General features: G+C 44.8%; 1 protein-coding gene and 2 long non-coding RNA genes across 3 annotated transcripts; 2 read left to right on the top strand and 1 right to left on the bottom strand.

The window, feature by feature from the left end:
• The first annotated feature begins 5,564 nt into the window (after window positions 1-5,564).
• On the top strand, window positions 5,565-132,805 carry LOC142829701 (uncharacterized). The gene is made up of 9 exons (XR_012904443.1): window positions 5,565-5,691; window positions 11,189-15,413; window positions 17,084-17,237; window positions 17,572-18,656; window positions 104,783-104,939; window positions 117,404-120,277; window positions 120,355-120,502; window positions 128,039-128,181; window positions 132,566-132,805. It is a non-coding gene; the product is annotated as an uncharacterized LOC142829701 (long non-coding RNA).
• Window positions 64,387-70,185, bottom strand: LOC142829700 (uncharacterized). Its single transcript, XR_012904442.1, has 3 exons — window positions 70,048-70,185; window positions 66,554-66,639; window positions 64,387-66,032 (listed from the first exon to the last, which is right to left on the bottom strand). It is a non-coding gene; the product is annotated as an uncharacterized LOC142829700 (long non-coding RNA).
• A 26,260-nt stretch (window positions 132,806-159,065) lies between the features above and the next one.
• Window positions 159,066-182,949, top strand: SUCLG1 (succinate-CoA ligase GDP/ADP-forming subunit alpha). Its single transcript, XM_075930968.1, has 9 exons — window positions 159,066-159,258; window positions 164,238-164,341; window positions 167,769-167,885; window positions 168,526-168,738; window positions 168,849-168,906; window positions 175,906-175,989; window positions 177,943-178,094; window positions 179,575-179,763; window positions 181,976-182,949. The coding sequence occupies exons 1-9, from the start codon at window positions 159,210-159,212 to the stop codon at window positions 182,000-182,002; spliced, it is 993 nt and encodes a 330-aa protein (XP_075787083.1). The 5' UTR covers window positions 159,066-159,209; the 3' UTR covers window positions 182,003-182,949.
• The last annotated feature ends 105,409 nt before the right edge of the window (window positions 182,950-288,358 follow it).

Genomic DNA, 288,358 nt, shown 5'->3' on the forward strand with positions numbered 1-288,358 from the left:
GCTGCCACTTCACCACCACTACACTGCTGCCTTTATATCAGAGGCAGCAGCGTTGGGGAGGGGACCTTGCATGTAACCATGAAGGTTAACCGATGAGCCTGGTGTGTAATCGAGAAGGTGTAACCATGGACATCCCTAGTACAAGTCAGTGCATTAATGTTCTGCACTGATGGGCTGTGAAACCTAGAAAGACTAATGGAGTCACTGAAACACAGAGCTGCAATGGAAGTAATGAAGCGTCACTGAGGGGAGGTTTTTGTACTGGCCTGAATCACTGTGTCAGAGGCCAATTGCTGTACTGTTGACAGTAATAACTGCCAGCATCCTCAGCTTGAAAACTGGTGATTGTCAAAGTGTAGTCAGTGCCAGACCCACTGCCGCTGAACCGGTCTGGGATCCCGGAGGGACGAGAGGAAGAACCATAGAAAATGAGCTTAGGAGCTTGTCCTGATTTCTGTTGGTACCAGGCAATGTTGCTGCTGATGCTTGTACTGGCTTTGCAGTTGATGGTGACTCTGTCTCCTGGAGACACTGCGAGGGATTCTGGCGTCTGGGTCATCACAATGTCTCCACTGGCACCTGTAAGTGAAATTGAAGTGTAAATCCGGCTCTGCCTGTAGTAGTACCGAATAGAGTAAGGCTTTAAATTGCCATAATATTCTTATTTACTGTGATTTTATTTAATATCAAAGCATTTCAGTTCTGTTCTTGATGTAGCTAAAGTGTATGGAGGCGTAAAATGAGAATTTGCGTCTTTTACAAGTCGTTCCTCATTTTGTTCTGATGATGCTCTGTAGCTTATTGTCCATCACTTTGTGCCTTATTTAAAAATTCTAGTATAATACTCACCCTTCATACAGAAAACCAGCACACACATAAGCAGAGTATATGACCTCATCTTGAGAGCTCTCCACTGACAGCTGCTGCTCAGTGTACCATGAGATGTGACATGGAGCCGTTATAACTCCTCTGAGGTACAGGGTAATGCCACTCAGGCATGGATATGCAAAATAAGCATGGATATGCAAACGTCCCTATCACCTGTCCTGGGAGTTGCTTGATTTGGGTGCCTGAAGGCACTGAAGTCTGTGATATTACATTAGCCTTGAGAACAGGCTCTGATTTACTTGTCTTTGGACAGGTCCCTACTGTTCAAACAGTCCTGTTAATAATACACAATGCAAGTCAGGGTGTCAGAATTGGTCCTAATTGATGTCTGTTTTCAGGCTCCACAAAGCGTATGCACGGAGACACTTCTCACTGAATATAAAAGGAAACATGCTTGAAAAGACAAGAAGGAATCTGGTAGCACCTTAAAGACTAAGGCTACGTCTACACTGGCACCTTTTTCTGGAAATTCTTAAAACGGAACAGTTTTCCATTATAAGTATTTCCGGAAAAAGAGCGTCTACATCGGCAGGATGCTTTTCCGGAAAAGCCCCTTTTCCGGAAAAGCGTCCGTGGCCAATGTAGACGCGCTTTTCCGGAAAAAAGCCCCGATCGTCATTTTCGCGATCGGGGCTTTTTTGCGGAAAAGACTACCGTGCTGTCTATACTGGCCCTTTTCCAGAACAGTTTTCCAGAAAAAGGACTTTTGCCCGAGTGGGAGCAGCATAGTTTTTCCGGAAAAGCAGCTATTTCTTACAGTAGATCGTCAGTGCTTTTCTGGAAATTCAAGGGGCCAGTGTAGACAGCTCGCAGCTTATTCCGGAAAAGCGGCCCAGTGTAGACACAGCCTAACAGTTTTATTATGGCATAAGGTTTCATGAGTTAGAAGTCACTTCACCAGATGCATGAAAGGAAAAAGAAATAGATAGTGGGGATACAGAGATGGGAGTGTTTGCTCTGATGTAACATTCCAATATCTGTATCCCTGCTACAAGTTTACTTTCTCTAGTCTAGAACTCTGTGTCCAGAAACATCCATAATCCAGAATGATTTTACTTAGCCAGATGTCCACTTTCATGGGCATGGCCAAGTTTCCCACTGTTCCATAAAGTTTGTTTACAGCTACCGCTCTCAGTGTTCTGTGCTATTATTTAGCTCCAATTTACTCCTAAATCTCCTCTAACAGCCCAGTAAGCAGTGGAAGTGTTGGTAATTCTCCTAGATAATATTGTCTTTCCGTAGACGGGAAATTTCTCTGGCTTGGAACTGGCAAGGACCCGAGGGTGCCAGACGAGAGAGCTTCAATCTGCATCTGCCACAAAACTAGAGAGGTTTATTCTGTACAGAGTAACTTGGCTACCCCCTGAAGTGGATTCCTTGTTACCTTTTCAAGCATGTTTCCTTTTATGTTCAGTGAAAAGTGTCTCCACACACATGCTCTGTGGAGCCTGAAAACAATCTTCAATTAGGACCAATTCTGACACCCTGACTTGTACTGTTGAGTTCAGTTTTGATATTTTGAAAAGTCCCTGCTCAGTGAGTTACACTGAAGGACAATAAAAAGCTGATTGCTATTTACAAGTGGTGCTGAAAAGAGATCCAGCCCTCTAATAGTCACTTCCTATTGATCATAATCTCACCTCCTTATTAAGGGGCACTTACACAATTTATGTGTGTGACTTGTACTACTCTATAGTGTGTGTACTAGTGAAATTAGATTATCACCCAGTAGAGGACAGGCGTTATCTAATATTGGTTGCCAACAAATGCACGTTTAAACTACTACTACATGGGACTTTTCACAACAGCAATAGTAAGCCATTGTCACGACCAAAGGAATCGCTAACTGCTTAACACCATGGCTGCTGAAACAACACCTACTATCCGGTCCAAGGGCAAAGACGATAATTCTTTTTAAACAGGAAAGACTAATAAAAGCAGTTTTATAAGCACAATTTTGCTGGGTCATTTTTTCCACTTTTAGTGATGACAATAGACACCTGGCCGTGTAACACTGTCAAATCAATACAATCTAACCTCTCTGGATCTCCCAGAAAGTGGAATATCTCAGCACTTTCTAGTCAGCATTCATTGTCAGTGTCATTACTGATTAGAGATTCTGGCAGAATTTTTTTTCATTGCACATTTATTTCTTGCACAGAATGATTTTATACATGCAACAAAGACATTCTCTTACACTGACATTACACCTGAAAATCTGTCGCTGTCTTCAATTTTGTCAGCAATTTTTCAGTGAGATAAGACTGTATTACTAAATTGGCAAGGAAGCCAACTCAGTGGTTAGCAGTTTCCACTTTTCTGCATACATTTTTAACTTATACATTAGGTCAACTTCTGATGTGGTGCTTCTTATCAAAGGAATCTGCTTCCAAAGCCTCCAACCTGGGGTTTTCTGATTTACTGAGTTATGTTCTAACTATCTGAAATCCATAAAGAGAAAGTATTGTACTGTGTAAAACTATCTATCTATCTGAGGAGGGGTGGGGAACCTTTTTTGGGGGTCAAGGGCCGCTTACCCATAGAAAAATCAGTTGGGCCCAGGCTAGTAGATTTTGTGTGCTGCAGCCCCGTGGGGGGAACAGTAGAGGGCTTTAGTACCAGTGCAGGCTTCCCCGTGTTGAGGGGGAGCCCCAAGTCTCAGGGGCCAGATCCATGCCCCTGTATTAGATATTTGTGCACCTGTCTGTGAGTCCATCTCTCTGTGTGTCTGTCTAGAAGTGCATTTGTTCAAGAGCTCCTTATGAATGGGAAGAAAGAAATTAGGTATGCAGTTTCCACCTTCCTCTGTAGGTGGTCCGGTCGCTCAGGGCTTGGCTTCTGGTTCACTCCCTGATAGGGTTGCCAGGTGTCTGGTATTCACCCAGCCAGTCCAGTATTTTCGCTTCCTGTCCGGTAGAAAATTCAGAGAATACCGGACACCTGAGATGTCTGATATTTTCAGAATTTTTCCCCAGCCAGGAGGCAAAGATGCTGGACACCTGGCAACCTTACACACTCAGCGCCCAGCCTGCCCCCCTCTGAACCCCAATGCCCCCAGTCCCATACTTACCTGGTTCGCAAGGCTGCCAGCACAAATGGCTGCTGGCCAAAAGACCTAGGGGATGCTAGCAATGCTTCCCCTGGGTCTTAGTGCTCAACCGCACCCTGTTCCTAGCCCTGCACTTAAAGGGGACATGCTGTTTTAATGCAGTTTTATTTTAATTTTTTTTTTGGCTTAATAAGTCCTTGGAGTCTCTTTTTTTTTTCAATAACTTTGGTCTCCCTGCACCCTTTGTCCCCCTTCAACAGAATTTTTTCCTGGTGTTTTTTTTTTTTTTTTTTTTGAGGGGGGGGGGGTGTTTGGTAATTTTGTTTCAACCATCTGCAACCCTACTCCCTGAGTCTAACGCTGGCCCTCTCTCTGGCCTCAGCTGCTGCAGGAACACCGGGATTGCTGCCTGTGCCCTTCTACCCTCCAGCTGCCTCCTTTCCTGCAGAGCTCCCTCTGCCTTTATACTCCAGCTCTGCTGGGAGCAGGCCCAGCAGGGCTGGAGGGGCGGGGCTCTTTCAGCCAGCTGGGCCTGGGCTACTCCCAACCCTTCAGTGGGGGGCCTGTTCACCTTGTCACAGGCACCCAGAGTGGTCATGGTGGCCCAGCCTGTGTAGATTTCCCCCTTCCCCCACCCTTGGCCAGCCCAGAAAATGCCGGCACGAAATTCCTGCATAGCTCCAGTCTGAGGGCTGGGCCACTCCTCTCAAACTCCAGCCCTGAGCCAGTCCCATTCCCAAACCTTGCACCACCCCCCAACCTCATCCCTGCCCTAGACCCACATCCAGTCTCTATCCATCTCAGGGAACATGGGCGGGATGCCTCTACCCCTCATTACCCCAGCTGAACCTGGGCAATACCAGGTAAGCCTTCTAATTTACGTATAAGTTAGGAAGGTTAAAAAGCAGGTTTTTTTGTAAATGTGTAGCCACTGAAATTTTCAGAAGCCACACATTTACATGCAGTGGGGGGGAGATGGCACCACGGGAGCTGGTATGCTCGGGAAGCTGGCTTAAAAGCTGGCTCTATATATATGCCTGCCTCTCCCGTGCTGCTGCCTCTGATACAGAGGCAGCAATCTATGTGGAGGGTCAGGGGGGCTCCTCAGGAGCCAGAGCTTGGGGGGAAGTGTGCTTACATGTCAACTCCCTGTGAGCACCAGCTCTTGCCTGTTCCCCCACCCTCTCCTGCTGCTGCTGCCAAACAGCAGCGCCCCTGGGGAGGGGACGTTGAGTATAACTGTGAAGATTAACTAGTGAAGTCAGGCTCATCTGTTAACCATTTAACAGTGTATTCTGTCACATCCACAGTAAAAGTCAGTGTGTTAATCTTCTGCACTGATGGGCCGTGAAAGCTAGAGAGACTCTGACAGAGTCACTGAAATATGGAGTTGCAATAGAAGTAATGAACCGTCACTGAGGGGAGGTTTTTGTACTAGTCTGAATCACTGTGTGAGAGGAAGCTCATTATACTGTTGACAGTAATAACTGCCAGCATCATCAGCTTGAAAACTGGTGATTGTCAAAGTGAAGTCAGTGCCAGACCCACTGCCGCTGAACCGGTCTGGGATCCCGGAGGGACGAGAGGAAGAACCATAGAATATGAGCTTAGGAGCTTGTCCTGATTTCTGTTGGTACCAGGCCACGTAGCTGCTAACACTGGAACTCGCTTTGCAGTTGATGGCGACTCTGTCTCCTGGAGACACCGCCAGGGATTCTGGAGTCTGCGTCATCACAATGTCCCCATTGGTACCTGTAAGTGAAATCAATGTGTAAATCCAGCTGTGTCTGTAGTAGTACTGGATTTAAATTGCAATAGCATTGTTATTAACTACAATTTTATTTAATATCAAACCATTTCAATTCTGTTATTGATGTAGCTAAAGTGTATGGCTGCAGAAAGTGAAAATTGACATCTTTTTACAAGTTGTTCCTCATTTTCTTCTGATGATGCTCTATAGCTTATTGTCCCTCATTGTGTGCCTTAATTAAAAATTCTAATTTAACACTCACCCTTCATACAGAAAACCAGCACGCAGATAAGCAGAGAGTGTGACCTCATTTTGAGAGTTCTTGACTGACAGCTGCTGCTCACTGCACCGTGAGCTGTGATATGGAGCTGTTATAGCTCCTCTGAGCTACAGATCAATGCCACTGGGGCATGGATATGCAAAACAAGCATACCTATGCAAATATCCCCATCACTGATTCTAGAGGTAGCTTGATATGGGTGCCTGAAAGCACTGAGATTTGTGATATTGCATTTGCCATGAGAAAGGACTCTGATTTACTTATCCTGTACAGGGTCCTACTTTTCAAACAGTCTAACTGAAATATTCGGACTGTTCTTTAAATAATACTCAATGGGAGTCAGGCTGCGAGAACTGGCACCAAGTGATGACTGTTTCAGGCTTTGTAGCAAGTTACACTGCAGTATGTTAAACTGAAGGGCAATAAAAAGCTGATCGTGATTTACAACAGGTGCTGAAAAGAGATCCAGCCCTTGGAAACTCATTTCCTACTGATCATAATCTGACTTCCTTATTAAGGGGGACTTGTAGGAGCTAGAGACTGTTTGCACAATTCAAATGTGAGAGTTGTACTACTCTATAGTGTTCATGCACTTGTGAAATTAGATTCTCTCCCAGTAGGGGATAGGCGTTATCTAATATTAGTTGCCAACAAATGCTTGTTTAAACTACTACTACTTGGGACTTTTCACAACCACAAAAGTAAGCCATTATCACAATCAAAGGAATCCTTACCTGCCTAATTGCCTAATGCCAGGGCTACCTGAGACATCACCTACTATCCCATCCAAGGGCAAAGAAGGTAATTATTTTTAAACAAAAAAGACTAAAGAATGCAGTTTATAAGCACAATTTTGCTAAGTGATTTGTTCCATTTTTCGTGATGACAATAGACACCAGGCTGTGTAACAAATCAATACAGCCTAACCTCTCTGAATTTCCCAGAAAGTAGAATATCTTAACACTTTGTGGTCAGCATTCATCATCCGTGTCATTACCCCGTGGAGATGCTGACAGAATTTTTTTCATTGCACATTTATTTGTCACACAGAATAATATTATATACATGTAATAAAAACATTCTTTTACACTGATTGACATTTCCCCTGGAAATCCTTTACTGTTTTCATTTTTGTCCATAGTTTTTCAGCAAGATAAGATTATGTTTCTAAGTTGGTAAGGAAGCCAACTCAGAAGTTAGCAGTTTCGACATTTCTGCAGAAGTTTCTAACTATGCATTAGGTCAGCTTCTGATACAGTACTTCTTCCCAATGGAATCTGTTTCAAAAGTCTCCAAGCTAGGGTTTCCTGGTTTCCTGAGTTTCTTTCTAATCTGCTATATCTGAACTCCAAAATACTGTACTGTGTAAATTATCTAGCTATCTATTAGAGATTTGTGCATTTGTCTGTGAGTCTCTCCATGTGTCCTTCTGCAAGTCCATTTGTTCAAAAACTCCCCTAAATGGAGAGAGCTAAGCTCACCAAACTCGGTATTTAGCTTCCTCTTATGTTAATGTGAGGGCAGGGTTTGGCTGTGACAGGAAAACCGGGTGTGCCTGGAATGGGACTGTTTTCCATAAAATGCAAATGAAAGGGTCAGAGAGAGGAATTACTCACAGTCACCACTGGGGCAGTGACTGCAGGGGAGAGCTACACTGCAGAGTTGCTGTGGGGAGGGGGGGAACAGCAGCACAACCAGGGAGTGGCCAGTTGTGAATGTGGCTCGCAATCGCCTTCTGTTAGCCTAGGTAAGTGGCCTCCCTGTCTCAAATCCTTCCCCCCTAGCCTTCAGCCAGAGCAGTGGATGATGGGGGCAAGGAACCTGGCCCCACCACTGCAGCTCTGCCCCCAGAGCACTATATGAGTCAAGCAGTGCAGCCCCTTCCTCCTACAGGACCCACTGATCCCCTCTCCTGCCAGCACTGCAGGGGTACCTAACATGGCCATGAGCTTCAAGGGGTAGCTGAGTTAGTCTGTTACTGAAAAAAACAACAAATATTTTGGTAGCACTTTAAAGACTAACAAAACATGTAGGTGGTATCTTGAGCTTTCGAGGGCACAGCCCACTTCTTCTGATGACCAGAGTTATGAGTAGGGGATATGAAAACTCGAAATAAATAGGAGAGGGGAAGAGGAGTGGGAAGAAAAAGAAAAAAGGAAGGGTATTTGTGTGAGACAGAGTGTCATTAAGTATCTGGAGAATGGGTACTTAAACTTAAGCAGATAAAAATCAAATAAATAGATAGATTGCAAAGACAGGAAGGATACCACTCACAGAGCTGTTAGCACCTTCAGTGGTTATTAACTAGGTAGTGTCCTAGCCAGCCCATATCACCACTGAGTCTATTACCGTGTGTGAAGCTTCCCCCTTTCCCTTCTGGGGAAGCCCAGGGAGCACAGGTGGGAAAGGCCACATGGTCCCAATCTGCTGGCTGGGCCCCTCTCCTCAACCCACAGCCCTGAGTCGGCCCCCTTTTCAACCCTTGCCACACCCAACCCTAGCCCCATGCCAGGCACTCCCCTCCAGGCTCCGCCTGGCTCATTTTGTGGTGATGCTGTTCAGAGGGCATGTCCTGCTTTCACACAGTTTTCCATTGTGGAAGCAGTGAGTGACCAAATATCCTTCCTATTTTGATTTGCTGTGAAATCGATGAATGTAGCAGTGGTTGGACACCCAGTTCTGACACTTGAAGAAGTGAGCCCACGGGGGGGACAGGGAGGTTTTTGCGTTGATTTATATCATTGTGACAGTGGCTGATTCCAGCTTTGCTGATGTTAAATGACCTCCAGCACTGACTGCTTCAACAGCACTTCCTGGAGTGTGAAATCAGTTCCCGACCCACTGCCGCTGACCTGGAGAAGGCTGCAGCTTGGACATGTGGCTGGTGACCAAGTCAGGTCAGCCCTCTATGAGGGTATGTCTACACTACATCACTAATTCGAACTAACTTAATTTGAATTAGTTAATTTGAACTAAGCTAATTCGAACAAGTGCATCTAGACCTAAAAACTAGTTTGAATTAGCATTTTGGAAGGAGGAGGGGAAGTATAAAAATATGGTACACCCACATCTTCAGTACTGTGTACAGATGTGATCGCCTCACCCCCGAAAAGATATTTTGGCCTTGGAAAGGGTTCTGAAAAGGGCAATTAAAATGATCAGGGGTTTGGAACAGGTCCCATATGAGGAGAGGCTAAAGTGACTGGGACTTTTAAGTTTGGAAAAGAGGAGACTGAGGGGGGATATGATAGAGGTCTATAAAAGCATGAGTGGTGTGGAGAGGGTGCTTAAAGAAAAGTTCTTCATTAGTTTCCATAATAGAAGGACTAGAGGACACCAGATGAAATGAATAGGTAGCAGGCTTCAAACTAATAAGCAAAAGTTCTTCTTCACAAAGCAAATAGTCAACCTGTGGAACTCCTTGCCACAGGAGGCTGTGTAGGCTAGACCTATAACAGAGTTTAAAGAGAAGTTAGATAAAGTCATGGAGGTTGGGTCTATGGAGTGCTATTAGCCAGGGGGTAGGAACGGTGTCCCTGGCTTCTGTTTGTGGAAGGCTGGAGATGGATGGCAGGAGACTAATGGCTTGGTTATTGTCTTCAGTCCTTCCCTTCTGGGGTAGCTGGTGTTGGCTGCTGTCGGCAGACAGGCTTCTGGGCTAGATGGACCTTTGGTCTGACCCAGTATGGCCATTCTTATGTTCTTATGTTCTAAGCTCAGGGCTCAGGGTCGGGGGTCTCACTGGACCCCTCTGATTTGCATGCAAACCTGCTCCTGGGTTTGCATGTGGCCTTTGGTGGCCAGGCAGGCAGCTATCCTGCCCTAGACGGCCACTTTCCTGTGCCTAGTGCGGAGGTCGTGGACGTTGGAGGCCGCCCCCCAAACCTGGATGTGGTCCAGGATCTCCGCACTTGACCAGGAGGGTGCCCACCTCTTGTGGCCCCGGGTAGGCTCCTGGGAACCATCAGCCTGGTCCCGGGAAGAGGCGGAGGGCTGGGTAGCAGCTTGTGCCATGCCAGGTGCAGGGTCTGCTGGCTGGGTGCTGGCAGGCTTGCACCTGGCACGGGCACCGTAGCCAGACCAAGGCCGTTTAAGGGCTCTGGGGCCGGGAGGGAGGCAGAAGAGTTTCCCTGGTTGTGCCCAGAGTGGCCACCAGGGCAAGCTGGGGAGGGCTAGCCTCCCACTAGTTCGAATTAAGTGGCTACAAAGCCCTTAATTCGAACTACTTAATTCGAACTAGGCGTTAGTCCTCGTAGAATGAGGTTTACCTAGTTCGAATTAAGCACTCCGCTAGTTCGAATTAAGTTCGAACTAGCGGTTTGCATGTGTAGCGCCTATGAAAGTTAATTCGAACTAACGGCTGTTAGTTCGAATTAACTTTGTAGTGTAGACATACCCTAAGAGAGCATGGGAAGGCACACATGAAAGCCCTAGAATGTTAAAGGCTCCAACCTATCAGCTCAGAAGGGGTTACCTGAGGTTCATTAGAAACACCCGAATTCAATTAGTTGCCATTCTCGGAAGCGCTTTTTTAAAGCCTCTCCCTTGTTGAGCAAAGGGGATCCCTTCCCCCAATGACAGCAGGGCAACAAGCAACTCCAGGAGGAGAGGCCCTGCTTCTTCCTGCACAGGAAACAGACAAGCCTGAGCATCTGCGAGGGGAAAGACTTGAGTCCCCAGGGCAAACCCCAGGTCAATATCCCACCCCAGTGAGTGGGCAAGGGAGGTATCTCCCTTGGTATTTGTGTCCCCTGAAGCAGTTCCTTCTGCTTATTGGAGGGTTACCCTACCCAGAGGCCTACCCTGACAGTACAACCGAAGGAACACAGCGGGGGAAGGCAAATGCTGCCCAGTGTGGCAGCTACCGCTTGATTTATCCCAGGCCCATCTCACCACAGGGAGAAGTTCTGAGGCTGGTCAGACAGAGGTGTCTTGCTGCAGTCTGTAGGGTCTGGCCCAACCCCAGTTGAAGTCCATAGCAGCCCTCCATTAATGTCTCGGAGCCCAGGATCAGACTCAAAGAATACGATTTTTTAAAAAGCACAGCTTGCATTTAGGCACCTAATATGGGCCATCCTGCCACTCCCATTGAGATCTTTATGACCAGCTTCACCATAGCTCTTGACAGCCAACTTGCTGAGCTGTATTAAATACTTACTTTATGCCTACGTGGAAAATGATCTCTTTGGGAACACTAGCTTGTATTTCTTGATTATTACAGGTTAGAATTCCCCAGTCCAGCACCCTCAGGACATCAGTGGTGCCAGATGAGGATTTTGCCAGACTGGAGAAGGTGAGTTTTAACCCCACTATTGCCGGCCCCATCCCATTCCTGGCTTCCTGGCTCCCCGCACAGCCCAGCTGAGCCGCACGCCTGGTTGCGCTGTGCGTTGTCCCCCCCTGCATTGTGCTAGACACACAGCCCCCTACATCTCACAGTGCGCCAGGACTCTCTGATCTTGGCACTTCTGTGGTCCTCCTGAACCAATGTTGCTGAATCAGTGGGTTCTGGTTTATAGAGGTACAACCTGTTTCATTGTGTGTATTGCTGTTGCACCCAGGGGTTCCAGTGATGGATCAAGGTGCTGCACAAACATTGCTTTTCTGGGTTTTCCCTCCTGCAACTTTTGTTTTTAAAGGATCACTCTGCTGATGTCAGTAGCCTTTGCAGGTTTTCTCTTTGCCCTCTGTGTCCAGACTAGACATGGCAGTAGGACTAATGACAGAGAGCTGTGTCATTAACTTCCAGTTTCGTGTTAATTATGAAACCTGTGAAAGTGAAGTCGCACGTACATCTGTGACAAACGCTCAGAAGTGGGTACACATGTGGGGAGGTTTTTGTATTGGTCTGTATCACTGTGTTAGGGATATAGCTTTGATGACAGTAATAATCTCCAGCATCTTCAGCTTCAACCCTGTTGATTGTGAGAGTGAAATCGGTCCCAGACCCACTGCCACTGAACCGGTCTGGGATCCCAGAGGGGCGGGTGGAGGCGTTGTGGATGATGAGTTTAGGAGCTTGTCCTGATTTCTGCTGGTACCAATGTAGGTAAGTGCTAACACTTTCACTGGCTCTGCATTTGATAGTGACAGTGTCTCCTGGGGAGACCGATAGCGATTCTGGAGTCTGTGTCAGCACTTTCTGCCCAGTGGACTCTAGATGTAAAAAGAAAATACAGGAACTTGTGATTTATTAGTCAGAGTTAATACACTTTTTAATTTGATAGATTATTAAATAAAAACAAGTCAAATATCTGTTATATGCACATTCTCTGCTGCTACTGTTCATTAAGCGAGGTCTCTTGGGTTTTCTTACCCTGAATCCAAAACACCAGTATCCAGAGAAGCTGAGTGTGGGAGATCATGGTGGCAGTTCTCAGCCGCAGTGCGAGCCAGAGCACTGTGCAATGCAAACCGCTCCATTTATACACGCTCAGCGGAGCAGGAAGGGAGTGTCACACACGTGTGATTTTGCAAAAGAAATGAGTCTCGTAAATACATCTGAGTTGACTGGAGTCTGAACTGCCTTGTTGGTCATGTCTGGTTTATCGGAATGGAGTGGCAAGATGCTCAAGGGGATATCTTATTGCTGCAGCTAGATATAAGTAGACAAATCCTTCACCCATAGTTTGGGAGGCTTTTAGCAGCCGGATCTGCCATCATTTTATCTTCTAGCTCTACTCTCTCCCCATGAAAACAGAACTGAATAACTCAGTATTTCTTTAGGCAGGAAACTAAAGACCATCTTCCAAAGTGTTACCCTTGGAAAGTTATGGCTCTGTTTTCTAGCAGTAGGAATATAGCAAACTTGCATGATCTACAGCACTGCAATGAATTCCTGGTAACAAGCAACCTACTGCATGAGAGAGCTGGGCTCAAACTGTTCCGGGCTGACACCCTCACCCTCAGGTACATGGAGGGTTTTTCAGGACCTTACTTCCTACCTTGTGTCCACTGTTCAAAATAATTTTGGCAGGAACCAGAGGGGGGAGAGATTTTGAGTAACTGAGAGTCCACAGAGAATGTTCCTAGGCTGGAGAGAGACTAGAACAGCTGTTTGTCAGAGGCTGTTTATGGAATTTTTAACCATTTTTATGGTAATTTTTAATCTTGATTGTTTAATTTACATGACTTGGCCAGACTACAGCAACCCTGTATTACTCCAGAAAGCTTGGTTAATGGAGCAATAGAGGACATTTTGTACATATATAATAATGCCTGTACACATCATGGGGTATCTGTGTGTGGTATATTAAAAAAAAATCATCCAGGTGGCCTTTAATTTAAAGTGTAGCTTTTATTGTAAAGTGAAAATAATAGACCCCTCCTCCCCCATTGTAACTGTATTTAATTTTTTTTCTGCATATAAATACCATATTTTTCTTGGTCAAATGGTTTCTGCTCTGTTCCTTATGCTGTTTGCTCCTTAAACAACACGACCTTTCCTTATTCCCTGTTCTGAATGGCCAGATGCTGTCATGATGGTGGTCACTTCATCGCAGTATCTGATTGATGTGCTGAGTTTGTATTTAACTATTAACCCCGAACTGGCTAACACTCTGACCTCATTCAATTCCTGCAGCTTAGTAGCCTGGAAACTGCAGCCCAGTAATATTATCCAAGGAAAACAAGAAACACCTGGACACTTCTCTGGTGTCATCGTTCCCTGCTCAGGCTGGTCAGAAACCCTCTTTCTAGACATGAGAGGATTCCAGCTCAGTCAGGAATCCCATAGCCCAAAGTTTTCAGAGGGTTGAGATGGCAGAAGTGAGGCTGATGGATGCTCAGGGTTGGCTTAGCTAGTTTCTGCAAGGTTTCAGCCGGGTAGAGCTCAGTGTTGGCTGAGTGGTGGCTTTGGAAATACAAGGTGACCCCACGCAGTGTAGGCGGATGGGAGTTAATACATAGTGTGGGCTGTGAGAGGACCCAGCGCAGCCTTCAGTCAACATGGGAGAGCTCTGCAAAGTCTGGGGCCTTCCACTCTTACAGAAACACAGACTGGAAATTGGGCCAGACAGCTGACAATTCACTGGGGAGGTTACAATACAAACCCTGATTTCTTCCTTATCACCTTCAATTGTTAATTTGAAAAACCTGGTTTTGTTCACAGTATGTGGGAGTCGGACTCAGTTTTTATTTGAAAAATGGGTTAATGGTGTGGAACAGCCCAGTCACTGTGCTGTAACAGAAGTGCATTTTAAATGTCAACCTTTGGGAAGTATAGACATCCAATTGCTCAGGGAAAGAACAGAGAGAGGCCCTCATCCTGTGGCATGTGAGAATGATGAAACTTTGCAACCTGTGGCACCTTAGAGACTAACCAGACCCTGCACTCCCTCCACTGAAAAGTGTGGCCCTTGATCATTTACCAAAATCCTGGAGTGACCTCCTGTCAAATATTATTGCCCAACCCTGCAAGAGAGAGTATTTGACAGGTGTTCTTGCTCAGGCCCATCTTTAATTAGACCATGCTCAGGCAGCATGAAACATAGAACCCACCTGTGGTCATTGTAAAATCCTGCCTGGATCTAAAGCTCAGTACATTTCATACAATGTATATATTCACATGGGTGACATATCTCCTGTGAGCTGCTGAGAACTTTTCCTTTTCCACTACAAGGCTCATTGATAAGCATTTCCAGCCACCATCTGCCAAGATGTCCTCACAGACTCATTGTCTCTGGCTGCTGGGTCTCTGGGTCCATGGTTAAAAGCAACACAAGAGTCTGCCCAGTTAATAATCAATGTATTAAAATGCCCAAAATGCTGCAATATTTTATTTAATGCAATAACACATTTGTTTTCAAATGTAACGTGCTGCGATGCAAAGCCTTGAATCATAATCTGCTCTGAGGCATTACCAGAATTTAGCGAATATACCCCGCACCCGAGTATACCCCACCATTTTTCCCTTTTGAGTTTAGGAATCCCTGTATACCCCGTGCAGGACTATAGCCCACAGGAGTGACTCAGTGAATAAAGGTACTACAAACCCCCTTAATCACCTGTCAATGAGCCGCAGCTGATGATGGTCATGCAAAGGTCCTGTAATCAGCTGTTAATAAGCCTTAGTTGATAACGCCCAGCCCTAAGGGATATATAACCCCTTTGAACAACACCACTTATTCAGTCACTGCTTTTAACTTGTATTTTAGCATTTTAAACCTTTCCCCTTTTTAAGCTTTTCAAACTTTTTAAAGCTTTTAGAAATGCCTAAGTCATACCCTGCCAATTTTAAATTGAGTGCAGTGGCTTTTGCAAAGGTCAATGGCAACAGAGCTGCAGTTCCAACAGTTGCCATGCAACTAAAGGCTCAGGCAATGGCCCTGGAACGTGGCTCCAGGCTCCTTCCCTTTGTCAGCCCAGGATGGGAGCTTCCCGCCTTGTGCCTCTGCTGAGGATGCCTCTGCCCTGGCTCCGGAGCGTTCCCTGCTGCTGCACCCCCTGTAAGTTTCCCTGTGTTGTTTGGTACCCAGACCAGCAAAGGTAGTGAAGGGGGGGAGGGGATCCTCTGCCACGTCTGTGTTTTTTTAAAAAAAAAAAAAAAAAAAAAAACCTATATAATCCACACTTGACTATAGCCCGCGTGGGAGGGGTTTGTAAAAATGAATCCTGCGGGTTATATTCGCTAAATTATGGTACTTTCTTGCTGTTCTTATTACCACACCAGTGTTCCATCTCTGAGCATCTAGGTTTAAGTGGGTGGACCGTGATGATTCTGTCTCAGACTCTAGAATCTGTATTGGTGTTTGTGAGGAAAACAATAACTGTCAAGTCATTTTTATGCAAATTAGGCATGGGATATTTAAATCTCTTTCTCATTTTCAATGTCAACCTGCCTAATCTGCGTCCCTCTGCTGACAGAGGGTGCGGTCTAGACATACCCTGAGAAGTATAGGGACCTAGTCTGCCTTACAATTTTCCAGGCTAGGTTGTAGATTCTCAATGATGTACCTGAGGGATTTAAGCTGGGCAGTAGGTGATGATCAGTGGTGTTTTGTTATTTTCCTTATTGGGCTTGTCTTGAGGCACGTGACTTCTGGGTACTTGTCTGCTCTGTCAATCTGTTTCCCCAAGTGGATATTTAAGTTTTAAGAATGCCTATAAAGATCTTGTAGGTGTTTGTCTCTGTGGGTATGTCTACACTAGCCCCCTAGTTCGAGCTAGGGTGGATAATGTAGGCATTCGAACTTGGAAATGAAGCCTGGGATTTAAATATCCTGGGCTTTATTTGCATATTCCCGTCCGACCACCATTTTTAAATCCCCCTTAGTTCGAACAAATTGCCTGTGGCTACACGCAGCAGTCAGAAGTTAATCCAAACTAAGTCTTTAGTTCGGATTAACTGTTACACCTCATTGCAGGAGGAGTAACAGGTAATCCGAACTAAGGACTTAGTTTGGATTAACTTCTGACTGCTGCGTGTAGCCGCGGGCAGTCAGTTCAAACTAAGGGGATTTAAAAATGGCACCCGTCTGGGAACATGCAAATGAAGCCTGGGATATTTAAATCCCAGGCTTCATTTCCAAGTTCGAATGCCTACATTATCCACCCTAGTTCGAACTAGGGGGCTAGTGTAGACATACAATGGATCTGCTCAAATCCCACAGGGTATCTTAGGGCTTAGCTGTAGACAATCATTTCTGTGATATATCCTGGATGGAAGCAAGGTAAAAAGAGTGGTAAGTAGGTTTTTGGTATAGAGTGATGTTTATGTGGCTATTATTTATTTGCCTTGTAGTGTCAAGGAAGTAGATCTCTTGCGTGTCCAGGCTGAGGTTGATAGTGGTGTTGAAATTGTTGAAATCACTGTGAAATTCTTCAAGGGTATCCTTCCCATGGGTCCATAGGATGAAGATATCATCAATGTAGTGTACGTAGAGGAAGTCTACTAGGGGACGAGAGCTGAAGAAACTTTATTCGAGGTCAGCCATATAAACGTCAGCATATTATGGGCTTCTGCATGGCCTCACAGCAGTGCTGCTGACCTGAATATATAATTTGTCCCCAAACTGGAAATAGTTGAGGGTGAAAACAAAGTCTCATAGCTTAGCTACCAGCTGTGCGGTGACTTCATTGGGGATAGTGTTCCTGAGAGTTTGTATTCCTTCCTCAGATGGAATATTGGTGTAAAGAGCTTCTGCGTTGCTGGTAACCAGAATGGTGTTTTCAGGAAGATGGCTGATGCTCTGTAGTTTCCTGAAGAAGTCAGGGTGTCTCAAAGACAGTGCTTGAGATGATGGCACACCTGGGATTTTCCAGGATCACAGGTAACAGAATTCTCATGGTGGGGATCTGGGGAAGTGTTTGTATAGATTTGGTCCCAAGCTGTAGCAGAGTTTCTTGAGTAGATCATGCAGTTTCTTTTGGTATTTCTATTGAGGTTCCACAATTGTGCACAGACTGTCACTGTGTGACACTGTAAACAAAAAACGTCCTGTGATATATAACCTCAGCCATACAGAATGCAGTGCTACCCACAATCTCACAAACAGCTCTGACATTATAATAAATGAGGCTGACAAAGAGGGTGCCATGGCCAGAATGAATAGATCAGACTGAAAAGGAGGCTGCCAGACAACTCACCCACATCATATTCCACAGGCCTCTTTGCTGTGATCCCACTGAGGAAAAGAACTATGTCACTAGGACGGTGGTGAAGCACTGGAATGAGTTACCCAAGCTTATCGGTTAACCGTTTAATTGTGTACAGTATCACATCCCTAGCATACGTCGGTGAGTTAACGTTCTACACTGATGGGCTGTGAAGCCTAGAAAAACTCTGATGGAATCACTGAGACACAGAGTTGCAATACAACTAATGAACCGTCACTGAGGGGAGGTTTTGTACTGGCCTAAATCACTGTGTGAGAGGCAACTGATAGTATTGTTGACAGTAATAAGTGCCAGCATCATCAGCTTGAAAACTGGTGATTGTCAAAATGAAGTCCGTGCCAGACTTACTGCCGCTGAACCAGTCTGGGATCCCGGAGGGACTGGTAGAAGCGCTATGGATGAGGAGCTTAGGAGCTTGTCCTGTTTTCTGTTGATACCAGGCTAAGCTGCTGCTGAAGCTTGCAGTGGCTTTGCAGTTGATGGTGACTCTGTCTCCTGGAGACACTGCCAGAGATTCTGGAGTCTGGGTCATCACAATGTCCCTGCTGGCATCTGCATGTGAAATCAAAGTGTAAATCCAGCTGTGTCTGTAGTAGTACTGCATAGCGCAAGATTTTAATTTGCCATAACATTATTATTTAAATAAACATTAAAATTGCGATTTTATTTAATATCAAACCACTTCAATTCTATTCCTGATGTAGTTAACATGTATGGAGATGTAAAATAAGAATTGATGTCTTTTTACAAATCGTTCCTCATTTTGTTCTGATGATGCGCTGTAGTTTATTGTCCATCACTTTGTGCCTTAATTAAAAATTCTAATTTATTACTCACCCTTCATACAGAAAAGCAGCAGGCAGATGAGCAGAGAGTGTGACCTCATCTTGAGAGCTCTCCACTGACAGCTGCTGCTCAATGCACTATGAGCTGTGACATGGAGATGTTATAACTCCTCTGAGCTACAGGGCAAATGCCACTCAGGCATGGATATGCAAAATAAGCATGGATATGCAAATGTCCCCACCACCTCTTCTGGGGGTACTTCGATTTGGATGCTGGAAAGTACTGAGGTCAGTGATATTACATTTTCCTTGAGAACAGGCTCTGATTTACTTGCCCTTGGACAGGTCCTTACTATTCAAACAGTCGTATTAATAATAATCAATGCAAGACAGGCTGTCAGAATTGACTCTAATTGCTGACTATTTTCAGCATTGAATATAAAAGGAAACATGCTTGAAAAGACAAAGAGGAATCATCTGGCACCTTAGGGTATGTCCACACTACAACATGATTTCAAAATATCTTATTTCAAAATAGTTAATTCGAAATAAGTTATTTTGAAATAACACATCTACACACACAATGCATTCCGAAATAGCATTTTGCCATTTTGAAATAGCGTGTCCACACAGAGTTAATGCTGAATAGTTTTTAAGGAACCAGGTCTGGCAGGGCATCAGGTCAGGAGTTACATTGTGTGGTTGCTGCCTGAGGCTATCTGAGGCCTGTGCTTAAAGGGGACCCCCCCCCCCCCAACCCGGACCAGATCTCATGTTTCCCTGCTTGATTTCCTATCTTGATGAGGGACAGCAAAGCATGTTGTCTCTGGATGCTCTGATTGCCCTCCCTCGGGACATGACAGCACTCTGCAAGATGGAGCCAGAGCCGCCCCAGGCACTCTGGTGCTTCTTGTGGACATGAAAGTGCAGCCAGGCTCACAGCAACTTCAGGCTGTCATCTGGGAGGGCCATTGGGGGGCTGTCAGTATCCAGGAGGCCCTGTGGGAGAGCTTCCACCCTGAGGAGCACTAAGAGCCTCCCTGGTCTGCCCCACTAGGGGCTTGTGCCTCATTCCTCCCTCATTCCACCTACCCCATCCTAGTCCCCCTTCCTGATGTAAAATAAAATACACGTATTTTCATGAAAACAAACTCTATTTAACAAAACTGGGGGGGGGGGGAGGGGATGAAACTGGTGAGACTGAAGAAAGGAGGGGAGAAGAGGGTGGGAGAGGGGAGGGGGAAATCTGGAAGGGGGAAGCAAGGGGAAGAAGGGTGAGGTGAAGCTCAGGGTTGGAGGTCTCACCGAACCAACTTGACTTTCATGCGAAGCTGCTAGGAGTTCGCATGTGGCCTTGGTGCCAGGCTGGCAGCTATCCTGCCATAGACGGCCGTGTTCCTCTGTCTAGTGCGGAGATCATGGACATTGGGGGTATCCCCCCCCCCCCCAAACCTGACTAAGGTCCATGATCTCCACCCTGGACCAGGAAGGATCCCGCCTACTCCGGGCCCTGGCAGGCTCCTGGGAGCTGGCAGACTGCTCCTGGGGAGCAGTGGAGGGCTGGCTGCCAGTGGCTTGCTGGCTCATGTTTTGAGGCCACTGGGTCAGGGGCAATGACTGCTGGCTCTGGGCTGGAAGGCTTGGAGCTGGCACAGGCACTGTGGCCAGAGTCAACCCCTAAGGACTCCAGGGAGGGGGGGAGGTAGAGGAGTGTTCTTGGTTGAGGCTGGAGGGGCCACCAGGGCACCCTGGGAAGGCTAGAGGCCCCCTATTTTGAAATAAGTGTCTACGCAGCACTTATTTCAAAATAGCTATTTCGAATTTGGCGTTATTCCTCAAGGAATGAGGTTTACCAAATTCAAAATAAGCGCTCCGCTATTTCAAATTAATTTTGAAATAGCAGCTTGGCTATTTCAAATGCTAGTAAAGTTATTTCAAAATAACGGCTGTTATTTCAAAATAATTTTGCTGTGTAGACATACCCTTAAAGATTAACAATTTTAACAATGGCATAAGCTTTCGTGAGTTACAGCTCACTTCATCAGGTGCATAAAAGGAAAGAAAAAGAAACAGTAAGGATTTAGGGATGGGAGTGTTTGCTTTGATGTAACATTCCAATATCAGTATCCCTACTACAGATTAACCCTCTCTAATCCAGGACTCTCTGGTCTGGAACATCCATCATCCAGAATGATTTTTGTTAGCCAGATGTACTCTTCATGGGTGTAGGCATGTTTCCTGTGGTTCCATAAAGTTTTTTTTAAAGCCACTAGTCCTGGCTCTGTGTTCTGTGCTGTTATTTAGCTCTAATTTACCCAAAATGTATTTTAAGAGATTAGTAACCATTGGAAGTGATGATAATTCTACTAGACAATATTGACCTTCAGTGGTCCAGAAAATTCTCTGGTTTGTATATAACCCTCAGGCTAAAACTTGTCTTCAGAAACCATTTGCAAAACAATGAACAACTCACACAAACTAACACAGGAAAACACAAAGTCATGTGTAGGTTTGTATCATTGTGACAGTGGCTGGTCTCAGCTTTGCTGACATTAAATGATCTCCAGCATTGACTGCTTGGAGATTTTATTGGAATGTGAAATCAGTCCCAGACCCACTGCCGCTGACCTGGGGATGACTGCAGCTTGGAGATGTGCCATGTGACCAAGTCAGGCCAGCTAGGTACAAGAGAGTATGGGAAGGAAGAGACATAAGCCCTAGAATGTTAAAGGCCCCAACCTATCAGCTGAGAAGGGTTTACCTGAGATTCATTGGAAACACCTGTACTCAATTAGGGGCCTTTCTTGGAAAGCACATTTTTAAAGCCTCTTCCCTGTTGACTGAAGGGGACTCGATGACAGCAGGGCACCAAGCATCCCCAGGAGTAGAGGCCATGCTTCTCCCCCCAAAGGAAACAGAGAAGGCTGAGCATCTGCGAGGGGAAAGACTGAGTGCCCAGGGCAAACCCCAGCTCGATATCCCACCCCAGTGAGGAGGCAAGGGAGGTATCTCCCTTGATATTTGTGTCTAGTGAAGCAGTTCCTTCTGCTTATTGGAGGATTGGCTTATCCAGAAAGTACAGCCGAAGGAACACAGCAGGGGGAGGCAAAGACTGCCCAATGTGGCAGCTAGAGCTCAATTTATCCTACGTCCACCTCACCACAGGGAGAAGTTCTGAGGCTGGTCAGACAAAGGTGTCTTGCTGCAGTCTGTAGGGTCTGGCCCAACTCCAGTTGAAGTCCATAGCAGCCCTCCGTTAATGAGGATCAGACTCAAAGAAGCAGATTTTCAAAAAAGCAAAGCTCCCATTTAGGCACCTAATACAGGTCACCCAGCCTGTCTTATTGAGACATTTATGGCCAGCTTCCCCATAGCCCTTGACAGCCAATGTGCTGAGCTCTTTTGAACACTTATGTTATGCCTACGTGGGAGATGATCTCTCTGGGAACACTGGCTTGTATTTCTTAATTACTCCAGGTAGGACCTCCCTGGTCTGGCACCCTCAGGACCTCACTGGTTCCAGATGAGGGGTTTTGCCAGATTGGAGCAGGTCATTTCTAACCCCTCTTCTGCCGGCCCTACCCCATTCCTGGTTTCCTGTCTCCCCCCCCAAATCCCAGCTGAGCCGCACACCTGGCTTTCCGACTCTTACCCAACCCAGCACAGCTGGGCTGTGCATTATTCCCCCCTCCATTGGGCCATACACCTAGTCCCCCACACTCCGCAGTGTGCCAGGACTCTCTGATCTTGGAACTTCCTTGGTCAGCCTGGACCACCAATGTTGCCGGACCAGAGAGTTCTGGTTTATAAAGCTGCAACCTGTATCTTATGTATATTGCTCTTGTGCCCTCGAGCTCCAGTGATGGAGCAAGGTGCTGCACAAACATTGCTTTTATTGGTTTTCCCTCCTTTCAATTTCTGGTTTTAAAGGCTCACTCTGCCGATGTCAATAGCCTTTACAGGTTTTCTCTTTGCCCTCTGTGTCCAGACTAGAAGTGGCGGTGGGACTAATGGCAGAGAGCTGTGTCATTAACTTCCTGTTTCGTGTTTGTTATGAAACCTGTGAAAGTGAAGTCGCATGTACAGCTGTGACAAATGCTCAGAAGTGTGTACACACGTGGGGAGGTTTTTGTATCGGTCTGTATCACTGTGAGAGGGAGATAGCCTTGTTGGCAGTAATAATCTGCAGCATCTCCAGTTTCAACCCGGCTGATTGTAAGAGTGAAATCAGTCCCAGACCCACTGCCACTGAACCGGTCTGGGATCCCAGAGGGGCGGGTGGAGGCGCTGTGGATGATGAGTTTAGGAGCTTGTCCTGATTTCTGCTGGTACCAGTATAGGTAAGTGCTAACACTTTCACTGGCTCTGCATTTGATAGTGACAGTGTCTCCTGGGGAGACCGATAGCGATTCTGGAGTCTGCGTCAGCACTTTCTGCCCAGTGGACTCTAGATGTAAAAAGAAAATACAGGAACTTGAGAGTTATTAATCAGAGTTATAGCTTTATATTCCCTACATTTTAACTCTATTAAAGAAACAAATCAAATCTCTGTTACCACAAATAGATTATATTTGCATTGTCTCTGCTGTTGCTGTTCATTAAGCGAGGTCTCTTGTGTTTTCTTACCCTGAATCCAAAACACTAGTATCCAGAGAAGCTGAGTGTGGGAGATCATAGTGGCAGTTCTCAGCCGCAGTGCGAGCCAGAGCACTGTGCAATGCAAACCGCTCCATTTATACACACTCAGCCGGGCAGGAAGGGAGTGTCACACACGTGTGAATTTGCAAAAGGAACGAGTCATGTAAATACTTCTGACTTGACTGGAGTCTGAACTGCCTTGTTGGTCATGTCTGGTTTATAGGAATGGAGTGGCAAGATGCTCAAGGGGATATCTTATTGCTGTTGGTAGATACAAGTAGACCAATCCTCCACCCATAGTCTGGGAGGCTTTTAGCAGCCTGGCCTGCCATCCTTTTATCTTCTAGCTCTACTCTCTCCCCATGAAAACAGAACTGCATAACACAGTATTTCTTTATGCAAGAAATTAAAGACCATCTGACAAAGTGTTCCCCTTTGGAAAGTTATGACTCTGCTTTCTAGCAGTTGGAGAATAGCAAACTTGCACGATCTACAGCACTGCAAGGAATTCCTGGTAACAAGCAACCTACTGCATGAGAGAGCTGGGCTCAAACTGTTCCTGGCTGGCACTCTCTTCCTCAGGTACATGAAGGGTTTCTTGGAACCTCACTTCCTACCTTGTGTCCTCTATTCAAAAGGATTTTGTCAGGAATGAGAGATGGGGAGAGATTCTGAACAACTGAATCCACAAAGAATATTTCTGGGCTGGAGTCCACAGTGTGTTCTGAGCTGGAGAGACACTAGAATAGCTGCTTACCAGAGGCTATTTATAGCATTTTGCATAATTTCTATTCTAAATTTTAATCTTGATTGTTTAATGACAGACTTGACCAGACCACTGCAACCTTGTCTTGCTCCAGAAAGCTTGGTTAATGGAGCAATGGAGGACATTTTGTACATATGTAATAATATGTATACATCATGGGGTATTTTTGTGTACATATATAAATCATCCTGGTCGCTTTTAATTTAAAGTAGCTTTTATTGTAAAGTAAATACAATTACAACAGGGGATTTTATTTTTTTCAGTTTGTTTTCTACATACGAGAGAACATTTTTCTGGGCTGAACGTTTTCTGCTCTGTTCCTGATGTCGTTTGCTTATGAAGCAACATGTCCTTTCCTTATTCCCTGCTCTTTGAATGGCCAGATGCTGTCATGATGGTGCTTACTTCACTGATTGCTGTGCAGGGGGTTTAATCCACCTATTAATGCCAAACTGGCCAGGACTCTGACCTCATTCCACTCCTGCAGCTTAGTAGCCTGGAAACTTCAGCCCAGCAATATGAATCCAAGGTAACCAATACACACCTGGAGAGTTCTCTGGTGCCATCATTCCCTGCTTGGGCTGATCAGAAACCCTCTTTTTCCACCTCTCATGAGAATAGCTAACTGCAGTTTTAAGGGCTTGACACAAGAAGACTGGCCGCACATCTGTTAGCTTCCTGCAAGGAAACCTTGCCAGTTGTGGTGCTGAATTCCTGGTGGGGTTTTAGTTCCCACCATTCCCTAAAAATATCTCCCAAACAATCCACATCACAGCAAAAGCAAGCCGTGCTATGGCTGACTCAGCGTAGAGCCCACTCTTATGGGGATGGTGAGGATGGATTGCTGCAGATCTGAATGATCGCCTGTAGGGGGCGCCAAATCCTGTGGGCTCCATCAAGATCTCAGCTGTGTGTTTCACCTTCATGAAGTAGAACCTGCCATGCAAGGTGAACACAGGAGGCCAAACCTATCCTTGGTGTAACTGCAGAGAACAGAGCAGCGTTAGTCCTGGGATGAATTTGAGCTGCATTGTGTCGGAGGTTTCCCAGTATGCTTTGTTTAACTTCCTTTTTTTGCATTAAGCACTTCCTGGGGTATGTAGCCAATGTAGAGAAGGCTGCTGGTGTGGGCACAGGGGAGATGAGAGTGCAGTCAGTGAAGAGTCCCTTATGCTCTAATTTTCAGAGGGTTGAGATGGCGGCAGTAGGGCTGGTGCGTGCTTGAGCTGGCTGAGCTTGTTTCTGCAGGTTTTCAGTGGGCTTGCGCCCAGTGTGGGTTGAATGGTGGCGTTGGAAGGGAAAGGTAACCCACACCGTGTAGGCTGATGAGAGTTAATACATGGTTTGGGTTGTGAGAGGACACAGCACGGCCTTCAGTCCACACGGGGGAGCTCTGCCGAGACTCAGACCTTCCACTCTTAATTATCTGCTCTCTGGCCAGATTTCTGTAAGTGGGAAAGTTACAGTACAAATCCTGATCCCTTTCTTATCAGTGTTCAGTTCTTACTCTGAAAAAACAGGTTCTTGCTCACAATACATGGAACTCAGTTGTTGTTTGAAAAATTGACTGACAGTGGTGAACGGACCAGACAGTGCGCAACGCCCTCACCCTTCACCGCCCTTCTCTCTGCTACATGGTGCCTCTTAGGGGGTTTCAGTGATGGATTTGTTATTCATTGTGGAGATTCTTTCAGGCAGTAGCAGTGCAATGTGCACTGCTGCCGATGTCCATATAGTTAAACACAAGCCTATCTGTAACAGTTGAGTGGTGTAGGGCCCCTCATACTCCTGATCAGAGCTGGCCCAAAGCATGGGCCAACCGGGCTACTGCCCAGGATGCCCCATGGTAGGGGGCGCCACCCTGGGCTGCCGGGCCGGGCTGGGGCGGCACCGTGTGTGCTACGTGTGCCCAGGGCAGGGCCATGCATGCACCGGGCACCCGAGGGCGGGGCCGCACATGTATCGCACTCCCAGGGGCAGGGCCACGCATGCGTCACACTCTTGGGGGGCGGTGCCAGCGCCCGGAGCGCACAAATGCCTTGGTCCAGCTCTGCTCCTGATATATGACAACCAGTGTCATGGGCAATCTCATTTGTTTTTCTGGGGCTGCTCATATGGGTGAGAAGTCAGCTGTGAGTTTAAGGGGCTCACACGGGCATGTTTTTTTCAAGTAGGGAAGACCATTCACTCAACTATTGTTCTTTCTCTTTCATCAGACCACACCAGTAAAGAAATTGTCTGAACAAAGAATGTTAAAGACTAGTTGACTATCCGATAAGCATTTGCTTATTGGTTAGTAATGTTGACTAGTCAATTCCCCCTCCTTGCTGCCTCTATGGGTGTGTGTAAACCACATGGCTCCGTTGATGGAGCCATATAGCTTAGGCTGATCGGCAGAGGGCAATTAAGATGCGATTTAAATAATCGCGGCTTCATTTAAATTTAAATGGCTGCTGCACTCTGCCAACCAACTGATGATCAGCTGTTTGTCGGCAGATCGGGGCAGTCTGGATGCGCCACGGTCGACAAGGAAGCCTTTGTTGACCCGCGGAGGTAAACCTGGTTTCATGAGGCATACCTGCGCGGGTCGACAAAGGCTTCTTTGTCGACCATGGCGCATCCAGACTGCCCTGATCTGCCGACAAATAGCTGTTCATCAGTTGGTTGGCAGAGCGCTGCAGCCATTTAAATTTAAATGAAGCCGTGATTATTTAAATCGCGGCTTAATTGCCCTCTGCTGATCAGCCTAATCTACATGGCTTCATCGATGGGGCCATGTAGTTTAGACACACCGTATGAAACAGAAGCAGCAAAGCGGGGGGGGGGGGGGGGGGGGGGGGGGGGAGGTACTTCAAAGTGTTAGTGCCACACAGCGGCCCTGCCACTTTGAAACCAATAGGAGGCAGCTGCACAGCTGATCCAGGGATTAGCTGTGCCACGGGCTGCCCCTGTAAAACCCCTCCTTTGCGGCGATTCAAAGGGGAAGCCCTGGAACCCGGGGTCAGCTGGGGATTCTCAGCTGATCCCAGGCTCCCCATGGCATTTTCCCGGAATCAGATGGGGAGTCCCCAGCTGAGCCTGGGCTCCCCCTTCTGCGCTTTGAATCACGTGGAGGCGGGGTTTTAAAGGGGCAGCCCCGTTAAAACCCTGCCTCTGTGGGAATTCAAAGGGGCAGCTGCCATTGAGCCTGGAGTTAGCGGGGGTGTCCCCAACTGAGCCTGGGCTCCCCTGCTCCCCTCTGAATCGCACGGAGATGGGCGTTTCAAAGGGGTAGGGGAGCTCATAACATGGAGTCTGGGGTCAGCGGGGGACTGAGTCCCACTGATCCCGGCCTCCATGGCTTTGAAATGCACAAGAGCCCCCGTATTTTAAAAAAATCACATTTTAACATCCTTAGTCTGAATCCAACTGATCCTCTGTCCTGAAATCTCAAACTCTGCAAAGTGATGTAACATACTGCCATCTACTGGCCAATGGCAGAGTTGTCTGCAGAATTTAGTTTACGAATGGTGTGTCCAGGCAGATATCCTAGTGCTCCCCAGAGAGTTGGTGCTATATGGCTTGATGCTGCTTTGCAGGGGCGGATATAGGGTAGGGCGAGCGGGGGGGCCCCCCCGGGCCCTGCGCTTCAAGAAGCCCCACGCATGCGCTGTGGCAAAGGGGGGGCCCCCCGCGAAATTGTGCTGCCCTGGGCCCCGCGAAATGGTCATCTACCCCTGCTGCTTTGCCTTCTCGTGTGTCCTTTTTATTCCCCCAAGTTATGGTTGATATTGTGGGACCAGTCCTCAAATGTGAAGTCTTCCTTGTAGAGGCTACTGCAAGAAATGCCCACAGAATTTATCCATCAAAGGCCAATCCAAACAGCTGTTCGAGCATTCCCCCTGAGAGTGTGACACTCTGTGCTCTGCTGCATCTCTTTATTGTGACATAGGTGTCACCTTTTAATTTTGTCAGTCTGCATTTCAGTAGTTCAAATCCCACCTTTTGAGTCTCAGTTTGGAACGAGGATTTATTCTCCTGTGAGTAGATCTGAGCACTCAGGAGACCCACTGAGACTGTCTGAAAACAAATCTCTTAATATAGCCCATGATGTGTGTGAAAAAACTTGCCTTAGGCCTTTCACATTCTTTTAGTGTTAAAACCCTAATCACAGCCTCAGCCCCTCTAAGGGGGAAAGAGCAATAGGGCAGCCCTTCTGAAGAGCACTTCACACTCAGCCTGGCTCTGGGTTCCCCTTTTCTGTCAACTACAGCAGCGTTGTTGGAGTACAAGGGGAAGGGTGATGGGGTCGTCTAGTCTAGTTTCTTATACTGAGCTTCTTATACTGCACTTATTACTGTAGCATCTTCCAGTAGAACGTGAAGAATGTCACGACACATCTGTCACATTGTTTGTTCTGTCAGCCTCTCCCCAGTGGGAGAAATGTTCAGAGTCTTGTTTTTGTGGTAAAACAATGTACCTTGCACTTGGAGCAGAAGGTAGAGAGGATTGTAATGGTCCTTTAGCAATATTCCCTCTAATCTATCCCATCCATGTGCAGATTTGTTTAATTCATGTGTGGAATAATTTTATGGGCATTGAGGCATGTGTGGATGTGCACCACCCATAGAAACATAAAACTGAGTTGTGGGGGCTCTGCTAATCAACTAGGCAGAACTCAAATTTCTCCTGGGTGGCTGCAAAAGCACACAGCTCATAGGGAATGCTGATTCTTAGCTCTCGGCGGAGTTCATTCCAGTCTTTGTCCACTCTAGAGAAAGTTCCCTCTCCTCCACAGATGAGCTTGCATTTCCATATGCTAAAGAAGCAGCTTAGTTGGTTAGCTGACTCAACAGGTTAGGTGGGTGTCAGTCACTGTACCACATCCCTGGGAATGATTGGCCAAAACATTTGCTTTTAAATAAAATAGGATAAAATTATATTATTCATAATAATTTCCAATATAATCTCTCTGACACTGACTGGTTGTTAAAATGGTTACTTATATCATCTCTTCTAAAGTGTTACACACAGGATCTGAATATAATCAAATCTGACACTGTAATGAGATCATCATAGATCTGGGGGAAGATGCATAAACATCAGGAATGAGTTGCAAAAATATAAATAAAAGGATGAGAGAAGTTATTTTACTCCATGCATACCCATATCTGAACTTGAAGAGCTAGTTGTGCCTTCCACACAGTCATTGTGGAACAAGTGACCAGCCCAAAGCATTCTGCACATCACAGGGTGTTTTTTGTACTGGTCTGTATCACTGAGTTAGAGGGGTACTGTAGTAATGATGATAGTAATAATCTCCAGCATCCTCAGCTTCAACTCTGCTGATGGTGAATGTGAAATCAGTGCAAGAGCCACTGCCACTAAACCGGTCTGGGTCCCCTGAATCACAGGTAGAGGCTTCAAAGATAAGGAGTTTAGGAGCTTTTCCAGATTTCTGTTGGTACCAGGCTATGTCGTTACTAATACCCGAACTGGCTTTGCACTTGATAGTAACACTTTCTCCTGCACTGACTGACAGGGATTCTGATGACTGAGTCATCACAATATCACCACTGGAGTCTAAAAACAAAAAGAAAATCTGTGTCTGTCACAATATTCTGAACAGTAAATTTTACTTCGTTACCTTTACTAGGTTTTAAACATATTAGGAATTCTGTGTCACTCCAGATAAGCCCCCAGACCCTGTTTACATGTCAGATTTTTGTTCTTTCTTACCCTGAACCCATAAAAACACCATCACGAAGGAAAGCAGATTGTGGGAAATCATCTTGACTCTTCTGCGTGATGGAGAGCTGAGAGCCCTGCAGTGAAATATTAAATGCCATTTCCTCACTGCACAGAACAGGGATTATAAATTTACCACACTGCAATCGGGTGTGAAAATGCAAAGAGGGTGATCTATGTAAATTCTCTCTGGAGATGTTAATATTCATAGTTCATCCCCTTCTCAGGGGCCATTATTAGATAAATAGTTGGACTAGACTTCTCCATTTTACTTTCTAATATTGTCCTTTGAGAGCCCAGTTTGAAATGACTAGCTTGTGTCAGGACAAATGCTGTAGACCCTATAGTATATAAGCAATAGTGTGAGCCAACTGGGAATTGTTGGTTCTTTTGGTAAGGGTGGGTGGATGCATCTGCATCTGTGTGGCGTGATTGCAAGTATCACAACAACCATGCACTGATGCAAGTGGTAGAATCTAGTTCTCTCTCTTGAACCAGGCAACATTGGTTTCTGAGGAAGGATGAACATGTAACATGAGAGGAAAAATATTCACTGATAATTCCGAGAATCATTTTTGTCGGATACACAGTTAAAAATAAATCACATTGAGGCTGTAATTGACCTGGGGAACAAGAGTCCCTAATGACTGTGCAAATTCCAAAAGCATAACTGAATTTTAAAAAGAACAAGACACTTTCATAGTGAATAGATGCATCACTGACTGAGTGAAGCTGATCAGAGATGCAACCCCCTCTCCCCCCCCCCCCCCCCCATGCTCTTGGTGCCTCTAAAAGCTCAGACTGCTGGAAGCTGGAACTGGAAGAGTGGATGGACCACTCTATAAAATGCTCTGTTCTTTTGAAGCATCTGGCATTGGCCACTGTTGGAAGGGAGGATACTAGGCTAGATGGACCTTTGGTCTGACTCAGTGTGGCTGTTCTTATGTTCTTAGCTGGATAATAGGAAATAGAGTACTGCAGGAATAGAGATTTCAATTACCCAGCAGGTCTGTCTTGCTACTGCCTTGGTGTGATCAATGACAGAATTGCTCACACAATTGAATCAATGCAAGGAGTGCCCAAGCAAGCAGATGTGAACACGGTTTCCTGGGGAGTGCAGCATTGTATGATCTGCTGCATCTCAATGGGCAGTTGATACTGCAGTCAAGTTTCAACCACAGAGACCTCTTAGGGGAGCCCAAAAAATGAGAAATAAGGGTTCTTTTTTTGTGCCAAACGTCTCTGTCCACACAGTGTTTTTTTGCACAAAAACCTCTTTGGGGAAAAAGGATCAGAAGAGAATATGCAAATGAGAGTGCAGCATATGCTAATGAGTTTTCCATTTCCATTTCCTCTTCTGAAGACGTAGCGTCGGCGTTGTCCCACACCTGCCCAATGCAGCCCATATAGTGTACCAGCTTAATCACAAACCTGCTGCTTGCTGGTCACAACGAGCAGCATTTGCATGACCCCTTCACAACAGGCCAAGAAGAAGTTCTTGCTCTGGAATGCAAGACACCTTTGGATTCCCCACCAGCAGCCCACCAATTAGATGAAGTTAACACTGAGAACGTGTTAGTCATTTATGATAAAATCCGTAGCAGGCAGGCATGGGCTTAGGGCAAGGTGAGAAAAGCACTTGCCTTGGGCCCCATGATGTCAGGGCCTTGCACTGCCCGCCACCCGGCTGCTCATTTGCTGCCCTGGCTGAGAGCCACTTGGCCATGCGGTGCAGCCAACCACAATATGCTGCCGTGGGTGCCACAAACTCTTTGGCCAGGCCTGGTAGCAGGAATGTTATCATGATCCAATGACGAAGGATTTTAAACCCAGAAAAATTCAGTTAATGTTGGACTTAAGAAAAGATGGAATGTCTTGTAGAATTTCACTAATGACACTATACTCATGCTATAACGAAACTTCACTGCATAGCTAACCTCTCGGGCTCGCAATACAACACTAGTGTTTTAGATTGTTAGTGGTTGGGAGGAGTCATCCACTTATTTTTCTTTTGGCAGAACATTTGAAAATGAAATTCTTGTGCTACTCGTGTGCACTGCCATCTGCTAGCCATCATGCTTCATAGAGCAGGCAGGTTTTTGTGCTGGTCTGTATCACTGTGTGAGAGGGTAGCTGTAATGCTGCTGACAGTAATAATCTCCGGCATCGTCCGCTTCAACCCTGCTGATGGTGAATGTGAAGTCAGTGCCTGACCCACTGCCGCTGAACCGGTCTGGGACCCCAGAAGGACGGGTTGATGTGCTATAGATAAGGAGCTTAGGAGCTTGTCCTGATTTCTGTTGGTACCAGGCCATGTAGCTATAAGCGCTGGAACTGGCTTTGCAGCGGATAGTGACTGTGTCTCCTGGAGATACTGCCAGGGATTCTGGAGTCTGAGTCAGTACGATCTGTCCACTGGAGTCTGGAGAGAAAGAATAAAAATTGGCAGGTCTGGTGTCGGATAAATGGGACAGTGATGTTGACATTATTCAAATCTCCACATTTAAACACTAGTAAAGCAAACAGTAGAAATAAATTAAAAAATATACCTGAATACAGCATATCACAATACAAACCACGGGCCTCTGTCTTATGATTTACCACGTTTCTTACCAACATTATTGGCACCTGTCTGTTCTTACCCTGAATCCAGAAAAGCAGCAGGCAAAGGAGGGGAGCCTTTGAGATCATTTTGCTGTAGTTGGAAATGCTTATCAGTAAGGCATGGGGTGGAAATAGAACCATTTATGTGTTCCGCAGCTCAGTGAGGGACCATTAGCCATGTGTGAATAGGCAAAAAGAGCCTAATTATGTAAATGAGCAGATGTGCAAGGTCAGGCAGGAGTTTTGAGATAGGAAACCTGATGATTTCTTATGGTGATTGGGTGCAATAACTATCACATATTTGCATGATTTCAATGGTAAAACAGCCAGATTAACTTTACAGGCCAGGGAGGTGACAACGGCTGCTTGTTAGTGATGGGGGAACCAAGCAAGTAGCAAGTTGACACTCAAAGAAGAAGCCAAAATCATTGTCACTTCCTGTGTGGGGTTTAACTGCAGTCTGCCTCATCTCTTTTAGTGACCCCAATGTCATTATTTATGGGATTAGATTTTCAAGACAGCAATGGTGCTGGTGGCTGCATGGTTCTCTGCATTGGCCCCAGCAGCTGCCGGCATTCCACTCCCCTAGCGTGATGGCTGTTCTCAAAGGCTTGAAGGGCGCAGGCAGGCATGACAAAAGTGAGGTCTGGGGAGAGAGCCCTAAAGTCTGAGCATGCTCAGCTTTGCGGTGTAAGCTGCACAGACCCGAAATGAAAAGTGGAGTCTGTGTGCCAGACTCCAGCGCTGCCCATTGTGTCTGGGCTACTTCACTCTCTACTTCGGTCACATGTCGTCATCAAGGGTGTGGGGGTGAATAGAGCAGGAGGCCTGCAAACTTCCTAACCTCCACTGGGGTTACCACTCTGCGCAGCTACTGGCTCTTCTAGCTGGGTGTGGCCAGTCCAGCCATCACTAGCTGAGTTAACCCCTATTTGATTGTTTCTGCTGACTTTTACTAGTCAGATCCAGTCTGAAAGTGACAACGCACCACCCCTTTCTGGAGAAAGTAGTCAGTACATTTCAGTGTGATCCCTCCTACTTCCCTGACCCTCCTCTGGTATATCTCATCACCATCAACAACCATGGGCTCAATGCCCGTTGGTGTCCAATGCCTCCTTCACTATTTCCTTCCATCTTTCCCTGTCCAGTGCGGAGTGGCTTAATTTCTGTAGACGAGCTCCGCACCAATCTACTATATCATCTACCCATTCTCTGTGGGGCCTCTGCCTCTCCTATTCGGACCATCCATTATGCTGAATACCAGGGTCTTAACTTTTACTTTGTCATTCATTCTGCAGTTATGCCCAAATTGCTGTAACTTCCATTCTATAGCCTTCTACAGTAGGTTCTCTTTTGGCTGTATCTTCCTGTATAATCCCTTGTTGGTGACCTTCTGCATCCATCCTATTCTCAGGATCTTTCTATAACAACTCCTCTTGAATGCCAATATCCTTCTCTTCAAATCTTTCATTATCACCCATGTCTCACATCCATACAACATGCTGCTAAATACACGTTTCCCTAGCCCTTATGAAAATCCTGTGTGTGCATAATACCTGCTTCTGCCCTAGAGTTCATGTGCTTTTGGAGATTTGCTCCCATTACAGACCTTTGTGAATCTGGCCTCTAATGTATGTACTCTAACAGAGCACAAAAGCAACTAATCTTAACAGTGCCCTTTAAAAATCTCTAGATTTGTACAATTTTCCTAAGTGGATAATGATTCAGAGACTTTCAGCTGGGATTTTTTATTATTATTATTGTTATTATTAGTATTAATTATTATCTATTCAAATAAGAAGGGGATGAGAGACCATTTTGGAAGTGTCTTTCTAATAGCAGAGCTGGTTTCATTTTTTTCTGAAGGAACAGCTTCCCCTGAGGAAATGTGCAGTTAACAAAATCTAAAACTCTTGCAGGAGAAGATAAATTCTCTTCAATGTTTCAGGGGCACATTTTGCAACAGTCAAAAAATTTCCCTCCAATGGGTCAAAATGGTTGTTTTGCTGTCATCATTATGACTATTCTATTGCATTGTGCTGTGTGTTGCATTATAAAATGCAGATGCTAAAGTTTAAATGAACATGTCAGCCTTATTGAGATGAAAAGGCTCTGATTTTTCCAAAATGAAATTGTTTCTGGTGCACTGAGATTCAATATTGGGAGTAAAACAGAGAAAATGTCAGTGAACCACATATCTCCATGTATATTCTAGCCAAACTCTTTTAATCCTTTTTATCTCCTTTTTATTGTGTTCATAGAACAGGGAAAATGTCTCCCTTTTATTTCATGTTTGAGAGCATATCTGCAACAAATGGAAACTACATTACACACTACAGAGAGCAGGTAGGTTTTTGTGCTGGTCTGTATCACTGTGAGAGGCCAGCTGTTACAAAGCTGACAGTAATAATCTCCAGCATCATCTCCTTCTATGCTGCTGATTGTGAGGGTGAAATCAGTGCCAGACCCACTGCCACTGAACCGGGCTGGGACCCCTGACTGCAGGTTAGTAGCATAGTAGATAAGAAGTTTGGGAGCTTGTCCAGGTTTCTGTTGGTACCAGTTTAGGCAAGTGCCAACGCTTGTGCTGGCTTTGCAGTTGATGGAGACTCTCCCTCCCACTGGCACTGAGAGAGATTCCGGGGTCTGAGTCAGCACAACTTGCCCAAGGCAGCCTGGATAAAGAGACAAGGTAAGTCGGGAATGAACAACTATAGAATGCTGGATGGGACAAGGATTCAGACCCTGAAACACAGTTTGAATTTTCCAGTGTGACTGGATACGAACACACAATTAGAATATTCATTCAATAAATCTGGTGGCAGCATTTCTTACTCTCTGTTATATGGATCCTCCCATGTTCTGAATTTCTTACCCTGAATCCAGAGTGCCAGCAGCCAGAGAAGGGGGGCGTGTGAGCTCATTCTGCCAGAACGGGGTTGGAAAGGTGCGTTCATAAACCCGCAGCGTGAAATGAAATGCTGATCATTTATATGTGCCGAGCAGCAGAGTGAGAAAACCTCATCCCTATGCAAAATGCATGTAAATGTGCTGCCCTTTAGTTTCAGCACATAGCACATATTTATAGTTCGCTTTTTGCCTGGTCCTGTTGTATTTTGGAATATCATCATCATGCACATCTCTGCAGATCATGTTTCAGCTTGAGTGCCTGCAGCCATTTTGCACCATTAGAAAAATGGCTGTTCTGCAGATGCCTGCATCTTTGCTGATCTCAAGTCTCCCCTAGATCTGACACATCTCACCTATGCCAGATTTGTCTGCACATGAACCTTCATTTTGCCCTTTCTACCTGAATACTTGAAGGATGTCACTCATTCAAGGTCCTTGAAGGGTTCCTCGCTCTTCTTAGACAAAGCAGTGATTCTACATAGCCCACCTCCTCATGAAAGTGTTCTCCACAACATCAGCCCTAAGGGGTGTTAATTAACTCAAAGCTGGAAGAACTAAAGGATCTTGGTGTCATTCACAGCAGTATAAGCCCCTGTACCTCCCAAAACACTGAACACAATCTGTGGGTGCCCTGTGTCCACTTTTGGTCTTTTGTAAGGATGACTCCTTAATAAATCCGTTTTGGAGTCAAGTATTATGATTATTGTCATCTATTATTCTTCATCCAAGGACAAGCCGGCTGCCATCATTGGCTGATAAAAGGCTTGTCTGATGAATTTCAGCTATAAAGAACACTGTAGGTCTGATACTTGCTATTTCAGATCTGCTTAAATTTTGTCAGGGAAGGTCTAAGCCTTAAAGAACCGAGGACATCAGCTACTCTGGAGCTACCCTAGAATTTTTGTGGAAGAATGTGAACAAACTCTGCCCACATGAACTGCTTATTGGACTTCAATCTTTTAATCCCAGAAGGATTTTTACAAATCAACAACTTGACCATCTGTGCTACAAGACTGACCTAACAACTTTTCCTATATCTGTATGTGTACTGATTAGATAATCATAATGATTCTATTCATTCTCTTCTTTTTTAATAATGAATCTTAGATTTAATTAATAAAGACTGACTGTAAGTGTGTATTTCGGTAATGTCTGAAACATTCATTGACCTGGTGGGTAATGTGTCCAATCTCTTGGGATAGGTTTTTCATAATCCTCACTTTTTCACCATATATAAATTTCTACCTATCATAGACTTGATTGTCTGGGTGGGCATCAAAGGCTGGATTACTTAAAGGGAACTTTATTTTGGTATCATGGCAACTAAGGTATTATAGATAAAGTTTTATTACTGGCTTGGTGAAATCTAATTATAGAATCAATCACCAGTTTGGGCGATCGTCTTCCCTATTCTTTGCAGTTTGTCCTCACTGAGCAGTATGACCCTCCAGCAACCACAGCCACAGTGGGCATGTGACTCTGCAGTTGTGTTGAGTGGCTCCCAATATTACAACATACATACTGCACATGAATTGATGCAGAGGCTGGACTGAGTCTTTAGCTTGAAGCAGGGAACTGTTGTTTTAAGTGAAACATGCATACGTGACACAAGGGACAAATGTGTAGTTTGCACAACACGCTATCAACCTGTGCAACTCATTTCCAGAGATTATTGGAAGGCCAAAAATATAAGTGGGTTAAAAACAGAACAAGAAGTTCATGGAGCATAGGTCTATCAATGACTTTTAGCCAAGCTGGTCAGACATGTAATCCCATGCTCTGGGTATCCCTATAACTCTGGTTGCCAGAAACTGGAATTGGACAACAGTGTTTGTTCATTCCTTCTGTTGGGTTCATTCTCTCTAAAGCACCTGGCATTGGCCACTGTCACAAGATAGGATATTAGGCTAGATGGACCATCAGTCTGACCCAGAATGTCTGCTCTGACATTCTTAGCAGGGCAATATTAAACGGATGCCATCCTTTCAATTGACTAAATTCTGTAGACAAGCCCGTCCTTGACCACTAGATGGCAATAGAAAGAGCACTTCAGGAATGGAGATTTCAGTCCAACCGCACAATTTCACCGTTGAAAGGACTGCCCAACCCAGCGTGAGCACATCTCCTCGGGGAGTTCAGAGTCTGCTGCATCTCTTAACCGTAGTGTGCATCTTCCCTTTTATGTCTCCAGCTGTACATTTCAATATCCTATTGATACTGGGACACCAATTTTCCACCACAGAAGCGGTCTTAGTCCAAACCCCACATGGAATGGAAATTTACGCTCCCGTGTGGTGTTCTGGGCACCCAGAAGAGCCGTACGGGAATCCTGCTGAGGCACTATTGCATGAAAATGAGGTCTCCTAATCTCTACCAGAATGTGTGTGGAACGGTCTGACCCTAGACCTTGAACATTCTTTTGTGGTTGCATGGGAAGCCCAGGTCAGAAGCGTGCCCAGGTGAGCTACGGATTCTTGGCTTGGGCTGAGGGGAGTCCTACAGATCTGGGGTGTGTCAGGAAGAGGACACCTTCCCTGAGCTCTGATGGGCTGAGACAATTCTTTTTTACTACAAAAAGAGGCTAGAATTCTAACTTTCCTAATTTCCATTGTAATCTCGCTATGGTACAGGCTGCTTCTAAAACAAAGCAAATACATTCATCTTATTTCTGTTTTAAAAACTTCCTGATATGAAATCTATATGCTGGAGCTTGATGAAATTGCATCCTGCATGTAACAGACTGAACTGAGAAGTTTCTTGCACATAGTGACGGTTGAACCACCATCAACACACACTTTCCCATTCATGTACGCCCACTGGGTCAGACCAAAAGTCCATCTATCCCAGGATCCAGTCTTCTGACAGTGGCCAATGCTGGTGTCCCAGAGGGAATGAACGGAACAGGTAATCATCAAGAGCTACGACCCCTGTGATGCATTCCTATCCTTTGACAAACAGGACTAGGGACAGCATTCCTACCCACCCTGTCTAATAGCCTTTGATGGACCTATCCTCCATGAAATTATCTAGCTCTTTTATAAACCCTGTTGAAGTCCAGGTCTTCATAACATCCACTGGCAACGAGTTCTACAGGTTGACTCTGCTTGCTTAAAGAAGTACCTCCTACTAAAACCCTTGTTTTATTTCTTACCCTGAAATCAGACAGCCATCAGCCAGAGAAGGAAATTGTGTGAGATCATCTTGACAGTGTGAGATTGAAAAGATTGCCCAATTATTCTTTAGGAAAACATTTATAATTGTTCAGCAGTTCTGCAAGGCAATGCATCCCATTTGGGAATATACAAAATACATGTAAATTTACTGCATTTTATGTAAATCTGTATATCTGCACCCATATCTCTTCAGTGACCCTAGACCCGAATCTCCTGACCCAGGTCACACCCTCCTGCCTCATCAAACTCCCTCTCAGACCTCACACCATCTCCTGCACCCCAGTGGTGAATACATGTGACCTGAGTGGCAGAGGGTTTATATCACAAAGGGAAGACAAGGAGATCGTCTCTGTGGGGTCTGTGTAAGGGAACGTTAAATGGCTTGATGGAAGGGGAGAGAGGTAGCTCTGAAAAAAACCAGAAAAGCAAAAACCAGCCAATAGGCCTGGCTAATCAGGGGCAGCTGAGTCAGGGCTGCTATAAATCCATTATGGGCCTGATGAACTGAATTAAGGCTGCCACAGAACCTCTTTAAAAACCATCCCTGTGGGGGAGGTAGAGGAGAGCGGAGAAGGAGTGTGGAGAGTGGAGGTGAAGGGGAAGGAACAACTGGTAAGGAGACTCAGAGGAGCTGAGTGGAACATCAGCACTGGTGAGGGACTCTGGCAGGGAGTGTCTGGAGGCTCCCTTCTCCCCAGGTGGCCAGAAGCTGGTGGGTGAAGAGGGCTGTTTACTCAGCCCCGACTGGCCAAAGGCATCAGCCCCCAACACCGCTTTGTTTTGCCCAGGGACAAAAGGCCAAATGCTGAGAATAGGCGGGTGGGATTTGTACAGCAGCCCCTGAACTGCGGGATGGTGGCAAGAACAGAGGTCTGGCACCCAGGAGTGGGACAGACCCTGGCGGAGGCTGTGGACTCTGACACACAACCCTGTGCCCTCTGTCAGGATACTGCAGCTGCATTGATGCTGTGATTATCTTCACAGGAAGCAGCATTCGTATCCACAAAACCAGTAGGTGTTTGTACTGGTCTGTAGCTCCATCCAAGGGGAGAGCTCAGCCTGCAGACAGTAACAATCTGCTGCATCACCCGCTTCCACGCCAAAGATTGTGAGAGTACCTGGTGTCAGACTGACTGCCACGGGACTGGGCCGGGTCCCCAGGAGCATGGGAGAAGCAGTGAACAGATAGGAAGCTGAGGCGCCACAGAGCCAGTAGGCAGAGGAGCCGAGCCGGGGCGAACATCTCAGTACGTCTGAGCTGGCAGTGCTGCTCCATAAGCCATGGAGAGGGTTTAATGTGCCTAGGGTCACAACACCATGCAAATGTGGCCAGCTGCCAGAGATGGTTGGTGTCTGGGGTTGGGTGTGAGCTCAGCTCCTCCAAATATGAGCCACCAGTCTGCCTGCAAGGACGCCCATCTTTGGCAATGCCAGGGCTGGCTTGGTGCTGCTGAGCTGCCTGGCTCACCCACCAGCAAGACAAGCAGGGAGAAGCCCTGGAGCCTGGCAGTGGGCAGCAGCATCATGGCCAGTCTGTGGTGCCCAGCATGGTGTTGCAAGCAGAGTACATCTATCTGTAGTGTGGCCGGCTCTAGCACAGGGATGTGATGGACTAGAAGTTGACTAGTTGCTCCCCTCCCACCCCCCATCCTTTGCTGCCTCTATCAGAAAAAGGTGGCAGGGGAGAAGAGGAGAAGGGGGTATTTCAAAGCAGCAGTGCCCCATGGAATCTGGGGCCAGATCCTGAGCTCCCCACAGCACTGCCGCTTTGAAACGTCACTGCGGGAGCCCAGTGTCAGACTCCTCCCAGTACTTCGAAGCAGCAGCCCCACGAGGAGCGTGGGGTGAGCTGAGTGTGGAATCCCTGCTGACCCTGGACTCCATGCGGTGCTGCTGTTTTGAAACACTGCAGTAGCTCAGAGTCAGGCTCTTCATGAAGTTTCAAAGCGGCAGCGCCGTACAGAGCCCGGGGTCAATGGGGAATCCCCAGCTGACCCCCGGCCACACGTGGCTCCTTCACCTTTAATGTGTAGCAAAAACCCTTTGTGTCCCATTTTCCATAGTTTTTGTCTGAAAACAGCTTTCCTTTCTACTTCAGTAAATTTGCATTCTGGATTGATGGATTAATTCTCAGACCACATCCCCTCAAAACCCTCTACGTTCAGCTCTTTGGAGAAAGGACCGCTTTTTGTTCAGTGTCTGTACACTAAGCACAGTGAGATCCTGGTCTGAAACAGGGGCTCTGTAGATGCTATTACACTGCAGAGCAAAAATAAATAAAATGGAGTTAAGGCTGAGAATATGTATTAGTCCCTCATGATAAAATCAGTGACAGGAATGTTATCATGATCCAAACAGTAAGATTTTTAAACCCAATAAATTCACAGTTAATTCTGGACTTAATCAAACATGGACTATGCTTTGTAGGATTTCATTAATCACCCTCCGTTCTTCAGCTTGTGCTTTAAGAAAATTTCACTGCATAACTAATCTCTCAGGATAGCAATATATTTGGAAACTAAAACTTGTATGTACTACTGTCTACTACACTGTGTGCTTCATAGAGCAGGAAGGTTTTTGTATTGGTTTGTATCACTGTGAGAGGGAAGTTAGCATACTGCTGGCAGTAATAATCTCCAGCATCATCGGTTTCAACCCGGCTGATGGTGAATGTGTAGTCAGTGCCAGACCCACTGCCACTGAACCGGTCTGGGACCCCAGAGGGTCGGCTGGAAGCACCATAGATTAGCAGCTTTGGTGCTTGTCCTGATTTCTGTTGGTACCAGGCTATGGCACCGCCAATGCTTGAACTGGCTTTGCAGCGGATGGTGACTGTGTCTCCGGGAGACACTGCCAGGGATTCTGGAGTCTGAGTCATCACAGTCTGCCCACTGGAACCTGGAGAGAATGAATAAAAATTAGTAGGTCTGAGGTTGGATAAATGAGACAGTGACAGTCACATTCTTCAAAGCTCCATACTGAAACACTAACAAAGCAAAAGGTAGAAATGTACATAGAATCAGCATATAAATATACAAACCATGGCCACTTTTCTTATGATTTGCCATATATCTTATCATTTTTGGCACCTGTCTGTTCTTACCCTGAATCCAGAAAAGCAGCAGGCAGAGGAGGGGAGACTTTGAGATCATTTTGCTGCTGTATGATTGGAAATGCTCGTCAGTAAGGCATGGGGTGGAATTGGAGCCATTTATGTTTTCAGCAGCTCAGTGAGGGACCGTCAGCCATGTGTGAATAGGCAAAAAAGAGCCCAGTTATGTAAATTGCCAGATGTGTCATGCCGGGGAGGGGGTTTTTAAGAAGGTGGTTTGACAGTGTAGTAACTACAACATATTTGCATGATTCGAATTGTAAAACAGCCAGATTAACTTTACAGGACAGGGAATTAACAACGGCTGTTTGTTAGTGATGGGGAACCAAGCAAGAGGCCAGTTGGCACTCAAATAGGATGAGCCAAAGTCATTCAGGCATTTCCTGTGTGAGGTTTAAATGCAGGCGGCCTTTTCTCTCTTAATGACCCCAATGTTGTTATTTGCGGGACCAGATTTTCAAGGCAGCAGTGGCACTGGCAGCTGCATGGTTCTCTGCATTGGCCCTAGTGGCTGCAGGCATTCTGCACCTCTAGCATGGTGGCTGTTCTCAAAGGCTTGAAGGGCGCAGGCAGGCAGGACAAAAGTGAGGTCTGGAGAGAGAGCCCCAAAGTTGAAGCATGCTCAGCTTTGGGGTGTAAACTGCACAGCCCAGAAATGTTGAAAAATGGTGTCTATGTGCCAACCTCCAGCGCTGCCCATTGTTTCTGTGCCACTTCACCCTCTACTTCTGTGATCTGCTAGGTACCAGGGTTGTTGTGTGAGTAGGGCAGGGGGCCACCAGACTTCCTAACCTTCATTGGGGTTACCACTCTGAACCACTGTTAGCTCTTCTAAGTGGTGTGGCCAATCCAGACATCACTAGGAAGCTGCCTAAATAGCTCTTTGCTTGTCACCTGCTGACTTTTACTGGTCGGACCTGGTCTGAATCGATCAAACGCCCTCCCTTCTGGAGAAAGGGTTCTGTGTCCTTCAGTGTGTCCCTTCCACTTCCCTGGCCATTGGGCCCCACCCCTCCTCTGGTCTACCTCTCCAGTCCCTATGAAAATCCTGCTTGTGCATAACACCTGGTTGTGCCTCAGACCTTTGTGAATCTGTATGAAGGTACTCTACACAGAGCATACCTGATCTTTACACTGCCCTTGAAAAATCTCTAGATTTGTGTAAGTTTCCTAGATGGATAATGATTCTGAGACTTTTAGCTGGGATTTTCTTGATTTTCTATTCAAATAAGAAACCTGGGGGTCATTTTAGAAATGTCTTTCTAATGGAGAGCTCATTGAATTTTTCCTAAGAAACAGCTTCCCATCTGGAAACATGGAGTTAACATTTACACGCTCTGCAGAAATAGATGTTCTGCAGAAGTGGATACATTCTCTTCAAAGTTTCAGGTACAAGTTTTGTGGCTGTCAAAACATTTCCTTCCCATATGGTCATAATCGTTGTTTTACTGTCATTTTGACTATTCTATTTCGTTGTGCTGTGTTGTGTTATAAAATTCAGATGACAATGTTTAAATGAACATGTCAAACTTATTGAGATGAAAAGTCTTTGATTTTTCCAAAACAAATTTATTTTCTGGTGCAATGAGATTCAAAGTGGGAATAAAACAGAAAATTTAGTGAACCTCAAGTCTCTGTTTATATTCTAGCCAAGCTCTTTGAATATGCCAATGTTCTTCTTTTTATTGTGTGCGTGGAAGAGGGAAAAGTCTCCCTCTTATTTCAGGTATGAGAGCAGATCTGAAAACCTATAGTTATATCTGCAACAAATGGAAATTGCATTGCATGATGCAGAGAACAGAGAGGTTTTTGTACTGGTCTGTATCACTGTGCGAGGGAACTCGTTACTTTGCTGACAGTAATAATTTCCCGCATCATCTGCTTCAATGCTGCTGATCGTGAGGGTGAAATCAGTGCCAGACCCACTGCCACTGAACCGGGATGAAACCCCTGTCTGCAGGCTGCTGGCATAGTAGATAAGAAGTTTGGGAGCTTGTCCAGGTTTCTGTTGGTACCAGTTTAGGTAAGTACCAACGCTTTTGCTGGCTTTGCAGTTGATGGAGACTCTCCCTCCCAATGGCACTGAGAGAGATTCCGGGGTCTGAGTCAGCACAACTTGTCCAAGGCAGCCTGGTTAAAGATACAAGGAAAGTTGGGAATGAACAACAGTAGAATGCTGGATGGGACAAGGATTCAGACCCTGAAACACAGTTTGAATTTGCCAGTGTGACTGGATATGAACACACAATTAGAATATTCATTCAATAAATCTGGTGGCAGCATTTCTTACTCTCTGTTATATGGATCCTCCCATTTTCAAATTCTTTGTTCTGAATTTCTTACCCTGAATCCAGAGTGCCAGCAGCCAGAGAAGGGGTGTGTGTGAGATCATTCTGCCAGAACGGGGTTGGAAAGGTGCGTTCATAAACCCGCAGCGTGAAATGAAATGCTGATCATTTATATGTGCTGAGCAGCACAGAGTGAGACAACCTCATCCCTATGCAAAATGCATGTAAATGTGCTGCCCTTTAGTTTCAGCACATAGCACATGTTTATAATTGGCTTTTTGCCTGCTCCTGTTGCATTTTGGAATATCATCATCATGCACATCTCTGAGGATCATGTTTCAGCTTCACTGGCTGCAGGCATTTTGCACCTCTAGAATAATGGCTGTTCTGCCGATGCCTGCATCTTTGCTGATCTCAAGTCTCCCCTAGATCTGACACATCTCACCTACGCCAGACTTGTCTGCACATGAGCCTTCATTTTGCTCTTTCTACATGAATACTTGAAGTATGTCATTCAAGGTCCTCGAAGGGTTCCTCACTCTTCTTAGACAAAGCAGTGATACTAAATAGCCCACCTCCTCATGAAAGTGTTTTCTACAACATCAGCCCTAAGGGGTATTAATTAACTCAAAGCTGGAAGAACTAAAGGCTCTTTGGTGTCATTCACAGCAGTATAAGCCCCTGTACCTCCCAAAACACTGAACACAAGCTGTGTGTATCCTGTGTCCACTTTTGGTCTTTTGTAAGGATGACTCCTTAATAAATCTGTTTCGGAGTCAACTATTATGATTATTGTCATCTATTATGCTTCATCCAAGGAAAAGCCGACTTGGATCATTTGCTGATAAAAGGCTTGTCTGCTGAATTTCATCTATAAAGAACACTGTAGGTCTGATCCTTGCTATTTCAGATCTGCTTAAATTTTGTCAGGGAAGGTCTAAACCTTAAAGAACTGAGGACTCCAGCTACTCGGGAGCTACCCTGGAATTTTTGTGGAAGAATGTGAACAAACTCTGCCCATGAACTGCATATTGGACTTCAATCTTTTAATCCCAGAAGGATTTTTACAAATCAACAACTTGACCATCTCTGCTACAAGACTGACCTAACAACTTTTCCCATATCTGTATGTGTACTGATTATCTAATCATAATGACTCTATTTGTTCTCTTCTTTTTTATTAATGAATCTTAGATTTAATTAATAGACTGGCTGGCTGTAAGTGTGTGTTTCAGTAAGATCTGAAACATTCATTGACCTGGTGGGTAATGTGTCCAATCTCTTGGGATAGGTAGAAATGTATATATGGTGAATAAGGTTTTTCATAATCCTCACTATCATAGACTTGATTGTCTGGGTGGGCACCAAAGGCTGGATTGCTTAAAGGGAACTTTATTTTTGTATCATGGCAACTAAGGTATTCTAGATAAAGTTTTATTACTGGCTTGGTGAAATCTAATTATAGAATCAATCACCAGTTTGGGCGATCATCTTCCCTATTGTTTGCAGTTTGTCCTCACTGAGCAGTATAACCCTCCAACGACCACAGCCACAGTTGGCATGTGAGTCTGTAGTTGTGTTGAGTGGTTCCCAATACTACAACATAAATACTGCACATGAATTGATGCAGAGGCTGGACTGAGTCTTTAGCCTGAAGCGGGGAACTGTTGTTTTAAGTGAAACATGCATACGTGACACAAGGGGCAAATGTGTAGTTCGCACAACATGCCAGCAATCTGTGGAACTCATGTCCAGAGGTTGTTGGAAGGCCAAAATATAAGTGGGTTCAAAAAAGAATGAGAAGTTCATGGAGCACAGGTCCATCACTGACTATTAGCCAAGCCTGTCAGAAATGTAATCCCATGCTCTGGGTATCCCTATAACTCTGATTGCCAGAAACTGGAATTGGACAACAGTGCTTGTTCATTCTTTCTGTTGGGTTCATTCTCTCTGAAGCACCTGGCATTGGCCATTGTCAGAAGATAGGATATTAGGCTAGATGGACCATCGGTCTGACCCAGTATGTCTGCTCTTACGTTCTTAGTAGGGCAATATTAAACTAACGCAATCTTTTCGATTGACTAAATTCTGTAGTCAAGCCCGTCTTTGACCACTAGATGGCAATAGAAAGAGCACTTCAGGAATGGAGATTTCAGTCCAACCGCACAATTTCACCGTTGAAAGGACTGCCCAACCCAGCGTGAGCACATCTCCTCGGGGAGTTCAGAGTCTGCTGTATCTCTTAACCGTAGTGTGCATCTTCCCTTTTATGTCTCTAGCTGTACATTTCAATATACTATTGATATTGTGACACCAATTTTCTACCAGTGAAGTGGTCTTAGTCCAAACCCCACATGGAAAGGGAATGTAAGATCACGAGTGGTGTTCTGGGCACCCAGAAGAGCCGTACTGGAATCCTGCTGAGGCACTATTGTATGAAAATGAGGTCTCCTTATCTCAGGCAGAATGTGTGTGGAATGGTCTGACCCTAGACCTTGAACATTCTTTTGTGGTTGCATGGGAAGCCTAGGTCAGAAGTATGCCCAGGTGAGCTAAGCATTCTTGGCTGGGACTGATGGGAGTCCTACAGATCTGGGGTGTGTCAGGAAGAGAACACCTTCCCTGAGCTCTGATGGGCTGAGACAATTCCTTTTCACCAAAAAGAGGCTAGAATTCTAACTTTCCTAATTTCCACTGTAATCTCGCTATGGTACAGGCTGCTTCTAAAACAAGGCAAATACATTCGTCTTATTTCTGTTTTAAAAATTTCCTGATATGAAATCTATATTCTGGAGCTTGATGAAATTGCATCCTGCATGTAACAGACTGGATCCAGTCTTCTGACAGTGGCCAATGCTGGTGTCACAGAGGGAATGAACGGAACAGGTAATCATCAGAGATACCGCCCCTGTGACGCATTCCTAGCCTTTGACAAACACCACTAGGGACACCATTCCTACCCTCCCTGTCTAATAGCCTTTGATGGACCTATAGTCCATAAAATTATCTAGCTCTTTTATAAACCCTGTTAAAGTCCAGGTCTTCATAACATCCACTGGCAAAGAGTTCCACAGGTTGACTCTGCTTTCTTGAAGAAGTACCTCCTACTAAAACTCTTGTTTTATTTCTCACCCTGAAATCAGAAAGCCATAAGCCAGAGAAGGAAAGTGTGTGAGATCATCTTGACAATGTGATCTTGAAAAGATTGCCCAATTATTCTTTAGGAAAATATTTATAATTGCTCAGCAGTTCTGCAAGGCAATGTATCCCGTGTGGGAATATACAAAATACATGTAAATTTACTGCATTTTATTTAAATCTGTATATCTGCACCCATACCTCTTCCCTGACCCTAGACTCCAAACTCCTGACCCAGGTCACAACCCCCTCCCTCATCAAACTTCCTCTCAGACCTCACACCATCTCCTGCACCCCAGTGGTGAATACATGTGACCTGAGTGGCAGGTGGTTTGTAGCACAAAGGGGAGACAAGGAGATCATCTCAGTGTGGGGCCTGTGTCAGGGAAGGTTAAATGGCTTGATGGAAGGGGGGAGAGGTAGCTCTGAAAAAAACAAAAGCAAAAACCAGCCAACAGGCCTGGCTAATCAGGAGCAGCTGAGTCAGGGCTGCTATAAATCCATTATGGGCCTGATGAACTGAATTCAGGCTGCCACAGGACCTCTTTAAAAACCTTCCGTGTGGGGGAGGTAGAGGAGAGTGGAGAAGGAGTTTGGAGAGTGGAGGTGAAGAGGAAGGAGAAGGAACAACTGGTAAGGAGACTTAGAGGAGCTGAGTGGAACTCTGGCAGGGAGTGTCTGGGGCTCCCTTCTCCCCAGGTAGCTGGAAACTTGAGCCTGTGTGTGAAGAGGGCTGTTTACTCAGCCCTGACTGGCCAAAGGCATCAGCCCCCAACACCGCTCTGTTTTGTCTAGGGACAGAAGGCCAAATGCTGAGAAAAGGCAGGTGGGATTTGTACTGCAGCCCCTGAACTGCAGGATGGTGGGAAGAACAGGGGTCTGGGACCCAGGAGTGGAACTGACCCTGGCGGAGGCTGTGGACTCTGACACACAACCCTGTGCCCTCTGTCAGCATACCACAGCTGCATTGACGCTGTGACAATCTTCACAGAAAGTAGCATTCGCATCCACGGAACCAGCAGGTGTTTGTACTGGTCTGTAGCTCCGTCTGAGGGGAGAGCTCGGCCTGCAGACAGTAACGATCTGCCGCATCACCTGCTTCCACGCCAATGATTGTGAGAGTACCTGGTGTCAGACTGACTGCCACGGGACTGGGCCGGGACCCCAGAAGCATGGCAAAAGCACTGAACACATAGGAAGCTGAGGCACCACAGAGCCAGTAGCCAGAGGAGCTGAGCCGGGGAGAACATCTTAGTATGTCTGAGCTGGCAATGCTGCTCCATAAGCCATGGAGAGGGTTTAATGGGCCTAGGGTCACAACACCATGTAAATGTGGCCAGCTGCCAGAGATGGTTGGTTCCTAGGGCTAGGTGTGGGCTGAGCTTCTCCAAATATGAGCCATCAGTCTGCCTGCAAGGACGCCCACCTTTTGGCAGAGCCAGGGCTGGCTTGGTGCTGCTGAGCTGCCAGGCTCACCCACCAGCAGGACAAGCAGGAAGAAGCCCTGGAGCCTGGCAGTGGGCAGCAGCATCATGGCCAGTCTGTGGTGCCCAGCATGGTGTTGCAAGCAGAGTACATCAATTTCAAGTGTGTTCGGCTCCAGCGTAGGGATGTGAAGGACTAATCACTCCCTCCCGCCTCCCATTGCTGCCTCTATCAGAAAAAGATGGCAGGGGAAGAAGGGGAGAAGTGGGTATTTCAAAGCGTCAGTGTCCTGTGGAATCTGGGGCCAGAACCCGAGCTCCCTACGGCACAGCCGCTTTGAAACATCACTGTGGGAGCCCAGTGTCAGACTCCTCCCAGTACTTCGAAGCAGCAGCGAGGAGCGTGGGGTGAGCTGGGTGTGGAATCCCTGCTGACCCTGGACTCCATGCGGTGCTGCTGCTTTGAAACACTACAGTAGCTCAGAGTCAGGATCTTCATGGAGTTTCAAAGCGCCAGCGCCGTACAGAGCCAGGGGTCAGCGGGATATCCCCAGCTGACCCCTGGCTACAAGTGGCTCCTTCACCTTTAAAGTGTAGCAACAGCCCTTTGTTTCCCATTTTCCATAGTTTTTGTCTGAAAAGAGCTTTTCTTTCCACTTCAGTAAGTTTGCATTCTGGATTGATGGATTAATTCCCAGACCACATCCCCTCAAAACTCTCTACGTTCAGCTCTTTGGAGAAAGGACAGCTTTTTGTTCAGTGTCTGTACACTGAGCACAATGGGATCCTGGTCTGAAACAGGGGCTCTGTAGATGCTATTACACTGCAGAGCAAAAATAAATAAGATGGAGTTAAGGCTGAGAATATGTATTAGTCCCTCATGATAAAATCAGTGACAGGGATGTTATCATGATCCAAACAGTAAGATTTTTAAACCCAATAAATTCACAGTTAATTCTGGATTTAATCAAACATGGAATATGCTTTGTAGGATTTCATTAATCACCTTGGCTGTGTCTACACTGGCCACTTATTCCAGAAAATCAGCCGCTTTTCCGGAATAACTTACCAGCTGTCTACACTGGCTCCTTGAATTTCCGGAGAAGCACTGACGATCTAATGTAAAATCATCAGTGCTTTTCCAGAAAAACTATGCTGCTCCCGTTCGGGCAAAATTCCTTTTCCAGAAAACTGTTTCAGAAAAGGGCCAGTGTAGACAGCCCAGATTTCTTTTCCGCAAAAAAGCCCCAATCGTGAAAATGACAATCGGGGCTTTTTTGCGGAAAAGCGCGTCTACATTGGCACGGATGCTTTTCCAGAAAAAGTGCTTTTCCGGAAAAGCATCCTGCCAAAGTAGACGCGCTTTTAACGAAAATGCTTATAACGGAAAACTTTTCCGTTTTAAGCATTTCGGGAAAATTATGCCAATGTAGACATAGCCCCTCTGTTCTTCAGATTGTGCTTTAACAAAACTTCACTACATAGCTAATCTCTCAGGATAGCAATATATTTGGAAACTAAAACTTGTGTGTACTACTGTCTACTAGACTGTATGCTTCATAGAGCAGCAAGGTTTTTGTATTGCTCTGTGTCATTGTGAGAGGGAAGTTAATATGCTGCTGGCAGTAGTAATTCCCAGCATCATCAGCTTCAGCCTGGCTGATGGTCAATGTGAAGTCGGTGCCAGGCCCACTGTTGCTGAACCGGTCGGGGACCCCAGAGGGTCGGCTGGAAGCACCATAGATTAGCAGCTTCGGTGCTTGTCCTGATTTCTGTTGGTACCAGGCTATAGCAGCACCAATGATTGAACTGGCTTTGCAGCGGATAGTGACTGTGTCTCCGGGAGACACTGCCAGGGATTCTGGAATCTGAGTCAGCACAATCTGCCCACTGGAACCTGGAGAGAATGAATAAAAATTGGCAGGGCTGAGGTTGGATAAATGAGACAATGACAGTCACATTCTTCAAAGCTCCATACTGAAACACTAACAAAGCAAAAGGTAGAAATGTACATAGAATCAGCATATAACTATGCAAACCACGGCCATTTTTCTTGCCACATTTCTTGTCAGCATTTTTGTCACCCGTCTGCTCTTACCCTGAATCCAGAAAAGCAGCAGGCAGAGGAGGGGAGCCTTATAGAGCATTTTGCTGCTGTATGATTGGAAATGCTCGTCAGTAAGGCATGGGGTGGAATTGGAGCCATTTATGTTTTCAGCAGCTCAGTGAGGGACCGTCAGCCATGTGTGAATAGGCAAAAAAGAGCCCAGTTATGTAAATTGCCAGATGTGTCATGCAAGGGAGGGGGTTTTTAAGTAGGTGGTTTGACAGTGCAATAACTATAACATATTTGCATGATTCAAATGGAAAAACAGCCAGATTAACTTTACAGGACAGGGAATTAACAACGGCTGTTTGTTAGTGATGGGGAACCAAGCAAGAGGCCAGTTGACACTCAAATAGGATGAGCCAAAGTCATTCAGGCATTTCCTGTGTGGGGTTTAAATGCAGGCGGCCTTTTCTCTCTTAATGACCCCAATGTCTTTATTTATGGGACCAGATTTTCAAGGCAGCAGTGGCGCTGGCAGCTGCAATGTTCTCTGCATTGGCCCTAGCGGCTGCAGGCATTCTGCACTCCTAGTATGGTGGCTGTTCTCAAAGGCTTGAAGGGCGCAGGCAGGCAGGACAAAAGTGAGGTCTGGAGAGAGAGCCCCAAAGTCGGAGCATGCTCAGATTTGGGGTGTAAACTGCACAGCCCAGAAATGTTGAAAAATGGTGTCTATGTGCCAACCTCCAGCGCTGCCTTTTGTTTCTGGGCCACTTCACCCTCTACTTCTGTGATGTGCTGGGTGCCAGGGTTGTTGTGTGAGTAGGGCAGGGGGCCACCAGACTTCCTAACCTCCACTGGGGTTACCACTCTGAACCACTGCTAGCTCTTCTAAGTGGTGCGGCCAATCCAGACATCACTAGGAAGCTGCCTAACTAGCTGTTTGTCTGTCACCTGCTGACTTTTACTGGTCAGACCCAGTTTGAATCAATCACACCCCATCCCTTCTGGAGAAAGGGTTCAGTGTCCTTCAGTGTGTCCCTTTCTACTTCCCTGGCCATTGGGCCCCACCCCTCCTCTGGTCTACCTCTCCAGTCCCTATGAAAATCCTGCTTGTGCATAACACCTGCTTGTGCCTCAGACCTTTGTGAATCTGTATGAAGGTACAGGCAGTCCCCGGGTTACGTACAAGATAGGGACTGTAGGTTTGTTCTTAAGTTGAATCTGTATGTAAGTTGGAACTGGCGTCCAGATTCAGACACTGCTGAAACTGACCGCCAGTTCTGACTTACATACAGAATCAACTTAAGAACCCCAGGCGTCCCCAAGTCAGCTGCTGCTGAAACTGATCAGCAGCTGATTCCAGGAAGCCCGGGGCAGAGCAACTCTGCCTCGGGCTTCCTGTAGTCAGCGCTGGTCAGTTTCAGCAGAAGCTGACTTGGGGACGCCTGGGGCAGAGCAGCTGGGGTGCTACTGGACCAACCCAGCAGCACCCCATCTGCTCTGCCCCAGACGTCCTGATTCAGCCGCTGCTGAAACTGACCAGCAGTGGCTGAATCAGGACCTGGGGCAGAGCAGCTGGGGTGCTGCCGGGTTGGTCCAGTAGTGCCCACGGGCGCTGCAGGACCAATCGGCAGCGCCCCAGCTGCTCTGCCCCAGAGTCCAAAACAAAAGCCTGGTCTGCTGGGGGGAGGAGCACACTAGCTGCGCCCCCCCCCCCCAGCAGACCAGGGACACGGGGAGCAGAGCCGCAGCGGCAGCGGGGTGCCACGCCTCTGAGGCTTTGCTCTGGCAAAGCCTCAGAGGCGAGGGACCCCGCCACGGCTGCGGCTTCAGTCTGGGTGCCTGTGGTCTGCTGGGGACGGTCCCCAGCAGACCACAGGCACCCTGACTGAAGCTGCAGCCGCGGGGGGTCCCGCGCCTCTGAGGCTTTGCCAGAGCAAAGCCTCAGAGGCGCGGGGAACCGCCGCTGCTGCCGCTTCAGTCAAAGCGGCAGCAGCGGCGGTTCCCCGTGCCTCTGAGGCTTTGCTCTGGCAAAGCCTCAGAGGCGCGGGACCCCCCCGCGGTTGCGGCTTCAGTCCGGGTGCCTGTGGTCTGCTGGGGACCGTCCCCAGCAGACCACAGGCACCGGGTCTCAAGGGGCAGCAGCAGCGGTTCCCGCGCTTCTGAGGCTTTGCTCTGGCAAAGCCTCAGAAGCGCGGGAACCCGCCCGGTGCCCCTAGTCTGCTGGAGACGGTCTCCAGCAGACCAGGGGCACCGGAGTAGCTTACGAACGGGGCTTTCTCGCCCCGACTTCCGGGGCGAGAAAGCTCCGTTCGTAAGTGCGGATCCGACGCAAGTCGGATCCGCGTAAGTCGGGGACTGCCTGTACTCTACAACAGAGCATACTTGATCTTTACACTGCCCTTGAAAAATCTCTAGACTCGTGTGATTTTCCTAGATGGATAATGATTCTGAGACTTTTAGCTGGGATTTTGTTCATTTGCTATTCAAATAAGAAGTAACCTGGGGGTCATTTTAGAAGTGTCTTTCTAATGGAAGAGCTGTTTGCATTTTTTTCTAAGAAACAGCTTTCCATCTGGAAACATGGAGTTAACATTTAAATGTTCTGCAGAAGTGGATACATTCTCTTCAAATTTTCAGGTACAAGTTTTGTGGCTGACAAAACATTTCCTTCCCATGTGGTCATAATGGTTGTTTTACTGTCATTTTGACTATTCTTTTCCATTGTGCTGTGCTGTGTTGTGTTGTCATCTGAATTTCATAATGTTTAAATGAACATTTCGACCTTATTGATATGAAACATCTCTGATTTTTTTCAAAAATAAATGTATTTTCTGGTGCAATTAGATTCAAAGTGGGAATAAAACAAAAAATTTTAGTGAACGTCAAGTCTCTGTGTATATTCTAGCCATGGCTTTGAATATGCCAATTGTGTGCGTGGAAGAGGGAAAAAGTCACCCTTTTATTTCAGGTTTGAAAGAACATCTGAAAACCAGATAGTTATATCTTCAACAAATGGAAACTGCATTGCATGCTGCAGAAAACAGAAAGGTTTTTGTACTGGTCTATATCACTGTGGGAGGGAACTCGTTACCTTGCTGACAGTAATAGTCTGCAGCATCATCTGCTTGTACATTGGTGATTGTGAGTATGAAATCAGTGCCAGACCCACTGCCGCTGAACCAGGCTGGGATTCCTGACTGCAGATTAGTAGCAGAGTAGATAAGAAGTTTGGGAGCTTGCCCAGGTTTCTGTTGGTACCAGTGTAAGCTATTGCTAATGCTTTTGCTGGCTTTGCAGTTGATGGAGACTCTTCCTCCCACTGGCACTGAGAGAGATTCCGGGGTCTGAGTCATCACAACTTGCCCAAGGCAGCCTGGTTAAAGAGACAAGGAAAGTTGGGAATGAACAACTATAGAATGCTGGATAGGACAAGGATTCAGACCCTGAAACACAGTTTGAATTTGCCAGTGTGACTGGATATGAACACACAATTAGAATATTAATTCAATAAATCCGGTGGCAGCATTTTTATAATCACATATTCAAATTCTTTGTTCTGAATTTCTTACCCTGAATCCAGAGAGCCAGCAGCCAGAGAAGAGGCGGGTGAGAGATCATTCTCCTGGAATGTGGTTGGAAAGATGGGTTCATAAACCTGCAGTGGGAAATGAAATGCTGATAATTTATACGTGCTCAGCCTCAGAGTGAGAGAACCTCATCCCTATGCAAAATGCATGTAAATGTGCTGCCCTTTCGCTTCAGCACAAAGTTGTGAAACATTCATAGCTGGCTTTTCTCCTGCTGCTGTTGCATTTTGGAACATTTCTGTCATGCATGTCCACTGTCCTCAGCCATCTCTGCACATCTTGCATGTATCTTAATAGAGCTAACACATCTCCCCTGGGCCTGGGCCATCACTTGGCCTGGGCCATCAGTGTCTGGATTTGAGCCTTCATGTCAACCTTTCTTTCTGAATACCCAGTGGATGTAACTCATTCCAGACCCTAGGAGAGTGCCTCAGCAGTCTTAGCAAAGCAGTAATCCCAAACAGCTGACCTCCAAAGCAGAATGTTCCCCACAGCATCAACCCCAGGAGTTGTCTAGTGACTATTAGCCTGAAAGCAGAATCTGTGGAAGAACCAAAGAAGATTAGGCCTGCATCTCCTAGAACAGGGAACAGAAGCTGCGCATGTTTAGCTCCTTTGTAGTCAGGCACTCTCTGTCCGTTTTTGGACTTTAGTGAGGGAGACTCTTTATTGACACTGTGGAATGGCTCATTCTAAGGCAGCACATATCAAATAGTCAAATATCTACATAGTCTCCTCTCTGGCCCCCTGACACGGCAAGCGTGGGCATGGCACAAGAATGGGTTGGGATTAGAGATGGGGCTGACAGTGTGTGCCTACGAGTCAGGTGTTCGCTTCTCCACAGAGGCTGGTTTCCTGACTATCTCAAAGACTCTTCAGTGCCAAGCATCATACGGATAATAACAGAAAGAGGAGGATTTAAGGAGAAGCTCTTGATGGACTCAGGAAAGCAAGCAGAGGCCAGGGTGACGGACAAATTCAAGAGCCTCTGTGTGTGACACTTGCCGCTCAGCAAGTTGAACAAATGGCTTTCCTGCTGCTCTTCCAGCCCGTTTGCTGCACTGCTTACTACTAATGAGCGCTAATAGCAGGGGATCCTGCTTTGAGTCAGATGTTTGCACAATCCTCTCCACTTCACCAAATCTGCCCTCTCACAGGGTATGTCTACACTACAAAGTTAATTCGAACTAACAGACGTTAGTTCGAATTAACTTTGATAGGCGCTACACAAGCGCTCCGCTAGTTTGAACTTAATTCGAACTAACGGAGCGCTCAGTTCGAACTAGGTAAACCTCATTCTACGAGGACTAAACCTAGTTCAAACTTACTAGTTCGAATTAAGGCCTGTGTATCCCCTTAATTCGAACTAGTGGGAGGCTAGCCCTCCCCAGCTTTCCCTGGTGGCCACTCTGGCCAACACCAGGGAAACTTTATTGCCCCCCTCCCGGCCCCGGACCCCTTAAAGGGGCACGGGCTGGCTACGGTGCCCGTGCCAGGTGCAAGCCTGCCAGCACCCAGCCAGCAGACCCTGCACCTGGCACGGCACAGAGCCACCCACTCGATGTCCCCCAGCCCACCCCCTCTTCCTGGGACCAGGCTGGCGGCTCCTGGGAGCTTGCCCGGGACCGCAAGAGGCGGGCACCTGCCTGATCTAGTGCTGACATCGTGGACCTAGTCCACGACCTCCACACTAGGCACAGGAAAGTGGCTGTCTAGGGCAGGAGAGCTGCCAGCCTGGCCACCCAGGAGCACGTTCGCATGAAAATCAAAGTGGTCCACTGAGACCCCCGACCCTGAGCCCTGAGCTTACATTGGCCGTACTGGGTCAGACCAAAGGTCCATCTAGCCCAGTAGCCTGTCTGCCGACAGCGGCCAACCCTAGGGACCCTGGAGGGGATGGACCGAAGACAGTGACCAAGCCATCTGTCTCGTGCCATCCCTCTCCAGCCTTCCACAAACTTTGGGCAGGGACACCACTCCTACCCCCTAGCTAATACCACTCCATGGACCCAAGCTCCATCACTTTCTCTCACTTCTCTTTAAACTCTGTTCTAGTTGTAGCCTTCACAGCCTCCTGCAGCAAGGAGTTCCACAGGTTGACTCTTTGCTTTGGGAAGAAGAACTTTCTGTTACTAGTTTGAAGCCTGCTACCCATTTCTTTCATTTGGTGTCCTCTAGTCCTTCTATAATGGGAACTAATGAAGAACTTTTCTTGATGCACCCTCTCCACCCAACTCCTGCTTTTATAGACCTCTATCCTATCCCCCCTCAGTCTCCTCTTTTCTAAACTGAAAAGTCCCTGTCTCTTTAGCCTCTCTTCATATGGGACCTGTTCCAAATCTCTGATCATTTTAGTTGCCCTCCCCTCTCCCACCCTCTCTCTTGCCCTCTCCCACCTCCTTTTCCCAGTCTCCCTGAGTTTTGTTCAATAAAGAGAGATTCTATTTTTGACCACACGTTTTCTTTATTTTGTACATCAGGAAGGGGGGCTAGGGAAGGGTAAGTGGAAGGAGGTGAGGGAGGAATGGGGTATGAGCTCCCGATGGGGAGGACTGGGCTGGCTCTGCGGGCTTCTGGGGATAGAAGCTCTCCTGCAGCCCCCCAATTGCCCCCTCTCCTCAGATGGCAGCCTGCGGCAAATGCAGCCGGGCTGATGGCCGAGTGCTGTGATGTGCCCAGTGTGGGCACTCAGGGCACTCCAAACCAGGACTGCTTTGCAAGCGGGGAACCCCTGAGAACTGTCTGTCCGGGGTGAGGGTCGGGTCCCTTTAAGCACAGCCCTCGGCTAGCCTGAGGCAGCAGCTGCATGCTCTAAGTCCTCATCTGATGCCCTGCCGGCACTGCTTCCGGCCATCCTTAACCCCGGTTCAGGGTCCACTTAATGTGGACATGCTAGTTCGAATTAGCAAAATGCTAATTCGAAGTAGTTTTTTAGTCTGGATCCGTTAGTTCGAATTATCTTAGTTCGAATTAACTAATTCGAACTAATTTAGTTCAAATTAGCGCTGTAGTGTAGACATACCCTAAGTGCTTCCAGGTCCCTTGCCTTTCTACTTGAGACAGACATAGCAATATGGCACAAAACTACCCACATGTCCAGTGCGAGCAACTCTAGAAGAGGTCCAGTCTTCAGTTATGTACCTTCCCAGTGATCATCTCCCCTGACGATAGTCACTCTTGAATCTCCTTTGCTGGACAAAGACAGGTCGATTTTTTTCGGGCAATATTGTTGGCCCATTTCGTTTAGGGATAAGGAAATCCAGGTGTCTTGGCATTTCTACAGTGCATGGGCCAGCGCAGGAACTCACTTGGGGTTCTCTACTTTCAAGTAGGCATCTCTCACCAATTGTTTAAAAGAGACAATGTCAATGACCGTGTCTAAGCAACAAAAGTTTGGTGATTTCACTGATGAGTTTGTGTGGGTAACATAATGAGAAATGATCATGAATCACATGGGTGTTAACGAGGAGTGTGTGGCACTGGCATCCCAAGAGACAGGCCATCATGGGCCCATTACGGACTCAAGATTTTCACCAGTGGAAGAGAGAGAGAACTTTGGGGCAGGCCCATTGAGCGTGGGCAGAGATAAAGAGAAAGGTCTTAGTCTCTCCATGAACTTTGCCTCTGAGACAGTCTCTGTGCCATGGCTTTCCTGAAAAGGGGCAACAGGTGTCTGCTGCCGATAGCATTATCAGGCAAGAGAGAAAATCAATGTCTCAGGGCTACGTGTTTCAGGAACAGCCTCCGGTCTCACCACACTCCATTAACCCAATGGACCAGTACGAAAGTCGCTTCACTGGTGGAAACTTTCAGTGGTGTTATGCTGTCTTTCCAGCGCCGTACAGAGGCTACAGCCAGAAATGCCCATAGAATTTAATGCATAAAATGCCAACCCAGTGCACCCCCTCTGAAGAGTGTGATTCTATCTGGTCTGCTGTATCTCTTTGGTATGATCTGTTTGTCTCCTTTTAATTTTATAGTGCTTCATTTCAATATGCCATTAACGTTGTGGCGCCAGTTTCCCACCATGGATGTGTTAGTTCAAATCCCACCTTTTGATTCTCAGTTTGGGATTTCAGCACAGAAAAGAGGGATTCATGCTCCTTTGAGTGAGTAGATCCGAGCACTCAGTGCGGAGAGTGGGAATCTCACCGAGACACGTGGTTTGTCTGAATGAAAAAAATGTCTTAATAGAGTCCACGATGTGTCTGAAACATCCTTGCCATAGGCCTTTCACATTCTTTCAGTGTTTACTTCCAAAGCCCTAGTCACACCCTGAGCTCTGGAAGAGGAATCTGCCTTAGAAGAGCAACAGGGCAGCCCCTGTGAAGAGCACTTCAGACTCAGCCTGGCTCCATGTTCTCATCTTACATAGGATGATGGGATCTTCTATTCTATAGGACTGAACTTCTGATACTGCACATATTAATTGTAGCACCTTCCAGTAGAGCATGAAGAATATCACTGCACATCTTACATACTGTTTGTTCTCCCATGCTCTCTCCAGTGGGAGAAATGTACAGAGTAGTGTGTCTTGTTTTTGTGGGGAATCAGGGATTTTGTTTTTAAAATGCCAGTTGTTGTGTGTTTTATATTAGAGAAGACATGGTCAAAGCAATGTGCCTTGTACTTGGAGCAGAAGGTAGAAAGGTGTGTAACAGTTCTTAGCAATGTTCCCTCTAAACTTTCCCATCCATGTGCAGATTTGTTTAATTCATGTGTGGAATAATTTGTATGGGCACTGAGGCATGCGCGAATGTGCACCACCAATAGAAACTAAAAATCTAGCTGTGCAGGCTCTGCTAATCAACTAGGCAGCATTGAAATTTCTCCTGGGCGGCTTCACAAGTGCACAGCTCATAGGGAATGCTGGTCCTTAGCTCTTGGGGGAGTTCATTCCGTAGTCTTTGGCCACCCTTGAGAGAGTTCCCCCTCCTTCACACATGAGCTTGAGTTCCCAAATACTAGAGAAGCAGATTAGTTGGTTAGCTGGCTCGACAGGCTGGCTGTGTCCCAGTCACTGTACCACCTATCTGACATTGGCCAAGACAATTGCTTTTAAATAAAATAGGGTAAAATTAGATTATATTTGAAATTATTACAAATAATATATCTCTGACATTGACTGATTGTTAAAATGGTTACTTACATTATCTCTTCTAAAGTGTTATACACACAGTCTAAATATAATCAAATCTAACACTGTAATGAGATTATCATAGATCTGGGGGAAGATGCATAAACATCAGGAATGGGTTGCAAAAAAAATAAAAGGATGAGAGAAGTTATTTTGCTCCATGCATACCCATATCTGAACTTGAAGAGCTAGTTGTGCCTTCTACACAGGCATTCTGGAACAAGTGATCAGCCCAAAGCACCCTGCACATCACAGGGAGGTTTTTGTATTAGTCTGTATCACTGTGAGAGGCCAGTTGTTATACTGCTGACAGTAATAATCTCCAGCATCATCAGCTTCAACTCTGCTGATAGTGAATGTGAAATCAGTGCCAGACCCACTGCCGCTGAACCGGTCTGGGACCCCTGTCTGACGGGTAGAGGCTTCATAGATAAGGAGTTTAGGAGCTTTTCCAGATCTCTGTTGGTACCAGGCTATGTCGTTAGTAATACCCGAACTGGCTTTGCACCTGATAGTAACACTTTCTCCTGCACTGACTGACAGGGATTCTGGTGACTGAGTCATCACTGTATCTCCACTGGAGTCTAAAAACAAAAAGAAAATCTGTGTCTGTCACAATATTCTGAACAGTAAATTTTACTCATTACATTTACTAGGTTTTAAACATACTAGGAATTCTGTGTCACTCCAGATAAGCCCCCAGACCATGTTTACATGTCAGATTTTTGCTCTTTCTTACCCTGGACCCATACAAACATCATCAGTAAGGAAAGCAGATTGTGGGACATCATCTTGACTCTTCTGAGAGACGAGGAGCTGAGAGCCCTGCAGTGGAGTGTAAAATGCAACCTGGTTAATTTATAATCCCTGTTCTATGCAGTGAGGAAATGGCACTTGGGTGTAAAAATGCAAAGCGGGTGATCTATGTAAATTCTCTCTGGACATGTTAATATTCATAGTTCATTCCCTTCTCAGGGGCCATTATTAGATAACTAGTAGGAAGTGAAATGAACAAGTCCAGTCAAAATATTTTCTTTTGAGAGTCCAGTTTGAAATGATTAGATTGGGTCATATTTAGGACAAATGCTAGAGAGTCTTTAGTATATGAGCAATAGAGTAATCTGGCTAGGGAATTGTTTGTTCATTTCATGAGGGTGGTGAGGATGTCTGCAACTGTGTTATGTGGTTTCAAGTATCATAACATGCACTGATGCAAGTGCTAGAATCTAGTTCTCTATCTTGAACTAGGCAACACTTGTTTCAACTGAAAGATACACACGTAACATGAGAAAAAATCCAGTCAACAAGTAATCAAGGATTTCACTGATAATTGTGAGCATTATTTTTTGTCAATTACACAGTTAAAAATAAATCACATTATGGATGTAATTGACTTGGGGAACAAGAACCCCCTAAAGACTGATCATCATAAGGCCTATTATTGATCCACAACTTTCAAAGAGATGAGGGAAAACTTCGGGGCAGGCCCATTCAGCCTGGGCAGACCCATGAAGGATTTACTTTTGTCTCTCTAAATTTTGAGTCCCTCACAATATCAGTACCATGGGCATTGCTGAGTAAGGGGAATCTGAGCACAACGATAATAGTGTTCTTAGGAAAGAGTGTTATTTACTTCTCCACATATCACAAAAGCCAGCAGTCAACCAAATAAATGAATAGGCAGGAGGTTTAAAACAAACACAATAATGTACTTCCTCACACAACAGACAGTTAACCTTTAGAATGTGTTTCCAGGGGATGTTGTGAAAGCCAAAAGTATAATTGAGTTAAAAAAAGAATAAAATAAGTTCACGGTGAATAGATGCATCAGTGGCTATTAGTCAAGCTAGTCAGAAATGCAACCCCTTGCTCTGGGTGTCCATAAAATTTCTGACTACCAGAAGCTGGGGCTGACTGGGTATGTCTAGATACTAGGAAGTTATTTCAAATTAACTAAATTTGAAATAACACCCGAATAGCTATTTAAAATAGTAATAGAAATGTAGCTGTGTTAGTCTGGTGTAGCTGAAGCAAAATGCAGGACTATGTAGCACTTTAAAGACTAACAAGATGGTTTATTAGATAATGAGCTTTCATGGGCCAGACCCACTTCCTCAGATAAATTTAAAATAGTGCGTCCACAGATTTAAAATAGTGCGTCCACACAACAAAGAAGCCTCAGAATTAGTCCAACGCAAGCTCCTTTAATGTGGATGTGTTACCTCAACTTAGAGCCCCAGGAAGCACTGTGGAGTGATTACTCTGAATGACTCTGGGGTGTAGTTATTTCAATATAGCAACAGTGGAGCATCCACATTCCCACTATTTCGAAAGAAGTGTAATTCCTCATGGAAAGCAGGAGTTGTTGTTTCAAACTACCCAGCCCCTTATTTTGAAATACAGGGATTTATTTTGAAATAACTCCCTACTGTAGACCAGAGCACTCGGTGTGGCTGTTCTTAAGTTCTTAGCTGGATAATATGAAATGAAACTGACTTGCTGGGTAACTGACATCTCTATGCCTACAGTGCTCTGTTGTGCTACTGCCATGGAGTGGTCAATGACAGAATTGCTCACACAATTGAATCAATGCAAGGAGTGCCCAAGTAAGCAGATGTGATCACGGTTCCCTGGGGAGTGCAGTATTGTGTGGTGTGCTGCATCTCTTTCTTGTGATATGTATCACTGCTTGTATCTCGCCAGCTGTACCTTTCAATGGGCAGTTGATACTGTGGAGTCTATTTTCCACCCAGAGCCCTCTTAGTCCAGCCCCCATATGCATGAGTGAAGGGTGAAGTTGCTCTTGGAGAGGCTCTGTATTCTCTTCTATTACATTAATGTCTTGTATCGTTTTTTCACAGCAGAGCGTGTGTCCTTACCACAAAGTTTCTTTTGGAATTGGGTGAGGTTTGTTTGTGTTTTGCTTATTTTGGGCCAAGGTAAAATGAAATAAAAATTCAAAACCCTTCCCTCTGTGCTATAGCTACATACCCTGCTTTGTACATGTTGGGATCCCATGGCCAGAGTCCCAGGACCCGACATCTTTCCACAACACAAGCACCACAGACTTTTTGAGTGTGAGGCAGGACACTCAGCGTACATTTAGACTGCAGAGCTTTTCCGGGCTCTGCCATGTCCAAGGAACGCATCTGCTTTTCCGAAAAAACATTCAGAAAAGCAGATACGTTTTTTTGGCATCCCTGTAAACCTCGTTCTACGAGGAAGAAGGGATGTTCTGAAAGAGGGTTTTTTACTGACATTTGGCCTAGTGTAGACGGGCCAAATGTCGGAAAAGCCTAATTTGGAAGAAAAGCAGAAAAAGATACGACTTTTCTTTGTAGTCTAGACAGCAGCAGAGCCGGTTTTAAGGGCAGGCTGTGACCGTATTTCGGCTTGATCTCCTGAATCTTCCCCCCACGTTTCCCTGGTTACTCCCCAACCCCCCCTTTTTTATTTAATTTTTTTTCTTGCTCGACAAATTTTTGTCCGATATTTTTTTTTAAACTGTCTGGCAACACTATGGTAGAGACAGGCAGTTGCCCGGGGCTGCCAATTGGTTAGGACTGGCCCTGTTCAGCAGTGTTGTCGTACGCTGGCAAGTGCAGCCCATTTAGTCTATCTCCTTAACCACAAACCTGCTGCTTGCTGGTCACAAGTAGCATCTGGATTCCTCTTCCAAACAGGCCAAGAAAAAGCCCATGCTCTGGAATTCAAGACACCAGTGGATTCCCCACCAGCAGCCCAATAAAAATAGATACGTTTCACAGTTTGGGAAATGGATCAAGCAGGGAGCTGTCTGCCATAAACCAGCCCAGGAGAGGATGTTTTGTCTCATTTCTAGAACGAGGCACTTCCATCCATGATGGCCACACCTGATCTGCATAGTCTGTGACAGGTCGTGTGCATGTGTATATTTGTTTGTATGGATTAGAGTACAGCATGTGGTATCCGTTTATTGGCATGTGATATGTGTTCCATGAGTGACTGAATATTACCTTCATCTCCCATTTCCTGTGGCTTTTGTCTGAAAACAGCTTTCCTTTCCACTTCATTAACTTTGCACTCTGGATTGATGGTTTGATTCCAGGCCAAAACAAACAAACAAGCACAAACACCCACAACCAACCAAATAAAACCTAGCACCTCTGCACTAAGATTAAGCTCTTCTTTATTTCAGTGTCAGCACACTGAGCAACACTGAGCACAGTGGGATCCGGGTCTGTGACAGGGCCTTTTTAGGTGCAACTGCGGTGCAAAAATAAACGTGATGATGGAATTAAGGCTGAAAATATGTATCAATCATTTATGGTAAAATCAATGACAGGGATGTTACCATAATCCAAACACCACGGATTTTAAACCCAGAAAATTCAGTTAATTTTGGACTTCATCAAAGATGGAATATATTTTTTAGGATTTCACCAAAACCTAATGTAGAACATTTGAAAACTAAACTCTTGTGCTACTTGTGTGTACTACTGTCTACTAGACTTCATGCTTCATAGAGCACGGGAGGTTTTTGTACTGCTCTGTATCAGTGTGAGAGGGAAGTTAGCAGAGTGCTGGCAGTAATAATTTCCAGCATCATCTGCTTCAACCCTGCTGATGGTGAATGTGAAGTCAGTGCCAGACCCACTGCCACTGAACCGGTCTGGGACCCCAGAAGGACGGCTGGAAGCAGCATAGATAAGGAGCTTCGGTAGTTGTCCTGATTTCTGTTGGTACCAGGCCATGTAGCTGCTTACACTGGAACTGGCTTTGCAGCGGATAGTGACTGTGTCCCCAGGAGACACTGTCAGGGATTCGGGAGTCTGAGTCATCACAATCTACCCCTGGAATCTGCAGAGAAAGAATAAAAATTAGCAGGGCTGGGGTTGGATATATGGGATAATGACATAAACATCATTTAAAGATCCACATTGAAACACTAGTAAATCAAATAGTAGAAATAAACTAACACTATACCCAAAACCAGTATATCACAATACAAACCACGGGCATTTGTCTTATGATTTGCCACATTCTTTATCAACATTTTTGGCACCCGTCTGTTCTTACCCTGAATCCAGAAAAGCAACAGGCAGAGGAGGGGAGTTGTGGAGATCATTGTGCTGCCTGGTGGTTGGAAATGCTCTTCAGTAAGGCAATTGTGGAAATGGAACCATTTAAGTGTTCAGCTGCTCAGTGAGGAACATGGGTGAATAGGCAAAAAGGCCCCAGTTATGTAAATGGCCAGACATGTAATGCCAGGGAGGAGTTTTGAGATAGGAGACTTGATGGTTTCTTATGGCGAGTGAGTGCAATAACTATAACATATTTGCATGATTTGGACTGTAGAGCAGCCAGATTAACTCTACAGGACAGGAGGGTGACAACAGCTGCTTGTTAGTGATGGGGAACCAAGCAAGTGGCAAGTTGAGACTGAAATAGGATGATCTAAAATAATTCAGTCATTTCCTGTGTGGGGATTAAATGCAGGCGGCCTCGTCTCTTTTAATGACCCCAATGTCATTATTTATGGGACCAGATTTTCAGGGCAGAAGTGGCTCCAGCAGCTGCATGGTTCTCTGCATCAGCTCCAGCAGCTGCATTCATTCCACACACCTAGCATGATGGCTGTTCTCAAAGGCTTGAATTGCACGGACAGGCAGAATGAAAGTGAGGTCTGGGGAGAGAGTCCCAAGGTCAGCTTTTGGGTGTAAGCTGCACAGCCCAGAAATGCTGAAAAGCAGTGTCTGTGTGCCAGGCTCCAGCACTGCCCATTGTGTCTGGGCCACTTCACCCTCTACTTCCACAGTCTTGAAGGCACCAGAGTTATTGTGTGAGTAGGGCAGGGGGCCTGCAGGCTTCTTAACCTCCACTGGGGTTACCCTTCTCCACAGCTGCTGGCTCTTCTAGGTGGGCGTGGACAGTCCAGCTGTCCTTAGGAAGCTGAGTAAATCGCTTTTTTGGTTGTCACCTGCTGACTTTTACTAGCCAGACCCAGTCTGAAAGTGACCATACCCCATGCTCTTCGGGAGAAAGGGTTCAGTGTCCTTCAGTGTGACCCCTCTCACTTCCCTGCCCATTGGACCACCGCCCTCCAGTTCCTATGAAAATCCTGTGTGTGCATAATGCCTGCTTGTGCCTCAGACATTTGTGAATCTGGTTTCTAATCTCTAGATTCATATAATTTTCCTCAGTCGAAAATGATTCTGAGACTTTCAGCTGGGATTTTATGAGTTATCTATTGAAGTAAAAGGACGTCTGACAACCATATTAAAAATGTATTTCTAATGGCAAAGCCAGTTGAATTTTTTGTGAAGGAACAGCTTTCCCTTAGAAAAATTAAGGTTAACATTTAAACATTCTGTGGAGCAGATAAATTCTCTTCAAAGTGATGGGGCAAGTTTTGCTACAATCCAAACATTTCCTTCCAATGAGGTCAAAATGGTGATTTTTCTATCATTATTTTGACTATTCTATTGCATTGTGTTATAAAATTCTGATGATAAATTTAAATGAACGTCAACCTTATTGATATGTTTTTTCCAAAATGAAATTAGTCTTGATGCACTGAAATTCAAGAGTGGGAATAAAGCAGAGAAAATTTTAGCGAACCTCAAGTCTCTGTGTGTATTCTAGCCAAACTCTGAATCCTCCAGTGTTTTCTCCTTTTTATTGTGTGAGTGGAAGAGCGACAGTCACCCTCTTTTTTTGTGTTTGACAGCACATCTGAACGCCAGATAGTTATATCTGCAACAAATGGAAACTGCATTGAACGCTGCAGAGAGCAGGGAGGTTTTTGTCTTGGTGTATATCACTGTGTAAGAGGGTAGCTGTTGTACTGCTGACAGTAATAGTCTGCAGCATCATCTGCTTGTACGTTGGTGATTGTGAGTATGAAATCAGTGCCAGACCCACTGCCGCCGAACCAGGTTGGGATCCCCGACTGCAGGCTAGTAGCAGAGTAGATAAGAAGTTTGGGAGCTTGCCCAGGTTTCTGTTGGTACCAGCTAAGGGAACTTCCAATGCTTGTGCTGGCTTTGCAGTTGATGGAGACTCTCCCTCCCAGTGGCACTGAGAGAGATTCTGGGGACTGAGTCATCACAACTTGCCCAAGGCAGCCTGGATAGAGAGACAAGGTGGGAATGAACAACAGTAGAATGCTGGATGAGATAAGGATTTAGACACTGAAACGCAGGCTATGTCTACACTGCAGGGGTTTTTTTTCAGAAAAAGATATGCAAATTGCAAGCTTTTTTTCTGATTCTTTTTTTCAGAAGAGTCTTTTCCAACATTTGGCCTGACTACACAGAGGAAAAACCTCCTCTTTTGGAAGATACCTTATTCCTTTTAAAATTAGGAATACAGGTCTTCTGAAAGAGTGCGTCACTTTTTCAGAAACTGTTCTCTGGATGCGGCAGAGTTTTTCCCAGATACCGGGTTTTTCACCTGGATCTTCACATTTTCCCGGAGGTATCCGGAATAACTTTGTAGAATAGACATAACCCCACTTTGAATTTTCCAATATGACTAGATACTAACACACAATTAGAATGTTAGTTCTATAAAATCAGTGGCAACACTTGTTATGCTCTGTCACCTGGATCCTCACATTTTCAAATTCTTTGTTCTGAATTTCTTACCCTGAATGCAGAGCGCCAGCAGCCAGAGAAGGGGTGTGTGTGAGATCATTCTGCCAGAACTGGGCTAAAAAGTTGCCTTCATAAACCTGCAGTGAGAAATGAAATGCTGATAATTTATATGTGCTCAGCAGCAGAGTGAGAAAACCACATCCCTATGCAAAATGCATGTAAATGTGCTGCCCTTTAGTGTCAGCACAGAGTTGTGAAATGTTCATAGTTGGCTTTTTGCCTGCTGCTCTTGTATTTTGGATTATCGCTGTCATGCACGTCCAGGGTTTGGAGAGGTACACTCTCAGCCATCTCTGCAGATTTTATATATATTTTAGCAGATCTGACATGTCTCCCCTAGATCTGACACATCTCCTTTCTGCCAGCCTTGTCTGGACAAGAGCCTTCGTTTTAGCCTTTTGTACCTGAAAGCTTGCTGGTTGTCATTCATTCAAGGCCTTGAAGGGAACCTCACAAAGCAGTGATACCAAAAACCTCCTTATCAATGTATTCCCCACAATATCAGCCCTAAGGTGTGTTAATTAACCTGAAAGCTCTAGCTCTAGAAGAACAAAACATCCTGGGGCATCATTTACAGCTCTGGGGAGCCCCTTGCTTCTCCCACTACACTGAACAGAAACTGTGGGTGCTCTGTGTCCAATTTTGGTCCTAAGCAAGGGCAACTCATAGCTTGTAACCGGTGTACGCCTATGAAACAGATTGGCTTCAAAGTCACAACGTACAATCTGTTATACTTTATCCAGGGAAAAGCCTGCTGATTAGAAGCATATTTGCTGAACTTCAGCTATAAAGAACACTATAGATCTGATCCTGGCTAGCTCAGACCTGCTTAAACTTTGACAGGGAAGATCTCAGCCAGGGGTTCCCAACCTTTTTCGGTCCCCGTACTCCCTTGGCTTTTAGTAAACCTTCCCGTACCCCCTATTCAATATGAAAGGAAATGAATTCTAGACTCTAGAATCCACAACTGTTTTCACTCACACGACTACTTTTGGAATATTTCAATTAGGATAATCTAGTTATTTACCAAATATTCTACGTACCCCATTGACAAGCTTCTCGTACCCCTTGGGGGTACATGTACCCCAGGTTGGGAACCCCTGGTCTAAGCCTTAAAGACTGAGGACCCCAGCTACTCTGGAGCCACCATGGAATTCTTCTGGAAGAATTTGAACAAACTCTGCCCATGAAATGCCTATTGCATGAGAACCTTTTTAATTGATTCCAGAAAGATTTTTACAAATCTGCTTTGGGAGATCATCTACCCTAGTCTTTGCAGTTTGTCCTCACTGAGCAATATAACCCTCCTGTGACAACACTCACTGTAGGCATGTTCATTTGCAGCGGTGTTGAGTGGTTCCAAGTATCACAACATAAATACAGTACATGAATTGATACAAGGGCTGTTTTGAGCTCTCTTGTGTGAAGCATGCAACTGTTGTTTAAAATGAAACATGTATACATGACACTAGGAGCAAATGTGTACTTCACACAACACACTATCAACCTGTGGAACTCATTGCCAGGGGTTTTTGAAGGCCAGAAATGTAACTGGATAAAAAAAAGATGAGAAGTTCATGGAGGACAAGTCCATCAGTGACTATTAGCCAAGCTAGTCGGGGAGCAATCCTATGCTCCAGGTATCCCTAAATCTCTGATTGCCAGAAATTGGAACACTGTTTGTTCATTCTCTCTGTAGTACCTGGCATTAGCCACTGTCAGAAGATAGGATATTGGGCTAGATGGACCATTCATCTGAGCCAGTATGTCCGTTCCTATGTTCTTAGTAGGACAGTATTGAAAGGACGCCGTCCTGGTGATTGACAAGTCAGTCATTGACCACTAGATGGCACTAGAAAGAGCACTTCAGGAATGGAGATTTCAGACCAACCGCACAATTTCACCATTCAAAGGACTGCCCAACCAGGTGTGATCACGTCTCCTTGGAGAGTTCAGTATTACAGAGTCTGCTGCATCTCTTAACTGTAGTGTGCGTCTTCCCTTTTATGTCTCCAGCTGTACATTTCAATATGCTGTTGATACTATGATGCCAATTTTCCACCACAGAAGCGGTCTTAGTCCAAACCCCACATGGAATGGGAATTTACACTCCTGTGTGGTGTTCTGGGCACCCAGAAGAGCCGTACTGGAATCCTGCTGAGGCACTATTGCATGAAAATGAGGTCTCCTAATCTCAGCCAGAATGTGTGTGGAACAATCTGGCCCTAGACCTAGAACATTCTTGTGTGGTTGTATGGGAAGCCCAGGTCAGAAATGTGCCCAGGCGAGCTAAGCATTCTTGGCTGGGGCTGATGGGAGTCCTATAGAACTGGGTTGTGTCAGGAAAAGGATACCATCCCTGAGCTCTGATGGGCTGAGACAATTCCTTTTCACCAAAAAGAGGCTAGAATTCTAACTTTCCTAATTTCCATTGTAATCTCGCTATGATACAGGCTGCTTCTTAAGTGAAGCAAATACATTCATTGTATTTCTGTTTTAAAAACTTCCTGATATGAAATCTATATGCTGGAGCTTGATGAAATTGCATCCTGCATGTAACAGACTGAACTGAGAAATTTCTTGCGCATAATGACTGTTGAACCACCTGGAGAGGTAGATATGCTTGAGGGCAGGCATAGGGTCCAGAGTGACCTGGACAGATTAGAGGATTGGGCCAAAAGAAATCTGATGAGGTTCAACAAGGACAATCATAGAGTCCTGCACTTGGGACAGAGGAATCCCAAGTATTGTTACAGGCTGAGGACTGAATGGCTAAGTAGAAGTTCAGCAGAAAAGGACCTGGGGGTTACAGTGGATGAGAAGCTGGATCTGAGTCAACAGTGTGCCCTCGTAACCAAGAAGGTTAATGGCATATTAGGGTGCATTAGGAGGAGCATTGACAGCAGATTCAGAGAAGTGATTATTCCTCTTTATTCGGCTCTGGTGAGGCCACATCTGGAATATTGTGTCCAGTTTTGGGCCCCCCACTACAGAAAGGATGTGGACACATTAGAGAGGGTCCAGTGGAGGGCAACATAATGAGTAGGGGGCTGGAGCGCTTGACCTATGAGGAGAGACTGAGGGTATGTCTACACTACCCTCCTAGTTCGAACTAGGAGGGTAATGTAGGCATACCGCACTTGCAAATGAAGCCCGGGATTTGAATTTCCCGGGCTTCATTTGCATAAACTGGGCTCCGCCATTTTTGAATCCCTGCTCATTCGAACCCCGTGCCGCGCGGCTACACGCGGCACGAACTAGGTAGTTCGGACTAGGCTTCCTAGTCCGAACTACCGTTACTCCTCATGGAATGCAATGCTGAATGTGACACCTGTTCAGACACTGAAGCACAGCTCGAATTTGTCATTGTGAACTGCTACTAAATACAACCCATACAATGTTAATTAAAGGCGACAGAGTGGCAGCATTTCTTGTCTGTCACACTGAAAATGACATTTTCACAGTCTTTGTTTTTAATTTCCTACCTGGAATCCAGAGAACCAGCAGCCAGAGAAGGGGCATATGTGGGCTCATCTTGCCTGACTGTAGCTGGAAAAGTTGGTTCATAAACCTGCTGTGGGAAATGAAACCCTTTTATGTGCTCAGCCACTGAGAGAGAAAACCCTTATGCAAAGGGCTATTTCTATCTCCTTATGCAAAGGGCATGTAAATTTATAATATGTCTGTTTCAACACAGAGTGATGAAATGTCAGTACTTGGCTCACTTCCTGCTGCTTCTGGGGTACATTAGAATGATGTCATATGCTTCCAGGATTCAGACGGTAATATTGTCAGACCTCTCTGCTGATCTGATTTCATTCCCTTGGAGCACTCGTCACCCTTCTTAGGGTGCTCTGAAATGGCTGGGCTCCCCATCAGAATATTGTCCATCACATCACCAAAGGGTGTATGTTAGCCTGAGAGCTCTAACCCTAGAAGAGCTAATGACCTTTGAGTACCATTTACAGAAGTGCTGAGCCCCTACATTGCCCATAAAAGTCAACAGAAGTTGTGTGTGTTTGGCAGCAGCTTACACAGTCAGGTTCTCTGTGTTTGTGAGCTGTGGGGAGATACTTCACTACTAATATGGAATGGCTGTGTCACAATAACGTCTCTTATGGCCACCCCTGGCATAGAATCATAGGATACTAGAACTGGAAGTGACCTTGAGAGGTCATCAGGTCCCTTCCCCTGTCCTCACAGCAGGACCAAGCATCATCTAGATCAATGTTTCTTAAACTTTTTAAGACTGAGGAACACCAAACTATTTTTTTTATGTGGAACACCAAGGATTTTTTTTGCTGAACAACAACAAAAAAGATTGCCTGCCCCTTTAAGGGTGGCCATTTTGAACTCTCTTCTCCATGGCACACCTCCAGCTGCCTGGTGGAACACAGTTTAAGAAACACTGATCTAGATCATCCCTGATAGATATATGTCCAACCTGCCTATTTGTCCAGTTATCTGCAATGATGGAGATTCCACCACCTCCCTAAGCAATTTATTCCAATGTTTAACCACCCTGATAGTTAGGAAGTTTTTCCTAATGTTCAGCCTAAATCCCCCTGCTTTAACCCATTGCTTCTTGTCCTATCATCAGAGATTATGGAGAATTTTTTCTCTCTCTCTCTCTCTCTTCCTTGTAACAGCCTGTTAGGTACTTGAAAGTTGCTATCATGTCCCCTCTCAGTCTTTTCTTTTCCAGACTGAACAAGCCCAGTCTTTCAATCTTCCCTCATAGGTCATGCTCTCTAGACCTTCAATCATTTTTGTTGCTGTCCTCTGGACTTTCTCCAATTTCTCCACATCTTTCCTGAAATGTGGTGCCCAGAACTGGACACAGCACTCCATTGTGGCCTAATCAGTGAGGAGTAGAGCAGAAGAATGATTTCTCACTCATATCTTGCACTATCAAGAGTGTTGTGAGCTTCTCAGAATGTTTCCTTTTTTTTGCAACAGTGTCACACTGTTGACTGATGGTTAGCTTGTCCTGTGGCTGGCCTTGGCATAAGGACGGATTGGAGAACTGCACTCAGAGACCAGGTTGCTTGTTCCTCCAATGGCTGTTGGTTTCCTAACCTGCTATAGCAAAACATCAAAACAAACCTCCCAGCAAGGTGAGTAGAACTGGAAGAGAAGTGTCCAGTTTGAGGAAGAGCCATTGGTGAAATCAGAGGCTCAGGAAAGCAATTAGAGGCAAAACTGCCAGATAGAGCCTTTGCATGTGACACTGGCCACTCAGCATGTTGAACAAAAATCTCTTTCCTACAGCTCTATCGTCTGCCTGCTACATCACTTATTGCTAATGAACACAGGGCTCCTGCTTTTTGGGCAGGCATTTGTGTTCTTCTCCCCACTTCATCAAATTATCTACTCTCTCTAAGGGCATCAAGTCCCCTGCCTTTCCACTTTAGATAAGTGTTGTAGGGATATGGCATAAAACTATCCACTGATCCAGGCAAAGGGATTCTAGCAAAGATCCTGGCTTAGACCATTATGTATCTTCTCTGTTGTTGTCTCAATGGATGTATTTTGCAGGGCAAAGACAACACTTTTTTTTCTGACAATATTGTTGGTTGTTGTGTCTGTGTGTTTCTAGTTGTGTTGAGTGGATCCAATCAGAATGACATCTTTACAGTTCATGAGTTGATGCAGTGGCTAAGTTCTAGTTCTGTGCTTTTAATCCGACATCTCTCACTAATTACTTAAAGGGAAAGGTGTGCACATGTAACCCCCAAGGAGATTGCTTGGATTCCCGGGGCTTTGTCTGCTGGCAGCTCAGGGAGAGGCACTCTGAGTTTGCCTTGGCTCCCCCTCCCTACCAGGGCCAGAGTCTGCCCGGCAACCCACAGGGAGTGAGATGCCCCTCCCAGGGGGAAGGAGAGACCATTGTTGAGGGGAGTCTGGAGCCAGCCAGGAAAAGGGGAGGACTGAGTGTGTGGGAGCTAGTAAGCCCCAGGCCTGCATGCAGGGTTCCCCCTGAGAACTAGCCTCTAGGGACCTGAAGGCAGGATCCCTCAGCTGGGTTTATGTCTCCACTGTTGATTCCCAGTTGTGGAGTTTGCTGGGAGGCTTCCCCAGCCAGGCGGAGTTGGCTCTCCAGCTCCCTGGGTGAGAGAGTCACTGCATGGTCAGCTGGGCTCTAGCAGCAAGTTCAGGGCTGCTGCCTGCTGTGTGGGTCTGGAGGCTGGCCTGGGAGGCTATAGTTTTGAATTTTGGTGCAGTTGTGTGGTCTGCATCTTGAGCCCTGCACCCCTTCACAGTGAGGGGAAATTCTGGGACCGAAGCAGCCTGGTTCCTGCTTGAAGAGGACCCCTGTGAGGAGAGAGCAGCCCCTTTGCAGAGACTGAGTCATCTCTCAACCTGAGGCTCATTCATGGACTGTGTGAGTGCACCAATTTTTAGTTAGTAAGTCAGGGAATTTGTTTGGGGATTTTATTACCTGCAGCCTATTAAACTGTGGAGGGATTTGCTGCCTTCTCCCATTTGTGAGTCCTTTGGGCTGTACTGGACCTAGTCAGCCCCACTGCTAAACCTCTGCAGAGAAGGATTGTGTGGTCAACAGTCATCAAGGGCCCCAACAAAGTACGCGTACCAACGGGACACTAACTTCACAGTTGCAGGGCACCGGTGACCCTAAAAATAATGTTTTACCCTGTTCTGTTCTAATTGTCTCCTGTTTAATATAATTGTGTTTATTATACTGTATGTGTTTGTGTTATTTTCTGGGAGTCTCCAACTATCTGGCGAATACGTGGGGATTATCCTGGGCTAGAATTTTCCTCCCAAGCTGCCCTGGCAACCCTGCTAGGAAGGAGTGAGGGGGGTGGAGGCACCGCCAAGTACATCAATCAGAAAGAATAAAATTGAGTAGGTGGCGGGATCCAGAAGAACCCAGACCTATCCATCCAAACCTGAAAGGAGATTGGCTCTAAAAGAAGGTAACCAGGTGGAGAGGGGGCGCTACATTGGAGGCACCGCTGGGATCCCGTCTTTTAAACTCATACCTTATATACACTCCTGCTGTCTTCCTGGGATATTAAGTAAATTCCCAGTATGGATTATCAGAAGAGGCTTATAGCTTGGTGTGAGCTGGAGGGAGCTGACCCTGAACGCCACTTTCTGCTCACTAATGTACCCACTGAATGGGAAATTAGACAAATTGAAGATGAGATTGCTAATGTCAGAGAATGGGGAACCTGTGTGGTTCGGAGTCAGATGAAAGCACAAGGGGAAGCTACTTTATCTCTTCTTGTAGAGAGCAAGATTATACTGTCTACTGTAGTGACTCCCCATGTAATTCTGCCAGATGGAGAGAAGGACGGATGGAAGGTGACCATTCAAACACAATCACGTTTTCCCTCCCCATCTGCCCCACCATCTGAAACTAATGGTTTTCAGTCCAAATTGGGGAACTTCCTTATGCAGGAAGGGAAGACCATGACTGAATTAAGGACTCTTTTGGGAAGTAGTCCTGTGCCTCCTTCCAGTTCTACAGACCAAATAATTTTTGCTATGGGAAAAGCAATAGGGGAGTCCATAAAGACAGCATATGAATCAGGCCCTTACAGAAAACTGAAGTTCTTTTCAGGCATTAAACCTGTGCCTGTAGGGGAAGATGACTATGACACTTGGAGGCATCAACTAAATCAGGTGATGCAGGAATGGCAATGTAGTGAGGCTGAAAAGAGGAAACGTGTGGCAGAAAGCCTGCGAGGACCTGCAGGGAATGTAATCTGTGCATTAAAAGCCAGCAAGCCTGCTGCCACTGTTGATGACTATCTCTCGGCGATGGAGGATGCCTTTGGGAGCCTAGAGACTGGGGAAGACCTCTACTTTCAGTTTCGATCCTGTTACCAACATTCAGGTGAAAAACTATCTTCCTATCTTCACAGATTGGAACCATCCCTTCAACTGTGCATCCGCCGTAAAGGCACTGAAAGGAGCAAGGAACACCGAGTACGACTAGAACAGGTCATACGAGGTGCCATTTATGATGATTTTCTAATTATGAAATTGAAACTTGCAGACCGATTGAACAGTCCTCCAGAATTCCACCAACTGCTGCGAGAAGTCCGGGAGGAGGAGGAAAAGAGAACGGTTAGAGAGAGGAATAAGATCTCAGTGAGCCAGACCGTTGGTCCTCAGAAACTGAAGGATGACCTTTGTCTGCCTACCACTGAGGACCTCCATCAACAGCTCAAAACCCTGACAGCACAGCTCACTGAATTTATGACGAGTAAGATGCCTCAGGGGTCACCTAGCGATATTCTTCCACCAACTTTGACAGAAAGGAAGTACCCTCCTTTTCACCCAAGGAGAAGGGACCCCAACAGAGAACCTGTAAAGAAAACCTTGGTGACCCTCCCAAGGAACAAGAGATTCTGCTACCGATGTGGCGAGGATGGGCACATTTCCACCCAGTGTGACAACCCAAGGAATGAAGAGAAGGTAGCGCAACGAAAAAAGAAGCTACAGGGAAACTCCCAAGGATCCCAGTAATGGAGCATACTGGGAGCCATTACAGTCAGAGCTCCACTAAGTTGTGTTATGAACAGCCTTCCTGGAGCCCATTCCCAGAAGGATTGATAGGCCCAGCAGCGGTAGTTAATGTGATGGTAGAAGGGATTCCCTGTAGGGCCCTGCTGGACAGTGGATCTCAGGTCACCATCATTACTAGAGAATTCCATCGGCAATTCCTCCCTCAAGTGAAGATCCATCCTCTAGAAGGATTGGCAATATGGGGCCTTAGCAATGCTAGTTACCCATACGATGGATATGTACTAGTGACTTTACGTTTTCCTGCAGAACTGGCTGGATGTCTCCAGGATTGTGATACTCTGGCTTTGATTTGTCCTGAGACACAAAATTCTGATGGCATTCCCATATTGATTGGAACCAACAGCAACATGTTCCAATCTTTGGCCACACTTTGTGGTCGTTTGGGCCAGAAGACCCCAGATGTGGTTCGCCCTCCATGGAGAGAACTGACCCTGGGCTCATCCACAATGCCTTCTGACCATGATAGCTCTGACGATGAATCTCTAGGGAAAGTAGTAAGAGTATCCAAAGCTGTTCTGTCCATACCCCCACATGGTGAGATTGACTTGAGGGGAAAACTTGAGAAGCACAGTAGCAGCCTTCCTCATACAGTAATGATGGAGTCCTCTGATGGAGATAACCTCCCTAGTGGTCTGATGGTTCTGAGAGGTTTATTGTCCTTACCACAGCTGGAAGAAGCTGGCATTATGGTCAGAATACGAAATGAAACCAACCATCCCATAGCCATCAGGAGAGGAATGGTATTGGCACGATTGTATAGAGTAGAGAGTGTTATGAGCCCTGCAGCTGCAGCCAGAAAGCCCTGTAAGGCATTGGATCCTGATCTTTTTAATTTTGGTGATTCTCCTGTATCTCCCAGTTGGAAAGACCGGTTAAAAAAGCAGTTAAGCGAGAGACCTAATGTGTTCTCCACTGAAGAATGGGATGTGGGGTGTGCCCTTAACGTGGAACACACCATTCGTTTGGCAGATGACAGGCCTTTCAGGGAGAGGTCCCGAAGACTGGCACCTGCAGACATTGAGGATGTGAGAAAGCATATCCAAGAACTATTGGAAGCAGGAATAATTTCTGAATCCCGTAGCCCCTATGCATCCCCCATTGTGGTGGTGCGGAAGAAAAATGGGACTGTGCGCATGTGTGTGGACTATCGCACACTGAATAAAAGGACCATCCCAGATCAATACACTGTACCTAGGGTAGATGATGCCTTAGCTTGCCTAGCAGGAAGCAGATGGTTCTCTGTCTTAGATTTACGAAGCGGCTACTACCAGATCCCGATGAGCTCTGAAGACAAAGAGAAAACAGCTTTCATTTGTCCCTTGGGATTCTACCAGTTTGAGAGGATGCCCCAAGGTATCTCAGGAGCTCCTGCTACATTCCAGCGTTTGATGGAGAAGACAGTGGGGGATATGAATTTGTTAGAAGTGCTGGTGTATTTGGATGACTTAATTGTTTTTGGGAAAACTCTGGAAGAGCATGAAGCTCGACTAATGAAAGTATTAGACCGCCTGGACGCTAGTGGGTTGAAACTGTCACTTGATAAATGTCAATTTTGTCAGACCCGAGTAAAATATGTAGGCCATATTGTGTCAGCAGAAGGTGTGGCGACTGATCCCGAGAAGATTGAGGCATTAACCACCTGGCCTGTACCCAAAGACCTGAAAGCTTTACAATCTTTCCTAGGCTTCTGTGGATATTACCGCCGATTTGTAAAAAATTACTCCTCCATTGTGAGACCGCTCACCAATTTGACAAGGGGATACCCCCCAACGTGGAAGAGATCACCCCAACATAAGCTTGCAAGTCCTAATGAGAGGTATTTCAAGGTGAATGAACCATTTGGAGACCGTTGGACTGAGGAATGCAACAGCGCTTTCCATGCCCTTATTGAGAAACTCACCACTGCACCAGTGTTAACCTTTGCAGACCCTACCAAGCCCTATGAACTACACGTAGATGCCAGTCTTGATGGATTAGGAGCAGTTCTCTATCAGAATTATGAGAATAAATGGAAACCTGTGGCGTTTGTCAGTCGAGGGTTGACTGCCTCTGAAAGACACTATCCCGTGCACAAACTTGAGTTTTTAGCTCTCAAATGGGCTGTTGTGGACAAACTTCATGATTATCTATACGGAGCGACCTTTGTAGTAAAAACAGATAATAACCCACTTACTTATGTGCAGACCACGGCTAAACTAGATGCTACTGGTCAGCGATGGATGGCTGCCTTGGCTGCTTATGACTTTAAGCTGCAGTACCGTTCGGGTCAAACCAATGCAGACGCAGATGCATTGTCCCGTCGCCCTCATAACCCACTCGAGGAAGAGTCTGAGTGGATGGAGATACCATCTCCTGCTATTCGTGCCACCTGCAAGGCTGTAATAGGAAAAGTGCAGTCCCCTTATGTAAATGAGGAAAGATATGCTGACACACTGGGGTTGTCTGAGAAGGCTATACCTACCATTTATGCAAACCTCGTTGGGCTAAAGACTTTTGAATTGCCCCAGTTAACTCCGACTGAATTGAGAAGAGCTCAGTGGAAAGATTCAAATATTGGACCTGTGCTGGAAGCTGTAGAAAAGGGTGAAAAACCCATCTCTAAGGCTAACTTTTCCCCCGGCACAATTCTTCTCTTAAAAGAGTGGGATCGTTTAGTGATTAACAAAGGTTTGTTATTCCGGACCACCCAGACTGTAAAGGGCCATGTGCGGAAACAACTGGTCTTACCCCAAGAATACCAGGAGATGGTGTTGAAGTCTCTGCACGATGATCATGGTCACTTGGGGGTAGATAAGACTTTGGAACTGGTCAGAGATCGGTTTTATTGGCCCAAAATGACAGCATCTGTGGAAGACCACTGCAAATGGTGCTCTCGGTGTGTTAAGCGGAAGACTCTGCCAAAAAAGGCAGCGACTATGGTGAACATCGCTACAGATGCACCCATGCAATTGGTGTGCATTGACTTTTTGTCATTGGAGCCTGATAGAAAGAACCACTCAAGTATACTTGTAGTTACTGACCATTTTACAAGGTATTCCCAAGCATATCCCACAAAAGACCAAAAAGCCAGTACAGTGGCCAAAATTTTATGGGACAAATTCTTTGTACATTATGGTTTCCCGGCCCGAATCCATTCTGACCAGGGAAGAGATTTTGAAAGCAGACTAATTCGTGAACTTACAAAAACCCTGGGAATAAGGAAGTCCAGAACCACTCCTTACCATCCCCAGGGAGATCCACAACCGGAGAGATTCAACCGGACTTTGCTAAACATGTTGGGAACACTACATCCATCCCAAAAGACCAGATGGAGTGAGCATGTCAGTTACCTTGTGCATGCTTATAACTGCACTAAAAATGAGTCCACTGGGTTTTCGCCTTATTATTTAATGTTTGGCAGAGAAGCCAGGCTACCAATTGACTTATGTTTTGGGATATCCTCTGATGAAGCTAGCGAAACAACTTATCTCCAGTACATTCAGAGTCTCAGGCGTGACTTGCGGGAAGCTTACAGACTGGCCTCCCAAGCAGCCACAAAAAGCAACCTTGCTAACAAGCAGAGATATGATAGTCGGGTCCGTGAACAGGATCTGCAGGTAGGAGACAGAGTGTTAATCCGAAATCTAGGTCTCACTGGAAAACATAAATTAGCTGACCGGTGGAATGCAGACACCTACATAGTGGTTGATAAGCTACCAGACTTGCCTGTATATCGCCTTAGGATGGAAAATGGAAAAAATGTTTGTAAGACTATTCACCGAAACCACCTCTTGCCAGTGGGGCAGTTAATAGGTGAAGAGAAAAATAGTGAATGTGGTTCCTCCCGGCGACCCATTACTCGTTCAAGACTAAGGAAGAAAGTTCCTGCAGAAAGAACCCTTACTGCACAACTTGAATCTGCTGAGGAGGCAGACAGTGAGTCTTTAACCTCCTCTGGAGAAAATGATCCTCATTCACAGAGTAGCAGTGAAGAGGAATTCTTCCCCTATTATCCAATACCTCCTATGCTTCATGAGCAGCTATGTGAGGTAGAAACTGTTAGAGAGGGAGAATCTGAGCCTCCTCTAGCTCAAATACTTAACCCTGAAGCTGCACCCTTTGTACCCCCTCAGTCAACAATACAGCATGAAGAGGCAAGTGGTTTACCAGCTAGGATGGTTCCACCTGTAGAGGATGTGGGAGAAGCCATGCAACCTGCAGAGAGGGAAATCATTGATTGTCCTGCAGTCATTACTGCTGAGAACCCTGAGAATGAAGAAGCTCCTGTACTTCGACGTTCAGAACGAGAGCGAAAACCTGTACAGAAACTCACCTATGATGTCCCAGGGTCCTCCACCTCTGTCCCTCTGCATTTAGTAAATAGATGGGTGCGGGTGGCCTATTATTGTTTGTGTCTGATAGTTAACAATGGAGACTCCAAGGTTAAGTCATTTATTTAAATATAGTAAGAATGTTATTAATGTAAATTGAATAACAATTTAATGTTTAAATTAATATTGTATGTGGACACAGCAATACTTACTTATTGGCTAATGATATTTATTGTCAACTAAACAATGTATACTATTACCTGATGGAAAGGACCTTGCATGTTTGTGTTGTGGTTAAATGACCCTTGCCGAGGACGGCAAGAACTTTCGCACAGGGAGAGTGTAACCCCCAAGGAGATTGCTTGGATTCCCGGGGCTTTGTCTGCTGGCAGCTCAGGGAGAGGCACTCTGAGTTTGCCTTGGCTCCCCCTCCCTACCAGGGCCAGAGTCTGCCCGGCAACCCACAGGGAGTGAGATGCCCCTCCCAGGGGGAAGGAGAGACCATTGTTGAGGGGAGTCTGGAGCCAGCCAGGAAAAGGGGAGGACTGAGTGTGTGGGAGCTAGTAAGCCCCAGGCCTGCATGCAGGGTTCCCCCTGAGAACTAGCCTCTAGGGACCTGAAGGCAGGATCCCTCAGCTGGGTTTATGTCTCCACTGTTGATTCCCAGTTGTGGAGTTTGCTGGGAGGCTTCCCCAGCCAGGCGGAGTTGGCTCTCCAGCTCCCTGGGTGAGAGAGTCACTGCATGGTCAGCTGGGCTCTAGCAGCAAGTTCAGGGCTGCTGCCTGCTGTGTGGGTCTGGAGGCTGGCCTGGGAGGCTATAGTTTTGAATTTTGGTGCAGTTGTGTGGTCTGCATCTTGAGCCCTGCACCCCTTCACAGTGAGGGGAAATTCTGGGACCGAAGCAGCCTGGTTCCTGCTTGAAGAGGACCCCTGTGAGGAGAGAGCAGCCCCTTTGCAGAGACTGAGTCATCTCTCAACCTGAGGCTCATTCATGGACTGTGTGAGTGCACCAATTTTTAGTTAGTAAGTCAGGGAATTTGTTTGGGGATTTTATTACCTGCAGCCTATTAAACTGTGGAGGGATTTGCTGCCTTCTCCCATTTGTGAGTCCTTTGGGCTGTACTGGACCTAGTCAGCCCCACTGCTAAACCTCTGCAGAGAAGGATTGTGTGGTCAACAGTCATCAAGGGCCCCAACAAAGTACGCGTACCAACGGGACACTAACTTCACAGTTGCAGGGCACCGGTGACCCTAAAAATAATGTTTTACCCTGTTCTGTTCTAATTGTCTCCTGTTTAATATAATTGTGTTTATTATACTGTATGTGTTTGTGTTATTTTCTGGGAGTCTCCAACTATCTGGCGAATACGTGGGGATTATCCTGGGCTAGAATTTTCCTCCCAAGCTGCCCTGGCAACCCTGCTAGGAAGGAGTGAGGGGGGTGGAGGCACCGCCAAGTACATCAATCAGAAAGAATAAAATTGAGTAGGTGGCGGGATCCAGAAGAACCCAGACCTATCCATCCAAACCTGAAAGGAGATTGGCTCTAAAAGAAGGTAACCAGGTGGAGAGGGGGCGCTACACACATAACACAAGAGGAAAAATGTCTAGTTAATTAGGGCCCCTGCTAATTGTGTGATTTGTTCATTGTTGGTTACATAGTTTGAAATGATCACAAATCACATGGGTATTATTGACCACAGGGGTGCGGCAGGTATTCCCAATGGCTAGTCATCATATGACCACTATAGACCCAAGATTTTCACCACACAATTTCATTAGCCAAAGGACTACTCAGCTTAATTAGTGCATTCCCCTGGGGAGTGTGGTACTGTATCATCTCTGGCATCTCTTTATTCTACCTCTCTTAGTTGTGTAGTTCTGCATTTAAATATTCATTTAATGTTATGGAGCCAATTTTCAAGCCCACATGATGATGTTCAGTTTGGGATTTCAGCACAGAAACTCAGCAGAATTTTATGCTCCTATGAGCAGCTTTGAGCACTCAGCTGTGCAGTGTGGGGCTCCCACCCAGACCCATTAAAGAAGATCTAATTTAGCCCAGGGTGTGTCAGGAACAATCCTGCTGAAGACTCGCCTTTTTTGTGTGTTTTTGTCCAAAGCCCTAACTATAGCCTCAGCCCCTCTGAGGGGAAAGAGGAATCTGTGTTAAAAGAGCAACAGGGCAGCCCCTCTGAAGGGCACTTCACAATCAGCCTGATTCCTCCTTCTCTTAAGTTAACTACAGCCCAGCTGTTGGAGTGGGAGGGGCAGGAAATGGGAGCTGTTCTGTTCTATGGAGCTTCTTATGCTGCACTTGTTACCAGAGCAGCATCCAGTAGTGCATGAAACAATATCACTACACATGTGTTACAGATGGTTTGTTCTTTCATCTGCTCTCCCAGGGGGAAATGTGCAGAGTGGAGGAGCGTCTTGTTTTGGTGGTAGGTCAGGGTTTTTCCTTTTTAAAAATACAGATTGTTGTGCGCTTATGTTCAGGGGAGATGACAGAATTGATGGGTCCTTGGGCAAGGTGCCTGGCTCCACGTGACCAGAAAAACCTTGGGCAGAAGGGGCAGGGCTGGCTTCAATCAGGCCTCAGCAGCGTCAGGACGGGCTGGGTTGTGCTACTTCCCACTCCCCCAAGCCCTCAGGACCACCTGGAGTGCTCTGTGGGGGGTGCTCCAGTGGTAATTTAATGGGCCAGGGCATTCACCCCCTTTGTCCTCCCATTGGCAGCCCTGTGGATGTTAGGAAAGGCAAGGTCAATAAATGGAGGGGCTCATTCCATATGCCTGGACTGCCTATGGGGAAAGCTCCTATCTCTACACAAGTGATCCTGAGAGTTTTCATAGGCTAGAGGAGCAGATCAGTTGGTCAGCTGGCTAAAGAGGACAGATGTATGTCAGTCCAGTCACTGTATCACATCCCTGAGCTCCGATTGGCTGAAGTACTTCCTTTTACGCAAAAGAGGGTAAAGTTGTAAATTTCATAGCAATTTCTACTGTAATCTACCTCTGCTGCAAGTTGATTGTTAAACATATTAGATACTTGCATCATCATTCTAAAAGTTTCATATAAGTAATCTAACTATAATGAAAAACAAATTAAACCTGGCATTGTAATGTGAGTATCTCGGGGAAGACACACAAACAGAAATGTAAAAAGGAAAAAAAAAGGGGGGTGATAAAATTATTTTAGTTCATGCATATCTGAAGCTGAATTGGGGGTGCTACATGTGCCTTCCACATAGTCATTGTAGAACAAGCGGGTAGCGCAAAACATCCTGGGAAGTTTTTGTATTGGTCTGTATCACTGTGTGAGAGGGTAGCTATTATACTGTTTTATACTTACCCTTTCGCATAACACAAGAATCAGGGGATAAACCAAAGAAATGAATTGGCAGCCGGGTTAAAACAAACATACAGATGTACTTTTTCAAGCAACACCTAGTCAAACCACGGAACTCGTTGCCAGGGGAATGTTGTGAAGCCCAAAGGCATAACTGGGTTCAAAAAAGAATAAGATAAGTTCATGGAGGACAGATCCATAAATAGCCCTTTGTCAAGAAGATCGGGGGCAACATTATGTTCTGGGTGTCCCTAAAGCTCTGACTGGCAAAAGCCGAGATTGGATGATGGGGGATGGATCACTCTGTACATTGCCCTGTTCTGTTCAGTCCCTCTGAAGCATCTGGCACTGGCCACTGTCGGAGGGCAGATACTGGGCTAGATGGACCTTTGGTTTGACTCAGTCTGGCCATTTTTATGTTCATAGCTGGCTAATAGTAAATAAACACCATTCTGTTGTTTGAGTGACATCTCCATTCCCAAAGTGCTCTGTTTTTCTATTGCCATCTAGTGGGCCTTGACAGAATTGCTATAAAAAAGACTTTTTGATGAAACCTAAGATCGGAACCTGCCTTAACCTTAGTTTATATATTTTTACCTGCCATAGCCTTCTTGGTAACTCTCTTATTTCCTTTACCCTAGTGAATAAATCTTTAGCTACTATATTATAGGTTCAACTATAAGTGTTGTTTTTGGTGTAAGTGCTGTGGTGCAGTTGACCTCGGGTAAGTGACTGATCCCTTGGGACTGGGAACAACCTGAATATTGTGGTGATTTTTGGTGTAAGGGACCATCTATCACAAAGGTATGTTCACATGGGTAGCAAGATTGATAGAAGTGCCCTTGGGGACTGTCTGTGACTCCATGTTTGGGCTGCTGTTGTGCCTGAGAAATGTACCCTGGATACTTTGGTTGGTGACATTTCAGTATAGAAGTCACAGCCAATGTGTGTCAAGAATCGGAGGGGTAGCCGTGTTAGTCTGGATCTGCAAAAGCGACAAGGAGTCCTGTGGTACCTTATAGACTAACAGATGTATTGGAGCATAAGCTTTCGTGGGCAAAGACTCACTTTGTCAGATGTATCTGACGAAGTGGATCTTTGGCCATGAAAGCTTATGCTCCAATACATCTGTTAGCCAATTTGTGGTTTGTGCCCTGCTTCTTAACAATCGGCCCTGAAGTTGCATTCATGCTCCTGACAGACAGTTTAAAAGTCACCCCATTGACATCAAAAGCTAAGTATGGGACACTTCCATCCCACTCAGCATCATTAGCACCAGGACTACAACTAACAGATAATTTTTTTCCTCCCTCTCCCTTCCTATTCTGAGAGTCCCTTTTTTTTTCTCCACTCAACATCATCTTATCTGAAGAGCACATATATATTTGTGAGTCTCTAAGGTGCCACCGGACTACTTTTTGTCAGACAGTTTGACAGTCAAGTTTTACTAGTAAGTTATGGGGATACATTTTTGACACTTTTTATGCTCAAAGATCCTGTATGTTGTGAAGGCTTAACTTTGAAAATATTCCTCTGACGTAATACTGAGGGATAATCATTAATAATAACAGTATTAGAGAAGTGATTACTGCTCATAACTGTATGATTTCACTATGCTCTGAAGAAATTCATTCCCGTACAATAGATGTGTTATACTTTTCATGGTTAAACAAGTTATAATATAGCCTAATTATTAAGTAGCGTGGATACTTGCATCCTGTTTGTTTTAGACATTTGGGCTACGTCTACACTGGCATGATTTTCCGGAAATGCTTAAAACGGAACAGTTTTCCGTTATAAGTATTTCCAGAAAAAGTGCATCTACATTGGCAGGATGCTTTTCCAGAAAAGCACTTTTTCCAGAAAAGCGTCCATGCCAATGTAGATGCGCTTTTCCTCAAAAAAGCCCTGATCGTCATTTTCGCGATCGGGGCTTTTTTGCGGAAAACACTACTGTGCTGTCTACACTGGCTCTTTTCCGGAACAGTTTTCTAGAAAAAGATTTTGCCCGAACAGGAGCAGCATAGTATTTCCGGAAAAGTGGCTGATTTCTTACAGTAGATCGTCAGTGCTTTTCCGGAAATTCAAGGGGCCAGTGTAGACAGCTGGCAAGTTATTCTGGAAAAGCGGCTGATTTTCCGGAATAAGTGGCCAGTGTAGATGTAGCCTTCATGTTTGCAATCCTAAATGTGCATAAGGATATCAAAATGGATGGAAACCACATTCCTATTGGGAGGCTACAGAATAAAAGGAGAACTTGATTGCATTTTTAAATTTATTCACATGAGATTTAACTGCAAAAGCTATCTGTAATAAGACTTGTCTTCCATGTATTGAGTATAGAATGGATGGCCAGGACAAGGCCCACAGCACATCACAGGGAAGTTTTTGTATTGCTCTGTATCACTGTGAGAGGCCGGATTTCATACTGCTGGCAGTAACAATCTCCTGCATCAACTGCTTCAACCTTGCTGATTGTGAAGGTGAAATCAGTTCCATAGCCACTGCCACTGAACTGGGCTGGGACGCCTGTGTGATAGTCAGACGCTTCATAGATAAGAAGCTTTGGCGCTTCTCCAGGTTTCTGGTGGTACCAGACTATGTTGTCATCAATGCTAGAAGTGGTTTTGCAGGTGATAGTAACACTTCTCCTACACTGACTGATAGGGAGGTGGGTGACTGAGTCATTGCTATCTCTCCGCTGCAGTCTAGAAGCAGAAAGAAAATGCACATAATTGACCATATTCTGAAATGTACTTTAAATGTTCTAGAAGTTAGACATACCAGTAATGTACATTATGGTGCCTAATCCCATACATCATTCCCAGTGCTCATATTTTCATTATCCTACTGTGAATCTTGAAAAACAACATCAAGAAAAATTGTACATATAGAATCATTTTGGCCATACTAAGTTGGAGCTTAGTGCCCTGCAGTGAAATCTGAAATGCAGCCTGACAGATTTATAATCCCTGCTTAGAGGTGTCAGGAAATAACACGCAGGGGATGCATATACAAAACAACTGAGAAATGTAAATGGTCTTTGAAGCATATGCTGGTATTTGTGGATCATCAGAGCATCTGGAATTTTAATCAAGCTTGGCCCAGAAAAAAAATGAAAACGGACTCTCTTATGAAACTTATAAGCAGTTAGCTTTTCAGCTTTGTCACATTGCTTCTTTGTACAATGTCCACAGCCCTACTTTATTTCTGTGACACATGTTTGATTTGAGGAATGAAAATAAAAGTATGACAGAGTGTACTGATGTTCATCACTGACCTGAGCCAAGCTTTTTACATCCCTATCATAGCCCAAACTTTCTTCTATTAGAAATTAAAGATGGAAAAGATTTTTGCTGAGTTACCTCTCTCATATTTTAAATATCTCAGCTGAAAGCTCTAGAGGGCAAGGGCTCTTATACAGTAGTAGCTGATGAAAACATAAGCAGATCCTGTTGCTAAAAATAAAGGTAGCTCTGTTAAGGTCCTTTCGCCTTAACAGAGCTACCTTTACATATACCAAGGATAAGCAATACAAAAACAAGCATTGGTGATCTATCACAGCTCCTGTTGGCTGCAGTTCGCCATTTGAGGCTAATGGGAGCAATGGGAAGTGGCATGGACCAGGAAAGAGCTTCCTGCTGCTCCCTTTGGCTACGAACAGTGATCTGTGGCCAATGAGAGCTGTGATTACCCAATACCTGCTGAGGCACAGGTAAATATATAGGTTCACAGGGACTAACCTGTGAACCAGATTCAGCCCGCAGGCCTGAATTTTCCTACCCCTGACATGTAAAATATGAGGAGCTGACCTGCTGAAATAAGAATTATGCTCCTAGCTTAGTTTTAAAAAAATTGGATTTTCATCATATGGATGAATCTGCTGCATTCGTTTTCTTTACGCCGGCTTGCTCAGTGTGAAGGTTGGTGTCAATCTGTTTTGTGAGGTTTCCAAGAAAAATCTGGTAACAGGAATTTTCAATAATTGGAGTTTTGTACCAGCTAGAAATCTTGCCTATGGGGATGGTGACTGAGCCTCTGTGTCTGATTGGGAAGAGAGCTGTTCTCATGCCAGGAGGACAAGGCTGCTCCAAAGAGCAGCGCTGTTCATAAGATCCAGGGCCTAACCAATCGGCTTAGCTCAGTGCAGTTCCATTGCAGTCCCGGGAGCTCTGTTTTGCGTGTCCGAAAGCTCCCGAGGCAGAACCAGCTGAGTGCAGACACACACCGATAGGCAACATCTCTTGGAAGGTTTCATCACCAAGCAGCACTCACATCTGCCCGGGCCTTGCTTGACACTGGGCCTGGCGCCGCAGTTCTTGCAGGGCTTCCTGGAGGACTAGCTCCCGTATCCTCTCTTGCAGGCCCTGAAACAGCAGCTCTTGCTCAGCCTCGTCCTGGAGAACCATCCGAAGCTGCCGACGCATGCCCCGATACAGCTGCCTTTGCAGCACCTCCACCAGGCAAATCCAATAGAGCTGCAGATGTAGGGCCAGAGGCTGCAGCTCTGCCATGGCTTCACCAGGGAGACCTTCTTGCATCCTGTCTTGCAGCATCTCCTGCAGGGCTTCCTCCTGCAGACACCCTTCCAGCTCCCAGCGCAGGGCCTGGCACAGCGCCTCTTGCGTGGCCTCGTCCCGGAGCACTCCTTGCAGCCACTCTCGCATGGCCAGATACAGGACATGATGCAGCAACTCCTGCCCAGCTGCCCCTTGGAACAGCTGTTGTCTGGGATCACGCTGGGCACCGGCGTCGGCTTCCATTCCAGCCCGTAACACAGTCACCGTAATGACCACCGTCTCCTGGGCAGCCTCGTATCCCATGGCAGCACCAGTTGCGGCTGCTCCAACTGCCTTTTCGGTTCACTGATAAACCTACAATTGCAATGCTGGCCGCTCGCCTCCCCGATTCCTCCGTTGTGGTGCTGTTTTCCTGGGTCACAACTGGGCTGTGCCAGCCCGAGCTGGGATCAGGCACTGGCTGCACCCAGGGAAAATGTTAGTTTTATTTGGCACCAACAGTCTATTTAAGCCTCAGAGCCCATCTGCTGCCCCACGGCTGGGGAGGCTGGTTCCTGAGCAGCTTCACACTCCCTCTGATTTCAGACAACTGTCAGCTTCTGTCACCAACTGCCACAACTTCCAGAGACTTCCACCTAGGCTCTGGGGCTCCCCTCTCTGAGCCCCCCTGCACAATTCTCAGCTCCTTTTGCCCAGCGTGAAATAAAGTCACAGCCAGAGAAATTCCACTGACATCCATGGAGTCACTTAGGAGTCCTGCTGCTTGTGAGGGCAGAACAGAGCCCACAGCACCTACAAGAGTTGCCTTCCCAAAGAACGTGGAGCTTGAACTTACGAGAAATGATTAGAGGTGCGAGTTCCTGGAGCCCGGGGAGAAGGGAGCCCCACTGAGGATCCAAAATGGCTTGTGGTTTTGATTTTTGTGCTGAACTCAACTTCCTAGGGACCACGCTGTGGTTCCATTTTGATCGGGCTCCACAATAGGTGTAAACTGATGTGTGACTGGCCATGGGCACCTTCCTGTGCACAAAAATCAGACAGTAATACGGATGATTACCCAGCCTTTCCATTCTTTTGTGACTATAAGACTGCGCCTTATTCACTGGAAACTAAATCACTTTCCTATGTCTTTTCCCCTTACCCTTTGTAGCTGCCTTTGGGTTACAGGATGGTCACCAACTGCATTTTGCCCTCACTTAAAATGGCAGCTTTACCCTCTCTATACTAAGCTACGACTAGAAAGTGCTTCATAGTCAGGCACTGCTGTGAGAATATGTGTCCGGAAGGAGGGGCAGACAGACTGCAGAATCACCTCACCGGCATGGAGAGCGCAGAGAGGTCACAGTCCCCCTCCCTGAGCTCTGCAGTGTGCAAGGGAACCAGGCTGCAACAGCCTTTAGGGTGAGTCTGGACTACATTCCCCTTTTGAAAGAGGAATGTAAATGAAGGAAATCGAAAATGCAAATGAAGTGCAGATTTTGCACTTCATTTGCATAATTGCGTCCGATCACTTTTTTTGTTCAAAACAAAGCAGTCTAGACACGGTTCTTTTGAAGAAAAACAACTCTTTTTTGAAAGAACCCTTATTCCTGAAAAAAATGAGATTTACAGTGTTTTTTTTGAAAAAGGGTTTTTTTTCAAAAGAACCGCATCTAGACTGCTTTTTTTTCCCTAAAATACCTTTTTTGAAAAAGTGATTGGATGCAATAATGCAAATGAAGTGTGAGATTTGTAACTGTGTGTTTCACTTGCCTTTAGGATTTCCTTCATTTACATTCCTCTTTTCAAAGAGGAATTTAGTCTAGATGCACCCATAAAGTGATCCGGCCTTTCCCTTGGGCACAGCCAGCCTGCTCCCACCTCTGCTCCATCCCTCCCATCTCCCTTTGGGACAATTGCCCTTGTTTCACAGAGAGACCAGGCCCTGGCATATGCAAGGAGAGCTGTGGTGGTGGCTCTGGTGCTTATTATCCCACAGGACAGAACAAAGCTCTGGGGAAAGTCTCTCCTAGGCTGCTGAGAGGTGTAGGAGTTTGCACTTTCAAACAAACCACATGCACATTTCCTGAGAGTGGAGTCCGTTATTAGTGCATAGCCATGCGTCTCAGTTCTCCCCCAACATACCCTAGCTACAAAGTTGCCTGATTATTGGTTAATTTAAGCAACAAAGTAAAGAGGTTCTTCATAAATATCAGTTACTTTGTTTCCCCATGTGAAGCACTGTCTCCTATCTAAAGAGGCTAAAATCCCAGCTCCCAGCCAGTGTATCCCCAGAACAGTGAATCCACAGCACCACTGGATACAGCAGTGCTCAGTAACTGAAGGAAGGCACTTGGTGGAGTCTTTAGGGAGGTACAGTGAATGGTAGGTCCTGAGGGGAATGTGGGAAGAGGAAGAAATATGAGAGCGAGAAAGAGAGAAGAGTCAGGATTCAGTTTATTAGGCAGCAAGCGCAGTCTGGGCAGTGAGGAGCCAATAAGGAAACTCATCCTTCAAATGCAAACAACCCTGGGTAATGAATATGAATAAAATACTCTGAGTGAGAGAGCGAATGATCCAGGCAATAAATATCAATATCAATGATCCAGGCAGTGCAAAGTGCCTCACCCACTACATAAATGGGGAAAAAATGATGACAAGCTACAGGAAACACAAAGATCCATGTGCAAAGCATTTAAACAAATTTAAAGGCAGCTCCAGGGTGAATGGATCATTGTTTTAAAGCTGGATTTAGCAAGTCTATGAACCTTCACAACACTGCTATACTACAGAGAATGCAACATGAGTAAGCAGAGAAATTAACGTAATACTTTTTTTCTTAGAGAAACATTGACAAGAACATAGTTGTGTTGGCTCCAATTATCATTGTAATTGTAGAAGTGTAATACTGAGAGGGACCTGGATAGGTTATCGGGTCCAGACCCTGCACTGAGAACAGTCAATGACAGAGGCTCCGAGTCAGTAGACAAGGGCAGAAATATGAGAAGGAAAGTGGGCTGAGAAAGGAGAGGTGTTTCAGGCAACAGCCACAGTCTCAGCCATCCTTGCGCTCTCCTGGGACTAAAGGGGAAAGCCCTTTTGTGGGCTCAGAGCTGTCTGCAGGGAGGAGTCAGTGAGGAAACTGACCTTGACCATAAAACCAGCCTTTGAAAATGAGCAGGGAGAAAGACACTTGACATGTAGGGGAGAGCAAGCCCCCGACAGAGTAATGTTACACCAGGAAGGGTACATACATTATACTGCTAAGGACGGGTTCACAACATTGACACTGATCAGAAGAGATGCCTTGAAACATGCAGTTGCTACCGTGGTTCACAGTGTGCTCAAACAGCAACATTTTGATCAGCATGGATCATTTATGTTAAAATAGGTTTCTCTCGGCTCCAATTTTTTAGCAAGGTACCCATGTAATGCTGCTGCAATGAATTAAAAAAACACAGAACTTCAGAATAACATTAAGATCTTTATAGAGCTACGCTTCAGAGGGTTAGAACTGAAGCAAATGAATACATTGAGCAAGTGCTCTAAAACTGTAAAGTGAGGTAAAAAGGCTAAAATTATTGTTAAACTCCAGGTACATTAAGGGAGTACTGTGGTTAGCTGTGTGGCATGTATCTCCATTACAGCACCAGGGGTTATGGTCTGCTGCAGCTTAGTTATTAGAAGAGATCTTGTTAACAGACACCTGCTCTCTCAGATGAACAATCATTTCCTTCAGATACTCATTCTCCAGGAAAGGTTTTAAATCAGTGATTAAGTATCATCACCACATCAGCATTTTTTTGCCCTTCCCTCAAAAAGTCACTCAAATATTTTTGTCCCGCACAATGGACTAAATAGGGAAGCAACATTCTCTATACAGCACCGGAAGAGTGCCGACAAGGTATGGGAATGCAGTGGTAATAGTCAAAACTGACCAAGTAATAATGTCATAGGAGTGTTCATGTGTGTAGGGAATCTGGAAAATAGTTTTAAGGGGAAAAATGTGGTTGGGATCTATTTAATGTGACTGTGTGATTGGGCTGGTATACTTCAGTTCCTTCCTGTACAGTGCCTGTCTCCCCTAATACAGAAGCGGGAATCAGAAAGAATTTTAGAGGAATAAACCCACTAATCTGAAAGTCCAATAGAGGCTTCCACTAGAAGGATGATTCTTATTAGGAACTTTGCACATCAATTTGTTTAGAAGCAACTGCAGCTGTTTCCTTCTGCTTCACACCAAAGAGACTGCAGCAGTAAGGGGGTTTTTGCACTGAGTTGTATCACTGTGAGCGGGGTTGTATAATCCTGCTGACAGTAGTATTCTCCTGCATCCTCAGCCTGCACCCCAGTGATGGTGAATGTGAAGTCAGTGCCGCTGTATTGACCACTGAATCGATCAGGAACCCCAGTAAAACGGTTGTTTCCATTATATATAAGGAGCTTGGGATTTTGTCCCGATTTAAACAGATGTAACTGCATATCGTTGCTCATAGAGCGGGATGCCTTGCACTGGATGGTGACCGTCTCTCCTGGAAGCACCGTCACAGAAGTGGGTGTTTGAGTGATAACGATCTGCCCGCTGGATTCTAGGAAAAGAGAGAAATAAAAAACCCTTTCCTTGAATCTCTTATATAAATAATGGGTAAGAAGTTGAAACAATGAGGAGAGCTGAATTACCTACCTCCAAACACAGCAAAGAGCAGCCAGAGCAAATGCATTTGTAAAATCATGTTCCTTCTAGATCAATTTCTTTGACCCAATTTGTTAAAACTGCAGCGCTGATTTATAGTCACCAGGAAGAATTTTAGAATTTATTAAGCATCCCATATGGAAAGATATGTAAATTAGAGACTGGCTAAAGTATATGCAAAAACTGCCTGTGTGCATTGAGGCATCATTATCAGGAGGAAACAGATGACAGTCAAAACATCTAATTAAGCAAGAGAACTGCTAACAGGAGACACATGTGCACATTACCAATTAAATGCAATTAATCCTGGACATGTAGTAGTAATTCCAGCTCTGTAATACTAAAATGTTCTGAGAAATCCTGAGATGTTTACCTGACATTTCTAATATATCTACAGGAAGTATAGTTTGATGTTTTTTGATTGCTTTAGGTAGGAAAATAAAATGTATGAGTTCTAAGGATTTACTTTCCCAAGAGAATTGTGATTGTGAAATGAGCAGTACTTGACTAAGGTCCATCTACAAATCAGCAGTAAGCCAGGAAGAGAATCCAGGACTGCCTAAGCCATGACGGAGCCTTCTCCACACCTGTCCTTTGTCTACAAATCATTTTGCCCAGGCAGCTGGGGGGAGAGAGAGAACTGTATCTTTCTGATCAGTGGGGGGTGTTCAGGTAACATGATGCTGGATGCCATGTGAGAACATACACGTGGTTAGAATTTGAGTATTGATGATTATTTAGCAACGTTTCAATGTATGTAATGAGCTTTAGAGAATACATAGACCTGGGACTGGACCAGGAGAGCTAATGCTTTAGCATGACATTAGTTTTATTTGGTACTAACAAATATTGGTTTTAAGCCTCAGAGCCCAACCGGTGCCCCACAGCTGGGGAGGCTGGTTCCTGAGCAGCCCACTCTGATTTCACCCAACCGTCAGCTTCTGTCACCAACTGTCACAACTTCCAGAGACTTCCACCCAGTGTCTGGGACTCCCCTCTCTGAGCCCCCTACATGAGTCTCAGCTTCTTCTGCCCAGCATGAAATAAAATCACAGCCAAGTGGGCCAAATGGACATTAGCACCAGCCAGAGAAACTCCACGGAGTCCTGCTGCTTGTGAGGGCAGAACAGAGCCCACAACACCTACAACAGTTGCCTTCCCAAAGAACATGGAGCTTGAACTTATGAGAAATGATTAGAGGTGCAAGTTCCTGGATTCTGGGGAGAAATGAGACTGACTGAGGATCCAAAATGGCTTGTGGTTTTGATTTTTTCAGTTGAACCGAACTGCTTAGGGACCACGTTGTGGTTCCATTTTGATTGGGCTCCACAATAGGAGTGAACTGATGTGTGGCCAAGGGCACCCTCCTGTGCACAACATACATTAGTAGTACGTATGATTGCCCAGCCTTTCCATTCTTTCATGGCTATAAGACTGCATGTTATCCATTGGGAAATAAATCACTTTCCTAGGGCTTTTCTCCTTACCCTCTGCAGATGCCTTTGGGTCACAAGATGGTCACCAATTGCATTTTCCCCTCATTTAAAATGGCAGCTTTACCTTTTCTATACTAAGCTACAACTAGCATGTGCTTGGTAGGCAGGCACTGCTGTGAGAATGTGTCCAGAAGGAGGTGCAGACAGACTGCAGAATCACCCCACTGGCATGGAGAGCTCAGAGTCTCTGCAGAGTGCAGGGGAACCAGGCTTCAACAGTCTTTAGGGTGCATCTAGACTACATTCCTGTTTCGAAAGAGGAATGCAAATCAAGGAAATTGAAAATCAAACGAAGAGCAGATTTTCAAATTGCGTGCTTCATTTGCATAATTTTGTCCGATCGCTTTTTGTAAAAGGTTTTTATTGAAAAAAGCAGCCTAGATGTGGTTCTTTTTTGGGGGGAAAAAACCTTTTTTGAAAGAACCCTTATTCCTGAAAAAATGATGTATACAGTGCTCTTTTGCAAAAGGGTGTTTTTTTTAAAGGACCACATCTAGACTGCTTATTTTTCTGAAAAAATCTTTTTTGAAAAAGCGATCAGACACAATTATGCAAATGATGCCTGAGATTTGTAAATCTGCACTTCATTTGCATTTTCAATTTCCTTCATTTACATTCCTCTTTCGAAAGAGGAATGCAGTCTAGATGCACCCATAAAGTGATCTGGACTTTCCCTTGGGCATGACCAGCCTGCTCCCACCTCTGCCCCATCTCTCTCATCTCCCTTTGGGACAATTGCCCACATGTCACAGAGAGACCAGGCCCTGGCATATACAAGGAGAGCTGTGGTGGTGGCCCTGGTGCTTAGTGTCCCATGGGACACAATGAAGCTCTGGGGAAAGTCTTCTAGGCTGCAGAGAGGTGTAGGAGGTTGCACTTTCAAACAAACCACATGCACATTTCCTGAGAGCAGAATCCATTATTAGTACATAGCCATGCATCTCAGATCTCCCCCAACATAACCTAACTACAAAGTTGTCTGATTAGTGGCTAATTTAAGCAACAAAGTAGAGAGGTTCTTCATAAATATCAGTTACTTTGTTTCCCAATGTGAAGCACTGTCTCTTATCTAAAGAGGCTATAAGTGCAGCTCCTTCTGTGAAAATGACTTTGGAGCAGGGAGAATATCTGTACAGAGCTGAGAGGGTGCAAGGGCAAATATGGAAAATGGGATGTGGTTTATTGCAGGTGCCTGACTGAGCAGGGAAGTGCTGTAGAGCGAGAAGTACCCTCTGCATAACTGCTATTGAGCAGCTGGTCTGGGTGGAGTATCCTGTGCAGCGGGGAGAGGTTTTTGTATTGGTCTGTATCACTGTGAGCGGGGTACGGTCACCTTGCTGACAGTAATAATCTCCAGCATCATCCACTTCAACGCCGCTGATTGTGAATGTGAAATCTGTCCCATAGCCACTGCTGCTGAACCGGTCTGGGACCCCCGATGGGCGGTTAGACACTTCATATATAAGGAGCTTTGGAGCAGCTCCAAACTTCTGCAGGTACCAGTTCATGTCATCATCAATGTCTGTATCCGACTTGCATTTGATAGTAACAGTTTCTCCAATGGAGACTGACAGAGACTCTGGAGATTGAGTCACCACAACCTGCCCTCGAGTATCTAGAGGTGTAAGGAAAACATGCTTAGGAAGTTCACTCTGCAAAAGTTTCAATGTGCTAGAACTTAAACCTACCAAAGATTCAGCACAAGAGCAGCTGGGCCAATGAATGGTCGCCACACTTCACATGTTCATTATCCTTCTTACCTTGGCTCCATAGCGAGAGCATTAACAAAAGTAGCGTCTCTGATGTCATGTTGCCTGTTCCCTGGCTTGCTAGAAACACCCGCAATGAATATGTGGTGCAGACTGATGGATTTATACTGACTGCTCACCGCAGTAAGGCAATGGCACAGGGTGGGACTATGCAAAGTGACAGAGCTATTTAAGCTGCCTTTGAGTTTCTGGACAGTCTGGAAATATTAATGCTTCCAGGAGCTTACATTGTTGGGTGCTGCTTCTGACAAATCTATGGCAAACGACCCTTAGTAATACATGGAGGAGCCATCATAATTGTTCATGGAACTGATCTTATGAAGTGCTCACTGACCACCCATTGCTGTAGCTGTCAGCACTTCATAAAACCAGGCAGCATAGCCATATGGAATCCTACAAGCCACCTCTTCATTCATAGTAAGGAACATCGTGAGTTAGTGGCACAGTTTTTAGCATATTGAAACTTATGTCTAAGGTAAGCCGACATATTTACCCTCCCATTGCAGGTACCTGTGCATAGGAATCATAGGACTCAGAGATCCAAAAGACCCAAGTCATCTAATCTGAGCTTAATTACTGAATAGGGAATGAATTACTCAGCTACTTAAACTTAAACTCATACAGTACTTAAGAGTTTTCCTGCACTTGGCACCTAACTTCAGACAGGCATTTTCTCATCTTATCAAATGCGTCACCCATCCGTATTATTAAAGAGAAGAAACACCAAGGCATTGCAAACAGAACCACTGTGTCAGATTCCCAGTGTTTTATAATTTATCAGTCTATCTATCTAGTCTATTTATCTAGCTGTGTCAGTCTGTAACTTTGAAAACAAGTAATCTCGTGGCACCTCAGAGACTAACATAATATATATATATATATTATATCATGGGCTTTCATGGGAACAACCCACTTTTTCAGATGAGATGATCTTGAATGCACTACTTGTTGTAAATATAAAGCTAGTAATTTGTCTGGTTCTCTCTTTTGGTTCTCTGATTATCTTGAGTACACGTGTGAATAATCCCAGAATCTCCAGAGCCCGCTTGTCCAGATGAAGGGATGGATTGTGTATATTGACTTTGGATTTTCCTTGCAAAGTATGAAGGATCCTGAAAATTATAAGGAGATCAATATGAGCCAATAGAAATGATCCCCTTGATCATCAGAATGAGATAAGGAAACTGGTAAGCAATGAGACTTCCTCTCTGTCTGTAAGTCCTTTTGTGATCAACTTTAACCAAACAACTTTACCTATGCTCCTAGCCCCCAGAATTCCTGTTGCCATCGGGAGCAAGGGACTGAATGTTTAAAGGGCTTATTTAGCAAAGCGTGATTATATCTAACTTGAAGTGAAGAGTCTAACTGATTGAAATTAAATGTAGCTTTATGTGTTTTACTGAATCAGGGCCTGCCCTTGACCTATCCCGCTCCACACGGCTATCAAATCCAAACACACTGTCCCTCAGTAGCCCCTTCTCTCAGGTACTGAAGGAAGGTATAGCCAGACATGAACTCCATCTTGCTTCCTCCCCCTCCGCCCAGAGAGCAAGAGAAAGGCAGTCAGCCTTTGATGCCCTGGGAAGGCAGGTGTGCTGCCTGTCCCTGACTGTACCAATAAACAGAAACTAGACAGTAAATGGGCTAGCTGATTACCCGGGGCCTCCCCGCACTGTCCTAGGAGAGGAATCTTCGCCCATCACATACTAGAAGTGCCCATTGTCTTCATTTTCCCAGGTGTGAATTATGCTTTGCACTCTTCGTGGGAAACTTGGCATTCAAAGCCATTTTTCCTAATTGGCCACTTGAGACCAGGAAGAAGCCTACGTGACCCAAGGGATATAAAAAGGGGTTTAGTATCCCACCCCATTTGAGCTCCAATCACCTACACCTGCTGGCAGGTATTGATTGTCTCCTGAGGTCCGTGGGATGCCCAATCTCGCCCTACTTCTTCCCGAGGGATTGAGAGAAAGACGCTGGCCATGCCAAGTCTGGAATGCAGGGGTGAGAATTATACCTGCAATGTGTTTCTTTATGTGTACATTTTAATTGTTACTATGTTATAAATTTAGTCACTTTATTATAGTTTCTTAAGTCAAGCTGTTTCATTTCTATTGTAAGACTGCCTTTGGTAATGAGATTTAGCTATACACTGCGAAACCCAATTAACTTGTCAATCAAACAGCAGGGAGTCTTTGTATCTACCTGTAAACTGCAATAAACACTTAACTTCTATTAGAACGGCCGTTCCCTTCTACGTAAACTCAGGTATCTTGTTAGGCTGTCAATCATACTTGAGATAACTTTCTCCTTAATTGAAGCACTGCCAGTGGCCATTTTGTTTCATTGGAGACCTGCGGTCAGCAATTATCCAATCAGACCGCAGAAAAATCATTAGCCTGTCAATCAAAGGTGCAGCAGCCTTTTTGGCTTAATTCACAAATTGGCCTGCCATTTTTAAAGCCACGAGGAATCATTGTCCTGTCAATCAAATCGCCCACTCTGTTTGCTTTCGGACCGCTGCCTAAATTATAGTAAAAATAAGTTTGTGCCCTCATTCGCTTTATATATTGAACCAAGTTTTCTTTCCTTTCTTTCTCTTTTCTTTCTCCTACAAATAAGCAAGTGCGTGTCAAGTTTCTGACTTGAACCCGTGCTGCTGTTCCAGAACTGAACACAAACAAAAAGAACTCCAGCTGCTCATAAGGGACAGATATAGGGAGAGCCGGGCGTTTGGATCGTGTCGCTTCCAGGGGAAAAGATCCATGGGGCACCTCTCAGCCTTCCCTAGGCTGCCCACTACGACGGGACCTTGTGTCCTAGCAGTTAAAGTCTGAGGTGTAATAAGCTCTCCCTATAAACTTTGGGGTGTCTGTCAGCCTGTTGGCTGCCCGCCGCGAAGGGACCCTGGCACTAGCAGTCAAAGACACAGGCATAAAACTTCTCGAGGTGCCTGTCGGCCTTCCCTAAGGCCGCCCACTGCAACGGGATCTTGTGTCCTAGCAGCTGAAGACTCGGGCATACAACATACACCATGCACTGCCCTGACCTCTGGCTGACAGAAGGGCCTTGGAGGTTTAGGGCACACAACCCAAGAACGCCTTGTCATTCCTTTCCCAAGGTTCCAGTTTTACACCCCCTACTTCTGTAAGGGTATGTCTACACTTTCACTCTATTTTGAAATAGGAATGCAAATGAAGACATTTGAAATGGCAAATGAAGCCAGGATTTAAATATCCCATGCTCCATTTGCATATTCATGTTATGATGGTATTTCAAAATAAAACGCACTGTATAGATGAGTTATTTTGAGAGAAAATCCTTCTCTTGAAATAACAGTTAAACCTCATTTTATGAGGAATTAGGGTTATTTAGAGAGAAGGGTTTTCTCTTGAAATAACACGTCTACACAGCGCATTGTATTTCCAAATAGTGCTATTTCCAAATAGTGCCATAACTTGAATATGTAAATAAGTGCGGGATATTTAAATCCCAGCTTCATTTGCAATTTTGAATGTCTTCATTCCCTATTTCAAAATATGGTGCAAGAGTAGACATACCTGGGGGCTATGTCTACACTGGCGGGTTCTTGCGCCAGAAGTATGCAAATGAGGCTAAGCGTGGAATATCGCTGAGCCTCATTTGCATGTCCAATGAGCCACCATTTTGCGGAAGAGGCTCTTGTGCCAGAAGGAGCTGTCTACACTCCCCCTTTTTGCACAAGAAAAACCCTCTTGTGCAATGCAGCTACACTGATTATTTTCAGGAATAACGGCATTGTGCAAGAGGGTTTTTCTTGCACCAGAAGGGGCAGTGTAGACAGCTCCTTCTGGTGCAAGAGCCTCTCCTGCAAAAATGGCAGCTCATTAGATATGCAAATAAGGCTCACAGATATTCCACGCATAGCCTCATTTGCATATTTCTGGTGCAAGAACCCGCCAGTGTGGACATAACCTAACAGTGTAGTGAATTGGACTGAAAAAGGTTCTCACCTACCCCTCAGTCTTGGTGAATGCTGGCTGGGGAGGTCTGTTTGTGGGGAAGCTGCAGGGTGGCCTGCATGTTGACTTTAACCACACTAGAAGATGAAGAGAGAAAATGACTCCTGCGTACGGGAGAATGGGAACATACTATCCCTCTGAATGAAAAGGAATAGAAACCTGCTGCCTGGCACTCTTAGGTGTCAATTAAATCACTTTTCAGATGTAGGCTTTGTGATAAATGCTAGGGGTGCCTTGCCAGTACATGGCACGAGGGAAGAGTTCCATTAGAAATGGTGCAAATTCAGATTCTTCCCAAAATTTCACCTATTTACACTTGCTGCATCTCATTGCACTTTGGGCAGCTGTGTTTCAGTGATGGGTGAAGAGAAGCCAACTGCCACTGACATGGTTCTGTACACGACCTGGCAAACTGGGCCTGAATTCTGTCACATGGTTCTTACATAGTGCAACATGCTGCTGCTGCAAAAGGGAGGATTCTTCAGCAGCTTCTTAAAAATAATAATCACACCACTGGCTTTTTGCAGTTTCATCAGCTCGATACAATGCAGCTTTGTTTTTAAACATTAACCTATCTTAGTAGAACAAACAATTGTTCATGAAAATAATTATCATCAGTTTTTGGTAGATCTGTATGTTAGATTAGATTAGATAGGACTGAATAAGGTGCAACATTGACACAGACAGTCTGGCTCTAGCCAAGCACAGCAGAGAGTTAGTTTTACAAAACCAAACTCAACCGTTCTGTGTTTGCTGGTGATTCTGGAAACCTGAGCTCTCTTACAGAAGGACCCAGTGTTTAGCCTTTTGCCTGTGCTGTGAGCTAGTGTGTAGCCAATACAGTGAATCCACAGCACCACTGGATGCAGCAGTGCTTAGTAACTGAAGGAAGGCAAGTGGTAGAGTTTTTAGGGATGTACAGTCAATTGTAGGTCCTGCAGGGAATATGTGAAGGGGGAGAGATATGAAAGAGAGAAAGTGCGAAGAGTCAGGATTTGGTTTATTAGGCAGCAAGCATAGCCGGGTCAGTGAGGAGCCAATAAGGAAACTCATCCTTCAAATGGAAACAACCCTGGATATTGAAGTGGAGTAGAATAATTGGAGTTAGAAAGCGAATGATTCAGACAGTAAATTTCAACTAGAGCAACGTGCCTCATCAATATATTTTGATATAAATTGGGAGAGAACAATGACAAGCTACAGGAAACACAAAGATCCATGTGCAATGCATTTAAACAAAATTAAATGCAGCTCCAGGGTGAATGGATCATTGTTTCAAAACTGGATTTAGCAAGTGTTTGCACCATCACAGCACTGTGCTTTATAACAACAGGGAATGCAACATAAGCAAGCAGAAAAATTAACTAAATACTTTTTTCTTAGAGAAACGTTTGCAAGAGCATAGTTGTGCTGGCTCCAATTATCGTAATCATTATAGAAGTGTAAGACGGGAAGGGACCTGGATAGGTTATTGTATCCAGTCCCTGCACTGAGAACAGTCAATAACAGAGGCTCCAAGTCAGAATTCGGCAAGGGCAGAGATATGAGAGAAGGAAAGTGGGCTGAAAAAGGAGAAGTCTTACAGGCAGTAGACACAGTCTCAGCCACCTGTGCGCTCTCCTGGGACTAAAGGGGAAAGCCCTTTTGTGGGCTCAGAGCTGTCTGTAGTGAGGAGTCAATGAGGAAACTGATCTTGACAATAAAACCAGCCTTTTAAAATGGGCAGCGAGAAAAACACTTCACGTGTAGGGGAGAGCAAGCACCAGGCAAAGAAATGTTACACCAGAAGGGATACATACACTATACTGCTAACAATAAGTTCACAACATTGACACTGATCGGAAGAGATGCCTTGCAATGCAGTTGCTACTGTGGTTCACAGTGTGATCAAACAACAACATTTTGATCAGCATTTATGTTGGAAAACATTTTGATCAGCATGGATCATTTATGTTATAATAGGTTTCTGCGGCTCCAATTTTTTAGCACAGGACTCGTAATGCTTCTGCGATGAATAAAAAAAAAACACAGAACTTCATAATAACATTAAGATCTTTATAGAACAACACTTCAGAGGGTTAGAACTGGGATCCAGAGTAGAAGCAAGTGAATACATTGAGCAAGTGCTCTGAAACTGTAAAGTGAAGTAAAGGGGCTAAAATTATTGTTCAACTCCAGGTGCATTAAGGGAGTACTGTGGTCAGCTAGGTGGCATGTATCTCTCAGAGGAACAATCATTTCCCTTGGATGCTCATTCTCCAGGAAAGATTTGAAATTAGTGATTAAGGACCATCACCAAATCAGCATTATTTTGCCCTCCCCGTAAAAGTCAGTCAAATATTTTTGTCCCGCATAATGGACTAAATAGGGTTGCAACCCTATCTCACACCCTCTACACATGTGTTTTAAAAGGTACGGGAATGCAGTGGTAATATTCAAAGCAGATCAAGTAATAATGACAGAGGACTGTTCATGCGTGTGAGATTCTGGAAATATATCTGTGGAGGGAAGTTATTTATTTTCCGTAAAATTCACTGCAATTTTTAAGGGGAAAAAACATTCTTGGGATCTATTTAATGTGACTGTGTGATAATGCTATTGGCTGATGTACATCAGTTACTTCTTGGACAGTGCCTGCCTCCCCTAATACAGAAACTGGTTTCAGGAAGAATTATAAAGGAATAAACCCACTAATCTGAAAGTCCAATAGAGGCTTCCACTAGAAGGATGATTCTTATTAGGAACTTTGCACGTCAACTAGCTTAGAAACAACTGCAGCTGTTTCCTTCTGTTTCACACCAAAGAGACTGCAGCAGTAAGGGAGTTTTTGCACTGAGTTGTATCACTGTGAGCGGGGTGCTATTGTCTTGCTGACAGTAATATTCTCCTGCATCCTCAGCCTGCACCCCAGTGATGGTGAATGTGAAGTCGGTGCCGCTGTATTGACCACTGAATCGATCAGGGACCCCAGTGAAGCGGCTGTTTCCATTATATATAAGGAGTTTGGGATTTTGTCCCGATTTAAACAGATGTAACTGCATATCATTACTCATAGAGCGGGATGCCTTGCACTGGATGGTGACCGTCTCTCCTGGAAGCACCGTCACAGAAGAGGGTGTTTGAGTGATAACGATCTGCCCGCTGGATTCTAGGAAAAGAGAGAAATAAAAAACCCTTTCCTTGAATCTCTTTTATAAATATTGGGTAAGAAGTTCAAACAATGAGGAGAGCTGAGTTACCTACCTCCAAACACAGCAAAGAGCAGCCAGAGCAAATGCATTGGTAAAATCATGTTCATTCTAGATCAATTTCTTTAACACAAATGGTTAAGCCTGCAGAACTGATTTATAGCCACCAGGAAGAATTTTAGAATGTATTAAGCATCCCGTATGGAAAGATATGTAAATCAGAGACTGGCTAAAGTACACGCAACCACTTCCTGTGTGCTTTGAGACTTCATTATCAGGGGGAAATAGCTGACTGTCAAGCCATCTAATTAAGCATAAGAACTGCTAACAAGAGACACATGTGCACATTATTAATTATATAGAACTAATTGAGGTGATGAAGTAATTCTAGCTCCGTAATACCAAAATGTTTTGAGGAATCCTGAGATGTTTACCTGACATTTCTAATGTATATACAGGAAGAATAGTCTTATGTTTTGTCATTAGGAATTTCCTGTAATTTGATTGCTTTAGGTAGGAAAATAAAATGTACGAGTTCTGAGGATTTACTTTCCCAAGAGAATTAACTGATTGTGAAACGAGCAGTACTTGCCCAAGGCCCAACATCAAATCACCAGTAACCCAGGAAGAGAATCCAGGACTGCCTAAGCCATGACGGAGCCTTCTCCACACCTGTTCTTTGTGTACAAATAATTTTGCCCAGACTCTTGGGGAAAGAGAGAACTGCATCCTTCTGATCAGTGCGGGGTGTTCAGATAACATGATGCTGGATGCCATGTGAGAACATGTATGTGGTTAGAATTTGATTATTGATGATTATTTTGCAATGCTTTAATGTATGTAATGAGCTTTACAGAATACATAGACTTGGGTTTGGTCCAGGGGAACTAATACTTTAGCACAAGAAAGATCTGTGGCTCTTGTATGAGAGAAAGAAATGCTTTATATTCAAAGGACCCAATCCGTAATCCTGTGTTAGGCAAATTCATATTGTTTTGAAGTGGCAGTTTGCCTCTGTAAAGAAGACAGGACCTGCAATGATCAAATGTATTTTAAAGTTAGCAAACTCTGAATCAGCTTTGCCAGAGTCATCCACTCCATTTCTTTATCCTGGCCTCAATTTATACCAAGAGTTTGAAGCTGACAAACTTTCCATTTATATTTTCATATTTTCCCAGTACTTCCCTCATGACAGTGCCCTTTATGGCTGTGCTCTTTACTCACGGCTTCAAGTTTATTACTTGGAGAGCTGTTTCTATTCTATTCTCTTATTCCATGCTCATCCCTGGAGTATCTTCGTACTTTCCAGAAGTGCAGTCAGAGAGGGGACTAACATTGGCCACCTGGGGTATGTCTAGACTACATGGCTCCGTCGACGGAGCCATGTACATGAGCTTACCAGACATAGGAAAATCAAGTGGCGATTTAAATAATCGCCGCTTCATTTAGATCAAAATGGCCGCCGCGCTGTACTGATCAGCTGTTTGGCCGCACAGTGCGGTAGTTTGGACGCTCTGCGGTCGACAAGGGAAGCCCTTGTCGATCACTCCAGTAAACCTCATTTCATGAGGCATAACGGGGCGGTCGACAAGGGATTCCCTTGTCGACTGCGGTGTGTCCAGACTATCTCGTTGTGCCGCCATTTTGATGTAAATGAAGTGGCGATTATTTAAATCGCCTCTTCATTTTCCTATGTCTGGTAAGCTCATGTACATGGCTCTGTCGACGGAGCCATGTAGTCTAGACATACCCCTGTTGTTTGACGCCAATGGCAGAATTCTCACTGAATTCAGTGGCACACTGGCAGCCCCAGATATACCTTTAAAAGTTCATAGGGAGATGATGATTTGGATGTTGAATGGTTAGCACAGTGTGAAGCTTTTCTATGAGTCTTGATTTCTGTACCATGTCTACCAATTGCTCAAACAGCACCGGACTGCTGACGTCCATGTCTGAGAGCACTCATTAGTTGGCAGGAAATGCTCCTTTATCTAGCAAGACAGGGTTCTGAGGGTTTGAGCCAAAGTCCACTGGAGTCATGGGGAAAAACTCCTGCTGATTTCAAATAGTTTTGGATCAGGCCTTTTGCTGGATTTTAAAATTTTGTTCCGTGTCTAAGAGCATAAAGAAAGCGAGAGACAGCACAGTGCAATATTCAGACTTTATTCCTACCTCCGTGTACACTGTCTCAGCAAGCCCTGAATTGCGAGATGCATTGGGTAATTGGTTTCCTTGCTCCAGATGTAATGGAGATATAGAGCTGTGTGGTACCAGCATACCAAACGTGGTGCAACTTGTACCTCTTCAATTACCCCGAGGATTTCACCCTGTCTCTTTATCCATTGCTAAAGGAGATCACCATGACAACCTGTGTAGATTCTACTCCATGCCTTGGCCTACAGCTAGATTGACCTGAGTCCAGGAACTCTGAGAAATCCAGAATCTGCCAGAATTGTCCTGCCGAAACCTTCTCACCAGTATTCCCTGAAAACAGGAGATGGGACACAGGTGAGTAGTATCTAGACCATCACCTTCAAGAAATGGTTACTTGAGCATGGGCTTCCCAGTGGCTTCTTTAAGGGCTATTCAAGACATACCCCACCAAAGGAAAGGCTGACAATCTCCAACAACAATGGACCCATTACTACTCCTGCATTTCTTGGTAGATCTCCTGCTCCAACTTCATAGAATCAGAGAACCATAGGTTTGGGAGAGACCTCAGGAGGTCATCACATCCAGCCCTCTGCTCAAAGCAGGACCAATCCCCACTAAATTATCCCAGCCAGGGCTTTGTCAAGTTGGGACATAAAAACTTCTAGGGATGGAGTTTCCACCACCTCCCTAGGGAACTGATCCCAGTGCTTCACCACCTTCCTCATGAAATAGTTTTTCCTAATATCCAACCTAGACCTCTCCCACTGTAACTTGAGACCATTGCTCCTTGTTCTGCCATCTGTCTCCACTGACAACAGCCTCTCTCCATCCTCTTTGGAACCCCCTTCAAGTAGTCGACAGCTGCTATCAAATCCCCCCTCACTCTTCTCTTCTCTTAGTAGACTAAATAAGCCCAAATCCCTCGGCCTCTCATAGGTCATGTGCTCCAGTTCCCTAATCATTCTGCTGGATTCTCCAGTGTGTCCACATCCTTTCTGTAATGGAGGACCCAGAATTGGATGCAATATTCCAGATGTGGCCTCACCAGAGCCGAATAAAGGGGAATAATCACGACCTGTAATATCCACTGTCCTCTTTTATCACAATCCCATTGGTTTTCAAAGGCACATGAATAGTTTCAATGAAAATGAAACCCTGCAGAGAGATTTTTGTTTGGATCTGTGTCACTATGTGAGAGACCAGCTGTTACCCTGCTGGTAGTAATAACCTCCAGCATATCTGCTTCAACCCTGCTGATGGTAAATGTGTAGTGAGTGCCTGATCTACTGCCACTGAACTGGTCTGGGTCCCCTGAGGGATGGGTGGAAGTGCTGTAGATAAGGAGCTTTGGAGCTTGTCCGGATTTCTGTTGGTACCGGGCTCTGGTACACGAAAACTAGAAATGGCTCTGCAGTTGATGGTGACTGTGTCTCCTGGAGGCACTGCCAGGAATTCTTGAGTCTGAGTGAGCATAATGTGCCCACAAGAGCCTAGATGTATAGAGAGAATAGAGAAATACGGAGGGCAAAATGTGAGCATAAGCAATTACACTCCATTTTGGATCATAGAACTGGGTTTCATTTTAATCCCAGAGAAGCATTTTGATGACCCTGAGTGCAGAGAAACAGGAACCAGAGATAGTGAGTGAGGACTGTCATCTTGGAGGTCTTCACTGATCCTATAGAAGAGACTCTGAATGAAGTATTTATAGCTTCTCAGCCCAAGGGTGGAATGTTGAGTGCTCTGTCCATATGCAAACTAACAGATCCATATAATATCCAGTCTCTGTATTTCACAGCACATGTCACCTTACGTCTGGATTGGGTTTCTTATTTCTGTAGCATCTCTCAGGAGCCCGACTCTTGGAAATATTAGTGTTCACACAATGCCCTCTAGTGGTAATAGCGCTGCACATGTTAATTTTCACAGCTGTTTGGCAACCTCGTATTTGAAGGCCATGGATTAGGCAAATACATATTGGGAGGAAAATAAATTAAAGGAAAGAATGATTTTAAAAATGGGCCCAGATTAGAATAATGTAACATCCTCCCAGCTGCTGAATTGACCAGACTGTGCCAAGGCCAATTGTTTTACCAAACAGCACACACAAATTGTTTTTCCTTGCATAGTTTTAATCAGATCTGCCCTTTCCCCCTTAGCTCATAGGAATCAATCATTCAAACTCACTTGGTACTGACAAATATATGGATGAAGGGAAGAAGGTGGGCTTTAAAAAATCTGATGGCTGACTCATTGGGTATTAAACACATTAATCGTTAGTGACTTTAGTTATTAGGACCATCGAGCAGTATCAGTCATTGATTAATTTTGGTCGTGCATGATGTATTGAGGGGAGAGACATGGGTAACATTGCCAAAAGCACCGAGGGCTACGTCCGCGCCGCAATTAAAACCCCTCAGCAATGCGTCTCAGAAGACAGATGAACTGACTCCAGCTCACAGGTTTGGGCTGTTGGCATTAAAATTGCAGAGTAGATTTGTAGAGTTGGGTTGGAGCCGAGGCTCTAAGACCTACCCCCTTTTTCAGGGTTTCAGAGTTGGCCTCCGCTCTCAGCCCAAACATCTACACTGCATGTTTTAGCCCTACAGCCAAATCCCCACAAATCCAGTCAGCTGACCCAGGATAGGCATTTTGTAGGGATTTTATTGCAGTGTTGACATATCCTTAATGGTTTAAGGTAGGGAAATATGAAGCAGTGCAGCTCATCTGTCCAATATAAACGCTGGAAGAGATTGCAGTGGACAGTAACTACAATGCTCCATAGGAGAGAAAAGAATTAAAAATGTGCATGGAGAACTGATCATTTATATTGCACATAGCTTTTAAAAATCAGGTTCTGTGTGTTTGTTTCCTAACAAGGGCACTAATGTGATGTTCCTGTATGAATGGAAAGCCCAAAATAATTCTGAATAACATTAAGAGACTTAAAGGGCAACACTTCAGAGAGCTAGAACTGGGATGCAGTTGAAGTATTAGATGCAATAGTTTCCACTGTGCTTGGAAGCTCAAAAGTACCAGATAAGGCCCAAGGATGGGCACCATGGGAAGGCAGATGATGTGGGTGGCAGGTGTATGTGAAACTTTGCGACTACACTGAACGGTCTGCACTGTTGCTGTTCATTTACTAGATTAGAAGATGTTAGCTGCCATCTACTCGAAGATGATCGATCATTTTGAGGAGGTATCATTCTGCATCTTTTGAACCAGCCTGTTATTTCAAATTAGATGTTGAAATAATGGGCTTGCTAGTCCAATGTCCCGGTAACCCTCATTCCGCAAGGTTAAGGGACATTTCAGAATAGTGGTTTATTTCTAAATTAGATTAAAAAAAGATATGCAATTTGCATAGCTCAATTGCATATTTTATTTCAATCTATGGGTGTATGGCTATGTCGACACTGTGGAGCTATTTGGCATCCCAAAATAGCTATTCCGTGTCTTTTGAGCATGCCCATTATTTTGAAATATAATGGCTTGCTATTCCAACATCCCTGTAAACCTCATTCCATGAGGGTTAAGGGACATTTTGGAATAGCTGTTTATTTCGAAACAACATTGAAATAAGATATGCAATTTGCATAGCTCAAATTGTGTATCTTATCTTATTTCGACCTACCGTGCAGTGTAAATGCACCCATACTGAGGAAAGGATTCCCAATAAATCTTATGGGGTGCTTCTACACTGCACCCATAGGTCAAAATAAGAGCCACAATTTGAGCTACACCATGCCAAATTTCAAAATAAACCATTATTCCGAAACATCCCTTAACTCTCATGGAATGAGAAATACAGGGATATTGGAATAGCCAGTCCATTATTTCAAAATCTATGTGGAACAGCTATTTAAGGATACCTCCGGTGTCTCAAAATAGTGCCACAGTCTAGACATACCCCAGGCTCTGAATTGTAGGCACTGGCTTTTTCCCTACAGTTAGGTTGGGACTCAAGAAATGTTGGTTCCAGGATCAGCTCTGCCGCAGAATCATTGGGTGACTCATTTGACCCCTTCCGGATTTAACTGCTGGGAATTTCCACATTAGTTCCTATTTCTTTAACAGGGAGGCCAATGCTTTCTTTGTCTGCTGGGTGGGTTTAGATGATCACCTGTGTGGGGCAGGTACCTGCTCTTAGCTCACTATCCATATGTAGAGCACCTAGCAAGGTGGGGCTTCTAAGTGCTGCCATCATTAAATACAGAAAAAGGCCTGTGTCATTTTCCAGACTTCAGTCCAAATTGTGGAAAGCTGGGCAAGGGAGGGAGTTCGGCTCCCAAAGGGCAGGCAGAGAAAGTCAGCTCCGCCCCAATCTGCTGGTGCTGGAGTTCCAGTCACAGGGCCCTCAGAGGGAGAGGGACACCAGGACAGAACCTATAGAGAGGGAGTAGCCAATGGAGTCATGCAATGTAGCTTCCTGCCTCCTTCCCACTCACGCCCATACACTCCAGCTGGCTCTGCAGTTGCACAGCCCTGTAGTGCAATAATACTTCTGGGCATTTTGCAGCAGCTCAGAGAGCATGTCTGAGGAAGTTCAGTGATGAGATGGTAGAGACAGTATTAATGGCTCAGGAGTGTTTGGGTGGAGGAGATATGTTATGCGTGTGTCCATGTGCAGAGGGAACTACTGATGGGGAGTGTTTCTGAAATATTGTTTCTTAAAAATGGCATGGAGGTCTTGCTTACAGGCCATAGAGTGGATTGTGTAACAAAGGGATTGGCTTGTGCATTTCAGCTACTGCCTTGAAACGCGAGTCCCTGCCAGCTGAGCTACTGAGAAATGACTTTGTCAACAAATACCATAACAGAACTGAATCTAAAACATCGGAGACTCCAGTTACACACTAACATATTAAAGGTTACTTCCCAGCTAGGCTGAAAGATACACAGCTGCTTCCTTCTGCTTTAAGCTACATGGTGTGTGTATGGTGCGTACAAAAACAAGAGGTTTTTGTATTGAACTGTATCACTGTGAGAGGACTGCTATTATCTTGCCCACAGTAGTATTCTCCTGCATCGTCTGCCTGCACCCCACTAATGGTGAATGTGAAGTCGGTGCCACTGTATCTACCGCTGAATCGATCAGGGACCCCGGTGAAACGGCTGGTTGCATCGTGTATGAGGAGCTTGGGAGTTTGTCCCGGTTTAAACACAAATAAGCTCATATCATTACTCATAGAGGTAGACGCTTTGCACTGAATGGTGACCGTCTCCCCTGGAACCACCGTTACAGAAGTAGGTGTCTGAGTGATCACAATCTGCCCGCTGGAGGCTGGAAAAGAGAGAAATAAGCAACTTTTTAGTGAATCTCTGTAGAGAGGTTCTGCTTTATAAAAGAAGACGGCTGTGCTACCTACCTTCAAACAGGGAAAAGAGAAGCCAGATGAAATACATTTGCAAATTCATGGTCCTTCTTGATTTTTTTTCTCTGTTGCTCTTAAAATTCACCAAAGGTTTATAACTGGTGGGATGACTTTTAGAACATCTTAAATAGCATGCATTGACAAAATATGTAAATTGGCAGCTGGATTTAATTATGCTCCACTGGCTTCCTGTGTACTTCATGGGTATATCATCAAAAGTAAACAGTTATGTTTCCTCACTAGCACTATGCGTAAGAAGCCAAAATGAAAGATGTGTCCACACGTTCTTAAATGCAGATGAGCTATAACTATCTCTCTAATAGTGAAAGATATTAACAAAACCACAAAAAAATCTTGTGGGGATTTCAGTGAAATTGAAATGAGGAAGAGAGAGGTCTGCAGATTTTCTATAATTTGATCTTATTCTATAATTTCATTGTTTACATCAGCATCATCTGAATCCTGCAGTGACACCATAAATTAAGAAAATTTAGGTTACAAGATAGAAATTGTATCATTGCCAATGACTGCAGAATCTGCCTTCATTTTCATTCTGGCAGGGGAGGATTTACATTTCTTTAGTTAATTCTAGATGAAATATTTTGTATGATTTTTTTCACCTTTCTCTGTTTTATTCCCTTCCATTCTCTGTTTTGCCACTGAATATAACAGATTCTGTATTCCACTTTTTAATTTGTTTCTATTTTCCTCTTTGACACTCAAGAATATTTCCAGCATTGGAATTTTTGAAAGTTGCAGAGCAGCCAAAGAGAGAAATGAGAAAAAAAAAGTTGAAAAAAAGAACACAAAAGCTACTGGACATCTCTCATTCTCCTGTGCTCATTGTCAAAATAGAGAATTAATGGGGAGAGGGGGAAGGGAAAGAGGCCCCTATAACTGAAAACATACGAACATAAGATTGACCATATGGGGTCAGATCAATGGTCCATCTAACCCAGTATCCTGTCTTCTGACAGTGGCCAATGTCAGGTGCCCCACAGGGAATTAACAGAACAGGTCATCACCAAGTGATCCATTCCGTTGCCAATTCCCAACTTCTGAGGGTACGTCTACACTACAACGTTAATTCGAACTAAGCTAATTCGAACTAACGGATCCAGACTAAAAAACTAGTTCGAATTTGCGTTTTGCTAATTCGAACTAGCATGTCCACATTAAGTGGACCCTGAACCGGGCTTAAGGATGGCCGGAAGCAGTGCCGGCAGGGCATCAGAGGGGGACTCAGAGCGTGGAGATGCTGCCTCAGGCTAGCCGAGGGCTGTGCTTAAAGGGACCCAACCCCCACCCCGGACAGACAGTTCTCAGGGGTGCCCCGCTTGCAAAGCAGTCCTGGCTTGGAGTGCCCGGACTACCCACACTGGGCACATCACACCACTCAGCCATCAGCCCGGCTGCACTTGCCGCAGGCTGCCATCTGGGGAGAGGGGGCAATTGGGAGGCTGCAGGAGAGCTTCCACCCCCAGAAGCCCGCAGAGCCAGCCCACTCCTCCCCATCGGGGGCGCGTACCCCATTCCTCCCTCACCTCCTTCCACTTACCCTTCCCTAGCCCCTTTTCTTGATGTACAAAATAAAGGACAATTGTGTTCAAAAATGGAATCTGTCTTTATTGAACAAAACTGGGAGAAACTGGGAAAAGGAGGTGGGAGAGGGGAAGAGAGAGGCTGGGAGAGGGGAGGGCAACTACAATGATCAGGGGTTGGGAAGAGAGGCTAAAGAGACTGGGACTTTTCAGCTTAGAAAAGAGGAGACGGAAGGGGAAAAGGATAGAGGTCTATAAAAGCAGGAGTTGGGTGGAGAGGGTGCATACAGAAAAGTTCTTCATTAGTTCCCATAAAGAAGGACTAGAGGACACCAAAGGAAAGGAATGGGTACCAGGCTTCAAAGTAGTAACAGAAAGTTGTTCTTCACAAAGCAAAGAGTCAACCTGTGGAACTCCTTGCTGCAGGAGGCTGTGAAGGCTAGAACTAGAACAGAGTTTAAAGGGAAGTGAGATCAAGTGATGGAGGTTGGGTCCATGGAGTGGTATTAGTCAGGGGGTAGGAGTGGTGTCCCTGCCCAAGGTTTGTGGAAGGCTGGAGAGGGATGGCACGAGACAAATGGCTTGGTCACTGTCTTCGGTCCATCCCCTCCAGGGTCCCTAGGGTTGGCCACTGTCGGCAGACAGGCTACTGGGCTAGATGGACCTTTAGTCTGACCCAGTAAGGCCATTGTAAGCTCAGGGCTCAGGGTCGGGGGTTTCAGTGGACCCCCTTGATTTTCATGCACACCTGCTCCGGGGTGGCCAGGCTGGCAGCTCTCCTGCCCTAGCCGGCCACTTTCCTGTGCCTAGTGCAGAGGTCGTGGATGAGGTCCACGATGTCCGCACTAGACCAGGCGGGTGCCCGCCTCTTGCGGTCCCGGGCAAACTCCTGGGAGCCGCCAGCCTGGTCCCGGGAAGAGGGGGAGGGCTGGGGGGCATCGGGTGGGTGGCTCGATCCATGCCAGGTGCAGGTTCTGCTGGCTGGGTGCTGGCAGGCTTGCACCTGGCACGGGCACCGTAGCCAGCCTGTGCCCCTTTAAGGGGTCCGGGTCTGGGGCCGGGAGGAGGGCAGACGAGTTTCCCTGGTGTTGGCCAGAGTGGCCACCAGGGAAACCTGGGGAGGGCTAGCCTCCCACTAGTTCGAATTAAGGGGCTACACACCCCTTAATTCGAACTAGCTAGTTCGAACTAGGCTTAATCCTCGTAAAATGAGGTTTTCCTAGTTCGAACTAAGCGCTCCACTAGTTTGAATTAAATTACATTCGAACTAGCGGAGTGCTAGTGTAGCGCCTATTAAAGTTAGTTCGAACTAACTTTGTAGTGTAGACATACCCAGACAGAGGCTAGGGACACCATTCTTACCCACTTTGGCTAAGAAGTATTAATGGGTCTAACCTCCATGAATTTATCTAGCTCTTTTGTGAACACTGTTAAAGTAAAAAATCTACCTTTCAAATTTTCAAAAACATTTTTAATTTGACAAAAAACTGGAATATTTTGAAAAACCAGAAACTATTTTGCAAAAGTTGACAACTTAGAAAATAGTTTAAAACACAATATTTCAATCAGCTTGTGTTTGCTTCCCCAGGATTCATATAGACCCCAAAGTCCCACCCATCTAAGATTCCCTTCAGTTAAGCAATTGGGATGTTGAAGTCAAAGGAGGGGGTTTCTATGGGTCTGAAATATGGTACACGTGCATGTAGGCAGATAAAGATTTTGTGAATATATTTCCAAAAATGCATTGAGAATGGCTTGGAGTTTGGCTGTTGAGTTTTTAAATATTCAAGGCTGGTTAAAATGCCAGGGGTATTGTGTGATCATGGGCTGAGGTGTGTGTCTCCGTTATTGACCTCAGATCATCTTTCCCTGCTTATAAACGGTAACTGTTTCCAAAAATCTCTAAGGATGGCTCCCCAAACCGAAAAGTCCCCTTACATGAGTCCATGATTACAACTCTTTTTAAATTTAACTGCTCAGAACCACTGATTCTGACACATTCAGAGCTGCTTGCTTTTGCTTCAACACCCAGAATTGTATGTCTTGGAGGGGGTCCTCTACCAGACCATAGCACTATGAATGTGTCGGCAGCATCATTTCTACAGTAGCCGTCTTCATTTTCAGCCTGTGTGTTGTTAACAGGGAATGTGAAGTCCTTCCCACTGCAACTACCACTGAATTGATCAGGAACTGCAGTGAAATGCTTTGTAGCCATAAGTATTGCGAATTTGGGAACCTCTCCTCAACTGAGCAGAGAGCTGTTGAGTGGCTTGCCAACAGACGTGGATTGCACCGAATGGTGAGCATTTCTCCTGGAAGTACCGTCACAGAATCAGATGTTTGAATGACAACTATCTGCCCGTTGGATTCCAGAGCAGTGGGAAGATGAAAAAGCCTTTTATTGATATTTTGTTTTCAGCAACTGTCTCAGAGGCTGTAAAACAAAAGAGCTGAGCTACCAACCTTCCAACGTGGAAAAGAGTAGCAAGATCAAATGCATTTATGAAATCCTGTTTCCTGTATATTCATTTTTTTCTGTTGCTGACTGTTTAGTTGTCCATCCTGGACTGAATTTTATCACAAGGTTTTGAAACGAATTCACTGCCTTTTGGAATAATGTGCAGATCTGAGACTGACAGGCATTTGGAATACTTCCTGGCTACATAGCCAAGAGGAAGAAGATACATGTGAGTTTTGGTAGTACGAAAAACCATGAGAAGAGCTGGTTGCTCATTAACAGCTGGATGCAACAAGCTGCTAAGCACTATGTTCTCGATCCAGCACAAGGATGTAAAATTATCCTTAGTCCTGTTGAAATCAATAGAAAATACAACTCATTCATCTGATTGGCTAATGACTATCCAGGAAGGCAACAGGCATTCTGACTCAGGTCCAGGAAAGCTTGGGTGCACACACTTAGCTTTAAACACAAGTAGTCTCAGTGCATCAAGACTTCAGTGGGTCTCAGGGGAGCCGACAGGATGGCCGGGCCCCTGGGCAATGTGTGTGGGAGGAAGGCTTCATGCTCCTGAATGGGACAGGGCCTTGAGCAGAAGGGGTGTGGCTGAGACAGCCAGAGCCACCCGGAAGGTACCCCCCGCCTCAGCTGGCCGTCAGAACCTGCAGGAGTGCAACCTGCCAGGGGAGCATTGGTAGGGCCGATAGCCAGCAGCCTGGCCGGATTGTCATCAATGGGGCCAGCGAACCTTCCAGGGTCGGGAACCTTGCTGTGCTGCTGATAGCGGGGCCAGCGGCTTTGCCGAGGCGAGGAACCTAGCTGGGCCGGGAGCAGTGGGGCTGGTGTTGACCTTCCCTGGTCCAGCAAACTCCTTCATTCGGGACTGGTCAGTTCCTGAGGGTGCCTGACTAGGGAGGTTCAACCTGTAGCCGATGCTGTGCTCGCATTGTCTGCAGCCTCATACCATTCAAACGCTGTAAGTCAGTGGTACTCAACCTTTCCCGACTAGTGTATCCCTTTCAGGAGTCTGAGTTGTCTTGTGTACCCCCAAGTTTCACCTCCCTGTAAAAACTCCTTGCTTACAAAGCCAGAGATAAAAATTCAAAAGTGTTGCAGAACACTTACTGAAGAATTGCTCACTTCATGGGTACTGACTTCACTAGTGCTTTTAATGTAGCCAATTTTAAAACTACGCAAAATCTAGGTGAGTTCCGGTATCTCCTTGAAGATAGCTGCATACCACTGATTAAGAACCATTGTCGTAGGTATCTGATTCAGTGGGATCTGAGGACATCTATTATCCAGTATCATCTGGAAAGATTGTGTCCTTCTTCCTTAAAGAAAGAATATCTCTACTCCTATGAACAGCTATTTCCTATGCTTTAACCGTGTGTCCTCTAAAGACAAGTATGTGGACCAATGTACATTTGGTGGCTGCTTCTGCCTGATATATACAGTAGACTTCCGATAATCCGGAACCTTTGGGACCTAGGTGGTGCCGGATTATCAAATATGCCGGAGTATCAGGAGGTACTATACGATGGTTATGTATATACTGTATACAGTATATGCTGTATATAAAGTGTTCTTAACCCTTTTATTGTACATAGTGTATACAATATACTGTAATGTTTAGCTTTTTAACCCTTTTTTACCCTTTTCGCTCAGTTCAGCTGCTGCCGCTGTTATCTTGTGACTCATTTTTTGCCAAAGCTCATTCACTAGGCTCGGCTCTTGCCATTTTGATGCCGGACTATCAGGAGTGCCAGACTATTGGATGCCGGACTATTGGAGTTTTACTGTATATATAATGTTCCAGGGTCTTAGACGATGGACAGGCCAGATATCTGAAATCAGAACTCTCCCTCTGCCCCTATGGTGTTTAAACTGTAAATATTCTGTCAATTTCATCACCAGGATTTGCTCCTGGGGATTATAGGGATACAGGCAGTCCCCGGGTTACATGGATCAGACTTACATCGGATCTCTACTTACAAACGGGGTGAGGCAACCCCGCATTAGCTACTTCCCCCCAGCGGACAAGGGAGACGCGAAGCTAGCGCCCCCCCCCCAGCAGACTAGGGAGCAGCTTTTCTCAGCAGACACCTCAGCTTGAGAATAAAGGACTGAGGGAAGTGAGGTGTGGGAGAATAAAACTGAGCTCTGGAGAAATGTTTGGCTAGAGTTTCCCCTACAATATGTACCAGTTCCGACTTACATACAAATTCAACTTAAGAACAAACCTACAGTCCCTATCTTGTACGTAACCTGGGGACTGCCTGTATTTGGGAAGTTAGAGAGAGTTGGGAATGAATGTGAAGTAACAAATAAACCTAAAGGTCTAGAAATCTGGGCATTCAGAAACACCATAGAAAATCTGGGCCAATTTATGGTAGACACCACGTCTATCTCAGTACTCTGAGAGATTCCATCATTCCAAGTTCTCTCCCTGAAAACAAACGTTGACTAAACAAGTTGAATATATCAAAATACAATCTGATTCCAAATAAAGTGTTACACTATAGCTGGGTTAGAAACAGCCACCACCACTTCTTTCTGCTGTGCCCTGTGTGTGCTGGGGCTCTGCACAGGTTTTTGTATTGCATTGTATCACTGTGAGAGGACGACTGTAATCTTGCCCACAGTAATATTCTCCTGCATCTTCCACTTGCACCCCACGAATGGTGAATGTGAAGTCGGTGCCACTGTAACTACCACTGAATCGATCGGGGACCCCGGTGAAACGGCTGGTTGCATCAGCTATTAGGAGCTTGGGATTTTGTCCTGGTTTAAGCAGATATAAACTCATATCATTGCTCATGGAGCTGGATGCCTTGCACTGGATGGTGACCGTCTCTCCTGGAAGCGCCGTCACAGAAGCAGGTGTCTGAGTGATCACAATCTGCCCGCTGGATTCTAGGAAAGTGGGAGGAAGAAAAAGTCTGTCAGTGAATCTGGTTTTGAAATAACAGCCCTAATATTCAGATAATAAAATATCTGTGCAGCTCACCCTCAAACACGGAAAAGAGGAGCCAGATCAAATGCACTTCTAAAATCATGCTGCTACTTTATTTGTGGTGCTGCCTAATATTATTTAACTGCAGCAGAGGTTTATAACTACACAGAAAAATTATAGCTCATTATAACGGTCATGTATGGAAAGATATGTAAATATGAAGGGGGCAGAATTATGCGTGAGGCTTCCTGCGTTCTTCATCTCTGGTTTATTAAGAGGAAACAAATACATGTCATTGTCAGTATCGCTAAGGATGAGTAACTTTAACAGGAGGCAGGTGTGCATGATTCCGTGTGAATGGGAATCATTCTGCAGATTTGGCGACTCTGAATGCTTTCAGTATAACCAGCTGTAAATTGTGGCGTTGATACTTAAAAGTAGACAAGTAAAATACCCAAGTTCTGATGATTTAATTTTCCCAATAGATCCAGTTAACGTGAACAGAGTGTATGGTGTGCCCTCAAGACTACAGCTGGCATCTTTGTGCAAGACATTATTGCTGCTCTTTGAAGAGAATGGGCCTCTGCCATTAGCCAGGGAAGTTAATGGAAAGCCTTGCTCTGAGATTCATGCACTTAATGTTTATTTTTGTATACAGTAAGGATGAGAACAGGTAATTGGTTAACCAGGGGCTGAGAGCAGGAACCGGCAGCCCCAAGCGCAGTGCGGCTGGGAGCAGGACCTTCCTTGTTTGGGACTGCCAGCAGTTCCCGCTTAATTGGTTAACTGGTAAAACCTGAGGTGTAGCCAGTGAATGGATTAGCAGGGATTTTAATCCCTAGTGTACAGTGCGACATTTCTGAAGGTGCTCAGATACCCTGAGAAAAAGTGCCAGAGAAGAGCCAGATTGTTTTTAATCATTATACAGCACCCATACATTGGAAGGTGTTTTACAGAGTACATGAGAAAAGATGGGCCTTGTCCTAAACAATTTACAATCTATTGTGCCATTGAAAATAGATGCTCAGCTTAGAAAGGGCCCAATCCTCCATCTGAGACTGAGGCAAAATTTTCAATGATTTCAACATGTTTTTCTGAACTCAAGAGAGCAGATCAAGTATTAATAAAAGGCTGTGCTTTCAAACCAGCACAATATGAATGACCATATTTATAGACACAACTCCTTAGCCTAACCCTCCTTTTATAGCATGGGTACAGAGATCATTTTCTCTCTTAAGTGGATCATGGACTCGGCTTTAGACTATATTTCGTTATAGAAAAGTCCGTGGCTTATGGATGCCTGATCCAATTCTAACTGGCTTCTGCTCTGCGCTCAGTGAAGACCAGCTCCTGTAGAACCCATGATAAAGTGTATGTTGACATCAGCGATACAGGGTTGGGAGAAAGTTATTGAGCAGGAAAAAAAAGCCTCGCCTGCCCCTTTAAGGGCAGCCATTTTGAATTCTGTTTTTCTCCGTGGCACACCTCTGACTGCCTCGTGGCACACTGGTGTGCCACGGAAAACAGTTAAACACTCTTCTAGGCAAATGAATTTAGAAAAGAACTCCACTCTTACTATTGGATTTACAGTGTTTCCCTGTTTTGCTTTTGTCTCCTTATGCTTAGGGATTACTAAGAAGGAATCTTGTGGCAATGTTGCTATGGCAAAACCAGGTGTCACAAAATACCTTCTCCCCTCCCCTCTGAAACCCGAGTTAATACTGGGATTTTCAAAAGTGCCCACCATGAGTCTAACTCTGTTATGGTTGAAATCATTGGAAACCTCCTCTTGGGGTCAAACAGAGTAGTTAGGCCAGGGCTGAGTGCTTTGGTATATCCTATTCTAAATGTTTAATGCTGTAACATTATGCAAAGCAGTGGATTGATGTAACTGTCACTCTTTGTGTTTCACGATGCACATCGACTTTTATCTGATTTGTCTGCATGATGCCTGCAGCGTGTCTGCTACCCATTGGTGAGTAGCAATGCACACGCTGTACTGCTGGGAGAATTAATCCTTCTATGGTACTCTCTAGCAGTGATCATGACACTCAATTTAATGATCACAGCTCTTTAAAACACTCATATTTCTAGGACATCTACCTCTCAGAATGCAGATAGGAACAGATGGCTGAGAACAGAAGAACTGAAATTGGGCCAGATTACAGTAAAATACAAACAACACCTTAGAATCTCCACAGGGGTATTTGGTTTTTTTTTCCAAACATGAGATAATTGTTGGCTCCCTCTGTTTGTTTAATTGTTTTTTCTTTTTTAACTTTCCCCTGACTATAACAGGATTTGAATCAGGCATCTCACTCCTGTGGTCCCAATGCAGGGAGGCCCAGAAGGAAGCAATGCTGAGAATAGCTTTTAAAGACACCAGCTATGACCTCTAAGGGTGTCATGGTCCAGTGAGAGTAGTACGGTGATGATCAGTCACCAGGTAACTAAATAGAAAGGGCCTAGGCTCCAGATAGAAGTTGCAGTCGGCAGTGGGAAAAGGTAGAGATATGAGAGACGGAAAATAAGAAGAGAAAGGAGAGATCTCAGGCAGCAGAAACAGTCTGAGCCACATCTGAGCTCTCCTGGGATTAGAAGGGAATACCCTTTTGGGCTCAGCGCTGGCTGCAGTGAGGAGTCAGAGGAAACTGATCCTCCCGGTGGACACGGCACATGCAAAATCAGTCATAGCTTGACATGTCAGGGAAAGAAAGAGCCAGGAACTATCCACTAATCGGAAGAGATAGAACTACAACATGCAGCTGCTACAGTGGGTCCCAGTGTGTTTGCACAAGACTGAGAGGATGATAAACATTGATTGTGTATGTTGCACATCAGGTTTGAAAACAATTTGCGGGCTGCACGGATTTTCTAGCAAGGACTCCATGTAATAGCACAGCTATGAATGGACAAACATCACACTTCATAATAACATTAAGATCTTAATAGGATTAGAGGATTAGAATTGAGGTCTGACTTAGAAGGGAGTGAGTAAAGGCTTGCACTGTGCTTTGAAGCACCTGCCCCTGCTAATACAGAAACTGGTTTCCATGAGAATTTTAGAGAAATAAACCCACTAATCTGAAAGTCCAGTAGAGGCTTCCACTATAAGGACGAGTCTTATTAGGAACTTTGCACATTGACTAGTTTAGAAACAACTGCAACTGTTTCCTTCTGCTTCTGCTTACAGCAGTTAAGAGGGTTTTTGCACTTAGTTGTATCACTGTGGGCGGTCTTGTATAGTCCTGCTGACAGTAGTATTCTCCTGCATCCTCAGCCTGCACCCCAGTAATGGTGAAAGTGAAGTCAGTGCCGCTGTATCGACCACTGAATCGATCAGGGACCCCAGTGAAACGGTTGGTTGCATGATAAATAAGGAGCTTGGGATTTTGTCCTGTTCTGAATTGATACAGGTCCATTTCATTGCTAACAGAGCTGGATGCCTTACACTGGATGGTGACTGTTTCTCCTGGAAGCACCGTCACAGAAGTGGGTGTTTGAGTGATAACGATCTGCCCGCTGGATGCTAGGAAAAGAGAGAAATAAAAAGCCCTTTCCCTGAATCTCTTCTACAATAATGGGTAAGAAATTCATTCACCAAAGGGAGCTGAGTTACCTACCTCCAAACACAGCAAAGAGCAGCCAGAGCAAATGCATTTGTGAAATCATGTTCCTTCTAGATCAATTTCTTTGACCTAAATTGTTAAAACTGCAGCACTGATTTATAGTCACTGGGGAAAAATATTAGAATTTATCAACAGTCCAGTATGCAAAGATGTGAAAATCAGAGACTGGGCTAAACTATTCTCAACAGCTTCCTGTGTGCTTCAGTGCTTTATTGTCACGAGGAAACAGCAGACTATCTATCTGTCTCAGTAAGCATGAGCAACATTAACAGGAGACATGAATGCACATACTTAGTTAAATAGAAATGATGCAATAGATTAGGTGATGGTAGCTTTTTAATACCAGAACATTCTGAGAAATCCAGAGATGTTTGTTTGAATTTTCCAGTGTAGATGCAATTGGGATAGTTTGTTGTTTAATTATAAGAGAGTTCATATTATTTCATTGCTCCAGTTAGGAAAATAAAAACGAAACGTTCTGATGGTTTATTTCCCCCAAGAGAATTAAATGAATGTGAAATGAGCAGTACTTGCCCAAAGTCTTGCTGCAGGTCAGCTGTAACCCTGTAAGAGAGTTCAGGATTCCCTAAGCCATGACAAAATCTTTTCTACACCTGTTGTTTGTGTATAAGTCATTTAATCCAGGCAGTTCGATAGAGAAAAATGTCTTTAAGATCAGTGGGAGATGTTCAGATAGCTTGGGGCTGGGGGCTAGGTGAGAACATAAGAATGGCAATACTGGCTCAGACCAAAAGTCCACATATCCCAGGTTTCTGTCTTCTGACATCAGCCAATGCTGGTTCCCCAGAAGGAATGATTAGAAACAGGTAACTTTCAAGTGATCCCTCCCCTACTACATATTCCCAGCCCCTGACAAAGACTGGCTACATTACACCATTCCTGCTCACCCTAGCTAATAGTCATTGATGGACCTAGAATCATAGAATTCTAGGACTGGAAGGGACCTGGACAGGTCATCGAGTCCAGCCCTCTGCCCTCATGGCAGGACCCAGTAATGTCTAGGCCATCCCGGATAGATACTTATCTAACCTACTCTTAAATATCTCTAGAGATGGAGATTTCACAAGCTTTCTAAGCAATTTATTCCAGTGTTTAACCACCCTGACAGTTAGGAACTTTTTCCTAATGTCCAACCTAAACCTCCCTTGCTGCAGTTTAAGCCCATTGCTTCTTGTCCTATCCTCAGAGGCAGGGGCAGATGACCGTTTTGCGGGGCCCCGAGAAGCATAATTCCGCAGGGCCCCCCCTTTGCCATGGCGCATGCGTGGGGCTTTCTGAAGCACAGGGCCCGGGGCAGCCGCCCCGTTCGCCCTGCCCTATATCCGCCCCTGCTCAGAGGTCAGGAAAACAAGTTTTCTCCCTTCTCCTTGTGACACCCTTTTAGATACCTGAAAACCGCTATCATGTCCCCTGTCAATCTTCTCTTTTCCAAACTAAACAAGCCCAATTCTTTCAGCCTTCCTTCACAGCTCATGTTTTCTAGACCTTTAATCATTCTAGTTGCTCTTCTCTGGACTTTCTCCAGTTTCTCCACAGCTTTCTTGAAATGTGGTACCCAGAACTGGACACAGTACTCCAACTGAGGCCTAATCAGTGCAGAGTAGAGTGGAAGAATGACTTTTCGGCTACAGCTAGACTGGCATGATTTTCCGTAAATGCTTTTAACGGAAAAGTCTAGACGCAGCCCTCGTGTCTTGCTCACAACACGTTTGTTAATGCATCGTAGAATCATGTTTGGTATTTTTGCAACAGCATCACACTGTTGACTCATATTTAGCTTGTATAAGCCCTAGATCTCTTTCTGCAGTGCTCCTTCCTAGACAGTCACTTCCCATTTTGTATGTATAAAACTGATTGTTCCTACTTAAGTGGAACACTTTGCATTTGTCCTAATTAAACTTCATCCTGTTTAACTCGGACCATTTCTCTAATTTGTCCAGATCATTTTGAATTATGACTCTATCCTCCAAAGCAATTGCAACCCCTCCCAGCTTGGTATCATCTGCAAACTTAATAAGCATACTCTCTATGCCGGTCTCTAACTCATTGATGAAGATATTGAACAGAACTGGTCCCAAAACAGACCCCTGGAGAACCCCACTTGTTATATCCTGCATTAATTTATCTAGCTCTTTTTTGAACTCTGTTGAAGTCCTGGCCTGGCAAGAAGTTCCACAGGTTGATTGTGCATTGTGTGGTTAGAATTTGATTATTGTTATTACTTTTACAACAATTCAACATTGGTTAGGAATTTATGCAGAATAGATAGAAGACCTTGCTCTGGACCAGGCGAACTTACAGTTTAGCATGGGAAACATCCCTGGAGCTCTGTAAATGAGAAAGAAACACTTCACCTTCAGAGGACTCAATCCTGTAGTCCTGATCCAGGCAAAAAAATGGCATTTTGCCTCTGTCAGGAGGACACTTTTAAAAATCCTTAGCACTCAATGAAATGATCAAAAATGTCTACAGAACTTAAAGAGCTACAGAGAGGTTTTTGTGCTGGTCTGTGGCATTGTTGAGAGGGTAGGCGCTATGCTGCAGACAGTAATAATCTCCAGCATCATCCGCTTAAACCCTGCTGAGGGTGAATGTGAATTCTAACTGGCTTCTGCTGTGTGCTCATCAGATCCAATTTTTGCTCAGTGAAGACCAGCAATACAGGAATAGACATCAGCGATACAGGAATAGACCTTTAAAAACCAAACTAGTCTTAGACAGTCAGTGCTTCATGCGCCAATAGCAGTGATGGAGATGTTTATTGTGAAGCTTCTGTATGTTTGAAACTAAATTTGTGTTTCAAGTGCTCTGTCTTCAAATCACTCTTCAATGACACAGGCTACTATGGTCAGTATTTGTTGCTTAACATCTGGGAAGATGATTCTTTAGACAGTTGAGTGAGCTTTGTTTCTAGCTCAGGGGTTTTCAAACTTTGGGCCACAGCTTGTAAGGGCAAGCTGCTACCTGGCCATGAGATGCTTTTTTTACCTAAGTATCCACAGGCATGGCCATTCACAGCTCCTAGTGGCTGCCATACACCATTCCCAGCCAATGGAAGCTGTGGGGAGCAGTGCTAATTGGGACACTGCTTCCTGCAGCTCCCATTGGCTAGGAACAGCATGCCATGGCCAATGGGAGCTACAAGTGGCCATGCCTGCAGACACACAGGTAAACAAAATATCTCACTGCCAACAAGTGACTTGCCATTACAAGCCACTGATCTCACCCAGTTCCACTAGCATGAGTTCACTTAGACTGCCTTGCCTCCTCCAACACACACACAAGTAGGGCCACACCCTGCTGCAGAAAGATGCAATTGCAACATACAGGTGGTACAGTGGGTCCCAGTGTGCTTGTACAAGACTGAGAAGATGTTAAACATTGATCGTTTTTGTTGCACGTTAAGAACATAAGAACATAAGAACGGCCGTACTGGGTCAGACCAAAGGTCCATCTAGCCCAGTATCCTGTCTGCCGACAGTGGCCAGCAGCAGGTGCCCCAGAGAGGGTGGACCGAAGACAATGATCAAGCTATTTGTCTCCTGCCATCCCTCTCCAGCCTCTGACAAACAGAGGCCATTTTATCCCCTAGCTAATAGCCTTTTATGGACCTAATTTCCATGAAATTATCTAGCTTCTCTTTAAACTCTATTATAGTCCTAGCCTTCACTGCCTCCTCTGGCAAGGAGTTCCACAGGTTGACTACACGCTGTGTGAAGAAGAACTTTCTTGTATTAGTTTTAAACCTGCTACCCATTAATTTCATTTGGTGTCCTCTAGTTCTTCTACTTAGGGAACTAATAAATAACTTTTCTTTATCGGCCCCTGTGATGGACCGGGCCGTGTCTGGGCACAGCTGAGGGCGTCCGCTCAGGGCGAATTGCTCAAATCCGGGGCTCTTTACAGCCCCCAGACTGGTGACCTCTCCAAATAGGCCACGAACCAGTCTCACAGAGCACTTCAGCTGCCTGCCTGAAGCCTCACGAGCAAAACCCCTCCGACACCCCAGCAATATCCGTGCCCCAGATGGCCCCGGGCCTCATACACAGGTGGGGGGGTCCTAGCACCCAATCCCACCTACCCCGAACAAGTTCTGTCCGGTTCCCAGAAACCAGCCACAGATCCCTGGTCAATTTACCCTCTGGATCTTACCCGCAAATCACACTGGGCCAATCCTTTAGAATCTAAAACTAAAGGTTTATTATCACAAGAAAGAAAAGCATGAGAGTCAGGTTGTTAAAAAATAGTACGTTACATGCACCGAATCTCCCAGTCTTCGATGCAGGCTCTAGCAGAGATGTTGCAGCTGCTGGTTTAAAAGTTCTTATTGCGCATCCTAAGATCAGGATGGGTCCACAGGTCTTTCGGGCCCTTCAATCCCTGCAATGCTGCCTCTGGGATGAAGTGCTGAGCTGAAGACAAAATGGCATCGACCACATGGCCTCTTTATACCACCTTCCTGGCCTCTTCTTGTATGCAGCAGGTCACCTGGTCAGAGGCCAATCTCTGTGTTTCCTGCTGGCTGCTCTCAGGTGACAGCCCCCATTCTTTGGGTGTGTCTTTGGCCCATCAAGTGCCATTGTCCCACAGGGCCTGGCTAATCAGCCTGTCCATAGCAATGCTTAACCACATTCAGAGAAATATTCAGCTTCCACACAGATTACAGATTCCTACCTACACACACAGACATTATACACTCACATAACTAGCGTACATAAGATCAGCAAACAATAAGCTCCCATTCAATACTCCACATAGCTCCCTTTTATACCAATTTCTGGGGCCAACACCCCCACCTAGGGGTGCAGCAGCGATCTGGCTGCTTCCCTCCAATTCGGTAATGTGACAGCCCCCTCCATACCACTCATGATTTTATATACCTCTACCATATCCCCCCTCAGTCTCCTCTTTTCTAAACTGAAAAGTCCCAGTCTCTTTAACCTCTCTTCATATGGGACCCATTCCAAACCCCTAATCGTTTTAGTTGCCCTTTTCTGAACCCTTTCCAAGGCCAAAATATCTTTTTTGAGGTGAGGAGACCACATCTGTACACAGTATTCAAGATGTGGGCGTACCATAGTTTTATACAGGGGCAGTAAGATATTCTGGGTCTTATTTTCTATCCCTTTCCTAATAATTCCTAGCATCCTATTTGCCTTTTTGACCGCCGCTGCACACTGCATGGAAGTTTTCAGGGAACTATCCACGATAATTCCAAGATCTCTTCCCTGATTTGTCGTAGCCAAATTAGCCCCCATCATGCTGTACGTATAGTTGGGGTTATTTTTCCCGATGTGCATTACTTTACACTTATCCACATTAAATTTCATTTGCCATTTTGTTGCCCAATCACTCAGTTTGGTGAGATCTTCTTGGAGTCCCTCACAGTCTGCTTCTGTCTTGACTATCCTAAACAGTATCATCTGCAAACTTTTGTATCATCTGCAAACTTTACTACCTCACTGCTTACCCCTTTCTCCGGATCATTTATGAATAAGTTGAAAAGGATTGGTCTCAGCACTGACCCTTGTGGAACACCACTAGTTACCACTTTCCATTCTGAAAATTTACCATTTATTCCTACCCTTTGTTTCCTGTCTTTTAACCAGTTCTCAATCCATGAAAGGACCATTCCTCTTATCCCATGGCCATGTAATTTACACAAGAGCCTTTGGTGAGGGACCTTGTCAAAGGCTTTCTGAAAATCTAATTATACTATATCTTCTGGATCCCCCTTGTCTGCATGTTTGTTAACTCCTTCAGAGAACTCTAATAGATTAGTAAGGCATGATTTCCCTGTACAGAAACCATGTTGACTTTTGTCCAACAAATTATGTTCTTCTATGTGCCTCACAATTGTTTCAACTAATTTGCCCGGTACTAAAGTTAGACTTACCGGTCTGTAATTGCCAGGATCGCCTCTAGAGCCCTTTATAACTTTTGCTCAAAAGGGCCAGTGTAGACAGCCCAGATTTGTTTTGCGCAAAAAAGTCCCGATCAGGAAAATGGCGATCGGGGCTTTTTTGCGCAAAAGCGTATCTAGATTGGCACAGATGCTTTTCTGCAAAGAGTGCTTTTGCGGAAAAGCATCTGTGCCAATCTAGATGCTCTTTTCCGCAAATGCTTTTAACAGAAAACTTTTCCGTTAAAAGCATTTGCGGAAAATCATGCCAGTCTAGACGTAGCCTATCTGATTCTATTCTCCACAGGTATTATTTGGTCTGCTTCCCTGGAGTACGTTAGCACTTCCCAGAAGCGTATTTAGGGACGTTGCAATGCTAGATAAATGTGCTTTTTATAATTCTTGGTTTCTGTACTATGTCAACAATCACTCAAACAGCACAGTACTAATGATGTCAGTACCTGACCACAAAAAAGCAAGAGCCAGGACAGTGCAATATTCAGGCTTTTTTTCTACCTCAGCAAGACCTTCCTGAAAGTAGCATTCTCTGAGAGTCTAGGTGCATTGGGTTACTTGTTCCACTGCACCTACTGGGTCAGATGCGATGAGTGACCTAGACAAATTGGAGGATTGGGCCAAAAGAAATTTGATGAAGTTCAACAAAGACAAGTTCAGAGTCCTGCACTTGGGACAGAAGAATCCCAAGCATTACTACAGGCTGGGGACCGACTGGCTAAGTAGCAGTTCAGCAGAAAAGAACCTGGGGATTACAGTGGAAGAGAAACTGGATATGAGTCAACAGTGTGCCCTTGGATCCAAAAAGGCTAATGGCATATTAGGATGCATTAGAAGGAACATTGTGAGCAGATCTAGAGAAGTGATTATTCCCCTTTATTCAGCTCTGGTGAGACCACATCTGGGGTATTGCATCTAGCTCTGGGCCCCCTACTAAAGAAAGGATGTGGACGCATTGGAAAGGGTCCAGCGGAGGGCAACCAAATTGATTAGGGGGCTGGAGCACATGAGCGACGAGAAGAGGCTGAGGGATTTGGGCTTATTTAGTTTGCAGAAGAGTGAGGGGGGATTTGATAGCAGCCTTCAACTTCCTGAAGGGAGGTTCCAAAGAGGAAGGAGAGAGGCTGTTCTCAGAAGTGATGGATGGCAGAACAAGGAGCAATGGGCTCAAATTACAGTGGGGGAGGTGTAGGCTGTATATTAAGACTAACTGTATCACTAGGAGGGCGGTGAAGCACTGGAATGGGTTCCCTAGGGAGGTGGTGGAATCTCCATCCCTAGAGGTGTTTTAAGTCCCGGCTTGACAAAGCTCTGGCTGGGATGATTTATTTGGGATTGGTCCTGCTTTGGACAGGGAGCTGGACTCGATGACCTCCTGAGGTCTCTTCCAGCCCTGGGATTCTATGATTCTATGACGAGTGGCACTACGATATTGAATGCGCTGCAGCTTGTGTCCCCTAACCCTAACCCTAACCCCCCTGGAAATCAATGACGAAATTCCCACTGACTGCAAAAGAATCCGGATGTCACCTTTATCCTCTGTCTATTGCTAGGAGGAGATTATCCACCTGTGCAACATTTCTACCCTGTACTCCTGCCTATAATCAGACTGACCTGAGTCAAGGGACTCTGGAAAATCACGAATCTGCCAAAACCTCCTCATCAGCGTTCCCTGAAAACAGGAGATGGGACACAGGTGAGTAGTATCTAGACCGTCACCTTCAAGAAATGGTTACTTGAGCATGGGTTTCCCAGTGGCTTCTTTAAGAGTTGTTGAAGCCATACCCCACCAAAGGAAAGCCTGACAATCTTCAACCACAATGGACCCAAGACTCCCCCTGAAGATCTTACTAACCATCCTGGTCCAATTTGTAATGTCCCCTGTCCTTGTTCTGTCACAATCCCATCGGTTTTCCCAGAAACAGTTGAGCAGAAGTGTCTTCTTCTTTGCCCTCAGCTCCTATGGGAGCATAGGCCATCAACAATATCTTTCCAAGCCTCTCTAAGCAGAAGTGTGGCTTCCATGAAAGTGAAGCAGCTCCAGGGAGGTTTTTGTAGGGGTTGGTGTCACACTGAGAGGGAAGCTGTTCCTCTGCTGGCAATAATAAGCAAGGGAACAAGTGAAAGGGAAAGTGGGTAGGTGGCTGAAACAGTGGGGTGAGGGAATCCACTGCAAGACAGAGCCCCCAGAGTCTACCCTCATTTGCCAAAGCAGCCCCAGTGGAAAGGCTCCGCTGCCAATCCCCACACAGAAAGGATTGTTTTCTCTCACCCTCTCTGAGGGTACACCCGTTATTTTGAAATAATTTCGAAATAACCAATGGCTTCTTCTGAAATCTGTAAACCTCATTCTACGAGGAATAACACCTATTCCAAAATAGCTATTTCGAAATAAGGCATGTGTAGATGCTCCACTGCTGCTATTTGGAAATAGCCACTCACCAGAGCCATTCTAAGTTATTCCTCTCCAGAGTCTCACGGGGCTCTAAATCGAGATACCACATCTACATTAGGCAAGTCTGCCTCAAACTAATTTTGAGGCTTCCCTGCAGTGTAGACGTGCTATTTGAAAATAATCTATTTCGGCGCATTTCTTACAGAATAGCTTATTTCGAAATAAGCGTGTAGTGTAGACGTGCCCTCATGATAGATCCTAGAGAAGTGATTCTAAAGGGAAATATTTTAGCTGCCCAGCACAGTAGAGGAATGTCAGGTGCTCTCTAAATATGCAAACAAGTGAATCCATATAAATACACAGTCTTACCATTTCACAGTCCTTATCACCTTGTATCTTGTTTGGGTTTGTTATTCCTATTGTCGCAGGCAAGTCTGCTGGAAGGATTCGTGTTTTCGCAGTGCCCTCTAGTGGTAGTAATGGGACACATGTTAATTTTCACAGTGATAGAAATGTAGCCGTTAGTCTGGGGTAGCTGAAACAAAAAACGGGACTATGTAGCACTTTAAAGACTAACAAGATGGTCTTACCCATTACAAAGATAGCTTCCCCAATTATCACCTCTAATATCATTAGCTCACAGACATTTACCTCCTTCCTCCATCCCCCTTCTGTTCTGAAATTTGATTTGTCCTTTTCATATGTGTTCATTTTTTTAATTGTATCCTTTGGTATATATGGTTGTGACAATTTTCTTCCACTATTTGATCTGAGGAAGTGGGTCTGGCCCACGAAAGCTCATCACCTAATAAACCATCTTGTTAGTCTTTAAAGTGCTACATAGTCCTGTTTTTTGTTAATTTTCACAGCTGTTTTGCAAACTCACTTTTAAATTTAGAGAAAAAACATGAAAGGGAAGAATGGTTTTTAATTTGCCCCAGAAGACAATACTGTAAATGTCCCTGCATGAGCAGATTGTGTATTAGATGCTTGCTAAGGCCACTTGTTTTCCACAACTAACTGCTTATAAAAACTGGTTTTCCTCACATCAGTTTTAGTCACACCTGCCTGTGGGTTTGTGTTTTTTTTAATCTGACTGCTGAGTTATTGGGTATTAAACCCACGTATTTTATGTGACCTGTAATTATTAGTATCATTGAGCAGTACCAGTCATTGATTAGTTCTTTGGGAGCCCTGTACCTAGAATGACATATCAGTGGGAGAGATGTGGCTGGATAAAACTTCCAAAACACCTAAGGGTAATTTCTACACTGCAATGAGAAATCAGAGCCCACGTCAGCTGACTCAGGTGTGCAGGGTTTGAGCTGTGGCATTCAGTGGAGTCTAGAACTTTGGCATTTGGGTGGAGACTAGAGTTTCAGAGCTCCCCCCCTTGCATGGTTCACACTTGGCTCCACCCCAAGCCCTACATTGCTCTTCTTAGCCTGCAGTCCCAGGAGCCAACCTCTGCTAACCCAGGCCAGCTGTGGCCATTTTGCAGGTTTCTCATTGCAGTGTTGACACGACCTATATCATTTAGGAGCCGAACTTCAATGGGAATTTGTCTTTTAAAGTCCTGACAGAGATAATGAGGATGAGATTGCAGGCTCGGACTTGGCAAGTCAGTATTCCTGCAGGGTCAGGGTTCAGGAAACTCCTGTACAACCTGCTACTGTGGCTCACTCTATATGGGGCTTCTGAGTCCTTGTAATCTGGCCTGAACTCTATAGAAATTCAGGACTCATGTCTGCTTTTCCCCAAGTGCAGAGAATGAGCCACTCTGCGAGAAGCAGCAGTGCTCACTCACAGAGGCCTTGGTTTTAAAGATGCCAGCTGGGGTATCTCTGATCAACATGGTTCCGTGACAGTGACAGCAAAAGAATCTATGTATAAAGTCTATGGAAGGAGTGAGGATGGGAAAGGAAGACAGGTGGGGAGGGAGGAGAGGGGAGACTGAAGGTGACTTTCCTTCAACAGTTCAAGTCTGGGCCACCTGAGCTTTTGGAATGCCCTGTGTGGGCTCAGTGTGGTTGTCATGTAAGGATCATTGAGGAAGATGATGGAGCACCATTGCAAATGAATATGGAGAAAACATGCATGAGGCTTGGCTCATGAGAGAGAAATGCAGTGAGGCAGGGAAATATGAAGCAGGATAGTGCATCGTTCCAGCATCCGCAACAGGAGAGATTGCAATGGACAGTATCTACAAAGCTCAATAGGAGATAAAAAGTCTAAAAAATGTGTGTAGAGAACTGATCAGTTATTTTGCACATAGCTTTTAAAAATCAGGTTCCTTGTATTTGTTTCCTAGCAACGACACTCATGTGACCCTGCTGTATGTATGGAAAGATTAAAATAATTCAAAATAACATTAAGAGCCTTAAAGGGCAACACTTCAGGGGGTTAGCATTGGGATTCAGTTGAAGTACTAGAAGCAATTGTTTCTACTGTGCTTTGAAGTTCAATATCTAGATAAGGCTTTGAGGTTATTAAAGGGCATGAAAGGAAAGAAGATGATGTGGATGTGTGACAGGTTTATGTGAAACTTTTCTACTGCACCAAATGATCTCTCCTGCTGCTGTTACTAGACCAGAGACTGTTTGCAGCCACCTGCTCTAGGATGAATGCTCTTTTCCTTTAGAAATGTATTCTCAAGTTACTGTTTTATTATACAGGCAGTCCCCGAGTTACGCGGATCCGACTTATGTCGGATCCGCACTTATGAACGAGGCTTTTCTCGCCCCGGAGCTCACGGGCGGCGGGTTGCCACCCGTGTCCTCCGGGGTGAGAAAAGCTTCTCCCGGTCTCCCTGGTTTGCTGGGGGGGGGTCCAGCAAAGCCGCTGGACCCCCACAGCAGACCAGGGACACCCGAGCAAAGCCGCCGCCTGGGCGGCTTTGCTCCTGTCCCCCTGGTCTGCTGGGGGGGGTCCAGCGGCTTTGCCGGACTCCCCCAGCAGACCAGGGGGACAGGAGCAAAGCCGCGGAGCACGCCCGCAGTGGGACAGCCCAAGCGTGCCCGGGCTGTCCCACTGCGGGCGTGCTCCAAGGCTTTGCTCCCCGTCTCCCTGCAGACCAGGGAGACAGGAAGCAAAGCCGTGGAGCACGCCCGCAGGGGGACAGCTCAAGCGCGCCCGGGCTGTCCCGCTGCGGGAATGCTCCGCGGCTTTGCTCTCCGTCTCCCTGGTCTGCAGGGAGCTGGGGAGCAAAGCCTTGGAGCACGCCCTCAGCGGGACAGCCCAGGCGTGCTTGTTACTAAAGCATCAGTATTGCTATTGTGGTTACTAAAGCATCAGTATTGCTATTGTGTGTATTAAAGTAGCAAAGGGCTCCTACTACAGTGATGGGTGGGTGCTCTGAACCCTTTAGACTCGCTGGTGGTTTTTCTCCAGCCAGCCTGATAAATACACAGCTGCTTCCTTCTGCTTTACACTAAGTGGTACATGCAGTGGCATGGCAGAGGTTTTTGTACTGAACTGTATCACTGTGAGAGGAAGGCTGTTATCTTGCCCACAGTAGTATTCTGCTGCATCCTCAGCCTGCACATTCCTAATGGTGAATGTGAAGTCAGTGCCGCTGTAACTGCCACTGAATCGATCTGGGACCCCAGTGAAACGTTTAGAGCCATCATAAATGATGGGCTTGGGAACCTCTCCTCTTTTGAACTGATAAAAGTTCATTTCATAGCTAACAGAACTGGACGCCTTGCACTGGATGGTGACTGTCTCTCCTGGAAGCACTGTCACAGAAGCAGGTGTCTGAGTGATCACAATCTGCCCACTGGATGCTGGAAAAGATACAAATAAACAGCCTTTTTCGTGACTCTCTTTTGGTAGCTTCTGGTTTTGAGTTAAAAAAAGAAGACGTCTGTGCTACCTACCTTCCAGCAGGGAAAAGAGAAGCCAGATGAAATACATTTGCAAATTCATGGTCCTTCTTGATTTTTTTCTCTTTTATTGTTAAGATTCACCAAAGGTTTATGACTAGTGGCATGACTTTTAGAACTTCTTATATATCATGCATGGAAAAATATGCAAATTTGCAGCTGGATTTATTATGCTCCACTGGTTTCCTGTGTATACCAAGGCTATAGTATCAAGGGGAAACAGAGGTATATTTCCATTCTAGCACTGTGCATAAGAAACCATCATGAAAGACGAAGTGGGTGCATCTGACGAAGTGGGTCTTTGCCCACGAAAGTTTATGCTCCAACACTTCAGTTAGTCTATAAGGTGCCACAGGACTCCTCGCCGCTTTTGCAGATTCAGACTAACACGGCTACCCCTCTGATACTTGACATCATGAAAGATTTTTCCCACATATTCTTAAATGCAGTTGATAGGTAACTATCTCTATAATAGTGAAATATATTAATAAAGCCACAAAAATCATGTGGGGATTTCACTGCAATTGAAATAATAGTGAGCAAGGGTTGTCTATGTGATAATGGGGTTTTCTGTAATTTGATTTGATTTTATGATTGTTTACATCAGAATCAGCTGAATCCTAAAGTGACACCCTAAATTAAGAAGATTTATATTAGATAGAAATATTAGTGTGCATGACGGTAGAGTCTCCCCCCCCCCCAAAACCAACAAAAATCACATTTGTTCTTGTGGCCTATGGCATTACAGAAAATGTGTAAAAGCTTCAAAGCATTACAGAATAATCAGAAAGACATTATTCTTTATTGTTTGTGTTGTGGTAGCACCTAACCGAGTTAGTCTGTAACAGGAAAAACTTAAAATACAACAAATAGTCTGGTAACACACTTTAAAGACTAACAAAATATGTAGATGGTATCATGAGCTTTTATGGGCACAGCCCATTTCTTCAGATGACCCGAGTGTTGGATGTCCAGAACCCAAATAAATGAGGGAAGAAGAGGAGTTGTGGGGGGAAGGAAGAAGGGGAAAAAAAGCTAATTCGAATTAGTGCATCTAGAGCTAAAACCTAATTCGAATTAGCGTTTTGCTAATTCGAAATAGCATGTCCACATTGAGTGGACCCTGAACCGAGGTTAAGGATGGCCGGAACCAGTGCCGGCAGGGCATCAGGTTAGGACTTAAGAGTGTGGAGCTGCTGCCGAGGGCTAGCCGAGGGCTGTACTTAAAGGGACCCGAACCCCACCCCGGACAGACAGTTCTCAGGGTTCCCCACTTGCTTGTCTAACTCGATGAGGGACAGAAAAGCAGTCCTGTGTTGGAGTGCCCTGAGTGCCCACACTCGGCACATCACAGAACTCGGCCATCAGCCCGGCTGCACTTGCCGCAGGCTGCTATCCAGGGGAGTCAATCAGGTGGCTGTCAGGATCCAGGAGGCCCTGCAGGAGAGCTTCCACCCCTAGGAGCCCGCAGAGCCACCCCAGTCCTCCCCATCAGGAGCTCGTGCCCCTTTCCTCCCTCACCTCCTTCCACTTACCCCTCCCTAGCCCCCCTTCCTGATGTAAAAAATAAAGGACACGTATGTTCAAAAATAGAAACTCTCTTTATTTAACAACACTGGGGGGGTAGAGGGGGAGGATTAACCTCTGGGGAGACTGGGAAAAGGAGGTGGGAGAGGGGAAGAGAGAGGGTGGGAGAGGGGAGGGGGAAATCTGGGAGGAGAGAGCTGGAAGGGGGAAGCCAGGGGAAGAAGGAGGAGGGAAAATATAAAACTGTGGAACACCATATCTTCAGTACTGTGTATAGATGTGGTCTCTTCACCTCAAAAAAGATATTTTGGCCTTGTAAAAGGTTCAGAAAAGGGCAACTACAATGATTAGGGGTTTGGAACAGGTCCCATATGAAGAGAGGCTAATGAGACTGGGACTCTTCAGCTTAGAAAAGAGGAGACTGAGGAGGGATATGATAGAGGTCTATAAAATCATGAGTGGTGTGGAGAGGGTGCATAAAGAAAAGTTCTTCATTAGTTCCCATAATAGAAGGACTAGAGGACACCAAATGAAATTAATGGGTAGCAGACTTAAAACTAATAAAAGAAAGTTCTTCACACAGCGCCTAGTCAACCTGTGGAACTCCTTGCCACAGGAGGCTGTGAAGGGTAGAACTATAACAGAGTTTAAAGAGAAGTTAGATAAATTCATGGAGGTTGGGTCCATGGAGTGGTATTAGCCAGGGGGTAGGAATGGTGTCCCTGGCCTCTGTTTGTGGAAGGCTGGAGATGGATGTCACGAGACAAATTGCTTGGTCATTGTCTTCGGTCCATCCTCTCCGGGGTACCTGGTGTTGTCCGCTGTCGGCAGACAGACTACTGGGCTAGATGGACCTTTAGTCTGACCCAGTACGGCTGTTCTTCTGTTCCAAGCTCAGGGGTGAGAGTCGGGGGGGGGAGGGGGTCTCACTGGACCATCTTAATTTTCATGCAAACCTGCTCCCAGGTTTGCATGTAGCCTTTGGTGGCCAGGCTGGCAGCCATCTTGCCCTAGACGGCTGCTTTCCTGTGCCTAGTGCGGAGATTGTGGACATTGGAGGCCTCCCCCCAAACCTTGATGAGGTCCACGATCTCTGCACTAGACCAGGTGGGTGCCTGCCTCCTGCGGCCCCGGGCAGGCTCCTGGGAGCTGCCAGCCTGGTCCTGGGAAGAGGTGGAGGGCTGGATGGCAGCGGGTGGCTGGCTCATCCCATGCCAGGTGCAGGGTCTGCTGGCTGGGTGCTGGCAGGCTTGCAACTGGCACAAGCACTGTAGCCAGACCGTGCCCCTTTAAGGGTTCCGAGGCCGGGAGGGGGGCAGAAGAGTTTCCCTGGTTTGGCCCAGAGTGGCCCCCAGGGCAAGCTGGGAAGGGCTAGCCTACAACTAGTTCAAATTAAGTGTCTACACAGCCCTTAATTTGAACTACTTAATTCGAACTAGGCGTTAATCCTCATAGAATGAGGTTTACCTAGTTCGAATTAAGCACTCTTCTAGTTCGATTTACCTTCGAACTAGCGGTTTGTCTGTGTAGCCCCTATGAAAGTTAATTCGAACTAATGGCTGTTAGTTCGAATTAACTTTGTAGTGTAGACACACCCTTAGTGGAATACTTTTCACTTGTCCATATTGAATTTAATTCTATTTAACTCAGACTATTTCTCTATTTTGTCAGGTCATTCTGAATTATAATCCTATCCTCCAGAGTACTTTATATTGATATCATCTGCAAACTTGACAAGTGTGTTTTTTCTGCCATTATCTAAATCATTAATGGACCTATTAAAAAGAACTGGTCCCTAAAGTGATTCCTATGGAATTCCACTTGTTATGCCCTTCCAGCATGACTGTGAACCATAGATAACTACTCTCTGGGAATGGTTATTCAGCCTGTTATAAACCCATTTATAACAGACTGATCTAGTTTATATTTCCCTAGTTTGTTAATGAGAATGTCATTTGATATGATATTTGATATGAGATTTGATATGGTTTGTTCTTGACAAAAACATACTGGCTACGTCTACACTGGCACCCTTTTCCGGAAATGCTTAAAACGGAACAGTTTTCCGTTATAAGTATTTCCGGAAAAAGCTCGTCTACATTGGCAGGATGCTTTTCCAGAAAAGCACTTTTCCTGGAAAAGCGTCCATGGCCAATGTAGACGCGCTTTTCCGCAAAAAAGCCCCAATCGTCATTTTGTGCTGTCTACACTGGACCTTTTCCGGAACAGTTTTTCTGGAAAAGCACTTTTGCCTGAACAGGAGCAGCATAGTTTTTCCGGAAAAACACTGACAATTTTATAGTAGATCGTCACTGCTTTTCCGGGAAAGCAAGTGGCCAGTGTAGACAGCTGGCAAGTTATTCCGGAAAAGCGGTTGCTTTTCCGGAATAAGTGGCCCGGTGTAGACACAGCCCCTGTGTGTTATTATCACCTCATTATCTTCCAGATGTTTGCAAATAGATTCCTTAATTATTTGCTCCATTATATTTACTGGCACAGAAGTTAAGCTCATTGGTTTGTCATTCTCTGGATTGTCCAAATTTTCCTTTTTAATGATGGGAACTATATTTGCCCTTTTCTAGTCTTCTGGAATCTTTATAATCTTGCATGACTTTTCAGAGATAACAGGTAAAGTTTCAGATATCTCCGTAGTCATCTGAGAGTCCAATTACACAGTAAGAAATGGAAGGTTTTTTTTCCAGACAGACTGATAAATATGCAGCTGCTTCCTTCTGCTTTACACTAAGTGGTACATGCAGTGGCATGGCAGAGGTTTTTGTATTGAACTGTATCACTGTGAGAGGACGGCTGTTATCTTGCCCACAGTAGTATTCTCCTGCATCCTCTGCCTGCACATTCCTAATGGTGAATGTGAAGTCGGTGCCGCTGTAACTGCCACTGAATCGATCTGGGACTCCAGTGAAACGGCTGGAGCCATCATAAATGATGAGCTTGGGAACCTCTCCTGTTTTGAACTGATAAAAGTTCATATCATTGCTAACAGAACTGGACGCCTTGCACTGGATGGTGACTGTCTCTCCTGGAAGCACCGTTACAGAAGCAGGTGTCTGAGTGACCACTATCTGCCCACTGGATGCTGGAAAAGAGAGAAATAAGCAGCCGTTTTAGTGACTCTCTTTTGGGAGCTTCTGTTTTTGAGTTAAAAAAAAAAGATGGTTGTGCTACCTACCTTCCAGCAGGGAAAAGAGAAGCCAGATGAAATACATTTGCAAATTCATGGTCCTTCTTGATTTTTTTCTCTTTTATTGTTAAGATTCACCAAAGGTTTATGACTAGTGGGATGACATTTAGAACTTCTTATATATCATGTATGGAAAAATATGTAAATTTGCAGCTGGATTTATTATGCTCCACTGGTTTCCTGTGTATACCATGGCTATAGTATCAAGGGGAAACAGAGGTATGTTTCTTGTCTAGCACCGTGCATAAGAAACCACCATGAAAGATGTGCCCACATGTTCTTAAATTCAGTTGATAGGTATCTATAATAGTGAAATATATTAATAGAGTCACACAAAAATCATATGGAGATTTCAGTGCAATTGAAAAGATGAAGAGTAATGGCTGTGTGACAATGGGGTATTCTATAATTTGATCTTAATCTATAATTTGAATGTTTACATGAGTGTCATCTGAATCGTAAAGTGACACCATACATTAAGAAGATTTATATTACAGATAGAAATATTAGTGCACATAATCGTAGAGTGTCTGCCCCAAAATCCACAAAAATTAAAATTTGTTTTTGTGGCCTATGGTATTGGAGTTATCGTGGACAATTCTCTGAAAACTTCCACGCAGTGTGCAGCGGCAGTCAAAAAGGCAAATAGGATGCTAGGAATTATTAAGAGAGGGATAGAAAATAAGACCTGTAGCTTGAAGCTGTTCCGCATTTGAACACAAGTCCTGTTCCCACTTTATACATCTTTGGCGCACCCCTAAAAACCACAGGGTTGCTTTCTGAGGATGTTCAGCAGCCACCAAGGTCATTTTTAGTAACAAAATGAGACTAAACTGTTTCTAACAGATGTGAGAAGCCCTCTCCTCTATGGGGGAGCTTGAGCAGATATATCCTGTATGGGAGTTCTTCAAACCCGTGTGCATTAAATATGACTCTCTGCTCTCATGTGAGTCTCAGCCCACTCAATGTTTGGGTGGAGGCTGCTTCTGCCCCCAGAGCAATATGTGCTTCCATGTTTTGGTGCCAAAAACCTGCAGCCTGAGATCGGACTCAAAATACTCCTTCTACTTCTAAAGAACCAACCTGCTTCCGCTCTGGGAGTGAATATGGTGCAGTTGTGATGCTCAAGGGAGCAAGTGAAAGGGAATGTGGGTAGGTGACTGAAACAGTGGGCTCAGGGAATCCACTGCAACACAGAGCCCCCCAGAGTCTACCCTCATTTGCCAAAGCAGCCCCATTGGAAAGGCTCCACTGCCAATCCTCACATGGAAGGGATTGTTTAATCTTGTGCATTTGTGTGGCCCCATGGCCTGGCTACTTAGCATGGTGGTGTGCTCTGGACAGGGGCCCAAGAGCTTTTGTTTCATACATTCAGCTGCCTGGTGTCTCTGAAGCTACACGGGGGCTATAAATGGGCACGGAGTATGCAGGGGCCATGGGTAGGATGTGAAGCTAAAAATCACCCAAAATGGAATTAGATTTTAAAAAGGCTCCTCTTCGCCACCCTGCCACGTACCTTTGGTAATGGTCACTTTTAAAAATCCTTAGCACTTAAGTAAATTATCAAAAGTTTCTACAGAAGTTAAAGAGCTGCAGGGAGGTTCTTGTGCTGGCCTGTATCACTGTGTGAGAGGGTAGCTGTAATGCTGCTGACAGTAATAATCTCCAGCATCATCTGCTTCCACCCTGCTGATGGTGAGTATGAAGTCAGTGCCAGATCCACTGCCGCTGAACCGGTCTGGGATCCCAGGTGGAAGCGCTGAAGTTAAGGAGCCCAGGAGCTTGTCCTGATCTCTCTTGGTGCCAGGCTATGGTGCTTCTAATGCTTGTACTAGCTTTGCCATTGATGGTGACTCTGTCTCTTGGAGACACTGCCAAGGATTCTGGAGTCTGAGTCATGACAATGTCCCCACAGGAGCCAGATATATAAAGAGAGAATGGAGAAACACAAGTATAATATAGAAGGGAATTCTATTAATCTCACTAGCACATTCATGCAAAGAATGAATGCAAAGGTTATATTTATTGGAATAAAAGGACAGGAAATGATTTTAGCTAAGGAGACATGGGTTTTTATATTAATAGTTTAGCTGCTTTTTCCTTACCCTGAGCCCAGAGCACCTATAGCCAGACACAATGAGTCAGAAATACCATGTTGGAGGATCTTCACAGGTAAATTCTGTAGATGTGAGTCCAAAGGGTAAGATGCAGTATTTATAGTAGCTCAGGAGAGTGCAGGAATGGCAGGTGGTTTGTGAATATGCAAAATAATGGATCAGTGTAATAACTGTAGTCTGTATTTCATAGCACAAATTACTTTGGATTTTATTTGGATGTCATATTCTAATCACACGCTGTATTCTTATTCCTAATCAGCCACAGCTACCATAGTATTTGTTGTTTTTTAAGTTTAACCACATATATGTTAGTTAAATAGGACTGCAGGAAAGATCAGTTTTCTTATAGTTCCCTCTAGTGGTAGCTGAGACAATGTTCAATTTAACAAGAAAACTACATGTAAGCAGAATCCTTTGTAAGTGAATTGTTCACTGTCTTCACTGTTTCTTTCCTTGCAATACTCCTGGGTATGTCTACACTACCACCCTAGTTCAAACTAGGGTCCACTAGTGCAGACTCCATGCCCGCGGCTACACGCAGCACAAACTAGGTAGTTCGGACTAGACTTCCCATTTAAAAATGGCGGCGCCAGGCAACATGCAAATGAAGCCCGGGAAATTCAAATCCCGGGCTTCAGTTGCAACTCCAGTTGCCTACATTAACCACCCTAGTTCGAACTAGGGTGGTAGTGTAGACATACCCCCAGTGACGAGAGGCATTGCTATTATTTCCATTTTATAGATGGGGAACTGAGGCCCAGGTCCACAAAGGTACTTAGATGCTTTAGGCTAGTTCAGGTGCTACTGTGAGGCAAAACTCTGGCTCAGCTGCTCCCTATTCCTGTAAGTGACTAAATTCACTCTGGGTATGTCTACACTAAAGTGTTATTTCAAAATATCTTATTTCAAAATAGTTAATTCAAAATAGCTTATTTCGAAATAACACATCTACACCCAAAATGCATTTTGAAATAGCGTTTTGCTATTTCGAAATAGTGCATCCATACTGAGTGGACACTGAATTGCATAGAAGGCCGTCCAGAACCAGGTCCAGCAGAGCATTGGGTCAGGAGTTTATTTGTGTGGATGCTGCCTGAGGCTATTTGAGGCTTGAGCTAAAGGGACCTCCACCCCGGGCAGCCGGTTCTCAGCTATCCCTGCTTGCTTGCCTACCTCACTGAGGGACAGCAAAGCATTTGTGTCTCTGCGTGCTCTGGTTGCCCTCTCTTGAGACACGGTAGCACTCTGCAACATGGAGCTGGAGTGGCCCCTAGGCACTCTGGTGCTTCTTGTGAACGCTTTGCTGTGAGCCTGGCTGCGCTTTCTGCAGGCTGCCATCCAGGAGGTCCATTGGGGGGCTGTCAGTATCCAGGAGGCCCTGCGGGAGAGCTTCCACCCTGAGGAGCACTAAGAGCCTCCCTGGTCTGCCCCACTGGGGCTTGTGCCTCATTCCTCCCCCACATCATTCTACTTACCCTCCCAGCCCCCCTCCCTGATATCAAATAAAATACACATTTTCATGAACACAAACTCTCTTTATTTAACAAAACTGCGGGGGGGGGGGAAGATGAAACTGGTGAGACTGAAGAAAGGAGGTGGGAGAGGGGAGGGGAAAACTGGGAGGAGGGAGGTGGAAGAGGGAAGTAAGGGGAAGAAGGGAGAGGGGAAGCTCATGACTCAGGCTTGGGGGTCTCACTGGACCAACTTGATTTTCATGTGAACCTGCTCCTGGGTTCGCATGTGGCCTTTGGTGGCCAGGCTGGCAGCTATCCTGCTATAGACGGCCGTGTTCCTCCATCTAGTGCAGAGATCATGGACATTGGGGGCATTCCCCCCAAACCTGAGTAAGGTCCACCCTGATCTCCACCCTGGACCAGGAAGGAGCCTGCCTTCTCCAGGCCCTGGCAGGCTCCTGGGAGCTGGCAGGCTGCTCCTGGAGATCGGTGGAGGCCTGGGTGCCAGTGGCTTGCTGGCTCATATTTTGGGGCCACTGGGTCAGGGGCAGTGACTGCTGGCTCTGGGCTGGCAGGCTTGGAGCTGGCACAGGCACTGTGGCCAGAGTCAACCCCTTTAAGGGCTCTGGGGAGGGAAGGGAGGGAGAGGAGTGTTCTTGGTTGAGGCTGGAGTGGCCACCAGGGCACCCTGGGAAGGCTGGAGGCCCCTTATTTTCAAATAAGTGTCTGCACAGCACTTATTTTGAATTAGCTATTTTGAATTGGCATTATTCCTCGTGGAATGAGGTTCACCAAATTCGAAATAAGGGCTCCACTATTTCGAATTTATTTTGAAATAGCAGTTTGGCTGTGTAGACTCTAGTAAAGTTCATTCGAAATAACGGCTGTTATTTCGAATTAACTTTGATGTGTAGACATACCCTCTGTGCCTAAATTTTCACTGTAAAAGTTCCCTCTGTTTTCTGGGCATGTGCAAAGCTGCCTCCTCTTAGAGGGCTGGGCATGGATCTCCTGCCTAACCCCCCGATGCAAGCCAGAAACCAGGGGGAGATAGGTGCTCCATTTGACTCCATGCAAGGGACTCAATCCAGTAGATGTGCTCAGAGAGTCCCATTCACAATCTGTCTGGAGGAGAAGGAGGAGCAACCAGCCCACCATATAATTTCTAACCCAGTTTATTGTGTTCACCCCGTCTGTCAGAGGAGAAGAAAGGGCTTTACCGGGGTGTCCCGCATCTCAGGAGAGTGCTCTAAGCACACAGCTATGGAATAAGATCCCTCAGGCTTTCCTGTTGAAACCATTAAATGATGACTCATGGGGAGGAGGGGAGAGTGAGAGGAAGGGAGAGATGCTGTAGTCCAGAGTTTAGACCACCCACCTGTGAAATAGAACTGTTCCACTCGCTTATTTGTTATTCATCCAAAATGCAGCATCTTGGACAAGAGACTATATGCTAGACTAGCCCAGAGCACTCTGAAAGCCAGGAGACCACTGTTTGCATTCTCTCTCTCACCATCTGACAGAGAGGGCACTAAATCTACTGGCCACTTATTGTGCTGTCAACACGGGAGCGAGGAACTTCTCCACCTGGCCTCATATAAATTCTCTGATGCTGTGCAGAGAAACAAATCTCAGTCTACTTTCCTTCTGTCAATAGATAATTTAGTTATTTTAAAAAGTTATTGTTCACTGATCCTGCTGTATGATGAATAAGCATTAATCTCTGAACGACCAATAAAATTGTTCTGTAATAATTATTCTCTAGTTTAAAAAGTCCATGTAAACAGGTATATTCACATACACCGATACTTCCTACCTTTCACACATGAGCTCATGGGTGGTTATATAGGTTTTTGTATTGCACTGTATCACTGTGAGTGGGAGGCTATCGTGCTGTCCACAGTAGAATTCACCTTCATCACCAGTCTACATCTCACCAATGGTGAATGTGGTGTCAGTGTTACTGTATTGATTTGGGACCCCAGTGAAATAGTTATTTCCATTATGAATGAAGAGCTTGGGCACTTATCCTGATTTGAATAGATTTAATTCCATATCATCACTTGTGGAACTGGGCGCCTTGCATTGAATGGTGACCTCTCTCACAGAAGCAGGTGTCTGAGCGCCTGCTGGATTCTAGAACAAGGACAAATAGAAGAATGTTTACATTGCTGTCTTCTGAGAGCTTTGGAACTCCAAATAGACTGAGGGAAAAAGAATAATGGACCCACTGACCTTCGAACATGATAAAAAGAAGCCATAAAATGTTAAATTTGCAAAATCATGTGTAACCCCCAAGGAGATTGCTTGGATTCCCGGGGCTTTGTCTGCTGGCAGCTCAGGGAGAGGCACTCTGAGTTTGCCTTGGCTCCCCCTCCCTACCAGGGCCAGAGTCTGCCCGGCAACCCACAGGGAGTGAGATGCCCCTCCCAGGGGGAAGGAGAGACCATTGTTGAGGGGAGTCTGGAGCCAGCCAGGAAAAGGGGAGGACTGAGTGTGTGGGAGCTAGTAAGCCCCAGGCCTGCATGCAGGGTTCCCCCTGAGAGCTAGCCTCTAGGGACCTGAAGGCAGGATCCCTCAGCTGGGTTTATGTCTCCACTGTTGATTCCCAGTTGTGGAGTTTGCTGGGAGGCTTCCCCAGCCAGGCTGAGTTGGCTCTCCAGCTCCCTGGGTGAGAGAGTCACTGCATGGTCAGCTGGGCTCTAGCAGCAAGTTCAGGGCTGCTGCCTGCTGTGTGGGTCTGGAGGCTGGCCTGGGAGGCTATAGTTTTGAATTTTGGTGCAGTTGTGTGGTCTGCATCTTGAGCCCTGCACCCCTTCGCGGTGAGGGGAAATTCTGGGACTGAAGCAGCCTGGTTCCTGCTTGAAGAGGACCCCTGTGAGAAGAGAGCAGCCCTTTGCAGAGACTGAGTCATCTCTCAACCTGAGGCTCATTCATGGAGTGTGTGAGTGCACCAATTTTTAGTTAGTCAGGCAGGGAATTTGTTTGGGGATTTTATTACCTGCAGCGTATTAAACAGTGGAGGGATTTACTGCCTTCTCCCATTTGTGAGTCCCTTGGGCTGTACTGGACCTAGTCAGCTCCACTGCTAAACCACTGCAGAGAAGGATTGTGTGGTCAACAGTCATCAAGGGCCCCAACAAAGTACGCGTACCAACGGGACACTAACCTCACAGTTGCAGGGCACCGGTGACCCTAAAAATAATGTTTTACCCTGTTCTGTTATAATTGTCTCCTGTTTAATATAATTGTGTTTATTATAGTGTATGTGTTTGTGTTATTTTCTGGGAGTCTCCAACTATCTGGCGAATACGTGGGGATTATCCTGGGCTAGAATTTTCCTCCCAAGCTGCCCTGGCAACCCTGCTAGGAAGGAGTGAGGGGGGTGGAGGCACCGCCAAGTACATCAATCAGAAAGAATAAAATTGAGTAGGTGGCGGGATCCAGAAGAACCCAGACCTATCCATCCGAACCTGAAAGGAGATTGGCTCTAAAAGAAGGTAACCAGGTGGAGAGGGGGCGCTACACATGTTGCTGCTTTTTTGTTTCTTTGCTTCTTAATGTTAAAAGAAGGGAAAGGATTCAAACTGATCTCGGCAGATTTTGATCATCATAAAAAAAAAAAACCCTTATTGTAGAAAAAAATGTAAATCTAAGGCTGGCCTAATTATGTTGCACACAACGCCTGGTGTGTTTCATGGCTATATTAGCAAGAGGAAACAGATGCCAGTGAGCCTCATGCCGCCAATAATGAGTAATGATGTAATAGACTAAATGGCATATGACAAAGGTAAAGAATCCCTGAAAAAGTTAGTTACTTCAAACACTGAACAAGGAACTTGCACAAAGGAAACCAGATGTTGGTCAAATTGTTAAAAGCATTACTGGAAGGTGCTCAGATACTTACAGTGAGGTATGTGTTATAAAAATCTATATAGAAGACTTTATGGAAACAGAATATCCCTAAAGTTATTCGGGTCACGCTCTGAATTACTGTACAGCTTCTGACTAGAAGCCTTCCCAGATCCTAGACTCTCCCCTCGTTTCATGCTACTGTTGAAAATACAGTATCAGAGTTATTCTAGAAATACTTTGGTCCTAGTTTCACTCTCTTTTTGGCTGAACTATAGGAAGTCTTAGTAATGAGAAACAACCCAGCCTTTTCTCGTGCTATTTCTCTTCTCTCTTTAGCACAGAGTCCTTCAATTTAAATCTCTATCCCATATTGTAAAGGTCCATACTACAAAGGTCACACGCATTTGTATTTTAGCAGGTTGAAGGCTGTGTCAGTCTTGAAACCTTATCTGAAGAAGTGGGTTGTGCCCAAATATATATATATTGTTAGTCTTTAAGGTGCTACAGGACCACATGTTAAGTTTTCATATGAATTCATTCAAATAGTGAAGGAATACTGACATCTAGTGGACCTTAATGGTATTTCAGAAGACAGGAATAGAAGGCACAAGAGAAATAATTATTTATAAATTCAAAGGTTTTAAGGCCAGAAGGGTGTGTTGTGATCATATACTCTCCACTCCTGTATAAAACAGTCAACAGGACTTCCCTGAATTAATTTCCAATTTGAACTCAATCTTATCTTTGAGGAAAAAAATCAATCTTGATTTTAAAATTACCAGTGATTCACATCGTCTGAATTTAATCAAATTCTGTGTTTTCACCAGTGACAATGTTATCATCTGAACAACTTGTTGATTAGAGGGTAAAATCCTAATAAACTAATGCTTTGGATAAAAAAAAAGTAAAAAATAAAGACTAACAGATCTTTTCATTAACTGTAGGATGGCATTTTGCAGGACCAAATTTCGCAGCTTAGCATTACAAAAGCGGCAAAGCATTTTTGTTTGTTTGAAGCAGAAAACTCATTTTGTCATTAAAGACTGATTTTGTTGTGAAAAAAAGGAAATTTTCACGAGGGGCAAATCTATAGATGTATTCAGAGGATTGAGTTTTGTTGTTTTCCTGACAAAGGTTCTACCCAATGAGAAGAAGGCAAAACTTCTGCACTGGAGTAACATTGCAGGTCCATTTATACATAGAAAATGCCAACAGTTGCAGTTGAGAAGAACTTGTATTCCACTGTGGGATGCTGGAACACTTTCACATACATTTGGTAGGTCTGAATATTCTCAAACAATTAGTTTTTATCCATAAATAATAGTGCATGAGACTCAGCTTAGAAAAATACGTCAAAGCCATGAGAAACAATGAACTGATGCATGAAAATTGAGGGCAAGCCAATAGTTTCAACTGAATGTTTGTATTCAAAGTGAACCTTAGTAGGAGGGGAAGGAAGGCTGGGTGCATTGAAACCAGTGAATGTTACCATGAAGCCTCCAGTGTGAAACTGATGTGTTTCACACAGCTGACATGTTCATTGCTTGCATTATCTCTGTGTGTCATCTTGGTTCTATTTCCATATAGATTGTGTCCTAAAATATACAGATTAAAAGGAGAAAGTTTTAAAAGTTGTCAGTGCTTCTGCATGACATACCCCCAAGAGCCTACTTACTGGGGCTATTCAGCATATATCTCTGTTATTTCAAATTAACTTTGCAGTGTAGACATACCCTTCCTTACTCAGCAAATCAGGGGCCCAGCTGGGGAACTGAAGTCCTGACTCCCAGGCACTTGCAGTTATTGCTGGTTTGCTTTGCTTCAGGGGACGGACAAAAGCTCAGCTCCTGCTGAGGAAAGTGACCTGGCACATGTTTATGCTCAGCTCCAATCCCTGGCTCAGTGCCTACCACTCCGGCTGAGAGAGCTCAGTTCTCGCTGACTCAACTCTATGCTATCCCTTAGCTACTACTCAGTAGCTCAGCTCCAAGATCACTCTGAGTCTGGTTTTAGATGTGGCTGCTGCTCCTTCTCTCTTATCTGCCATGGGAAGAGCTGGAGAAAAGATCTATTATGAAATTAGGCCCAAAGAGCATGTCCAAGTGCCTCTATTGTGTTTCTCTGAGTAATTTAATGATTCAAGACATGTGGTCACTTACCACACTTGGGGTGGGGTGGGAGGCGATGTGTGAGAATGATGGAAGGAGGGTTGTGTTTGTCCCTCTCAGGACAGCTTGCTTGGGAGGTGGATTTTGAGGCTCTTATAATTCTGTACTCACCAAAAATCCCCCCTTGCCCTGAGCATGGAAGTGAAAATACAATATAAAGCTGGGAGGAGTAGGAAATGTCATCCAAAGTACAGCACGCATAGGCAGTAAAAAGAGGCCCTTTGGTTAGCCATTAACTAATGTGTGGAACAAACACAGTCATTTACCAGCTCACATAATTGTCGTTCTGCTCTCATCCACCTAGGCAGTGCGCTCGGGATTTGCTGGATTGTATATAGTGAAGGAAACATAGTTCAAGGCCTGTGTAAACTAAAGCATAGATGCTGAGAGTGATGTGAGAATGGGATGGCAGGGGAGTGGGTACAGAGCATGCTTTGTGGTTGTAGCTGCTCCTTTGCATGGATAACGAGAAGGTACCAATGGTCAGCCAATACCTAGGAACATGAGGTCAAAACCTGGCCTGTTGCATTAATAGGACTGGCTGTAATTAGGAAACAGGGATCACTAGAGCCCTGCAAATCCACGGATCCATTTTATACCCATGGGTATCTGTGTCCACGATATGGATGCAGACATCCACAACCCGTTTTTGTGGCTATGGATGTGGATATAAAATGTTGTGTCCATGCAGAGCTCTAGAGATCTCTTTGTCCAATTTGTTTACTTCCCTGCTCTTTCCGCCCCAGTCTTTGTTACTTTGTTTTATAGCCTCACTTTTGCATTGGTGGGTTTTTTCAGCCCCATTAATAAACAAAAAACAAGCCCTGAGGGGAAAGCGATCCCTTCCTAGTGTCACGTGACACTGATCATAGAATCAAAGAACCATAGAGAAGAGACCTCAGAAGGTCATCAAGTCCAGCCCCTGCTCTAGGCAGGACCAATCCCAACTAAATCGACCCAGCCAGGGCTTCGTCAAACCGAGACTTCCTGATGGAGGAACTCTGACAGGCTCAGGCCACTGAGGTCAATGCAGATGTGAGGACTTGCACGAGCTAAAGAACTGGCCCAGTGATCTACACCCGCAAAAGACCTGGCCCTTCAAGTTCAGGTTTCCATAAGCCGTTAGAAGTTCTGGTGCTAATCCGCATCTCACTGCCGCAAGCAGCACGAGGGCGCTGGATTGGTTTAGTTTCAGCAGGAGCAGCTTGTTATTCAGTGACATTCTCCCTGCCGGACGCGTGGAACTGTCAAGCTCCAAAGACCATATCTCAACATCTCCCCTCTGCAGAGGGGACCTGGACATTGCACAGGGAGAGGCTTTGCAGAGACTTTCATTTCCGATGCCTAGACCCAAACCCCACCAGTTTGGTTTCTTTTGTAGCATTTTGCCTTCCTTGGTTCTGATCTGAGTCAAGCCAGGACTTGGAGAGCATCACATAGCTGAACATTAAGAAAGGTCCAGCTCTGGACAGGGAGTAAAGTAGCAGGAGAAGGTAAAGGGAAAGAGTAGCTCCCTCCCTAAGCACAGAGGGAAAGTTCATTCTTTACCCTGGTCTGGCTAAATAGTGCTTTCCATCAGCCTCCTCCCCTTCTCCTTTCATGGTGCAATGAGAACTCTGCATCCTTTATCAGTTATTATTTGCATTACTGTAGCTCCTAGAAACCTCACTTGAGATAGGGGCCAGCTTTCTGAGGACTGAACCATGCTGCTGCCTCCTGGTAGTTTATTTTAACACAGGTTCTAGAAATGGATGAAGGCTCGGGTACGTACTGTTTTGTTTTCCCCTGGGGCAGTGTGGGGTGTAATTCAGGACTGCATTTGCCATGACATAGCTTTCTTCCCTCATCCTGTCCCATTTTGAGACCAGAAACTTCTGCTTGTTCTGTACATGACAGGCCTGGCCCCTTGGTTTTCTGTGAAGCTGGGACCCACCTGTTCCCAGAGAACATTTCCCAGGTGTCCCAAGGGCTGCCACTTGCAGTTTTCACACCCTGGATCCAGGCGCTTGACAGACGATAGTGAGAATGTCAGTGGAACATGCAAGACTTTTCTTGCTCTGCACCACTGAGCTGCTACCAAAGCCCATCAAATGTCAAGATCCTCTTTAACAGCTTGAGTGACTGAAGCATCCCCGGTGAAATTCACTGAATAAATAGAGTAAGCTCAGATAAACCCCTCTAAGTAACAGAGCCAGCCTGGCCTCAAACAGAGCAGCCAACTGAAAGAAAATCATTAGAGAAAAAGAGAGGGTGAAAAGCAATTGTGTAACTTCATTCCATTCACGCTGCTGAAAAACAGTATGGGAACCGCAGTGATGGGATAGACCATATGCCATGGTGTCATCCATGTAGGGTATTTGTAGTATGCCAGTCATATGGGCTATGTCTACACTACAGGGTTTTGGGGCAAAAACAGCCATTTTGGCACAAAAACCCGTGGAGCGTCCACACCTCAAGTGCATTTTTGCGCAAGAAAATGTACAGTAAAATGGCCAAGCAGAAGGCTTTTTGTGGTGTAGGTATACCTCTTTCTACGAGGAATAACTCTTTATTGCGCAAGAGTTCTTGCACAAAAAGGCATGTGTGGATCCTCAATAGGGGTTTCTTGCACATAAAAGAGCCTATCACAAAAAGTACAGGTGCTCTGATGCCCATTCTGTGAATGGCCGTCAGAACTTTCCTGCGAAAGAGTGTCCATGCAGTGTGGACATTCTCTTGTGCAAAAGCTCATCACTTTTGCGATGCGCTTTTGAGGTGTGGATGCACTTTTGTGCAACAAGTTTTTGCAGAAGCTCGCCTGCAGTGGAGACAAAGCCTGTGGTGTATAGACAGGGGTTAAGATAACCAGTAAAAGGGGGAAATGAAGCTCCATCTCAGGGTATGTCTACACTACAAAGTTAGTTCGAACTAATGGACGTTAGTTCGAACTAACTTTAATAGGTGCTACACTAGCGCTCCGCTAGTTCGAATTTGAATCGAACTAGCGGAGCGCTTAGTTCGAACTAGGTAAACCTCATTTTACGAGGACTAACGCCTAGTTCGAATTAGCTAGTTCGAACTAAGGGCTGTGTAGCCCTTTAGTTCGAACTAGTGGGAGGCTAGCCCTCCCCAGGTTTCCCTGGTGGCCACTCTGGCCAACACCAGGGAAACTCTATGCCCCCCTCCCGGCCCCGGACCCCTTAAAGGGGCACGGGCTGGCTACGGTGCCCGTGCCAGGTGCAAGCCTGCCAGCACCCAGCTAGCAGACCCTGCACCTGGCACGGCACAGAGCCACCCACCCGATGCCCCCCAGCCCACCCCCTCTTGCCGGGACCAGGCTGGCAGCTCCCGGGAGCTTGCCCTGGACCGCAAGAGGCGGGCACCTTCCTGGGCTAGTGCGGACATCGTGGACCTCGTCCACGATCTCCGCACTAGGCACAGGAAAGTGGCCGGCTAGGGCAGGAGAGCTGCCAGCCTGGCCACCCAGGACCAGGTGTGCATGAAAATCAAGGGGGTCCACTGAGACCCCCGACACTGAGCCCTGAGCTTACAATGGCCGTCCTGGGTCAGACCAAAGGTCCATCTAGCCCAGTAGCCTGTCTGCCAACAGCGGCCAACCCTAGGGACCCTGGAGGGGATGGACCGAAGACAATGACCAAGCCATTTGTCTCGTGCCATCCCTCTCCAGCCTTCCACAAACTTTGGGCAGGGACACCACTCCTACCCTCTGGCTAATAGGACTCCATGGACCCAACCTCCATGACTTGATCTCACTTCCCTTTCAACTCTGTTCTAGTTCTAGCCTTCACAGCCTCCTGCAGCAAGGAGTTCCACAGGTTAACTATTTGCTTTGTCAAGAAGAACAACTGTCTCTTACTAGTTTCAAGCCTGCTACCCATTCCTTTCCTTTGGTGTCCTCTAGTCCTTCTTTATGGGAACTCATGAAGAACTTTTCTGAATGCACCCTCTCCACCCAACCCCTGCTTTTAGAGACCTCTATCCTGTCCCCCCTCCATCTCCTCTTTTCTAAGCTGAACAGTCCCAGTCTCTGTAGCCTTTCTTCATCTGGGACCTGTTCCCAACCCCTGATCATGTTAGTTGCCCTCCCCTCTCCCAGCCTTTCTCTTCCCCTCTCCCACCTCCTTTTCCCAGTCTCCCCCAGTTTTTTTTCAATAAAGACAGAGTCAATGTTGGAAGAAACGTTATCTTTATTTTGTACATCAATAAGAAGGGGGGCTAAGGAAGGGTAAGTGGAAGGAGGTGAGGGAGGAATGGGGTACGAGCCCCCGATGGGGAGGACTGGGCTGGCTCTGCGGGCTTCTGGGGGTGGAAGCTCTCCTGCAGCCCCCCAATTACTCCCTCTCCCCAGATGGCAGCCTGCGGCAAGTGCAGCCGGGCTGATGGCCGAGTGGTGTGATGTGCCCAGTGTGGGCACTCAGGGCACTCCAAGCCAGAACTTCTTTGCAAGCGGGGCACCCCTTAGAACTGTGTGTCCGGGGTGGGGGTCGGGACCCTTTAAGCGCAGCCCTCGGCTAGCCTGAGACAGCATCTCCATGCTCTAAGTCCTCCTTTTATGCCCTGCCGGCACTGCTTCCAGCCATCCTTAAGCCCTGTTCAGAGTCCACTCAATGTGGACTTGCTAGTTCGAACTAGCAAAACGCTAGTTCGAACTAGTTTTTAGTTCTAGATGCGTTAGTTCGAACTAGCTTAGTTCGAATTAACTAATTCGAACTAAGTTAGTTCGAACTAGCGCTGTAGTGTAGACGTACCCTCATACCCCTAGAAGCACAGGAATTCTCTTTCTCTACCATCATCACCCTGGTTTTGATAAGCAGCACTCCTGCATCTTTGATTGATGAGATAAGAGCATCCCTCCTCTGTTTGATTGACTATGAGAGTTCTGCTCTTATTCTGTGCCCTGATAGAGTTACTAATATCCAGAGAGATGTGTCAATCCCACTTCTGGGGTAGCAAGACAGGGTCTATGTGGCCACCAAATCCCACCCTTGTCCAAGAAATGTTCTTGAAATATACTGTTTACTGTTCTGAATACACTATGCCAGGAAATGGCCACTGCTCCCTACCACACATCATCACCACGCTGCGAAATGAAGGGAATCAGCAGGTGGCAGGGAATGCAGCAAGCCTGCTGTCTGGAGCTAACTCCACATGGTCACCTCTCAGAGTAAGTAATGTTCATGGACAGTGGATGATGGCTGCATTGTCATTTCAGCTTGCACACTAACTCTACACTTGTTTTGCAATGTGTTTGGGCTCTGGTGTATTGCATCCTTGCTGTGATTATAACTGCTGCTCTAAACTGGTAGGGAAATGCATGTCTGATGCAAAATTGCTGCTGGGCTTCTGTAAACATTGCCGTAGAATGCAACAAACTGGAAAAAAGGAATAAAATGAATGTTAGAAAAGAAAAGACAGCAAAGTTTAAGGCCATGTCTCCACTTACCAGAGGCTTGACAGTCTGGCGATCAATCTTCTAGGGTTCGATTTTGTGGGTCTAGGATTACTATTATTTAGCTGATCTAGTATATTACTAGCTATCTCTATAGTCATATCAAGTCTGGGTCCAGCTCATCCTTTAGCAAGTGCTCTTAACCATAGCTTTGTCAATCACAAAACTCAAGCAGGTTAAGCCATGAGGCACTGGGAGAGTAGGAATAGCTAATCCCTTTAAAAGGAATCCTTACTTGTAATTTCCTCTGTTATTTACAGATCGCAGATGAGAACAAAGCTCATGTTTCAGTCCCTCTGGGCCATTCTGAAAGGACTGAGATGTTGATATTTTATTACTGTTTACCCTCCATAAACAAAACAGAAAATCACAAGCAAGTCTTTCTGAAAAGTGTGTCTTTATAAAGGGCATTAGTTCTCAAACAGGGCTCTTGAGTTTATCCTTTTTGATGCATGCTCATATCTCCAGGTTTCTACATTTCACCTGGGATACATCTTAATGACCTGATACCTGGGACTTATAGGAAGGAATGCTATTAGGTTGCTCATACTGACAGCTCTTTAAGTGATAGCCTTGATAAAAGGTGGATGCATGATGCCCTTGAATGGTCCTTGCCTCTGAAATATCTGCTCCTCTGGGTGTTGCACCAGAACCTTAGGTTGGATAGTTCAAGTCATATCTGTTCACTCAGGCCTTTAACTAGAGCAGTTTAGGATGGGTGTCTAGGACAAGGAAAGGTTAGTATTTCAATAAGATCATCCATGTGGGTGACTTGACCGTTAGTTTATTCTTAAGAAACCCAGATCTAAAGTTGATGGCTCCTATAGAGATAGTGAAATAACATTTATTTCATCTTCTCATATAAAACTCTGTTTCAGAGAAAAGTCCTCAGTGGGTATCTAGAAGTTATTATGAAGCATTTTGAGATCTAGTGAAGCTTTCCCTCCCCTGATTCATACGGGAACCTTGCTGGCTGGTCCCCTTCATCAGGGAGTGAGGGGAAAGTGAACAGTTTGCTGCATTCCTCACTCTGGCTGGGGGGCACAGAGGAAAGACTAACATGGAATTGCTCCAGCTGGGTCGGGGGGAGGGGTGCATGACCCCTTCCCCAACTGTGCCCGCTGGAACTGCAGCAGCCATGGAGAGGCGCTTCTCACCTGGCTTGAAGATGCTGCAGTGAGAATGCTGGGGTAGTCTCTTTCCCCTGGGCAGCCTTCATACTGAATCCTTCCTCCCCAGCCCTACCCCAGAGCAATGATTTAAATGAACCATGTACATTTTCATTTCCACCCCCAACCCCATTAACTGAGTTAAGGACCTGAGCAGACCAGGTAAATCTTCTAGCATAATATACATAAAGGTTTCAGCTATTACGTTATGGCATTCTGATTGATTTGGTCACTGGAACTTGATGTGTTCAACTGGTATTCTGATTATTTGTAAATGCTGTTCTAAGTGGTAACTACTCTTTGCTTTAGTAACTGGCTTGATAAAGAATAATTTCCTGTTGTAAATTGGTATAAAAATCTAGAAATAAAACAATATAAAGTAAAACAAAAATCAAAGACATGGAAATAAAATGAAAATACTACTATAAAATGAGAAATAAAAGCAACGGATGTGATATAAAACGGATGTGATATAAAATACATTTTTAATAACAGGCAGCTGGGGAGCTGACAAGACATCTACTCAGCCTGCCCACCTGGTATGCCAGTTAAGGAGCTGCCCCTGAGCTCTCAAGTTACCAAGGGAACGAGGAACACAGCCATTCTGGTCTTGTGCCAGTCTACTGGCAGATGGGCAGTGAGAACGCTGGATGGCAGGAAACCAAAGAGGCTTGCCAGGTTGGTTACCATGAAAAGTTCCAACAGAATTGTTTCATTCCTGAGGGACATTTCATTTCTGTCAAATCTCCCTCTTCAGACAGAAAACTGGTTTGTGGGAAAATTTTCAGCCAACTCCACTTGTCAGCATAGTATATAGGTGCCCCACAGTCTAGAGGTGTAACTCAACTATGTCACTCCTTCATAGTGGAGGCAATAAGCTTTGAGAATAATAAATGGTAAAAGGTTCAGAGACCCTGACCTCTGAGAAAAGGTTTAAAAAATTTGAGCACTGTTGAGCCTTTAGAAAATAAGACTGAGGGTGGACCTGATAACAGACTACAAATAAGTAAAGGGTTGTTATAAGAAGGACAGTGATCCACTGATGGTAGGACAAGAAGTAATGAGTGTCGTACCTCGGTGTTTTCGTACCTCAATACTTTCGGTGGTCTGGACTGTCAGTGTCAGCGTCGTCTGGTCAGGGACGTCCTGGCGCACTCCTGATAGGTCCTCTACTCCATCGGTGATGATAAACTTTTGGCTGTATGCGTAACAATCGGTACTCCCTTTATCTAGAGTGTTAGACCCCATGCACTTGGGTCAACACAAGAGATCTCTGAGAGGCACCGGAAACGACAGATGCAGGCAAGGTTTGAAATCAATCGAGCAGGTTTATTGTCAAATGTGAAGCTCTACCAGTTGGTAACAGAGATCAGTCCAATGTTACACCACTGGGCACTATGGCCCGCGTTGACAAGGTACCAACAGCGGGCAGGCCTATTGCCATATATCAGATATTAACAGCAGTTAGTCAAAGTTAAGCTACTGTGCATTCTGTAAGTTTAGGCAATGACACCTGCCATTCAGGCACCTAGTGTGCCCCCCCCCCCCGCAGGTCGGCTGGAGAGCACCTTTTGCGGTGTCCTTTTATAGACAGATTCAAACAACTTACATTATTTCTTTACGTATGGGTTACCACCCTCTGTTGCTTAGATACCACCCCTCACCTTACAGAAGGGGGGCTTACTTACTATCCTTCATGCTGTCAATTCCGACCTGGTCCTGAACCTAGGTCGGTATGTGCATTAGTTTTTAGGGAGTTTTTGTACCAGGACATTCCTTAAGATGTTCCGTTACTCCCTTTCGGCTTACAGTCTGTTCTCCATGCCTCCCTGTGTCCTAACTTACACAATTACACAGTTATGAGTATCTGAGTTACTGAACCAAAGTCTTGCTCACTTGATTGCAGGCCTGTTGCTGTTTTCATGTTACAGGCCTTAGGCCTGCTGACTCCATGTTACTGACCCTCAACTTACTACATTGAGCGTTCCCTGAAGTAAGGGAGATTTAGGTTAGATATTGGAAAAACTTTCTAACTACAAGGTTAGTTAAACACTGGAATGGGCTTTCGGTGGAGATTGTGGAATCAGTGGCATTGGAGGGTTTTAAGAAGAGATTAGGTTAAAGCCTATCAGAGATGGTTTAGGTTTGGGTGGGCTATAAAATGGCAGCGGTTCACCAGGGTTAACCCCCTAGTGGGTGGCTGCTGCTATATTTATCTGTGTCTTCACAGATACGGGCAATCACAGCTCCTATTGGCCAGGAACAGTGAACTGTGGCCAATGGGAGCTGTGATTCCCTGTGCCTGTGGAGGTGCAGGTAAATAAGGTAATGTGGTGGCCCACCAGGGGCTAACCCTGGCAGCCCGGATCCAGCTGGTGGGCCAGTACTTGCCCACCCCTGGTTTAGGTTTATTTGGTCCTGTGTCACAGCACAGGGCTAAACCTCACGACTTCTCAAAGTCCCTTCCAGCATTGCTATGATTCCACCTTTAACCTATGAATGTGCAGGCCCGAAGCCCTTGGGGCACCTTTACAAAAATAAATACATATGTAATTTACAATAAATTAGTAATAAGCCCATTTAGAATTTAAAAAATGGAATCAAATCACCCGAGTCTCTTTTCATTTATGTTGGTGTCAATTCAGAGCTACTATACTGAAGTCAGTGGGCCCTGTTCATGAGGAACAGAATCAGACCCAAAGTCCAAAAAGGTCAGCATACAATGCAAAACCAGACAATGCAGAAAGGCAGCAGAAATGAATAAGCAGCAATCAAAAAGCTGTAGTGCTTTAAAATGTGGATCTATGGGTTAAGCAATGGGCTTAAATTGCAGCAAAGGAAGTTTAGGTTGGACATTAGGAAAAACTTCCTGTCAGGGTGGTTAAACACTGGAATAAGTTGTCTAGTGAGGTTGTGGAATCTCCATCTCTGGAGATATTTAAGAGCAGGTTAGATAGACATATATCAGGGATGGTCAGTGCTTGGTCCTGCAGTGAGGGCAGGGGACTGGACTCGATGACCTCTCAAGGTCCCTTCCAGTTCTAGTGTTCTGTGATTCTAAGTGGAGACTGGTCCAAACTAAGGACTCAATCCAGCAAAGAGCTGAGCATGCTGGTGTCCAGTTCTGATCCAGCCAAGCTCTGAAACATCACCTGAACGGATCCATTCAGTCAATTAAATTCTGGCAAATGTGTAAGTACTTGGCTGGATCAGGGCCAGGCTGTGCCCCATCTTTAGACTGTGTCCTAAGCAGAGGCTTTGAAACTGGAAGGCGTGGCAACTCTGTGCGGCTGAGTGGTAAGCAAACACCGGAAGCCCATGACTCTGTTTGCACCGCGTCTCACGGCTTTGCCATGGGAGGTGGGGCGGAACTTGGGGCTGGACACTGTTCCCTGTAAGCTGAGCTTTTGGGCAGCCGTCGGGGTGAGATTCAAATGCTGCCCAGCTGATTAGCAGAGCGCCCGCAGGTATGTGCTTCTATGGGTGGTGCACATCCGCACATGCCCTTGTGCACACAACAAAATGTATTCCACATCTGGGTGACGAGGAGTCCTGTGGCACCTTATAGACTAACTGAAGTGTAGGAGCATAAGCTTTCGTGGGCAAAGACCCACTTCGTCAGATGCATGTAGTGGAAATTTCCAGAGGCAGGAATAAATATGCAGGCCAGGATCAGGCTGGAGATGACCAGGTGGATCCAATCAAGGAGGATGAGGCCCACTTCTAGCAGCTGATCTGGAGGTGTGAATTCCAAGAGAATAGAAGCTGCTTTTGTAGTTAGCAAGCCATTCACAGTCTTTGTTTAATCCAGAGTTGATTGTGTCAAACTTAAAGATGAACTGTAGCTCAGCAGTTTCTCTTTGAAGTCTGGTCCTGAAGTTTTTTTGCTGCAGGATGGCTACTTTTAGATCTGCAATTGTGTGTCCAGGCAGATTGAAGTGTTCCCCTACAGGTTTTTGTATGTTGCCATTCCTAATATCAGATTTGTGTCCATTGATTCTTTTACGTAGGGACTGTCCTGTTTGGCCGATGTATATAGCAGTGGGGCATTGTTGGCACATGATGGCATATATTACGTTGGTGGATGTGCAGGAGAATGTACCAGTGACAGTATGGCTGATCTGGTTAGGTCCTGTGATGGTGTTGCTGGTGTATATATGTGGGCAGAGTTGGCACCGAGGTTTGTTGCAAGGATTGGTTCCTGAGTTCGAGTTCGAGTTATTATGGTGCGGTGTGTAGTTGCTGGTGAGAATATGCTTCAGGTTGGCGGGTTGTCTGTGGGCAAGGACCGGCCTACCTCCCAAGGCCTGTGAGAGCGAGGGATCATTGTCCAGGATGGGCTGAAGATCACTAATGATGCGTTGGAGAGGTTTTAGCTGGGGACTATAGGTGATGGCCAGTGGTGTTCACATATATACACCAGCAACACCATCACAGGACCTAACCAGATCAGCCATACTGTCACTGGTACATTCTCCTGCACATCCACCAACGTAATATATGCCATCATGTGCCAACAATGCCCCACTGCTATATACATCGGCCAAACAGGACAGTCCCTACGTAAAAGAATCAATGGACACAAATCTGATATTAGGAATGGCAACATACAAAAACCTGTAGGGGAACACTTCAATCTGCCTGGACACACAATTGCAGATCTAAAAGTAGCCATCCTGCAGCAAAAAAACTTCAGGACCAGACTTCAAAGAGAAACTGCTGAGCTACAGTTCATCTTTAAGTTTGACACAATCAACTCTGGATTAAACAAAGACTGTGAATGGCTTGCTAACTACAAAAGCAGCTTCTATTCTCTTGGAATTCACACCTCCAGATCAGCTGCTAGAAGTGGGCCTCATCCTCCTTGATTGGATCCACCTGGTCATCTCCAGCCTGATCCTGGCCTGCATATTTATTCCTGCCTCTGGAAATTTCCACTACATGCATCTGACGAAGTGGGTCTTTGCCCACGAAAGCTTATGCTCCTACACTTCAGTTAGTCTATAAGGTGCCACAGGACTCCTCGTCGCTTTTGCAGATTCAGACTAACACGGCTACCCCTCTGATACTTGACATCTGGGTGGTGTCACAGTCACTCCGAGCTGCCTGCAGCCCTGGTTTGGTCCGAGTCTGGCATGAGAATCCCCTCCCTCCCCTGTCCCTTCTCCTCTGCCCTTCCCAGCCTCCTCCTCGCTCCCCTCCCTCGAACCCTGAACTACAACCCCCACAATCCCCAGCGCGGCGGGAGGGGTCCTGCGCTCAGCGCGCGAGGCCCCCGGCCCGCCGGCTCCGAAGCCGCCACGCAAGGGGGGCGGGGCGCGTGATTGGTGCCGGGGCTCGCGCCGGGCGCCCATCTCCCCCGCCGTGGCAGGGCAGGGCAGGGCGGGGCTGCCTTGGCCAAGCCGGGGAGCCGCTTTCGCTTCCGGCGTTCTCGCTGGCCGCCTGCCTGCGCGCGCGCGCGCGCCCGTCCGCTGGGGGCCCCCGTGTCATTGGCGAAGGAGACGATGTCTCAGTGCAGCGGCGCCGCCCGCCTGCTGGGCCGCTTCCTGCGCTGTGAGTAGCGGGCCCGGCGCCCCTCGCGCGGGGGGGGCCTCAGCGCCGTGCGGGCGGGGCCTGGGTCCCCTCCGCCCTTCCCGGCCCCCCCCGGCGTGGCTGGGCCTCCCCATCCCGGCTCCTGCTTGGCTGGGGCCGCTCCCGGGGGCCAGGCTGGGGTCGGGCTGAGGCGGGTGCGCCCCCCCCCCCCCCTCTCTGACAGGTGCGCAACGTGTCCGCCGAGCGTGTTCTCTAGCGCCCCCTAGTAGCGGTGCAGGGCGGGCGAGGCAGCCTCTTATTGGCCCACTTGTCTGGGTGAGAGAGACAGACAGACAGACACTTCTCCCCTTACAGGTGGCTGCGTCTACACTGGGATGATTTCCCGCCAATGCGTTGAATGGAAAAGTTTTTCCCGTCAAAGCGTTTGCGGAAAAGCGCGTCTAGAGGGGCACGGACGCTTTTCCGCAAAAGCACTTTCTGCGGAAAAGTGTCCGTGGCCAATCTAGACGCGCTTTTCCGCCAAAAAAGCCATTTTCACAATCGGGGCTTTTTTTGCAGAAAACAAATCTGAGCTGTCTACACTGGCTCTTTTGCGCAAAAGCTTTGCGCGAAAGGATTTTTGCCCGCACGGGAGCAGCATGGTATTTCTGCAAGAAGCACTGATTTCAGACAGTAGGAAGTCCGTGTTCTTGTGGAAATTCAAGCGGGCAGTCTAGACAGCTGGCAAGTTTTTCCGCAAAAGCAATTGCTTTTGCGGAAAAGCTTGCCAGTCTAGACACAGCGGTGTGGTTTGTCATTTAGCAAAGTGGGTGGCCGTGCAAAGAAAAGGGGAGCTGCGCTTGTTGAGCTGACTTTGCTGTCTCACACGTGTGGCTGACCACCTGTGCTATTGAAAGCAAGACATCTGTGTAAAAACATCATTTTTAAGGACGTAATTGTTTTAGTGATAGAGATGCAGCTGTGTTAGTCTGGTCTAGCTAAAACAAAAGACAGAGCTATGTAGCACTTTAAAGACCAACAAGATGGTTTATTAGGTGATGAGTTGTTGTGGGCCAGACCCACTTCCTCAGATCAATTTGCGGAAGAAAATTGGCATTACCATATATACCAAACTTTGGTATATGTGGTCGTGCCAATTTTCTTCCGCAAATTGATCTGAGGAACTGGGTCTAGCCCACGAAAGCTCATCACCTAATAAACCATCTTGTTAGACAGAACTATGTCGCACTTTAAAGACTTTTATAATTGTTTTAGAGAACTGTGCATGGTGAGCCAAGTATGAACGCAAATACTGTAACTGAAAGATGAGTGAAAACATTCTCTTTGTCTTTTTACAGTTTGTTTGCTTTGTGCAGTTGGCAGTTAGGTGTGTAGCAAATTTCACCATGTCCCTTTATAATAAGTTAAACACAGATAGACTTGATAGTGTTTTTTGACAGGAAAACAAGCCTTGTAGAGGGGGCGAGCTGTAGATGTGGTATTCAGGACAGTATGAAAAGCTTTATTGCATGACTTTCTCATAAACAAAGTAGGGAAATGCACCCTAGTTGGTGCTATTATAAGATGGGTGCAAAAACTGACTGGAAAACCATTCCTATAGAATAGTTATCGCAGGTTCACAGTCATGTTGGAGAGACGTGAGTGTGGTCCTGCAGGAATCAGTTTTGGGGCTGGTTCTGTTTAAGATCTTTATCAGTGATTTAGATAATGATACAGTACTCTTATAATGTAACCCCTCCCACCATTGTATCTTTAGTAAACAAGTGCTTTAGAAGACTGGATTAAAATTGAAAATAATGTGGAGATATAATTTGAGGTCAATGGGGTTAAATTCAATAGGGCCAAATGCAAAGTACTTCATTTAGGCAAAAGGAGTGGTTATCTGGCTAATTATGCAGTCAATACAATTTGTGTCAACTACATGATTAGTTTGTAAGGGAAGCTGCTTTGCAGAGCAAGGGTAGCTCCTGCAGCTGATGCAAACCAGGACTGCTGCGGCTCTGCATTTTAAATGTGAGCCCAGAGGCTCTTACTACATTTACAGAGATGGAACTCTCTCCCCAGCTGCTGTGAGCAGAGGTTGCTCGGCAGGGAGGGGGAGGAAAGAGTAGTTGAGTACTGGACTTCACTACGGATAAGGTACTTGATTACTAGCTTACATCCCTATTTAGGCAGGAATAATCAGTTTCGCACACAGAAAAGGGGAAATTGCTGCCTAGGAAGGAGTACTATGGAAAAGGGGGGGGGGGGGGGGGGGGCGGCGTGTGTGTGTGTGTGTGTGCGCCACAAGCTAAACATGAGTCAGCAATGTAGCACTGTTGCAAAAAAAAAAAAGCAACTCTCATTCTGGGATATACTAACAGGAGTGTTGTAAGCAAGACACAAGAAGTAATTCTTCTACTCTACTCTGTACTGATTAGGCCTCAGATGGCATGTCGTGTCCAACTCTGGGCATCACATTTCAGGAAAGATGTGGACAAATTGGAGGAGGTCCAGAGAAGTGTAACAAACTAGTATGACCTATTAGGGAGGATTGGAAAAATTGGGTCTGAGTCTGTAGAACAGCCGAGCTGCATGCGGCTCTTACCCCTCTGAGTGTGGCATGTGAAGCCCCCCCTGAGCCCTTGAAAACAGCTCTCTCCTCCCAGCTCCCTATGCTCACCTGGGCAGGGGAGCCATCCAGTGCGGCCATTAAAGCTGGAGTATTAAAGATGGCGTCAGCTGGCAGGAGCCTGTTGTGGCCAAAAAGCCTGTAAATCACTTTTCTTAAAGGGACAGGCCTTTTTTTCTCCCCTCGACAACTTTGCCCCGGCTCTTTGCGCTGAACCCACTGATATCTTGTCTTTTTGCCCAGAATGGGTTGGACACCCTTGGGTTACGTCTAGACTAGCATGATTTTCCGGAAATGCTTTTAACGGAAAAATTTTCCATGAGTCCCAGATTTAAGAGGTTCAACCTGTACAAAAATCTCTGTGCATTTTCAGTTAGAGGATTGGAGCCCATCTCAGTTTCCACTCTTGCTGAAATGAGTATCTTTCGGTTCCCTTTACAAAACTTCTACAGAGCATTAGGCAGAGACATTTCACAGAAGGCTTGTAGGGTGTGCTTTTTAAGGGATTTATGTGAAGAGCTCTAGTATGTACTACCTAACAGCTACTCTGTTAGAAACAACATTTTTTTTTTAAATTAACTGCCAGATAAATTCAAATACTTAGTGCCAAGTGGGAAGGCTTGGTGAAACTTCTGTTCAGAAGTCCAAACATCTGTATAGCCATGCACCTAATAGCATGTGTTTTGATTTAGGGTGTGAAAAGTTAATTGGTAAGCACCACCCTTAATGGATGATGCTTACTGGTTTCAGTGAGCCAGTGGGGGCTGGAGCAGCTCCCTGCAGGATGTGGGTGGGGCTCGCTACGGTCAGGGATTGCTCTAGCCTGGCTGGAGCAACCTCTGTCAGTGGCAGACCTGGGGGGGCCCACTTTAATTGATTAACTGGTTAAACAGTACTTATTACTGGTTAACTAATTCAATGGGATTTTACCTCCCTAGATCTTCATCCAACAACATACTGCATCATACAACTCCATTTAACAGAACTTGTTCTGTAACAACTTCTCCTGTCACACAGTTTCACGTTAACGTTGTCCTTTTTCCACAGGGACTCTGAGTTTGTGTATTTACACACAAAATAAATTCAGTTAATACATCTACTTTCCACAGCGATGCAAGAATTATTTTAATCAGAAATCATTGACTTTGATTGGTAGACAGATACAATCTTATTCTTGTTTGTGCTTGATGATTGTGCAACATGCCCTTGGTTGTATTAATTGTAGAGACTCACCATTTAAGTCATGGTGTTGTGAAATAGTTCTGTAAAATGCTAATGACTAGCAAATATTAACTTAACGGTCAGAATTATGCACCACTCTGACATGGAATCTTGAGGCATTAGAGACTCCACACACAGACACGCGCGCGCAAACCCTGTATTGTAAGCAAAGGTATTGCATGACTAAATGGAAATTAATCAGGATTCTAGTATGGGGGTGGGAATCATATGGGAATATTCTGAGGGTTTTTAAAGAAAACAACTTTTTTTTAAAAGGTTAGACATCAATATGTGAAACTTATAAAGTTGCTGTTTCAGCTGCGGTATAACATTGAATAATACTCAAATTTTAGTAAAAGTATCCTATAGACTTGGAAATTACCAGCGATAAACTTAACAAGAGTCTAGGAGTTTAAAGGGCCCAGCTTTGAAAAATGAACTTGAATGGTATAAGAGTGTTATCGCTACACTCAACGATATAGCCCTGCTTTTTATATCTGTAGACCATGTTTGATGATGTGGATGGAAGTGTATCCAAATTTTGTATCCCTATAGGGCTCTACAAATGAAGCCAATATTAATGGCTATGTGCATTAATGATTAGCAAAACGTCTGTCCCTGTCAACTTTCCCATCTTGTCCTATACCAAGGGGTGCATCTACACTGCATTGTAACTTGAAATAAGATACGCAGTTTGAGTATCTTATTTCGGTGCTGTTTCAAAATAGCTTTTGTCATTTGGTGCTATCTATACAGTCCCCAGCTGACCCTGGGCTCCATGCAGCACTGCCACTTTGAAACGCTGTGGGGAGCCTGGTGTCAGGTCCATGCGGTGTTCCAACGTGGCAGCGCCATGTGGAGCCTGAGTTCAGCTAGGGACTAGTTGGCTAGTTGTTCACATCGCTAATGGGAGATACAGGTGCTTAGCAATCCTGGAAATCAGGTCTGAGATATCTAAAGTAGGACATCCAAAATTAAAGCTTTATGAAAATCTGAGCCTGAGACTCACTTCTTCCCTTATGTAACTGTAAAACAGATTCATGTCTGATTCACAAGGTGTTGAAAGGCTCAGTTCAGTAATATTTGTGAGGCCATAAAAAAGGCAGAGAGAAATTCTGGAAACACAAGGTTATTAACCTGTTTTTTGTATTTTTTTGTTTGTTTTTAGCACAGCAGAATGGAGTACGCCACTGTTGTTATTCAGCCACACGGAAAAATCTTAATATCGATAAAAATACAAAGGTTATTTGCCAAGGTTTTACTGGTAAACAGGTATGTAACTTTGGTATAGATGAAATACTTGATATAGTCTTCTTGAAACTCAACAAATTGAGCAGCCACAAGATTTAACATGTGTTCTGAATTTTTGGTTTAATTCAGTGTGTATATAAGTCCTTCTAGTACAGGACTGGGCAAGAGACTGTCAGCAGGCTGGATCTCTGGGGCTGCTGGGGATCCGAGGCCACTGCTAGCCCCTCGCTACCACTTGGCAGCAGGGTCCAGAACTCCCTGTTGTGCCCCTACTCCCCTCAACACAGGGCTCCTGGCCTGCAGCCCAACCTCTTTATAACTGGATTCTGTGGTCCAGGAACATCCATGGTCCTGCCGGACCATAGAGTCCCGGTTAAGGGAGGTACAACCTGTATTTAAAGGGGTTGTGCCTGCTAATATGCTGCCAGGCAAGGTGGTAGCAGCCACCTGGCAGGCGCAAGCCCTTTAAATAAAGGCATTTGAGTGGGCTCGTGGCCTTCCCAGCAGCTCCCTGGCAATACATTAGGGGGCCAGGAGCTGCAAGCCCTTTCAACTGCCATTCCTGTGAACCCTTTAAATAGAAGCAGTTGAAAGAGCTTGCAGCTCCTGCCCCCACCCTCCCCCCAATGTGTTGACAGGGAGTTGCTGCAAAATTATTGCCCACCCCGTTCTAGCAAATCAGACTTTATATCACTGTTTCCATTAATTATTTAGCCTTGTCACCACATCCAGGATAAGGTATTACTTTTCTCACAGAATGTTTTAAATGAATGTATTCTTTGTAGAAAAATCTTTCCTGTTTGCCTCTGATTTTTTTTTCTGCTGAATTATCTTCTGTATAATAGGAAATATTCTTCATTGCAGAAGCAATTTGTTTCAAATTGGGTTGCTGCACTCAAAACCATATAGTGTGTGTAATTCTGCAACTGTCTGACACTACTGACTTTCATCTTTACTTTGTTTAGAACTGGTCTTTCATGTTATATGTTAATTGGAGCCTTGTGTCCTGTGAATAAGAGGTTGCCTTTCACAGTCACTTCATTCTTTGTATTTTCAAGTTCTGACAGCAAGCTGGAATCCCACTGTTTCTAATCCAGTTTATGCTCAAATTTAGCAATTGGGCTTTTTAGTGTCTCTGGTTAGTGTCTGTTCATTCAGATGCTGTATCACTGAGCCAGTGCTGTTTGTTTTAAATTTAGAGTTTATTTTCCACAAGGAATCTATATAATTCTTGTTGCATTGAATCCTTTTTTTACATTCTCTTGATGTTATTCATTTGAGTGAGGAAAAACCTGCATTAGATAGCAGAGGCGTGTTACTATGACTTTGTAGTAGTTGCCAATATTATAGAATCATAGAATTGATTTGACTTCTTGTACTTTATTATCATCTTTGTGATCTGTTAAAGCTGATTTAGAATATAAAATGTAGTCCTCTGCTATGCTGTCTGAAAACATATTGGCAGGGGAGAACCAACTTAACTATCTTGGGGGGAGGGGTGTGTGTGTGTGTGTGTGTGTGTGTGTGTGTGTGTGTGTGCATGAGAGATGTATTAAAAAGTCGGTGTATTCTGAAAGTCGTTTAAAACTTTAGCATGCAATGTAGAATAGCTGTGGATTATATCCATGTGATCACATTATAGTGCTCTTGGGAGAGTTCTGCATCGCTGCATGCATGCAGAATTCATGCTTCTCAGAAAATGATGGGGAAGCAAAGGGCAGGTGAAGGGGGAAGGGAGGGAAGCTCATAGGTGTAGTTTTTTGTGAGGCATTGCCCACTTAAGTAGGCAAATGGGGAGGTACATGGGATGTCTGCCATTGGTATGACCCCCCCCCCCCTTCCATTTCTGTGAGCACAGAGCTGCCCAGCTGAAAAAGTTACCACTTGAATGCTGCCTCCTGGGTCCTAGTGCCAGTTCTGTTTTCTGGGAATCCTCATTTTCTCAGTACAGTAGTGAGTGCCAGCCTGGCAAATGTGAGAAGGAGGATGGGGCATGAGTAAGGTGTTGTGGGAGTGAAAGAAGGGTGATAGGGACAAAAGACACTAGGAAGAGAAAAGGGGAGGTGATGGGGAATTGGAGGGAAGAGAGCTTGGTATGCTGTGTCCCCTTGGTGGCTGCAGCTGGGACTCCCTCTTTTAAGAAGGCCCACATCTGGATCTCCCCGCACTGAACCCCTCTAGACATGAATCCTGCTGGGCAGAGCCTTACTGCCTGCCCACTCGCCCACCCCGATGCAGAGGGACAGAGCCCATTGGTGCTTCTGGAGCAGGTCCAGCCCTTGTCCTGGGTCAGGGTTGGGTACAGCGTCATTGCCAAGTTCATTGAGGGGATGTGGGGCAGGGCTGCAGAGTCATCTCCAACTTCCAGCCAGTGGTCTGAGTTCCCCAATACCATGTGGAGCTTTCTCGTTTATTTATTGAGAACTAAACTTAGCAGAATTTGTGTTTATTTTTGGTACAGAATTTCTTCAGGAGTAATTATATATAATATCTATTGCACAAATGACTTTTAATTATATCTTTACTTTCCATGTGAATATCCAGAATTATTTTTTCCATTTACAGTATAATATATTTTTGTTTGAATTCTCAATGAAAATGTATATAGATCTTGCTTGTGCATCAGCTATTTTGCCATTTATACATTTTCGGTAAGAGTTTATGTCCAGAGTTTTGGGCCCTTTAATTTGTGGATTTTTGTGTGTGTGTCTTACAATTCACTTTGTAATGCCTCTGTGTGGTAATTTAATTCCTTTAATTTAACAAAACTAAACTTCAAAGGGTAGAGAATGCTGTGGGCAAACGACTACCTTTCTCCAGAAAGTGAGATCATATCTCTGTTGTTGTCAATTGTTTTTTCCTGATATGTCGGTTTCCTTTTGACTTTTGGATCTCTCCAAGAATTTACTTTAATCTATCCTCTGTGGTCACTACCCTTTCCATCCACGTGCTTGTCTATTGTTTATTCACTTGTGCTGGCTCATTTATTCAGAAATTTCACCTCTTCATTTCTCCCATCTCTTGTAAATCTCACCCCAAACTTTTATTTTTTTTTCAGTTTACTACTAATATAGTTGCTTTGATTTTGATATAGATTATATAAACACATGAACATGTGTTGGTACTCTAACAGTTTTGATAGTGGATATTGAGTTTCCTTTTTAAAACAATATTTTGCTTTAGAATGTCATATCCTGAACTGTAATAAGCTTGCTGCAGTCAGCATATACTGAAATGATCCTTTTACATGGCCTACATAAAATTTATAGTTTACATTTTTTTCTGAGTTTGACTCATGTCTAATTTACTTTTTGATCTTAATTACAGTTCCATAATTTGCATTCTGTGAGGGAGACCCCATGGAAGCATTTTTAAATGTTTTATTTGAATGTATATAAAAGTGTTTTCTAGCTTACATCTAATGAAGTTACCTGTGTATCTCTTATAGGGCACCTTTCATAGCCAGCAGGCATTAGAATATGGCACCAACCTAGTAGGTGGAGTTTCTCCAGGGAAGGGAGGCAAAACTCATCTGGGCCTGCCAGTCTTTAACTCCGTTAAAGAGGTAATTTTATAGTTGTGGATGGACTACTAGACAGTAAAGTTTGGGGTGGGAGGATTGTAAAATTAAATGTTAGAATTTGTCTAGCATCCAGAATTAAAGAGGTACAAAATCTGAGAGTGGAGTCATGATTACATTTCTGGTTTAAAAACGTGAGAAACAAAACCAAGATGGTTTGTCACCAGTGTCCCTATAATAGAGGGCACAACCAATGAATCAAATTCAAGTTTCTATTTTTAAGTGCCCTTTGTTTCATTTGCCCATATAAAATAAAGATCTAGATGTCATTTGGTGTCAACTTACCTTTATTGTATAGTGAGCATTTACATATTATTCGTGATTTTTAGCTCATGATAAATAGATCAGTCAATAAATGAACTGAAAAGGACACTTCCCTGTATGTGGTATAAATTCCTTGGGAGATGAGCCTATTTTAGGAATCCCTTCTGCAGCTATTCCATTTATATCTCTTGTTAACCTGAGTTTAATTGCTGAGCACAGAACTGCTGTAGCCATAGACTTTGAAACTTCTAATTTATTTTGTTCTAAATCTTTAAATAGATCTATTTAACAAGTTAGTTGTCCAATGTACTCTTGAGATTTAGTGAATGTTTAATATGCTTTTTGTTAATACATGTTTCAGGCGAAAGAACAAACAGGTGCCACCGCCTCGGTTATATATGTGCCTCCTCCATTTGCTGCTGCTGCAATTAACGAAGCTCTTGATGCAGAAATGCCCTTAGTTGTGTGCATTACAGAAGGTATTCCGCAGCAGGATATGGTTCGGGTTAAACACAGACTGATCCGTCAAGATAAGACTCGACTAGTGGGCCCAAATTGTCCTGGAGTCATCCATGTGAGTTTTTCAAATGAACATTGGCTTGGAGACTAAACCCTCTCTAGTGATTTTTCAAAATTATGTTCACTGTGATTTTTTTAAAGTACTTGATATTTCTACTATTTTAGCCTGGAGAATGCAAAATTGGTATCATGCCAGGCCACATTCACAAGAAAGGAAGAATTGGTAAGTTTTTTGCATATTCATGCATCAGCCAAAGCTGAAATATGTTGCTTTATCACTTCATGTCTTGATGTATAACTAAGCAACACATCTCTATCTATTAAAGAAAGCTTTTCCTGCAGGCCGATGTACAGCATATCATGTCATTGTACATCGCCCTCCCCCCCAGTCTCAACAGAGTCCCCAGAAGAGGAAGAGATGGCCATGGCTGAGGGTTCTCCTCCCCCCTTCAGGGACACCTTGGGCTCCCCACTCACCCCTGGCTCCCCTGAAGGAGGGCCAAGGAGTGGGCTCCTCACTGTGCTGGGGGCCCTGACGCTCCAGGACCCAGTGGAGAACTGCTGGCTCCAGGTGCACTGGGGCTGCCATGTCTGGAATCCTCTCCTCCCTTCTTCATACCCTCAAGATTAGTGCACCAGCTCTAGGTTCCTTTGGGGGAATCGGGGAGAGAAGAAAAGCCAACTCAGCCCCCTTAGCTCTCCCCTCAGCAGCTCACACACTCCTCTGCAAGCTGCCTCTGGTACAGAGCCTCGGGGTTTTCTCCTCTCCCTGCTCTCCTGCAGGAAGCCAGCGCTGTGCTCTGACCTTGCAGAAGTGGGGGGAGGGTTCTAGGCTGGAGCTCCAGGCACAAGGTGGCCCCAGTGTGCCTGGCCCGAACCGCCAGAGGTTGCGGTTCCCCACTGGGTCCCAGAGCATCAGGGCCCCATCAGCAGCGAGGAGTTGCTGCTGCCACCCCCACTGTCCCTGGTCAGCCCTAGCCCTCTTCCGGCGGCTGGGGAGTATGCTGGGGGGTGGGTGAGAGGCCAGGGCTGGTGCAGCCTCCAGCCCCTGGGGGGGAGGGAGAGGTGGAGAGCCAGATTTGTTTACTCCCTTAGATGGGGGTTGGTGAGCATAGCGAGCAGGGGGCACTGGCCCCTAGTATACAGTGTAACAACTTGTTAGTGACTTTAGCAATGGTCAGAAGAACCAGATTTCCTCAAACATCCTTTCTAATCACTTACTTGTAATACTTCTGGTCAATGTTTGTGCTAAAATAGGGATCTTGATCTCCAAAATAGTCAATGTGAACCACTTTGCTTTCTTAAAAGGAGCTATGCCTATAAAAATCACTGATCTTTTTATCTTGCCAAGAGTGACCTAAGAGGGCGCACAATCTGATCATTTTAAAGAATATTTGAGCATTTTAAAGAACCAAATCCTTAAATGCTTATCTTCTTTCCACTTAGATAAAATTTTCTTCCCTCTTAAAATCCTAACACTGAGTTCCTCTGGGTTTGAAAGAGAACACAGTAGGCTTCACACTGAAAGTTGATTTTTATATGCACCTCTAGACCATGGTGATTAATATCTGATAAATACCTGAATAGGGTACATATTAGGGATGTAAAAAATAAAATCCTAGCAGTTACATATGCTGCAGGCTTTGCAGTATATTGCTGATATATAAGCTTTATACAGATTGAACCTCTGTAGTCCAGCAGCATTCTCAATACTTCCACTAGTTACTGGGCTCTTCAAAGACATTTAGGGTAAGTTAGAGGTAACTAACAGCACAGAACACCACTACAGCCACCAGTCCTGGCTCTCAAACTTTTATGGGGCCCTGGGGAACTTGGCCACACCTATAAGTGGGCATCCAGCTAACTAAAATCATTCCAGACCTTGGATATTGCCAGATCAGAGAGTGCCAGAATAGAGAGGTTCAGCCTGTACTCCAGAGCCTGCAGCGAAGCTGGCTTCCAGAGAGCCAGCATGTAACCTGCAGCAGGCAGCTCCTAGAGTAGCCTCTGCCTGCTGTAGGCTTCACAGGGCTGTAACCACCCCTTCCTGGGGTGGGTGGGATGCTGCGCCAGCCTCTACCGGTTAACCAGAAACAGTAAGCCTCTCATTTAGCGGGAGGCTTACTGATTAACCATTTACATCCCTGATATAAATTTAAGAGAGGGGAATGGAGGATAGACTAATTTTCCCAGCATTACACATGGGGTCAATGACACTGTCAGGAGTCTTGATTTCTATTCCTTTTTTCAAAACATTGGAAACCTTTTATAAGTTAAAGCTATAGCATGCCATATAAGCTAGCCACTATTACACCCAGAGATTTGAGTTTCTACAGGGTATGCTTGGTTTTGATTTCAGAATTGTGTGCCCTCTTAGGTCACTCTTGGCAAGATTTTTATAGATGAGATGGTGCTTCTTAATTGCCAGTTGGGTCATCCTCATTTAAAACCAGAAGGAAAGGAGTGTATGAGTTAGCTGCAAAAGTCTCTTGTGTGGTGTCAGTGCAGTGCGGATCTGAAGGTGAAAGCAGAAGCAAGTATTAGCATTCCTGTCACACCTCTGGTTTCAAAAGTAGCCATAAACCTGGAATTGAAAAATCAAAGAAGAATGCAGTTATGCCCTTTGTAGATACCATCAAACCAATGCTTTAGGGCTATTAAAAGAGTGTATCATCTCAAGTTGTCTTGCATTCCCTTCTGAATCAAAGCTCTTCTAAATGTCTGCAAGAAATGTCAGGTACTCATAAAATGTTTGACAGCAAGAACCCAGGGCAAGACCCATGGAGAATTAAATCTTGCATCTGCATTGTTCACCGCAGGTGGAAACACTGCCAACAGCATTCTAAAAATCCTGCAAGTGCAGTTGTGTGGCTCTCTACTTTCCACCTTTCTCCCTGACTCTGTCCTTTATACTCCTTGGACCTCTTTCATGCTCTCCCCACTCAAACCTCCCTCTCCCTCCTTCTCTGCAATTTCTGAAGGATTTTTGGATCCTTCATCTACTATATATTTTAAGGAGTCCGTCTATCTGTCCATCTATCTCTCTTATTCAAGAACTCCTAAACGGTAAGAGCTAAAACCAATAAATTTGGTATACAGCTTCCTTTTATGATAATCTTAAAGCAAAGAAAGGGTTTGATTGTGCCAGGAAATTGGAATATGCCTGGAATGGGATTGCTGCTCGTAAAACCATATAGAAAAGAGACAGAATCACCAGGGAGGTGAAAGGGGCTGGCTGGGGTGAACCTCCCATCCCCCTTGCACCCTTTTATGGAGGGCAGGGGAGACATGAAGCTCATTTCCTCTCTCCCCTTCCCCCCCCTCCCATTTGTATGGGAATGTTGCTGGCTGTTCCCCTTAGTCATGGAGCAAGGGGAAAGTACACATTCCTCGCTGTGGCTGGGGAACACAGGGGGCAGACAAACCTGGACTTGCCCCAGCCAGGGGACATGCACACAAACTGCTGCGGTGAGATAAGCCTGGGATAGTCCTCTCTCCCTGTGACAGCTGCATACCCCAGAGCAATGATTTCAATAAAGAAAAACAAAAACTAATTGAGTTAAGGACCTGAGCAGCACCGGGCAAATCTAGCAGTAATATATGTTATAATACTCCAAGGAAATTCAAAATAAAATAAAAGCTGTTTTCTGCTGCCTGATCTCCAGTTGTTTAAAGAATATTTGACCTCCATTAAAAAATTACCTTATTCTTTTAAACTGAGTGAACCTTTTCACTATCTGACAACACGTTTCAAAGAACTAGAATTAGATTAGTAAATAGAAGCATAGGAGTGGAAGGGACTGGGAGCGGTCATATAAACCATTCCCCTGCTCTTATGGCAGAACTAAATGGTAATTAGGCCATCCCTGATGGTGACTGTATAACCTGCTCTTAAAACCTCTAATGATGGAGATTCCACAACTTCCCTGTGCAATTTATTATAGTGCTTACCACCTAACAATTAAGAAATTTTCCCCAAAGTTTAACCTGTATTTTTGTACTATCAGGAGTTAAGGAAAACAATTTTTCTTTCTCCTCTTTGTAACAGCCCTTTATGTCCTTGAAAACTGTTGTCAACAGTGTTCCCTTTAACATTTTCTATCCTTGGGCAGGTTGAAATTTCTTATGTGCAATACCAGTATTGAGGAAGTGTATGGATGTGCACAGCCAAGATTTTAAACAGTCCATAGATATGGAGAAAAACATATTAACAGAAGGGATAGTTAACAAGGAACAATGCTTATGATATTTAATATGAAATCAAATAAAAAAATTAACACTACCCTTGGAGAACATGTATCATCCTTTCCAACAACTCAAGCTAGTAAACACACGAAAATGCATATTATCCACATGCACACAGAGCTCAGCTTTTAAGATGCTAAATAAATCTGAGTCATCTAAAAGTAGTCATCTCGTTGCAAATACTAATACAATAATATATAATTACACTGGAAAGGAGAGTAAAAGGCATTCACTCCGGTTTATACAGTTTTTCTGGGGAATGCTATACAAGAACAAGTGATGTATAAACTGATCCCTTCAACATCTCATGATCCCTTCAACCCAGCCAGAGAGAACTGCAATCTGGATTATAGCAAGTGAGTTAGGAGGACACTTCCAAAGAAACACCCTCCCCCACTCCTGCCTCCACCTCACTGCACGTATGCCAGCATCCACCTACCCCTGTGCAATCTGCTCCCCATATCCTGCTTCTCAGGCTTGCAGGCATTAGCTGGGAGCTAGGGCAGGCACACAGCACAAACTCTCCACCCCTCCCCCACCTCACCCCAGAACTACACAGCAAAAACTCACTCTCCACTTCCACCTCACCCAAATGTCAGCACCCACCCACCTCCCTTTACCCCCATCTTCCCCGTGTAGTCAGCTTTCTCAACCCCCACCAGCCTAGGAAGCTTGAAGAGAGTGCTGGGTTTCTACCTCTGCCTTGCTCTCCTGGTGCAGATAGGACTCTCTAAACTCCTCTCTGACTTTTTCCAGCCAATTACTCCCTCCTTATCTCTCCTCCCTACCTACTCTCTGAGCTCTTCCATTTGAAGCAGGCAGCTCAGTTTGAAGCTGCTCAGATGGCCTTTTCCCAAACTGGTCAGCTGAGCCCTGTGTTTGCTGGGAGCTCTGTGCCTCTGAGTGGACCTCAATAAATAGCTGTGCAGTCGCTATTAGGTTGTAAAGTCTCCTCTGTATTCTCCAGACTCAACAAATCCATGTATTGCAGCCTTCCCTGATAGGGTGTTTTGTAGCTTCTCTCTGTACTTTTCTAATTTGTCCCTTTCTTGAAATGTGGCACCTAGAACTGGACACAGTACTGTAATTCAGGCCTTTTCAGCATATAGTAGAGCAAAATTACTTCTCTTGTCTTGCGTAAGACACTCCTAATACATCCTAGAATGATTTTTTTGCTTCCAACCTCCTAACTGTTATGCCATTGGATCATATTTAGCTTGTAATCCAATCCCGTTCCGTAGTTCTCCTTTCTAGGTAGCCATTTCTTATTTTTGCATGTATGCCATTCATTTTTCCTAAATGGAATAATTTGCATTTGTCCTTACAGAATTTCATCCTGTTTACCTTAGCCCATTTCTCCAGTTTGTCCAGATCATTTTGAATTTTAATCATGATGTCCAAAGCACTTACCCCTCTTCTCTCTCCCCCCACCCCCCAAGCTTGGTATCCTCCCCAAACTTTGTGTGTACTCTGTCATTAGTTATTGTCCACATCTGTATAAGCAGAAATGAGCTGCAGATATTTGCATCCACAGATGCAGATACCCATGGATATCCACGGGTATTTGCAGGGCTCTAATTGTTTAAGTTCTTTATGAAGATGTTGAACAGAACCAGACCCAGAACTGATCGCTGCAGGACCCTATGTAATATGCCCTTCCAGCATGACTGAGTCACTGATGGCTACTTTCTAGGAAAAGCTTTCCACCTACTTATACACACACCTTTACGGTTGCTCCTTCTGGGTTGTATTTTGCTAATGTGTTTGAGGCTGTCAAGCGAGACCGTTACATAAAAGTGTAACTTGTTTCATCTACCACATTCAGTTTTGAGTGCATGTGCTAGTCATGCAGACATCACTACGTTGATTAGGACAAGAAGCAGATAGTATCCTAGGATAATGTATTTTTGCAGCTCAGTTTTGGGTCATGACGAAAGGGTTGTGCAGGAAGCCCTGGGGGGTTAGGTCTTGAACTTGGGATGTTAAGTTCCTGCCTTCAGGGAGGAGCTTGCTGCATATGCCATACTCGCCTCAGAGCAGCTGCTCCTGTGACTTCAGTCCTGAGATACTGCCTGGGCTTGGCTTGGCTTGGCTTCTCTCAGTGCTGCTGAAGTTTGGCCCAGCTGTTCCTCTCATGATGGCTGGATGGAACCAGCCACACCAAATTTGAATGAGTGGCACTGCAACCTTATGTGCCAAGGCATAATACCACTCTACAAATGAATTCCAGCTTTTGCCCCATCCAGGGGCCTGGGCCTAACTTGAACGACACTGCTCTGGAGGTTGAAATCCCTGAAGCAGGGAGCCACACCTATCCAGTTCAGCTGGACAGGAGTTGAAAAAGTTGCCTCTAAGGGTGCACATGGTGTACTTATTTAGTATATATTTGTAGGGTTGTTAAAATGCGTTTAATCAGCCACATGAGTTGATGGAATTTCTGTTGACTAGTCAATAAGGGGGGAAACTGCAAAGCCGCACCTCTGCCTTTTAAATGTATTAAGAGTCGACTAGTCGCTTACATCCCTAATACTTAATGTGCATATTGTGATTAAGAAATATTTATTAAGCCAGATTTTTTTAATTAAAATGTTATTTACTGGGTCATGACAGCAATCAAGATGTACAAGTGGGTCCTGAGCCTAAAACGACTGAGAACGGTTGTTGATTTCCTTTTATAAATGGCTCAGTGTGAAGCTTTAGTATAAGAAATGTTTTGGGCAATGCTGTTGGCTTTTTGGAGAACTTTAAATAACTGACATCTGAATGACAGGTCTGTTGATCAGAAAGTAAGGGGGAAGTGCAACTCTAATTTTATATACCATATAAAGTTAGTCTTCGTGTGTCTACAAGAGTATTTGGGAAGTATTGAATGCTTTCTGTAATCTTCTAAGGTTACATCCCTGCACGTGCACTAATGCATATCCAGAAGTCAGCTCATTACATACAATACTGTTCATCTTATCTTCTTCCTTTTAAGGTATTGTATCAAGGTCTGGCACCCTGACATACGAAGCTGTTCATCAGACGACGCAAGTTGGATTGGGACAGTCCTTCTGTGTTGGTGGGTTTCTTCCACCAAACCTCTTTTATTAAAGACAGACAGGGCCAGTTAGTGTGTTAGAACCACAACACATTAGATGTTAGAAACTACTGAATAATATTAAATGCCTTTTAATTTTGGTTAGAATCGTTACACCTTTTTAACCAACCTGACTCAGGCACTTTGCAGCAATAACAGCTGCAATTCAACCCCTTTTTGATAACTAACTCTCTGTTCCGAGTTAATCAAAATCCGGGCCAAAGCAGTCTTTTATGAACAACTGTCAATATTCAGTGGTTTTAGTTTTATTTTAAGGCTCAACATACAAAATATATAGCTTCTTATTTTAGTCAACTTCTTGGGACAAATAGTCTGTTGGGTGTGAACAATTTAAACCATTTACATTATTGGAGAATGTAGCACATACTTGTAATTTCTATTTATAATGCAGATATACCGTCAGGCCCTATCTAGGACTGGGTCCAGTTGTAGTGGGTGCTCTACAAACAGGTCATTCCCTGCTTCAAAGAGATCATGCGTACATGGAATACAAATCAAGATATGGCGCTTAGCACAAACACAAAAAATGTTTTGGGAGATCAGAGCTGCTTTGAACATTTTATTTTTAAATTATATCACTCTTGGGGTATGTCAACCTTTGAACTGTTAGGTGTGATTCCTGCACTAGCTTTACCTGAGCTGATAACTTAAAAGAGCAGTGTGTGTCTCCATGGTGGTCCAGGCCAACTACCAGAGTACATATGCAGGGGCTCGGATGGGTTTGTTCTTGGGGTAGCTGGCCCAAGTGCCACTGCAGTGACACTATTTTTAGGTGCTAGCTTGAGCAGAGCACACATGGGTACACTTTCCCGAGCTGCAGATTGCACCAGCCAGCTCAAATGTAGATGTACCCTCTAGCCTTTAGATTGAGCTAACCTTTCAGTGTGTTAACATTTGTACATACAACATGAATTTCAAGCTTGCTAGTAACAGATTATCCTAGTCCTCCCTGGCTTGGAAGCACAGTGTGAGAATAAAGGTGGTGAAGACAATTGATTTTTCTCTGGGCTGGTAATGTCAGATTGCCTGCCTGAAATACTTTTGTCCATGGACTTTCTTCAGCACAGTGGCAAGGCAGACGTCCACAGACTGACAGTTTTAAGAATGCTCCTTGAACCAAACGAAGGGTGAACGGGAGTTGCCATTTCCATTACATTATTCCTTTTTGCAAAAACTGGCGCACAGAAATGTATATTGACCTAAATTTTTTAAAAGCTCCGGCTTTTGTGTATTGAGCTTCCAGATTTGGTGAGCTTTTCATCTTAATCAGTTTTCATTGTCCAAAAGCATCTTTTTTTTTTTAAAGTGAGATTATTAATGCAACTCAGTTACCTTCCCATAAAATCCTACAAAGTGGTTTTATGTTGATAGATGAGTTCACTATGCCTTCCACCTAAGGCTGATCTTGCCTAACTGCACTGATATAACAATTACATGTGCCTTGCCTCTGCTTGAACAGTGAATTACCTTGCATAAGCCATCGGTTACACTATAAAAACATACCTTTCTTGGCAGTAAAGACATGGCCTTATTCATTTACATCTACCGTTTGAAACATTTGCCACTACATGTTGGTGGGGTTTTTTTAAAACAGGTTTTGATGCAATTGACAAATAGATTGGGTTTAAGAGGATTCCAGCTCTACAACAGGCATGTTGTACGACCATGGACAAGTCAGTCTACCCGTGCCTTAGTTTCCCATCTGTAAAATGGGGTTAATTTTTTCTCCCCTCATGCACTCTTCATCTATTGTAAGAACCTGAGTCTGTGATTATCCAGGAGTATGTGTACAGTAGCTCAGATCTTCATTGGGGGCCCTCTAGTTGTCAGTGTAATTCAGATAATAGACTGAAATTAATTTGTCTTAGTAAACTTGAAAATGAATAACTCATGTTTGTGTTTAATTCCTTTCAGGGATTGGAGGAGATCCCTTCAATGGAACTAATTTTATTGACTGTCTTGATGTCTTCTTGAAGGATCCCCAAACAGAGGGGATAATATTGATTGGTGAAATTGGAGGCAATGATGAAGAAAATGCAGCAGCCTTCTTGAAGGAAAATAATTCTGTAAGCTTGAGAATGTCTGTGATGTGGAGGTGGGGGGTGGGGTGGCCACAGAAGACCCTATTAGACTGTTCCCCGCTGTGCTGATTATGCTACTGACACTTGCCTTTGTGCTGCTCCATCATTCTGTCCTGCTTGGCCAGATCTTCCCCAAGACAAGCCACAGAGCTGTGGTAGCACCTTTTCCTCTTGAAGGGTATTGCAGGAGGGGAACCACACTGCACCATATCAGCTCTTGGAGAAAGCGGTTTTAGGACACAGTGCCCAGGAAATCAACCCTCAAAAGGGATTAAACCCATGTCTTCGTATAAAATTTGTCTTTGTATAAAAGTGCCCCCCCCAGGAAGGTTCATTCAGGCAAGCCCCTTTATCAATGACAGAGGGATATGCATATTGATTTCCCCCCAGATAAGTTATTTACGTTGGGCTTGATAGTAAACAAAATTAAGTACAAACAGTAGGATTTAAATGGTTATAAGTGAAAACAGGCAAATCAAAGTAAGTCACATTAAAATGGAAAGAGAACACATAACCAGTTCTAATATACACTCACCCTAAAAGACTGTTCTTGTCCTAGCCATAGTTTTCAGATCAGATTCCTTTTACCTGATCCGGGTCCCCAGCTCTTCTTTTGCGCCAAAGACAAAAAGGACTCCTAGTTTTCCATTGTTTAATTATACTTTTCTATGGGTGGGAATCTTTTGTTCTACATCCCACTTTCTGTAGAAAATTACCTGGTCAAAATGGTATCCCAGTAAAAGGTGGTATGGTTACATGTGTTCCTAAGTCCAGCCACTGCTTAGACTTCAAGGACAAACAAAGTTGCTTACAAGTTAAGTTGATCACTTAGTTGTTAGGCTTTGGGAGCATCGTTAATAGCTCTCAGCACATTTAAACAATCTCTTGATTTCATATTTCTAAGTTTACATTCACCAAAATAAGATCTATAGATCCAGCGTATTGTAACATTAAAGTTGATAAGTTTACATGAGGTATTTTGTCCAAAGCATCTTTGGCTTATGTATATTAATAAGCCAGTTTCACGAATCATGGGGAGGGAACCGTCACCGTGCCATTCGTTCCAAAAACTATTGTTTACCATTGTAGAGAAACTAGTTCTTAATCAAGTAAAAGCCATTACTAGAAATTGTGGCAAATGCAGTTTAGGTTAGGATTTAAAGATCTGAGAGAAACTTTGGAACACAATTCTGCAGTGCTCTCTTCTAAAAAAAGAGCTTCATGTAGCTCAAAGCTTGTTTCTCACCAACAGAAATTGGTCCAATAAAAGAAGTTACCTTGTATGTTTTGTGTCTGATATCCTGGGAGCAAGATGGCTACAACACAGCTGATATTTTTGATTATTTTGTGACCCCATATTGCTGCTCTCTTCTTTCCCCCTCCCCCCCAACTCCCCGGCCCTCCTCATGAGTACGTGGCCAGAAGTGGTACGTCTTTCTTTTAACAGTGTTCTCTTTCTCCACAGGGTCCAAATGCCAAGCCAGTAGTGTCATTCATAGCTGGTCTGACAGCTCCTCCTGGCAGAAGAATGGGTCATGCTGGGGCAATCATTGCTGGAGGGAAAGGTGGTGCTAAAGAGAAAATAGCTGCTCTTCAAAATGCTGGTGTTGTTGTCAGTATGTCTCCTGCTCAGCTGGGTAGCACTATGCAAAAGGTTAGTTACGTGGACGTCATAAATGCTTTAAAATTATGGGCTTTAGCTAGCATAACCAGAAAAACAGATATCTGAAAGCTGCCTTTTTGCTTTTATCTGTGTGTTGCTGCTTCCCAGTGAACAGTTTAGAATACACTGCTTCCTCATTTGTCTATTGAAAAACTGCATCTTGACGTGTAATGGCTCTACTGTACAAAAACCACTATATGACAGTTGCAGTTGAAGTTTTTATTCATGCAAGTTGCTTTATGTATCATGTTCTCCTTTGTCAGAACCATGTAGCAAAACTCAGAGACTCATATTTGGCTCAGTAACAGACCAACACAACTCTTATTTTACAACCGCTCAGTGCCCTATGAACCTAAACTGATTCTAAATCAGAAAACACACTTCACTTTTTTGCACAATACAGATACTGGGTCACTTTGTAATAGTGAATGGACTGTAATACCTTTGTTCAGTTACCTGTTGATGCCCTTTTAAGAGAATTATTTTGACTTCAAAGGGACTACTTTGCATCCCTGGGCACATTCATGCAATTCATAAGTCACGTACCTCATACTGAAGTTCCTCCCTGATTTCTTCTTCTTCTCTGGTGAATTTATAATTCTGGTGGAATCAACAGCCTTGAGTTGGAGCCTAGGGGCAATGTACAACTCATGGGGAGACTTAGGAGCCTACAAATGAAAGCCAACATGCTCAGTGAAGAGTTGCCAAAACTAGCCAGTAGGAAATGCTGAGACAAGAGGCAGGAATTTCCCCTATCCACTGAACTATGGGGTATTCTGCTGTGGAAGACTCATTCTCACCAGTTGGAGCTGTTCCTCTGTATAGAAATTAAATATTAATTGGGCCAGAGAATGAGTAATTCTGTTCACCAGTGATTTGGACAATCACCTGAGAGATGGGAGACCCAAGTTGAAATGGCTTCTCCACATCAGGCATACTGGACAATTGAACTTAAATCTCCCGGATGAGTACTTGAAGCACAAAGCTGAAGGTTACAAGTGAGCAATCTCCCTCCCTGACTCTTAAGCATGCTCAGAACACCCCTTTTGGCTTGGGCCTTGCAGGTGAGAGGTGGGAGTGCTGTCACACATCCCCTCCACTCCAGCTGGGCTTAGGTATGAAACAGGAGTCTAGACTGATATGGCTGTGCTCATGCTCCGATTCAAATGTATGTTGGCTTTGGAGGGTGGGGGAAGTGGAATTTTTTCAAAAAGTTGAAACTGTTCATTTTGGCCTTTTTGGAATTTAACTAAAAATTTCACACTCTCATTTCAGACAGAATATTTTTAGATGTTTTTGATTCAGCCCCTGAACCAAAAAATCGATTAGTCTTAACCATTTCTAGTCATTTCTTTAGAGCTGAAATGCAACCTGCTCTTTGTGCAGTGCTGTTGAAAGAATTCACTGCAAGAATTGTTGACCGCAGCTAGAGATAAGTGTGTTGATGACAACATAATTGGATGAGGCTGAGTTAGTATGGTACAGGTTTCTCTCACTGGACTATTTTTTCCCCCCTACTGGGTCTGCCATGGATTCTTTTGGGGGTAAGAGATGAGGGGGAGAAACTTTGTTCCTGCTCCTGTGGAATGTCTCCCAATTTTAACTTGGTACTAAGACTTCCCTGTTGTGTCAGGCTTCTGATTGAAAATTGAGGCATGTTATCCATCTTACTAGCAGAGTGGGGAGTGAAGACTAGGAAATCTCTGTTTAATGACTATAACAAATGAACATATAGTTTGCTGTTACCATTGTTCTCCAAAACTTGGCAGCAAAATTCTGCAGTCTTTTTAATTCTAGAAATTGGCTTTACTTGCAGTAAAGGCAGGAGTGGAAATGTCTATAATAATATATATAAACTTTCCCATAAACATGAACTCTGGTTTGTTTGGCATGGGCAGATGCATTTAATTATAAAAGGAAGGTGAAAGATAGTCAATATTTTTACAGCATGATACTCTATTAAAAAGGTGTCAACATAAGCCAAGTTGCAATGTGAAAATGAGGATGAGTAAATCTGTAAATGGAAAGGTAAAGCCCTGTATCTGTTTTGGAGAAATTTTAAATGAACACAAACAAGGGTGGTCTGGAATAACTTTTAAGTGCCTGCATTTTGGTGTATTTTGTCTCTTTTAAAAAGATACTGAAGCTGTGAGCTTTTGGAAAACTCTTGTCACAACTGTATGTCTGTTTTTTCTCTCTGAAGGAGTTTGAGAAGAGGAAACTGCTGTAAAACTGCTGGAACATTGTCACAGAAATGTCAAGACAGCACCTTGCCTCTATCTGTCATACACTAAACTCCAGCTGCCTGAATGTGACTGACACTTGGTTTTGAATTTGACTTTAAAGCCACAATGTCTGTCCTAGAAGTGGTCACCTGTTTGTAATTAATAAATTTACCACTAAATTTGATTTTTGAATTCCTGAAGCTCAGTGACTTTTTTTTCCTCCTTGCAAGACAGCATTTTATTTTTTAAAGTAAATTTTAAAAATGAGAAACCAGCAGAACCCTATCTGGAAGCAATTGAGAGCATTTTTATAGCTTCTGCTTTACATACATGTTGCACTCGGAGTTAATGTAGCTTGTACAAAGATGCATTGAGTGGAGTAAGATATACCCGCTTTGCAAGCGTGCACATTTTGAAAACAAAGTAGTCTTACTTGCTGATTACTGACTAGTGAATAGTTTCTGAGCTAAGGCAAAAGTTAATGCCATCCACTGAATTACTGCTGTTGGATCCACAGGGTGTATTCTGCTCATCCTTGCACCTAGAAATGTTAGTATCCGTCCAAAGGTACTGATCAAAGCTGCTGAACCATGCAGAGGATAGCCCCACATTAGTGAGGGTTTTTTTTATTTTGTGTAATTGCTGGGGGAAGCCTCAGAGCCTTTGTCTTCCTTTTTAATGACAAGGATTTCACTTGAAACAATTGTCCAGAGTGGCACAATGCCCCATAAATGCTTTAATTGATATTTCAGAGTTATATTTATGTTCATAAGAGTTTAAATCATAGTTTCCCATAAATACATTCATACTGTAACTTGGAAATTGAGTCTGTTTTCTGCTTATTACCTTAACTTTTCCTCTTTTATTCTTTGACAGATGGTCCTTTGCTTTGAATGTTTTGCTATATTGATGACAGTAGGACTTGATGCAGTAAAAAAAATCTGAAAACAAACCTGGCGGGGTTATATTTCTTGTAAATGATTAACAAGTGCTACATGTGAACATCCTATTGAACTGTAGGACTAGAGCAAATGGAGTGCCTGTAAAAGATTACAAATTATAAGAAAAGACTGAATTTAGGATTGTTTTCATTATAAACAAATAAAATCAGCTAGGGAAACCAGAATTAGTGTCTTATATAAAACTGGAAGATTTACCTGGCATTGCTCTGGTCCTTCAAGACAGGGGCTTGTGATGTGGGGGTTCAGTACTTGGGTTGTGGAGGGGTGCAGAGAGTGGGGAGGTGTGGGGAGCAGAGGGAGAGCAGAAGCGTACTTGCTTGCTGCTCCCTGAGGTCTTTCTGGTGTATAACTATCCCTGCTATCATAGCCCTCCCTCCCTTTGTTTGAAAAACAATTACATTCCATGCACATTCCATTGTCTTGGCACAACCAGACTCTGATAAATTATGATAAGGGTAGGCTGCATACCAAATTTGGTGGCCCTAGCTCTTTCCATTTATGAGGAGTCCTTGAACAGACTCATGGATGGACAGAAGCACAAACTCTCTCAAATATATAGTAGATACTTTTATTTATTTTTTAAAGATGTGACAACAATTCTGTTCCAAAGTCTCATATTCTTAATACTTAAAGCTGTAGTTGTGGCTTTCATCAGCCAGCTATGCAGTTTGTCTTGCTGGTCCGTGGTGAACAGGTTTTCTAATGCCACTCTTTCAGGGCTAAGAAACCTCAGTCCTCTGACGCAATATGCACCTATTGCCCTGGTATTTACAAAGTGGGCTATTAGGTACAAATACAATCTCCATCTCAGTTTAGTTTAACATGAGTAACTTGACCAAAGACTAGGGTTACCAACCCTTTCAGTTGTGCCAGGATGTGATTCTGGGAGACTCCTGTCTCCCAGAGGCTACATAAGCCAAACCAGTAGATTTTGGGCACTACTGAGACAGGTAGACTGTAAGTGGCTTGCTTAGTGTCACATAAGGAAGCTGAAGCAGAGCTAGGATTAGAGCCGTAGCTTTCAGTCCTATGCAGTGGGCACAAGTCCTTCTCTCAGCAAAGGATCACCCATAATCTCAACCAAAGCCCACACTGACAATCCAATCATACCTTGCCCAGTCAGAGGCATTTAACCACCTCTGAAATATTCAATTCTGCTCTACATTGTGTTTAACTTTTCAGATAGAATTAGTGTTTCCAGAATGAGCTGCATTGATGGAGCTAGAGGATGAAGTCCTCGACTTAGCAACATCTCTCTCTCTCTCTCTCTCTCTCTCTCTCACATACTCACTCACAGGCAAGCCTCACCAAATCCTTATGGCAAATACTGATTGATTGCTTGAAAGACAGAGAATTTGGCCAGATTAAAGGAGAACATAAAACCTAACATGCATTAGAAATCATGCTGTAGGAAGTACGTGGTTTATTTCTGACTCTACTTGATTTAAATTCTGCTGCCTTCGATAAATACAAAATCAAGAGTTGGTCTGAGCTACAGTTTCTTCCAGGCCTTGAATGTCTCACAAAGTTGAAAGATGTGCTGCTCCAGGCAGTCAGCTCAATGCGTTAAAGAGAGAGGGCCAGTCATGAATTTAGGACTTTTGGAGCTGAGGTTTTGATTTGGACTCTTCTAGTTCTACCCCTCTCCCCACAAAAATAAAAGATAACAGACTTTGCAGTGACACTTACTCTATCTTTGTCCACGTATTCCTCCCGGAGGAATTCTGTGCCACAATTTAGGTCTTCTCCAGATCTTTTTTCCCTCTGCAGAAAATACATTCTGCTGGAGAGGCACTGCAGTTACACCTTTTGCCCATCAGGGGCTGCTGTGATACCAGATCAGAACATCAACAGTAGCATCCAGCAGCTGACAGGAGGAGAGGCTGAGTTCTTCAGGGTGCCATGCCTGAGTGATCAGGTGAGGAGGCACAGGGATGATTAAGGTAGATCTAATAAAAATATTATATAATATAAAATCACGACTGGTGTAAATTTTATTTACCCCCATTGTGTAACACAAGAACCAGCCATCAACCAATGACAATAGCAATAGATTTAAAGCCAACATGATGAAGTATTTCTTTACACAACACACAGTTAACCTGTGGAGCGTGTGGCCACGCGAAGTCAAAGATATAGCTGGGTTAAAAAAAAGAACTGATTAATTTCATGGAGGATATGTTCATCAGTGGCTCTTAGCTAAGATGGTCCGGGACAAAACCTCATGCTCTGGTTGTTCCAAAACCTCTGACTGCCAGAAGCTGGGACTGGACAATGCGCAAATTGTCCTATTTGGTTCACTCCCTTTGCCACAGCTATCACTGGTGACTGTCAGATAACAGGATCCTGGCTTAGCTAGACAAATGGTCTGATCCAGTATGGCTATTCCTGTTAGACTTGTTAATCGTAATTCCTTCACGATTCTTACTAGATATGCTGAGCTTGCAACCTATGCATGGTTTAATCCGGAACATCTGCTGAATAGGGGATGGCAATTACAGCTATAAAATGGAGAACGTGCCTGCCTCTTCACCAATAAGCTGTGAGCCTGCTGGATCAGTGACCCCTCGTTAATAGTTGAGTTGCCTTCAGTGGTGGTAGTGCTTCCCTACGGCCAATTGGCAACTGCCACTCAACTTGAGTGAGCTTCCACACTATTGGAAGGTACAACATGCATGGTCATCCCACCTTTCCTGTAGGAAGTTGCCTATTGGAGCCTGCTTCATGGAAGCCATTTGAGGAGCACAGGCTCCTATAGAAGATTTCACTAAAATCAATAGCAGTTATCCCCTGACAGAATGCTACCTCTGCTTCTGAAAATTGATGCCTTAGATTGCCCATGCTTTAACCACTGCAACACTTCACCATACACTACTCATTAGCCATCCAGGCAGCAGAACAGCCTTTGCTAGCCAAGAGCTCTGCAATGCTTGCAGGCGTGAGGGGAGTAGAGCCTCACCTTGATATAAAGCTTACTTGGTGCAACTGCCTCTGAAGTGAGAGTATAACTGTTAACATATGTAAGTTGTCAGCTGTTGCTGCTGTTACTTTGCCTATGCAAATGTATTTAAAAAAATTGTTTCAAGACTGGTGTTTAATGTTTTATGTGCTTTTGAATAAATACTTAAAAAAAGCTGGACTGGAAGCATTAGTCCCTCCCCTTCCCTTTCCTCCCTTCCCCAAACTGCAGTTACATTAGTTCTTCTCCCCCCCACTACTCCCATTTAAAAAAGGGCAAATGCCTTTGACCATGAAGTCTTTTTGCAGTTTGGTTCACTGATCTTCTGTTTCCTTGTAACTTAATTCTTGCTGATGGAACATGAGAGAATGTCTGTGTAATGACAAGTTAACTCTCAGACTTACTAAACGTGATCATTGTCCAACAGGACAAGTCTCCTAAATTTTAAGGGCCTGATTTTAGCTTACATTGAGGCTATAGAAGTCACTCCTGCCTCCTGAGGAGGAGCAATAGCAAGTGCTTCATTTCAATTTTTGTAAGAAAAATTAGCATAGACTCCACACACTTCCTCCTTTGCTGTATTTATCAAAAATGACCACAGGTCTATTCTATATTCCCTCTCATTGAATGCTGTCTGCCCTTGGACGTGTTATGTCTTCTCACTGACACTGGTGTCTATGTCCATTGACTTCAGTTGAGTTGTTCCTGATTTATATTGTTGTAAGAGAGAATAAGGCCCAGTGAGTGAATATTGTGTTTATACAAATCTGTGTATTAATTAAGCTGGCAATTTCCACATTAATTTTAAAAATACTTTTTTCTTGTGTGTGTTCTATATGGTTTAGCGTCAGCTATTTGCTTCTTTATGGTATATTAATGATATGAATATTTTGACTAGTCTTTCTCTATTTAAAGATGTTATAAATTAAAGACTCAAGTTAAATACAATAAATTCCAGGAACAGTCAAGACATCAGCTTTTATCAACAATCTATAGGACTTTTAAAACTTTTTTTTTAACCTGGAATTTGGGCCATCTTCACTTATTGTACTAGTGATGGAGAAAGCCTTGGTGAGTGTTTGATTAAGGTTACTTGCTTCCGCTATAACAGCTGCAAGATATCTGTCAACATTTGATGGCTACCTTAAAGGCAAAAGTAGCTATTGAATATAACAATGTGATCTTATTGCTGTTCCACCTCTTGTTCGTTATTAATAACTAGCCAATTAGCCCATCATAAAATGGGATTTTCAGGTCTCTCCCCCATGTCCTATTCCCTTTCTATCTCCATCTTCTCTCCTGAGCCTCTGGTCTCTCTCTCCCCTCCTCCTACTGCCTCTCTCTCTCTCTCTCTCTCTCTCTCTCTCAGCTGTCCTCCGTCTCCTGCCTCTCACTCTTTCTCTTCTCTTCCCCCTCCTGCATGGGGGGCGCGGAGCCCAAATGGCTGTTTGCGCTGCTTGCTCCTGTGTGGCAGCCTGGCTGAGGGGCTACCTATAAGCTCGAGCTGCCCCTCTGCACCATTTTCCTTCATCCCAGCACTGATCCTGCAGCTTCCTAGTTGTCCTCCCCCTCGTTCCCCTGCCCTCCCCCCGGCCAGGGTCTGTTCATGTCCAGGGGGCGGGGCCCAGCCTCGTACATTACTGCCCCGCCCCCCTTCGCCTCCTGCCATGGATCTCGGTTGAGTTCTGCGCCGCTCAAACAGCCGCTTTCTCCGCTTGCTCCCCCATGGTGGCCCTACTAAGTGGCGCAGAACTCAGCTGAGCGCCACGGCGGGAGGCAAAGGGGGGCGGGGCGCTGATGTACATGGCAGGGCCCCGCCCCCTGGCTGTGTACGTCACTGCCCCGCCCCCTTTTGCCTCCCGCTGTGGCGCTCGGCTGACTTCTGCGCCGCTCAGCTGGGCCGCTGCAGGGGAGCAAGCGGCCGTTTGGGCCCTGTGCTCCTCATTCATCACCCCCGTGACGCAGAAGTCAGCCGAGCGCCACGGAGGGAGGCGAAGGACGAGACTCAGGCAACAGCTGCCCAGAGGGAACAGCCAGCATTTCAGCATTACAGAGTCTCAGACATTGGGCTACTATATATATGATGTCTTGTATTAAACTCAAATGTAAATTCCTGACAGCATTCATCACATTGAGGCCTCCAAGCCTGAATAGTGACTTCAGATGTTCCCCCTCATATCAATAAATAACAAAGACACAATGATCCCCCTCACCAGACAGGTGCCAGTTGCACAAAGCAACTGTGAGAGAGAGCATCACGATTCAGCGTAACATCTTACAGAAGCAAAACTCCTGTCATTTACTCTATTCTGTATTTTGGCCACTGCACTTCTAGCCTGCTTATAAAGATGGGAGCCAAAACTGAGTTTTTAATGTCTGTTCTGCCAAATATAAAACAGACAAAGGGGGAGACTTTTATTTTTTGAAGGGCTCATGACAGTACAGCTGTGTTGCAGTCTGTGCATTCTGTGCAGTTTGTTTGTAACATGTTTTAAAAGACCTTTCATTACATATCTGCAGAGTAGCAATGCCATGGTGAGAGACTGGCAGTTCCCAACAAGAATGGTGATACATTTGGTTCAGCAGTGATAGGGGGTATTGGGACTTCCCTTTCTGCCCTGTTAAGTTTAGATATTTTGGAAGAATTTTTCTATAACTATAAATTATTTTCTTTGCCCTCTTTTATCACACTACAGTATGAATATAGACTAATGTTTTCAAATGTAGCTTCCAATTTTGGGTTCTCAGCTTATAATATTGTATAGATTTCAAAGCCAGAAAGGGATGTTGTGATCATCTATTCTAGCCTATATAATAGCCCACAGAACTTCTCCAAACTAATTCCTAGAGCACATTCTTTTAGAAAAAAATCCATTCTATTTAAAAATGGTCAGTAATGGAGAATCCATCCTTGAGGAAATTAGTCCACTGGTTAATTACACTCCCTATTAAAAATTGCACATTGTTCCCTGTTTTATTTTGGTCTGAGTACCCCACCGTTTATATTGATTTAATTAGACGTTGCGGGTGTACAGCATCTCTGAAAACCCTGGCCAAGGCTTTGCATATTGCAGACCAGAACTGAGGGCACTCAAATGCAGGGCACTTTTGAGCGTTTGGGCCTGTGTTTCTACCATGGGATCCTCACAGAGGGCCTGATTTAGTGGCCTCAACGGATGCCATTCCAAGTATTTCAGTGGGCTTTTGGTCAGGCCTACAATCTGGGATTCAGCCTTTACTCTTCCAGGAAGCCTCAACTTCTGGATGTGTGGTACTTCCTGTAAATTAGTCATCACAAGAGCTAACTGACATGTTGCTTAAAAACTTTTAATAGAAAATAGGGCTTTTGAAGACACAAATTGTCATAGAACAGGTGTTGCTTCTGTGGAAAATATTTGTTGCAAAAACACCGGAATGCATGAAAACTGAAATATTTCAATTTGAAAATGCTGCTGTGTCACCAGAAGATTTGAGTCTGATTCTATTAAGCCAATGGTGTTTTCTAAAAATATTACTTTCACCCGTTAAGATTTGACATTAATTTATCTAAACCAGTTACGTGGTTGTAGCCCGCCCGAAAGAATTTCCAGGGAAAGCCACCACCACTGCCAGCTTGCTTCTCCTTGAAAGGCCTCAGATAGAACCCTTCAATCAAGAGAAGACAATCAAGAAATAAATGCTTGAAAACAAACAATATTTATTTAGAACTGAGTGGTTACAAGAGTAGAGAGATGTTAATAGAGTGACAGTTGTGCTGCTTCCTCCCCTTTTTAACTAAGACAAACTCTATAATAATTTTGCTTCGCTGTATAGTATATAACAATATAATTATAATCATTCATCCCCTTGTAACAAATATACAACTATATCTATTCAATATTTAAAGCTAAGCATCCTGTAAACACAGGCTGGGTGGCTATTAAATGGATAAGGGGAGACTCTCAGCTCCACTGCCGTTTTTTTTCCGAAGAAGATATACAAATGGTGCTCACATTTGCATATCTTCTTCCAATTCTTTTTGTGGAAGAGGTTTTGCAGCTATTTGGCTCCGTGTAGATGGGGGCTAAATGTCGGAAAAAAACCCTTTTTCACAAGACGCTGTAAACCTCGATTTGCGAGGAATAAAGGGTCTTGTGAAAGAGGGTTTTTTTTTCCGACATTTGGCCCCCTCTACATGGGGCCAAAGATCAGCAAAAACGTCTTCCACAAAAAGAATCGGAAGAAGATATGTAAATGTGAGCGCAATTTGCATATCTTCTTTCGGAAAAAAAAATAGTAGTATAGCCGTAGCTTCAGACCACAGCCATCCATCTTTATTTACAGGCAAAACCAACATATTTCAGGACTAGGCGGGTGTGCAGGAAGATTAAAATTTACAGAAACATTTGGTTTTAATCCTTCTGAGTCTCTTTGATCTGTCTGCTCGGGCTTAATGCTTGGGAGCATTGTCCTATGACAGTCTGCTGCAGCTGTGATATTGTGCTGCTGCTGGCTTTTGAGGTAAGAGAGGCTCCAGGAGAGATGGAAATCCACATTGTCAGGAGAGGCCCTAGATGAGCTGCCAGCAACTGGCGCCCTAGGCGAAATGCGCGATCGGCGCCCCCGCCTCCAAAGTCCTCAACGGCTGTGTGACGGGGCCCCGCCCCTCCGACCCTGCTGGGCATGCTCCCAACAGCGGCCGGGTATAAAGGCAGAAGGAGCCCGGCAGTCAGGGAGGCCCCAGGGTGAAGGAGGAGACCAGGCTGGGCCAGGGTTCTTGCAGCTGCTGGGTCCAGAGTCGCAGCCCGCGCTGGACCTTGACACGGAGGAAGCAGCCGCCGACCCAGGGCGGCAGGAGCGCGCCCGCAACCCCGGCAGGTACTGCCTAAGAGGCGAAGGGGCCCGGGGGAAACCAGGGCATGGTAGGAAGCAGCCCAGGGCAAGGGAAACAAGGTTTGGCTCAGCCTGTATCGGCCGGATCCCCCGCCGAGCCGACAGGAGCCACAGACCCTGTCTAAAGGGCCCTGGGCTGGGACCCGGTGGAGAGGGAGGGCCCGGGTCCCCCTACCACCCATTTTTCCCTTCCCTGGACAAGCGAACCCCGGGCCAGGAGAGGCTTCTCAGAGCGGCTAGGCCTCCCCTACCATATATGCCCTGTTAGAAGGGCCGGGACTTTTGCGTTGAGACTTCGAAGTGCTGTACAGGCCCGGTCTGAGGGGGCCGAACCCCTTGACGGGGGCGTACCCCCTGACAGGCTGTTTATCTTGATGGCCTAGGCGACCGCCTAGGTCGCCTGTATTGACGGGCCGCCACTGCACATTGTAGTTTCTGCAGGTTCTGTTGTGGTGGCCTCCTATTGACTGTGCAGGAGAAATGGCTGCTGATTTTTTTTTTTAAATGTGCAAAGTTTCCATGAAAACAACCACCACAAAAACCATTATAATCTTTTTGCCCTGTGGAAAAGCAGCAGCTTTTCTGTGAAAATTCAAATGCCACAAATGATCTGAAAAACTACAAAATTGGTCAGAAATTCCAACTATTTTGATTTGCAAATGTAGTGGTGTTGGTTCCTCTATGCGGGAAATCCCCTCTCCTTGGCCTGAATAAACCTCCCAGCCTGCAACACCATCCTTGGAGAGCCGTCAGGGCAAAGGCACAAAGAAGCACCTTCCTCTCTTTGAAATTGGATGAGTTTTAAATTGAATTTCTATAGGAGCCGAGGTCCTCTGATACCTTCTTTGAGCCTGATAGTTCTCTAATCCGTTCGTGGGCAGAAGAGCAAACACAAACAGAATTTTTATATTTTTAAGTAATATCACATGAAAATAAAAGACCCAGTGACTTCTGCAAGGGCCAGCCATTGGTTTCTCCCCGAGCTAGGGATGGAGAAAATTAAACTGGGATGAAAAGCTGCTTCTCAATTACAGAGCTGCATGCATGTGAGGCACTGAGCCTCAGTGTAGGTGAACCGTGACAGCTCCCATTAGACGTGCATTGCCACTTAGACATGATGGAGAGGTCACAGCAAGACAGCTTATGAGTGGACATGCTGCAGCCTCCAGGGCTTCTTTCTGAAATTCTTCCACACACTTAATTCCCGTTGACTCCCAGCAACCAACTCTCAGCCTGCTGGGTTTTAAATTGTGTACACAGGGCACTCAAAGGAATCCAGGCTTTGTGCCCTAGGAACAATGTTTGCAAACATCTGTCATATATTAACTCAGGCCAAAAAAAAAATATTGCTCTTCCAACATACTTACATCACACCTAAACTGTGCAGCGTCGCTGGGATTTGCTTCTGTCAGGTTTGTGTCCTACATGGGAAATGCAGACATGTCAGGTGTATTTGCTGTGCAGCATCATCCCCTCTGTGTCGGACTACATCAGTCAGGCTACTGGTGATCAAGCTCGGGGAGCGGGGGAGGAGAGTTTAATGGGAGCACCATTGTGAGTAGCTCTGTGAGCTCGCCATGCTGAAGCATGTCAACGCAGCACAGCCATCTCTACAGCTCCCTCTACAGCAGCCGTCTGCCTGCGGCTATGTTTCTAGCAGGGCAGAACAGGCGCATTTCAGTGATTTGTTCTTTTTTGGTGGTTTAATATGGAACAGCTCACTCCTCTGTCAGATACATCCCAGAGCATTGAAAGGGGAGGGGCGCATGCCTGCAAGGCAGCAGAGATCATAAAACACTAAGCACAGCCATCAGGGCAGGCATTGTGAGAGTCCACACTGCCTCTTTGTGGACAATAAAGGGAGGGGAAAGACAAAAGTCTCTCACAGGGCTGGAAGTTTTTTGTCACCAAAACGGGGTGGTTTTTCTGACAAAATTTACATTGTAGTGTAAACACTCACTATTTTGTCACCAAAAGGCAGTTTTTGGTAACAACACATGCCTGTGTGGATAAGACCCATGGCATTTGCTGACACACCCCAATTGGTTGCTGCTCTTGACTGTATGGCCGACCAGAGAGGAAGTCAGGCTTGCTTAGCTGTAAATCAGGAAAGATGCAACAGCGTTCCTGGTTTGAAGAGATTACAATCTGAATAGACAAGTCTGTAATTCTCATTTCATAGATAGGGAGCTGATGCACAGGATTAAATGACTTGCCCAAGGTCACACAAGAAGGTGGTAACAAAGCCTGAAATCAAACCCAGCTCTCTGGAATCCCAAGCCAGCACTTCAACCATAAGCCAATCCCTCCTCTCTGCTTATAGTGCAGCTAAATAGACAATAAAATGTCTTTATTATTATCTTATCATTTCATGTGTATTCAAGGGAGGCAATAACCCACTAGTCTTCAATTTATACTATTTATTCTATGTCCTGTTTCGGTTGCAAAACCTCTCCTAACAATTGATTTTAATACGTCTTTTATAAATGATCCTGCAACGCGGGGCTCGGAGTCTGTTACAAAAAAGCCAAATCACACACCATTAATCCACTCTTTTTTGCAGAGATGGGGCACAATAGCATTAGAACCCATTCTTTCGGGCCGGGAGTTGTAATCGGATTGTAAATTTTATGGCAGTGGCTCCCACAACATAAACAAGAATTAGTGAACTAAAGAAAACGTGCTCCGCTAATTTCCAGTTGGGCTTTGTTTTATTCTGTGCATCCTGATCAATGTCAGCTGTCTTCCTCATACTCACCATGGGTATGTCTACACTACCCCGCTAGTTCAAACTAGCGGGGTAATGTAGGCATACCGCAATTGCAAATGAAGCCCGGGATTTGAATTTCCCGGGCTTCCTTTGCATAAGCGGGGCGCCGCCATTTTTAAATCCCCGCTCGTTCGAACCCCGTGCCACGCGGCTACACACGGCACGAACTAGGTAGTTCGAACTAGGAAACCTAGTTCGAACTACCGTTACTCCTCGTGGAATGATTTTAGTCTAGTATACCACATCCACTGCTTCTTCCGTATCCACAAGACTTGCTATCCTATCCTTTCCATTCTGCCCTCACTGCTGGCTGAGGACTTTCTGAGGCTAGTGCCTTCAGCAGCCACTCCAATGGAGCATGCCACCGACCCTTTGCATTTCTTGGCACCACACTTAGATGCTCCCTAGGGCTGGCCTTAGGTTTGGGACACCACCCAGGGTGCCCAGTGGTGGAGGGTGCACAGTGCAGCAAGCATTGGAACTGCTGCTTTCTGCTTTCTCCTTCCACAGGAAAAATAACCTGGATCCAGGGAGCTCTGTCATTGCTCCTTGTTCTGCCCCCTTTACAACGCCCTTGGGGGTGTGCATTGCAGAAGAGCAGCAGTCCCAGGCAGGAGAGGGCACCAATGCCAGCTGCTCCATGTCACTTTCCCCACATGGATGCAAGAGGAGTTGCAGGGATTGGGGTGAAGGGGGCACAGTGTAGGGGTTGGGGCCTAGGCAGGGGGCAGAGGTTAGGGGTGAAGGGGCATTGTGCAAGGGTTGGCGATGCAGGAGAGGGCCAGAGGTTAGGGGCACAAGAGGGAGGGATGGGGCAAAGGGCAATGGGAAAGTGAGGAGCCCACAGAGGCCAGAGGCAATTGGGGGCACTCATGGAGGGATGCCATGCCCACTGGGGTCAGGGGTCCAAAATACAAATTTGCCCAGGGGTGTGAATGTAAGAATGGCCCTACTGGGTCAGACCAAAGGTACATCTAGCCCAGTATAATTTCTTCCAAAAGTGGCCAATGCCAGATGCCCCAGAGGGAGTGAACAGAACAAGGAATCTTCAAGCAATCCCTCTCCTGTCACCCATTCCCAGCCTCTGACAGAGGCTAGGGACACCATTCCTATCCATCGTGATAGATGGACCCAACCTCCATGAATTCATCTAGTTCTTTCTTGAACCCTGTTAAAGTCCTGGTCTTCACAACATCCTCTGGCAAGGAGTTCCACAGGTTGACTGTGCTCTGTGTGATGAAAAACTTCCTTTTGTTTGTTTTTAACCTGCTACTTATTAATTTCATTTGGTGACTCCTAGTTTATGTGGCACCGGCATGCCTGGTACTTATGGTATTGCCTTCACTGGGGGTACTGCTCTGCTAAAAATGGGCTTGGTGGGGGCAGATCTGCAAGAACATGAGGGCCGTAGCTTTTACTCCTGATACCAAAAGTGAGGGTCAGAATGAGACCCAGTCTTGACCTTCATGGCCCTAGTGTATTTACCAACTCCATGAGATTCTGCATGTCCAGGCTATTGGCTCTCCTCTCTGCAAAGTCTCAGAATGACTGCTCTGGACTTTCGAGACACTTCTTTTCATGGGACTCTTTGACCGAGCTAAAAGAAGTTTCTACATTTTTGTCGGTACACGGTTCTCCCACTCGGCCCCTCTTCTGTCCCCTGACTCTTCACCAAATGTGGTCAGGAGCAAGGGAATCCACATCTTCCAGTTCCTTGAGGACTAGTTGCTGAAGGGAAGCTCCAGAGCATCTGACTCACATTGATACCGTGTGGCGTTTGCTTGATCATCTGGGACTCATTTAAATATCGCTAAGTCAATCTTGGCCCCCACTCAAAAAATAATATTTATTGGGGCCCTGTTAGAGCCCACCGCTGAGGGCGTTCCTGCCAACTGACCGCTTCCAGCCGATACAACAGCTCTGCGATATTCACCTTCTACAACAGCCACATGGGTCTGAACCTGTTGGGCCACATGTGCCCTTGCACACAGATGGTTCGGATGGCCAGGCTGCACCATTGCCTTCTTTTGATGGGTCTGAGCATAGTCTACCACCCTGTCCTGCATTCTCTGGATAGGTTGGTTCACTTTCTTCCCCTGTTTCTAGAGTCATTGCAAAATGATTAGGGGGCTGGAGCATATGACTTATGAGGAGCGGCTGAGGAACTTGGGTCTGTTTAGTCTGCAGAAGTGAAGAGTGAGGGGGGATTTGATAGCAGCCTTCAACTTCCTGAAGGGAGGTTCCAAAGAGGATGGAGAAAGGCTGTTCTCAAGGAGCAGAACAAGGAGCAATGGTCTCAAGTTGTGGTGGGAGAGGTCCAGGTTGGATATTAGGAAAAACTATTTCATTAGGAGGGTGGTGAAGCACTGGAATGGGTTCCCTAGGGAAGTAGTGGAGTCTCCATCCCTAGAGGTTTTTAAGTCTCGGCTTGACAAAGCCCTGGCTGGGTTGATTTAGTTGGAATTGGTCCTGCCTAGTGCAGGGGGCTGGACTTGATGACCTCCTGAGGTCTCTTCCAGTTGTATGGTTCCATGATTCTATGATTCACTGCTGGGAGTCTGCACACAATGTGGGCCAAGGAGTCCTCTGTGCTTGGTCTTCTCTGACCAAGTCAGTGGTTACCGAAGCTTCCCTTCGAGGTTGGGAGGTGCATGGGGACTCACTGAGGGTGCAAGCCCAGTGGTTAGAACAGGGGGCCTTGCTCCCTATCAGTATTTTGGAACCTCTGGCCTCTGAGACCACATCACTCGGTAGCTCACCACAATGTGCTATGTGAGCAAGCAAGGGAAGGGCACATGCCAGGTTATTCTGCCTAGCGCTGTCATGACGTCATTCCGGTAGCAGTCCATTTACCAGAGGTGCAACATCATCATGGACCGCTAAGCCATGAGCATTGAGGGAAGAGAGGAAGTGTTGATGATTCTGCTCTTGAAGGAGCCTCAGTCGGGGCTCCCTCTCTCAGCCCTGCCTCAGCAATTGACAGCCACAACTGCTGCAGTACATCTTTCCACCTATTCCGCTTGTTCCTCTGGTCATCTTCAAGCTCAGAGTGGATCAAGCCAAACTCGCCCCTTGTTGCTCTAGCATGACCAAAACAGTGCTATTTCTTAGCTCTCCAGAGTCTATTAATTCAGTCTCCTGTATCACACCCTCTCCATCCTGACCTGTGCACTCAGAACCATGGCAGCCCCCGTCTCCCCCTGTACCTCCTGCCTGGCTGCTTGGCTAAATGAGGAGGAATAGAAGTGCTCGGAGGCTGTCCAACAAGTCCTCCCCTAGGATAGCCCACTAAACAAAATGGAACAGATTCTCAGTATGGTCCTTGGCCTGTGGGACCCAACAAACACAAGCTTCCACCCATGACACCTCGGAGTACCTGTTACATGTGCAGAAATCAAGCACTGGAGCTCAATTTGCTGTGTCAGCTCACTTTGGCTCACTTGTGTGTGAGCTCACTTTGGCCACACCTCCACAGCGGACGTGGGCTCATGTCACGAGCGTGCATGTGACATCATTAGCGTTCCTCAGTGATATTTCCACGCTGGACCAATGCAGGGCAGCCAGGTGGTCGTCCATCCCTATGTTTTCAGGCCATTATGCTATTGCAGCTTTTTCCAGAGCCGATGAAGGCCACGGAAAGGTGGTCCTGCTAGTCTTATTTCAGTAAGCCCTGAGCCTTGCTTCTGGATTGGGGTACTACTTGCAAGTCACCTAAATGAAATATGTGTCTGCATCTACGTGAAGAAAAAACTGTTACTCACGATAACTGTGGTTTTTGAAAATGTGAAGCAGATGTGTATCTCACAATCCATCTGCCAGCCCTTCTGCACTGGACTCCGCCCACATGGGCTTTCTGAGCAAAGGAACTAGAAGGGAGATGGGGCCAGAGCCGTGAGACACTAATAGGACCCCTTCTGCTAGGGTAGTGTTTCCCAACCAGGGTTCCGCGGAACCCTGGGGTTCTACAGACCATTGTCTTGGGTTCCACAAGAAATCATGAAATAAATAAATACAAATTTTGAAGTACCGTGAACAATTCCAAATATCCCTCGAAATATCGCAGGAATTTTTGTCCAGCAATTGGCAATACTGGAGTAATCTTCGTACGCTACCAACTGCCTCTTTGTTTTGTTTTGATCAGTTTGTATTTAAGGTTATATTTAGTTGTATTGTGCCTGTCCTTCTACTTCCCAGAATTCTATGTGTTTCTAGTCTTTTCTAGTGCATGTTACGGTAGTTTGCTATTTTGTAGTCTTTGAGCAATTTTGTAATTAACGTTTTTACCGAAACTGTGGTTGTTTGTGTGTATCTAAAATCTCACCTATGTAACAGTATTTTCATACGGCTGTTGAAAATAAAAAAAATGTGGAAGTCTATGAAAAGAAGGCGCATCAGTGAAGAAGAGGACAGTGAAAATGAATCAAAATGATCAGAGCCAAGTACGAGTGAAACAGGAAGAGAAGTGACTTATATTAAAAAAAATTTCCTTTACAATGACAGTTACATGGTTTTACAGGGTGTGGGGATGAAAATTGCCCCATTCCATTGTGCATTGTTTGCAGGAAAAAACTCACACACACAGCTATGGCCCCGGCCAAGTTAAATTGACACTTCACTACTAATCACGGCCACTTGTCAAATAAAACATTTGATTACTTTCAAAGACTTTTGGATTCACAAGGAAAACAACATAAAGTTTTTGAGAAGACAGTGACTATCAGTGGAAAGGCTCAAGAAGCAAGCTATTTAGTAGCTGAGCTAGTTGCACAAAAATTGAAAAGTCACACTATTGCTGAAAGCCTAATAATGCCTGCTTGTAAAATAATAGTGAGTACAATGACAGGCAAAGAGACTGAAAGTGAAATTGACAAAGTTCCTGTTTCTAATAATACGATTAGTGGGCGTGTGGATGACGTGTCACACGACATTGAAAATGTCTTGTCTGAAATACTAAAAAATACTAACTTTGCTCTCCGAGTCTACGAGCCAACAGACATAACAAGTAAAGCTCAGCTGTTGACATGCGTACGATTTGAAAATGAAGGTGAAAAAATGGAAAAATTTTGTTGTTGTAAAGAGCTGCCAGAAACAACCAAAGGTCAAGACATTTTCAACATCTTGTCTTCTTATCTGGAATCCTGTGGTTTGTCATGGAGCCAGTGTATTGGAATTCGTACGGATGGTGCCCCCTCAATGATCGGCTCAATAAAAGGCTTTGTTACACTCGTCAAAGAAAAAAACCCTGATGTTATAACGACCCACTGCTGCCTCCAGCGGGAAGTTCTTGTTTCAAAAACTATTGGGGAGGATTTAAAACAAGCTGTGAATATGGTCAATTTTATAAAGCAGCACCCTCTTAAGTCATGCATGTTTGCAAAGCTGTGTGAAAATTTGCAAAATGACCATGTGACTCTCCTTCTACACACTAATGTTAGATGGCTTTCAAGAGGGAAAGCTTTAACAAGGGTATTTGAGCTGCAAGAGGAACTACTGCTTTTCTTCAAAGATAATAAAGCCAGTTTTTCTGACTTTCCTGAAGATACAAAGTGGCTGCTGAAACTAGCCTACTTAGCAGATATTTATCAGCACTTAAGCACCTTGAACACCACCATGCAGGGCCCAAAAAAAACCCCATTCCACAGACAGACTTCTTGCATTCAAGAATAAACTCCAAGTGTGGAAAAGACACCTTTCAAGTGGCAATATTGACATGTTTATGCTCCTACTTCAGTTTCAGAGTCAGACAGATTATAAAGAAGTCATCCCATTAATTACCAGTCCATTTGGAATCACTGACAGAAAAGCTTGACCAATACTTTCCTTCTTTGTCATCAGAAATGTATGACTGGATTAAGAACCATTTTGTTGCATTCTCACAAAATTTACTCAGTCTGCAAGAAGAAGAAGAACTGACTGAACTGCAGCGCAATCGAACTTTGAAGATAAAATTCAATGAAGTGCCACTTGATGTGTTTTGGATCTCAATAAGAAGAGAGTATCCTGTGATCTCAGCAAAAGCAGTGAACATCTTACTCCAGTTTTCAACTTCTTACCTCTGTGAACAAGCTTTCTCATGTCTTACAAACATTAAAAGCAAAGAAAGAAGTCGTCTGCTGTCTGTCGAGGAAGAACTGCCAATGTGTTTGTCAAAAATTCAGCCAAGAATTCAACATTTGTGCAAAAAGAAACAAGCCCAAGTGTCACACCGAAAGTAAACTTTATATTGACTTTGGATGTGAACTTTATTTTGATGTTTAAGTAAACTTTATTTTGATTTGATAATGTGACGTTTGAAAAAAAGATTAGATAATACAAAAAAAGACTGGAAAAATGCTCCAATTGTTTTTCTTACAATGTAAGCTGACATCATATATATAGTAGCCCATTGTCTGTGAGTCTGTAACGCTGACGTACACGGCCATAAACTGGCCGTGTATGTCAGCACCCCGCCCCCTTCCCCTCCCTCCATAGCAGTTTGGCCGAGCGCTGCACCGCTCAGCTGGGCCCCAGCGGGGGGGGGGGGGGGGGGGGAGGAGGCAAGTGGCTGTTTAGGGTCTGCCCGGAGCCCAGATGAGCGGCCCCCCTTCCCCTCCCTGCGTGGCGCCCCACCCCCCGTTTCCCTCTCTGCGTGGTGCGCTGGGCCTGGGGAAGGGGGGCCGCTCAGCTGGGCCCCGGGCAGCAAGCAGCCGTTTGGGGTCCGCACTCCCCAAGCAGCGCTGATGGAAGCAGTAGGAGGAGAGAGAGAGAAACAGAGCGAGAGAGCTCAGGAGAGAAGACCTGAAAATCCCGTCTTATGACGGGCTAATTGGCTAATATATATATATAACAGCTCTTTACAAATACATTTTCTTGACAATAATTTAGCAGTAATTGAATTGTGCTCCCCGCTGTCAACTTTTTCTGGCCAAGCAAACGTTTTCATATATAGGGGTTCCTCGGGATATGAAAAATTATTTGAAGGGTTCCTCCATAGGAAAAAGGTTGGGAATCACTGTGCTAGGCAAATGTCCTTGGCTTCAATGTGCTGGGCCATGCACACACCTAAGTAGAATACACGTCTACGTTCCACCTCAAAGGACCCCAGTTACAGTAAGTAACCTTTTCTTCTGCATCGGTTGCTGTCTTCAGAACGAGACTGGGTGGTTCTCTGTGTATGTGTCAGCCAAACACAGCTTATTGAGCTCACCCTAGAGAAAAACGGATGAAAGTCTATGGCCTGTGTTATACAGATTACAGGATCTAAAGCAGTGATGGGCAACCGAGGTTAGCAAGTGGGTCATGTGAGTGGTCCTCCAACAGCTCAGTGGCCTGCAAGATTGCCCTAACCAAAACAATCTCCCGAGACAGGGTAGCTTTGCTAACTGTGCTTGTGTGCCTAGAATGAGTGGGGTGTGCCGATTGAACGGTAGCAGCGCTTTGATCGGATGCAGAGGGAGCACTCGGCTCTCTCAGTGACTGCTGTGTGCAATCAGCAGCAACCTCACGTTGTGTGCTCTTGTTTCAGGTATGTGTCACTTTGGTAAAACTGGTAGGGAAATAAAAACGATGTGGAAGGAAACTAGCAGTATCTGGCAATCTTGCTCATAGGGAATGGTAAACAAAATGCCTCATGGGCTGGATGCAGAACCCCCATGGGCCGCGGGTTGCAGGCTGCCTACGATGATGTACTGCCCCTTCTAGCCTGAAAAAACTGAAAATTGAACATATTTTGAAAATTTTCACTCTCCCCTTTAGGATGAAAATTTGGAAAATTGTGACAAAACCAGAAGTTTTCATGCAAAATTTTCCATGTAGTCAAACAGCTGTTTTCTTTCCTTAGAGAAAAATAAGTGTGGATAAAATATGTTCAAACTGCTCTACCACCCTCCCATGCTATGTGGCTCAGAACACTGGGCCTGAAGGTGAACAGTCAGGTCTGCTGTGGACAATGCCAATTCACATGGCACTTCCTCCATTGGACTTTTGCTTGATACAATGGAAATTGAGGTGTAGTAAACACAGAGTTATTTTATGCAGGGTTTATTAACTATAGCTTATGGTTTATATAAAGCCGGTAACAATACGGCCTCTGTAAAATCCTTGTAGTCATAAATTTGAAATCCACATAATTTTTTTCCTTTGCACCTTTCCAATTCCTTTTGCTACACCAATAGACACTTGCTCCAAAAAGTCGACTTTTGACGGCTTTATGTATGAAAAATGAGCTGTGATTCTTTTTGATTTTTTCCCCAGATGATTGCAAAGAAATACAGCATCATGGTCTTCAAACGGCAACCATATTAATTCTGATAGGATATGCAGAATGGCTTACAATCATAAATTATCTCTTTGGAGGGAGACCCTGACTTGATAATACGATGTTTGATCATTACAACTGTTTTTATACAATGAAAGCTACTCCCTCTTGCAAAACACATTTTAATATCTTTCTAATTCATTAGCACCCTGCCTAGTTCAAGCTTTGAAAAAGCAAAATCACATTCACTTAGAGTTCTGCTCTGTCACACTAATGATGCATCAATACGAGCCCGACGGAGGTTGCTAAAATGTGGAATTATTTTATCATGATAAAAAGAAGAATGGAAACTGCTCAAGTGAAAAGGTTACTTTGTCAGTTCTGATTTAATATATGAGTAATATTAGCAATGGCATTATTGAGAATGTGTTCTCTTGGATGTATTGTTTTTCTCAGTTACATGCTGGGCTTTCTGATTTATGGCTTGAAAGTGGATGACTCCATTATAAACTCATTTTCTTTTAAATACCAGTATCACCCAGACACAGGTCAAGTGTCAGATACTTTCAGAGATCTGGGATTCTTTGAGCTAAAATGATTTGATAATGATTGTGTGCAAGTCTTTCTTAGTTTTGAACTCACAGCAGCATTTTTCATGCAATTTTATCATGCCTCTGTCTTTTAAAACCCTGGCTTCTGGACTCATGTGATGTCATAACACCCACCAGTTTTTCTTTATATATTTTTGTTACTTTCTACTCATAAAGAAAAGCTTGGGGATTTGACCTAAGGCTATGTCTATATAGGCGCTTTCTTGCGCAAAAACGGCCGCTCTTGCGTGAAAACGGCTGCTCTTGCGCAATAACTTGCTGCCTGTCCACACTGGCTGCTCATTCTTGTGCAAGTAAACTGATGTTGTACTGTAAAAAATCAGGGCTTCTTGCACGAGAACTCTGACGCTCCCTCTCAGGAATAAGCCCTCTTGTGCAAGAGCTCTTCCAGAAGAGGCCAGTGTAGACAGGCAACATGAATTTCTTGCTCAAGAAGCCCCCATGGTTAAAATGGCCATCAGAGCTTTCTTGCGCAAGAGAGCGTCTACACTGGCATGGATGCTTTTGCGCAAAAGCACATCTATTGCGCAAAAGCACATGCCAGTGTGATGCTCTCTTGTGGAAGAGTTATTGCGCAAGAAGCTACCAGTGTAGGTGTAGCCTAAGTGTACCCAAAGAAGTCAGAAGGCTAATAAAAAAGAACCTCTAATCCACTGTGTTTTTAAAATCTCATGATTTTTAGCCACTTTTTTTTTTTTTTTTTAAGACTGACGTGTTGTATGAGAATGCTTGGTGTTAACAATGCTGCACAAGCTTCAGATTCAACACTGGCCCTGCTGTGGAAATGGCACAACATAAAATATGCTGGACATTGGCACAGACTGCTTGAAATGATACGAATGTGGGATAGGTTATTGTAGCCCATTCAAGTGTGTGTTTCAGGCTCCACCCTGTGCCTGATGCATAGGGGATGAGAATCCGAGACAACTCCACTCAGAGAACTTTAGCTTAAGATGTAGCAGCTTGTAAATGTAGCTGTGGAAGGGCCCACATCAATTCTGGGTGTGCCGGCTAAGATAGTAACTGCTCCAAGATGTCTTTTCCACAGCTTTGTCCTCCCACCCCCACTGGATGTATCACTCAAGCTACGTCTACACTGCCAGTTTTTGTGGAAAAAATATGCTAATGAGGGACTCATTTGCATGAGTTGTGATCTCATTTGCATATTTTCTGTTGATCCGTTTTTGCGCTCGGGGTTTTTGAGCAAAAGCAAGCAGTGTGGACATTTCCTTTTTGCGCAAAAACCCCTTTTCCCACAAGATTCTTATGCCTGAAAAAAGGAGGTATACCGTTCTTGCACAGAAAGGGGTTTTTTTCCCGCAAAAAGTAAACGTCCACACTGCTTGTTTTTGCACAAAAACCCTAGTGCAAAAACGGATCAGCAGAAAACATGCAAATGAGATCTGACTCACGCAAATGAGGCTCCTGGAAAGAGAGAAGACTGCTCCAGCTCTTTCTCCTCACAGCAGCTCCCAGGCTGAGGTGAGGGGATGGCACCTCTCCTTGCTGTGGCAGCTCTGGGGCTGGATGCCCTGACCACAGCAGTAGTAGGGCCAGGTTGGGCTGCTGTGCAGGATCAGGGCTGAAACAGAGTCAGAACAGGCCACCCTGGCTGCGCAGTATCAGGATCAGACCACCTCGGCTGCAGCAAGGTCGGGGCTTGGGCTGTGCTGTTCATGGCCAGGTGGCCTAGCCATGGAAGGTGAACTAAGTGGCAGCCAGATGTGGGGGTGGATCAGCCCTCCTCCAGCCGCTATACTTCCCTGCCCTGTGTGGCGCTAAATACGTGGCTTATAATGAACAGATCCTGGTGCATTCTCCATCACTGGCACCTTTTAAACCAATGATCTGCTCTAGGAATTATTCTGAGGAGATTCTAAGGTCTGTGCTACCCTTGAAGTCAGACTAGATGGTCACAACGGTCCCCACTGCCCTTAGAATTTATGACCATGTAAATCAAATACCTACTTACATCCCGGGAGTGCTGCAAAAAATATTGGCCTGTGTTTTTGGCCTGTGCTATGTACAGGTCAGGCCAGATGACCAGAACTGTCCCTTCCAGCCTCACAGCTGGACTCAATGGGAGTCTTTCCAATTGACTTCAGTAGAATTTGCATCAAGCCTGTTGTTCGGTGCAGCACCGTTCTCATGTGTTACCGGCCATTTCAGCCTCGCCTGAGGCTGCTAACCATGCTAAATTGTGCCCTGTTTTTGTAAAAAATGTGGCTAAATGTGCTGAGGGTTAGAAGAGCAGGTCACCAAGCTTATTCCATAGGCAAACCAAACTTGAGTACAAACTCAGGTATCAGGTGAGGAGTGACTGGGATATTACACCAGTGCCAGGCTGGCAACAGTTTTGAAAATGAACTTGTTACTCAAGGCTCAGACTCTTTTCTCTACATTTTATCCCCATAACTTTCACTTGAATTTCATTTCTGCAGTAGCCCCCTCGGATTTATGGAATACAGGATTTTTGCACGTATGGATACTAGACACATTGTTTTTCTATACCTCAATCGTTCTTCATTACTCCTAAACTCTTATGGGAGTGGCTGTCATTCCCAAAAGCCTTCAGAAAAAATACAACAATCCACTCCACTTAACATGTACATCTTTTCCCATTTTCCCTTACCTTCAGCCATGGTCTCTGGAGGTGAAAAATGTCAGAAAAATCTTTACTGTCAGTTTGCTGGCTCCATAATGGAGCAAAACCTGTGGGAAAGGAACAAAAAGTTTTGTTGTTTTCCTTGTGGGCGTCCAGTATAAAGGGGGAGGAGGCAAAACCTTCCCAAATCGCAAGGCATGTCCCTGCCCACACCGCACCCCTAGAACACCTATTGTAGGCGTACTGGGAGCCGAGTGTTGCTGCCTCCGAGCACCTGCCATCCCTTGTGCTCTGGGGCCAAGGAGGTTGGAGCCGTGTACCGCCTGCCTTTTCCATCCTTCAGAGCCAGGGAGGCTGGGGCATATGTGTTCACCTCCCCACCTCCACTCCTCGTGATTGGGGGGTTGCAGAAGCAGCTTGGCTCCCATGTGGGGCGGGGCCTTAGAGGAAGAGGCAGGGCGGGGGGTGGGGCTGAGGCTTGCGATTCCTAGCCCTATCTTCACCACCCGCCCATGCTTTGTATGCTGCAAAAGGTAACAAGCAGACAAAGCCAAGTAGAGACATGAAATGAAGGCGAACCAGATTGGATAAAATAATCTCCCCCCCCATTCACCCGAGTGTGATCTTCACCCAGTTCTAGAACCAAACCTTAAGGCTCATGTAACTTTAATGCCTTTAAATTATAGCTACAGGCTAGTCCCTGCATGACTCATTCCTCCATTGAAATAAGAGGGGAGCCCAGAAAAGCTTTGTCCCATGTTCATTTGGTAAGGAGATTATGCCCCTTCTCTGATGCAAATCTATCCATGCCCTGTAGGCTAGATTACTGCTCAGCACTCTCTATGGGTATGTCTACACTGCACCTAAATGCCGACTCAGGCGCCCAGGGTTCAGGCTAACAGGCTGTTTCATTGCAGTGTAGATGTTCAGATTTGGGCTGGAGCCTGGGCCTTAAGAACCTGTAAGGTGGGAAGGTCTGAGTTTGGGCAGAAGAAGAAGCCCAAACATCTACACCACAATTAAACAGTGTGCCCTTGTGGCCTCACCAGAGCTAATAAAGGGGAATAATCAGTCCTCTGGATCTGCTGGAAAAGCTCCTCCTAAGGCACCTCAAAATGCCATTAGCCTTTTTGGCTACATCTGGAGTATTGCGTTCAGTTCTGGGTCCCCCACTTTAGAAAGGATGTGGACGCACTGGAGAGGGTCCAGCGGAGGACAGCCAAAATGATTAGGAGTTTGGAGCACATGACCTACGAGGAGAGGCTGAAGGACTTGGGTCTATTTAGTCTGCAGAAGAGAAGAGTGAGGGGGGATTTGATAGCAGCCTTCAACTTCCTGAAGGGAGGTTCCAAAAAGGATGGAGAGAGGCTGTTCTCAGTAGTGGCGGATGGCAGAACAAGGAGCAATGGGCTCAAGTTACAGTGGGGGAGGGCTAGGTTGGATATTAGGAAAAATTATTTCACTTCTGAGGGTGATGAAGCACTGGAATGGGTTACGTAGGGAGGTGGAGGAATTTCCAATCCTAGGGGTTTTTAAGTCCTGGCTTGACAAAGCCCTGGCTGGGTTGATTTAGTCGGGGTTGGTCCTGCTTTGAGCAGGGGCCTGGACTCGATGACCTCCTGAGGTCTCCTCCAGTCCTAGGATTCTATGATTTTCTGAATTCTTAGCCCAAGTCAGCTGGCATGAGCCAGCCACAGGTGTCTAACTGCAATGTAGACCTCATTTGTAAGGCTCACCATGAAGGCCAAGCAGAAATTCCTTCTGCTCTAATGCTTCAGCTTCAGGGGCACGGACAGCCACCATGGGCCCCTGGGCAAGGTGGGAGGAGCCTGCCTCCACACATCTGGAAGGATCAGGGTGTTGGGTGGAAGGGGCAGGGCTAGGGACTGTCAGCCGTCTCCATTGCACTTCCCGGAGCACAGCACCCACCCACCCCAGCCCTCTCTGTGTGTGGCACACCGGTAGCAAGGAAAAAAGACTGTGGCTTCAACCACCGCTGTGGCCACATTAGCAGCAGCAGTGGCTGGGCGTCATGGGCCCCCTGTAAACTGCTTGGCACCGAGGCAACTGCCCCCTTGAACGCCCTGTTGGCAGGCTTGCTCAGCTTGTCTCAAATGTGATAGACTGGCGAGAGCATATCACACACTGCCGGGTGCTCGATATCCAGTTCTCAATATGCTTCAATGTCTTGATCATCCTTGTCTAAAGCCTCACACAAAGAGCCAGACTTTTTGAACCATAGTTTTAGTTCCAAGAGGCAGAAGGGAGGGATGGGAAATGCATGTGACCCTCTGCTAGTCAGAAGTTAAATGGTTTCCGCTTAGTTTTCTCTTTCCTGGCTTCCTGTCTCTGTTTCTCCTTTAACGTTTCCCCGTGTTTCTTTGCACAGGATGGATTGCTGTTTGCATGACAGAGGTGTCACGTTCCTGTAATTGTGAAGGATTGCATCAGTGCTCACTGCACACAACTGAGGCGTTAAAACACAAATTGGTGCCTTCGCAGAGCCCCATTCTGATCTGTAAGACTAGACACATTTCAAAGGCTAATTTGAACTATTCACACACATTGGTGGGTTCTCAAGTGACAGGAGCCACTCAGGGCATAGACGTCGTCATCATCACTGTTTACAGGTCAGTGGAAATCTCAGTTCAATGGTGGACCAGAAAGCAGACAAGTTGTTTGACTACATTAGGAAATGGTTGGAAAACAATAACCTACACATGATATAAACGAAAGGTACAGCCTCACCTGGAATATTGCCCAGGTCTGGTCACTCCAGCTGAAAAAGGTTATAGGAGAAAGATCGGAAAAGGAATGAAAATGAGTGAAGGCATGAAAAAGTTTCCATATGAGGAGATGAAGAATAGGGACGTGAGAGAATAACAACCAACATGGAGAACGTCACCTGCTCTTCTAGATCAGTGGTGCTCAACCTTTTTTAATTCGCGACCCCCAGGGCCAGGAAAATTTTAGTTGAGAGAGAAAAAAAAAAGGCACTGGGAACATTTTGTTGCAGCCCATTTAATTTAAAACACCGCTCCCCTGCCACTTCCCCCTACCTCTGTCGGGTGCCAGGAAAACAAAATGGTGGCCGGCCTGGCACTGTGCCCCCCCAGAAAGACAGCCACGACCCCCTTGGGGGTCGCAATCAACGAGTTGCACACTGCTGTCCTATATGAGCTTTATTATAATACAAAGGACAATTAAACGGAGAGGTAGTACATTTAAAACTGATGAAAATAAATGCTTTTGTTTCCATGCTGAACTACCTGTGGAACTGACAGCCACATGGTTTTTGAGGGTTTTTTTGTGGCAAAGCGCCAACCAAAATTCAAGAAAGGATTCAATGTATGTAGAGACAACAGAAGTACCTAGAGTTAAATGAGGGAGGCCAAAGATATATCAGGGATATGAGTCCTCATGGTACAGTTCAGCTGTTGCTTGCAGAGGGCAAGAAATCCTTCTCTGTGTGCCAACATTGATCACACACTTACAATGACCAAACTTTTACTCTGCAAACTGCTCCCTTATTTCTTTAACATATGCTTTCTTGTTAACACAGTCACCTTAATGGTACAGTCAACTGCTGCCACCCTATTATCAATTCAATTCATTTTATTTCAGTTTTCCCCCTATTTTCAATTGCTGGTTGCAAAGCAGTGTTTTTCAGTGTTGCACTTGAAAACTAAACAGAGCAGCTAAAAAAATCCTCACGTATCAGTATGATAACAATACCCTGATGTAAATCCACTGACTTCAGTGTACCTTGGATTAACAGAGGGGTAGCAGATCAGAATTTGTCACAGCATATTAAAGCCACTTTGCAACTCAAACATATTATTTAACTGCATTACGGCCTATCTAAAGTACAGCTCATTCCTGTTGCCAGCATGCTAAGCAGTTTAGGGAAGGTTGATACCTCCCATGGCTTGGAAGGTGGTATGTTCCTTTATTGTATTTTTAGTGGCTGAAGGCTTTCGGCATGCTGGGCTCAGTATAAAATAGACAAAAGTCCTATCCTTGACCTTAAGAGATTACATTAAACTAGACTGGCTTAATTCCAAACCAGTCCCTACTTCTGAACTTCTGGAATATTAGGCCAGTTAACCTTCTAAAAAGACACAAATAGGCAAATGTCTTACATTATACATGATTAGTCCATATCAAACGCTCATGATACCATCTACATGTTTTGTTAGTCTTTAAAGTGCTACCAGACTATTTGTTGTTTAAGTTTTTCTGTTACAGACTAACTTGGCTACCCCTCTGAAGCCTTAGTCCATACAGGCAGTCCCCGGGTTACGTACAAGATTGTAGGTTTGTTCTTAAGTTGAATTTGTATGTAAGTCGGAACTGGTACATATTGTAGGGGAAACTCTAGCCAAACATTTCTCCAGAGCTCAGTTTTATTCTCCCACATCTCACTTCCCTCAGTCCTTTATTCTCAAACTGAGGTGTCTGCTGAGAAAAGCCGCTCCACGTCTCCCTGGTCTGCTGGGGGGGGGGGGGGGAAGGAGGGCGCTAGCTTCGCGTCTCCCTGGTCTGCTGGGGGGAAGCAGCTAGTGCGGGGTTGCCTCACCCCGTTTGTAAGTAGGGATCCGATGTAAGTCGGATCCATGTAACCCGGGGACTGCCTGTATTAGGTTAGTCCCTTTTAACTAGTCCCTATGAGATCAACATTACCCTCTAAATTTACTAATTTAATATTCCTAGTACGTTCAGTGTCATGTCAGATGATGACCACTTCCCAATAAAATGAGATAACATCCACTCATCCACAAGCTCCGACATTAGTTAAGGACAGTGTCTTGCAGGCAATTCCTTGTGTTATATCCATTTGCCATTGTCTCTTCTCTTCTGTTTTGCCCTCTACTCCACTTCATAAATTTTAACCTTGCATTTAGAGTCCCATAATCCTGTTGCATCCTTCTCTCTCTGCTCTCGTCTTGCTGACACTGCAAGTTTTTCATTTTCCACATATAAACGACTCATTTATTACAGTAGGGGACCCAGGTGTTCGACAACGGCTTACAAACGTCCTTTGAACTGAGCTCTGAATGGCTTCATGAATAATAATACTAAAAATAGGGTGATGTGCTTTGACTTTGGATCTTTGAAATCCATACATTACCCTATGCACCATCAGTTAAACAGCAATTGCAGCGAGCAATATGCGTTCACCCAGGTAGAAATATACTTTATGAAACCTGCTTACAAAATTTTAAAAGTTTGAAAGATGAAAGTTATGCTGGAATAGGAGTGTGATTTCCCTCCTCCCCACATTCCTTACTGACATTATTGTGCTGTAGTCTCAAAGCAGATGCAGTTCTAAAAAAGTCCTTTTGCCACTATATCCATTCTGGAAACTGGTTTAAGTGATAGCAGCAAAAGAATTCTAAGCTGTATCGCTACTGGGGAGTTTGCTAGTATAACTCCGATGGTATATCTATGCCAGGAAACACTTTCAAATTCAGACAAGGCCAAAGGTCAGTTTGCCCTTCTGTTATTTTTTCCCAAAGTTGAAGGCATTTTTAAAGTTAGAAGGGTAAAAGTAAAATTGAAAGGAAGAAAGTAAGGGGATGTCTACTCTACAAAGTTAATTCGAACTAATGGACGTTAGTTCGAATTAACTTTGATAGGCGCTACACTAGAGCTCCGCTAGTTCGAACTTAATTCGAACTAGCGGAGCGCTTAGTTCGAACTAGATAAACCTCATTCCACAAGGACTAAGCCTAGTTCGAACTTACTAGTTCGAATTAAGGGGTGTGTAGCCCCTTAATTTGAACTAGTGGGAGGCTAGCCCTCCCCAGCTTTCCCTGGTGGCCACTCTGGGCACCACCAGGGAAACTCTATTGCCCCCCTCCCGGCCCCGGCCCCCTTAAAAGGGCACGGGCTGGCTACGATGCCCGTGCCAGGTGCAAGCCTGCCAGCACCCAGCTAGCAGACCCTGCACCTGGCACGGCTCGAGCCAGCCACCCAATGCCCCCCAGCCCTCCCCCTCTTCCTGGGACCAGGCTGGCGACTCCCGGGAGCTTGCCCAGGAACGCAAGAGGCAGACACCCGCCTGGTCCAATGCAGACATCGTCAACCTCGTCCATGACCTCCGCACTAGGCACAGGAAAGCGGCCGTCTAGGGCAGGAGAGCTGCCAGCCTGGCCACCCAGGAGCAGGTGTGCATGAAAATCAAGGTGATCCACTGAGACCCCCGACCCTGAGCCCTGAGCTTACAATGGCCGTACTGGGTAAGACCAAAGGTCCATCTAGCCCAGTAGCCTGTCTGCCGACAGTGGCCAACCCTAGGGACCTGGAGGGGATGGACCAAAGACAGTGAACAAGCCATTTGTCTCGTGCCATCCCTCTCCAACCTTCCACAAACTTCGGGCAGGGACACCACTCCTACCCCCTGGCTAATACCACTCCATGGACCCAACCTCCATGAATTTATCTAACTTCTCTTTAAACTCTGTTCTAGTTCTAGCCTTCACAGCTTCCTGCAGCAAGGAGTTCCACAGGTTGACTATTTGCTTTGTGAAGAAAAACTTTCTGTTATTAATTTGAAGCCTGCTACCCATTCCTTTCCTTTGGTGTCCTCTAGTCCTTCTATTATGGGAACTCATGAAGAAATTTTCTGTATGCACCCTCTCCACCCCACTCATGCTTTTATAGACCTCTATCATATCCCCCCTCCATCTCCTCTTTTCTAAGCTGAAAAGTCCCAGGGTACGTCTAAACTACATGCCTCTGTCGGCAGAGGCATGTAGATTTGTTTGTTCAGCAAAGGCAAATGAAGCCGCGATTTATCGCGGCTTCATTTACATTTACATGGCTGCCGCACTGAGCCGACAAGCAGCTGATCAGCTGTTTGTCGGCTCACGCACTAGTCTGGACGTTCCCCCTGTCGACATTAAAGCCCTTTGTTGGCAGCCCCGGTAAACCTCATTCCACAAGGAATAACGGAGCTGCCGACAAAGGGCTTTGATGTCAACAGGGGGAACGTCCAGACTAGCGCATGAGCCGACAAACAGCTGATCAGCTGTTTGTCGGCTCAGCGCGGCAGCCATGTAAATGTAAATGAAGCCGCGATCATTTAAATCGCGGCTTCATTTGCCCTTGCTGATCTGTCTAATCTACATGCCTCTGCCAACAGAGGCATGTAGTCTAGACACAGCCCCAGTCTCTTTAGCCTCTCTTCATATGGGACCTGTTCCAAACCCCTGATAATTTTAGTTGCCCTTCCCTCTCCCAGCCTCTCTCTTCCCCTCTCCCACCTCCTTTTCCCAGTCTCCCCCAGTTTTGTTCAATGAAAAGAGATTCTATTTTTGAACACAATTGTCCTTTATTTTGTACATCAGGAAGGGGGGCTAGGGAGGGGGAAGTGGAAGGAGGTGAGGGAGGAATGGGGTACGAGCCCCTGATGGGGAGGACTGGGCTGGCTCTGTGGGCTTCTGGGGGTGGAAGCTCTCCTGCAGCCCCCGAATTGCCCCCCTCCTCAAATAGCAGCCTGCAGCAAGTGCAGCCGGTCTGATGGCCGAGTGCTGTGAAGTGCCCAGTGTGGGCAATCCAAGCCAGGACTGCTTTGCAAGCGGGGCACCCCTGAGAACTGTCTGTCCGGGGTGGGGGTCGGGTCCCTTTAAGCACAGCCCTTGGCTAGCCTGAGACAGCAGCTCCACGCTCTAAGTCCTCATCTGATGCCCTGCCGGCACTGCTTCTGGCCATGCTTAACCCTGGTTCAGGGTCTACTCTGTGTGGACATGCTAGTTCGAATTAGCAAAACACTAATTCGAACTAGTTTTTTAGTCTGGATGCGTTAGTTCGAATTAGCTTAGTTCGAATTAGCGCTGTAGTGTAGACATACCCTAAAAGAGTATGGTGGGAAACACCTACCCACAGTTGAATTGGTTTTTTTTCCCCCTCTTTCTTGTTCCTTTTTCCCACTGAAGGCAATGGAACAAAGGCTACGTCTAGACTGCAAGCCTCTTTCGAAAGTATCTTTCAAAAAAGCCTCTTTCGAAAAAGCGCGTCTAGACTGCAACCAGTACTTTCGAAAAAGCAAGCCGCCTTTTCTAAAGAAAGCACCCAGGCAGTCTGGATGCTCTCTTTCGAAAACGCCCTGTTTTCATTCAAGAACGCCTTTTTTTTGAAAGAGCACTTTTGAAAAAAGGCGTTCTTCCTCATGAAATTAGGTTTACCGCCATCGAAAGAAAAGCCGCGTTCTTTCAATTTAATTTCGAAAGAATGTGGCTGTAGCCTAGACGCAAGTGAAGTTTTTTCGAAAAAACCCTTGAGTCTGGACACAACCCTTTGACTTTGGCAAAAATCTGGAACATTTGGGATAAATGAAATTTTGGAAGATTCTGCCATATTTCTGCTAAAATAACTTTCAAAGGGAAAATTTCAACCAGCCTTTCCCAAACGATTCTACGCTTCCTGGATATCAGCAAAAAGAGAAGGACATTTTAAAAATCCATTTCTAGTTTCAAGCTGAGATAGTCACGAGAGTGGAGGTGGCGTGGTTAAAACTACTTTGTGGTTCTTCTATTAGGGGCCAATTAAAAAAAGCCCCACAAAAACATCAGCGTTGTTTTAATATTTCAGGGTTGAAATCGATCCATTTTTTTATTGCTTGCAAAATCTGTCATTTATTGGTAACCAAATGGGTTTCCAATACGTTACAAGTTTCAGCAATAGTTTCAATAACCAGCTTGAATTTAAAAGACCACAAAAATCACAACAATTTTTTTTTAAATCAGTCTAAGTTCAGAGTGGACCACTGTGATCCTTGAGTCTGAATTCCCACATAATCCTTCTTCAAAATAATTCCCTAATTCAGCAGTTTCAATCAGCTGGACCTATCGCACCCTCTTGCTTATTCTGTTGCAGGTATATTGCCAGCACTTCCACAGGGAAGTAGGGGCTCTGGAAGCAAAGATGGTACCAATGACTCCAGCTTCACAGGGATAGAAATCAAGTCACCCTTTGTGTCGTCCCCCCCCAAGTCTTGGGACTACCGCTATAATTATGAGGCATATTTTCCAATCCTATTCTAGATGTGTGGATGTGCTGTGGGAAGAACAGTACATTATAAGATGTAGTTTAGGGCCCATTTTACATGAGTTGCTGGAGGATCACTCAGCAACTCTCCACATTTATACGAAGCTCAGGCATTGAGGTTAATTCATGTAGGGTTCCTCTGCAGGCTTTGGGGGAATGCACACGAGACTGGGAGACCTGCCCCTACACCCTTTACATGGTGCAATGTGTTTTACACTCTGCATTAGTCTACCTGTGCTGGTCTGTGCAGAACAGGTGGGAATGGGTGGGAATGAAGGATGCACACCCTTTCTGCTTTCTCTGGTTGCAGTATGGGAAACCCCTGACATGCGACCGCCAAAGTGCTGACCCCCCCCCCCCCCGCACTTACAACCATTTTTGTAAGTGTAGAAGGGACTGAAAACTCCTGACTTACGTCCTTGGCCCACATTTACTATGGTGCACGGCGCCTATCATAAATGAGGGCTCGAATTACAATGCCCTCAAGTTGCGACGCTTCCCCAGGAACCAATCATGTCGCAAGTCGGGGGCCGCCTGTATCTGTCATGCTCATTCCTGGAGTGCAGGGACTACCGGCACTGTAAGACTGGCCATACTGGCTCAGAACAACGTTCCATCTAGTGCAGGATTCTGGCTCCAACAGTGGCCAGTAGCAGACTTTGAAAGGGAATGTATAGAACAAAGTAATTTCAGGGAGATCCACAAGTCATGTCCTTCTGGCTTCTGACAGTCAGGGGCATAGAGTCAACCCAAGTATGGGGTTTCATCACTGACCATCTTGGCTAACAGCCATTGATGGTCCTAACCTTCAATGACCATATCTAGCTTTTTTCTGGCCTTCACAACATCCACAGACAAAGACTGTATCTTTGTTCAGGGATGCTAGTTGGGGTTGAGGGAAGACTCTGTAGTCACTCTTCTACCCACAAACGGCCAACCACATCTGACTTGTTCTAGTCAGTCTGGGACCTAAAGCACCAGAGAGGACCACAGGTTTCATCTGTGTTCAACAGTTTCTGGAAAGAATCCTCTCCATTCATTATGATTAAGGCGTATCTTTGCTCTATGGCAGCATTTCTATAGGTTGTCCAAGGAAAATGAGGTAAGCTCGCTCTATAATGTGCTTTTTTAAAAGGACACCATTTTCTAATTTAAATGTAATCTCATTTTATCACCTGAGTGCTCTGTGAAATACCATTAAATGTGTCAGAGATGTATTTTAGCCAAAGGAAGTCTTTAAAGGTAGACATTAGTGAAGCAATGTGACTGTTCAAGTGTTGGTTAAAAACCTTTATTCTTGTTCTTAGTCTGCCTATCTTCTGGCTCTATTCATACTCATTTTTCTAGAACCAAAATCACTTAGAGGATACTTAATACAACCAAGACCTCAAATGACTGAAATAAGACCAGAACCAAGCCCAAATAAATCAAATCAATGCAAACTTATAGTGATGTTAAATCCATAAAAGAATTTCCTTCAATATTTTTATCACTGTATCTCCTGGTGTAATCCAAGAAAATAGCCTCTTACAAGAAAGCAATAAATATTAATCTATGCAGCAAGGCTTCGGTTTCTCATCTGCTGCCATAGATTTTACGTTGTCAGTAAAAGCATCGTGTTATCTCCCTCAAAATCCATTTAGCCAAGGTACCACAACAGCAAAATAAAATATAAAACTTACTGAAATTAATTTCACTTGCAATGAGTGCTGATAAATATTTCTTGTCTCTGGAGCCACTCTTGTGAAGAAATGTACAGTCCCTAGGGGGTAGAAAAATGACATCAAATCCCTATGTGGTGGCTGTTATTCTGAATGAAAGTAGCTTTAATTCAGTTTAGTTTAAAATTAAGCTAAACTGAATTAAGGCTTCTTTCATTCTGAATAATAGCGGCCACACAGGGATTTAATGACATTTAACTAATCCACTTAAAATTCACACCTTTAATTATTTTGGATTAATTTTGCTAGACATTCCCACATAGAAAAGACCTAAGAATCAGAAAGTGAGATAAACACAGCTAAAATAAAACTAAAATAAAACATTATTGAAATAGATCAAACTAGTTCTACTTCTGGAGCAAAGGAGGAGGCACTTGCTGTTATTCATTAAGGGTGCATCTACACAGCACCGTAACTTGAATTAAGATGTGCAATTTGAGCTATGCAAATGGCGTAGCTTATTTCGAGTTAATTTCAAAATAGCTTATTTTGCAATTGGCCACTATCTACACAGCACCAAATTTCAAAATAAAACACTATTCCATAATTTCCTGTATTCCTGGTAAAATGAGGTTTATAGGGATGTCGGAATCGCAAGCCCTAAATAAAGCTGTGAAGACGTGGGATAGCTGTTTTGGGATACTCTGGTATTCCAAAATAGCATTGCAATGTAGATGTAGCCTTGGTCTCAATCAAAAATCCTTTGATGTCAATGGAAAGACACCTCTAGTTCTGGATTAGGTCCTTATAGTTTAGAATGCACTTCACTGGGAGGAAAACAGATGCAGCCAAAGGGTTGTTGTGATCTGTCCTCTCTCCACCATCTCTATTTTTCAATGGAGGATTTGCCCATCTTCCTCCTGGTGCAATGTGGCATCCTGGGATAGAAGGAGCTTCTTCCAGACCCACCAACTTCTTCTTGCATGGCCACCAGCATTGTTGCTGAGCAGGGTTTTCCAGGAACTGAGCACCTTTCATTGACTTTTAAACGTCCGTTGTTAAAGATTGCTAACAAGCCAATGACCAAATCCAAAAGCATTTATTTTCTGGATTCCAGTCAACTAATATTTTCATCCAAGTCGTGTTGCATCTTGAAGTGAAGTGACAAAAAGCTACTGCTTGACTTAGAGTGTATTGGCATGAACAATCTAGTGTGTGAGCAGAAGACTCCTTGATGGTTTATCAGGGTGTGGAACCTTCAGTATCAGGGAACGGGTTGCTACCACTGAAGGTGACTTCATAACTCCATTTATTAATACTCCCTTGTTTCTATGGATCAGCTGTTAAATAGAGACAGAGGTTGGAAACTGAAAGAAGGGGGGAATGATAAGGATGATTATTATATGAAAATAGCAGGAGGTATGGTTCAGGGGAAAGAGAACTTAACTAAGACAGTAGACCTGGGTTTTATTCCCAGCACTATCATACTTAGATAGGGCCACGATAAGGTGGGTGCATAATTGGCTGGATAACCATAGTCAGAGAGTTGTTGTTAACAGTTCTAAATCCTGCTGGAAAGGGATAACAAGTGGAGTTCCTCAAGGGTCTGTTTTGGGACCCGTACTGTTCAATATCTTCATCAATGATGTAGATATTGGGATAGAGAGTATGCTTATTAAGTTTGCAGATGATACCAAACTGGGTGGGGTTGCAACTTCTTTGGAGGATAGGGACATAATTCAAAATGACCTTAGCAAGTTAGAGAAATGGTCAGAGGTAAACAGGATGAGGTTTAATAAAGAGAAATGCAAAGTGCTCCACTTAGGAAGGAACAATCAGTTCCATACATACAAGATGGGAAGCGACTGTCTAGGAAGGAGCATGGCGGAAAGGGATCTAGGGGTCATTGTGGACAACAAGTTGAATATGAGTCAACAGTGTGATGCTGTTGCAAAAAAAGCAAATATGATTCTAGGTTGTATCAACAGGTGTGTTGTAAGCAAAACTCGTGAAGTCATTCTGCCGCTCTACTCTGCACTAGTTAGGCCTCAGCTGGAGTACTGTGTCCAGTTCTGGGCGCCACATTTCAAGAAAGATGTAGAGAAATTAGAAAGGGTACAGAGAAGAGTGACAAGAATGATTAAAGGTCTAGAGAACATGACCTATGAAGCCAGGCTTCATGAACTGGGCTTGTTTAGTTTGGAAAAAAGAAGATTAAGGGGGGACATGATAGCGGTTTTCAAATATCTAAGAGGGTGTCACGAGGAGGAAGGAGAAAATTTGTTCCTCTTGGTTTCTGAGGACAGGACAAGGAGTAATGGGCTTAAAGTGCAGCAGGGGAGGTTTAGATTGAACATTAGGAAAAAATTCCTAACTGTCAGGGTGGTCAAATATTGGAATAAATTGCCAAGGGAGGTGGTGGAATCTCCCTCTCTGGCGATATTTAAGAACAGGTTAGATAGACATCTGTCAGGGATGGTGTAGACGGAGCTTGGTTCTGCCTTGAGGGCGGGGGGCTGGACTCGATGACCTCTTGAGGTCCCTTCCAGTCCTATGATTCTATGATTCTATGATTTCCTGCTGGGTGACCTTGCACAAATCACTGTATCATTACATGCCTCGGTTTCACCAGTTGTAAAATGGAGAGGATACCTCCTTTGTGAAGTGTTTAGAGGTCATCCGCACTGATTGAAGAGGACTGCTAACTTCATGGGGGCTATGACAGATATTGCATGTCCATACAATATCTCTGGGGACCAAACTGTATTAAGTTTATGCATGACTATGGGTCAGGGTTTGTAAGCAATTCCAGGGAAGAGGGGGTACCACAACTCTTCCAGGAACCAAAAACAGTGTTAAGGGGGTGATAAAAGTGAGTCACTCAGGCTGTAAACACTTCCAGAGAGGCATTATCTCCAGGGAAGCTTTCATATATTGGGTGTTTGCAGACCAACAGAGAAAAAAGGGTCTTTGGCATAAAACTCTGTTTCAGCTGATTTGGGGCCTTCTTTCTAAAACAACAAATAGAAAGGACCCAGGGGAACCCGAAACCTTTCTGAAGAATTGGAAAGACTTCAGCCTGCTGGACCTCATATAACCGATGGCTGAGCTCTGGTAAGTTTTCACATGTTTTTGCTGTAATGCTTTTACTGTAAGAATACATGTGCTTGCTTAGAACAAACTGTGTGGTATCTTGGAAAGGCTGGCAAAGCAAAGACTCTGGCTTTTAGGCATACTGGCTTGCTGGGCAAATCACAAGTTAAGGAAGGGAGCTGGGTAGCCTTAAAACCCCTGGTGAGAAGGGAGTGGACAAGGGTCCATGCCCAGAGATAAGTGATGGCTGGAGACCTAAAATCCAACTGGGCACTCCTGGAGCAGACTGAAGATGAGGGGATACAAGTGCAGTTACCCCAAAACTGTGACAGAGTCATTGCCAGTCATTCTGTTTTGCATATGACACCTAAATTCCACCCCCAATTCTGCACATAGGTCTCAAATGAAAAAAATGTAGTCTGACCTTTACGTCTTATCTTAAACTCGCCAGGCATCTACAGTCCACCATAGAGGGGATGGCTACATTGTTGGCAGGGGCTGATATTAGCTCTTATATGATGTTTATTCTGTGTTAAGGACAAATCCTGTATTTTTGAAAACCTTGGAACTCAGGATCAAGCAAAAAGATTATGAAACGCATTAGTATTCCACTAAAGGAAGGAAAGTGCATAATCAGACTAAATATGTCTGACATTTAGGACATTGGGGCTATATCTAGGCTACGGGTTTTTGGTATCCCGGGAAAATCTCCACTGCATCCAGGAAACGCCTTTGCATTTCCTTTTTTGAGGGGGGGGGCGGAAGTGCAAATGGACTCTTTCGGAAGCCCCTGTATTCCTCCTTCCCCGAGGAAGAAGGGGGCTTCTGAAAGAAGGTTTTTTTCATGACATTTGGCCCAGTCTAGACAGGTCAAATGTTGGAAAAGCCTCTTTCAACAAAAGAATTGGAAAAAGCTACTCAAATTGCGGCGCGCAATATGCATAGCTTTTTCTGATAAAGCCACATAATCTAGACCTAATGAACACTTTGGATGGCCAGCCTCCTATAGCAACTTAAAAACTCTGCACCTGTACAATGCTCCCGCAGGGATGGATTTCATTGCAATAAGATAAATACACTCTTTAGCTGTCACCATTGAATTTGAAGGCCTATTAGGACATTAAGTGTGTCTCATGACCAATGCAACATTTTTTCCCCTACACTATATTTTCCAGTGCTTTGTCCAGTCCAGTTTCTAATGACTTGTCCATTACTGAGCTTGGATCAGTGATATAAAAGAACTGTAAAAGGATGTGTCTACTCTGGCTTTGACAAGGAAAGCCAACCTGTTATTTGCACAATTTTTCCCCCTGACACCTTCAGATTCCATAACATTCTTCAGTCCCTGAAAACAGCAGAAATACTGTACTTATCAGGAAGCAGGCAGAACAAAGTGGTTGAAGTAGGGAAATGGAGCCATTCTTCTCACCATATGTCTGTTCCTCATGTCTGTCTGAAGAGTGCAATTAGCAATAGATAATCGCTTGGTTTAGAGCTGATAGACCCCTTAGGCAGCTTGTGTGACTGAATGCAAGGGATCTGCAGTGCAAAATAGCATCTCTGCCTTCAGAGATAATTCCCAGTAACAGTGGGTTGGAAATCATGCTTGCAATTGAACACAGCCTTTTAGATCTCAGTCCAATAACAATATATCATGCCCAGCTTGGGAACAAGCTAAGGAGCATAGAAGAATGCAAGACATGAACTTGCCTCTTAGATTTGTCCTCTTAGTTTGGATTTTTGGTGTAAATTAGGCAAACAAATCCAAGACTATTGCTTCCCTGTTGTAGTTTATTCATATTGTTATTTCTTCTTCCTTCCACACCCATTAGCAAAGGGGATCCCTGTCCATTGTTGGCGTATATGGTGGAGGAACATCTCTTAAAAGGGTAAGCAATCCTGGTTGAAGAAGCTGTCCCAGAGAGAGCAGCTGGGTGGGGTGGGAACTGCATTGGCCCATTGGGTCTCAGTCACATACACAGCTGTGCTGCCTCTCTTTTCCAAGTCAGGATGGGTGGTGTTATACTGACAAGTTGACTGGTGTCACAAGATGACATCCTTAGTGTATGTCTACACTGCCATCCTAGTTCGAACTAGGGTGGCAGTGTAGACATACACTTAGGGTATGTCTACACTACCCCGCTAGTTCGAACTAGCGGGGTAATGTATGCATACCGCACTTGCTAATGAAGCCCGGGATTTGAATTTCCCGGGCTTCATTAGCATAAGCGGGGAGCCGCCATTTTTAAATCCCCGCTGCTTCGAACCCCGTGTAGCGCGGCTACACGGGGCTCGAACTAGGTAGTTCGGACTAGGGTCCTATTCCGAACTACCGGTACTCCTCGTGAAACGAGGTGTACCGGTAGTTCGGAATAGGCACCCTAGTCCGAACTACCTAGTTCGAGCCCCGTGTAGCCGCGCTACACGGGGTTCGAAGCAGCGGGGATTTAAAAATGGCGGCTCCCCGCTTATGCTAATGAAGCCCGGGAAATTCAAATCCCGGGCTTCATTAGCAAGTGCGGTATGCATACATTACCCCGCTAGTTCGAACTAGCGGGGTAGTGTAGACATACCCTTAGAGAGGCAGATTCCACTCAAGCCCTTTCTGGTCAAAGGAATGAGGTGGTAGCAACCATGTTAGTGTGTCAGCTTGCAGGTCAGCCCCTACTGCTGCTCCTCTCTAGTCAAGGGACACCCAGATGGATCTGCCCCTCAAGATTCAACACCCCCAAATGGCCTCTTTGATGTGGATTGGACACAGGATTGGCAATCAGAAGACCTGGGTTCTATTCCCAGCTCTTATGGAAACCTACTGTGGTATGTCTACATTGCAATATAAGCCCAGGGTTTGAATTCTGACTTGAATCTACCCCCACATCTCTCTCTCTAAACAAATCTCACTAGCTCAGGGCTTTGTCCCAGGACCCCACAGGTTGGCATTTCCAACCCTGAGTCAAGCTGAAACCCAGGGTTCAAATCCTATTGCTTTGCATGGTCGACACAGCCCTACTGAACTCATGTTCTGGAAGTCTGCCAAAAGCATTCCACTCTTCCACAGGTTACATTCTATGTCCTCTGCACAGTCAGGTGTGGTGGACTGTCAAGTTTTCCCACCCTGAGCCAAGGGCTACTGCAGCCACATTTTGGGAAGGTGCTAGGGAGTCTGGGATATGGAAGGTTGGAGTTGGCAGTATAGATGCTGAAGCCCCAAATGGGACCCTGGGTTCAATAATGCCTAACCGGGGTTTTATAAATGGTGTCAACGCTCACACCCTAAGTTAACAAACCCAGAGTCTGCTAACTCATGTTCTACTAACTTTGGGCCCACGTGGCCAAGCTCACATAGGGTGTTTGCTTTGCAAAGCCACTTGCAGGCTGTTTCTCCACCTGCCCTTTGTCATGTCAATTGCCACCGTGAACTCTTTGAGACAGGGTTCGGGGTTTCTCACTATGTGAATTACAGTGTCTGGCACAGTGAGGCCTTGATCTATGACTAATACTGACAATCAGACTAATGCTGGCCCTGGATTCGAAGCAGTGAGATGCATTTTAAAAAGCTGCAGTACAAGCCTGTGCAGATCAACACAGTTTCTCAAGCCATGAGATAAACAATTGCAAAGCACAGCCATGGAGTACAGGGAAATTTAACTCTCCCCATGTCCCCTCTTGACAGCTTTATGGTCTGTAATTTGGCTGCCCAGGGACAATAGCTGTTGTTTGAAAGTATGGAGTTGGGGAGCTGGAGGTAAGTTTTCCAGAAAACTAGGGACAAATAGTGACTTTCTCCATGTCATTTCAGATCCGAGCCAAAGAGATCTCCTTTGCCTAAAGCATCATTTCTAATCTCTATAGGCTACGTCTAGACTGGCATGATTTTCCGCAAATGCTTTTAACGGAAAAGTTTTCCGTTAAAAGCATTTGAGGAAAAGAGCGTCTAGATTGGCACGGACGCTTTTCCGCAAAAGCACTTTTTGTGGAAAAGCGTCCATGCCAATCTAGACGTGCTTTTGCGCAAAAAGCCCCAATCGCCATTTTTGCTATCAGGGCTTTTTTGCGCAAAACAAATGTGAGCTGTCTACACTGGTCCTTTTGTGCAAAAGCTTTTGCGCAAAAGGACTTTTGCCCGAACGGGAGCAGCATAGTATTTCCGCAAGAAGCACTGATTTCTTACATGAGATCATCAGTGTTCTTGTGGAAATTCAAGCTGCCTGTGTAGACAGCTGCTTTTTCTGCAGCTGCTTTTGCAGAAAAACTTGCCAGTCTAGACACAGCCCTGCTGTTTACCTCTCTAATTGATTTATTTATACACACTGTTAATTTATGAAGCACCTATCGGCCTGGCAGCTAGACACTAAGTTACAAAATTAAAACACAAATTACATCAAATGAACCCTCTGGGTCGTATTTAAGAACCACTGCTGCTGCTTTTGGAAATGTGAGTAGCTAGGATGTTAGGAAGAGACAGAGTTGAATGCTGCTCCCATTGAAGTCAATGACAAAACTCCCGTTAACATCTACAGGTGTTAGGCCCATGAAGAAGAGTGAAAGAGGAAAATAAACAGCAGTGCAATGGGCTGGGAATCAGGAACCCCCCAGCTGATTTGATATGTAGTCTGGGACACATCACTTCTCTCTCTCTCCCCCATCTAAGCGCATGTCTACACTAACTAGTTTTGTCACCAAAACATGCCTTTTAGCAACAAAATGGTGACAACGTATATGCTATAATGTGACTTTTGTCAGGAAAAATGCCCAGTTTTGGTGACGAAAAACTTCCACTCCTACAAGAGACATTTTTCTTTCCCTCTTCTTTTTTGTTGACAAAGAGCCAGTGTAGACTCTCCTGTTCTTTTTGTGGTCAGAACTAGTTTCCGTCAGTATCCCACAATGCCTGCCCTGAGCGCTCTGCTCAGTGTTTTGATCTCTGCAGCCCTGCAGGCATGAGCTCTTCCCTTTTGAGGGATATATGCATAATGCTCACCCTTCCGTCTGCTCCACCTCCCAGCCTGCAGCTCCTGTCAGCTGTGCCACTCAGTCTGCCTACTTCCCCACCAGCCTCCCTCTTCTCCTCCCAGCCTTCCCACAGCTCTTGCCCCCATAGCCGTGAGCACAGCCCCACCCCATCTGGAGTGGCTGGCCAGATGCTCAGGCTGCGTAGGGCACCAACAATCTTAAGGATGGTCCTGGTCATCAGGTGGGGACAATGAAGGGAAACCTAGCAAGTGGGGGAAGATGTGCTCTTGTGGGGGATCTGCCCAATGGTAAGAACGTGCATTAACTGATAGTATACACTGTTAGGGTGCGTCTAGACTGGCATGATTTTGCAGAAATACTTTTAACGGAAAAGTTTTCCGTTAAAAGTATTTCCGCAAAAGAGCGTCTAGATTGGCACGGATGCTTTTGCGCAGTATAGATGTGCTTTTGCGCAAGAAAACTCCGATGGCCATTTTAGCCATCGGGCTTTCTTGCGCAAAAAATTAAGGTGCCTGTCTACACTGACCCTCTTGCGCAAGAATACTTGCGCAAGAAGGCTTATCCCTGAGCGGGAGCGTCAACGTATTTGCGCAAGAAGCACTGAATTCTTACATTAGAACAGCCAGTGTAGACAGCCGGCAAGTTTTTGCACCAAAGCGGCCACTTTTGCGCAAAATCTTGCCAGTCTAGACACACCCTTACTGTCTTGTACAAGCATATCACACAGAGGTCTTTTATGAAAGTGAACAGCATATTGATTAATATAATTATAAGTTGTATTGTTAACACTATTTAAGGGACTATAAGTACTCACTGATATTGTGCTTTAAATCTGTAACCAAACTAGGTTTTCACTCAGACAGAAGGGAAGGCTAGCTATCTGTCTCCAACGAAATTAAGCAAATTGTAACAAAAAATATGGAAGCATCCCCAGTCAGAAGAGGGAAAGGAAGCACATGGGAAGGGAAGAATAGCATGAGGTTAATAACATGTGTGAACAAAAATAAAGAGTTTGGGAGGAAGTAAGAAGAGAGAAACCATCTGGGCATCCATCCCTGGACAGATACCGCAGGCCTAAGCACTTTCAGGCTGAGAATGATGGGTCCCTGTTGAGTTAAACCTGAGCCACTAGAAAGCACGCTTTACTTTTATTTATTTGTGTCTCTTGTTTCTTTATCCCTTGTACCTGAACTCATTTAAACCTCCTATTTGTTAATTTGCTAATTTTACTTTGAATCTAAACCAATGAGATGCTGTGTTTGAACTGAAGTTATTGATAATGCCAATTAAGGGGACAAGTTAGCCCTTAATCAGTGACAAGGACATAATCTTTCTTACTATGCACAACCAACCTGTGGAACTCCTGGCCAGAGGATGTTGTGAAGGCCAAGACTATAACAGGATTAAAAAAAGAACTAGATATGTTCATGTAGACTAGGTCCACCAATGGCTATTAACCAAGATGGAAAAGGATGGTGTTTGTAACCTCTGTTTGCCAGAAGCGAGGAATGGACGATGGGCTGAAGCACTTGATGATTACCTGTTCTGTTCATTCCTTCTGAAGGGCTTGGCCCAGTCAGAAGACAGGATACTGGGCTAATTGTACCTTTGAGCTGACTCAGTATGGCCATTCTTATGTTATTAAGCTGCTATGCTTTTGTGTCTTTGAGAGACAATGGGCCTTATTATGTATCTATGTGTTTCAAGGGCTACCTGTTCCAAGAGCAAATGGCTTTGGGGAACTCGTGACTGAGAGTGTGTTGAAGTCACTTGTAAACAAGGCTGGTGGATATCAGGGTGGGGCTGTTGTATCTGTGGTCACAGTGCTGAACTGGACTGAACTAGGCAGCCTGGAACAGAGACCCAGGGAAATGCCCGCTCGTTTGCTGGCTAGTGATGTCCGGATGCAGCAGAGCACTTCAGACAAACACAGCAGCAGAGCACTTCAGACAACCAGGGTTCCCAGGAAAGAAAGTGACACAACTCCACACTGGTCCAGACTGAGCCCCCAAATGTGACATTGTTCTCAATAAAAATCAATAACATGGCTATTGGACAGAGGAAGTAGCATTTGACAATGACTAACAGTCACTAAATTAGGCTGTTACATAATTGACGAGATCTTTTGTGCTGCTACTAAATCTTAAAAAAAATCCTTACTAACCAATAGGCACTTAGCAGGTAAGTTTCTTACTATTAAAGAGGATAAATGCAGGGAGATGTGTATTGGGCGTACAGAGCTGAAAAGGCTGCAGCACAAAGCCCCGAGATACTTGTTTTGAAGGAGGTAGCGGTCCCTCCTCAACACTCTAGGTTTTTTGGCATTACTGAGTCTGTGAACAGCAACGGTTTGCTCTTCCCTTCAAGGGCAGGTTTGGTTTTGATCCCACGGACATGGTGCTGCCTTACTCAACAGTCCCAATGAAACCTCTTAGGGTATGAGTATCCCATCCAAACAGCATATCCTCAACAACTCTAATGATTAATACAGTATCCTCTGCCTATCAGGGGCTCCTCTGCAATCCCTTTTTTTCTCAGTAAGACGTGCCAGGGCTCAGCAAACCCCAAACAGAACAAACACCACCCAAAACACCTCACCTGGCCTGTTCTTCAGCTTCAGCTCCCTCTGGGTCTCCCCCAGGTCTTGGCTCCTATTGCAAATCACTGACCCCAACGTTTATTTTCCTGGAGCCTGATCCCTTTCTTAGGGCTTCCCACTGGGGCTAACTCCTCACCTGTGGCCCCTTTCCCGGAGTGAGGGCACTGGAATGCACTCCCTCATGGGCCTTCCTCCTACAGCTGTCACTTCCTTCCTTTATGGAGGAGACCTTCCTCCTTCCCTCTATCCCATCAGTATCAGAACAAACCAAGCTGGCTATGCCCTTTAGGTGAGGCAAGGTGGGCTAACAGTGTCTCAACCACTTATGGACCCTTTAGTCACCATGTGACACAGACCCCTCAATGCATGGCTTTACAGCCAACCCTGTCGAGGGAAGCACAACCAGAACAAAAATAATCTGTGTGTGGAGGGCCAGAAGGAAATCTACGGTTGGGGAGATGAAAGGGGTTTCAGGAGTTAAAGCCCGAGAATTAGTCCTTGTCATTGAAATTCATCCAGAGTTGGAAAAAGAAAGCTGGAAGCTACACTAGAAATGAGTAACAACTTACCTTTTAATCTGTCTAAAGTGCCCTCCATTCCAAAAAGCTTTTTCTTCAGGGGCATACTCAGCATTTCAAAGAAGGCACATGACTCCTCCTCTCCAAATCTGTTCTGATGGCTGAAATAATAGAATCAGTCTGCAGTGACTCATGAATAGCATCTGAAAAGAAGAGCCGTGTGGAGCCAAAAGAAGCAGAAAAAAAAAAATAAAACAGGGCCTGGAAGAATTAAGTGATGGGGGAATGAGCTAATGGGAACCAGGAGCTGGTGAGGCTAGAATGGGAAAGGGCGTTTGGGAGTGGATGAAGAAGTGTCCCAGTCTTACTGATACTGTGTCCCCCGCATAGGGATGTCATGATATACAGTCTCTCAAACAGGAAGGCTATGTCTACACTGGCAGCTTCTTGCGCAAGAACTGTTTTGCAGAAGAGTTCTTGCGCAAAAAGTCTTCCACAAGAGCGTGTCTCCATTGGCATGTGCTTTTGCACAAGAGATGTGCTTTTGAGCAAGAGCATCCATGGCCATTTTAACCATAGGGGCTTCTTGCGCAAGAAATTCATGTTGACTGTCTACACTGGCCTCTTGTGGAAGAGCTCTTGCACAAGAGGGCTTATTCCTCATGGGGAGAGGAATAACTCGTCCGGAAGAAGCCCTGTTTTACAACGGTATACTGTAAATTTACTTGCGCAAGAATGCGTGTGCAGTGTAGACAGCAGGCAAGCTTTTGCGCAAGAATGGCTGTTCTTGAGAAGAAGCTACCAGTGTAGACATAGATGAAGTGTTTATTGAAGAAACAGCTATTACTATAGGCCACCAGACAGGCTTCCTCACTGGCCATTTCAGGCCACGGTTTGGAGGAAAGATGGCGGACACTGAGTAGCATGCCTTCCCTGCTTTGTGTGGAATTTCTAAGAATGGGGGGAATTTCTAGAATGGGTCTTTCTACTCATGCTAGCTTTAATCTAGCTTTTTGGAATGGAGGGCACTTTAGACAGATTAAAAGGTAAGTTGTTATTCATTTCTAGTGTACCCCAGAGGAGGGTTTGGTCTCTGGCTACTCCCAGCAGAGCTGGCTGTGATCCCTGCCTGGGGTCCAGGGAAGCTGCCACTAGCTCCCAGTATGTGCGGGCCGGGGGGGGGGGGGCAGCTCTGTGGGGTGATGTGTGTGTGTGAGGGGGGGAAGGGTGTTGAAGAGGGGGCAGATAAGGAGGGTGAGGGTGAACAGGAATGTGTGAGGCGGGGGCAGGAAGGAGATGCAGGAAGCGCTGAAGGGAGGTTAGGGGGATTCAGGGGAGACTTATGGGGCAGATGGGAGCAGGAGTGCAATGGAGGGAAACTCTGAGGGGGGATCAAAGGGAAGGAAAGGGGAATGTGGGGAAAGGAGGCTGGGGGGGGGGAAGACTGTGGGAACAAGAGCAGCCTGGCAGGGAAGGGAGAGACACAGGACGGGTTGTACAGAAGGAGACAGGAGAGATACAATGGCAGCTCCCACACCCCATGGGGCAGGGCGAGAGAGGCAGAGGTGACTAGTGGTAGCACTTGGGAGCACCAGTTCCTATACCCCTGTCAAAATTTCAGTTGCTAAACAGGGCACCCCACATGGCCCCTGCCCCTGAGGAGTCCCCTCCCTGCGCCCCCCCTCTGCAGGCACCAGTTGCCGCTGCGGGAGGCGCTGCCCCACCCAGCAGCCAGAGGGGAATTCTTTTGTTGAATATTTTTTTAGTGCTGTAGATATTTGCAAACTCTGCTCCATGATGATGTATGTTGTGTGAGTACAGATGCAATGTAAAATAGCATGTCGCCTCTTAAAATTAATCACCATAATGAATATGCAAATAACATGTTGCCGGTCCACCAAAAGTTTGCGAATGGGATTGCCAGTCCGCGGTATGAAAAAGGTTGGGTCTAAGTTGTTCACGACCCTCTTGCAGGTTGGGCAACACAGTTTGAGAAGCGCAGATCTAGCCCCTTACCTCAGGGGCAAACTGCAGTGTGAAATGGCTACTCCTGATAAGCTAGGGGTGTGGACCCGCTGCCTTCTCCTGTCCTGGCTGCCTCCCCACCACCTTAGTATACTCAGGCCTTGGCTCAGGTAAAAAAAACTAACCCCCAAATCCCCCCAATGCGGGCTAAAAATGTGTGTCAAGCAAAAACAACAAAAAAAGGAGCACGGGATAATAAGTACTGCTTCTCCCAGCCACTCTCCCAACACCCCCCCCAGTTCTGATAGGCCGCACTGGCGATCATGGCCCCGCCTCCCAGTTGGGACTCCCAGACTAGGAGGCAGGGTCATGTTCGCTGCTCCAGGCGCATCAGAAGCGGGGAGAGAAGGGGGCTGGGACTCCCAGCCTCTCCCCGCATCCCCAGTAGGCATCTGATGCGCCAAGAGTGGCCATCGCGGCCCCGTCTCCCAGCCTGGGAGTCCCAGCGGGGAGGCGGGGCTGCGATCAGCGCTGGGAGCCTGTGATTGCGCAGAAGCGTGGTGGGGGCGGGGAGTCCTAGTGCCGATCGTGGCCCTGCCTCCCAACAGCTCCCCCCACCTACGCCAGGCTTCCGTCCAGTGTGCAGCCGGAAAAATCAGAAAACACCAGACATTGCATGTGTCTGGTACTTTCTGATTTTTTTTTACCGGACAGAGAGCGCAAATACCAGACTGTCTGGTAGAATACTGGACACCTGGCAACCCTACCTGGGAGTGAGATCAGGCAAGAGCCCCTCCCCAGCTCTATCTGCCTTTCTGCAGCACTGCTTTGTCTCAGGAAGCCTCCAGCTTTCCTGTCAGCCAGGTCCCTCCTGCTCCCAGCTAGAGCAAGAGAGTGTCTTCCCCTTCCCTTCAGAAATCCTTGTTTATACAGCCCCGACTGGGCCCTAATGGGCTGTATCTACCTCAGCTACAGGCTCCACTCTCTCAGCACTCTCCCAGGGCTGAATTTTAAGTCTTAAAGGACCAGTGAAGGGCAGATGCCCCATCACACTCTGCAGCAAGGCCCAGTGGGCTACTGCCCCTGGAGGAATGATAATTATTAAATTGCCATTACTCTTTTAGCCATCAAATCCCAGAGCGCGCAACGTTTATGCAGGTGCTGAATTGTATGCTCTGTGAGTAGCGCCATTGGCCCTAAACACAGCACATTTTCCTGTGATGGGTTTGTAAAATTAAACACCCGCGTAGATCTTTGCAAGGCTGGGTCCGAAGGGAGTGACCAAATAAGAAAGCGAGAACTGGAATGAGGTGAAATCCTTTGTTCTTTTTGGCTATATCCTATACTGCGCCAATGCCTGGCATTGCCCCGGCTTCGAATCTGTGCCCAGTCTCATTATGAGGATGGCTAGAGCAATACAGAGGAAGGCTACATTCCTTGATGCCATTGTCCAGGCCAGCACACTTTTTAAACAAGAAGTAAATGAAATGTCTTGTCCTTGCTGGTGCTTACCCTAGGGGGAGAAGCAAAGAAATAAAACAGGCCATTGAGTTTCCACTGGCCCCAAATAGAGGAACATCTGCTAGAGTTCTGGTCGATGTATTGAACCAGGCAGCTTCCTGGCTTTCTTCTTATGGTACATGCCAAGGCAGTTAGAAATAATCACTGCAGAGGGATTTAGCAATCAAAAGATTTTAACAAATAATTGTTTTCTTCAGCGGCATGTATTGTAAGCATGAGGAATTTGCAAATGAGTTAGTCTAGACGTCAGGACTTATTTTTAACAACTCATATCTCTGGCCAGAACCTGCAGATTCTCTCCAAAATTACAATCTATGATCTCTCTCTCTCTCTCTTGCTCTCTCTAAGTCAGACAGCTCTGTCTTTCTATCCAAGGAAGGCTGCATGACACTTATTTTGGAGGCTACCATAGCGGCACCAAACTGATTGAGCGGGGTTGGTCTTTGAGCATATGGCTTATTACACTGCAATGGGGTCTGGAGGAATAAGTCCATTTTGAGTGCTAATCTTGCCTGGGGCAGTAACTGTGATACTTGGCCGCCGATCCCCATGGCTGGCTCGGGCAGCTGTCTGGTGCAGGTGCCGAGGGCCACAGGGAGGGAACGGTTTGGACTTCAGCTTTGAAGTAGGAATAAGATCCTCCGGAAAAGGGCTTTTTTTCCGGAGGATCGGGGCCAGTGTAGACGCTCTTTTCCGGCTTTTCTAAAAGCCGGAAAAAAGCGGCGGACATTTTTATTTAAATGCCGCGGGGGATATTTAAATCCCCCGCGGATTTCCCTATTACGACCTGTGAAATTAACATGCCCCTTTCGGAAAAGGGGCCAGTGTAGACGTAGCCTGGCTGAATGGATGGTTCAGATGCTAACTTGGCAGTATGGACAAGTGTGATTCCATTCTCTATGGCCTCTCGCTAACTCCCCTACTGCCTGAGGTTCTGGGAATACATTCCACCCCATGCAAAAATCAGGAAAATGGCAAAGTTTAGTTTTGATCATACTAAACTGATTATTAAAAATAATAATAATAAATAAGAATGGCATTTTTATCAGTAGGTCTCAGAGGCTACATCTACACTGCAGGCTTTTTGCCCAAGAACTTTTTGCGCAAGAGTCCTTGCGCAAAAGTTCTTGAGCAAGAGCACGTTCACACTGATGTGCTTTTGCACAAGAGCATCCATGGCAGAGTGCATGCTCTCTTGTGCAAGAAAGCTCTGATGGACATTTTAGCCTTCTTACCGTCCACATTGCCTTCTTGTGCAAGAGTGCTTGCGCAAGAGGGCTTATTCCTCATGGGGAGAGGAATAACTCTTGCGCAAGAAGCCCTCTGTTCTGATTACTGTAAATTTAAAGTATGCAGTGTAAACGCTCTGCAAGTTTTTGCACACGAATGGCTGTTCCTGCGCAAAAAGCCTGCAGTGTAGACATAGCCTCTAGAGTGTACCAGACAGGTCAGTATTACTATCCCTGTTCTACAGAGGGGAAACTGAGGCACAGGGAGGGACATGACTTGCCCTAGGTCACCTGAAAGGCCAATGGCAGAACCAAGAAAGATTTCAGGTCCCCTGAGGCCTAAATGCAGGAGTTTAGTTAATAATAGCCATACCCAAACACTATACCATAAGTCTCTTTATACTGCGTTGGTAAAGAACAGGTTTTTCTTATGAATCTGAGCTCCAGCTTTAGTTTTATTACTATTAACAATGGTGTTCCCTTTTAGTACCTGCTTCTAGAGTACAGACATGTACAGGCTGCATTGTAATTAACTCGTAAAAGCACTAGAGGGTAGCATACAACAGAAGAAAACAGCCTTGCCTAATCTATTTTGTAAGTATAAGGTGAAACAAATTCATGATTTATAGGAAGCTTTTATATAAAAACTATTGTGGCCCAAACTGGTGTAATAAATGTACACTTGCTATGTATGCACTATCTTGGCGATGTTATTGCTTAATGATGTTTTAATGGGTTTATGGTTTGTTTGGGCGTTGAAAAGCTTTATTCTCAGATTAGAGGCTTTGAAAAGTTCTACAATGACATGTAGTGATAGGTGTAGGCCATAACGTTTTTTTTTAGTTCAGTGATGGGGATGATATAAGGACATCAATGGATGGATAACTAGATAGTATCAGAGGGGTCACCGTGTTAGTCTGAATCTGCAAAAGCGGCAAGGAGTCCTGTGGCACCTTATAGACTAACTGCAGTGTAGGAGCATAAGCTTTCGTGGGCAAAGACCCACTTCGTCAGATGCATGCATACTAGATAGGTAGCTCTGGGTCAGATAGTAAAACCTGGCTTCTAAAAAGCAGTTTTCATCAGTAAATCTCAAAGCACTTTACCAAGGAGTCCGATATAATCACCTCCATTTTATTCATGAGTGAAACTGAGGCACGGAGCAGGGAAGCAACTTATCCAAGGGCACCACCAGGTATATAACCCATGTCCCCTGAATCCTCATGTACTGCTCTATCTATTAGGCCACACTGCCTCCCCATAAATAAACACCCCAGAGTAAGTTGGCATCTTGTTTCACTTGTTCTAATTTTACACTGATATAATTCCACTGAGCCCAATTCTGGTCTTGCTCACAGCAGTGTAAATCAGGAGTAGATCCACCAAAATCAACAATAAACCTGGTATAAGAAGTGTTTGAAGAGACTCAGTCCATTGACTTCAGTGTTGGACAAGAAGAGACCGCTAGATGGCATCTAGTCCAATCCCCTGCAATGAGGCTGGACTAAGTGTTTTCTAGACCAGCCGTTTCCAAACCTTTTTTTTCTCATGACCCAGTTGAAGAAAATTGTTGATGCTCATGACCCAACATAATGACTAGAGTGTGGGCTTTGGGATGGGCTGAGGATGAAAGCTTTGGGATATAGGAGGGAGCTCTGGCTTGAGGGGAGGTCAGGGCTGGGGTAGGAGGACTTACCTCAAGTGGCTCCCATCAGCGGTGCAGTGGGGGTGCTAAAGCAGCTTCGTGCATCTCCTGTCACTGCAAACCATGCTGCACCCCAGAAGCAGCCAGTTATAGGTTCCCGTCCAATGGGAGTGTGGAGCTAGTGCTCGGGGCTGTGGAAGTGCACAGAGCCCTCAACCCCTAGGAACCGGGCCCACTCAGTCTGGGGTGCCAGGACAGGCAGGTAGCTGACTTAGCACCCCCACTGGTCACCAGATCCCCCTGCAGCAAGGAGACCCAGTGCCTGACATTCCAAAACCCAGTACTCAGTCGTGACCCATAGTTTGAAAACCCCTGTTCTAGACCATGCCTGACAGTGTTTGTCTAACCGGTCCTTAAAAACCTCCAGTGACAGAAATTTCACAACCTCCTTGGGTAATTTGTTCCAGTGCTTGACTACCATTACAGTAGAAAGTTTTGCCTAATATCTACCCTAAGTCTCTTGCTGTCATTTAAGCCCATTGCTTCCCATCCTGTCCTCAGTGAATAGTAAAAATTATTTAACACCTTTTACATCCTTGACGGCTGTTATAATGTCCCCAGTCAGACTTCTGTGCTCCTGTCTCATCTCCAGGAACAGACCAGGAACGGGACTGTGGCTCTGTAATTTGCCGCAGCTGGATAGCTGGCATCATGCATTTCCATGGAGTCACGGCTCAGCAACCCTGGACACACAGCCTTGCTGAGCCCCTGGGCCAGGTGTGTGGGGAGAACCCTAGCTCCACATTCTTGGAAGGGGAGGGGCCTCAGAGGAAGGGGCGGGGCTAGGGCAGCTGGTCCTCAGCACCATCTTCATACCACCTGAGGCTCTGCAGAGCGGTGCATGGGACTCTGGCAGCAATTTAAAAGCCACGACTGTTGCCCCCCTCTGTCCCTATTCTTGGCAGGCCTGTGCACAAAGACTATTTCAGAAGGTTCAAGTGATAGCAGCCATCCTGGGCAAGCTTGCTTAGCATCAAAAAGCCACTCACAAAACAGAGTCCTGCTGTGGTGGGGCAGTCACAGGATGCCCAAAATGGAGGGATTTCTGGTAATGAATCAGCCTCATTAGATTCCTGTGACAGACACTGAAGCTGATTCCCTTTGCACCCTGACAGAGCCTCCATGGTACAAATGTAGCTCCCTGGTGATTGTGTTAAGTCCTCACCCAACCCACAGAGAAAGTGAGTCTGTGACGGGTCTCAGCTAGGGAGCGTTATGTTCAAACACTGCTGTTGACTAAGGTGGCCAAAATGGATTGACTCATGATATATAAGAGTTTCAAGTACAAATCTCTACAACTTGAGCAGAAGAGGCAGGTTCTGTAACAAACTCCTATTCTTTGTGGATTGGGAACATCTGTAACACACACTCCTCAGTGGAATAAACAATTAGAGGGAATTTAGGTTCCCTACATGCAACTGAGAATGACTCGTTAGTCTAGTTCCCCTGGAATTTGTATCCACAACGTTGGCACACACAGAACACACATTACCCTAATACATCAACTTGTGTCTAAAGATCTGGAGACTGGGTCCAAAATGTGGAAAGACACTAGTACGCCCTTGGTTCAAAAATAAATGTTAAGCTCTAAACAAAATCATTTCCTTAGGGCAGTGTTTCCCAATTTTATTTGACCACAGAACCCTTTTAAACTTGGAAGAATTTCTAAGAACCCCCTAGGGAAAATTTGACCAAAAAACACCCCCCTCCCAAGCCCCCAGGAAGACAGTATATGGAGCTGAAAAAGTAGACCACAAATAAGTAAGGATAATAATAATGATAATAATAATGAATAAATGCTAAATAAGGTCATGTTTAATTGCACATATTTAATGTGTACAAAAATAAAGCTTAAAAAACTAATATGAATTATATTGTCAGTTTTCAATGTGAAGACTGGTTTTTCTTTTTTTCTTGGCAAATTCTTTTTATATTTTGTTTAATACTAAAAAGTTGGATTTGCATATCTGGCACTGCATTCAGTCGATTTCTGTATTTTGTTTTTGTTGCTGCATAATTCGAGAGCACAGTTTCATACAAGTATGTGCTGGTGAGGGTTAACAACTGATGAATTGCACGTCTTGATAAAGCTGAATATTCTTGACATAAGCCACTGTAAAACATAATCAGAGAAACTTTAAATTTTTGTATTAATTGGACATCTGAAGTGATTTCGATTAGGTTTTCATAATCTTGCATAGAAAAAATGACTGGCTTTCCTGTTATACTTAATGGATTTCAAATCCAGTTACTGTTGTCATTTATGGTTGGAAAATACTTCATGATGTTTGTGTATAAATCACAAAGATGATCTGCAATGTCCTGGAAGAAGAGTACAGGAGAAAGCTTGAGGCAGAATTGTCTGGCCAGGAAGGAGGGTACAGGAGCGTCTTGGGGCAGGGTGCCTGGCCAGAAGGGAGGGTACAAGAGTGGACTTGGGGCAGGGTGTCAGAGCAAGCTGGGAATGTGGGCTCTTGGTGGTGGGGAGGGGAGTGAGGGGGATATGGGTGTGGGGCTGGGCATGAGTAGGGACACTTACCTGGCTTGGCACGTTCTTGTTCCTGGGGGAGGGAGGGAGCTCAGTTCTCCACCCATGCAGTGGGGAACCCAGCACATCTGCAGCACCAGTTCATGCTTCCTGTGGGCAGGGCGGGGGGGGGGGGAGGGGGGAAGGATGCAGGGGAGAGAGAGCAGAAGCACATGGGGGGCAGCAGAACCCAAGCACACCCCAGGTGTGTGTGGGGGGCACAGCAGAGCCCTAGTCAGGTTCCACGCAGGTGGCAGTTTTAAATGCCGTGGTCTGAGAGCCGCTCGTTGGCTTCGGCCACCCCTTCTGCTCCCAGCAGCAGCGGCCGCTGTAAAAGCTGCCACCTGCACATGAGGAGGAGGAGGCTACAAGGCACTGGGACAGGGCAGTCCTGTGGGCATGAGGAGGGGCCACGCCGTGCGTTGGGGTGGGGCAGCCGCAGTGGGTGGTGGAGTGGCCAATCTGCGCGCCCCCAGAAGCCTGTCCTCGCTGGCAAAGCCCCAATGGGAACTGCTAATGGGTTCTGCAGGGGCGGGGGGGGAGCAGAATTTTTGTGTGGAACCCCAAGTTCCACTTTGCAGAACCCCAGGGTTCCACGGAGAACCCTTTGGGAAACACTGCCCTAGGGTTACCATATTTGAACTTTCAAAAAAGAGGCCACTCCTGAGAGGGAGTGTATCTGTATCAGTATCTACCAACTCACATTGTATGAATGTGCTATATATTATATAACATTAATACAACGTGGGTTGGTAGATACTGATACAGATACACTCCCTCTCAGGAGTGTTCGCTTTTTTGAAAGTTCAAATATGGTAACCCTAAATGGTCACGTTGTTAAACCTGAAATAATGCTTCTCTTACAATACTGGTAGACAATTTAGAAAATCCACAAAGGTCTCAGAGTCTGTGATTCCCAAATGGAAGAGACAATTCACGTGTGGTTTTCTTTGAACTCTGTTTGACTGTGATGTCAGAAATAAAAGGAGATAAGCTCACACTGGGAATGGGATTTTTAAACCTTCTCTCACAGAGATTTTCTTTCGGAGTTAATACTGATTAACCCCACCGTGAAAGTTTCCTGGGACCATGCTTCATTTTTTAAGGATGGAAGCATGTAGAAAAATACCATACAACTACCTTTAGACCAGATTCTGCCTAGCCTTTACCCAGGGAGCTGATGGCGTAAATAGCCTTCCTCACCTTTGTGTAGTGGTCTTATAGCTGATACACATTGATTCCTGTGACAGATATGGACATTTCCTGCAATATTCTGGACAAACCGGAAAGGGCCTTCTGTCAACGAGGGGACCCAATCCCCCCTGAGCAGGGTAGGAAGGACATGGCCCCATTTGTGTACTTATTCTGTTATGAAGTAACCACCGAAAAAATTCTGGGTGGAGTCTTAAGGAACGTTCACTGGACAGAGGCCTTATTGGAATTGGGGTAATCTCTGCTAAATTTATGAGCATGCACATAGGGTTTTTTTTTATTGTTTTTTATTTGTTTTCTCTATTATGCTTTTGCCTTAAGAATAAATGTACTTAATAAATGAGTTTTGGCTTGATGAAACTGTGGCAATCATACTGTTTATAGCTGCTGAGGAGAAAAGAAAAGCAGGCAGGGAGCCATGCAACTGGGAAACACTCTAGCCAGGAGGGATGGAGACGCATGTCTCCACTCTAGAGTGGCAGCTACTGGGGAACGAGACGCATGAGAGGTAGTGCTCTTGCAGAACCACGGTGGGGAATACAAGTGCCCAGCATTGTGACAACTTGCATGAAGCTATGGTTTAACTGCGCAGATGAGAGGGCTGGGGTCTGGAGGCAAGGCTCAGCCTATTGCCTGTTCCTGCTCACCCACACCCTCCCTTATATGTGGCAAGGCAAAGAATGGCACGACAGAGGCTCATATCTTCCCATGGGGCAGGAGAGCTGCAGGAAGTTATGCCAGGAGGTATGGAAGAGCACTTGTGTTTAAGACTCATGAAAGGGAATCATAGTTGCAGTTCCATTGTTTAGGAGAGGAATGTGGTTCCTTCTGTGTACCCCTCGGAGCACACATGCCCAGTCTAGGGGAAATAGCGGGGCTATGGTCTTGCCTTCCTCTTGGCAAGAGCTCATGGAATCAGCTGGCATGGGACCTATGCAGTGAAGGGAAATCAGGGAGGGTGGCTGACTCCTTGTGGAGTCAGAACTCTTCCCCCTTTGACAATTTTTAACACCACACCATGCAATCAGCTTAAATTTTAAAACCAAAAACTGGTTCAAAGTGAAAAAAACTGGAAAATATTGAAACTTTTTGATTATTTCTACACTGTTTTCCCAAAAAAGAAGCTGAGCTGAGAAATGCACCAAACTGGCCTTTTCCCACGAAAAGTCCTGGTTTTGACAAGTTGGCATTTTCTCAACAAAAATAACTAAATAAATAAAGGAGTCAAACAAACTCCCAGCCAGCTCTGTGAAGGACCGAGGCTAATGTGAACACAAAAGAAAAAGCAAACAAACCCCAACAACAGCAGGGCAAAAAGAGCAGTAAACAATCTGGAAAAGAAATCAAGGGCATGAAAGACAAGCGAGGCTAAGTCACGTAGGCGGAGTAGGGACTTCAAGCCGTTTTTTAGGACTGGAATGACAGCTGGGCACAGAGTCAGTCGTTGGATGGGTTACGTTCAGTTAAAGCCGTAGGGCCTTTTCTGCTGGTGATGTTCCCTTCAATTAATAATAAATGCAAAACAAATGGGATCTTTAGGACTCACTAAAGCGGACTTCTTGTTCCTAGTTCTTAATGTTCTCCCTGAACACCTGCCAAGGTGCTTGTGACAAGATGTGCTACAAAAGCTGTTTCCTAAATGGTTTTAGTTTTAATACAGTCCTTACGACTCTGGATAAGTTAAAGGCTTTTGATCAGTTTAATCGCAGTTATTTGTTTTATGCTCTCAGGTCTTTGGGTTTTGTGGCAGCCATTCATTGCTTATGTTAAAATGTTACTTTCCAACCTTTATCACCTGTGTGGTGATAAAGGTGATTTATAACTTTGCTTCTTTCCTGTTCAGAGAAGGGTATGACAGAAAGGATCTCTCAGATATATGGCCTTCGCCGTCAAGTGAGCCATTAATTACAGCACTGCAAAGGTGTCTGCCTAACAGATCTTGAGGTCCCGAATCTCACGCATGCCCCTCTAGATGAATGAAGTCAATTAAATCTTCCATTAAGATTTTTCCGCTTCCACAGATGGTCTTTCTTTTTCTCTTATGATAATCATATTAAAATTGCATGCCGAGCCATTTGTACATTTTAACACGAGCCTTCATGGTTCCAAATCAGCAAGGGGGAGGGGGAATTGCCACAGTTTTCATCAGCCTGTTTTTCTGTCATCACAACCCTTGCACAACAGGGACTGCGGCAGAATCCATTAGTGGCTAGAAGACATTTGTACTCACCGGGGTGGGGTGGGGGAGGAGAAATGGCTCACCCAGGAGTTTCCTGGGACTGTTGCAAAGATGTGTTTGCAAATAAATTATTTCCAAAGGAACAAGCCGCTTCAGGGAATCTTATACCCGACTGGCCCGTCTCAGCATTCCCCAAGCCAACCCTTTTCATCTCTGGCAGTTAAGAGTAGCAAGTCCAAGACGAGGAATAACTCACTGCATTGGGGGCTCCATTCCGTGCAGTGCTAAGTGTTTTCAATTTCCATAAGAAACAATGATATTTTTCATATTGATATTACAGTCATATATAGAAGCTGCAATGAAACCCAGTGCCCCTGTGCAGAGAGAATCCCTGTATGGAAGAACTTACAACAGAAGAAAAAGCTTGAAATCCAGGGATCCAGTCTGGCTCCTCTTAAGTCTTTTGGATTTTAGCCATTGAATGTTAGGAATCATTTAAAAAGGGACAGAGAATAAGACAAAGATTATCTTATTGCCTCTCTATAAAACCATAGTAAGCCCACATCTCAAATACTGCATGCAGATGTGGTCGCCTCATCTCAAAAAACATATCTTGGCACTGGAAAAAGTTCAGGAAAGGACAACAAAAATGATTAGGGCTTTGGAACAGGTGTCATATGAAGAGAGATTAAAAAGTGTGGAACTTTTCAGCTTAGAAAAAAGGAGACTAAAGGGTGATAGGATAGAGTTCTATAAAATCATGACAGGTATGGAGAAAGTGAATAAGGAAAAATTATTTACTTGTTCCCATAACATAAGAGCTAGGGGTCACCAAATGAAATTAATTAGGTAGCAGGTTTAAAACAAACAAAAGGAAGTTTTTCTTCATGAAGCGGTGCATGGTCAACCTGTGGAACTCCTTGACAGAGGATGTTGTGAAGATCAAGACTTTAACAGGGTTCAAAAAAAGAGCTAGATAAATTCATGGAAGATAGGACCGTCAGTACCTATTATACAGAATGGGTAGGAATGGTGTCCCTTGCCTCTGTTTCTCAGGGGTTGAAAATGGATGACAGGAGAGGGATCATTTGATGATTGCCTGTTGTGTTAACTCCCTCTGGGTCATCTGGCATTGGCCACTGTTGGAAGACAGGATATTGGGCTAGATGGACCTTTGGTCTGACTCAGTATGGCCGTTCTTATGTTCCTTATTATCATCAACTGGAGCAAGCCTTAAGGCCCCCCATCTGCAATGGGATGTGCAATGATATCCCACCCAAGTCAGCTCATAGCTCTCTGAGACACTGTTGGAGTTACCAGAGATTCTGGCTCTAGCCATTTTTCTCTTCCCTTCCCCTCTCTATCTGTCTCCTTTATCATTGAGCAAAATTGGAACTCTCACTTGAAGAAAGTTCAAGCTCCCTTTCTCCTCCTCTGGCTAATCTGTACATGATGAACAGAATCAATGTAGGCCAAAATCTGGAACTTATTTATATTTAGAGATCACAAAGAGCCTATGGGTACAGAGCCTGGATCCTAGTGAAGTCTGGAAACTGTGGGTGCTTGGAAAGTTTCATCACTTGTAGAGGAAACTCAAAGTGGACTAACTCTGGCACTGAACAGTCACTAGGTTGGACACAATCTTTTCTTGGCACTCCTGCTATCCCCACAAGCAATATGCAGCTATTGATTGCATCCTTGAGCACCTCTGGTCATCCACTTGCTCTTGGTTTAGACCAGTGGTTCTTAACCTTACTGCAGCCTGCACCCCTTTGGTTCTCAAAATATGCTCTTGCACCTCTTATTCAAATCATTGAAGTAGGTCAGTTCTTTAAACCTAAGATATATCATAAAAATCTGGCATGTCTCTCACCCCCAGAAAGGGCATCTTGCACCCCCAAGGAGTGCATGCACCTCAGGTTAAGAACCACTGGTTTAGATGATCCATGACTCAATGGACCATATTCATCGCTGATTTGCACCCCCATGTAGTTCTCCTTGACTGAAATGTAGTGGCCTGGGTGCAATGAAAAGCTGAATTTGGCCTCTGAGATGCTCAGTGCAGCAGCTGAGTGGTGAGTGATGCAATAACAGCCAGAAATTTAAGAAAAAGATCCCTCTTTGGCACGTCCTAGAACACTCTCTAGAACCTAGAAGGCCTGCATGTTAATAACTGTTCTTCAGCCCTGCGTTTACAGCTCAAGGGCAGAATTCTCGTCACAACTTACTGAATTATTAATGTTAATTCCCATTGATTTGACTTTACAACATTCAGAGACAATGAGCATTCCTGAGACACTTAGCTGAGGCGCTGTCAGGTCTCCCTGGTTAGAAAAGTTTTGATTTTTGTTTCTGCTCAAGGAAAGGGAACTTGAACATACACGTACATTGATGCCAGTTTCCAAAACAACAAGGCATCATTTTTAGTCCTTTTGGATCGGCCTTTTCAGAGCAACAAGGATTGGCCGCAATCATACTCTTATGGTAACACACTGTTGCAAGGGTAGGCTTTTACATCTAAGTAGTGGAGTAGAGTAGATCTAAGTAGTGGAGTATCTGGGACTACAAACACTAAAGTGCTCCTTTTTTTGGCTTAGGACTTTTTAATGTTTTAAACACTCCGAGTGCTCTTTTACATTGAGCACAGAACCAGATTTCCTGACTTCCAAATCCTGGTGGCTCAGAAACCATCTCCCTTTGCAGCCTTTTGCTCCCTGCCTCAGTTTCCTTAGTTGGAAATGGGGCTCATAACACTAACACACTTACCTCGTGGGATAGTGTGTGTCCCAATGCATTAATATTCATCTAGAACAGGAAGTTATCGGAATCTGCAGAAAGTACTTTGGACACTGCTGAAATGCGGTTTTCTTTCGGGTAGAGTGCCATAATGGCTTATCAGCATTCAGCAACAGTCTGGGATAGGAAGTAAAGAGGTATGCCATATCTAATTAAAACTGCATGCAGGAGATAATTACCCTAATAGGGATTTGGCCACAATATGGGAAGTAACACCCCTACTTTTCTTCAAAGTACCATGATATCTTTAGTGATCATATGGGTTCAGGATCTTGGGCAAAAACCTGGTGCCGCTGAAGTTAGGAGGAGGTTTGCTGTTGACTTCAAGGGGGCCAGGTTTTACTCATTGTTTTTTAACTCTCAGTTGAAGGAAACGTTTTCCAGAAGCAAAATGTTCCATAGCACCATATACTAGCTCCGTACCGAAGGATTGCTGACATCACTTCCTGCAGTGCCTGCATGTTCTTTGGAGGGCTTCCATCTTTAAACTGACCTCGCCCAATGACATGAGCTGTAATGAGACGGATACATGCAGAAACAGTTAAACAAACCCAAAGGTCAGACTCATTTTAGATATGTAATAATAGGTATTTCCTGGAGCACTAGGATGACCCAGGATTTGAAGACCCTTAGACTACACCTAGCATAAGATGGCAGATCCTTGGAAGTTGTAACCTTCAGATGATTTAAATGAAATGTGCTGCGGATCTCATCCTGGTGCAGTGCAAGACAGCTGCTAAGCCCTACTCCTTCTAAAGCATCCTGCCTGTTTGGGTTACATACTCCTGTTGCTGGCATTGTGGCACCCTTTGAAAAAACAGGAAGGGCCTTTCAGTCTTTGCTCTCTCCTAAGAGTTACAGTTCTAGTCATTCTAAAGCTCTTCACGATGTCAGCTTCCTATGGGGAACCTCTGGGCTAGAGGGTGCTCTGGGGTGGGGTTGTCATATTCTGTGGGGGCGATTTAACCTCTTGGCTAGTCAGTATAACAGGGGCACCATCACCTCCTCCTCCTTGGCTTTCTTCAGAAAGGACTGACCCTAGCTTAGGGGGAACTCCAGGAGGAAGGTTCATGGAGGTAAACCCTTAGGCTACGTCTACACTGGCCCCTTTTCCGGAAGGGGAATGTAAATTTCACGAGTCGTCGTAGGGAAATCCACGGGGGATTTAAATATCCCCCGCGGCATTTAAATAAAAATGTCCGCCGCTTTTTTCCGGCTTTTAAAAAAGCCGGAAAAGAGCGTCTAGACTGGCCCCGATCCTCCGGAAAAAGTGCCCTTTTCCGGAGGCTCTTATTCTTACTTTGAAGAGCCTCCGGAAAAGGGCACTTTTTCCGGAGGATCGGGGCCAGTCTAGACGCTCTTTTCCGGCTTTTTTAAAAGCCGGAAAAAAGCGGCGGACATTTTTATTTAAATGCCGCGGGGGATATTTAAATCCCCCGCGGATTTCCCTACGACGACTAGTGAAATTTACATGCCCCTTCCAGAAAAGGGGCCAGTGTAGACGTAGCCATTGGGTATGTCTAGACTACATCCCTCTGTCACCACAGGGATGTAAATTAGACATACCGAAATTGCTAATGAAGTGGGGATTTAAATATCCCGCACTTCATTAGAATAAAAATGGCCGCCGCTTTTTGCCGACGCAGTAATTTGCACGAGGCATAAGGGATCGGTCGGAAAAGGCTTTCCTCGTCGACCGATCCCCATCTAGACTGCCGCTTTTTGCCGGCAAATTGCCGCATCGGCAAAAAGTGGCGGCCATTTTTATTTTAATGAAGCACAGGATATTTAAATCCCCGCTTCATTAGCAATTTCAGTATGTCTAATTTACATCCCTCTGGTTACAGAGGGATGTAGTCTAGTCATACCCTTAATGGAGACAAGTGCCCCCTTACATCTCCGAGTAAGTTGTCTGACTCCTTTTGAGAGGTATATCTTAGTCTGTATACCTTCCTTCAGCACTTCCTACAGGCTAGCTTAGGCAGGTCTTTGCTCTGCATGCAAGCCTCTGTGAATTTCTCGTTTAGGCACCTAACTCTGCCGGTGCATTGTACAGGGAGCCAGGGTGCCTAATTTGGGTTGTGAATTTGCACTGGACACAAGGCGCCTAAAAGCTAGGCGAGGCCACCCCCTGTGAATCAATTTTTTAGCTAAAGCTTTAGACCAGGGACCTCAAACTACCAGTCCTCAGGCCATCCCCAGCCAGAGGAATTGTGCAATATGGCCTGGTAGTCCAGGCCTCTCCATTACCCTCTCCCAAGACCCATTGCTTCCTGCCATGGCCCTTCCCTCCCCCCTCATAATGCCTGAGCTCTGAGGATGCAACTTTGGCAATCACTGGGAGAAGGAGGGGAAGGGGGCTGGTGCTGCATGGCAGTAGCAGCTAGGCCCCACTGCACTGCCCACGGTGGCAGGAGCCACAAGGAAGTGCAGTGAGTGCACCCAGGCACCTCTGCTGCTGCATGGCGCCAGGTTGCCCTGGTGATCCCCGAGGCTGCTCCAATTGGGGGATGGAGTGTCATGGGGTGCCATTGAGGGGAGAGGGCAAGAAGGAGTTAGGTTTGGAGAATGGCAATGAACAGCCCCCAGCCCTCCCAGGGCCAGCTTGTGCAATCGATCTGGCTGAGGATGGCCTGTGGGCCAGGAGTTTGAGACCCCTCCTGTGGAGCTTATGCTATTCATTTTCAATACCCTTGGGTCAGTCTCCTGTGACAACCAAGTTGGGGAGCTTTTCCAGTCAGACATACAAGCTCTAATCTGAGTGGGTCCTTCATTTGACATCGGTGGATCAGGTCTGTACAGAGAAACAAAATAGTTGTCTTGCGAGGACGGAATAATCTCTTCCTAGTCTGGGCAAAGAGTTCTGTGTAAGCTGTAAATATGTCTCTTTCACCAACAGAGGCTGGTTCAATACAAAATATTGTGATGATTCTCTCAGCTGTGTGATGGGACAGGCCAGTGAGATAACTAATACTGGGAACTGTTACTAGCACGAGGTGTGGTGGTATTTACTTGGAACAGAGTGGCCCTGGCAAAGCACAGAGATCTTTTCTGCCTTTGACAATCTCAATAAAACAGAACATAAACCCAAACAACCCCCCCGTCCCTCCCAAAAAACCCCACAATGGTTTCCAGATTCATTCTTACAGCCAAAGGACCAGCATACGTCATGGGCAGGCACATCAATACAACTGACCAGGGCTGCTAGGTGCTCTCCCAAAGCAAAACAAATAAATGGTAACCATGGCTTCTGGAAAGAAAGATTTGATTAGTGGAACTGAATAACTTACAACTGTTGATGGGTTAAACTGAATTCCATAGTACAGTACAAGCTTTGTTATCCAGCATTCGTGGGGAATGGGGCTTGCTGGTTAATAAAATGTGCCAGTTACTTGAGCTTTACACCAAAGATTCATGAATTTTTCACTGTATGCTACCCATAGTTGCTGGACGGGTGAGATAATATCTGACAATGGTATTATAGGCAGAAGCACAGTATGAACAAACTTTACTGCTGCAAGTTTACAAACTTGACTTCTGCCAGCACTGGAAATGTAGAAAAATGATGCCAGATGGGTATCAGAATTTTTCCAGTTAACTGAAAGAGGAATTGTATTGCCATCTATAACAGATGCTGATTAACTGAGTTTTCTGCATAGTAAAGGGCTGGATAACAAAGCTTGTACTGCATTTCAGTCCAGCCCTGAAAAAAAGCCACATTGCCAATGCTAATTTATGCATTTTCAGGAATTATGAGCTTCTTACATGAGTGCAATCTTCTCTGAGGACTTATGGGGATCTTGCCAAACTTTCATACTCCACAATTCAGATAACTTTGTAAGGGGTTCTATTCCGATATTACTGCTGTTCCTCTCCTTTGTCATTAATTTTTTTCCTCTCTTCTTCGCTCTACATCTGTGTGCATGCTGAGTAATCCTTGCTAAAGCTGAAAATAACACCATTGTGTAACTTCGTAAAAGGCCCATCAAGCCAAACTTCCCAGTAAATGACATCAAAATGCCTGCTGAAGTGGCACATAAGTCAATGATGACTGTAAGACCTAAACCAAAAATCTCAGCAGAGAGAAAAAAACCCTGGGTATTTACAGTTTTTCTTCTAAACTTTACTGTTTCCATGTCTTGTTTCCAGAGTGTATCTAGGACAATTATATGTGCTTTCATATGGCTATAGAACCAAACATTATTATCCAGTGTTGCTGATATAACTGCACCAACTGGGCTGGTTATTCTTGCTCAACTGCAAATTAAAAGCAAATTAAAAATGAGGTTATGGAAAATAGAGCTTGGAAACATGAGCCAGCTTTGAGATGGAGTGTCTGCTTCACAAAGCCACTTTGCCCTGTGTAATGTGAACTTACACCAGCTGAAAGACTCCTCCCTGTCCTCCCAGAGAATTGCTCACAGGAGGAGAAATTTCAACTGGTGTAAAGCTGGGAGCGGGAGCTTTGGTGTCCTGTGGCAACTCCGTCCCCTGACATTTTCATGTGCTGGAGCTGCAGTGCCTGGCAGGGTCATTTCAGGGAAGAAGAATGGGTGTTTTGGGGAAGAGAGATGAGGGTAGTTCAAAGGAGGGGAGATAGATGTGTCTGTGGAGGGAAGAAGGTCTTCCATAAGGAAAAGCTGCCCCATATGGAGTGAAATATGGTACCAAAATCATCTCATCGGAAGAAGTGGGTTTTGTCCACGAAGCTCATGATACTCTTTATATCTTGTTATTAGTTTCCTCAGGACTACTTGTTGGTTTTAAAGATACAGACTAACACAACTACCCTTCTGAGACTTTCACATCAAAATAGTAGCTTTTTGCAGCGGCTTTGCATTCACTTTGCCTGGGTATAAAACACTGTAAGGGATGCAGAGCCATGATGAAGTGGGCTCAAATACCCTGATTCTTTAGGATGTTTTAGAAAGCGTGAGAAAATATTTCCCACCAGTGTGCAAAGTCAGCAAATCTCCTCCTGTCTTTTTAAACCAATTGGAACAGAAAGAAAGAACAGTCCAAAGGACAGAAAACACTTGCAGGACTATTGGGCTGAACATTATTTGGCCTTATTTGCCATGGCCCTACATCATTTATATCTGTGTAATAGGAGAGCAGAGTATGGGAAAAGTACTAACATTCTGATTTGGTCTTCTGTTACACCCTCTTGTGACAGATGTAAAAGACTAATAAGGGACAAGGCAGTGTAAGAACCAGCCAATGAATTGTTAGCATGTTATCTAATTCATTTGCATAACATCGCTGTGACAGCAGCAAAAGCTGAGGCACAGGCAAAATGCTTCATGGAAAGCATGTTATAGGGTGAGGAATAAGACGCAGCTCTCCTGACCTCCCCTCTTGTTCTTAAACTTAAGAGCTTCCTTTCTCCACAACTCCTTGAGACCAAAGCACAGGCACGTCAATAGGAATCTTATCAGTGACTCCAATGGGCTTTGGATCAGGTCCTAATTGATTAATGACAGTATTTAAAGGCAGGGGTAAGACTAACAAATAACCAATTTCCTTCCATGGATATCTGACTGTGTGTGTGTCCAAGCAAGTTGGCTGGTGCACAGTTCTTTTTGCAGACTCATGCATCACTACCTGCTTTGGATATTCGGTGTCTTAATTGAACAATGTCCTGTTCAAGCAGAAAGGATGAGTCACAGAGTCAGAGATTCATTGGTGTTAAGGCAAGAAGGGACCGTTATGAACATCTAGACTGGCCTTGTGCATAAGGGGTTCTAGAATCTCCTGCGCTAATTCCGACTTCTAGCCCAACAATGGTTGGTTGAGCTTCGCGTATCTTTTAGAAAGATGTCCGATCTTGATATGAAGAGTCCCAGCAATAGAGTATCTACCATGTCCCTTGGGAAGCTTTTCCAATGGCTGATTTTACCCTCACTGCTACCAATCAGCATCATCTTAATACAGCCAAATTTGTTCTGTGTGCCATGATATAATTTGGAGAATAATGTAGAGAAGACAATATACTTCTCCTGAGTCATCTCCAACTTTCTATTTCCTGTAAGCCTCCTTTCTGTGTTTAAACTTGCCAAGGACTTCACTGCTAAGACAAGCTGGTTGCCTACCATATTTGCTTTTCTTACTGTGCATCAGGTTGGTTTGTTCCTGTCAGTGCTTTTTTTGTGTGTAAAAAAAGGTGCCAGTACTCCAGGGGAAAAGTTGATGAGTTTTGACTGGAGTTGAAGGTACTGCCTTTGGAGGTGCCGGTACTGCATACCAGGCAGTACCATCACAAAAAAGGCACTGGTTCCTGTGCCTTCAAAAGGCTTCTTTAAAATACACCCAGGTCTCCTGGATTCCTTTCCCCTTCATGTTAGCATCCCAGGGGATCCTGCCCAGCTGTTTCTTGAGGGAGTCAAAGTCTGCTTTTCTGAAGTCCACGGTCTGTATTTTGCTGCTCTCCTTTCTTCCTGTTTTGTCATTAAGTTTTTACCATATTCCATTCCACCTGCAGTCAAAGCATCTGCAGTTGCAATTAGGTCAGATCCTCCAGCCTTATAGGGTTGGTACCTCAGCTCCACTCTACCTCTCATCAGATCTCAGTGATTTGTTTTTCTATCTCCCAGGAGCAGTTTACAGTAATTCTTCTCAGCCACAGCTAATACATCCCAGTGACCTTAATTAAAGCAAACCTTATGTAACACAGGAAGCAAAGAGAAACTCCATAGAAATGCAAACGAAAGGGAACTAAATATCTTAGTCTATGCAAAAATGTTACTTAGCAGGCTAAAAACCTTCTACTCACAAGCACTGAATGTTACTGACTCAGATGTGCAAAAGTCCTCACTTTCATTCCCTGGACTCTGACAAACATGGTAGGACCTAGAGTCCGCCACCAAATTGGGGATTCCACTGTGCTGGGCACTGCAGGAAAAAAACCATGTAGTGAGATACAGTCTGTGCCCTGAAGCACTTTACTAGCTACATAAATAAGGGTAGGAGATAGGAACCATTATTATCCCATTTTGAAAATGGGAAACTGAGGCACAGAGAATTCTGTGACTTACTCAAGATCACACAGGAAGTCGTCAGCAGATGAGCAACCCAACCACATATATTCGGAGTTATAGGCCACTACTTTAAACTCTTTGTCACTCAGACATCTATCGGTATTCCATCTCCATCGGAGTGCAATCTCTCTTCAAGGCAGTCGCAAATGCTCTTTTTTCCCATCATTTCTGGTTAGTCCACATTACATCCATTTCCACAAAGCCAGTATTTATTGAGTAACACTGCCCTGCAAGCTCCTCAGTTAAGGAGAACCAATACACTATCACTCCTCTACACTTCTATTTGCCTTAGTATTGGGGACCACTTGCTTCTTTTCTGCATCTCATAGAGATGAAGACACATCCGTAATGGTTTCTGCGCAAAAGTCACAAATTACTGGCACTGTTTACCCAGATTTTCCCAGGTGAAGTCATTCATTCAGACACTATCCACCAGTTTGGAAGCACCCATCAGGCAGAATTTGGCAACAAGGATTGTCTTTATGTCTGTTGAATCCTATTTTTGGCAACCTAAGGAGTCTCACCTTCCTAAAGTCAATGCTACAGATAGAATGTTGGGCTTAATTAACCCAGGCTCTAATCTGGTACAATTCCGGTAGGCATCATCATGTTTCATGCTGAGGCATAAGGAGCTCCCTGTGGCTTTTCATCGATTGCTTTTGCAGACAAACTTCGGTTGATTTTTAATGAGAAACAACTGAAGATACCTGCTTATTATGGGTCACATCTTGCAGGCTTTAATCAGCCTTTGGAGATAATGAGTGTTTTGACTGACAATGGATGGAGGGTTGGATCCTGCAAGGCCATTTTCATTTGAATAGTCCTTCCTCTGACAAGTAGTCCCACTGCATTCCAGGAGCTACTCATACGAATAAAGATTACTGATGGGTCCAAGATTTCCAGGATAGGCACTTCAGCAAAGACTGATCCAGGTCCAACAATCAAATGCCGGTCTTTGATTTCAAACAGGCCCCAGATGAAGATAATTTTGTTACTGTATAAAAAATGAGAAAGGAAGGAAGGAAAGAAGTAGTCCCAAATTGACGGAGATTACCAAGAATTAACACAGTGAACGATGGCTACTGTAGTTCTATAAATTCAGCTCCAGTGAAAGGACAGCTTAGCAATAAAATGAATGCACGCCAAGCTGCAGGTCCCTATAGGAAGAGGCTGTTACAGATAGCCTATGGAAACAAACAGTGTCTGGCTACCCAGAAGTACACCTGGAAAGCATCCATCAGTGTTACTTACTTTATATCATGCACTCACATTAGCATTCAGCTCATGCAAGCTAATGGCAACAATAATCAATGTTGCTAGATGAGGAGAAGGATAAGAAATACTTTTTTTTTTATTTCTTTAGCATGCCAGAGTGGTTTGAAGAGAGAGGCATTTACCCTGGAACAATGTTAAAAACAAGGGAAGAAAAAGAAATAAAAAAATACCCAGCGGGTAGCATGTTTTAAAGATGCAGCAGTGGTTTGCGTCATCACAGAAGGATGGTTTGCAGTGAGAATAAAAGAAAGAATTTTCTGTAACCTTTTGTTTTTGGCAACAAATGATTATTGTCAAAGATCTGGATGAGAACTGCTCACCTAAAGAGCATCAGAGACGATGTCAGTGTTTTAATAAACACAACAACGTGATGTATTTCTAACTAAACCGAAGTGCTCTCATTTTTTGAAAGCTACATCAAAATGAAATTTCAAGCGTGCATTATTTGTTTATCATCAAGAGGGCTATGAGCCCAGTTAGAGACCAGGACTCCACTGTACAAGGCTCTGTAGAAATACAGAACTAAAACACAATCCCTGCTCCAGAAAACTTCCAAGTTAAAATAATAAGAGACATCAGTGGATATAGCATAGAAATAGAAGGGGGAGTACAAGGAAATAATCAAATTATATTGGGCAGCATGATAAGCAGTGATTTCCACATGCCTCTTAACTCATGTTGATCCAGGCTGTTACCTCACTGCATTATTGGCTAAGCACACAGGTTGGATTTTTTTTTTTTGGTGCAACTTTTTGTCCCGGGGTCATGGTTTTTTATTATCAGGATCTTTCTTCCTTTCTAACACAGTTCATCAATGCCTTTTGCTAAAATATTTTCTGATGAAAACTTTTTTTCAGCATACCGTTTCTTTTGTAAAAACAGTCCATTTTTATATTTTAAAAAATGAAGTTTTCATTGAAAACCGAAAGATCCCAACATTTTTAATTTCAAGCCAAACAAATCATTTTTCTATTAAAACCTGAGAAAATTTGAAGACAAATTTTGATGGAAATGGAAAAAAAAAAGTCTTTTTGATGATTTTTCTCTGGAAAAAAAATTCTCAACCAACTGTAATTATCACTTGCAATGCAGCCGTATGTAGATGCTCTAGGATTCCATTTTCTAGGTACTGTCTCTGTCTCAAAGTTCTTTAGTCTAAATAAGCTTATCCAATCTTAATATACCTGATACTGTGGCAACTTCTCTTCCTCTCTCTGTCTTCCAGGACTCCCTCCTGAGTACAGCTGGGAGGGAAATGGTTTTCATTCCAAATAAAGATGAAAAGTCAACTTTTAAAAATTTGCCACAAACTACAAATTTTAAAGAGTTTCAGTCAATTGACATGTTTTACTTTGTTAATTTTGAAATGTTTCCTTTAGGATTTTGCCCTCTCTATTTTATTGTATTAATAATTTAACTTATATTTCAAAATGAAAAATTGTTTCAAATGGAAAAAAAATCCAGACTTTGGTTTTGAACCTGTCAAAACAAGACAAGGACAGTTTCTTTTTTTCCTCTCCAAACATTTCTCAAAATGGGGAAGATCCTGGCCTGGCTACACTTTGAACCAGATCAAGGTTAAAATTTAAGACTTAGTACTATGAAGCATTTTACTTCTATTTCTTATGTAGCCATTTCTGACTTTAATTCCTTAGTTTTAAGTGAATAAAAGTAGCTTGTAGTTAAACAAACGTGTTTTGTTCTTTAATCAAAACCAATCGAGTGTTGTGTTTAAAGGAAATTGTCTGGGTAGCTCCATTAAAAGTAGCAAACTGTTGTATATGGTTCCCCTTAGATGGGCAGTAAACAGTAGACAGTATCTGGACTGCGTAGGAGAATTAAAGTTCTCACTAACAGAACATAGCTTAAGAGTTTTGGACAATCAAGTCATAATATAGATCAAATGGGTTGCTTCAAGCCATGCAATATGAGGGTTTTTTTTTTTAAATATTCCAAAACTGTCCCTAATTTGCAAACTTGTTAGACATCCTCCTATTAAAGAGGAATGGGCAAAGACAAAAAAGTGATTTTATAGTTATATCCATGAAGGTCAGAGAGAAAAAAAATAGTTATAAGATTTATTATGGCTTGTTCCTCTGAGTCTCTTAAAAGTAATTTAGGAGAAACTCAGTTTCAGGCATTATAAATGTGTCGTGATGAATAACATTCCAATTTAAGCATTATCAGTGCAACTGGAGGTGGGATCAGAGATCACACATTGGATGCTGAATGGTAGAATGTGAGCTAGTTAAAATTCAGCTGCGCTTTCCACGTGAATCAACCCGAGTTTAAGGTGGTAGGTGTTTGAATATCTGACACCTTTTATATTATAGCTAATGTAATTATATTCTCACTTCTGCTCACCTATAAAAAGAACTCATATTTGCACTAAAAAGATTGTTACCCCTTTTCTGCTGATCATTGCTTAGCAAAGGTATTTCGCATGAGAGGTTTGTTATCTTTAATAGCACTTAAATTACTTAAAGCAATTACCTGCATCAATTTAAACTCTATAGAGGTTATTAAAATCCTCTTGTGGCAACTATAAAGAAATATGAAAATAAGTAAAGATTAAATTGAACCCTCCTTTGGAAAGTCATCTGCTTGGAGTGTATTCAGTCTTTGATTACTCACTAGCAAGCACATTTACTTCCTAATCTGTAGTACATTTCTTCATGTAAAATCAACCTAATTCCAATATTAGAAATGAGTCGCAGGGCAAAACCACATTCATGAACAGCAGGGGGTTCTAAATCCAAATCCAAATATGGATTTTACAAATAGTCAGTAGCTTTATAATAAACCAGACTCACCTCCTCGATGCAAATATATTTGAGCTTTGTATTGTGGGCCTGTTTCTCATCGATATAAAAAGAAGATAAATAACTACTTGCAAACATACGCACAACTAGATCTGGATTTTTACTTTTAACAGCTGTAGAGTTCTCTCATTTCATCTCAAGAGATGTGCTGGACTAGCTTGGGAAAAGCTTTCTAGTAATGAGGTTTATTATTCTATAGAATAGCTCCACAAGCCCTGGTCTACACTCAGGAGTTATTTTGAAATAACCTCCTTTATTTCGAAATAATAAGCGGAGCGGCCACACTACCACACTAATGGGCTGGTTATTTCGAAATCTGTATACCTTGGGGAATAATGCTATTTCAATTTTGTTACTTCAGGAGTTATTATTTTGAATTTAGTTATTTCAAAATAATTCCCTAGTGCAGACATACCCCAAGAAAAAAAATGCAAGCTTAGTTATGACCACGCTGGAAACTAGACTGCATTAAACACCATGAAACAATGCTGCATTTGAAAGGAGGTAAAGGGATGATTTAAAAGTCTCATTCTTGACAAAATGCCATTCCAGTCATTAACAATTGAGTACTTTTGAGGTACAGGCAGAATTCTCTTAAGCCCCTCGCAGTCATATATCTATTCTTCACCTACATTTAGCAATAGCCTCTAGAACTGTCAGTCCAAGCATCATAGTAAGTATATATCCTTAGCTGTTCTAGTCTGCTCAGGATGCCAAAGGTCATCACCAAGTTACAAGCTGATGGTTTTGCATTAATTTTGGATTCTGTCTAGAATAGATAATTCATGGCTAACAGTAGCTCCTGCCAGCTCCTTGAGTACCCATGCAACCAACATCAGATGCTCAAAATTTTAGAAGCTTAGATACCAGGGTGCTGAGCATGGTATAGAATTGCAGATACATATTTTAATAGTGGTGGGTCCTACAAATGCTCAGTTAATATGGGATTACTCAGGTGCATAAAGGTATGCATGTGCTTCAATAACTCCTGGATTAAATGCCTAAAACTCTCTTCATGGATGACCGGCCTCAGTCTTCTTTCCCTGAGCATGGGTGTAATGCCATTGACCAGTGTTGGACCAGGCATCCGTCCTGTTGCCCTCAGAACCTTAATTGTGTCAGAGGGCCATGCATCTGTGATCCTGCCGTCTAGTGCCATGTGCTTGCAATTTTAACTAATGGAATACTTCAACTGATAGAAGCCCAGAGTTATTATGTACAGAAGGTCCTGAGTCCAATCCCCGATGACAGCCATGAGGCCTATAGGTTGAGCTTCACTAGCTTTTTTCAATAAATCGACACAGATAGTATCAGTGGTGGGAGCAGCAGCCAAGACAGGACTTGGATATTTTTACCACCAGAATATCCGGGGGCGGGGGGGGGGGGGGGGAGGATCTATCACACTAGCAATGTCAGTGTTGCCACCTCTGATGGACTTGTCCCAGAGCAATGTGTGAACGAAGCCAGGAATCATTTCTGTCCTAGGGCATGACCACACCATTGCATCTACTTCTGTGCAAACACTGCACTGCCGTCACTCTCCGCCTCATATTCCTTGCCTGAGGTGGGTCTCCTTCGCTTCCCACACACCGCTCAGTGCTTGAGATGTGCTTTGACTCTCTGGGCCATGTCACAAATGAACTGAACCCATTCTGCTCCACTAGAAGCCCAACAAAATAAAAATATTCTTCCGCCCTGCATGGACTTCTCTTCAGGCCACCCTCTAGGTCTCGTTCTAAGCTCGTTCTGGACTTTGAGTCTTTCCCCTACTTTGGTATACAGCACTGGCCCCAGGCTTGTTTTCCTGGGCAACCTGGCCCCCTACAGGCCCCAATGCAATGCTTTCCACAGGAGTCTCCCCTCTCCCTGTGGTTCAACATCCCAGACCGAACTCTCTCAGCTTCTTCTGAGGCTCAGGTGTCCATTAATCTATCACCTCACCCCCTTAGTTCGACTCCCTCAGGCCAGGAGGCAGCTAATTGACCATACCAATGGCCATATTAAATCAAACCAATGATCCATGTAGCCCAGTATCCCATCTTCTGACAGGAGCCAGTGCCCGATGTGTCAGAGAGAATGAACAGAACAGGGCAATCATCAAGTGAGCCATCCGCAGTTGTTCTGGCAGTTGGAACACCCAGAACACGGGTAAGATTATGATATTTTCTTACCCATTGTCCATCCCATTAGTAATGGTTCCAAACATTGTTAGCTTTTTTGTCTGCCACATCAGAGAACTAGCCAAAGTTAGTCACAATTTTTCTTTTGAGTGAAGGACGCTAATTTATACCCCATTGCTTTGTACGTGGAGCTGGGATTATTATTTTTTAATTGTGCATTGCTTCACACTTATCAACACTGAACATCTACCATTTAGTTGCCCAGTCATGCAGCATGAGGAGATACCTTTGTACATTTTGTAGTCAGCTATGACACAGGAGTGGCTAATCCCCTTTCTTCTTACAGGGGACAATCTCCTTATGCTAACCATGGAAATATTTCTTGATGGCAGAATTTAGAAAATCTCAGATTTGGGGCAAGAGATGGCTGAACTCTGACAACATAAGGGTTAAGTTTCCCAAACTTGGAACAGAGACACATCTCCTCAGCAGGCTTCCTCGAGACGTACAAGTGATATTTACAGAATTACTTTGTGACATGACAACAGCATCAGTGAACACGAAAGCAAGGTTAATTTAACTAATGGAAAAGCAGGCAATTATGTTACTATTTCATTTAGTTTTATACATACAGTTGAAATAGCAAATTTGTAATGTCTGCTGCAATTAATAATCTCCTCTTGCTGCACAGATGTTATTAAACCAAGCTATTATCCTTTTTTTCCCATTACAGTGCTCAGTTGTGAAACATCCTCACATTCGCTATTGCCAGTTGTCTGCAGTGCTCCATGCAAACTTTGAACAATGCCTAGTAACCATAAAACTTAGGGGTAATTCATCTGCAAGTTACTTTATGCAAATTCCAAGGTTACATCTAAGCTTGCTCATGACATGATGCTTTTTCCCTATTAATCTGTGATGTTAAATCAATTACAATCACACTGAAAGACGTTAAAGTCGCTGATTCAAACAACCTTTTCTTGCTGTTTCTTGCACTTGCTACTTCCTCCATCCCCCCACCCCTGCTCAGATGGAACTGAAGATTAAAACTTCTTCAGGCTGTTTAGCTTCTGGCCTCTGCAAAGCCTTGAGTTCAGTGCCCACGCAAAATTATGACCTGCTCTGAATTAGAATCATTTCTTTTTGTTCACAATCCTTTCTAGTCAGCTTTGTCACTGTATTATACAGTTAATAACTCATTAGCTTCTCCTATATCCCTCTCCCGTTTTGACTTTTGGAAAACAGGGTTACGCTGTCTTAGGATCCTCTCACCACATGATTAAAAAGGAGGTTCAGAGCATTCAATCCATTAATATTTCAATTGAGGGTGTCGCGGCCATTAGCACTGCGGTATGTGAACAAAGTTTCACACAAAATACGAGAACTGATTTGCACACTGCACCCTCACAGCTGGTGCTGAAGTCAGTATGCAGCACTGGTAGTTCAGGGCTTGCCTAAAATTAAATGTCACTGTGCTACAGGCTGGGTAAAAGGAGGTTTTGCCTAGAACCAACTGAAGAAAGTTTTTCAGCAGAACTGATTTCCATCCAAAGTCCTACTCAATTATATCCAGAAGAGCTCTGTGTGACTTGAAAGCTTGTCTCTCTTACCAACAGAAGTTGTTCTGATAAAAGATATGACCTCACATGGCGAGGACTACGCCGCATGTGTTGTTTAAACAATTAGTATTTGTGAACAAAGCTTGTATGAAAGACATTAAACAGCATAACACAGCATTGTTTTGTTTAACGCCACACAGCACCACCTCATTGTCCTTCTGTAGACATAGCTGTAAACAATACCCACACATCAGCATATAGCAAATTATTTGCTAAAATAGGATTAAGACAGATGCTGCTGACCTGTAACCATTTGCAGTACAGTGGGGCAATAAAACTGGCTCTGGCTATATGGTCACAGCTTTCATTGACCAGGGGAAATTATATGTATGTATCTGAGGGCAGTTTTTCCTGTTCTCTTGCTCCCTCTGCTTTAAAAGTTATTAGGCTATAATTATTGTGTATTACAATATGCCTACAGGTTGTAACTAAGATTAGAGCCCTATTGTACTAGGATATACAGTGACAGACAATCCCTCTCTGGAGGGTAAAAGTAAGACAAAGGATGGGAGGGGAAGACACACAGAGAATTGAAGTGAATTGCCTAAAATCAAACAGGAGGCCAATAGAATGTTCTGATTTCAGCCATAGCATTGAATATCCGGAGAAACTCTATGACCTGCGGTAGAATTATTCCAGATTTACACCCAGGAACAGGAGATCAGAGTCTGTTTGTAGCAGAATTCCATGTATAGCCACTTCATCTCATATGACAGCAGTCTTCTCTTTGGCCCTGATTCAGGGAGGCACTTAAGCACATATATAACTTTACACAACCGAGCAGTCCCAGTAAAATGAATGGGATTACTTGGGTGCTTAAAGATCCTGATTCACAAAGGTTGTTACAGTCAACTTCTGTATACCATGAGCTCCATTCCCCACCCAATCCAACTAGCTCATGGATTTTGTTAGTTGTCTCCCCATAACACATTTAGGCCAGGGCTAGCTAGCTCTTTAATGTTTATATTCCTGAAGCTGGGGACAATTGATGTTCTTTCACTTGGGTTTCAAAGGCACAACCCATACGATCAATTTATGCCTCACCACAACTCGCCTCAGGATACGATATATACCTGGCATCCAGTTCCCAGGTAACACATCTTTAGGACAGCTTAATGACTGATGCAGCTGTGCAAGAGGCATGGATGAAAAGAAAATCCATATTTCAGCTTTTGCTCAAAATAGGGGACATTCAATCAGTAATTCCAAGGGAGGATGAAGGCAGAGGAGCGCCAGAGCTTGGCCTCTGCTGATTTTTATAGCTGTCAATAGAACTGGTTTATGTCGACTCTCAGATTGACTCAAGGAAAGGCAGTAGAGGGGCTGTTTGTCATTAAAAAGCACACACATTTTTAATGGAAGTCAGTCCAGAGTCAAGGTTCGGTAGCTTGCAAATGGTTCAAAACTCATTTGAGCAAGGGATGGCTAATTTCTCATTTACAGAAGTTGGGTGATTAAAAGATGAAATGAAGATAACAGTGTGATGCTACCTGGCTGAATGCCAACTCTTACCTAGGAGTCAGGCTTTAGCTAAGAACTGCCAACTTCCAAGCTGGGGAACAGACCAGTTCACCTGTATGTTAGCTTTGCTCAACACAGGTATTTGTCTCATAAGAATGTATTGTATGTAGAGTCTATGAAATGCTTGCATGTTGCTGCATGCATTAATCCCACTTACACCAAATCTAGACTAGACCCAGAAGGTCAGGTTAAAATATGTAATTCCAGTGAAGTCGGTTTACCTTAAGCTAAACTTGGTGTTGTCTTCGCAGATGGAGGCCAACAGGAGCAAACGCTCCTGTCGACTTCCCTTACTCCTCATGACTGCCAGGAGTCCCTGTGCCATCTGGAGCCACCCTCAGCATTTGATTTAGCTAGTCTTAACTAGACCCACTAAATCAAACACAGGAAGATCAGTCTCTGGCACAGTAAGTATAGATGTGGCCTCAGTATATCTAAATACAATCATAGAATCCTAGGGCTGGAAGAGACCTCAGGAAGTCATCAAGTCTGACCAAAGCAGGACCACTCCCAACTAAATCAATCCAGCCAGGGCTTTGTCAAGCTGAGACTTAAAAACCTGTAGGGATGGAGATTTCACCGCTTCCCTAGGTAACCCATTCCAGTACTTCACCACCCTCCTAGTGAAATAGTTTTTCCTAATATCCAACCTAGACCTCTCCCACTGTAACTTGAGACCATTGCTCCTTGTTCTGCCATATGTCACTGCTGTGAACAGCCTTTCTCTGTCTCCCACAACATAGCACAGTGAATACTTGTGCTTATGCCGTCATAATTTACATTGCTCAAGGGGGTGGAATATTCTCAGTAGTGTAGACATAGACTCACTCAAAAGGGCATGCAAGGGTTTCTTGGGTCCACAGTCCATTCTCATCTGGAAACCTTGATCTTCATGTTGATTTGTACGTGGCTACATGGACTGACGGAAGCTTATTAAGTTTGCAGATGATACCAAACTGGGTGGGGTTGCAACTTCTTTGGAGGATAGGGACATAATTCAAAATGACCTTAGCAAGTTAGAGAAATGGTCAGAGGTAAACAGGATGAGGTTTAATAAAGAGAAATGCAAAGTGCTCCACTTAGGAAGGAACAATCAGTTCCATACATACAAGATGGGAAGCGACTGTCTAGGAAGGAGCATGGCGGAAAGGGATCTAGGGGTCATAGTGGACCACAAGTTGAATATGAGCCAACAGTGTGATGCTGTTGCAAAAAAAGCAAATATGATTCTAGGTTGTATCAACAGGTGTGTTGTAAGCAAAACTCATGAAGTCATTCTGCCGCTCTACTCTGCACTAGTTAGGCCTCAGCTGGAGTACTGTGTCCAGTTCTGGGCGCCACATTTCAAGAAAGATGTGGAGAAATTGGAAAGGGTACAGAGAAGAGCGACAAGAATGATTAAAGGTTTAGAGAACATGACCTATGAAGCCAGGCTTCATGAACTGGGCTTGTTTAGTTTGGAAAAAAGAAGATTAAGGGGGGACATGATAGCGGTTTTCAAATATCTAAAAGGGTGTCACAAGGAGGAAGGCGAAAATTTGTTCCTCTTGGTTTCTGAGGACAGGACAAGGAGTAATGGGCTTAAAGTGCAGCAGGGGAGGTTTAGATTGGACATTAGGAAAAAATTCCTAACTGTCAGGGTGGTCAAATATTGGAATAAATTGCCAAGGGAGGTGGTGGAATCTCCCTCTCTGGAGATATTTAAGAACAGGTTAGATAGACATCTGTCAGGGATGGTGTAGACGGAGCTTGATCCTGCCTTGAGGGTGGGGGGCTGGACTCGATGACCTCTCGAGGTCCCTTCCAGTCCTATTATTCTATGATTCTAAGCCATTGTAACCAAGCGGGTCAGTGTGCATGCTTAATCTATTACATACACACACAGTGAACAAATGTATACAGCACAATCTATGAAAGCTGCACTTAACTGAAATCAGAAAGCAAGCTGGTAGCCAAGTCTACACTAAGTGTGACACAACTCATTATAATCACCCTGTTTTCAGATTATTAAAATGTTGACAAGTTTAAGTTTTGGAGATTATGTTTTCCATGGTTGTTCTCTGCTTCAAGATTAATTGTTTGGGGGGAAATTTCAGCAAAAATGGTACAATTGTGCTGGCTGCCATATTTTTGCACCACAATTAACTGAACTAGGAGTTTACAGAGCTAAAACAATAAGTCTCTGAAAAGGCATCCTCTGTTAGAGTCAGATCTGTGTGAATACTATACAGAGAGAACACATCAACCAGGGAATACCTAATCATTTTCAAGCACAATGACAGAAAAAGTAGGCAGTTTTGACAATGTTAATTTTTCCTCCTAATTGCTTTTATGGGGGAGGGAGGGCTCTGTTTTTTAATTTTTATTGCTGTAAAATGAAGCAAAGCTTCATAAATATAAAACTAGAAATACAAAGCAAGAGGATTTTCCTGTGCGAAAGATAAGATACAACCATCCCATTACAAATAGGCAGGCTGGAGAGGAAATATAGAGAGAAGGGGAAAAAAGAAAAAATAATAGAAGAGCTGTAATAACATCATAGTTTGAACCTTTAAATCTGGGAGATATTTGGGTCTGGGGGTCAGAGAGGTGTTTTTGTTGTCCTTGTGAAATAGTAAATAGGATAGAAAAATTATAGTGATTATTTGCCTCCCTATCTAGCCATTCTTATAAGGTGTCTATAGGAATCCTGTGGCGTGCTGAATTAAGTTCCTTGGCACAGGTTCCCTACATAGTAATGTAACACTCCCATCTTTGTGTTTATATGCCTGCCAAAGTGAAGTTTCCATTTCATGCATCTGACAGTGGGCTCTGTCGGCAGAGGGATGCAGATTAGGCAGGTCGACATTACAAATGACGCAGGGATATAAATATCCCGTGCTTAATTTGCATAAAAATGGCCACCATTTTTGCCAACTCAGCACTTTGTCAGCAAAAAGCGGCAGTCTAGAGGGGGATCTGTCGAGAAAAGAAAGCCTTTTCCGACAGATCGTGTACACCTCCTTGCAGGAGGCATAAGGGATCTGTCGAAAAAGTCTTTCTTTCTTGACAGATCCCCCTCTAGACTGCCGCTTTTTGCCGACAAAGTGCTGAGTTGGCAAAAACTGCAGACTTTTTTTTGCAAATTAAGCGCGGGATATTTAAATCCCTGCTTCATTTGCAATGTCAACCTGCCTAATCTGCATCCCTCTGCCGACAGAGGGATGCGGTCTAGACATAGCCTATGAGTCTCTTCCCCCGCTTGTGTCAACTGGTGAAGTTTCAGCACTGGCTAAGAACCTACTCCTATATCTTTAAAAGTTATTTAATGCACAGATCTTACCCTCACATCACCAACTCATAAGACCCCATTGTACCGAGAGAGACCCACTTTTATTTCCATGGGTTGTTTTGAAAATAACCTTTCTATAAAAGCATTTAAGTGTTCAGAGAATTATATTAGCTAAAACAATTCAGTGTGAAGTGATCAGTAGGCAGCACAGTGGGGAGTTTATGCCAGCAAACACACATTTGCACACACTATCCAGTATGAAAGGGCTTGCGGAGAAGACAGCATGCCATTTACATGGGCTTCTCATTTCTAATGCGTGGCACCGAATCCCTTCTTTGGCAACCACCCCAGCCAAAAAGACATGTCATTTTTAAGGACTCGTTAAGTCGATACTTATTATATCTGATCCCAAGTTAATGGCAAAACTCTCACTGAACCCCACAGGGCAGGAACTGGCCTTGTCATAAACAAAAAAGCTGTGTTAATGACAAAAGCCAGACGATTCAGATTTTGAAAATATGATTTATTATTAAGTTTTAATATATTTCAGCCTGATTTTGGCTTCTTTGGATACCCATAGGACCTTATCATTAGAGGTGCCCAGTGAAAACAAGATCCGACTCTTAGGGTATGTCTACACAGCAGGGCTAAAGTCGTATTAAGCTACACAACTTTGCTCTGTCATCAGCTAACTATTTGTTGGTCTACTTGTTCTGCCATTGGTCAGCTATTTAGCCATATGCTCATTCCACCATTGGCCAGATACTCACTGAGGGTACATCTACACAGCAGGGCTAAAGTCAGAATAAGCTATGCAACTTCAGCTCCGTCAATTGAGAAGGGTAAGTCGAAATAGCTTAATTTGGTTTTTGGCGCTGTCTACACAGCAGAAAGTTGAAGGAAGAACACTCTTCCTTTGACTTCCCTCACTCCTCATGAAATGAGGGTTACCGTGAATCAGGGTAAAAAGTCCTTCAGCTCAACATTATTTTGAAATAAAGGCTTGTTGTGTACACGTTCACTATGTTATTTCGGAATAACGTGAGTTATTCCGAAATAATGCTGATGTATAGACATACCTATAGGGTGCACCTCCACTGCAAGAATACAAAATACAGAAACAACCCCAAACTTCACAGCACTAAACCTCAGAGCTTGAGTCAAATGAAGCTTCCAGGGTTTACTCTACTTGTCTAAAAATAGCAGTGTGGATAGTCTCACTACAGCTGGAGTCCAGGGCCTAGGTCCTAACCCAAGTGGGAGCATCTACACTGCTATTTTCATCCCCTACTGTCAGCCCCGAAAGCTCAAGTCAATTGACACAGTCTCTGAGACTTGCTGCCACGGGGTTCCCCCCACCTCCAGTGTAGATGCACCCGTAGACTATGTCTACACTATGTGGAAGATTGATGCTGCTGCATCAGTGTTTGAATTAGCGGGCCTAGCGAAGACCCGCAAATTCAAACTAAGAGGGCTCTCCCATCAGAACCGGTAGTCCTATTCCTCACGAGGAATAAGAAAAGTTGATGGGAGTGTTTGCTCCTTTCAACCTCCCACTATGCGGACGGCAGGAAAATATGACTTAAGATACTTTGACTCCAGCTACGTAACATAGCTGGAGTTGTGTATCTTAAGTCTACTTTCCCTGTTGGATTTGTACAGCAACTCACTCAATGAGGTCCTTCTCCATAACTGGGGTTTATTAGCACTTACACAATAAAACATATAGCGAATGTCCAGGTATCAACAACAATATACAATCGCAATGTGCAGTATCATGTTAAAAGGTACAAGAAAGGAAAGAGAACTCACAATTATAGGTTCAGTGCTGTCATTCCTTTATCATGCAGTAGCAGATATTGGGCCATGCAACGCCTGGTTGAGGGAGGTAGGGGGCGGAATCAGTGATATGAATCTGAGTATTTTCTTAGTGTAGCTATTTTCATCATCTACAAAAGATCCTTGAACAGAGGTGGTCACAAATGGCACAGAGGAAAGCCCCACTTTCAGAAATACTAGCCTAAGTTCCTCAGTCTAATTCAGGCCCATTCACAGGAATTTCTGAGCAGGGGTGGGAAAGGGATTTTTCTGAGTGGGGTGGGAAGGAGGATATGTGCTATTTTTGTAAATGTGAGGTACAAGGGTATGAACGCACCCCCTTATTGTACCCCAAGTAAGCATGCTCCGACTAGCCAGGGGAAGGCAGGAGTGGCATGCCTCCCTCCCTCATGCTCCAGCTGACCAAGGGAAGATTAGGGCTGATTCCCCCCTCTCTCCCAGGAGCAAGGCCCAGCCCCATTGCTGGCCTCGCTCCTGAGGGGGGGCGGGGAATCAGCCCAAGACTTCACCCCCCCCAACATACGGGCCCTGTAATTCTCAGAAAGCAATATTGCCCAGAGAATTAATGCTTGCTACATAGATTAAGACAAAGAACAAACTTTCTTGCTCCTTCCAATGAGATTGTGTCGCAAAAATAATATTACAGCATAAGCCATGTTAAATACGGGAGTCAGAAAGCTTGGGAGAACCACATGCTCCCTTTGGCTACGTCTACCCTGCAGTGCTATTCCATATCTTTTGAGTGCGCCCGTTGTTTCAAAATATCATATTTGCGACATTCTTGTAAACCTCATTCCACGAGGAGTAAGGGATGTTTTGGAATAGCACACTGGGGCTGTGTCTAGACTACATGCCTCTGTCGGCAGAGGCGTGTAGATTAGGGTTGTAGGCAAAGGGAAATGAAGCCACGATTTAAATGATCGCGGCTTCATTTACATTTACATGGCTGCCGCGGTGAGCCGACAAACAGCTGATAAGCTGTTTGTCGGCTCTCACGCTAGTCTGGACGTTCCCCCTGTCGACATCAAAGCCCTTTGTCGGCAGCACCGTTATTCCTCGTGGAATGAGGTTTACCGGGGCTGCCGACAAAGGGCTTTGATGTCGACAGAGGGAATGTCTAGACTAGCGCGAGAGCCGACAAACAGCTGATCAGCTGTTTGTCGGCTCAGCGCGGCAGCCATGTAAATGTAAATGAAGCCGCGATCATTTAAATCGCGGCTTCATTTCCCTTTTCCAAAACAACAAATCTACATGGCTCCGTCAACGGAGCCATGTAGTCTAGACGTACCCTGAGGGAGTGTGAATGGCACAATAGAGTAGGAGACCTGACCAGCTGAACTTCTAGGTAACCTTCAGCAAATCACTGCTCTCACAGATACGTCCACACTGCAGGAAACCTCAATATCAGTCCAAGGCAGGCTTCCCTAATGTAGATGTTCTATCTCGATTTAGAGCCCCAGGGGGCACTGGGGAGGAATAACTTAGAATGGCCCTAGTGAAGGGCTATTACAAAATAGCAACAGTGGAGCATCTACACACGCCTTATTACGAAATGGCTATTTCGGAATAGGCATTATTCCGCGTAGAATGAGGTTTACAGATTTCAGAATAAGCCGTATGTTATTTTGAAATTATTCTGGAACGCTTGAATTTTTATTTTGAAATAACGCTAGTTATCTCTAAATAACAGTGCAGTGTAGACGCACCCTAAGTGCGTGTTTTACCTCCCACCCTTTGTTTGACTTTTTAATTTAGATTAGCTCTTCAGCACATGGGCTCTTTCTTATTATGTGTACTGTACATACAGCACCTAATACAATAGACTTTGAACTTGGTTGAAGCCCCGAGGCATCCAAAGCAGTAATAAGAAAAATCATCATAACAGTTATTAATTGATTGCATCAGGCTGCACATTGATGTTTTCTGGAGAGTTGGCTTCTGAAGGAGAAAGAATAATAAATCCCAGATATAAAAAGAAATCAATGGAAAGGAAAAAGAGAAGCGATTTCAAGCACAATTTTAATAAGACACCTACAGTATTATAACTCAGGCAAAAAAGAAATGATTTTGTCAAGTTCTCCTCTAGAGGAAGCTAAAAACCTTTCATTCTTTTTTACAATGATGGCAGTTTCAGCGTCTATGAATTCTCCAAGTTTTATTCATACTAAAAAGAATCCACAGTGTAGCAAGATAGAAAAAGGCTGTAAACACTTGCCTGCATGAGAGCCAGTCTTTCAAATCATCAATTTGGTATCTTCTTTTTCACTGTGGTCATTTTATGCTAAGGGCTATATGAACAGTTTCAACAAGAAAAACATACTTTCCATCCTTAATACATAGAGCCAGACTGCAATCCTTGTAGCTGTGATGAGATGGTTCAAAGAGGAAAGTACTATTCAGTACACAGAGGGCTTCACAATTTGGCCTACAGTAATACCAGTGCTCCAAACTTCTGGAAAATAAGGCAATTAACTTAAACTGCCATTAAATATGGATTTATAAGCTTAACTTTACATGTTTAATGTTGACAATTTTGGCTAGAACCTCCACTGTTGGATTCATTATTGTTCATAAAGTTCACTGTGATCCTCAGATAAAAAGTCCTAGAGGAGTTTAAGTCATCATCACTCGTTCATATTTCTTATACATCATCCTTTTGTTCCTTTTTACCTTTGGGAATTCTTCCCTGATGTGAAAGTTCCAATGCTGTCTTATGACATTCTGATTGTCATTTGGTACTTAGAGTGCTAAAATTATAGATCCTAAAAACATTCCCTCTATGAAAAATGTAAAACCAAAACACCACTATGAAAATTTGGTGGGAGAAGGAAGGGAAAGTACCTGGTTGAAATGAGGGGAAACTTAGAATTTAACAACTCATTGTTCATCTGAGCACTAGAAAAATCAAGAGCTATTCTCCAGTTTTCCATTAAGTAATTATTTGAAATGTGAAGACCCTTTTTTCCATTTGTCTCTCAACTCACATGTAGGCAACAACCAAACACTGAGTGTGATCATGCAGAAAGAACTGGGTTTTTTTAAAGTTCTTCTGCTAATAATAATAATAATAATAATAATAATAATAAATAATAAAAAACAGTTTTCAAGTGTGAGTTAAAAGTTTTACCCTATGAGTGACATTGTAAAATATTGCATTAGCAAATTTTCCATTTAAGCAATAATGTTCAAGGCTCAGGGCAGTTCCTGGGGATTAATGATTGGCTGGGAGAGTTGATGGCCCAAGGCAAAGCTGCAGGCTATTAAGCAAGATGATCATTAATTTCCCTGGGCTGAGGTCTTTATTGCTATTATGGGATTATATTGGAAAGGATAGGACGTTTATTTATTTATTTTTTTACATTGGTGGAAAATAAACAGTTTAGGAAATGATGAACTAGGCATTATGATGATTTCATTCAATTTCTAGAGCCGGAGATGACAGGGAAAGTGTAATTGCTGCAGACGTTTAAAATCGGAAAATTCCTATTGGCTGAAAATGGTATGATTCGAGTTCGGGAGAGGTGCTCAGTATACTGGCTGCAAGAGGCCATCTAGTCAGGTGCTCTGGCTAGGTTTGAGATGATGAACCAGAATTGGGCACGCTATTTTCAGCAAGCAGTTTATTAGCTTAGCTTTCGTGTCCTTGTGTCCAGTATGGAGTCTGTTTTGCAAGCTGTTCTGGCCTAGAAAATAAACATGCAGGAACACATTAGGGAAAGTCCTTTCTGACCCAGAAGCACCTGTTCCAACCCTCCCTCCCTCCAAGTGAAGACAGATGCACAATGGAAGAGTACAATGAATATAGGAATGGGAAATATTTATTCACAGAGGGATGAATGGAGAAAACAGAGGGAAAGGTAAAACATGGTTGTATTTAGTACAAGGCTCCCCAGGCTCAGTGCTACTACAGTCTGAAAGGGCAGACACCAAACAATGTGCCTGTACTCAGATTTCAGGAGTCTTGGGCAACGTTCCAGTCAAGTGGCGAGTCTTGGCTGCTCCTGATTGTCTTTGGCACCAGTAAACCTCTCCCTCGCAAACTCCTGTTGTTCCAGGTTCTGCTAACCTCTGCAGAGCCACACAAACTTCTCAAAACTGACATAACTGAATGAATGTTGAAAGAGACTGAACCAAGATGAGCCAAACAAATAGGGTGAAACTAGAATAGGATTACTTCTTAATACAGAAGTGATAAAATAGAGAAATCTGGAGTAGTGCTCTGTTTTGGCACAGCTAAATCAATGCTTAAGGTTTGAAAACTAGAAGACAGTGTTATTGAAAAACTAAACTGACTACAGTATAGCCCTTCTTTGTTAAAACAGACTGAATGATAAGAGTTTATAGGGATGAAGAAAAAATACATATGATGGAGTTCCCATTTTAAAAAATTACTAAAAAAAATTAAAAAGAAAATCTTAATAATCTCTTTAAGAAATTGGAAATACAGATTAACTTCATCAAAATAACACTGCGTTTTAAAAAAATACAATAATTAAATAAAGCATGTATATTTTACTTTTATTTTTCAATCCCCTCCCACCTTTAATTGAGTTAAGGACCTGAGCAAAGCCGGGAAAATCTGCTAGTTAAAAATATTAGAGAGCCGTGCAAAAGCAGAATTAACTTAGTTAAAAGTAAGTCTGGAGCTTCCTGGAGTGCAGATAAAAACAAAATGGCGATATTAAACAGACCAATAATAAAGACCATGTCACAGGGGCTACTCACGGCAAGTGGCTCCTCCTCTAGCTGCTGTGGGATTAGCATTTTCAGGGTCCTAGACCCCTCGTCTGCTTGTCACTGCATGTTCTACTTGCCGCTCTGTCTCTGAGATGCAGGGTGCTCTCTCTCAATGTCTTGATTCCCCAGGCAGGCCACTATGCATGTTTTCCCTCTTCAGAATCTTTCCTCACCAGCACAGTCTTCTGAGTCACTGCCCCTCTAGTGCCACTTTCCAAGTGGCTGGTAGGGGAACACCCAGCGTAGCCTCTACTCTAGGTTCCAGCTGAAGGATCCTCTACTCAGCAACCAAGGTCTGCTCCTCCCTGAACCTTGATGTCTTTTCTCTGCACTTTTCCTACTCCTTTTGGCTCCCCCCAGGGTTTGTCAGCTTAAACTCTCTTCTCCTAGGGAGGAACTGCAGACTGAGCTCTATAGCCCTGTTACCAGGGGTTTTCAGAACCCCAACCAATGGTAACTTAACTGTTTCACTCAAGGTGGCGTCAGGAATAAATGAAGAGGAACACAGCGAATCTGTCTGACCAAGGATTAAATGCAAGGCAAGGAGCTCTTGGTCTAACACATCAGTGTGTTAGATTTAAGCTCACACTGGCCTAAGTAACAGGTTTAGAACACCCCAGATATTTACCTATTTTCTGAGACGGTAATGAAGAATCAGTGATGGGTCAGCGTTGCTGGGGAGTAAAGATGATGGGAAAAAACCAACTCCTCTTCGGGACAGATCTAAAGGACTGTTCCAAAGTGTACCATTATCTAAACTTTTTTATAACTAACTAAATACATAGGTCATAATGACCCCTGCTGGATCATCCCTTCTCCTAACTTTCAATAAACTTTTAATATCAGAGGAAGCTATACACAAGGCTGTCCAACCCACCCACCCACCCACCCACGCACCCTTCCTTCCTTCCTTCCTTCCTTCCTTCCTTCCTTCCTTCCTTCCACTCTGAGGCCATGTCTACACTATGGGGCTTTATCGGCAGAGGCTTTTCTGAAATTTGGCCCATCTACACTGGGCCAAATTTCAGAAAAAACCCCTCTTTTGGAAGAACCCTTCTTCCTTGTGGAAGAAGGAAGACAGAGCTTCTGAAAGAGCACGTTTGCTCTTCCACAAAAAAAAAAAAAAAAAAAAAAAAAAGCAGAAGTGCAGATGCTGTATCCCAGAAAACCCCCGTAGTCTAGACATAGCCTGATTAGCAAAACTGCCAGTAGTTATGACATTGCTTTGAAAGCCTGTCACCAAATTAACCCTTTAGTCTCCAATGTTCTATTCATTGTGGCTGAGTGCATCTAATAGGGTTGCAATTAGCTTGATCACATCTGGAATATATAAATCTAGAGCAACAGCACCAAACCTATCTTCCTTCCCCGTAGAGTGACTGCAAACTTCTGCCTGACAGCCCCTTCCTGCTATCAGCTCCCTAGCCTTACAGAAGCCCCACCTGTCTCAGCACAGGTAAGCTTTCCCCTAATTAGAGCTTTTCTCTCAGCTTTAATTCTCCCAGCTTGCAGCATAATGTGTTAATGGGCCTTTTGGCCGGCTTTAACCACTTGTGGGAGACACATTGTATCATAGACCACTGAGCTCTAGCATGAATATTACTATAGGTCAAATTATAAAGTCGTCTGAATGCCAAATAGTACCTGAGTATGGCTATTGGACTTTAGCTGTGGCTTTGGAAATGAATTAGAAAAAGCTTGACTCAGACCAAGTTGAAGTGTTGAGAATAGAATGTGATGTCTTCATCACAGCATCACATAGCTACGGTGAAATGCCTATTACTTTAAGAATGAAGCTTTTGGACTTAACTTTTTGGGCTCACTGGAAACAGAGGATGGAAACTCTAAGCTAATATATAGTGAGTGTTAGGAATTAAGAGGTTGCCATGGAGGACAAAAACTGAAAATAGAGGTAAAAAATGAAAAAAAAAAAAAGAATCTTAGGGTATGTCTAAAGTAGAGCATTATTTCAAAATATCTAATTTTGAAATAGTTATTTTGCAATATCTTATTTCGAAATAATACGTCTATACACAAAATGCATTTCGAAATAGCTTTTTGCTATTTCGAAATAGCGCGTCCAAACTAATTGGACACTGAATCACATTTCAGGCCAGCCAGAACTGGTTCTGGCAGGGCATCAGGTCAGAAGTTATCTTGTAGCCAGAGTGGACAGCAAAGCACCTTGGGAAGGGCTGGAGGCCCCCTATTTTGAAATAAGCATCTACACAGTGCTTATTTCGAAATAGCAATTTCGAAATTGGTGCTATTCCTCGTGGAATGAGGTTTACCGGTTTCAAAATAAGCCCTCTCCTATTTTGAATTAATTTTGAAATAGTAGTTTGCTTGTGTAGACGCTAGGAAAGTTATTTCGAAATAACGGCTGTTATTTCAAAATAACTTTGCTGTGTAGACATACCCTTAGCGAAATGTAAGACCTAAAAGAAGTTAAAAATCTATAGTTCTGGGAAAAAAACATTATAATTAGCAACTAGAGGTAGGTATGCAATTGTATAATGCAATTACAAGAGGAAAGGAGTTCTAAATATGCAAGATCTAGTAAATCAATATGATGTGATAAGTGGGGACAGGACTGCCAAATGTATACTGACAGCTCCAAAGATATAAGAACAGGAAGAGTGAGAACAGCATTCTGTATTCCTTCACTTGGAATCAAGAAAGCTGTCAGACTATTCAACTGTGTAGCTCTTTTGACAGCTAAAATGGCAGGAATGATGCTGGCACTAAGTCAAAGATGTGTGCCCAGACGGTGTGGTCATCCCATCTGATTCCTTATGAGGAGCACTGGCAACCAGAAAGACACTTCAGAGATCAGAAACAACAGACTTAGAGTACGTCTAGACTGAAAGCTTTTTTCGAAAGAGAGCATCCACAGCTCAAAACCGGATAGAAAAAGTGATCTGCTTTTTTGAAAGAGAGCGTGCAGACTGCATGGACGCTTTCTCGAAAGAAAGCCCTGATTGCTATTCACAGAATGGCCACCAAGGCACCTCTGCTTTTTTTGATTGCCTCCTCTTTCGAAAAATGTCCCTGTTCTGAGTCCACACGCCTTTTTTCCTCGTAAAATGAGGTTTACCAATGTCGAGAAAACCTCTGTGTTCTTTCGATTTAATTTCAAAAGAATGCAATTGCAGTGTAGACGCGGGTGAAGTTTTTTCGAAAAAAGGGCTTTTTTTTAAAAAAAAACAATGTAGTCTAGACATACCCTCAATGAATTATTACTATTATCAACAGAATTGATGCAGCAAGGTGTAATCATAGTAATAGCATAGACCAGTGCTGATAGGAATGGCAGGCAATGAAATCGCAGTCTAAAGCTATCTCCAGACTGCATCCCTCTGCTGACACAAGAATGTTGATTTAGAGTTCCCTGGGGCTGTGTCCAGACTCAGGGGTTTTTTCGAAAAAAGTAGCCTTTTTTCAAAAAAACTTCACCTGCGTCTAGATTGCAGCCGCGTTCTTTCGAAATTAAATCGAAAGAATGCGTCTTTTCTTTCGACGGTGGTAAACCTAATTCCACGAGGAAGAACGCCTTCTTTCGAAAGTGCTCTTTCGAAAGAAGGCGTTCTTGACAGCAAACAGGCTTTTTAGAAAGAGAGCATCCAGACTCACTGGGTGCTTTCTTTCGAAAAAGCGGCTTGCTTTTTCGAAATTCCGCATGCAGTCTAGACGCGCTCTTTCGAAAGAGGCTTGCAGTCTAGACATAGCCTTTAAGTAAACAGGAGTTTAAAAATCTATTTAAAAATGAATGAAGAGAGAAATGGCAGAAAATATGGGCAAAAGAAACAAAAGAGAAAAAATTCCATGAAATATGCCCGAGTCAAAACTGATAATATACTCCAACGGCCTCAGGGAAAGTGTGAAGTGGGTTTATGCAGAATTTTAACTGGTCGTTGTGGCTTAAAGAGCAATTTTATCTGTAACAAACAAACATAAAGATGGATTATGTGGATATGCAAGGTCCAGGAAACACTCAGGGCTGGCCTTACCATGAGGCGAACTGAGGTGTCTGCCTCAGGTGCCAGACTGTGGGGGGCACTAGGACCCAGAGTGTAGAATATTGTGTCTGCTGCTGGTGCATGTGTATTCTCTCTGCTCTAGATGCACAGAGAAGGTGGAGTGCTGTGCTGGAGGAAGGAGGGCACAAGAGACATAACAGGCAGGAGAGGGGGAATGGGGGCATCATTTGAGCTCCCCGCCTCAGGTGACAAAATGTTGTGGGCTGGCTCTGGATACACTCAATCATCTCCTTTTAGTGTGTACCATCAAAAGGGGGTATTTATATGAAATACTTAAGAGACCTCCAAGAATCAACATTTTTGTTGTTATAATACCTTGTAATATCATCAGGAAAATGGGGGTCTCTCTTAAAAAAAATACAGTATTGCAATTCTTTAAGGTTTTAAGACTTTCATTCTTGAATTCTCTATGGTTATGTCTACACTACAAGGTTTTTGTGCACAAACGGCCGGTTTTGAGCAAAAACCGGCGGAACGTCCACACCTCAAGTGCATTTTTGCGCAAAAAAAAAAAAAAAATACAGTAAATCTACAGGACAGAGGGATTTTGCTGGTAGAGTTATTCCTCTCCCCACAAGGAATAACTCCTTTTTGTACTTCAGCTCTTGTGCAAAAAGGTATGCGTGGATGCTCTGTAGGGGTTTCTTGCACGAAAAAAGCCTATCAGAAAAAGCACAGGTGCTCTGATGGCCATTCTGTTAATGGCCATCAGAGCTTTCTTGCACAAGAGTGTCCATGCAGTGTGGACGCTCTCTTGTGCAAAAGCACATTGCTTTTGCAATGTGCTTTTGAGGTGTGGATGCGCTTTTGCGCAAGAAGTTTTTGCACGAAAAGCTTCTTGCACAAAAACTCTGCAGTTTAGACAAAGCTTATGTGTTGGGTGCTTGGCAGTCATGGACTCAGCCAGTGAGTTTGTCTCCCCATGAAATACAAGAAGAAGAAGAAAGAAGAAGAGGAAATTGTGGCAGAGGAGAGCAAGTTGCTCCTTCAGGAGACCCTGGCTAGGAGAAGGATTTTAGCCTAGAGAGCAGAGCCAGAAGACTGAGCTCCATCTCAGAAAGGCTGGGCATAACAGCTTTGTGAAGACAGACTGGGACAGAAGAAGAGCTCCGGGGATGGTAGAAGATGCCAGAGTTGATACGAACGTTTGTGTTGGCCCGACAATCTTTATTTGGGGCCCTGTAGCATTGTTTTGAATGATGTTATTAAATCAGACTCAGGCAGGGGTGGTGTGAGCCATGAGAAAGATGGTGCGAAATTCTGTAGAGGCTGTGAAATGGAAAATAGAGGCAGTGTGCCACAGTGCTGCCCCTGGCCACACAGGGACACTCAGATGGCGGTTGCCTGTTACAAGGCCCAGTCGGATTGGAAGTGATGGTAGAAAACTGACCTCACAGACCAGTGATGGCTGAACTGATCTCATAGGACTCAGTCAGGTCATTTAACATTACAGTGGGTTCAGGTGATACAGCCTTCACTGGGCTGAAGCAGACAGATGATGGAAAGCCACCACCTGATGCCACTAACTGGGACAACAAACATGATTTTAGATGGATGGGGATTGTTTTGTGACTAAATCCTGGACTTTCAAAAGTCCAGGAGGGTACTGGCCACTCTCCTGCAGCACTGACTGGGTTTTACTCATGTTTTTTTGTATATAGATATATATGTCTAGGGCCCTACCAAATTCACAGTCTGGTCAATTTCACAATCATAGGATTTTTAAAATAAACATTTCATGATTTCAGACACTTTCATCTGAAATGTCATGCTACCGTAAGGGGTCCTGACCCAGCTCTGAAGGCAGCAGCACAGAAGTAAGGGTAGGATGGTGAGGTATTGCCACTTTTACTTCTGTGCTGCTGTTGGTGGGGTACTTCCTTCAGAGCCGGGTGCCTGGCCAGCAGCTGCAGCTGATTGGCCACCTAACTCTGAAGGCAGCACAGAAGCCAGGGTGGCAAAACAGTGACCTCCATACAATAACGTTAGGACCCCCAGCCCTCTTTTAGGTCAGATCCCCCAGTTTGAGGAATATTGGTCTCCCCCATGAAATCTGTACAGTGAAGAGTTAATGTAAGCACACGAAAGACCAGATTTCATGGTCTGTGACACTTTTCAAGGCTGTGAAACCGCTCTTCAAATATCTTCTCTTTATCTGGCAGAAGAAGGAATGACACTTGGGTCTCCTACACCAGGATGAGTTCCCTAACCAAAGTGGCAAGGTTCTAGAGGAGATGGGCTCTTTGGGGACTGGACGAATTATTAATTTGATTTGGAGTGGCAAATTTTACGTTCCTACCAGTGTGCTCATACAGCAGAGAATAATGGCACATAGAGAGCACAGAAGGAGGCTGCTTTTGACTGCAACTACCTCTGTTCAGTGAATTAATCAAGAGCTTTACTCTTCTCAGTTATTACTCTGATATTTTAAAGAAATGAAATGTTCTAAGAAAAAAAGCATCACTGCCGGGCATATATATGATTTACAGTCAGCAGCAACTTTTTCCGGCAAATTTTTGGAGACCTTCAAAAAGTCAAAAGAAATACATACATCAGAGAAAAGTTATAAAAGCAGAAATAACAGGGACTGAGGATTTGTCATAGTAGATCAAACCACTGGTCCATCTGGGTCAGCATGTTGCCTCTGGGAGTGACCAGTACCTACTTCTTCCAAGGAAAGGAGAAAAGCACCTACAGCACACCTTAGGAAATGCTGTATTTGGAGGAAGAAGCTGTTGATATGCAAAGCTGTACAAGATTTCCCATGGTGGCTCGCAAAAGAGATGAGCTTAGACATCAAATTCAGATCCTGGTTTTGAATAGGTTAAAGCACAGGCGTGTTTGGAAGCAGGGTTTTGCTTTTGATGCAGACTGTTTGCCAAATTGGAATCTGGGTTTTTAACACCGTAGTCACTGTTGTTGTCCAGTGTTTCTTGTAATCTGTGAACTTGTGCAGCTGCTCAGGAGAAATTCAAATGCCTCCCAGCTGATTAACAGAGCACCTCCTAGCTAGGTTTTTATTTCTACTGGTGGTGCACATTCACACATGCCTTGGTGCACATAAACATTTATTCTGCACCTGGATGGAAAAAATCTGCACATGGATGGGGAAATATCAGAGGGAACATTGATATTGACACCTTTGGGGTAGCATGCGAGCCACATTTACATGTTTATCTCCACAACACCCTGTAAGTAGAAAAGTATTGGCCTTGTCTGCAGATTGGATAGTTCACAAATACACCGAAGCATTAAGGGTTTATGTATAAATAGTTTATAAATTGCTATAGTCGGCTATATATTACGGTTATAAACAAGCTATTCCTCTGTTAGGCTCTACTGCAGTCTCTGATTAATGTGTTCTCAGAGGATTGTGAGGGCCTGGGAAAGAGTTTGAAAATACACCCCCAGCATTGTGACTGAATGTTTGTCTAAACAAATCAGCTGTTTGGTGGTACAGCGCGGTAGTCTGGACGTGCCGCGGTCAACAAGGGAAGCCTTTGTCGACCGCCCCGGTAAACCTCATTTCACAAGGCAAGGCTTTTCACGACAAGGCTTCCCTTGTCGACCATAGCGCAACCAGACTACCACGCTGTGCTGCCAAACAGCTGATCGGCACAGCGCGGTGGCCATTTTGATGTAAATGAAGCAGTGATTATTTAAATCACCGCTTCATTTCCCTATGTCTAGTAAACTCATCTACATGGCTCCATCGACGGAGCCATGTAGTCTAGACATACCCTTTGTGTCCCTGGGCAAAGTGCAGTCCATAAGGCTGTGTGGACGGGATACATGTGGGGCTGAAAGTGAAGAGAGATACACATAGGAGCTAGAGAGAGGGGGACCCAGAAGGACAGAAGGTCCTGTAACTAACCAAGTACTAACAATCTCTTGTGAGCTGCCATCATAAAGAGACCAGAAGTCTAGCACATGTCCTCTTCTAACATGGGACATAGGGCAACATGATCACACAATGTTTGATTGAAAATCCAGTCTGGAAGTCAATGAATATCTTTCTCATTAAGCCCAAAGATTTCTGGCCTCAGGATTTCCCAGCAACAGCAAAGCCAGGACTGTGTGCCTATGCATGTGTGTGTATCTAATTTTGTTTTGATTTGTCTGCCATGCATTGTTACCTGGGTAATAGCCCATATCAGAGACAATAGCAGATGTCATTACTAATGTCAGTAAAGGCAGTGGGGAAGAAGAGTATTAGAACAAGGAGATTATAAAATATGTGTCTCCTATGGGATTTGTGTACTTAACTCTCTTTGAAAAATCTCAGTCTATTACAGAATAGCCAGAGAAAGAACAATTTCACCACCGGCACATCATCATTTGAACTCAGGTTTCTACTATTGGGCTATGAGCTCCATTTGCTAATTCACTGGGGCTTCTGAACAATTTCAAATAATAAAAACACCAGTGTTGTTTTGTGAGTCATTAAAACACAAATCCATGTTTCAGGACAGACTCAATTCCATTCCAAAAAGCTGGGCTCAAATATTTGCCCCCCCCCCCCACTGAAATAATCTGAATGGGCTGTTTAAAAAGGCAAATCAAATTAGCCAAACCTACTTACTTATTTGAGTTACAACTGTTATTGTACAAAAATGGTCCAAATTAATTGGAGCTCTCGCATTCTGATTCACTGTTGCAGTGACATGATGGTGTTCTGACCTGAGAGACAGCCAGAATCTTTGTTTCTGTTGTGATTTAAATACAAAAATATCAACCTCCTCCTAATTCTGCAGATTTCTAACGAAGAGGAGAGCTTGGTGTCCACAGGACTTCAAATGCAGCGGTGTAATTATGCCAATGCTACTATCTGATTGTTCCATCTGAATATCATTTTTCATGTCCCTCATGATTGTCTCTACTTAGCACCTTATAATTGGACACCATTTTTTCAAGATATTTGCTAAAGTTCTCTTAAGATGATTTGACATGTGGAGAAGAAAACGTTTGAATAAGAACAACTTTTCCCTTTGTTTTTAATGACATTCCCATTTTAAATCGCCTGCTTTTTATAGTCCCCTTCCTAAATCTCAAGGATAGATGCATGGCCGGGTGAGATTCCTGACTAGTGTAAATCAGACCTGTGATTTCAATGGCTCATTCTTTTTCCCCCCCTAAATTTCTTCCTGTAGCTATATTAAGTGGAGTCCCATTAATGTTTCTTTCCACACTGTGATTCTTTTGGCTAAATAAGTGTCAGACTTTTTTTCCCCCTTTCAAATCAGGGGAGATGACAGAATTGCTGGTCCCTTGGGCAAGGTGGCAGGCAGATTTGTGCTCCTAGAAGGGACATGACCTTCGGTGGAAGGGGCAGGAATGGCAGCAGCCAGCCCACAGTGCCACCCGGAGCGTGCCCTGCAGGGCTCCGACATCGATTAAAAGGACCCAGGGCTGTGGAAGCAGCATCAAAGTCTAGGAGTCCCAGACCCTTTTGAATTGCTGGGGCCCAGGGAAATTGTCCCTTTACCTCCCCCATTGGCAGGCCAGCATATAAATAGGAAATTTAGAAATAAATTTGGAATTCAGGTGGAATTCATACATCCAAATATCACTTCTAATATCATTCATTCCCAGCTTCTGACAAACAGAGGCTAGGGACACCATTCCTACCCATCCTGGCAAATAACCATTGATGGATCTATCCTTCATGAATTTATCTAGCTTTATTTTGTGTGTGACTCCTGTTAATGTCCTGGCCTTCACAACATCTTCTGGCAAGGAGTTCCACAGGTTGACTATGTGTTCCTGTTCAGATTAAATTCTTTGGGGGCATGGACTTTGTCTATATATTTTTTACAGCACTTAGCACAATGGGCCCCCAAAATGGAGGCTTCTGATAATAGTATTAATAAATACTTCATCTAATGGTTTCCCTTTACATCCCCATCTGTCTACCTTTTTCCCCCTATCGACTGCTTTTTGTCATCTCCTCAGTTTGTAAACTCCTTGGGGCATGGACCATCTTTTTGTCCTGTATTAGTATAGTGCCCAGTACAATGGGTTCTTGGTTCAGGATGGCATTCCTAGGTGTGAGAGTGGTCATAAAACCAATTAAGCTGTCAACCTGATGTAGTACTTTGAGCATCCATAGCCTATCTAACAGCCAGAACCACTTGGGCTGCTATCCTAGCTGCACCACGAAAGCCCTTTGTGCCCACTGGCATGCCATTTAACCTCCATGCCTCAGTTTCCTCATTCAAAATTTGGGTAGTGATAATACATTAACGATTGTGAGGTGCTCAGATTATAGAGTGATTGGGGCCAGATAATTACCCTAGGGTAGCTAACAGAGAAACTTTCCTAGGGTTCAAGCTATCCCATATCTGTGCCATTCTTGTAGCTTGTGCTTGCTATTGTCAGAGATAGGATACTGGAGTTGATGGCCCATGACATGATCCATTACGGAAATGATGCTGTCTCTGCCTTTCAACAGAACATGTAACCTCTCACATTTAGTTTCCCAACTAATAGTACTTTTCTACCTACTCCTTAGGCCAAGGGTCCCCAAGCTCTGGTGTATACCCCATACAAGCGCATGGAGGAATGTTTGGGGGTCTCAGTGGGCCACAGGCTAGCCCCCAATTAGGGTGGGGAAGAAACACAATCCAGCCCTGCTCTGCCCCCAGCCTCAACCCATCTTCAGCTACAGCTGAGGTTCCGGCCTCAGCCACTTGCTTTAACCTCAGCGCCCCTGCCGGCCCCGGCTGAGGCATCACTCCTAGCCATTGTCCTGTTTCTGGCCCTGCCTCCCAACCAGTGGTTCCCGACTGTGGCTCCTGCAGATGGTGGGAACATGGACAGATTCTACTACAAGGAGGGGATACCAGAAAAAGTTTGAGCTCACTGCTTTGGGCGATAGGCTGGATCGATGAGTTCTTGTCTGTTCAAGCTCCGAGTAGGAAAAAGGCTTTAATTCTTATTGCTTCGGATTCATTTCAATGAATTTTAAAATGAGATTCCCGCTCCCTCTAGCACATGCTCTCTACTGTCGTGAGTGCAAAGGGCAGTGAGTTTAACCTGGGCAGTTCGCATGAGTGCAAAGTAGGGATGAAAGATTCAGTTTTTCTAAGAAGCCAGCCAACTTGGGGCATGAAACTTGGAAGGTCGCTGGCAAAAACACACAGTTGCCTTTGGGGAGGCCGAAGCAGCTAGGGATGTAAAATCCCAAGCTATGTCTAGACTGCAGGCTTCTTGCACAAGAAGCTTTTTTCGGAAGAGATCTTCCACAAAAGCTTCTTATGCAAAAGCACGTCCACACTGCAAAATCGCATTGAAAAAGCAATGTGCTTTTTTGAAAGAGAGGGGCCAGACTGCCGGGATGCTCTCTTGCATGTAAACTATGATTGCTATGGACAGAATGGCCAACAGGGCACCTGTGCTTTTTCCTCTTCCCTCTTCTTCCAAAAAAACTCCCTCTTCCCCGTCCACACATGTCTTTTAGCAAAATAGCTCTTTCGCAAAAAGGCTTCTTCCTCATAGAATGAGGAATACCAATTGCGCAAAAACTACTCTGTTCTTTTGATTTGCTCTGGAAAGAACTCACTAGCAGTGTGGACATTCTGTGAATTTTGTTGGAAAATATGGCAGTTTTTCCTGACAAAACTGTAGTCTAGACATATCCCCATTTACAAAGTTAACTAGTACTTTGGACCGCCTCAAGCCATCAGTGTGATGGAATGTTACTGAATCCTGACCAGAATATTGCCTTGTGCCTATGCCTGAAAACGCAATGGCTATGTCTAGACTGGCATGATTTTCTGCAAATGCTTTTAATGGCATAATTTTTCTGTTAAAAGCATTTGCGGAAAAGAGCGTCTAAATTGGCAAAGCACTTTTTGCGGAAAAGCGTCCATGCCAATCTAGATGCGGTTTTGCACAAGAAAGCCCCAATTGCCATTTTCGCCATCAGGGCTTTTTTGCGCAAAACAGTTTTTAGCTGTCTACACTGGCCCTCTTGCACAAAAACATTTCCAGAAAAGGGCTTTTGACTGAACGGGAACGTCAAAGCATTTGCGCAAGAAGCACTGATTTCGGACAGTAGAACATCAGTGCTTTTGCGCAAAATCAAGCGGCTAATGTAGACAGCTAGCAAGTTTTTCCGCAAAAGCAGCTGCTTTTGCAGAAAAACTTGCCAGTCTAGACGCAGCCAATGAGATCTCATCAGAGCTTTGCAGGAGAAGGCAAACAACACTTTTCATTCTCAGCTCTCTCCATCAAGAGCTATGATGGATGAAGCCTTGTAGTCACATGGCCTTGTGTGCCGTAAGTGGGAATCTCAATCTGGCCTGGTGAGAACTGTGTTCTGGAGGTTACTCCAGTCACCTGGATGCTGCCTTCACTAACAGGAGCTGAAGTGAAGCTGTTAACCAACCGAATAAAAGGAGCCATGTCCTTTCTGCCCTCCTCCATACTCAGCACTCTTATCATGCTGGTGTTGATCACGTAACTTATTGAAAAGAGAGAACTTTCCTACAGCACATGCCAGGTGTGCTCCTGCAAAACAGCAAGCTAGTCACTCAGTACCATGAGGCTCTGTCTCTACTCATGGCAACTCCTCGGAAAGCTGACAAAAGCTTTCAGCTTCGCCCGCCACTGTGTTGCTCCAGAAGGAAAGGAAATCTCTAGTATGTGGTGAATCAGTCCTATTATTTCTGATTTGGGGAAGGGGCTGGTTTGATGTCCTCAGTACAGAGAGTTTGAGCATTCAAGCACTGGTGCTGTAGGGTATTTTTCACTCCAGCAAAGAATCTGGGCTTCGATTTGTTTTACTCCACCGGGGGCATTCATTGTCATCAAGAGACTCTCTGCAAATGTCAAAACCATTATCAGTTGCAGGAAGACAGGCTCTTAATTGAACTTTTTTTCATCTAACCTCCTGCACTCAGAAGAAAAGGCTGCAGTGCCAGCATGGAAGTGGCCTTTTATAAGTTTCCGGCTGCTAAAAGCAAATGATCTTGAAAAAACCTGCTTTGAAGGGAAATATTGGAGCTTTTGAACCATCCTTTCCCTTTACCACCGAACTGAAGCACCTGGCATCTGCCAGCTTATGCAATGCATTACTGCATCGTAACACAGGCCAAAAAAGGGGGGCGTGAAATAACATTATCCTCTGCAGGCTGGTGTAGATCCATTCTTCTCTTTTATCCTTTACACACATTGCTTCCCTTCTCCTTCTATCTAGGGTACATCTAAACTACATGCCTCCGTCGACGGAGGCATGTAGATTAGACAGATCAGCAGAGGGAAATGAAGCCGCGATTAAAATAATCGCGGCTTCATTTAAATTTAAATGGCTGCCCCGCTCTGCCGATCAGCTGTTTGTCGGCAGATCGGGGCAGTCTGGACGCGCCGTGTCGACAAAGAAGCCTTTCTTGATTGGCACAGGTATGCCTTGTGAAACCAGGTTTACCTGTGCCAATCAAGAAAGGCTTCTTTGTCGACGCGACGCGTCCAGACTGCCCCGATCTGCCGACAAACAGCTGATCGGCAGAGCGGGGCAGCCATTTAAATTTAAATGAAGCTGCGATTATTTTAATTGCGGCTTCATTTCCCTCTGCCGATCTGTCTAATCTACATGCCTCCGTCGACGGAGGCATGTAGTCTAGAAACACCCCTAGAGACAGGTGGAGCTGAGATTCAGCTTCTTTAGTCCATACATGTCACTTTGGATGGTGGTGGATGCAGAATAAAAATCGGGGTAATTGGAACAAATATCCCGAGTCCCTTATTAGCCTTTTTGTTTTATTAGGGGCCTCTCTCTCTCAGTCTCAGTTTGCTTAGATCAGGTCAGATCAGATCTGCTTTGGCTACTGCAGCCATCATTTTGCTGCTGTGGAATTAAGTTTGATGTTTCCTATTTTTTGGGCCATGTACAGGCAAAAGAATTCAAAGGGTTCAGGGCTATTTCTGATTGTTTTCTGGCATAAAACCAAGCTGGTTATAATAACCTCTCTCATCCACACAGCTCCTCCGTTTCCATCAGGTTCCAAATCCTCAAAGATCCTTACATGTCTGACTCTGAAATCAACGGGAGGTAGGCATCTAAGGCCATGTCTTCACTTTGTGGAAGATCAATGCTGTCATGGTTGATCTTCCAGAGTTTGATTTAGAGGGTCTAGTGAAGACCTCCATTAATCTATTTAGCTCTTTTTGAACTCTGTTAAAGTCCTAGCACATGGATTATTTTTGTCTGACCTACCCCTAAACAACAATAAAACCTAGTCTTTTCCTTTAATTAGAGCTTTTGTCCTTTATTGATTTGCTAAGCTTTTTTTCTATTGCAGTTGGTCATCCTAGTTCTCATAGTTGGGACAGGGCAGGAAAGAAGGTTAAATTTGCCCTGATTCTTTTTAAGATCTCAGTAGTTCTGATAGCCTGCATGCACTTTCTCTAAAAGGATATCTTCACTAAAAGTCATTCTATCACTTGATGGCAGTAGAGCTATAATCCAAATTTATAGGCACTGATGCTGCATGGATGCATCTAAGGGAAAAAATCATATTTATGTTTGTCCATATATTTTTCTGTAGTCTCTGTTTTGTATTATGTGTTTTAAGAGGCATACGGCATAGGAAAGGCCTGTATTTCCAGAAGGGATTAATGCAGGAGATATTTCATTCAGACAGAGACGCCATAAATAATGGTTGGTGATTCTAAACTTCCTCTAAATTTCTTCCGCTACAGCGTTGTAAGAAGTAAACCAACTTTCTTACTACATTTTGAACTTCCATTACACATTATTTCCTTTCTGTACTGACTGCTTAGGCAAGGCAGTAAGCTGTTTCCTTAGTTATGCAACTTTCTGAGTTTTTCCTCAGTTGGGAACATATTACCTCCAGGAATTTTACAATCAACATACATTAAAAAAAACCATTCAGAATTGCTATCGGCCATTGTGTTCCAGTGATGCTCAGATATGTTATTGATAAATGGCAATATTCAGTTAGATGCCCAATTAGCACCAGGCCTACTTATCTATGTGCACATAGCTTTGTAGATCTTCAGTAGAAGATGGGATGCCCACTAGTGAGCTTTCAAACTATGTAAAGAGATATTACTTCTAATATATCATAGTTCTCGATGAAATTTCACAAAACTTCAGAGTAACTTCTAAAGGACTCAGCTGGTTTAATTCCCATTTGTCTGTGTTGCTCATGAGGGAGGAGAAATCTGCTGCTGTAGCCACTTCCTAAGGAGCATTTGAGTGATCTGAAGGAAGGGGTCTGTAGAGTCATGGTAGTTTCTCAATTGTTGTAACAGAACTTAGGGCCATATATAGAAAATGTTTAATAACATGATTTAATTGAAGTGAAAAACAGACTTACCAGTGTGTGGCATTTGCCAGAATACTCATCAATGTCTATTCAATTCCATCATATCAGTTGCCCTGGCTTCTATACACCTTCCACCAAACTGAGGAGAAAAAGGAAAAATGTTTTGATAGTGTAATGTAATTTTTAAGAAAGTATTCATTTCCATGATCGTATAGATAATGCATAGCCCAAGGCAGTGTGCACTGTGACACATTGGAAAACAAAATACTGGCTCACTCCTTCCCCATCAGCAATCAGACTCGTTTATCACAGCAAGCCTGACTAATCTTGATTGCCAACAACTGGCCACTAAGAACAACCGGACTTTATTTAAATACCTCGCGACGTATTTGGGAGCCAATGATTGATCATCAGATCATGGGATGACAGAAGCAGAGATTCTAATAGTAAGCATTGTTGACAGATACTTACTATCTGTTTGTCTGTCTGTCTGTCTAGATGATGTAGAGCACATTTTGCGTAGCTTTTTCTGCAAAAATGTCGCAGTCCAGATCTAGCCTAACTGTCTTAGGGTATGTCTACACTAGGAAGGTTTGGCAGGCAAAGTGCTGTTGACATGCACAAGTTGCCAAAAGTGAAAAGGGTCAAACTGGTTTTTCTGCCTCCCATTTTTGACATTTCATGGTAACAGTGTTAGTTCCCTGTTGACAGATAGAGCAAAGCAATGTAGGTAAGCATCCCACAGTGCAGTGCGGAAGGCAGAGCTGATCCCTGCATTTCTTGGGATTCTCTCATAGCTCTGTGAACTCTCAGTGCTGACAAATATCAAATCAGGACAGCAGTCTCTCCAGCTCCCCCTCTCTCCCCCCGCAGCAGCCGTCTGCCTGCCACTGTGTCTCTAGCAGGGCAGAACAAGAGCATTCCAATGATTTGCTCTTTGTGTATTCCCCAGAGTGGCTCACTCAGGTGTCAGATACTTCCCTGAGTTTTGAAAAGGGAGGGGTACATGCCTGCAGGGCAGCAGAGATAAAAAAACACTGAGCATATCCATCAAGGCAGGCATTGTGGGGTACTGGTGAAAACCAGTTCTCTCTACAAAACAAACCACAGAGTCCACGTTGGCTCTCTGTTGACAATAAAAAGAGGGGAAAATTTAAAAAAAGTATTTCATAAGGATGGAAGTTTTTTGTCACCAAAATCGGGTTTTTTTCCTATCAACAGTCACCTTGCAGTGTAAACGATCTCACGGTTTTGTTGCCAAAAGGCAGTTTTTGGCAACAAAACATGCCAGTGTAGATCAGGCCTTAGCTTTGCAAATACCCAAGACAGAAAAAACCTGGTTTGGATAGGCACCCCACAGTGAAAAACTGTTTCTTAAACAGTGAGAGTGAGAGAAACATTGCCATTGCTTTGTTCAGTCCACTTTGAAATGACTCCAACAAGAAGAAAAATCTGATGACAGATAAACTGCTGGCATTGTGCTCCTAGATATTTTGACATTAATAACACCGCGAACATTCAAATAACAATGGCAAGGGAATGAAACGATCTTCAGTGTTCATTTTATTCCTGGTCTCATTATGTGCTGGGAAAACCTATTACAGGGCAAATGTTTTCTTTCTTCTGAAAGAAAAAAGAAATGGGGTGGAGGGGGAGAGGAGGTTGGAAGTAGCTGTAATTTTGAAATATAAAATGGCCAGAGATAGAGAGCTTATTGACAGAAAAGCAATACTGAGTCTGGACTTAAAACACAGTTGCTTTATCGGCTCTGCTGCAGCTTTTCAGTTACCTGCCTTTTATGGCATGTTAAGAGCATCTTTATACTTCAACCATATACATCACCAGACAGGCCCAGGGTCTGTTAGAAGAATGTATCGGTGTCTGAGTGATCCTGCTAGTGCATGTTGTACACTAGTGGGGCTCAGGGGAGCTGACAGTCTCTGCAAGTGTCTAGGGAAGGTCTGGGGAAGGCCCCAGTTCTGTGCTCCTGGAAGGGATGGGGCCTCAGTTGGAAGGGGTATTGCTGGCAGGGCAGGCCTGATAGGGCCTGATCAAATGCCAGCTGAAGTTAATGGAAAGATTTCCATTGTTTTCAATGGGCTCTAGATCAGGATTATTCTGTAGAAATAATGAGTCCCATGGTACCTTAAAGATGTCTACACTACAGAGATTTTTTTGGAAAAAACAGCTTTTTTTCCGAAAAAAACCCCTCACTTACGTCTGCTCTGCAACTGCATTCTTTTGAAAAAAAAAATGGAAAGAACAGAGGGGGGTTTTCTGACATTGGTAAACCTCTTTCTACAAAGAAGAAGACTTTTTCTGAAAAAGCTCTTTCGGAAAAAGGTGTGTGTGGACGGGGAAGAGGGAGTTCTTTTGATAGAAGAGGAAAGAGGAAAAAGCACAGGTCCTCTAGTGGCCACTCCACCCATAGTAATCACAGCTTACATGTGAGATAGCGTCCATTCAGTGTGGATGCTACCTGTCAAAAAAGCAGATTGGTTTTTTGATGCACTTTGGCAATGTGGACGCTCTCTTTCAGAAGAAGTTTTTTTGGAAGGTCTCTTCGGGTACGTCTAAACTACATGGCTCCGTCGACGGAGCCATGTAGATTTGTTGTTTTGGCAAAGGGAAATGAAGCCGTGATTTAAATGATCGCTGCTTCATTTACATTTACATGGCTGCCGCGCTGAGCCGACAAACAGCTGATCAGCTGTTTGTCTGCTCAGCGCACTAGTCTGGACGCTCCCCTGCCGACATCAAAGCCCTTTGTCGGCATCCCCGGTAAACCTCATCCCACGAGGAATAACGGGGCTGCAGAGAAAGGGCTTTGATGTCGGCAGGGGAGCATCCAGACTAGCGCGCTGAGCGGACAAACAGCTGATCAGCTGTTTGTCGGCTCAGCGCGGCAGCCATGTAAATGTAAATGAAACCGCGATCATTTAAATCGCGGCTTCATTTGCCTTTGCCTATAATCCTAATCTACATGGCTCCATCGACGGAGCCATGTAGTCTAGACACAGCCTTGCAGAAAAGCTTCTTCTGAAAGAAGCCTGCAGTCTAGACATACCCTTAGGCTATGTCTACACTACCCCACTAGTTCGAACTAGCAGGGTAATGTAGGCATACCGCACTTGCAAATGAAGCCCGGGATTTGAATTTCCCGGGCTTCATTTGCATAAGCCGGGCGCCGCCATTTTTAAATCCCGGCTGGTTCGAACCCTGTGCCGCGCGGCTACACACGGCACGAACTAGGTAGTTCGGACTAGGCTTCCTAGTTCAAACTACCGTTACTCCTCATTCCACGAGGAGTAACGGTAGTTCGAACTAGGAAGCCTAGTCCGAACTACCTAGTTCGTGCCGCGTGTAGCCGCGCGGCACGGAGTTCGAACCAGCCGGGATTTAAAAATGGCGGCGCCTGGCTTATGCAAATGAAGCCCGGGAAATTCAAATCCCGGGCTTCATTTGCAAGTGCGGTATGCCTACATTACCCTCCTATTTCTAATTAGGAGGGTAGTGTAGACATACCCTATCAGATTTATTTGGGCATCAGCTTTCATGGGCAAAGACCTACTTCCTCAGATGCACTGTGATCTTTGGCCATGAAAAAGCTGATGCCCAAATAAATCTGTGAGTCTTTAAGGTGTCATGGGACTCTTTGTTGTTTCTCCAGATACAGACTAACACAGTCACCGCTCTGAGACTTGTAGAAATGACGTGTTTAAAAAAATAAAGCAGAAAACAAACAAATAAAGAGTACAGTTCAACATCTGATGCAGTTGGGAAAGGGCACTTGGATTGTCCGAATAAAAGATGGTGGAAACATTCTCATTACACCCATTCACATTAAGTCATCCAGTTGATGGCACTTTTCATTTAATAAGACACGAATTTCCTTCAGATCCCCATGTAATTTTGATGGACCTGGTTTTCCTTAGGGCATCTGCTGTCTGCTGAAGGGATGAAAGGCAGTATAAAATGCCCATGCTAGGAATGTAGGCAACAGATTCCTTTCGAATCTCAAAAGTGCACAGCTGTGCTTTACCTCAGCTCCACATAAATTGTTTAAGCAGTTTGCAAGGTCTGTGGCCTTTGGGAGTCAGGTTAGGCATGAATTTGCTCCAAAATCTTCTGCCGAGGACCTACATGGATTTGTGTAAGCAGGCGGCAAGTTGTATGGGCCTGTGGTGATGGGCTCCATCAATGTCAGTGATCGGGGTCTCTCCCAGCCCCACCTACCAGCCCCTGCACCTGAGAAACATGACCCATGCCCTGCCCTTCCTGCAGTGAGCAACTCTTCTTGGAGTGTTTTCCTTTGCTGGCTGCAGCTGCTGTCTTCCATGATGGGAAGAATATAATTTCTCCCTCTTCTACTACTACTACTACTATTAAACTCTTGTACTCCAAGTGGAGCATAGGTCATCTACAAGTCTCCTCCACTTCACTCTGCCTTGAGACAAAACTTCTAGCTGACTCCAGGAGTACCCCAATTGTCATCCTTCAGTCTCAGTAGATCTTCTCCACATTGTCCATGGTCTTCCTCTTTTGAGTTTTCCTTGCGAGTTCTATGTGAGAGCTTGATGGACTATACTGGAACATGGTTTTCTGAGAATGTGGCCTAGCCATTTCCATTTTCTTCTCTTGATTTGAATGTCAAGTGGTTCTTGTCCTGCTGTGTTCCAAAGCTCCTCATTTGTCCTGCCATTTGATGTGAAAAATGGACCTCAGGCTTCTGTTAATGAATGTC

This window comes from Pelodiscus sinensis, chromosome 5, assembly GCF_049634645.1.
Source record: "Pelodiscus sinensis isolate JC-2024 chromosome 5, ASM4963464v1, whole genome shotgun sequence".
NCBI classification, from domain to species: domain Eukaryota; kingdom Metazoa; phylum Chordata; order Testudines; family Trionychidae; genus Pelodiscus; species Pelodiscus sinensis.

Coding starts and splice junctions, on each gene's coding strand:
- SUCLG1 (XM_075930968.1), top strand. CDS start 159,210: ATGTCTCAGTGCAGCGGCGCCGCCCGCCTGCTGGGCCGCTTCCTGCGC. Junction 159,259..164,237: donor GCTGGGCCGCTTCCTGCGCT/GTGAGTAGCGGG, acceptor GTTTGTTTTTAG/CACAGCAGAATGGAGTACGC. Junction 168,907..175,905: donor TCACAAGAAAGGAAGAATTG/GTAAGTTTTTTG, acceptor CTTCCTTTTAAG/GTATTGTATCAAGGTCTGGC.